The 258,400-nt window shown below is 49.4% G+C and overlaps 5 protein-coding genes, 1 long non-coding RNA gene, 2 other non-coding genes and 2 pseudogenes across 13 annotated transcripts; 6 read left to right on the top strand and 4 right to left on the bottom strand.

The window, feature by feature from the left end:
- The first annotated feature begins 9,757 nt into the window (after nt 1-9,757).
- On the top strand, nt 9,758-18,362 carry LOC114811255 (annotated as a pseudogene).
- LOC114811432 lies at nt 16,641-16,778 on the bottom strand. Its single transcript, XR_003759134.1, has one exon. It is a non-coding gene; the product is annotated as a small nucleolar RNA SNORA7 (small nucleolar RNA).
- An 18,473-nt stretch (nt 18,363-36,835) lies between the features above and the next one.
- LOC100090437 lies at nt 36,836-40,218 on the top strand (annotated as a pseudogene).
- Nucleotides 40,219-44,805: 4,587 nt separating this feature from the next.
- On the top strand, nt 44,806-94,163 carry CCDC180 (coiled-coil domain containing 180). Its single transcript, XM_029064201.2, has 38 exons — nt 44,806-44,878; nt 45,897-46,009; nt 46,320-46,510; nt 47,064-47,152; nt 48,208-48,317; nt 49,462-49,590; nt 49,745-49,855; nt 49,993-50,088; nt 51,915-52,078; nt 53,770-53,889; nt 54,853-54,932; nt 56,038-56,126; nt 57,389-57,511; nt 59,068-59,241; nt 60,671-60,786; nt 61,187-61,313; nt 64,928-64,967; nt 65,078-65,451; nt 66,492-66,715; nt 67,159-67,334; nt 68,799-68,979; nt 69,554-69,700; nt 69,952-70,096; nt 70,316-70,432; nt 72,427-72,525; nt 74,447-74,542; nt 75,926-76,122; nt 76,638-76,705; nt 76,819-76,930; nt 78,017-78,091; nt 78,257-78,323; nt 78,428-78,569; nt 79,322-79,482; nt 80,514-80,651; nt 83,800-83,911; nt 85,479-85,584; nt 86,384-86,519; nt 93,963-94,163. Exons 2-38 carry the CDS (start codon nt 45,932-45,934, stop codon nt 94,092-94,094), a joined length of 4,842 nt encoding a protein of 1,613 aa, XP_028920034.1. The 5' UTR covers nt 44,806-44,878; nt 45,897-45,931; the 3' UTR covers nt 94,095-94,163.
- Nucleotides 94,164-94,565: 402 nt separating this feature from the next.
- On the bottom strand, nt 94,566-94,703 carry LOC114811815. Its single transcript, XR_003759511.1, has one exon. It is a non-coding gene; the product is annotated as a small nucleolar RNA SNORA7 (small nucleolar RNA).
- A 6,990-nt stretch (nt 94,704-101,693) lies between these two features.
- On the top strand, nt 101,694-112,018 carry GBGT1 (globoside alpha-1,3-N-acetylgalactosaminyltransferase 1 (FORS blood group)). 2 transcript variants are annotated; one of them, XM_007664823.3, is made up of 7 exons: nt 101,694-102,039; nt 103,112-103,249; nt 105,010-105,072; nt 106,801-106,851; nt 106,944-106,979; nt 109,949-110,083; nt 110,914-112,018. In XM_007664823.3, the coding sequence occupies exons 2-7, from the start codon at nt 103,182-103,184 to the stop codon at nt 111,596-111,598; spliced, it is 1,038 nt and encodes a 345-aa protein (XP_007663013.1). In that variant the 5' UTR covers nt 101,694-102,039; nt 103,112-103,181; the 3' UTR covers nt 111,599-112,018. The 2 variants fall into 2 exon arrangements, with proteins under 2 accessions (XP_007663013.1, XP_028917981.1); XM_029062148.2 differs by lacking the exon at nt 106,944-106,979.
- A 9,635-nt stretch (nt 112,019-121,653) lies between these two features.
- RALGDS (ral guanine nucleotide dissociation stimulator) lies at nt 121,654-213,503 on the top strand. Of its 5 annotated transcripts, none has more exons than XM_029062943.2 (18): nt 121,654-121,747; nt 200,772-200,882; nt 201,810-202,003; nt 203,147-203,221; nt 203,908-204,101; nt 204,242-204,393; nt 205,179-205,394; nt 205,667-205,770; nt 205,976-206,060; nt 206,881-206,958; nt 207,288-207,374; nt 207,917-207,949; nt 208,250-208,371; nt 208,668-208,763; nt 209,177-209,378; nt 209,958-210,203; nt 211,467-211,581; nt 212,185-213,503. In XM_029062943.2, exons 1-18 carry the CDS (start codon nt 121,721-121,723, stop codon nt 212,358-212,360), a joined length of 2,313 nt encoding a protein of 770 aa, XP_028918776.1. In that variant the 5' UTR covers nt 121,654-121,720; the 3' UTR covers nt 212,361-213,503. The 5 variants fall into 5 exon arrangements, with proteins under 5 accessions (XP_028918776.1, XP_028918775.2, XP_007670971.1 ...); XM_029062942.2 differs by lacking the exon at nt 121,654-121,747 and adding an exon at nt 145,210-145,306; XM_007672781.4 differs by lacking the exon at nt 121,654-121,747 and adding an exon at nt 175,661-176,396 and having other exon boundaries at nt 210,135-210,203.
- A 1,112-nt stretch (nt 213,504-214,615) lies between these two features.
- CEL (carboxyl ester lipase) lies at nt 214,616-225,880 on the bottom strand. Its single transcript, XM_007672778.3, is given in 12 exon segments — nt 214,616-214,904; nt 215,506-215,703; nt 216,933-217,136; nt 217,318-217,504; nt 218,659-218,776; nt 219,143-219,250; nt 219,474-219,604; nt 220,216-220,413; nt 221,130-221,252; nt 221,632-221,677; nt 221,679-221,783; nt 225,726-225,880. Coding segments are annotated over 12 exon segments (1,674 nt in total). The 5' UTR covers nt 225,792-225,880; the 3' UTR covers nt 214,616-214,714.
- A 909-nt stretch (nt 225,881-226,789) lies between these two features.
- Nucleotides 226,790-243,737, bottom strand: GTF3C5 (general transcription factor IIIC subunit 5). The gene is made up of 11 exons (XM_007672777.2): nt 243,573-243,737; nt 241,033-241,255; nt 239,780-239,978; nt 235,349-235,544; nt 233,427-233,531; nt 231,813-231,927; nt 231,367-231,447; nt 230,688-230,779; nt 229,502-229,584; nt 227,810-227,952; nt 226,790-227,488 (listed from the first exon to the last, which is right to left on the bottom strand). The coding sequence occupies exons 1-11, from the start codon at nt 243,735-243,737 to the stop codon at nt 227,331-227,333; spliced, it is 1,560 nt and encodes a 519-aa protein (XP_007670967.2). The 3' UTR covers nt 226,790-227,330.
- Nucleotides 243,738-245,313: 1,576 nt separating this feature from the next.
- On the top strand, nt 245,314-254,251 carry LOC114811073. Its single transcript, XR_003758770.1, has 4 exons — nt 245,314-245,355; nt 246,399-246,487; nt 247,584-247,775; nt 254,050-254,251. It is a non-coding gene; the product is annotated as an uncharacterized LOC114811073 (long non-coding RNA).
- Nucleotides 254,252-258,400: the final 4,149 nt, after the last annotated feature.

Raw genomic sequence — 258,400 nt, 5'->3', positions numbered from 1 at the left:
CCCTCTGTGCTTCAGCTACCTCATCTTTCAGATAGGGATTAAGACTGTGAGACAGGGACTGTGTTCAAACTGATTACCTTGTTTTCACCTCAGTGCTTAGAGAAGTGCTTGATACATAGTAAGCCCTTAACAATGCCATTAAAAACAAACTATGTAGGAGGACATCTCATCTTGTACATAGACACTGGGCTTAAACTCTTTCCTGTGCTCCATATGAAGAACATCAAAACTTGTTTCTTTTGGAGGCAAATCAAGTTGTCTTAACAACCCTCGGAAGCAAAGCTGACTGAACTCATCTGGAGTGGCCTGGGGCAGAGTAGCTCTCTTCCCTTCCAGCTGCTCATGACAAATTCATTCGTTCCATTGTATTTATTGAGGCTTACTGTCCCACGGCACTTATGCATATATCTATAATTCTATTTATTTATATTGACGTCTGTTTACTTGTATTGATGTCTATCTCCCCCTCCCCCAGATTGTGAGCCCACTGTGGGCAGGGAATGTCTCTATTGCTGTATTGAATTTTCCAAGTGTTTAATACAATGCTCTGCACACAGTAAACGCTTTATATGATTGAATGAATGAATGAACTGTACTGAGCTCTTGGGAGAGTACAATATAACAAAATGTGGCCTAGGGGTTGTCCCAGCTGAGGGCACCTGACATCTTCCCGCAGAAACGATCTGGGCATGTCACTCCCCTTCTTAAACAACTCCAGTGGTTGCCTATCAACCTCCGCTCCAAACAAAAACTCCTCACTCTAGGCTTCGAGGCTCTCCGTCACCTTGCCCCTTCCTACCTCTCCTCCCTTCTCTCTTTCTACCGCCCACCCCGCACGCTCCGCTCCTCTGCCGCCCACCTCCTCACCGTCCCTCGGTCTCGCCTATCCCGCCGTCGACCCCCGGGTCACGTCCTCCCGCGGTCCCGGAACGCCCTCCCTCCTCACCTCCGCCAAACTGATTCTCTTTCCCTCTTCAAAACCCTACTTAAAACTCACCTCCTCCAAGAGGCATTCCCAGACTGAGCTCCTCTTCTCCCTCTACTCCCTCTGCCATCCCCCCTTTACCTATCTGCAGCTAAACCCTCATTTTCCCCTTTTCCCTCTGCTCCTCCACCTCTCCCTTCCCATCCCCACAGCACTGTACTCGTCCGCTCAACTGTATATATTTTCGTTACCCTATTTATTTTGTTAATGAATTGTACATCGCCTCGATTCTATTTATTTGCCATCGGTTTTTACGAGATGTTCTTCCCCTTGACGCTGTTTAGTGCCATTGTTCTTGTCTGTCCGTCTCCCCCGATTAGACTGTAAGCCCGTCAAACGGCAGGGACTGTCTCTATCTGTTGCCGACTTGTTCATCCCAAGCGCTTAGTACAGTGCTCTGCACATAGTAAGCGCTCAATAAATACTATTGAATGAACTCTGTTTATTGCCATCGTTCTCGTCTGTCCGTCTCCCCCGATTAGACCGTAAGCCCGTCAAACGGCAGGGACCGTCTCTATCTGTTGCCGACTTGTTCATCCCAAGTGCTTAGTACAGTGCTCTGCACATAGTAAGTGCTCAATAAATACTATTGAATGAATGAATAATGGGGAACCAATGAGGTGCCCGCTTAATCAATCAATCAGTGTTATTTACTGAGTCCTTATTGTGTGCCGAGCACTGAACTAAGTGCGTGGGAGAGTACAAAATGACAGAGTTGGTAGACACATTTCTGTAGACTTTAAACTCATTGTGGGCTCGGAATGTGTCTGTTTATTGTTAAGTTGTACTCTTCCAAGCACTTAGTAAAGTGCTCTGTGTACAGTAAGTACTCAATAAATAGAATTAACTGACTGCACACAGTGAGCTTACAGTCTGGGGGGAGACAGATATTAACATAAATATATATACCACCCCATTCCCCTGCTGAGGCTCCAGTGTTGGGTTTGTCTCCCTGGCAAAGAGGTTCACACCTCCAAAATGGGTCATTATGACCTGTTAGTTTTTTGGGGCCTACCTTCCACTCTCCATCTCCATAAGAGCTTGCTCTCTCCCTAAAGCCTTTAGACTACTCTAACCAGTCAATCAATCAATTATGGTCTTATTGAATGCTCTGTACTAAGCAGTTGGGAACATTCAATGCAACGGAGTTGGTAGAAACCTCCCTGCCCACAAGGAGCATATAGTCTAGAAGGGGAAACCAGCATTAGAACAAATTAGCCAGTAATTCAGTCTACATTGGTGTGTAAACAAAGGCTCTGGGGCGGAGGGTGGAATATCACATGCTTAAAGGGTACTGATCCAAGTAAACAGGTGATGCAGACAAAAGAGGGAGTTGGGGAAAAGGAGGGCCTTATTCAGGAAAGGCCTCTTGGAGGAAGCAGTATGGCCCAGTGGAAAGAGTACAGATCTTGGATTCAGAGCACCTGAGTTATAATCTTGTTTGTTGTGTATCCTTGGGGAAGTCATTTAACTGCTCTGTGCCTCTGTTTCCTCATAAGTAAAATGGGGATTAAATGGGGAGAAGCAGCATGGCCTAGTGGCAAAAGCATGGGTCTGGGAATCAGAAGGTCACGGGTTCTAATCCCACCTCTGACACATGTCTGCTGTGTGACCTTCACTTCACTTCTCTGAGCTGCAGTTACCTCATCTGTAAAATGGGGATTAAGACTGTGAGCCCTGTATGGGTCAGGGACTTTGTCCAACCTGACTAACCTGTATCTTACGAACTGTTGAGAACAGTGCTGGGCAAATAGTAAGTGCTTAACAAGTACCAAAATTTTTATACACTCTCCTATTTAGACAATGAGCCCCATATGGGGCAGGGACTGAGTCCAACTTAATTATCTTGTGTCTACCCCAGAGCTTAATACCCTGCTTGGCACGAAGTAAGTATTTAACAAGTATCATTAAAAAAAAAACCCAAAAAACCAACAACATGTGATTTTAATAAGGCTTTAATGATGGGTAGGGTGGTAGCCTATCACATATAAAGGGGAAGGGAGTTGTGAGCCAGAGGGAGGGTATTGGAAAGAGGTCAATAGCAAAAGAGATGGGGTGGAGTAGGTTGGCATTAGAGGAACAGTGTGTGTGGGCTGGGTTGTAGTAGAAAATCAGGCAAGTAAGGTAGCAGGGGATGAGCTGATTTGGTGCTTTAAAGCTGGTGGTAAGAAGTTTCTGTTTGATAAGGAAGTGAATAGGCACAGACTGGAGGTTCTGGAGGAGTGGGAAGACAAGGACTGAAAATTTTGTGGTTTTTAAAAATCAAAATCATTTGGACAGTAGAAGTAAAGCTTGGAGAGGGTGGAGATGGAAGACAGGGAGGTTAGCAAAAAGGCTGAAGGGCAGATGCAGCATATGGCAAGCACTTGGATCTGTGTGATAGCAGTTTGAATGGAGCAGATTCTAGAGATGTGAAGGTAGAACTGACTGCATTTGGTGATAAACTGAATATTAGGGTAGAATGAGAGAGATGAGTTGATGACAATACTAAAATTATGAGTTTGAGACAGGGAAAACAGTAGCACTGTCTACTATGATGGGAAAGATAGGTGGAGAAGAAGACTTCTACAACTTAATCAAGTTTGACACAACCATGTCCCGCATGGGTTCACAGTCTTAATCCCCATTTTACAGATGAGGTAATTGAGGCACAGAGAAGTTAAGTGAATTGTCCAAGGTCACACAGCAGGCAGGTAGTAGAGCTGGGACTAGGACCAGGTCCTCTGACTCCCAGGCACATGCTCTTTCCACTAGACTATGCTGCTTCCTAAATGAATTTAAATTTCCCAATCTTGCTTTTTCTTCCCTCAACTGAACTAATCAATTTTTCTGCTTAATAATCAGATGGGCTCAATCAGCTTTGTTTTACTTCCTTCAGTGCCCTGTAAGAGTTTTCAACTAAAATAAACTTCATGGGCATTAAAAGCAGTTTCAGTGAGAATAATAAACTAAACTTAGAATAATAAACTAACCTACTAACTAGAAGACACCATGAAATATATAGGCTCATGCCTGGAGCAAGTGTATTTTTTCAAGGGAGTTTTCTGTTGGGCAAGAGCCTGCAAGCCTATGATAACCGTAGAAGAGGTTTCCTCATATTTTGGTCAGAAACAAAGAGCTAAGTTATTTTTTGGCAGACAAAGCTAAATGACTGTAAAGCCAAGGATGATTAGATCCACCTTATTAGAGCCTGCCCCAGTAGTAGCGTGAAGCAACATGGCTTGGTGGAAAGAGCCGGGGCTTAGGAGTCAGAGGTCATGGGTTCTAATACTGACTCTGCCACTTGTCAGCTGTGTGATGTTAGGCAAGTCACTTAACTTCTCAGTGCCTCATTTACCTCATCTGTAAAATGAGGATTAAGACTGTGAACCTCACATGAGACAATCTGATTGCCTTGTATCTACCCCAGCGCTTAGAATAGTGCTCAGCACAGAGTAAGCACTTAACAAATACCAACATTAAACAAATACCAACATTATTATTAGTAGTAGTAGTAGTAGTAGTAGAAAGAATAATAGCAGGAGTAATATTTGAGCTCCCACTTGGTGTAGTGTACTGTATTAAATGCTTGGAAAATGCAGAATATGTTTTCACATTCCCTGCCCATGAGAAGTTTTTACTCTAAAGGGGGACATAAAAACAAAAAATATTTAGAACTAGAATGGTCAGCGTGGCTCAGTGGAAAGAGCATGGGCTTTGGAGTCAGAGGTCATGGGTTCAAATCCCGGCTCTGCCACTTGTCAGCTGTGTGACTGTGGGCAAGTCACTTCACTTCTCTGTGCCTCAGTTACCTCATCTGTAAAATGGGGATTAAGACTGTGAGCCCCACGTGGGACAACCTGATTCCCCTGTGTCTACCCCAGCGCTTAGAACAGTGCTCTGCACATAGTAAGCGCTTAACAAATACCAACATTATTATTAAATAACCGAACAAACATATTTACATGAGAGAAGCAGCATCTAGTGGATAGCGTACAGGCCTGGGAGTCAGAGGACCTGAATTCTAATCCCTGCTCTACCATTTGTCTGCTGTGTGACCTTGGGCAAGTCATTTCACTTCTTCTGAGCCTCGGTTACCTCATCTGTAAAATGGAGATTAAGACTGTGAGCCCTGTGTGGGACAGGGACTGTGTCCAACCTGCTTATCTCCTATCTACTCCAGTGCTTACTACAGTGCCTGGCACATAGTAAGTGCTTAGCAAATACTATTTAAAACAAAAATGCTACCACTCTCCTTGAGGGCACAATGTAGAACACACCCAAAGAGCATCCTGTTCCAATCCAAGCTTTTATATTCCCACACCCTCCCAGGAAGTCCCAGCACATGTCCGTGGTTCTAGGCACTGAGTACATGTTGCTTGCAAATCTGGTATTTTCTAAGTTTTTGCCCATTTTCCCAATCCCTCCCCAAGACAGTTCTTCTAGCTCCAATCCTGCGTGGCCTTCCACTGGTTGTTGGGTCGACAGTGTGTTTCCTCAGCTGATCAGTGGTTGTCTCCATCAACCTCCACTCTTCCTGAGTCCCCCACTACCATGTAGCCTAGGGTCTGGGGCTTGATCTCTGGGCAGAGGGACCCCAGAACATGAGGTGGCCAAATCCAGGTCCCTGCAACCCCATAGTACTTATGTCCATATCTGTAATTTATTCATATTAATGTTTGTCTCCCCCTCTAGACTGTCAGCTCACCGTGGACAGGGAATGTGTCTGTTTAATAATAATAATGTTGGTATTTGTTAAGCGCTTACTATGTGCAGAGCACTGTTCTAAGCGCTGGGGTAGACACAGGGGAATCAGGTTGTCCCACGTGGGGCTCACAGTCTTCATCCCCATTTTACAGATGAGGGAACTGAGGCACAGAGAAGTTAAGTGACTCGCCCACAGTCACACAGCTGACAAGTGGCAGAGCTGGGATTCGAACTCATGAGCCCTGACTCCAAAGCCCGTGCTCTTTCCACTGAGCCATGCTGCTTTATTGTTATATTGTCCCTTCCCAAGCACTTAGAACAGTGCTCTGCATACAGTAAGTGCTCAAATACGACTGACTGACTGACTGGTTCATGCATACACCTGGCCTTCCTCCTGCACATGGCCCAGACCCAGGGCAGCCCCTCCACCCTGCTGAGGCAGCTTGAGCTCTCCCCAGGAGTAGGGGGTCAGAGGGTTGTGGGCTCTATCGCACATGGAGATGGGGCAAAGGTTGGGAAGGGGGAGGGCAGGGACAAACGCTGACTCCATGATAGAAGCAACCTGGAGGCTCACCTCTGTGCCAGGGAGGCTGAGGAAGGCAAGGGTACCACATAAGTGCTAAGGAGGGTGAAAATAAATTTAAGATTTCTAGAGTTGCCTGATGGGATAACATGGTCCAGAGTACTGGTTAGTTGGGGAAAGTTGATTGGAGGAAGTGGGATAATAGTAATAATAATTGTGGTATTTGTTAAGCACTTACTATGTGCCAGGCACTATACTAAGCCCTGGCGTGGTTACAAGCAAATAGGATTGCACACGATCCCTGTCCCACTTGGGGCTCAAAGTCTCAATCCCCATTTTAGAGACGAGGTGGATTTTAGAAGGGCTTGGAATGTGAGTGAAGAAGCAGCATGTTCTAGTGGAAAGAGCATGAGGCTGGGAGTCAGAAGGACCCGAGTTCTAATTCTGCCTCACCACTTTCCTCCTATGTGGCAGTGGGCAAGTCACTTCACTTCTTAAACTGTGTCCCACCTGATTGGCTTGTGTCTTCCCCGGTGCTTAGTACTGTGCCTGGCACATTAAACAACTGTATTTATTGAATGCTTATTGGGTGCGGAGTACTGTACTGAGTGCTTGGGAGAATAATGTACTAAGCGCTTGGGAGAGTACAATATAACCGTACAAAAGACTTAGACACATTCCCAGCCCACAGTGAGCTTACAGTTTAGAGGGGAAGACAGACATGAATATAAATATGTAAATTATGGGTATATGCATATGTGCTGTGGGGCTGAGAGAGGTGAATAAAGTGGGCAAATGAGGGCGATGTGAAGGGAATGGGAGAAGAGGAATTGAGGACTTAATCAGGGAAGGCCTCTTGGAGGAGGCTTCTCCCCTGATTAGACTGTAAGTCCGTCAAAGGGCAGGGACTGTCTCTGTTACCGATTTGTACATTCCAAGCGCTTAGTACAGTGCTCTGCACATAGTAAGCGCTCAATAAATACTACTGAATGAATGAATAAGGCTTTGAAAGTGGGGAGAGTAACTGCCTGTCGGATCCGAAGAAGGAGGGCGTTTCAGGCCAGAGGCACGGCGAGATAGGTGAGATGGAGGTACGATGAGTAGGTTGACATTAGAAGAGTGAAGTGTGAGGACTGGGTTGTAGTAGGAAATCAGGGAGGTAAGGTAGGAGGAGGCAAAGTGATTGAGTGCTTTAAAGCTCATCAGCATTTTTTTAAGGTGTTTTGGCTTGATGGGGAAATACCAAAAGTTCTTGAAGAGTGGGGAAACGTGGACTGAATGAAAGGTTTTGTAGAAAAATGACACTATCTGTAATTTGTTTTAATGTCTGTCACCCCTACTAGATTGAAAACCAGCAGGGGTCATTTGTCTACCAACCCTATTGTACTGTATTCCCCCAAGCACTGAATAGAGTAAGGGCGCCGAGTGTCAGGCCATGTCTTGCCACCGCGACAGGGAGAGGAGGAGCTCTCCACTCTGGGGATACTTTATAGTGTCTCCTCCTCCTTTTCCTGTCCTCTTCCTTTGGTCTCAAGGGCCTTGGCCACTTCGGGCTTTCCTGAACCTCTGTCACCCTCTGGTGGCTTCAAGAAGGTCGAGTCTCCCCTCCTCACTTTTTATTTTTTTTCTGGTATTCGTTAAGCACTTACTATGTGCCAACCACTGAACTAAGCCCTGGGGTGGATACGAGCAAATCGAGTTGGACACAGTCCCTATCCCACGTGGGGCCCACAGTCTCAATCTCCATTTTACAAATAAGGATAACTGAGGAATGGAGAATTGAAGCGACTTGCCCACGTCACAGAGCAGACAATTGGCAGAGCCAGGATTAGACCCCATGACCTTCTGTCTCCCAGGCTCATACTCTGTCCACTAGGCCATGCTGTGCTAAGCCCTGGGGTAGATATAAGCCAGTCAGGTTGGACACTGTCCATGTCCCACATGGGGCTCACAATCTCAATCCCCAGCTACAGTATGTTGGAGCAGAGTGCGGAGGAGTAGGAGGGAGAATGGGGGGCCACTGATGCTAATTGTTGGGAGGGAAGCTTAGCTGGGAGTCCTCAGTTAGTGGACAGAGAGCCGCAAGGCCAGCGTTCTCTGAAAGTCAAAGCCTGGCTCTCAAACATCTTCAGCTGGTTCTAAAACAACAAATCCAGGAGGAAAGCAATATTTTTATATTTTCTTCTTTTTGCCCATTTCTACTTGCAGAACCCTTCCCTATCATTTTAAGCCCTCTTCCTTTCAGCCACTGTGAAAGTTAAACTGCTGTCCCTACTCTCGTTTTACAGAGAAACTGAGGGTCTAGAAGCCAAGAAACAATTTTTCCCTACGTGGCTGGTGATCTTGAGTTTGTTAGTACATGACACTTCAATCTATTTATTAAACACTTATTGTGTGCAGAGCACTGCACTAAGCCCTTCGGAAAACACAATACAACAATTAACAGTTGTTAATTGCCCACAAGCTCACAGTCTAGAGGCGGGGAGAAAGGCTTCAGTACAAATAAACAAAATTACAGATTTATACCTAAGTGCTGTGGGGCTGAGGCAGGGGAGAGAAAATGGAGCAGGTCAGAGCAACACAGAACGAAGTGGGAGGTGAGGAAAAGTGGGGCTTAGTCTGGGAAGTCCTCTTGGAGGAGAGGTGCCTTCAATAAGGTTTTGAAGTGGAGGAGAGTAATTGAGGAGGGAGGGCGTTCCAGGGCAGAGGCAGGGCATGGGCCAGGGGTCGGCAGTGAGGCGAGATTGAGGTTTAGAGAGAAGGTCAGGTCAGAGAAGGTTGTAGAAGGAGAGAAGCGAGGGTGAAGTAGGAGAGGCAAGGTGATGGAGTGTGCTTTAAAGCCAATGGTGATGAGTTTTTGTTTGATATAGCAGTGGTTAGGCAATCACTGGAGATTTTTGAGGGGGTGTGGGGTGACTTGTCCTGAACATTTTTGTAGAAAGATGATCTGGGCAGCGGAATGAAGTGTGGACTGGAGTGGGGCGAGGCCGGAGGTTGGGAGGTCAGAAAGGTGGCTGATGCAGTAATCCAGGCAGGATAGGATGGGTCATTGTATTATTCATTCATTCATTCATTCAATAGTATTTATTGAGCGCTTACTATGTGCAGAGCACTGTACTAAGCGCTTGGGATGAACAAGTCGGCAACAGATAGAGACGGTCCCTGCCGTTTGACGGGCTTACGGTCTAATCGGGGGAGACGGACAGACGAGAACAATGGCAATATTAATGTGGTAGCGGTTTGGTTGGAGAGGGAGGGGCGCATTTTAGCGATGCTGTAAAGGTGGAACCGACAGGATTTGGTGACGCATTGAATATGTGGGTTGAATGAGAGGAGTCAAGAATGACACTAAGGTTATGGGCTTGTGAGACAGGAAGGATGGTGGTGACATCTACAGTGATGGAAAAGTCAGGGAGAGGACGTGGTTTGGGTGGGACAATAGAGAGCTCTGTTTTGGACATGTTAAGTTTAAGGTGACAGGAGGACATCCAAGTAGAGATGTGTCGAAGGTAGGAGGAGATGTGAGCCTGGAGAGAGGGAGAGAGATCATTTGAGATGTAGATATGTGTAACGATGGGAATACACCTGATCAGTGAGTCATTTGGATCTTCCATTTTAGCTAGCCATTTGTTCTGTTTCACAATGGACGGTCTGGTTTTCAGCTGATCTGTCCCCTACCTGGTATGGATATGGTACCTGATGCCTTTATGTCCAGTTGAATTACTTGGCTTAGATGCAGCTCCTGAATTCACATAAACCTGGAAAGAAGATGCAATGGCTCTGAACCAAATCGTGAGGAGAGAGACACCCCAGAGAAGTGGTTAGATTTCAGGCAAAATTGGCTGAAAATGGGTGGAGTCCCACAAAATTGCATCTGTAGGTTATTATCACATTATGTCACGTGCCAACTCATACTCTTGGAAGGAACTGGAACCTCTGTAGAGAGAAGCAGAATTTTCCCAATCTCTACTGTGTTTAATTGTCAGCCTAAAGGCGATGAGACAAGTATGGGTTCTCTGATAATTAAGTCAATCAAGCAAGCAGTGGTATTCAACGAGTGCTTACCATGTGCAGAGCACTGTAATAAAGCGCTTGGGAGAGAAGAATTCAACAGGGTTGCTGGCACATTCCCTGTCCACAGTGATTTTACAGTCTAGAGGTGGAGACAGACATTAATAAAAATTAATAACATATATATATATTTACTTAAGTGCTGTGAGGCTGAGGATGGGGCATATATCAAATACACAGATCCAAATTTGTCCCCAGGAAACCTCAACATGTAAAGAGGAGTTTGTCCACCCCAGGGTCACCCTGACCTGACCTGGTATCTCCTAGTCCATCTGCGGAGGGCTCGAGAACTGAGATAGGAATGGGAATGGGGTGGTGATCAAGAGAGGAACAGGAGTGTCCCTGACAGATTGGGGCTTTGCTGCCTGTTATTCTATAGTTAGTAATTCTGGCCCTCTCCCTTCATAGACCCTGCTTGATCAACTGTAACATTTAAAATCCAGATCATCCAAAATGAAAGTGTAGAAGATTACCTCGTCTTGAATATTTCCAGTTTAGGTGGTAGAGTCCCAGTAATATCCTGAGGGTTTGGATTACTAATGGATCCTCTGGTTGGCTTGATTTTAGCAGGGTACACTTAGTGGGCTTTCAAAAATTTTTTTTTAATAAGAACTGTTCTTGTTTATTCCCATTTTCCCTTCTTTTTCTGGTTGATTTACCCCAAACCACAAGTTCTACATCCCCCATAAGTAAATTTGCACCCCGTGCATTCCTCCCTGGCTGGTGTTGGCCAGTAGACAGGTTGAAAGTGACTCCCAGATTATAGTGAAGTCTTTGGTTTTTATTGGTCATGAACTGGCCTATTTTTCAGTCAGCACACTTGAGTCCTATCTTCCTCATACATGACAGCTGGATGAGGGGAAGTTTCTTTTTCTTTTCTTTTTTTTAATGATAATTATTAAGTGCTAACTATGTGCCAGGCTCTGGAGTAACTCCTGGAGTAAATATAAACCAGTCAGGTTGGACACAGTCCATGTTCCATATGAGGCTCACAGTCTTCATCCTCGTTTTACAAATGAGCTAATAATAATAATGTTGGTATTTGTTAAGCGCTTACTATGTGCAGAGCACTGTTCTAAGCACTGGGGTAGACACAGGGGAATCAAGTTGTTCCACATGGGGCTCACAGTCTTAATCCCCATTTTACAGATGAGGTAACTGAGGCACAGAGAAGTTAAATGACTTGCCCACAGTCACATAGCTGACAAGTGGCAGAACTGGGATTCGAACCCATGACCTCTGACTCCCAAGCCCGTGCTCTTTCCACGGAGCCACGCTGCTTCTCTGAGCCATGGTGCTTCTCATTAGAATTAGGATTACAGTCTAGGGCCTTCTGACTCCTAGGCCAGTGGTCTATCCACTAGGCAACACTCCTTCTAACAAGTTTTAAGGCTTGTTCTCAAATTCTCACAAGTTCAAAGAGTTCTAAGTCTTGAATCGGGGCAGGTTCAGGAGTAAACTCGCTAGCTGAGAGAACTAGAAGTCTGGACAGTTGCTCTTGTTTGTGGACCGTGATGAGCGTTTAATAGCTGATTACTGTTTATGCTCTTCAGGAGAACGGATGTCCTGGTAATTACTCCCTGGCTTGCTGCTGTTGTCTGGGAAGGGACTTTTAACACTGACATCTTAAACGAGCAATTCAGGCAAAGGAACATCACGGTAGGACTGACGGTGTTTGCCATCAAAAAGTAAGTGAATGACAGAACATGAATGCAAATCATATAAGACCGGCATGGGGAGAGGGACATGAAACTCACCTCTGGTTTCTTTGTCAGTGGGTGTGGGAGAAAAAAGCAGTTTGCCCACTTCCTGTCCCTTTCCTGGGCTAAGCCCCGGGAGGTATGTGGAGGTTAAAAGAAAAAGAACAAACATAGAACAAACATTAATGCTGCTGGCTGCTGGAATAAAGATTTTTGGGATTTCTATATATAATAAACATAAACTGATCTCTTCCAATCAGATGACCACTAATGTGCTGCTGCAGCGATTGCCGCAAAAATACAAATTGTCAGCTCTATGGTATTTCCAGTGACAATGTGTGGATTGGAAAGCAGGACAGTGAAAAAACAGGATAGAAAGAACATCAATTTTTTTGAAATATGGTATTGGAGAAGGCTTTTGCGAATACCATGGACTACCCGAAAGACAAGGAAATGGATTTTAGAACAAATTAAACCAAAGTGGTCTTTGGAAAGTCAAATGACTCTACTTAGATTAGCATATTTTGGACACATAATCAGGAGGACTAATTCTCTGAAGAAGACACTAAGGCTAGGGAAAGCCCAGGGAAAATGTGGAAGAGGCAGACTAGCAGCTAGATGGATAGAGACCATAACAACAATAATGGAAGAACCATTAGAAAGGTTGAGGATTATGATAGAGGACAGGACGTTCTGGAGAAAGTATATCCATGGAGTCGCTATGAATCAGAAATGACTCGGCACTTAATAATAATAATAATAATATATGATGAAAAGGAGTTTGGGTGACAATAATCACCTGGAGCTTCTCAATAATGCTTAGAGGTTGGTTTCTACAGTGTGGAAAAGAAGAATTCTCCCTAGTTGCCAGGCCTGCTAGGAGGGAACTAGCAAGATTAAATAAAGATTCCATATAACTAGATTAGGGAGGCAGAAATGGGTTTCAGGGAAATGCTGCAAGACTTGGGAGAAGCTGAAGGCCAAAACAACCAGTGAAAGAGGCCAAGCTTCTTGGAGCCAGATTGGGGAGACTGAAACTTCTCCCTGGACTGCCCCCATATACACTGCCTGGGAGATAGGCGACTCTCCCTTTCTTGTTCTCCACATTTACTGGCCAAATATCAGATCTCCACTTTGGCTTCTCTACACTCTCTTCCCCTCTGCACCACCTGTGAAGGTTTGCTTAAGGCTTGAGATTTAATCTGTATCCTGATGATACCCAAAACACTTGTATTTCTCAGACTGAGAGCTTTTCTCCCTGTCGTTTGATTTTTCTCCCAGCCAGGATAGTTTCTGGGAGGGAGGGCATCTTGCAGATTCTTCTTTGTGGCATTTAGTCACTGAGCAATTTGAAAAGATTCTAAACTCTTTTTGGGCAGAGCAGAGTTGGGTATGTCTACCAACTCTGTTGTGTTATACTCTCCCAAGTGCTTAGTACAGTACTCTGAACACAGTAAGTATTCAGTAAATCCCTCGATCTCGTCATCTCCTACCGCTGCACTATCTCCTCCCTCACCAACTCTGAAATCCCTCTCTCTGACCATAACCTTCTCACCTGCCTCATCTCTCACACTCCCTCCCCCTGCAAATCTTCGCTACTGCCCCACAGAGACCTCCGCTCTCTCGATCCCATCCGTCTTTCCAATAGCATCTCTCCTCACCTTGCCGCCCTGTCCTCTCTTCCCACTCTCGACGATCGGGTCTCCGCTCTCAACTCCATCCTCTCTACTCATCTCGACTCTCTCGCCCCCCTTTCCCTCCGCCGTTCTCGCTCCACTAACCCACAGCCCCGGATCACCTCCTCCGTCCGCCTCCTACGCTCCTATGCTCGAGCTGCTGAGCGCTGCTGGCGAAAGTCCAAGCACCAAGCCGACCTCACACACTTCAAATTGATCCTTTCCTGCCTTAACTCTGCCCTCTCCTCCGCCAGGCAAAGCTTCTTCTCCTCCCTCATCGACACCCATGCCCCTCACCCCCGCCGATTGTTCCGGACCTTTAACTCTCTCCTTAGGCCCCCTGTTCCTCCCCCTCCCCCATCTCTCACCCCCAATGATCTGGCCACCTATTTCCTCACGAAAATCAACACGATCAGGTCTGAGCTCCCCAAAGTCACCCCTCCGCCTCTCCCCTCCCCCCCACCAACCCCCTCCCCTACTTTCCCATCCTTCCCTGCAGTATCCTCAGAGGAGAGCTCCTCCCTCCTCGCAAGTGCCACCCCCTCCACCTGCGCCTCGGACCCCATTCCCTCTCACCTTCTTAAAACCATCGCCCCTGCCCTCCTACCTTCCTTAACTTCTATTTTTAACCACTCAATCTCCAAGGGCTCCTTCCCCTCTGCCTTCAAACATGCCCACATCTCCCCCATCCTAAAAAAACCCGCTCTTGACCCCACTTCCCCCTCCAGTTATCGTCCTATCTCCCTACTACCCTTCCTTTCCAAAATCCTAGAACGAGTCGTCTACAATCGATGCTTAGAATTCCTTAACTCCCATTCTCTCCTAGACCCCCTCCAATCTGGCTTCCGTCCCCTCCACTCTACCGAGACTGCTCTCTCTGAGGTCACCCGTGACCTCCTTCTTGCCAAATCCAATGGCTCCTACTCCATTCTGATCCTCCTTGACCTCTCTGCTGCCTTTGACACTGTCGACCATCCCCTCCTCCTCCATACCTTATCTCACCTCGGCTTCACGGACTCTGTCCTCTCCCGGTTCTCCTCTTACCTCTCTGGCCGATCATTCTCGGTCTCCTTCACTGGCGCCTCCTCCCCCTCCCATCCTTTAACTGTTGGAGTTCCTCAAGGGTCAGTTCTCGGCCCTCTTCTGTTCTCCATTTACACTCACTCCCTCGGTGAACTCATTCGCTCTCACGGCTTCGACTACCATCTCTACGCAGATGACATGCAGATCTACATCTCCGCCCCTGTCCTCTCCCCCTCCCTTCAGGCTCGCATCTCCTCCCGCCTCCGGGACGTCTCCACCTGGATGTCGGCCCGCCACCTAAAACTCGACATGAGCGAGACTGAGCTCCTCATCTTCCCTCCCAAACCCGGTCCTCTCCCAGACTTCTCTATCACCGTGGATGGCACGACCATCCTTCCCGTCTCTCGGGCCCGTGATCTCGGTGTCATCCTTGACCGGTCTCTCTCGTTCACCCCACATGTCCTATCCGTTACCGAGACCTGCCGGTTTCACCTCTACGATATCGCCAAGATCCGCCCTTTCCTCTCCACCCAGACGGCTACCTTACCGCTACGGGCTCTCGTTATATCCCGGCTAGACTACTGTGTCGGCCTTCTCTCTGACCTCCCTTCCTCCTCTCTCGCCCCGCTCCGGTCTATTCTTCACTCCACTGCCCGGCTCATCTTCCCGCAGAAACGATCTGGGCCTGTCACTCCCCTTCTTAAACAACTCCAGTGGTTGCCTATCGACCTCCGCTCCAAACAAAAACTCCTCACTCTAGGCTTCGAGGCTCTCCATCACCTTGCCCCTTCCTACCTCTCCTCCCTTCTCTCTTTCTACCGCCCACCCCGCACGCTCCTCTCCTCCGCCACCCACCTCCTCACCGTCCCTCGGTCTCGCCCGTTCCGCCGTCGACCCCCGGGCCGCGTCCTCCCGCGGTCCCGGAACGCCCTCCCTCCTCACCTCCGCCAAACTGATTCTCTTTCCCTCTTCAAAACCCTACTTAAAACTCACCTCCTCCAAGAGGCCTTCCCAGACTGAGCTCCTCTTCTCCCTCTGCTCCCTCTGCCATCCCCCCTTTACCTCTCCGCAGCTAAACCCTCATTTTCCCCTTTTCCCTCTGCTCCTCCCCCTCTCCCTTCCCATCCCCACAGCACTGTACTCGTCTGCTCAACTGCATATATTTTCGTTACCCTATTTATTTTGTTAATGAATTGTACATCGCCTCGATTCTATTTAGTTGCCATTGTTTTTACGAGATGTTCTTCCCCTTGACTCTGTTTATTGCCATTGTTCTCGTCTGTCCGTCTCCCCCGATTAGACTGTAAGCCCGTCAAACGGCAGGGACCGTCTCTATCTGTTGCCGACTTGTTCATCCCAAGCGCTTAGTACAGTGCTCTGCACATAGTAAGCGCTCAATAAATACTATTGAATGAATGAATGAATAAATACCACTGATTATTTGATTGATCTATTCTGCTACTTCTAGTTACGTGGAATGGACAGTGTTGGAGCAAGGTCACAGGCTTGCTCAGAATTACCAGAACCAGAACGCTTTTCCCACCCACAGTCAATGGGCAATTCTGGGAGGGGGCCCGTTTCTCAGTCAACAGGATGACAAACCCCCCGAGTGTGGTGCTGAACTCTCCTGGAGGCAAAGCCAAGGGAAATGACTCAGTTGAACCTAGCTGTTTGGCTGTAAAGTCCTGCCTCACTGTTCTCCCTAAGACCCAGCAAGAAAGACCTACATATGTTAATGTGTTTCACTCTTTTCTTGTCTTATGCCATCGAGTCGTCTCCAACCCATATTGACTCCATGGATACATCTCTTCTAAAATGCCCCACCTCCATCTGCAATTGTTCCAGTAGTGTAGTCATAGCGTTTTCTTGGTAAAAATCTGGAAGTGGTTTACCACTGCCTCCTTCCACGCGGAAAACTTGAGTCGCCACCATCGACTTGCTCCCGTGCCACTGCTGCCCAGCATGGGTGAGTTTAGACTTGTAGCAGATTGCCTTCCACTTGTTAGTCACTGGCCAAGCTAGGAATGGAATGGGTAGGCCTCTGCTTGACTCTTCCTTCCATAGTCGAGACTGGTAGAGTACTAGAAGCTCTCCAGGTGTGATACTGAGAGGGTGTATTTAACTCTACCAGAAATAAAAGAGAAGCTAATGGGGCTAAATTTGATATTAGCTTGATTGGGGGGTATTTTAGTCTAAATCCAATTTCCCAGCTTTTCCCCAAGCAAACCATTCAGGCAGTAAATAATAATAATAGTTATGGTATTTAAGTGCTTACTGTGTTCCAGGCCCTATACTAACTCTTAGGGTAAATGCAAGCTAGTCAGGTTGCATACATTCTCTATCCTGCATGGGGCTTACAGTCTTAATCACAATTTTACAGATGGGGAAACGGAGGCACAGATAAGTTAAGTGATTTGCCCAAGATCACATAACAGACAAGTGCTGAAGCAGGGATTAGAACCCAGATCCTCTGTGTCCCCAGACCTTGCTCTGGTCACTAGGCCACAGTTCTTTCCACTATAGCAAGTAGCATGGTTTTTCTGTTTGCCCTAGTGTTCATGGTCTTCAGGGTCTATAAATTCAACCTTGCCAAACTTGACTTTAGTATTCTCTGTTGTGACCTTTCCCATTTGTGTCCCTAGTTAAATCCTGATTTTGATCTTGCCTGGTTTGGGAGTTTGGTTCAATCATGCTGACTGGGAATTACTCAGAACTCTGAATTGGCACCTGGATAGAGTTCCTAATTTCATATCTTCCTTTAGTAGTCTTAAGTTGGGATGACTGGCATTGGTCCTGCTTTGTGTACATACAGCAAAGTGGCTCTGATTTTGATCCAATAAGATCCAGTAACTTTGCAGGATTCTAATAGATGCATAGTGGATTAGTCAATTTTAGACAGTCCTGACAAAATGTAGATATGGTCTAGTGTCTTTAAAGGATATGATTTTTCAGTCATGAGTGACCCAGAAATTGATGCCTCTATTTAATTTTGAAATCTCACATGCAGGTATGTGATCTTCCTGAAATTGTTCCTGGAAACTGCAGAGAAGCATTTCATGGTGGGGCACAAGGTGAATAATTACGTCTACACGGACCGACCAGCTGACGTCCCCGCCGTCCCCCTCCGAGAAGGAGGGAAAACGGTGGTGCTGGAAGTCCAGAACTACGCCCGTTGGCAGGACGTCTCCATGCACCGCATGGAGATGATCAGCTACTTCGCCCAGCAACGCTTCCACCGGGAAGTAGAATATCTCGTGTGTGCTGACGTAGATATGAAGTTCAGCGACCACGTCGGGGTGGAGATTCTGAGCCCTCTGTTCGGCACTCTCCACCCGGGCTCCTACGGGGCCGAACGGAGATCCTTCACCTTCGAGCGGTGGCCGTTGTCTCAAGCCTACATTCCCCCGGACGAGGGGGACTTCTACTACATGGGGGCCTTTTTTGGAGGGACAGTGAGCGAGGTGTACAAGCTCACCAAGGAGTGTCACCAAGCCATGATGATGGACAAGAGCAGTCGCATTGAAGCAGTTTGGCACGATGAGAGTCACCTAAACAACTATCTGCTTTACCATAAACCAACCAAAGTTCTTTCCCCAGAATACATGTGGGATGAGCAACTTCTGGGAAGGCCGGCCATCCTTCAGAAATTGAGGTATGTGGCCGTGCCTAAGAACCATGCCGAAATTCGGAACAGATAAGAATCTTAGGGATTGTTTCTATCTGTTGCCCCATTGTACTTTCCAAGCATTTAGAACAGTGCTCTGCACACAGTAAGCGCTCAATAAATATGATTGAATGAATGAATCTTCCTTTGGAAAGAATTAGTGAAAGATTACAATAAAGGACATACAAGGTTCTCCACTGCTTTTCTTTTTATTGCCTTTAGGATCAACTGAAAGGGCAGAATTCGATTTTGATTTGCTTCAGAGAACATCCCCTTTTTGCCTGTTCAGAAGATATGTTGAATTAATGGGAAAAGTCACCTTTTTAAATCCACTGTTAACTAGTTAAATTATTCAAAAATTAATCAGTCACACTGTTTGCTTGCAGTGTTTGGGAAGCTTCCCCATGATGGAGCGGAGTTTCCACAGGCCACATTTGGCTAAAGCTGTGGAAGGGGTTACGGGGGAGGGGGCAGAACAAGGTTGGGGAGGGTTTGTTTGGGAATTAATAATATTAATAATGTTGGTATTTGTTAAGCACTTACTATGTGCAGAGCACTGCTCTAAGCGCTGGGGGAGATACAGGGTAATCAGGTTGTCCCACGTGAGGCTCATAGTTAATCCTCATTTTATAGATGAGGTAACTGAGGCCCAGAGAAGTGAAGTCACTTGCCCACGGTCACACAGCTGACAAGTGGCAGAGCCGGGAGTCGAATCCATGACCTCTGACTCCGAAGCCCAGGCTCTTTCCACTGAGCCACGCTGCTTCTCATTAGTTGATGAGGGGTGACTCTGGGACAGGATGACAGGGAGGGGGCAGGGAGGAGGAGTGGGGTTGATGTAAGGGGTGGGGAGGGGTTGGATGGGAGTGAGTTGATGGGGGTCTGCACAAGGGGAGGGGGACTAGGGATGGGGAGGATTATAGGGATAGGGAGAGGAGGAGGAATGGGGGCTTCGCAAAGGAAGCCGAGCAGTTGGACCGGGGAGGTGTGGCGGGAGGAGAGGACTGGGATGGACTGACAGGAGGAGGGGGGATTGAAGGGTTATGGTGGGGTTGGTGGGGTAAATGCCAGCAATCACGATTTAATCCGTTGATACCCAAAGGGGATGGTTGAATTGCCCTTGAGTCGTTGACAGTAAGAAGGCAAGGGACTAGGAGAGCCCTGAGGAGATCGTTGAATTGTCCTTGGGGCCTTGAGAGAGAAGAGTCCAGGGTTTAAGAGAACGCTGAGGAGATGGTTGAAATTGTCCTTGGAGCCTTGAGAGTGAAGAGGCCAGTGAATAGGAGTAAACAGCCTGGGCTGGGCAGTGTAGGTGTGAAGACAGGCTGAGTTTGAAATGTAATAATGTATGAACCTGGGTTTTTGTCACCCGAGGGTTAGACAGCCACACCCTGATTTGACTGCAGGGAAAACGGGAAGATGAAGAAGATGGCAGTTTCTCTGCCACAGCAGATTGGGAACGAAATGTCCTATAATCCTGGTGGGTGGGTAGACAGTAGGCAGTGGTTCCGATTGCTGATGACCTCGGTGGAGAGATCGAGGCATCCTCAGACCTCCCTGTCCCAGGCAGTGGTACTCGCACCACGCAGGACATTTTCATGCCATCTTGAATATTTAAAATAGAGATATTCTATCCTAAATAAGGACGGGAGAATAGAATCAAAACAGTGCTAGTGCTGTTAGTATTTTCCATTTTTGATAATCTGAACAAGAACCACATTAGAGGAAACCTTAGTGAAACTTTCCAGTGCTATATGGACACTCCTAGTGTTAAAGTTCATTTGATCAAGATCAGTGCTTGGCACATAGTAAGCGCTTAACAAATACCATGAAAAAGAAAATCTACGGTTTCCAGGATTTTGGAGGTGGAGGATATAGTCGGATGCAGGACTGGATTAACACCTTCCATGGGCCTAGATTTAATTAATTTTTGGGGGGTGCTTAGTTGACCTATCATGCTATTGTATATCAATAGCACTTATAGTATTTGTAAATGCTTTCTAGGGGTTAAGCATTGTGTTTAATGCTAGAGCAGATACAAGATAATCTGTTTGGACACAGTCCCTGTTTTATTTGAGGTTTACAGTCTAAGGAGGTGGGACAGCAGGCATTCACTACCCATTTTAGAGAAGCAGCGTGGCTCAGTGGAAAGAGCCCGGGCTGGGGAGACAGAGTTCATGGGTTCAAATCCCTATCTGGGGCTTGTCAGCTGTGTGACTGTGGGAAAGTCACTTAACTTCTCGGTGCCTCAGTTCCCTCATCTGTAAAATGGAGATGAAGACTGTGAGCCTCACGTGGGACAAGCTGATTACCCTGTATCTACCCCAGCGCTTAAAGCAGTGCTCTGCACATAGTAAGCACTTAACAAATACCAACATTATTATTATTTTACAGATGATGAAAATCAAGCGCTTGGGCGAGTGCGTTACAGAAGTCCTCTTCCTTGTGCCCTGGCCTTGAGGCTTCCCAAGACAAAATGGATCTGAGAAGGTTTATCATCTGCTATGTCCTTTCCTCCCCACTGACTGGTTTGTCGTTTAATTTGTTCTTGCTCCCAGCGGCCATCCAACCCAAAAGAAACAGGGACAGGGATTACTTGAACCTGCTGCTGGTGGGTTTGAGGAAGGAAGAACATTTCATTGCTTCACAGCTTGTTGTTCCATTATCCCTTCTGGCATGTGTTGTCCGTTAGTGATTTGGCTCTAGAAGGCCGAGGGCAGGAGGATCCAATGCATTCAATAGTAAACTGTGAGCCCCACGTGGGACAACCTGATCACCTTTTGCTTTGCACATAGTAAGCGCTTAACAAATACCACAATTTATTTATTTATTTATTTATTTATTTATTTATTTATTTAGTGCTTACTGTGTGAAGAGCACTGTACTAAGTGCTTGGGAGAGTACCTTGGGAGAGCAGGCCCCGGAATGGGTGGAAAGGCCAACCCCTTCCTGAGGGGCGAGGAGACAAACAGGGTGGGGAAGGGGTGCAGTGTTGTGCGCAGGGTGGGGCCGAGAACCGGTTTTTTGCCTTCCTGTTCGTTTCTGATGGAAGAGCCAACGGGCTTTCTCCCGGAGGCATCCGGCCTCTGCCCAGAGGTCTGGGAGACCATGGGAGAGGGATTTATCGTCCAGAAACCATGTCTGAGGAGAGTAATCCGGGTTTAAGTCCGAGTGCTGGTGGTAGTGGTTGGTGGTAAGAGTAGATCGGGGTAATAATAATTGAGGTTTTTGTAGCACTTTACTATGTGCTGACCCCTGTCCCAACGCTGAGGCAGATACACTGCGAGGCAGGGAGGCCACATAACAGGCAAGAGGCAGAGCAGGGAGTAAAACAGGTCTCCTGGCTCCCAATCTTGAGGTCTATCCTTGCTGTTTCTGAGTAGTAGGGGGTGGTGGGCGATGGTGGTAGGTGGAAGATGTCTGTACCACCCATCTACTTGGTTGTCTCGTCAGTTTGCTCTGCTTCCCACCGGCCTGCCGACAGCTTCCTACATTCAATCATATTTATTAAGTGCTTACTCTGTGCAGAGAGCTGTACTAAGCATTTGGGAGAGAACAATACAACAGTTAACAGGGACAGTAATAATAATGATGGCACTTGTTAAGCGCTTACTATGTGTCAGGCACTCTACTAAGAGCTGGGGTGGATAGAAGCAAATTGGGTTGGACCCAGTCCCTGTTCCATGTAGGGCTCACAGTCTCAATCCCCATTGTCCAGTTGACGTAACTGAGGCCCAGAGAAGTGAAGTGATTTGCCCAAGGTCACTCAGCAGACAAATGGCGGAGCCTGGATTAGAGCCCATGACCTTCTGACTCCCAGGCCCGGAGTCCATCCACTATGTCATGCTGAATCCCTGCCTACAGCGAGCTCACAGTCTCCCCCCACTCTGTCCTCTTCGCATCCCCCCGACACAGTGATCCCCACGACAAAGGGTTCAGGACAATTTACTGAAGAGCAGTTGCATGACTAGTCGAAAAGAAGGAATTTTCGGAGGAAAATGGCAAGGCTGAAGGAAGAATGGTTGGAATCCCTTGCTCTCTTCCTCGTCTGGAGGGAGAGATATGCGGGCCCCGAGGGTCCTGCGGCCCAGCTCTGCGGCCTCAGCTCTGCGGCCCGATTTGCTGTTTTTGCCCAGTTACGGTCTGGCTGACCCAAGGGTAGCTGATCATTTTCAGGATCCCGGCTTTGTACCTCGTAATCTTCCTGCCTCTCCACCCTGCATAAGAAGCCTATCTCTTCCCGACACACTGGGATGAACGGGGGTTGCACCGTATGGGATGTCAGGCCCCCGGAGATCGAACCCTCCTTCTGACCCTTGTTCGTCAGCGACCCCTCTCACTAGGCAGACGGCGCGCCTGCCCCAAATCCCAATGGGGGAGAAACAGCCATCTTCACCCCAACATCCATTTCCTCTCCTACTCACATCCGGAGATTTCCAGTTCACAGTCCCTTTCCTGGCAACTGCAGAGACAAACGTGGATTCCCCTTCTCCATCTCTGAAGGCTCTGGCGTCTCCAAGTATTCCCACTGCTATAGCAACCTCCCCACCCTCCCTCCCAGTGCCCAGGCTCCAGTGTGCTGTAGTTCCCCAAATAGAAGAGTTGGGGGATCTATGATGACCGCCTCCCTCCCACTCCCCCAATCTTCTTTTCACCCAAAATAATTCCTCAAGGTGATTATTTTTAAAATGGTATTTTTAAGTGTTACTATGTGTACTACGCATCCAGGGCATCCTCACTCAGTGACTTCTGTTGACCGACTATTTTACATAAGTGACTTAAGTGACTTATGTAGTTTCTCACTTAAGTGAGAAACTTAGCACATGGGCTTGGAAGTCAGAAGGACCTGGGTTAATTCTGGGCCCACCACTTATATGCTCTGTAACCTTGAGCCAGTCACTTAATTTCTCTGTGCCTCAACTGCTTCATCTGTAAAATGGGGTTTAAGACTGTGAGCCCTATGTGGGATAGAGACTGGGTCCAACCTGATTAGCTTGTATCTACCCCAGAGCTTGGCACAGTGCCTGGCACATGGTAAGCACTTGACAAATACCATAAAAAAAGTGATCCGTAAATGAGGGAAATCTTGTCCAATGAGTCAGAGAAAAAGCCTTAACCATATGATTTACATTCTCACTTGTATTCTTTCACCCTGCTCTCCCCCTGCTTGGTCCTGCCCATTTTTGGATCAATCTCTGGGCGGATCAGGTTTAGATCTAGGGAATATTCTGGGAGTGGCTACAGCAGCTCCTGGAACCTCGCAGGAACTTCACTATTTCCAGTTGTCCCAACCAGGATACAGCAAATGTCCTGAATTGTTTCACATTTTCTTAGTCTCTGGACATTTATAGATCTATGCACGCATGATGCAGGTCGCTGTAACCACTGACCTCCTTAGGTAACAGGACCATCCCGCTAGCTGGCCATTACCGAAGGGACCACACACACCAGAATCATGGCTTGCAGCAGATCCCCTTTATTAAAGCACCCCACTGTGTCTACTGTAAACTTGTCTCTAGACAATTGAGAGAAGGGAATGTTCCTACCAACTCTATTATAGTGTACTCTCTCAAGCGCTAGCACTTAGTAAGTTTTCAATAAATACTATTAATTGGTTGACTGCACCATTTTAGCATAATCTGGTAAACTAAACCAGGCCCTCTAGACTGTAAACTCATTATGGGCAGGGAATGTCTGTTATATTGTTATACTATACTCTCCCAAGCACTTAGTACAGTGCCCTGCATACAGTGATTGTTCAGTAAATATGATCAATTGATTGATACGTATCTTGAGTCTTTAGTAGCCAAAGAAATCCAAACTCCCCAATGAATCCTAGACTCCTTTCCTCCCCTTGACTTTCCCATCATCGTAAGATGACCTCACCATCCCTTCTGTCGCACAAGCTAGTAACCTTGGCGTTATCCTTGACTCCTCTCTCTTATTCAAACCAAATATTTAATCTGCTGATAAATTCTGTCATGTTCATCTTCATAACCACTAAAATTTACCCCTTTCTTTCCATCCAAACTACCTCCATGTTAATTCAAGAACTTATTCTATCCCACCTTGACTATGGTAGGAGCCTCCTGTCTCTCCTCACTCCAGTCCATACTTCACTCTGCTGTCCGGATCATTTTTCTACGTAATTGTTCAGGCCATGTTTCCCCCCTCCTCAGTAACCTCCAGTGCTTGCTCACCCAACTCCACATCAGTCAGAAACTCCTTGCCAATGGCTTTAATGCACTCAATCACCTTGCCCACTTCTATCTCACCTTGCTACTCTTGTACAACAACCTAACCCTCACATTTCACTTCTCTAATACTAACCTTTTCACTGTAGCTTTATCTCATCTATCTCGCCGCTGAACTCTTGCCCATGTCCTGCCTCTGTCCTGGAATTCCCTCCCGTCTCATATCCAACAGACACTTACTCTACCCACTTTCAAAGCTTTATTGAAAGCACGTCTCCTCCAAGAGACCTTCCCTGACTAAGCCTTCCTTTCCTCTTCTCCCACTCCCTTCTGCGTCTCCTTGACTTGCTCCCTTAATTCACCACCACCCCCAGTCCTACAGCACTTCTGTACCTATCTCTAATTTATTTATATTAATGTCTGTCACCCTCTAGACTGTAAACTCATTGTGGGCAGGAAATGTGTCTCCTATATTGTAATATTGTACTCTCCCAAGAGCTAAGTACTGCGCTCTGCATATGATTGACTGACTGACTGACTGATTTACTTAGTTCCCTCTCATCAAAGAGTCCTTCAGGATCAACAAGTTCCTCCTTTCTTTCCCTCTTTCTTTCATTTAGTCTGTGGGAATATGTAGGAACCTCTTCTCAAGGAAATTCTTCTTCTGATTATGTAAACAGTCCTGATTTTTTAGCCTTTTGTTGATAGAATGAGGGAACATGACTTGAAGTTGATGTTAATAGAAATGAACCTTCTCCTTGAGCTCCCTTTTTTTTTTTAAAAAAAAAAAGGTATTTGTTTAGCTCTTACTATGTACCAGGCACTGTACTAAGTGTTGGGGTAGAGAAGAAGCTTGGCATAATGGGAAGAGAATGGGCTTGGGAGTCAGAGGTCGTGGGTTCTAATCCTGCCTCCGCCACTTCTCACCTGTGTGACTTTGGGCATGTTACTTAAACTTCTCTGTGCCTCAGTTACCTCATCTGTAAAATGGGGATTAAGACTGTGAGCTCCACATGGGACAACCTGATTACCTTGTATCTACCTCAGTGCTTAAGACAGTGCCCAACACACAGTAAGCGCCTAACAAATACAATGATTATTATGCCAAATTGTACTTTCCAAGTGCTTAGTATAGTGTTCTGCACACAGTAAGCGCTCAATAAATACGATTGAATGAATGAATGAAACAAGATAATCGAGTTGGGCACAGTCTGTATCCAACAAGGTGTTTACGGTCTTAATCCCCCTTTTACAGTTCAGGGAACTGAGGCACAGAGCAGTTAAGCGACTTGCCCAAGGTCACACAGTCAGTCAGCCAGTCAGTCATATGTATTGAGTGTTTATTGTGTGCAGAGCACTGTACTAAGTGTTTGGGAGAATACAATACAACAATATGAACCTGTTGTTGTGCAGGGATTGTCTCTATCTATTGTCGAATTATACATTCCAAGTGCTTAGTACAGTGCTCTGCACACAGTAAGCGCTCATTAAGTACAATTGAATGAACAGTATAACAGACACATTCCTTGTCCACAGTGAGCTCACAGTTTAGGGGGGGAAATAGATATTAGTATAAATAAATAAATGACAGATATGTACATAAGTGCTGTGAGGCTGGGAGGGGGAATGAATACAGAGAACAAGTCAGGGCGATGAAGAAGGGAGTTAAAGAAATAGCAGACAGGTGGCAGAGCCAAGTTTAAAACTCAGATCCTCTGGGTTCCAGAGATGGCCGGATGTGCAGATTGTCCACCCTGGACTGATACAGACTCAGTGGCCTGGGAATCAGAAGGTAGTGTGTTCTCAGCTCTGCCACTCATCTGTTTTGTGACATTGGACAAGTTATCTCACTTCTCTGGGTCTCACTTTCTTCATCAGTAAATTGGGGATTAAGACTGTGAGCCCCATGTGGGACAGGGACTATGTCCAACCTGATTTGCTTGTATCCACCCCAGTGCTTAGTAAAATGCCTGGCACACAGTAAGCACTTAACAAATACCAGAATTATTATTATTATTGTTATCTTGCTGCTGTCATTCTGTAGTTGTCACTGCCTGTGCCCCGTGCCCCCCCCCCGGACCACTGGTAAAAGGCATTTTTATAGTAGAAGGAAGTACTACTTGCCCTACAATCCCTCAAAACACTTCTGGCATATAAACTACTTTACAGATGAGGTAACTGAGGATCTCATCTGATGTGACCCTGGGAAATGACGTGCCCAGGGTCACACAGCAGGCCAGTGGCAGAGCTAGGATTAGAACCCAGGTCCTCTGACTCTCTGGCCTCTGCTCTTTCTACGAGGTCACTTTCTATTTCCTTTCTGTTGCATTGTTGGTCATTAATGCTGACGGTCAGCAGGCAATAGACAAGTAGAAAATCAAATAAATAATTTTTACTGAGCACATACTCTGTACAGAGCACCATACTAAGTGTTTGGGAGATTTACTAGCCATGATCGTAATCCCCGGCCAGAAAGATTTTACAGTTTTACATTAGCTCTTTGACACCAACATATGCCTCACTGGCTGAGGCACTATCTTAGTTTTCTTTAGATTTTGAGTCAGCCTGGCTGATTTGGCAATCATTTGCATTTCTTCTTGGGTATGAGCCTCTAGAGGACAATGAGAGGTAAATAGCAATTTCTAAAAACTGTTTCTAGGTCTTTGGATGAAGCTGGAAATCTGTTCTTTTGCAAGAGTTAGAGAAGCAGTGTGTCTTAGTGGAAAGAGCATGGGCTTGGGAGTCAGAAGACTTGAGTTCTAATCCTGATTCCGTCATTGATCTGCTGTGTGACCTTGGGCAAATCACTTCTCTTCTGTGCCTCAATTACCTCATCTGTAAATTGGGAATTAAGACTGTGAGCCTCACATTGGATATGGACTGTGTCCAACCTAAGTGGTATCTACCTTCTCACTTACTACAATGCCTGGTATATAGTAAGAGCTTAATAAATGCTATTTTTTTAAAAAAGAATCACCCAGAAGAGTGATGGAGCTTTCTAATACTTGGGTCCAGATCTCTTGTTGTATCCTTAGCATGGGGGTATAGAGTACAATGTTGGTATTTGTTAAGCGCTTACTATGTGCAGAGCACTATTCTAAGCGCTGGGGTAGATACAGGGTCATCAGGTTGTCCCCCGTGAGGCTCACAATCTAAATGCCCATGTTACAGATGAGGTAACTGAGGCACAGAGAAGTGAAGTGACTTGCCCACAGTCACACAGCTGACAAGTGTGGTCTGTAGAGTAAAGCAAGCAGGCCTGGCCCGCTTTGCACCTGTACTCACTGCAATTTTATTTACTTGTACCAATGTCTGTCTCCCCAGCTCTAGACTGTAAGTTCGTTGTGAGCAGGGAAAGTCACTGTTTCTTGTTGTGCTATACTTTCTGAAGATCTTAGTACAAGGTTCTGCACCCAGTAAGTGCTCAGTAAATTTGACTGAGTGAATGAATGAATGGACTTACTCCACTGGCCATAGGGAACGGATTGGATAGCTCTTCTCTGGCTCTGATTCGGACGGCTTTGTCTGGTGTGAAAGCAGTCTCAGAATCTTTATGAACTTTTCGGGGCAGCCAAATCTGCTAGGCAATTTCCAAACTCCAAATTGACCGATGCTGACGCTGAGGCCTCAATCGTTGTCACTAGCTGGTTGATCTTCAGTCACCTTTCTTCTTGAAGACGGTGATGGTGGAGGCATCTCTTCAGCCTCTGAGAGACAAGCTCTGCCTCTAGCTATGAGAGGTTGAGCTCACGTGAGTATCTGAAGCAGGGGTTCCCCTCCATGCTTGTAGATCTCAGTGGCTATGCCATTAGGTCGAGGTGCTTTGCCACTTTTCCAATGTGGTTGCGACTTCTTAGGGATGCCCTCTTTGTCTACGATGCGGCGGGATTCATTTCCACTCTTCTGCAGTGGTAGCCTGTACAGGGCCATAGAATGTCCTGTTTTTGGTTTCCTGGAGGTCTGTAGAGCCTTGGATTTCTTCCAGTTTCACCTCCCTGCCTCTCACCTGTGATACATGTTCCTTAGCTTGGTTTGCATTTCCCAGTGCAGGTTTTGGTAAATCTCTCTCCTGTCTGATTTCCAGAGTCCCGCATGGTGCTCTTGGTGTAGATCAAGCGGGCCTTTTTTTAAAAAAATTTCTGAGTCATTACAGAGAAGCAGTGTAGCTTAGTGGATAGAGCACTGGCCCGGGAGTCAGAGGGACTTGGTTTCTAATCCCTGATCCACCACATGTCTTCTGTGTGATTTGGGCAAGTCACTTCACTTCTCTGGGCCTCAGTTACCTCATCTGTAAAATGGGGATAAGAGTATGAGCCCCATGTGGGGCAGGGACTGTGTCCAAACTGATTAACTCTTAACTACCCCAGTGCTTAGAAGAGTGATTGGCACATAATAAGTGCTTAACAAGCATTATCATTACTATTATTTGTATTGAGCCAGTCTCCCGTGACTTCACTTGGCCACGCCCAGCATTTTGGCGGAGAACTAGAATACAGTCAAGTGGAGAAATGTCCATTTGTATCCATTGTTCTGGGCATAGTAAGCACTCAGCAAATACCAATGATTGATTTATTGTTTCGGTTGAGCAGGTTGAGGATTGAATTTCCTATTCCAACAGGGTTATTGTATTGCTGTAGAGCTCTTTAAATATGCCTTTGTTCTACAGAGCTTAAAATGTAATAATCTGGGTCATTTGGAGACCTTTTAGTTGATGTGTTGGCATAGTTTCTGAGAGCTTGAAATTCCCGGTCAGTGTCTTGACTGTCATTCTCTCCCATACCTGGCTGCTTGATCTTGAGGTCCCTCTGTCCCCATGCAATGCAGTCAATGAGATGCCACTGTTTGGATAGTGGATGCACCCAGGATTTTTCTCTTTCATTATATAATGAGAAAACTATATTACCCAGCTCGTGGAAAGAGGCACAGATTCACAGGTATTCCTACGAATCATGATTCATAGGATTAAGTGCTTAGTGCCGTTCTTTGCACACAGCAAGCACTCGGTAAATTCGATTGAATGATTCCTGATGGAGCGCTTGGAAGAGTACAATGCAGAAGCTCAATGGGGTCAGGGAATGTGTCTACCAACTCTGATACACTGTACTCTCCTAGGTGCTTAGTTCAGTGCTCTCCACACAGTAAATGCTCAATAAATACCATTGACTGATCCCCTGCCCTCAAGGAGCCTCCAAATGTGCTACCCACTCATGGAGTCACTGCAGTCCGTAACTCTCGCCTTTTCTTTAATCGGCTAAAAAGAAAGCCTTTATTCATTCAATCATATTGATTGAGTGCTTACTGTGTGCAGAGCACTGTACTAAGCGCTTGGAATGTACAATTCGGCAACAGATAGAGACAATCCCTACCCAGCAACAGGCTCACGGTCTTTCCCATCTGTTGCTTTATCTTTATCAATTCCCCAGTTTCTAGGAGATGTCCTAATCTTTAAGTAAAATGTTTAACATACTTGTCAGGCTTGAAAGGGACACTTTATGGTGCCAGAGAGGAAATATCACCAGTAAAGCCAGACCAGTTTCCTGGATTAGCAGAATGAATTAGGGAAACGGCGTGGCTCAGTGAAAAGAGCTCGGGTTTGGGAGCCAGAGGTCACGGGTTCTAATCCCGGATCTGCCGCTTGTCAGCTGTGTGACTTTGGGCAAGTCACTTAACTTCTCTTTGTCTCAGTTACCTCATCTGGAAAATGAGGATTAAGACCGTGAGCCCCAAGTGGGACAACCTGATCACCTTGTATCCCCCAGGGCTTAGAACAGTGCTTTGCACATTGTAAGGGCTTAACAAATACCATTAAAAAAATATAATAAATAAAACCATTGGTCAACGATGGTATTTTTTTAAACACTTCCTGCCTGCAGAGCTCAGTGCTAATTGCTTGGGAGAATACAGTACAACAGAGTTGGTAGACACGCTCCCTGCCTACAGTAAGAGTCCCATACAGGTGTGGTTAAATTATTTTTTGAACTTACTGATTCTAAAACAGTTTAGATCATTGAATCTCTTTGGCTTTTTAGAATCACAACAATAAGCAATCACCTGCCTGTGATTCAAAGCAGGTGTTTATTCCCCAAGTGACTCTCTGCTCTTTTGTTTTTTAGTAAAAATATTAGATAATACAGAATCATAAATCTGAAGTGGATATTTCTAGTACCGTGTTTGTTGAAGATTTATTATCTCTATTTGCTCTGCTCTTCTTTATTTTTTTTCTTATGATCTGGACAACAGGGTGAATTAAGGACTGGAATGGGAAGAGATAGGAGGCTGCAGTAGCCAAGGCAGACTATAAATGAACTGACAGGATTTGGTGAAGGGCTGAATGAGAGTTTTCCCCTTTTCCCTCTGCTCCTCCACCTCTCCCTTCCCATCCCCACAGCACTGTACTCGTCCGCTCAACTGTATATATTTTCGTTACCCTATTTATTTTGTTAATGAATTGTACATCGCCTTGATTCTATTTAGTTGCCATTGTTTTTACGAGATGTTCTTCCCCTTGACTCTATTTATTGCCATTGTTCTTGTCCGTCCGTCTCCCCCGATTAGACTGTAAGCCCGTCAAACGGCAGGGACTGTCTCTATCTGTTGCCGACTTGTTCATCCCAAGCGCTTAGTACAGTGCTCTGCACATAGTAAGCGCTCAATAAATACTATTGAATGAATGAATGAAAGGTAATTTAGAGGCTGGACTGGAAGACAGACAATGAAATAATTACAGGTTGGGCAAAGAGAAGATGATAGGATAATATACATTAGTGCTGAGGGAATGGGGATGGAGTGAATATCAAGTACTCAAGGGGTAGAGATCCAAGTACACAACTGACATAGGAAATAAGCCCAGGGTTTCTATAAAATCTATTTGAGAAGGTTGCCCGGTAATTTTTGTTGTTTGTTCATTTATGAAATAAGGTATAGTCAATTCTTAGTTCTGAGTAGAAAAAAAATATATTGAGGTAATACTCAGAGGCAGTGTTGCCTAGTGGGAAATGCACGGGTCTGGGAGTCAGAGAACCCGGGTCTTCATCCCCGCTATGCCAGTTATCTGCTGTGTGATTTTGGGCAAGTCACTTCACTTCTATGTCCCTTAGTTACCTCCTCTGTAAAATGGGGATTAAGACTGTGAGCCCCATGTAGGACATGGACTGTGTCCAATTTGATTAGTTTCTATCTATCCCAACACTTCATACAATGCCTGACGCATAGTAAATGCTTAACAAATACCGTTAATAAAAATATTAACCATACAATTCTGTGATATCCTTAATTGGTTTAGGATCACTCCATTTTACGTGCTTTGTAACACCGTCGGCTGTTGACAAGAGGTAGAAAAAATGGAGAATTTCATGTGAATCTTTGTTAAAAGAATCCTAAGAACTTTAACACTAAGTAGCAGGTCAGAAGGGTGACAGCCAGAAAGGAATATCAGCATTTCCCATAAGGTGATGTGTTTGTACAAAAGAAAAGAATAATTATTACTGAAACAAGAATAAAACTAGGGTAATAAGTTTTCATAGTTGTATACATTAGTGTCTGAGGCTGGGCATGAAGGGTGGGGTGGTGAGTTTCCTAGGATACATTGGGTAGTTAAGATTTCTTCCTTGACTTTTCCATGTGAGGTTAATTTATGGCTGGGTCGTCTAAAAGCATTTACCACTGGACACCTCCCTCCCCCAGCCCCCATACCAGGCTGCTCAAGGGCCCAACAAATCCCCATCATTGGAAAATAGACTATTTGTCGCATATCAATTGCTCAGTATGGTACTTTGCACACAATACGTGCCCAATGGATGCCATTGGTTGATTGATTTCATAACAAAAATATTTACTAGATGTATTTGATGCTGGTTAATATCGCAATTTGGCTTATGCCCCAATATTTACCTTTAGTCAGGAATGAAGGCATGCAAGGTAAAACAATCTTTATTATTATTATTATCATGATTATTATATTCTTTTTATTATAATGATAATTCAGTGGATTCATTAGAGAAGGACACTGTTTCAGGGAGTTGAATGCAGTCCTGTAACAATTACATCAGCTACTGTCTCACCAGTCCTTATAACTGGTTGCTACACGGTAATAAGATTCCACACATGAAACAAGGCACCATTTTGGAAATTCCTTGAGTGATGATGGCTTCACCACTAATTAGACTGCATCTTTAATTTCATTCCTGACATCAAATTTGGGATCATAAATTAGAGTTCCCTTACTTGCCTTGGGAATATATAAATTCACAGAAAACAAGTAGAGAAGAATGTTGTCACCATTCATTTTATTATCAGTGGAACCTCCCTAGTGATAAAAGTTTGTGTGGCTATGGTAAGTTTTCTATGAATTCACAAGGCTAAAGCAAAGCATCAGATTTCAAATCTGCAGAGCACTGTCCGAAGCACTCGGGAGAGTACAATACAACCAAGTTAGTAGTTGGTCACTGCCCACAAGAAACTTGCAGAGAGAGGAAGGAGCGACCTTGGGATAACCCTCATTCAATCACATTTATTGAACGTTTACTGTGTGCAGAGCACTGTATTAAGCCCTCGGGAGATAATACAACAATAAACGGACATATTGCCTGCCCACAAAGAGCTCATAGTCTAGAGTTTACAACCCTGAGATTAACCCTATTAGTAAACTGCCAGCATCCCAAGGCTTACAATAATTGGGAAGCAGCGTGGCTTAGTGGAAAGAGCCTGGGCTTTGGACTCAGAGGTCATGGATTTGACTCCCAGCTCTGCCACTTGTCAGCTGTGTGACTGTGGGCAAGTCACTTAACATCTCTGTGCCTCATCTGTAAAATGGGGATTAAGACTGTGAACCTCACGTGGGACAACCTGATGACCCTGTATCTACTCCAGCGCTTAGAACAGTGCTGTGCACATAGTAAGCCCTTAACAAATACCAACATTATTATTATTATTATAATTGCACTCCCAGATGGCATGGGAAGCATCTTCTGCTTGGGAAAATGTAACAGTTACTCCACAAAATCATGAACTTTAGTGATACTTATACACTCATATGCCTCGCCATTTCTTCCTCTTGTCCGTAATATTCTGTAGTGTCTGTCTCCCCCTCTAGACTGAAAGCTCCTTGTGGGCAGAGAACGTGTCTACCAATTCTGTTGTACTCTCCCATGTGCTTATAAGAGTGCTCTGAATACAACAAGCACTCAATAACTACCACTAACGGATTGCCTGATAGCACTAACTCACTCTGCAAAGTCTGTGACTCCTATACACATAGACTACATGGCACTATATAAGTATTAAATAAATACTGTAATGCTAATTAACATTGTTACACCTCATGAAAGAGTAAGAATCTTTAATTTATTTACAGATTTAACAATAACACCGCCATTATTTGTGCAAGACATCTTAACCCAAATAGGGATTGAAAAGCCTCTCTCCAATGCTGGGATTTTTTCCCTCAGGGAGGCTTTTCCCCAATTCCCTTGAACTTCCCTAGAAGTAATTCCTCTGGATTCTGTACCATCCATAGGTTCTCCTGGTCCATTTCCTTCACTGACCACAGCTTCCTCAGGGAAGCCCGGTTTCCCCAGATCACTCCAAGGGTCTGGAAGGCAGTGGGGCTGCGACTTTCATAAGAGGCATTTTTAAAAATTAGGAACGTGCATGGGCATCGGGACCGAACTTGGTGCCGCATCCCCGATGATCGACATCTGTCGGTCATACGACACGATCTAATGCCGGCCTGGCCCGCCACATCGGGTGTGTCCCCCCCTCCCGGAGCTCCCCTCTGCCTCCTCTCTGTTTAGGGTGGATGGGGGTGGTCCGAGTGGAGGGGGAGTGGGTTGTGATGAGGACATGGAAGTAGCAGCGGCAGTGCCTGGCTGGGAGAGTCCTGGCTTGCTCCCTTCATGCGGAAGCCTCCCTCGCTGTGGCTCCACACCCTGAGAAGCCAGGGCGCCTGCAGCTTTGGTTTCTTGCCCTGCTCTTCAACTCTCTGCAAGAGAGAACCCGCATAACCAATAGCATAAGTCTCAAACTGGGGACTCCAAGAAAGTCCACTGGGCTCTGTTTAGGCTTAGAAGTCCCTGTGAGAGGAGGATCCTCTCAGGTTAGCCATAGTGGAGGAACAATAGTATGGCCTAGTGGAAAGAGCATGAGCCTTCAGAGGACCTGGGTTCTAATCCAGATCTGTCACTTGCCTACTCTGGGATTCTTTATTCCTGGGGTTCCCTGTAGGTTAAGCTTAAATTCTTATCCTCTTCTCTTTAACTCACAGTCAGCATTTGAGTGTCTATTTTTTAACCCAGTCTATAAATAAATAAAAGCAGGTATCAGACTTCGAAATCTCTAGGTTTTTCTGGGCAAAGCACAGTTTAAGATGCTATCCCTGTCTCAAGATAACTGGATCACCTCGCCGTCTAACAATTCCCTTTATTCCAGTTGCTTGGTGTGCTAGCTCTTGGCTCACAAGACTCATGCAAGATCCCACTTAGCAAATCAAATAATTAAAATTTAAAGAGGAACAAATCAAGGATATAAATGAGATATTAAGGCAGCGCGTAGGGCCACTTCTACATATGTAGATCATGGGCAAATCACTTCTCTTCTCTATGCCTCCATTTCCTCACTTGTAAAATTAGGATTCATTATCTTTTCTCTTCCTACTTAACCTGTGCACCCCATGTGGGACAGGCACTCTGCCTGAACAACATATCTGTATAATAACTGTGGTACTTGTTAAGCACTTATTATGTGCCGAGCACTGTACTAAGCGCTAGGATGGATACGAACAAATCGGGTTGGACAAAGTCCCTGGGAACCTGGGAGTTGGGAGACAGGGGCGGGTTCTCTGGCAATAAGGTGATGGCTTCTCCCTCTGTTCCTGCAATCCTAAATGGTATCATTGCACTTTGCTGGATTTTGGGCAGTGAAGTTTCATCAGCTCGATGTTCTCCAAGCCTGAAAGCATTTGGCAAAAAAGGATACAATGTAAATGAATATCATTATTTACTAAGTATTGCAGTATTGCACTCGGTTGGTGCTCGGTAAATTTAGAAGGTGATGATATCAAGTACTAATACCATGACTGATTTATGTCTTTTTGCTTGTTAATATTGGTCCCGAGTCTTTTCCTGCTTTAGGGGAGAATGTTCTATGTTCCACTTCCATGTAGCCCCTGCTTGGGATAAATTGTGGGGAGAGGAAGAAAAGATCTGCTCCCCTTGCAGGGTCTCCTCAGCAGGGCTCCAAGGCCCGATTGAGAGGGCAGGGAACAGACTTTGAGTGCCCAGGCAGTGACTGTCTTCTCCAAACTGGCCAATTTTCTGCAGAGAACAGAAAGTGGGGGTGGGGTGGGAAGGTTGGGGGAGAGGGGTTGCTTCCTCTCTGTGGATACCAGGGGAAGCTGCTGCATCCGCAGAGGCCTGATGAGAGAGTGGAGCCCATTATCACAGTGTCTGTCTGTCTCCCCTTCTAGGCTCTAAGATCAATGGGGTCAGGGAATGTGTCCGTTATATTAATAATTATGGTATTTCTAAAGTGCTTACTATGTGCCGGGCACTGTACTTATACTCTCCCCATTGCTTAGTGCAGTGCTCTGCACACACTGACTGACTGATCATTTCCCATTATTTAAACACACACTGTGCTTGATCTCAAGAAACTTGGATATGTAAAGAGCAGGTTGTCTACCCCAGGTTCAGCCTGACCCACCCTGGTTTCTCAGAGACCAGCCGTGGAGGACTCAAGATGAGGAACAAGGACCAGGGAGATGATCAGGAGAGGAGCAGCAACAACCCTGACAGACTGGGGTTTTTCTGCTGGTCATTCTAACGTTAGCAATTCTGCTCCGCTCCCATATTTTTTGTAATGGCATTTGGTAAGTACTGACTATGTGCCAGATAAGCACTAATTAATCAGATTGGACACAGTTTGGGTCCCACATGAGACTTACAGTTTTAATCCTCATTTCACAGATGAGGCAAATGAGGCACAGAAAAGTTAAATGACTGGCCCAAGGTCACACAGCAGGCATGCGGTGCAGCTGGGATTAGAACTCAGATCTTCTATCAGGCCTGTGCTCTTTCCATTAGGCCACATGGCTTGACCAAATCTAATATTAAAAACTCTAGAACTTCTAAAATGAAAGGATATAGAATTCCTGGAGATTTCTGGGTCAGGTAGTGAAGTATGTGATGTCCTGAGGGTTTGAATTGCTAATGGATTAGCTGATTGGTTTGATTTTAACAGGATCCACTTACCAGACTTTAAAAATGTTTTCGTATAAGAACTATTTCTTCCATATACCCAATTTCTCTTCTTTTTTAGGATGACTTACCCCAATCCACAAGTTCTACATCCCCCGTAAGTCAATGAAAATAAACACTGTACATTCTTCTCTGGATGGAGTTGGTCAATAGAGGGGTTAAAAGAGGCTCCCAAATTTCAGTGAAGGCTTTGGTTCTCAAAGGTCGTGAATTGGTCTATTTTGCATTTACATGCTTGGGCTCTCTTTTCCTCACACTTCTTTCCTGCCTTCTCCAAGGCGCTAAACTTGGTGAAGTTTGCATTTTTCTGTACTCCCACTCTTTAATAATAATAATAATAATAATAATAATTATGGTATATGCTAAGTGCTTACTATGTGCCTGGCACTGTACTTAGCACTAGGGTGGATACAAGCAAGTTCAGTTGGACACAGTCTCTGTCCCACATGGGGCTCACAGTCTCAATCCCCATTTTCCAGGTGAGGAAACCAAGGCCCAGAGAAGTGAAGTGACTTGCCCAAGGTTACAGAGCAGACAAGTGGCAGAGCCAGGATTAGAACCCAGGTCCTCCTGACTCCCAGGCCCCCACTGTATCCACTAAACCCCACTGGTCCTCTAGTCTACAACCTGTGGTCCAATCTGCTCCTCCTCCCCTTAGGACGTTTAACTGGGCTGGAGTGGGCCTGTCAGATGGATCAGTGCCGTAATCCCAGTTGTCATTTTCAGGGCTTGGTTATTCTCATGGGCAGCTGGGTGAGGTCCCTTCTGAGGGACAGAATTCTAAGGCTTGAGATGGGCAGATTCATGAGTAAACTCGCTAGCTGGGAGAACTGGAAGTCTGGACAGTTGTGCTTGTTTATGGACCATGATGGGCTCTTAGTAACTGATTATTGTTTTTGCTCTTCAGGAGAACTGATGTCCTGGTAATTACTCCCTGGCTTATTCCAATTGTCTGGGAAGGGACTTTTAACATTGACATTTTAAATGAGTAATTCAGGCAAAGGAACATCACTGGGGGACTGATGGTGTTTGCCATCAAAAAGTAAATGAATGAGAGAACGTGAACACAAATCAGGCAAAACAGTGACTTGTCCAAGGTCACACAGCAGACAAGTGGCAGAGCTGGGATTAGAACTCATGACCTTCTGACTCCCAGGCCCGTGCTCTATCCAATATGCCTACATTTACTGCACTAAGCACTTGGGAAAGTATAATACAACCACAGTTAACTTCTCTGAGCCTCAGTTACCTCATTTGTAAAATGAAGATTGAGACTGTGAAGCCCCACAGGGACTTGGGATAAAGATTGTGTCCAACTCGATTTGTCCATATCCATCTCAGCACTTCGTACAGCGCCTGGCACATAGTAAGCACTTAACAAATACCATTATTATTATAATAATTAATAAATACCAGTGTTAGAGAGCATGGTCAAAGTCTAAACAAAAGTTAATGGACAATTCTGGGAGGGAACTGGTTTCCCAACCGATAGGGTGACAAGTCTCCCCCAAAGTCTTCCCTCACCCCACCCCCAGTGTGGAACTGAGCCCTCTGGGGGCAAAGCCAAGAGAAGTGACTCAGTTGGACCTGGCTGTTTGGTTGTAAAGCCCTGCCTCTCTGTTCTCCCTGTGATCCAACCAGAAAGATCTACATATGCTTTCAGTCTATCAGGGGCAAAAGGGAAACTAGTGGAGCTTACCTTAATCACCTGCATCACTGAGGGATATTTTAGTCTAAATCCAGTCCCCAGCTTCTCCCCAATCAAACTTATCAGGCAGCAAATGATAATAATAATAATGTTTTTTTTTAACATGTTTACTATATGTTAAGCACTAGTTTAAGCGCTGGGGTAGATACAAGATATTCAGGTTGGACACAGTCCCTGTCCCAGTTGGGGTTCACAGTCTTAATCCTCATTTTACAGATGGGGAAACTGAGGCTCAGAGCAGTTAAGTGATTTGGCAAAGATCACACAACAGGCAAGTGGTGGAGCAGGGATTAGAACTCAGGTCCTCTGAGTCCTCGGACCATGCTCTTTTCACTAGGCAACACTGCTTTCCATAATAGCAAATAACCTAATTACGTGGTTAGCCAATTTAGCTAGGTGAGCATGGTTAATTAGTTTGACCCATTAGTCTTGTTCTTCAGGGCCTGTAAATGCGTCCTTGCCGTCCTTGACTTTAATCTTGTCTGGTTTGGGAGTTTGGTTCAGACATGACGGCTGGGACTTAACACTCTGGATTGGAGCATGGATGAAGTTCCTAATTTCATATCTTCCTTTGGTTGCCTTGAACATGGGTTGGCTGACGTTGGTCCTGCTTTGTGAGCATACAGCTATGTCGCTCTAATTTTGATCTAATAAGCCCTGTAGGATTCCAATAGGCACATATTAGGTTAGTCGATTTTAGACAGTCCTGATGTAAGTATGGTCCAGTGACTTTTCAGAAGGTATTTTTCCAATTATTTGTGACCCTGAAATCGATGCCTCTACCTCATCTTGAAATCTCATGTGCAGATATGTGGTCTTCCTGAAACTGTTCCTGGAAACTGCAGAGAAGCAGTTTATGATGGGACACAGAGTGAATTATTACAGCTACACAGACCAACCAGCTGACGTCCCCACTGTCCCCCTCCTAGAGGGAAGGAAGATGGTGGTCCTGGAAGTCCACAACGACACCCGTTGGCAGGACGTCTCCATGCGCCGCATGGAGATGATTAGCCACTTCGCCCTCCGGGAAGCTGGCTACCTCGTGCGTGTGGACGTAGAGATGAGATTCAGCGACCATGTTGGGGTGGAGATTCTGAGCTCTCTGTTTGGTATTCTCCACCCGGGCTTCTTAAAGGCCAAAGGGAGATCCTTCACCTGCGAGCAGTGGCCTTTGTCTCGAGCCTACATACCCCCAGATGAGGGGGACTTCTACTGTTTGGGGGCCTTTTTTGAGGAACAGTGAGCAAGGCTTACAAAGTTGCCAAGGAGTGTCACCAAACCATAATGATGGGCAAGTGCAGTAAAACTGAAGCAATGTGGCAAGATGGGAGTCACTTAAACAAGAAGAGAAGCAGTGTGGTCTAGTGGATAGAGCACAGTCCTGCAAGTCAGAAGGACCTGGGTTTTAATCCGGCTTCGCCCCTCGTCTGCTGTGTGACCTTGGGTAAGCCACCTAACTTTTCCATGCCTCAGTTACCTCATCTGTAAAATGGGGATTAAGACTGTGAGCCCTATGTGGGACAGGGACTGTGTCCAATCTGATTAATTTGTATCTACCCCAGTGCTTAGTACCGTGCAAGCATTTAAAAATGCCATTCAAAAAGATATTTGCTTTACCATAAACCAAGCAAAGTTCTTTTTCCAAAATACATGTGGGGTGAGCAATTTCTGGAAAGGACGGCCATCCTTCAGAAATTGAGATATGTTGCCTTGCCAAAGAACCCTGCTGAAATTTAGAATAAATGAGAACCTTCCTTTTGAAGGGGTTGATGAAAAATTGACGTTAGGATATATAAGGCTCTCCACTGCTTCACTGCTTTCCTTTTTATTGTCTTTGTGATCAGCTGAAAGGGAGGAATGTAACTTGCTTCAGGTAATTCCCATTTCCTGCTTATTCAGAAGACAGTTTGAACTAATGTGAAAAGTGAATCCCTTTTTTAATCAACTGCTAGCTAGTTGATTCGTTTTAGAAAGGTGTTAAACACACTGCTTGTTTGCAGATTGCGAGAGCAGACTGTTCCCCTTTCAAATTGGTCACACCAACATTTATCCCACGGAAGAGTTCATTTTCATGTTATTTGGAATATTTAAAATTGGGACCTTCCATGCTAATAAGGACAGGACAATAGAACCCAAGAGAGTCTCCTATCTGCTTTTCATTTTTTGTTACCTGGACCAAAAACAGATAATAAATGAGACCAAAGTGAAACTTCTCCAGGGTTATGCGACTATTCCCACTGATAGGAATGCTTCATCTAATCTGACATTTCCAGGCTTCTGGAGATGGAGGAGGCGGTTGGTTAGGACATGTTTTCTCCCCGAGAAGTTCCCAGTTAGAATAAAACAAAGAGAAAGTCAGAGAAACAATGGCTTAGTGGAAAGAACACAAGCCTTGGAGCCTATGGACCTTGGTTCTGATCTCAACTCTACCCCTTGTTTCTTGTGCGACCTTAGGAAAGTCATTTAACTTCTCTGTGCCTCGGTTACCTCATCTACAAAATAGGGATTAAGACTATGAGCTCTATGTGGGACCCAGGCTGTGTCCAAACCAATTATCTAGTATCTACCCTCTTGCTTAGTACAGTGCCTGGCACATAGTAAATGCTTAACAAATACCATTTTTTAAAAAGTCGGTTGATCATGATGGTTCCTTATACTACTGTAAATATTTCATCTACCGTTTTCTAAAAGTTACATTTTATTCAGATTTTATTTTGTTTTGGGGGGGGAGAGTCAAAGGTGAGAGGGGGTTGGATGCTTTGGCCTGGAAATATCTAATTTTTTTTTTGCCTCAAATCCACGTAAAGTCAAGACCTGGAAAAGTGAAACAAATGAATTATAATCCATCCTCATTGTAACATGCACAGTGAGAGATAGGGAAATAAATTTGGTGTTGATTGGATTTTCCTTTTCCTTACTAAACTATAAGACTATTCTTTGTTCTGGCTAGTCTCATTAGTTCAGCAGAGCCCTTTACCAACATCAATTCTCGATACCTTGACAAGTGTTACAATCAACAGTTCACTTTCCTCAAGAGTAAATACAAAGCCTCTGTTTATATTCCACTCCTTTAATCTTCCTCCTCCACCCTCCATTTATTTTCCCCTGGGGTTTCCATCTTCCATGAATTCTATTGATTTTTCCATATACTTCATCTCTTGTACTAGGAACTTGGGAAATGTGGAATAAGCAGGTGACATAGTCCCCACCTACCAAGACCTTATACTCTAATCGGGGGGTGGAAAATGCAGGAAAATGGGGAAACAGTGTGACCTAGTAGCTGGGTGACCTTCGGCAAGACACTTAACTTCTCTGTGCCTCAGTTACCTCATCTGTATATGGGGAATAAGACTGTGAGCCCTGGGTAGGGCAGGGACCGTGTCCAACTTATTATCTTGTATCTACTACAGCGCTTAATACAGTGTCTGGCACATAGTAAGTACTTAACAAATACAATTATTATTATTATTATTACGAAGGGCCGAAAGGCCCTTTCGTAGATGGTGGTGTGCAATAATGACACAGGTCTTTGTGGATACCTATTAGAATAATCTCAGCCTCAGTGTCCCAGCTCTCCTCAATCGATCAGTGGTATTTATTGAGTGCTTACTGTGTTCAGAGCACTATACTAAGCGCTTGGGAGAGTACAGTACAAAAGAATTAGCAGAAACGTTCCCTGTCCATAAAGAGTTTACAGTATAAAGGAGGGAGCAGACATTAATGTGAATAAATAAGTCATTTATAATATATAATTTAAAGGTATGTACATAATGCTGGCCTTGACTCATCTCTCTCATTCCATCTGCATACTCAATCCTGTTGGTTCTATCTTCGCAGCACCGCTAAAATCCACCCTTTCCTCTCCCGCTACCCTGCGGATCCTAGCACTCACAATAATAATCATGTTGGTATTTGTTAAGCGCTTACTATGTGCAGAGCACTGTTCTAAGCGCTGGGGTAGATACAGGGTAGTCAGGTTGTCCCACGTGAGGCTCACAGTCTTAATCCCCATTTTACAGATGAGGTAACTGAGGCCCAGAGAAGTGAAGTCATTTGCCCACAGTCCCACAGCTGACAAGTGGCAGATCTGGGATTCGAACCCATCGCCTCTGACTCTCAAGCCCGGGCTCTTTCCACTGAGCCATGCTGCTTCTCTATTCCTAATTCACTAATTCTGATCTAATTCACTTATCCTATCCCATCTTGACTACTGCATCAGCCTGCTCGCTGACCTCCAGGCCTCCTGTCTCTCCCCTCTCCAATCCATACCTCACTCTATTGCACGGGTCGTCTAACAACAAAAACATTCAGTTCATGTCTCCCCACTCCTCAAGAACCTCCAATAGCTACCCAGCCACCTTCGCATCAGTAAGAAACTCCTTACCATCGGCTTTAAAGCACTAAATCAGCTCGCCCCACCCTACCTCACCTCACTGATCTACTACGGTCCAGCCCACACACTCCGCTCCCCTAGTGCCAGCTTACTCACTGTGCCCCGATCTCATCTATCTCACCGCCAACCTCCTTCCCATGTCATCCCCCTAATTTGGAACTTCCTCCCGCTCCGCATATGCCAGACAACCACCCTCTCCACCTCCAAAGCCCTACCGAGACCACGTCTCCTCCAAGAGGCCTTCCACAATTAAGCCCTCTTATCCCCGGCTTCCTCTCCCTCCCGCGTCCTCTGCGCACTTCAATGCACGACCTCTGGACATTTGCTAGTCTCCCCACCCGCAACCCCATACCCCTTATGTACGTATCTTTAAATTACATATTAGAAATGATTACTTATTTACTGATTACTTACTGATTATAAATAATTATTTATTTAGTCATATTATTAGGAATGAATCATTTCCTGTCACGAGTCTGCTGTATGACCTTGGGCAAGTCACTTCACTGCCCTGTGCCTCAGTTACCTCATCTGTAACATGGGGATTGAGACTGTGAGCCCCACGTGGGACAGGGACTGTGTCCAACTCTATTTGCTTCTACTCACCCCAGCGTTCTGTACTGTGCCTGCCACATAGTAAGTGCTTAATAAATACCATTATTATTATTATTTATAATTACTTATTTATTCATGTTTATGTCTAGCTCCCCCTCTAGACTGAAACTTCCTTGTGGAAGTTGTCCGCCAATTCTGTTACGGCTCTTGTCCTCTCCCAAGTGCTTAGTACAGTGGTCTGAACCGTAGTAAGGGCTCCATAAATACGATTGACCGATCGATCGATTGAGTCCCTGGGATCTGAAACTGATTGGTTGTGAAGGGAAGAATATCCAAGGGTTGGGTCGTCTGGGGACCAAGGATTCTTCGATGTCTCTGTCCCTGGAGGAAGGTTGCAGCGTGGAGTAAGAAGCAGCAGCGTGGCTTAGTGGAAAGAGCACGGGTTTGGGAGTCGGAGGTTGTGGGTGCTAATCCCGGCTCCGTCACTTGTCGGCTGTGTGACCTTGGGTAAGTCACTTAACTTCTCTGTGCCTCAGTTACCTCATCTGTAAAATGGGAATTAATAATAATAACAATGTTGGTATTTGTTAAGCCCTTACTATGTGTCAAGCCCTGTTCTAAGCACTGGGGTAGATAGAAGGTAATCAGCTTGTCCCACGTAGGGCTCACAGTCTTCATCCCCATTTTACAGATGAGGGAACTGAGGCGCCGAGAAGTGAAGTGACTTGTCCAAGGTCACACAGCTGACAAGCGGCAGAGCCGGGATTAGAACCCAAGACCTCTGACTCCCAAGCCCGTGAGCCCCAAGTGGGACAATCTGATGACCTTCTATCTACACCAGCATTTAGAACAGGGCTTGGCACATATTAAGCACAGTGGCTCAGTGGAAAGACCCCGGGCTTGGGAGTCAGGGGTCATGGGTTCGAATTCTGACTCTGCCACCTGTCAGCTGTGTGACTGGGCAAGTCGCTTCACGTCTCTGGGCCTCAGTGACCTCATCTGTAAAAGGGGGATTAACTGTGAGCCTCACTTGGGACAACCTGATGACTGTATCTCCCCCAGCGCTTAGAACAGTGTTCTGCACATAGTAAGCGCTTAACAAATACCAATATTATTATTATTAAGCGATTAACAAATGCTATCATGATTATTAATTAGTATTATTCTCTTTGCAGCAGGCAGAGGGCGGCGGCGCACCGCCGGGCCCGGGGGTGGGAAGAGGAGGAGGAGGAGGAGGAGGAGGAGGAGGAGGAGGAGGAGGAGGAGGAGGAGGAGGAGGAGGAAGAGGGGGAGGAGGGGAGGAGGAGGAGGAGGAGGAGGGTTCCAAAGTCTCGCGAGAACAGAGAGCTCTGCATCCCGGGTTGCCATGGCAAAGACGCGCCGCCTGGTCCTCCGCCCGCCGGCTCGGGAGCCTGGGAGCCTGGGTCCTCCCTCCGACTGCCGCCCACCGTGAGCTTCTTAGGGCCCCCGGATGGCTCCGTTTGTCGTTACGTTGTCCGTTGTAGTGAGCGATGCGCCCAGGGAGCGCTCAATAAATACGATTGAGTGGATGGATGGGTGGATGGATGGATGGATGGATGGATGGATGGATGGATGGATGGATGGATGGATGGATGGATGGATGGATGGATGGATGGATGGATGGATGGATGGATGGGTGGATGGGTGGATGGATGGATGGATGGAGCATGGCTCAGTGGAAAGAGCCCGGGCTTGGGTGTCAGAGGTGGTGGGTCCCAATCCCGCCTCTGCCACTTGTCACCTGAGTGACTGTGGGCAAGTCACTTCACTTCTCTGAGCTTCAGTTACCTCATCTGTAAAACGGGGATTAACTGTGAGCCTCACGTGGGACAGCCCGATTACCCTGTACCTACCCCAGCGCTTAGAACAGTGCTCTGCACATAGTAAGCGCTTAACAAATACCAACATTATTATTATTATTATGGATGGTTGGATGGATGGATGGTTGGTTGGATGGATGGAGGTTCCCTGACCCTCTCCCCTCCCCCCGTCTCCTCTTCTTCTTCCTCCTGCCCCAGCTCCCCGAGCCCGGACCCCTCGGCACGGAGCCTGAGCGCTCCAAATCCAGGCCTAATCCCCTCCCCGACCACGGACATTCCCAGGCTCAGCCCCCAAATAATAGTAATAATAGTATTTCTTAAGCGCTTACTAGGTGTCAGGCACTGTGCTAAGTGCTGGGGTGCATACAAATCAATCGGGCTGGACACAGTCCCTGTCCTATTTGGGGTTCACAGCCTTAAATGGGGGTGGGAAGGGGGATTTTAGGGAGGGCTACATTTTAGGAGGCCTCTGCCCCATCCCCGGATTCAGGACAACCCAAACTCCCGATCTCTTCTCTGCCCTTTGTTTTGCCCCTCCAGAGCTCTGGTTTTCCCAATTTTTTTTTTCCACGTAGTGATTTCCATCTTCCTTTTATTTTCTTAAAATCACTTCATTGCTTTCAAAGGCTTGGCACGGCAGCAGAAATTAAGCCGACAGAACATGGCCGACCTGGCCAAGGTGGGAAAAGTGACCGTAGTCGACGGTGGGAAAGTCTACAGGCAGATTTTTGATGACGAGGTACCGAATCAATAATAGTTTGTACCGGAGAATGGACGTAAATGTGTATGCTTTGAAATACATTTCAGATCGATTGACCTATATTATTAAAATGTGAAAATGTCCATAAAGAGCCCGAAAAGCTAAGGCGGTTACGTTTGTTGTTTGCTCTTTTCAATTGTTTGTCTCTTTGTACGTGAAGGGTAAACTTATTTTGTATCTATGGGATTCCTAATAAAGAGCTTTTCCCAAATTGATAAAAACCATCAAAGGCTCAGGTTGCAAAAGACTTACTAGAAAATTCTAATTTTTTGCACTTGTTCTTATGCAGGTGCAGCTGGTTCATTCCCTGGCAGCAACCAGAAAAAAGGCAGCAGAGAATCCTTATCGCTTAACTAGTAGAAAGGTGCCCCTGATCAGGAATTTTGAAACACAACCTGGGAAGTTATTATCTGATCGCCAGCAGTCATGGGTGCAAGGGCTACCAAACGATGGTGTCACAGAAAACCCTGTTTTGTACAGGTAGGCTTGGAGCATAGTATGTCTTGAAATTTCTTTGTCATGCTTCAGTTTTTTGGGGGGTTTTTTTGGGAAGGGAGCACAGCAAGCCCTTTAAAATATTTTCTTTTCAAATGTATTTAATGCATGGAGTTGTAAAATGGACTTCATTGAATCCAGGCTTTACTTTCACTGAAACAATTCCATGAAACCCAGAACCTAAGTTGATTTATATGAGTAAGGTCTTTTCTAACAGAACTGTACCACACTTAAAGTTGGCATTTTCTTCTGATTTGGGCTTATCAGTAATATCCTGGCTATTCTAATAATGAACTATATCCCTTTGGTCCTCTTCAAGTGAGAAAATTAATGTTTTCCTCACTTTCCCAGTCTAACTTGGGAAATATAGCAGAACACACTTATTTAACAGTTAGTGAACAACTACATTGTGAATGCTGTTGATCTGACCCAGCACACCTCCAATCCTGGCTGATAGTCTTTGGTGTTAAAGAGATACTTGTGAATGGTAGTTATTATACAGTTAGGTTTTAAGTTATCTCCTCTTTGTCTGTTTCAGGGAAATCAAAAAATCTGCCATTAAAGAGGCTCAAGAGAGTGAAGACACAATTGCAGCTCGAGAAGTCAGAGGCCTGGCCGATAGTATTGGTAAATCGATTATTGTATTGGTAAATCTATCCTCTATTAGATCTTCAAAATCCTTCTGTTTCAGGGAGAGCCCTGGCATATTTTTTTCGAGAGTTTACAAATAGAAAATATTAAAATATGAACAGACCCATTTTGATCCTTCTAATTACTCAGTCTGATTGTGTATGCTAAACCACTGGACATTACATGTTAGATTAACCCTTACGGAGAAGAAATGTTTTAAAATAACATGAGTTAAAGAAGAATTTAAATCATATCCATAGTTGGGGAACTCAAATGAAGCCCTATTTAATTTAGGATTTTTACCTTTTCTCCCCCTTTGAAAATTTCCCTTTTCAAATTACCAGACAAGAGGCAGCATGGCCTAGTGGAAAGAGATTAGGGGAGACAGGAGACCTGGGTTCTAGTCCAGCTCTGCCACTTGCCTTTTGTGTGACCTTGGTCAAGTCAACTATCAGTTTCCTCATCTATAAAAAGTGGATAAGATTCCTTGCTTTTTCTTACCTCTCTGTGAGCCTTCTGACTGTGGGGCTGGGACAGTGTCCACTCTGATGATCTTGTATCTTTTCCCAAGTGTTTAGCATAGTGCTTTGATCCAAACACAGCACTTAATAAATACCACAATAGTAATAATAATTTAGTGTTGTAGATATTGATCAATATATGATTTGTGTGTGTTTTTTGTTTGCTAACTCTCTTAGGTAATGATGAACAACAATGTAATACAAAGCAGTTTGTGCCGCAAGTCAATCCATTAATGGCATTTATTTATTGAGTGGTTACTGTGTGCAGAGCTCTGTACTAAGCACTTGGGAGAATACAATATAATAGAGTTGGTAAACACCTTCCCTGCCCACAATGAGCTTACAGTCCAGAGGGAGCTTTAGAAAACAGCACAGAGAGGTTAAGTGACTTAGGCATATCCTAATCCACAGCTCTTTTCTGTTCACCGAGGCCCTAAAACAGGGCAAAGACCATCTTTCCCTTGGATTTAGTTCACGTTGATGTAGGCTCATGTATCCATTGAGCCTCCTCTTCCCCTCTTTTTCCTGCAGTTCCGGAGAAGAGCAACAGCAATCTCATCGACTGGCTGGAGAACCACAGAAGAAGCCGCCATGAAGCTGCAGTGACCGCCTTTGAGCAGGAAATGGCACAGATAGGGATGGTGAGACCATCACTCACTTTCACACTTTTTTTAATCAGATGGCTGAGTCTGTCAGGCAGTCAGTCAGTTGTGTTTATTGAGCACTTACTGTGTGCAGAGCAATGTACTAAGCGCTTGGAAGGGTACGGTATAACAATAACAGACACATTCTTTGTCCACAGTGAGTTTACAGCCTAGCGGGGAGACAGACATTAATATAAATAAATAAATTACAGACATGTACTCTCATCTATTTTCACACCTCAGCGGGCACTCCTCAGTTCTGTCAAGTCTGCCCTGTTAGGGATCCTCCCTCTCCCATCTCCCCACCTTGGTCCAGTTTCCCCTTTTCCGTATATCAGCTTCCTGGTAACGCTAAATTATTATTTGCCATAGCTCATCTTCTATTCCTTCAAATCATAGCCTCCTGCAATCTCACCTTGTTCAGCTCTCTGATTATCCAATTCTCCAGTACACCACATGGCCTACAGCACCTCTCAACTCATTTTTGTGTAAATAATCACACATATTTTTGCTGATTCAACATGTGACCAATTTAGAAATTGTTTGTCTCCCCTTTGTAAACTCCTAGAGGACAGGAACCATATCTGTTGTTTCAAGTACCTTAAATTCTAGTAGTTTTAGTTCTCTTAGTTCTCTCCTTCATGGAGTTCTAGTTCTCTAGACTGTAAGCTTGTTATGGGCAAGGAACAGTTATATTGTCTACCAACTCTATTATACTGCTATATCATGTCCTCCCAAGCACTTAGAATAGTGTGCTACACAGCTCAATAAATTCAGTTCATTCAATAGTATTTATTGAGCGCTTACTATGTGCAAAACACTGTACTAAGTGCTTGGAATGTACCACTTGGCAACAGATAAAGACACTCTTTGCCCAATAATGTGTTCATTATGAAGTGCTCTGCACACTCTGGATACTGAGTGGTTAATAATAAAGAGTATTATGGGCCCACTGGAGGAGTTTGAATCAGGTTTATCATCACCAGTGGTATTTAGTGAGCACTTGCTATGTGCAGAGCACTGTACTAAGCACTTGGGAGAGTACAATACAACAGATTTGGCAGACATATTCCCTGCCCACAACGAGTGTAGAGGGTCTAGATAGGTTGTGGCAGCTCACTGTCTTTCTTGCTGGTTTTAGGAAATGGAATCCACCATCCTGGAGCCCGGAAAGGTGCTTTTGACAAAGCTGTCCGAGTCAGATGAAACGATTCAGCTTCTTTTCCAAAAGATGGAAAATAGCGAGGAACTGGGCACCTTCACAATTGAGGTAAGAATCTGTGTCCTGTTCTGCCTTACCCCGACCCACTTATTTCCCTAGACTTTCTGGCCTCACCGTTTCTCTTGTGCTTCCTCCTTCTGTTTCCAACATCTGCTGCATTTCTGTCTTCCACTAAATTATTTGCAGCTGACTCTTTTTCCAGGGCTTATGGGAATTATGGAATAGCATAGCCCAGGAATCCTTGAAAAGAAGGCGGTGGATTAAAGAGATGGATGAAGCATTAAATAATGTTGAAGCCGCTCGAATGGAGAAGGTGAGCTGCAGCTTAAATGACTGAGACCCCATTTTTCATTATTTTTGTTAAAATTGAATATGGCCCTCTCCCTTCACTAGGTCATTTGTAGAGTCAAGTATTTGAAATTTTATGCTCCTGAATTTTGTAATTTTCAGATAAAAGTAGTGCTGAAGAAATATACAAAGATTCTAGAAGAAATTTCTTACCTTATGCCTCCTGATGTTTACCGGCTGATACATAAAGAAGCCATGGTTAGTAATTTCCTTAGCAACTGTTCCAACCTCATTAGATGACACTATGATTTACATGTAGTTTTTCTGACTCAATCTTGTTGAATTCGTCTCTTCTCTCTTCTTTGGCCCAGAAGATAAATTCTTCAAGGGCAGGGAATTGTTTAACCTGTTCTGTGGAGGGAATGTTCAGCCAAGGGGGGAAGGAATCTTTACCCTATCATTTAAAATAGTTTATAGTATTTATTTTCCAATATGAAGCAGCCTGGACTAGTGGAGAGAGTCCAGGCCTGGGAGTCAGAGGCCCTGGGTTCTAATCCCAGGTCTGTAACTTGTCTGCTGTTTGACTTTAGGCAAGTCACTTAACTTCTCTTTGATTCAAACACCTCATCTGTAAAATGGGGATTAAAACTGTGAGCCTTACATGGGACAGAAGACTGTATCCAACCTGGTTATCTTGTATCTACCCCACTTAGTATAGCATTTAACAAGAACCGTTAAAAAAAAGTGGGGGCTTATTTATAATGTCAGAGTAATTGTACTGCACTTGAATGTGTTTTTCATTTAAGAAGAAAACAGATTAAAGCATTGAGTGAATTAATTGCACTTCTGACTACATCAATTCTTATTTCTTTACAACTTTTCTTTGAACTGTCCTATTAAATCTTATAAGCTTGCATTATGAAATTTTACATCCAGCTGATAACCATTAAAAAAAGGTATTCCAGATCCGATAACAAATTAGTAAGTGATGACTAGATAAACTTGGCAAATAAGACAGAAATATTACTCTGCCTCTTCTCAGATAACATCTGGGATTGCCTATTCTAAACCAATGTAACAAAATGGAAATTGAGTAGGTGTTGATTTATGCTAACCAGGCACGTGCATGCAAACTTAATCAATGCCACCACAGTGCCTGTGAAACTGTTTTGAAGGGAACCTCCTCCTCCTTGCCTCCCTCTTCTTCAACAGTGTTGTCGCCTTTTCTGTCCTTAACTCTAACCTACCCAAAAGGACCTTACCTTGAATTCATTCATTCAATCATATTTATTGAGTGCCTACTTTGTGTAGAGCACTGTACTAAGCCCTTGGATTCCTGAAGACTCCTCAGAAGCCTGCAAGAGCCACTAAACTCCATGTTCCTGTATTCATCTATCAATCACAGTTATTGAGCGCTTACTATGTGCAGGTCACTGTATTAAGTGCTTGGGAGAATACAATGTAACAGAGTTGGTAGACACATTCTCTGTCCACAAAGAGCAGTCTAGAGGGGGATGACATAGTAATATAAATACATTAAATTATGGATCTGTACATTCTTGCTGTAGGACTGAGAGAGAGGTGACTAAAGGGTGTAAACCCTAGTTCAAAGGTGATGCAGAAGGGAGTGAAAGAAGAGGAAAATGGGGGCTTAGTTGGGGAAGGCCTCTTGGAAGAGATGCGTTTTTGGTGTGGCTGGTGGTCCGATAGCTGGAGCTAGTTCCCTGAAAGATCCGGACTTTGAGTTAAGTTTTACAGAAAAAGAGGACGGTCGGGGAAGAGGTGAAATGGGGAGATGGTATAGAGGAAATGTCTTAAAATCTTGACACTCAGGTAGATGATTCTTGGGCAATAATTTCCATCTACCTCCAGACACAAATCTAATCTCCCGGTGGCTCTCACTGATATTTTAATGGTGGACTTTCACCATGGACAAGAACCCAACCAACTGTGTTATTAACCACAGGACTTTAAGAGTTGCTCTCTTCTTCCCTATTGTCTTTGACGGACACTTCAGAGGCTTCGAACAGCAACCTAAAGTGCCCTGATGTACGTAACCTCCTTATGTGCTCTTTGAACTACAGGTTATCAATCAAGCCTTGCTGGCTAATCAGAGGGCCATCGCCAAACTGATTCTTCATCTGATGGAGGCTGATCTGAAGAAGGAATTAGCTCACCGTTTTAGGTGGCAGGACCAGGTGAAGGTGTGGAAGAAAATAAAGAAGGATGCAGTAATTGAGAGTTTCAGGTCCGAATCATCATCAGTGGTATTTATTGAGTGCTGACTGTGTGGAGAGAACCATGCAGCAGGAGAAACAGTGCCCCAGCAGATAGAGCACGGGCCTGGAAATCAGAAGGACCTGGGTTCTAAACCCAGGTCCGCCACTTGTCTACTGTCTGCTGTGTGACTTTGGGCAAGCCACTTCACTTCTCTGTGCCTCAGTTACATCATCTGGAAAATGGGGATTTAGACTGTGAGCCCCTTGTGGGACAGGGACTGTGTCCAACCTGATTAATTTATACCTCCCCCAGTGCTTAGGGCCTGGCACATAGTAATGTACCGTTAAGTACGTTAACCGTAATTCAGACACACCCTATCACCCCTGGATTATTGCATCAGCCTTCTTGCTGACCTCTCAGCCTCCTGTCTCTCTCCACTCTAGTCCATACTTCACTCTGCTGCCTAGATCATATTTCTACAAAAACGTTCAGAACATGTTTCCCTGCTCCTCCAAAAAAGCCAGTGATTGCCCATCCACCTCCACATCAAACAAAAATTCCTTACCATTGGCTTTAAAGCACTCAACCACCTTGTCCCCTCCCACCTCTCCTTGTTACTCTCCTACAACATAGCCTGCACACTTTGCTCCTCTAATGCTAACCTTCTCACTGTGACTTGAACATTTTGCTTCAGATTCCTCACCCACATCCTGCCTCTGGCCTGGAACGTCCTCCCTCCTCAAACTGGACAGACGATTACTCTCCCCAGTTTCAAAGCCTTATTAAAGGCAGATCTCCTCCAAGAGGCCTTCCTTGACTAACCCCCCCCCCCTTTCCTTTTCTCCCATGCCTTTCTGGGTCACCCTGACTTGCTCCCTTTGTTCATTCCCCCATCCCAGCCCCACACCACTTATTATCATAACTGTAATTTATTTATTTATATTCATGTTTGTCTCCCCCTCTCTAGACTGTAAACTCATTGTGGGCAGTGACTGTGTCAATCTATTTTTGTATTATACTCTTCCCAAACACTTAATACAGTGCTCTACACACAGTAAACACTCACTAAATACAATTGAACGGATGAATGAACAAATACCATTTTTAAAAAAAAGAGTCGGTAGACATGCTCCCTGCCTTCAATCTCCATAAACTAATCTGACCTCTCAGGGGACACTTTTTTAGACAATACAACTTTCCATTATAAAGCAAAGTTTGACTTGAAAAAGAATTAAATATTTATGCCTGTATCCTACAGTGAAAAAAAAATGCATTGTATTTTCTAATGGGGACTCAATCAAACTAAGCTCTTGGGAGAATAGAACATAACAGAGTTGGTAGACGTGTCCTCTGCCTGCAAGGACCACAGAGTCTAGTCTACTGCATCTTCAGTAGTCAAAAAGGGAGCGTTTTTTCAAGATGAAGCTGTGATTGTGCAATTGAGATGCGTGTGGTGTATTATGCATTTCAGTAGCCATGATCACTGTTCCATTTGAAAATTTTCGTACTTTTAAACCTATTACAGTTGCAGGAAAAAGTGGCTAATGAAGGAACCCCATGAGAATTTAGAAATTCATACCCAAATTAGAGACCATCAAGGTCACTTTTGATTGATTGGTCTTCATGTGTTTGGGGATTGTTTCAGGACTTCAAAATGGGTCTTGTTCCCCAAATCCCAGCTCTCTCCAATATTGCAACCCTTACTTTTATGTATTATAGTGCATTTATAGCAAGTGAGGAGATCCAGAACCCTCCAGCGTTGAAGGAAGACTTGGAGATCATGATCAAGGAGCAGACATTATTTAGTCAGAAAATAATTCAGCTTCTCCATTCTGTCAGGTATGATGAGAGAGGTTAACATTATTGGCTTTCCTGGGTGGGATGAGCCTTTTGATTTAGGCAGGGTAGTCTGTAGGTGAAGGAGTCATATCACAGATTCAGAGTGTTACTAATTTTGAGTCATATTCTCTAAGTATTTTAGTAATTTGTCTTTGTGATGTATTAAGTGCCTATTACATGCAAAACACTGGAGTAAGCTTAGTAGAAAGAGTGCAGGCCTGGAAGTCAGAGGACCTGGATTCTAATCCCAGTCCTGCCATTTGTGTACTGTGTGACCTTGGGCAAGTCACTTAACTTCTCTGTATTTCAGTTTCCCTCCTATTTAGACTGTAATCCCCATATGGGACTTGATTATCGTGTATCTACCCCAGTGCTTAGTACAGTACTTGACATGTAATAAGTGCTTAACAAATACCACAATTATTTTTATTATTGGTAATAATAAAACTAAAAGGAAAGATATACATTTTTAGAACTAGACATAGTCCCTGGCCCCCAGGAGGCTCATCATCTAACATTAAGAAAGAGGGAGAAGCAGTGTTGCCTAGTGGATAAAGCATAGGCCTGGGATCAGAAAGACCTGCTTTTCAATCCTGGCTCTTCCACTTGACTGCTGTGTGACTTGGGCAAGTCACTTAACTTCTCTGTGCCTCCATTCCTTCATCTGTAAAATGGGGACTAAAACTGTGAGCTCCATGTGGGACAGGAACTGTGTCCAACTTGATTGGAGTTTATCTACCCCAGCACTTAGTACAGTGAGCACTTAAAGGATACCATAATGATTATTATTATTCTTACTATCTTGGGATCAAGAATAGAAGCCTCCATTTCCCACTCTACCACTGAACCTTCTTTTTTCTTAAGCCATAGCAACGTTCTTTACTATTTGACTTCACTAAAAACAAGATTGGGTTATGATGGAACAGTTTATAGTTTTTCTATTATTTCTTTTCTCTTTAATAGTAACGTATTGCCCCCGACATATACCAAGTCACTGATGAATGAGTGGTATAATTCTCTTGTCACCTTGAACAAGCAATTAGGTAGGTGTGAAAGCAGCAGATGTTTGTGGTCATGTTTCGGTATTAGAGCACTGTTTTTGTTTCTGTAATTCTTTTCCGTCATTTATGACTGTATGTGAAGAACGCTTATTGGATTTCTGCTTCCCTGATACCTTTAAGCTACTCTCCGGCAGTGGTACCTAAAAAGTGGCATATTTGGTCAGAACGAAATCTATACCTCTTCAGAGGATGTAGATGTGGAGGAAAGCTTTTACTCTCTATTCATATTGAGCGGGAAGGATGGACTATTTGGATTGTACCTCAGAATAATGGTGAAGAATCTCATTTGACAAAGGTCCCTGAGCTTTTATTTTCTCTATTAAGGGAAGGGAAGACAAGATAGGGAAATTTAAGTTCATTTGGGGAACAGCCTGGCCTAATGGAAAGAGCATGACCCTGAGAATCAGAGGACCTGGGTTCTAATCCCTGCCATATGACCTTGGGCAAGCCACTTAACATCTCTGTGCATCAGTTTCCTCATCTATAAAAAGGGGTTTAAATTCTCCTCCCTTCAACTTTGTCGTGAACCCCATGTGGTACAGGGACTGTGTCCAACCTGATTATCTTGTATCTACTCGAGCACTTAGTACAGTGCTTGGCATAGTAAGCACTCATTAAATACTATTGTTATTATCATTTTTGTTATTATTAGGGGTTCTAGTAGTTGCTCTTCCTCTCAGGCATTTACCGACGTAATCTTTTCCTCAGGCCAAAGTTGTTCTTCCAACCAAAAGACTTCCGGTAGCTTGTAACTTAGGTTAAATTTAAGAAACAATTTTCAGGCAGAGTCTTGTGAGATTCTGCAATAAATTAGCAAGAGAGTTGAGGAATCCCCTTCTCTGTTCGTGTTACAGCAAAATAAACACTTATCCCTAGTCGAGCCCGCAAATACAGTTCTACTTGCTGGAGTTTAGGAGATCCTTTATGTTGATGTTGACAATATGAACTAACTCCAACAAGGTGCACTTTCCAAAAGAGTGAGAAATGTTACTATCTCTCTTTTTCTGAGTGATTACAGAATTCTGCCACCTCTCCTAGAGAGACCCTGCTGCTCTTTAACCTGACTTTTCATCTCTTCTGTTTTAAGATGCCTATAATGTGCAGTGTATGATGAAGATTCGTATCCAACATGAGAAAACCTGGGAGAAATGTCTAAGCCAGGTGCAAAAATACAAGGTCAGTATGCCCAGAGTGAGCTCCTGAACCATGAGGACTCTGGATCTCACTAGATTGTACAATCCTCTAGGGTAGGGATCATGCCTACTTACTCTATTGTGTTCTCTCAAGGACTCACTGCTGTGTGCAAGGACTCAATAAATACTACTGTTTGATAAAGAGGAGGTGACAGCCTCTTGTACCAAGTTGATAGTTTGGTGCAGTGATCCAAAGGGTAGAGAAGCAGGGTGACCTGGTGGAAAAAGCAGGCCCTGGGTTCTAATCCTGGTTTTGCCACTTGTTTGCTGGGCAAGTTACTCAACTTCTTTGTGCTTCAGTTTCCTCATCTGTAAAGTGGGGATTCATCCCTTTCATTTATTCGATCGTATTTATTGAGCATTTACTGTGTGCAGAGCACTGTACTGTCCTCCCTCCCTCACAATCACATGGACCTGATTATCTTATACCTACCCCAGTGCTTTGTACAGTGCTTGGCATGTAGTAAGCACTTTTCAAATATTATTATTACTATTATTATTATTACTGCTAGGAATAGTTAGTAATAGCTGTTAGTAATAGCCATGATCCTGAAGTAACCTCCTTTATTCCTCAGTTTTCCTATCTGCAAAATTGAGTAAGATAATAATAATAATAATAATAATAATAATAATAATAATAATGATATTTGTTAAGCACTTACTAAGTGCCAAGCCCAGATATTGAATCCCCATTGTACAGATAAGGGAACAAGCACCAGAGAACTTAAGTGACTTGCCCAAGGTCACACAGCAATTAAGAGACAGCACGGGATTAGAACCTTGGTCATCTGATCCTCAGGCCCATGCTCTTTCCCTTAAGCTACGGTGCTTCTCAGTAAGTACAGATGATACTTACTGCTCTGGGTGTTGTCAAAACTGTTTGGAAAATCCTTAGAATTGTACTAATGAAAAGTTTTTATTTGCCAACTCTATAGTTAACTAGGAAGATGATGGGAGGTATGATGTGAGAGAGAGTTTGAGATTTCTAAGAAATATTATTGGTTCTTGAGAACATCTTCAGGGGCTCCGGTCATTTTTCTCAGCTTCGGCTTGATTGATTGTTCACTTTGGGAGGTATTTTGGAAAAAGGGGGGTGATTACTTAAATTTTTTAAAGCTTTCAATCAAAAGGGTACAAGTTCAATTGAATTGGAATAAGGTATGTTGAATTTGAAAGTGCTTTTCCCTGTATTTCAGGGGCTCAAATTAGGATTTCTCACTTGGTCTTCCCATTCCTTCACTTTAGGAACAAATGCTGGATTGGAAAATCTGCACAGAAGAGGAAGCTGAAAAAGAAATAAACCCCAGATTTTTCCAAAAGATTGGAGAGTTCCAGCGTGAGGTGGAAAATGAACTGGAGTTTATGGATGCAAGTATCCCAAGGCTCTATTTTAACACAGCAGAATAGAAACTTCTTTCCCCACCATAGCAATCTTTCGGAGTGATTTTTCCAGGTCTTTTTTAGCAGTGGTTGCCATGTGACCTGCTAGTTTGGGACTGCTAGACAGAGAGGCAGAGTGGCCTACTGGATAGAGCAGAGGCTGGGGGCCAGAAGGACCAGGCTTTTAATCCCAGCTCTGCCACTTGTCTGCTGTGTGACTTGGGGCAAGTCATTTAACTTTTCTGTGCCTCAATTCCCTCATTTGTAAAATGGGGATTAAGACAGTGAGCCCCATGTGAGACAATGACTGTGTCCAACCTGATTAGCTTGTCACATAGTAGTGCTTACACAATGGATCTCTACTTAAGTGCTGAGGGACTAAGAGAGGGGTGCATAACTTTAGAAACTCCTTACCATTGACTTAAAAGCACTCAGTCATTTCATCCCATTCTATCTTGCCTCACTGACCTCCTACTGCAGCCTAGCCAGCACACTCCACTCCTCTAGCGCCAGTTTACTCACTCTGCCCCGATCTCGTCCATCTCGCCACCGACCCCTTTCCCATGTCCTCCCTCTCCTTAGCCCGGAACTCCCTCCCCACCATATACGTTAGATCACCGCTCTCTTCACCTTCAAAGCATTCCTAAGGTCACATCTCTCTCAAGCGCTTAGTACAGAGCTCTGTACCGCGTAAACACTCAATAAATATAGGTGAATGAGGGACGGATAGGTTTGCTGATTAGCCGTCTCAGCTTATAAAGAGAAGAATGGTATTCTTCTCTTGCTTTAGTTACAAAAACCAACATTCTTTTTGATTGTCTGACATGTATGGATGCTGACTGTAGGCAAGCAGTGGGACCTAGTAGCAAGAACCCAGACCTGGGAGTCAGAGAACCTGAGTTCTCATCATGACTGTCACTTGCCTGCTGCTCTGTTCCTCAGTTACCTCATCTGTAAAATGGGGATTCAGTACCTGTTTTTCTGCCCTCTTTAACCGTGAGCCCCACAGGGAACAGGGGACTATATCCAACTTGCTGGTGTTTTATCTATTCTAGCACTTAGTACAATCCATGCACATAGTAAGTACTTAAAAAGCAGTATTATTATTATTATGCAGATTATGACATGTTTCAGGAAGTTATCTTGGAAAGCCCAGCTTCCCCTAAGTGATTTTGCTCACTTAGGCATAGGTAGATTTCTGGATTGGCTATGCCACTTTACAGTGCCAAAATAGTTATCGGGATCTCATGGGAGAGTCAAGCCACGAGGACTGTTTATTATTAATGTCTATCTCGTCCTGCAGACCGAGAGCTCATTATGGATAGGGAACGTTTCTGCTAATTCTGTTGTATTGTACTCTCCCACATGCTTAGCACAGTGCTCTGAATATAGCAAAGGTTCAAGAAATACCAATGATTGATTGAACTCAATATTTTTGCTCAGGGTGTAGGAATTAGGGGAACCACTTGTTTATAATATCCCTTTCCTTCACAATCTGCCCCAACAAATCCTGGCAGTAGATTCTCCAAATTTTGTTGTTCTAGCAATCCTTTGAGGCTCAGGCTAAGCAGATGGAGTGGAAAAGCAAAGACTTCTACAAGTACCTCCAGGAAGCCGTTCAGCTTTGGGAAGTTCATCATTTCAATCTGTCTCAGCAAGAGCAAGAACTTCAGGTGAAAATAGATGAGTGTCGACAGAAGCATGAAAATGAGGACCAGGTATGTTGAAAGGTCTCAATATCCAGAGAGGGAAGGGCAAAAAATATTTCATCTTGAGAAGGTGTAAGCACACAGAATAGAGTCACCTATAATTGCTCGTGCACTTTGAATTCCCCCAGGGACGATTACTTTTTAGTTTACTAAATTGTCCTGCCACTACATCGATTCACAATTTGGCTTGGACTTCCTGCAGACTGAGGAACTAATTTTCCAGGATGCGTGAAGACATTTGAGAAGCCTGACTAGATATTGAAACCAGAAAATTGCAGCTCTCCTCCTCTTCCATAGTGTCATCAATCAAAAAGTTCCCAGACTTCTCTTTGCGAACAGTCTGAGTAAATGACATTTTAACTTTACACTGGGGGCTTTGGATTACAGACTACCCTGATGTGCCAATATTTGGAGTTTTACACGGTTTGGGAGGGGGCTTCACTATGCAGGAAGGAGAGAAAGGGCCCAACATCTAGAATACCTTTTGAGCCTCAGTCCATAATATTTATTGAGCATCATCTTTGTGCAGAGCACTGAACTGAGCACGTGGAAGAGTACGATAGCTGTAGGAGACTCGATCTCTGCTCTCAAGGAACTTAACACAAATCATAGAGAAAAGAAAGAACTGCGGAGATAATAGAGCATGTAAATTGATATGTGCTAAACTGCTGAGGTGGTAGTTTGGAGGATATGATCTGGGGAGAAGAAAAATTAATCAAGGAAAGCTTCCTGGAGGAGGTGGGCTTTCAGAGGGCTTTGAAGAAGGGGAAATCTGAGCTTTGGCAGATTTGAAAGGGGAGGGAGAGCCAAGCAGAGGAGCATCTCAGGAGAGAAAGAAAAACATTATTATAGACCCAAGGTCATGACCATGCTATCCTCCTGGATTTATCTGTTTTTTGTATAAACATAAAGCAAGGGCATTTTTCCCTAAGATTATCTTACCCAGAAAAAAATCATTTAAGAATGTGCAACTCTCTGTGGTGGCAAGGGCAAAAAGAAAATTCAAGCAAAAATATGAGAGCCTGTACATTTTCCAGAATGTCACTCCATCCTGAGTGTGGTTTGCTTAGTGAAGTCTTTGAAGAAACATCTGTGATGCACAGCCATAAAAGTCCACAGTTCTTCCCAGTGACCTCAGGCAAAACTCAGTCTCCTTGGAAAGGAAGACAGATCTTTTATCTTAGAACCACCAGGCAGTTTGCCAAAAAAGAGAGTTTTGTGTTCAAGAGCAGTGTTGGGGATTTCCCCCTGGTTTACAGTGAGGTGTTACAAAACCATCTTGTAATTTGTTACAAAATATTAACGTTGTTAGGATAGGAACACCTCCTCCCCACCCCCTAACTGTTTTCCTAATGATTCCCTAAAAAACTGTTAGAGGTGCTGATGAAATACATAATCTTTTGACCATGATCTGACTGAAATCTAATTATTTGTCTAGACGAAGGAAGCAAATCTGGATATGATTTTGGACAAACTGAGGCAACAGAGTACTGAAGAAGATTTGAAGGCACACTTGGAAATGGCCTATGCTTCCCTGAAAGATATTAAAACTGGGTATGCAACATAAATGATGGATATGGGAAAAAATAGGGGAAGAGAAGTTAAAATATGCAACCATATCAGGCCCAAATACTTTCCATTCTTTATAAGATGCATTTTTGCCATGGGGTATCAGAGGAACTGAAAGTGAACCCCTCAGCAGGGAGAATGAAATCAAATTCTCTTCCTGGTACACTTGATTAAATACAGTGAAATATTTTGGATAATCCTGAATTTGATCTAGTTTAAAACCTTTCTAGGAGTCTGAACCAAAGAAGTCAGCAAATTTTCAATATGGAGAAGTTACTGCCGCCATTACAAAAATCCAATTCCCCCGCTTTGGATGTGTTCCTCAGATTTCTCTGTCTTCCATTTTGTACATAAACCTTTTATATATTAATCTGGCATTTGACAGGTATGAGACCTTTCACCACGATCTCCTAGAGAAAGTGATGACCTACCCAGAGGCTATACTGAAAGAGCTAACTTCTTACAGCACATCTCTCAGCCAATATTTTGGTGTCAGAGAAATCTTCGTACAGGTAGGAAGCAAACAAGCTACACTGTAGGTACACTCGGACATGTACGATAAACACAGTTATTGAAGAAGGCATTACTGTAAATAACCCAGCATCTCTTTGTTCATTCATTCATTCATATTTATTTAGCGCTTACTGTGTGCAGAGCACTGTACTAAGTGCTTGGGAGAGTACAATATAACAAGAATCAGACACATACCCTGCCCACAGTGAGCTTACAATCTACAGTGGAGGCAGGCATTAATAGAAATAAATAAATTACCAATGCATACCTAAGTGCTGTGGGGCTGGAAGAGGAGATGAATCAAGGAAGCAAGTCAGGGCGATGCAGGGGGGAGTGGGAGAATAGGAAAGGAGGGTTTAGTCAGGGAAGGCCTCTTGGAGGAGATGTGCCTTCAATGATGCTTTGAAGAGGGGGGATAGTAATTGCCTGTCAAATTGGAGGAAGGAAGGCGATTCAGGCCAGAGGCAGGACGTGGGGAAAGGGTTGGTGGATCACATGTGAAATACATTCAAAATGATACAGGGAGGGTTTCCTTTTGCTGCCGTGAGTTGAAAACTGGATTGAAGTTGTTGAAGGTTTCCCTAGTGAAGAGATCTATCTTTTTATTACATCACGTAACCACCAGACAACCACCAGACAATTAGAGTACTCCAGAGCGCCAAGGGGCCAGATTATAAAACAAGATGCCGGCAGTCCAGACTGAGATTTGGGAAGAGTGCTTACAGAGCTTCTGACACCCCAATTATGAGATGGAAAAATAGCTTTGGTTTCTTAAGTTTACCTTAAGTTTAAGTTCGAGTTTACCTTAAATACATTGGAAATGATCTGTTTTACTTCTGTCAATCAGTTGTCATAGTGAATGCTCTCCTCACAGTAAGCAATATACTAACTTCTCGAAAGAGTCCAGCAGAAGCAAGAAATAAAGTCCCTGGCCTCAAAGAACTTAAAATATAATGGGGCGGCAACCAGGCATATAATAATAATAATAATAATAATTTTGGTATGTGTTAAGCACTTACTAAGTGCCAAGCACTGTACTAAGCACTGGGGTAAATTCAAGATGATCAGACCCCACATGGGATTCATAAGTCTAAGTAAGATGGAGAACAAGGATTGAATCCCCATTTAGCAGATGAGGGAACTGAGGCACAGAGAAGTTCAGTGACTTGCGCAAGGTCACCCAGTGGACAAGTGGTGGAGCTGGGATTAGGACTCAGGTTCTCTGTGGCTCAGTGGAAAGAGCCCGGGCTTGGGAGTCAGAGGTCATGGGTTCGAATCACGCTCTGCCACTTGTCAGCTGTGTGACTCTGGGCAAGTCACTTAACTTCTCTGTGCCTCAGTTCCCTCATCTGTAAAATGGGGATTAACTGTGAGCCTCACGTGGGACAACCTGATTACCCTGTATCTACCCCAGCGCTTAGAACAGTGCTCTGCACATAGTAAGCGCTTAACAAATACCAACATTATTATATAGGAGATAAAATAATAAGTGTCAGAATGAAAGAGATTAATAAGTAATAATAATAATGTTGGTATTTGTTAAGCACTTACTATGTGCCGAGCACTGTTCTAAGCGCTGGGGTACTCATAGGGGAATCAGGTTGTCCCACGTGGGGCTCACAGTCTTCATCCTCATTTTACAGATGAGGTAACTGAGGCACAGAGAAGTTAAGTGACTTGCCCACAGTCACACAGCTGACAGGTGGCAGAGCTGGGATTCGAACTCATGAGCTCTGACTCCAAAGCCCAGGCTCTTTCCACTGAGCCACGCTGCTTCTCTGTAATATATACATAAGAGTTGGTGATACATAAGCGCTAAGGGTTTTGGTTGATGCTATGTGAGATGGATGAATAAATCAAGGAAGACTTCTTGGAGGAGGTAGGATTTTTTTTTTGGGGGGGAAGGGCTTTGAAGATGGAGAGAGCTGATATCTGCCAGATTTGAAGGGAGAAGGAATCCAAGTAGGAAAGATGGTGTGAGCAAGGAGTCGCAGGCAGGATAGTACAGTGTGAGGTGTAGTTAGAATGCGAACGTGGCAGAAGTGAAGGGGGTGAACTGGGGAGTGACTAGTGAAGAGAGCTGACACGCAAGATGGGATCCCTAAACTCATAGATAGGTAAGGAGATTCTGCTTGAAACGGAGGGAATGATATAATACTAGTAATAACTGTAGCATTTGCTAAGCGCTTACTTTGTGCCATGCACTGTACTAAGCGCTGGGTTGGATATGAGCAAATCGGGTTGGACACAGTCCCTATCCCACTTAGGACTCACAGTCTCAATCCCCATTGTACAGATGAGGTTACTGAGGCCCAGAGAAGTGAAGTGACTTGCCCAAGATCATACAGCAAAAAAGTGGCAGAGCCAGGATTAGGACCTGTGACCTTCTGACTCCCAGGCTTGTGCTCTATTCATTTCTCCATACTGCTTCTAATGTAGGCATTGGAGGTTTTTTAGGAGCGGAAAGATCCGTTTTAGTAAAATGAAATGGATAGTGAATACTGGAGCAGGGAGTGGCCGGAGGCTGGGAGAACAGTGATGATCTGGTATTCTAATGAATGAGACTTGAACCGGTCGGATGGTTGTTTGGGTGGAGAGAAGGAGGCGAATCCGGGAAATGTTATATCAGGAGAAGCACCGAGATTCAGAGATTGTACATGATGATTGAAAAATAATGAGTAGTCGAAGATAATACCAAATACCAAAGTGTAGAGTTCTGGGACTGAAGAGGGTGGTGTGGCCAGTAGACATAGGTCAAGTTAGGAGGAAGGTTTAGGGGGTAAGAGGAGAAGTTCCCTTTTATTCCACGTTTGCGGTGTTTGTCATACATGGAAGTGGAAAGGATTGAACGGCTGGGGAGATATCAGGATTAGAGAGGCAGATCTGGGAATCATCTGTATAGAGATGTGAGCTGAAGCCAGGTGAATACCATGTGGATAAAACTGAGGTCTTAGAGCGCTTCTAGGAAGAGGCGGCTAAAGGGGTAGAGAGGTCAAGGAGAATCAGGGTGGAGAAGAGCCCATTGAACTTGACTGTAAGGAGATCACTGACAGTGCAGGCTCGGTGGCCTGAAGAGGGTGAAAACCTAACTGCAGTAGGTCAGGAAGAGAGTTGGTGGAGAGGAAGTGAAGGCAGTAGGTATATGTCACCTCTGTGGAGGAGCTGTACAAGAATCAATCAATCAATCACATTTATTGAGCGCTGACTGTGTGAAGAGCACTGAACTAAGCATTTGGCAAACAGGGAAATGGGGGCTCCAGAGCTTAGGATAAGAAAAATTTCAGCATGTTTGAAGGCAGAGGGGAAGGAGCCATCTGATTCAAAAATAGCAGTAAGAGAGGGGAAAAAAGTAGGAGTAGGTGTGTTAAAGGGTGAAAGGGAATAGGTCAGAGGCACAGTTAGAGGAGATAGACATCGGAGAGCAGGTTAGAGAGAACGCTTGAGAAGCAACTGGGGAAGAGGACAGTGACAAGGAGAAGGGTGAGGAGTCTTTGGAGGACTGTAGGGTGTTCATGTCTCATCATTTCTACTTTACCAACTTTGAAATTGGGATTATATGGGGAGATGCCCACTACTTGGGGTTACATTAATTGCTCTTTGTTCTCAATTTTAGACCTTGGATGGGGAAGCGAGATTCACATTTAAAGATCCAGGTAACAACTTTCCAAAGTGCACTTTTATTCTTTCTATCTCTAATTGTGTGCCTTTATGGATCTGAAAAACTAAAATTTCTTGTTGTCTTTCTTCCCGTATTGTTTTTTAGAACCAGTAATTGTGGCTTCCATAAAGAAGATGGAAGATGTGAAGGAAACCCCTAGGGAGAGCCACTCTTATCGTTCTTATGAACAAGCAGAAGCAGAAACAAGGGAGAAAAGCTTGGTGGAAGAAAGTGAGGAGACTGAAAATGGAAGGAAAAATCTCCCAGAGGAAAACAAAGAGTCAGAAATAGGGGGAAAGAGCCCAATAGAAAGAAACGATAAAACCCAGATGACAGTTCTAGCCCAAGAAAGAGAAGGCACAGAGAATATATGTGAGACCCAACCTCTGGACAGTCAGAAAATGGAGAGTCAGAAGGAGGGTGAAGAAATAGAGAGTCAAAGTGTAGAAGAAACAACAGCAGCCACCTCTCAGGATAAGGTGAGAGGAGTTTATTTTTAATAGAAAATATGCTTTAGAATAAATGGCAATTATGCAGTCTTCATTCAGATAGAATTCAAAGGACAGTGCTGTCAAAGTCAAGTACTTTTGAAGCACCTCTGATGGGTAGAACACTGTACTGGATGCTCTGAGTATTGGATTATAATTAGTGATTTTAACAGGTTTCCTATATTGTCATACTGTGACAATGAGAACACTTTTAAGTACAAAATAATAGTCAAGTTGCCCTTCAATCCAAAGATGAAACTGCTCATGGTGAGTGGGAGTGTCTTTGAGAGAGAATCTTTTGCAAGCTTTGCCCATGAAAATAGAATACTGCACCTTTTCTGGGTTTTTTTGGCATTCAAATGAGCATTGCTCAGGAAGGATTCAACCCTTACAATTTACAAATATAGTGTTTACCATTTTTCGACAACCATTTTAACTAGTTTGTACTTCATACTTTAAGGCAGGTTAAACAGCAGAAAGAGCACCAAAGCATTTGGGTAAATTCAATTTTTGTGACCACTCTTGTCAGGCATGTTGATTCTTGACAACTGACTTGGGCACAGCACCATAAAAACATTTTATTTCCTGTGTTCCTGGACATACTGATAGGGTAGCGGGGAGGCCACACCAATTTGGGATTATATTCATTTCTCAGGGATGGGTTCATTAATTTAAATAAACCTTTCTCTTCATGTCAATCAAAATTCAGGCTAAGAGGTTTTAGAAACCTACTGTAAAACTGATTGTAAGAGATTTCCTGAGGGTCTGGCAACAACCCCTTATTTATGCATTCTAAGCATTTTCTATGCATAATGACTGTCTCTAGACTTTGTAATTTAAGTATTGGCATTTTTATATCCAACATACCTTGCATGACACCCCTCAATCTGAGGTATAAAATTAACTCCCAAAAGTGCAGATAAATACCGCCGATTGCAAACATGTAATGACCTATCTTTATTAGTAGGTGTGTGCTTTAAAACCTTCTTTGTTGTTTAGATTGCCAATAAGGTTTTCCATTACTTGCCTAGGCTATTTCTGAAGAAAGTGGTGTGAAGGAGAACCCTGACTCTGTTATGGAAGTCTTCACAACTTCTAGTGGAAACACATACTCTGTCTTTCAACCCAATGGAGTACACGAAAGTCAGATGTCTTGGACTTTTTTAGGGAGTGTAATGACTGAGAAAATGCCTTCACCCAAGTATCTGAATCAAGTGGTTCTACCAGACGGTCTCTTCCTAGAGCTAAAGAAAAGGTTAGTGTAGGTGCTTTCAGCATGATTATATTTGTGTGGACTTTTCACTGGGGCAGAATTGAGATATGAAAATTTGGGTTACCTATTGAAAAATGTAAGTGTCCCCCTGTCTTTCTTCCAGCACATATATTTGCATAAACTAAGGCCTTCATGAGAGCTCATGGTAAAATGATTAATGTGGGATTTTGCAAAGAGGGAAAGAAAAACAAGTTAAGCAGGTTAACATTTTTTTTTTTGGTACTCTACCGCATCAAAGCCTTGCTGTAATGGAGCAAGCAATAAATAAATGTTTCTCCCGGGAATTCTGTTCTCTCCATCTGATTTAACTGAGTCTCATAAAGGTTTTTTTAAGTGGACTTCTCTGAAATTAATGCAATTTGTCACTCAGGGGATTACTGGGAATACACTCACCCTTGACCTCTTATTCACTCTTCCTATCCTAGTATTCGCATTGGTTTTTTTGAGCACCTTGAGAAGTGGTTTGACCAGGCCCTGTCAAATGCCAATGTTATTGTAGCTGCTAAGTCAGAGGAGATAAATTCAGAACTGGAGCTGCGTTTTCACATACAAGACCCACGGGCCCAACGCATAGAGAAGGAAATCTACAGTGTCAGAGCAGGTACACAGACAATTGTCCGACAGACAGTTACTCTCCCCGACCCTGCTTCAAAGCCTTATTGAAGGCACGTCTCCTCCGAGAGGTCTTCCCTGACTAAGTCCTCCTTTCCTCCTCTCCCATTCCCTTCTGCATCACCCTGACTTGCTCCCTTTATTCATACCCCCTCCCAGCCCCACAACACTTATGGACATATCTGTCATTTATTCATTAATATTAATGTCTGTCTCACCCACTGGACTGTAAACTCATGAAAAGCAGGGAATGTGTCTGTTTATTGTATTGTACTCTCCCAAGCGTTTAACACAGTGCTCTGTATGCAGTAAGTGTTCAATAAATGTAAATGAAGGAATGAATATACAGCTCAAACTTCTCACTTTTCTGTAATATTTTCCAAAGGTCTGAACTGCAATCTTGAAATGTAGCTCCATGATGTTGATTATACCAGTTTACAAGACACACTACGTTTTACTTGTTTGCAGAAAGAGACTGTGAAATGGTTTTGCATTTAGAAATACAGAGCTGGGAAGGGGAGAGTCACACCATTCAAGTCTTTTCCACTGCAGTAAAAATGGGGGCAAATATACCATTAAATTCATCTTTAGCACTACAAATATAAATCACTGGCCTCTATCAAATCAGCTTATTTAATTGGACTTTGGGTTGAGTACATTTTAAATGCTTGTTGTGGATGGGAAGGTGAGACTGCCTGAAGCTATTATTTATATTGTTTTTATCTGCAATAAGGAAAAATGTGCAGCACTCCTCTTGACATTTTAATAGCCTTTTATGTTTAAACACTTCAAGACTGTAAATGCACAGACTTGTAATAATGATGATGGTATGTGTTAAGGGCACATAACAAGCTTCTCACTACTGTGATAGATACAAACTAATCAGGTTGGGCACAGTCCCTATCCCACATGGGGCTCACAGCCTTAATCCCCATTTTACAGATGAGGAAGCTGAAGCACAGAGAAGTTAAGTGATTTGCCCAAAGTCACACAGCAGAAAGTGGTGGACCTGGGATTAGAACCCAGGCCCATGTTCTATCCACTAGACCTTGCTGCTTTCCTACATGTAGGAATTCGTATTTAAACCTTGAGCCTAGAAGTTAATTTGTTTAGAAGCCTGATATGAAATGATTGTCCATCCGGAGGTATTACAGATGAAATTTAAATTTCCCAGCTATGCGCCACCCCTGCTTTTAATTCCAATTCCTCGCGTTTCCTTCGGTGGATATGCAGTTCTTAGATTTCTTCAAACCTCCCGGTACTTTGTGAATAAAAGATTGAGCACTTCCTGTTAGAAGCCATTGTTCTACCAGCTGGTTAAAGCAGCTCACAGATGCAATCATTTGTCCCTTGTGCTCAGCCTAAATTGCACCCCTGGGAATTTGGAGAATGGTTATCAGTTGGTTAAGAGCTGGGGGAGATTGCTGGTTAAGACCCCTCCTCTCCCTTTCAGCTGAACTGTTGCTGCACCAGGACCGATTAGATCGTCACTGCGCCGGGGTGATCGAAGCCTTGGACAAGGAGAAGGTTGAGTTCATCAAAGTCCAAGACGAGCAAAACATCAGGAGCAAAAACTTCCGTAAAAAGATAACCAACATGGAGTTATTCTTCCTAAATGCCACCAAGTCTGATAAGTAAGGTGGCCCCAAGCCTCTGAGTTGTATTAGCTGGTGCTTGAGGTTGTGGGCAATCTGCAGATTTTGGCTTACTTGCTTGACTTTGAAATGAACCATGGAGCAGAGCATTTTCTGTTAGAAAGCCTTCTTTTTTTAATCTAGTCTACCCAGAAGAGAAAGATTCCAGCTATTTACATTTTATACATCTTTTATAAAAATTCTTACATATCTCTTCTGGATATTTTGATCAATGTCATAATTATAAAGAAAAGGATTTTGAAAAAACTTGGAGGGGGGTTTCTGGGTACGTTACGGTTTTACATTTTTTCTGACATTACCCACCTCGAAAAACTGAATTAATTCTTAGTTTGAATTCCATTTTTTTGGTTTTCGGTTTTGACATCTATGGGTTTGTAGCAGATGGCGTAACAGGAAAGGAATCTGAGCAGCATGCTCATTAAATACGCACGGCTTCTAAGCCGGGGTTTGACGACTAAGATCCTTTAAATGGCATAGCTGCTTTCCTATTGATTCCCCCCCCACCCCTTTTATTTTTCCCCTAACAAAATCTACTTTCTCCATTTGCTCCTAGGCTGGTCTTCCTCAGTAACTCTCTTCGTTCAGAACTGCTTCATCATGTGGAAGTTATGCAGATCTCCCTGAGGAGTTATAGACAGTACTTAGAGGAAGCCTTGGGGAAACTGCGAGACTCAAACATAGACTTTATTAAAGCTTGCAGGTACAAAACAGCTATTCTCAGTGGTTTTGTTTTTCAAGGGCCTTTGCTTATATAGCCTTCTTGCAGCTCAGCCTCTCCAGAGTCTACATCACCTACCTCTGCAATGTACAAAATCCTAAATTTTACCACACTGGCAGGTCATTTGCATTTTTCATGACTCCGTATAAATCTGTAGGCTTTTATCTAGGGGATTTGAAAAATGGGAAAGGTGTCCAGTCAATGTCTTTTATTTCATCAAATATTACTTTCAGATTGTTTTCTGAGGGAGGCAACTTTTCTTCAGAAGAAATCGAGCTCTTTTGTACAAGATTGGAGAAGGAATCTTCCCGAATTGAGTTCGTTGAAGGTTTAATCATGGTTGACATGGAGAAAATGGAATCTTATTACTTAGAGAAGGTGGGCAGATTTTTCAATTCAATTCCAACGCACAGTTTAAAACAGCAGGTATTCATCCCTTGCTGTCATTCATTTGGAAACACATTTAAGCTTTGAAAAATCTAGATTTTAAGATTTTTTAAAAAGTGACACTAGGGAACAAACCTATTGATTCTCGTACACATGAAGTCTGGAAAATTAGAATTAATTCTGCATCATCTATTTTTTATTATTTTACAGGCAACTGACGTCATTCATAAATTTGAAACCAGATTCCACAATCTGACAGTGGATTTGCTTTTCTTGGAGAAAATCCAAAGATTTTTGACAAACTTGCAAGTGAAAATCAAGACTGAGGTATAGTGAATTTGAGAGCTGCCATGCTGTTGTCTTTAGAGCCATTTCTTCCAATAAAGGGATTTAAACTAATTTAAAAGCAAGTGAGCACACTGACAGGATTGAGGGAACATGTGGTCCGTTTGTGCATTTCAAAGGGTGTGGGATTTCCTTTTGGAATAACAGAAGGATATCATGACTAGCCAATCAACCCTATTATGGCAACTGGGTTGACTTACAATCTTTGGCCTAACTTATCTCTTCTATCTGTCCACAGACCAAACTATTAATTTGCTAGAGTCATAGATGTAGAAAAATCTGGTTGCCATTTACCTGTCACCCTCTAGACAGCACTTAGTACAGCGCTCTACCCAAGCGCTCCTTTCCTCTTCTCTCACCCCATTCATTCATTCAGGCTTGTTTATTGAGCGCTTACTGTGTGCCGAGCACTGTACTAAGAGCTTGGAAAGTACAATTCAGCAACATAGAGAGACAATCCCTGCCCACAGTAGGCTCACATTCTATGTCACCCTGACTTGCTCCCTTTATTCATCACCCCTCCCAGCCCCGTAACACTTTATGTCCATATCTGTAATTTATTTATTTATATTAATGTCTGTCTCTCCCTCTAAACTGTAAGCTTGTTGTGGGCAGGAATGTATCTATTTATTGTTATATTGTACTCTCCCAAGAGCTTAGTAAGTGTTCCGCACACAGTAAATGCTCAATAAATGCCACTGATTAATTGGAGACCAAAAGGAATGTATTTTATCTACAGATGGTTTTTGAAGCACTTAATTGTTGGTGTTCAAAAAAATAAAATTCTGGGAACTTGATTCTCCCTTATTCAGTGAAGCCTACTAGATAGAGCACGGGCCTAAGAATCAGATAACTTATTCTAATCCTGGCTTCACCATTTGTCTGCTTTGTGACTTTGGGCAAGTCACTTAATTTCTCTGTGCCTCAGTTCCTCATCTGTAAAATGGGGATTAAGACTGAGACACCTTTTGATAAATGGACTGTGTCCAACCTGATTAATCCCAGCACTTAATTTAATTTCAGTTATATAATATGTGCTTAACAAATACCATTTTTTAAAAAATGTACCAGGTGCCTCAGTTATTGCCCCTGTGCTCTTCTCACCTGTAAAATAGAGATTAAGACTGTGAGCCCTATGTAGGAGAGGGACTGTGTCCAACCTGATTAACTTGTATCTTCCCCAGCACAGTGCCTGGCACATAGTAAGAGAAGCAGCGTGGCTCAGTGGGAAAGAGCCCGGGCTTGGGAGTCAGAGGTCATGGGTTTGAATCCCGACTCTGCCCCTTGTCAGCTCTGTGACTGTGGGCAAGTCACTTCACTTCTCTGTGCCTCAGTTCCCTCATCTGTAAAATGGGGATAAAGGCTGTGAGCCTCACGTGGGACAACCTCATTCCCCTGTATCTACCCCAGTGCTTAGAACAGTGCTCTGCATGTAGTAAGTGCTTAACAAATACCAACATTATTATTATTATTATTATTAACAAATAGCATTTAAAAAAGGTAAGTTCAGTGATAAGGAGTTGTGTGGATGAAAGATCTTGTAAACCAGGACATGGAGATGATTCTGTACAGTTTTCAACAGTTTCACCCTAGGCAATCTCAGGCAGCTAAAGTTCCCTAAAACGCTTGTCAAAATATTGAGGAATCAAATTCAATAATCATGTACAGCGTCATCATCAATAGTATTTATTAAGCACTTACTATGTTCCGACCACTGTACTCTACTCTCTAGGGTCAACACAACGGAGTTGGCAGACCCATTGCCTGCCACACGAGTTTACAATCTAGGTGGGGTGACAGACATTAATTTAAATAAATAATTTTTCCTCATCCCTCCCCTGTAGAAACAGCCGGTTTGATAGTCATCCTGATAAAATTATATCAATTTTCTATGGTTAATCCCTTATGTTGGTAATATTTTTCCTAGTGTGTGTTTTCATGTCAGAGCAAATATAATGGGAGCCCTTCTTTTGTAGGTGGCAAACTCCAATTTTCAAACTGAAATGTTAAATGCTGATCTAAAGCAGTTTCAAAACAAGATTGATATCTGTGGTCATCCAAGTGTGGATAAAAAAGTAAGTGCCTGGGGCTAAGCATTATGGGTATCAGGTTAATATTTGTAATTTTAAGAATAACATTTGGGTTTATCCAGTATCCCAAATCAAGTAAAAGTGTACTAGTGATTTTTTTTTAATTCTTCCTCCTCATTCAACCTTCCTGTGGAGACAAATAGAGATGAGAAAATCTTCCTTTTGCATTGGCCGAGGCAAACCGGAACCACTGGATTATAAAATAAAAACTTCGATGTCTCCATTTTGTAAGTGGAGTCAAATGAATTTTGTGGATTCCTAGGTTCCATCACAAAATAATATGACTCGAAGTCTTTCATTACCTCTGTTTAAGGTAGACCCTGGACTACAATATTATATGTGATGGCAGGTTCTGCTATAAGTATGAATACTTTAGGTTGCAAATACTGTCTTGTTGATATAACTTCCATGATGATGACAAAATGATCAAGTTCTTAGCAGGACTTCCAAAGTGGGAATTTGTTAGGCATATTCTACCCTGAAGAAGGAAAACAGAGGAATACTACCTACGCCTCCCACTATGCAGCACATCAATCCACAGATTGATTTGTTAAGGAAAGTTTTGGTGAAGAAGAAAGACAAACAAAGAAGAAAATGAAAATCTAGAAATTCTATTTTTAAAACAAGCCTTGCGTATAGTAAAAGCAATTAATGGATTCGAGAAGTAGCTTGTCTTTGCAGTTCTTAACCTCTATGATATTCTAAAGGTACTGTCAGTTATCTTTCTCTCCACTCCTTTCCTCATAAGATAGTAGTATTGGGGCCACTCAGTGACCTCACCCTACTCAGAATCCAGCCTTTGACAGTGGCAAAGAATACTCTAGAGGAAACAAATGATATTTGGCTTCCTTGGTATCAAACCCTAATATTTAAGGATGTATCTTAATTTTCTTTTTTCCCTTCCGTATCCTTCACTTTTTCACTTGCAACTCATGGGCTGTTTTTCTATTAATATATCCCAGTTTCTCTGGAACTTGCTAGAATTTTCATCCTGCACAACTTCTGTGTTAGGGCACGCTGCCTGCTACGTGAAATCCTTCCTTTTGCATTGGCCGAGGCAAACCGGAATCACTGGATTATAAAATTAAAATTTTGATGTCTCCATTTTGTAAGTGAAGTGAAATGAATTTTGTGGATTCCTAGGTTCCATCATGAAACAATATGACTTGAAGTTTTTCATTATTTCTGTTTGAGGTAGACCGTTGGCATTTGACATTTCTCAGTTAGACTGCTGTTTCAGCCTCCTCACAAGTCTTCCTGCCTCCAGCTGAACTTCTAGCTTCAATAGGAGCCCATCTGCCCATAAATTTTATTTACCCTCTTCACACCTTCCATGATTCTGTACGCTTCTATCCTGTCCTTGCTCAGTTGTCATCTCTCAAAATGGAAAAGTCTTAATTTTTTTAAATAATGAATAATAATAATGAAGGCATTTAAGTGCTCACTATGTGCAAAGCACTGCTCCAAGTGCTGGGGAGGATACAAGGTGATCAGGTTGTCCCATGTGGGGCTCACAGTCTTAATGCTGATTTTACAGATGGGGTAACTGAGGCACAGAGAAGTTAAGTGACTTGCCCAAAGTCACACAGCTGACAAGTGGTGGAGCCAGGATTTGAACCCATGACCTCTGACTCCCCAGCCTGTGCCCTTTCCACTGAGCCACGCTGCTTATCTAGACTTTTAGACTTTTCTCATACTGAAACTTCATCATCCCTTTACACCATCATCCCATCTGTGCTTTTTGATCCTTCTATATGGAAATTATTTCTCCTCTAAGTAAAGCATGCACTGGACACTAAGAAATCTCATTTTCTTTAGGCCCTGGGACCTTTGTCTTTATTCTTTTAATTGACCAGCTCTTCTATGTTCAGTGACCTTGTTCTCATCAATCTGTCTTTATCATTAGACTGTGACTGCGGAAGATGTGTACAGTTTTGCCAAATATTTGATGGAAAAATTCACCCAAAGGACCATGTATCTCAACAGTTATCTCACACAATTGGTAAGAGCTGACTCGGTTTCTTATAAAAATGAACTGATGTGGTTTTAGGGCACAGTGGCACTGATTGATCCTAAGTTCATTTACCCCTAGTTTGTGCAGAGTGCACTCTAGTAACCCCTGAGGGGAGTACGATAGAGATGGTAAACGATGACTCCCTAATCTATCCCTCCTAGCCCTGACCTCTCACTTCCCCCTGCAATATCACATTTTTCCTACCTCCAAGACACCTTTACATGTTTATCCTGCTGGCAGCTCAAGCTCAATTAGTCTAAAACTGAATTCCTCACATTCTCTCTCATTTACCTAACTTTATCTTCACTGTTGATAACTACACCACTGCCCTCCCCGTCTCTGAAGTTATTATTCTTGTTTCTTCCCTCTTTTTTAACTCTTATTCTTCCCCTTCCACCCTGGTTCAGTCATTTGACCTATCCCAATTAGACTACTATATCAGCCTCCTCACAAGACTTCCTGCTTCCAGTCTCTTGCCTCTTCAGTCCAAACTTGACTCTGCTTCCTAGGTCATTTTTCTGAAACATTCTACTCACCCCCTCACTCCTGGAAAACCTTCAGTGGTGAATTCATTCCTCTCTGCATTAACTCCTAACCATCGGTTTTGACGCAGCACACCAGCTCTCCTCCTTTTACTTATCCACTCTCTCCCCCCCGCACACAGCAACTCACACTCTTCATTACTTTCAGCCTTCTGACTGTGTCTTATTCTGTCTTCCATCTCAAACCTCTTGCTCACACCCTTCCTCCTACATTGAACTTCTGCCCTCTTCAAATCCACCAGACCATAGCTTGCTCTATCTTCAAATACCTTCTTTAATCCCCACCTCCTCCAGGATTGCAAGCTTGTTACGGGCAGGGAACGTGTCTGCTAATTCTGTTGTACTGCACTTTTCCAAGTGCTTAGTACAGTGCTCTGCACATAGTAAGCGCTCAACAAATACAATTGATTGATTGACTGAGGCCTTCCTGAATTCGTTTTCCTTCTTAGTCCATACCTTCCTTTCCCCCAATTACCCAATTACAGCACTTCTGCACCAACTCCATGTTTATGTATTCAATCTCCTGTACAGCATTTTGTGCAAGTGGATTTATACACCTTTCTATTTCAATACTTCTCCATATCCATTTTTCCTTTCCCTTCTCTGGAAATTAGTTTGTGTCTGTGTCCTCCTCCAGACTGTAAGCTCCTTGAGGACAGAGGTCAGTTTTCTTCCTCTGTTGCACTCTTTCAAAACCTGTGTGTGTGAGTGGTGCTGGCAACCGAGGGGGTAGGTGGGTTGGGTGGGAGAGAGAGAGAGGAGAAAGTGGAAGAAAAAGGGAAAGGAAGGAAAGAAATTCTGGATTAGTTGTGGTTGCCTTTTTTTCTAGGAACACAAATCAAGTGTGATGGAACCTTTAGTCCCACTCCAAGACAATGGTATAACTACAAGTTCAGTCCAACTGGAGAGCTACAAAGAGGAAAGCAAGGTAGAAAGCATCACTTCAGAGATTCTGGTCCAGCCAAGCCGAATGGGAAAGTCAATGATTGATGACGTGGCTGTGGAAGTGATCAAAAACATCCTTGAGTGAGTAACGCTTTCGGGGACCAAATTGCCTTCTGGGGAGCCACTTCCATTTTGCATGCTGAGATGACCTGAGAGTTGCATATCCACTCTCTTCGCTTCCTCACTAACCATGGGCATATATCGAGTTGCATCCTCTCTAGTATGAACGACTCCTGATTGAGATCTGCCATCAGAAGGCTTTAGGGTGGAGAGAGGGGGATCTCTGGATCAGCAAAAATGGGTATGACTTATTAAGGAGTAAGAAAACCAGTAGAAGCCATCCTTATCAGAGAACAAAAAGAAGAAATAAATCTGTCATCCAATCAGAAGGTTGGTACGCAAATTGCAAGTCCCATCCTTTCAGATTGGATTGATGTACATGCATTAGTCCAGAAGATCTGTCTGCTTGCCCAGAAATTGTCCCTTTTTAGTTCCCCATCTTTTCTCCAAATGTCACTCTTCATTTTGGAAGAATCGAAAGATCGGACTGTATTTGGAGCATCCCAAAATCTCGTGACACTTTATTTTGCTTTTAGAATCCCCGTGAGAAGATCTATAGATTACTCGCAAGAGCGAGATGATTGTTTGCAATTAGGAATAGCAGGTATGTAAACTTTGGGAACTCAGAACAAATGAACGGTGCAAGTTTTGAAATTCCTTCATGAGGATGCTAAAAAGGAAGTTCTCTGTGGGATGTTTTTTCTGTTGTTCCTAAAGGGAATAATATAGGATCAAATGGACAGAAATGTGCAAGCCAGCAACCTGAGGGAAACCTCAGTGTTTCCCAGAAGAAAGCTAGTGGCTTGACCAAAAAGCGCTCATCGGGGAGGTAAGATACAGAAATGTCTCCCCCTGGCCCTTTTTCCCCCCAGGTTTGGCTTCCTTGCAGTCTCTCTTGATAGTCTCTGCTCCTTCAGCCTCCTCCCCTTAGAAAAACAGTATGGTCTAGTGGAAAGAGCATGGGCCTGGGAGTAAGAGGATCTGGTTTTTTTCTAATTTTGTTTTTTTTTAATTACATTTTTTAAGTGCTTTCTATGCACCAGGCACTGTACTAAGCACTGGGGTAGATCCAAGCTAATCACCTTGGACACAGTCTGTGTCGCACATGGGGAAACAGTCTTCATTCATTCATTCATGCAGTCGTATTTATTGAGCGCTTACTGGGTGCAGAGCACTGTGCTAAGCGCTTGGAAAGTACAATTTGGCAACAGATAGAGACAATCCCTACCCAACAATGGGCTCACAGTCTAGAAGGGGGAGACCGACAACAAAACAAAACAAGTAGACAGGCATCAATCCCCATCTTACAAAGAATTTAGGTGATTTGCTCAAGGTCACACGGCAGACAAGTGGCGGAGCCGGGATTAGAACCCACGTCCTCCTAATAATAATAATAATAGTGGTATCTGTTAAGTGTTTACTATGTGCCAGGGCCTGTGCTAAGTTGATACAAGAAAACCAGGTTGGACACAGTTCCTGTCCTAATTGGGGCTTACAGTTTCAACCCCCATTTTACAGATGAAGTAACTGAGGCACAGAGAAGTGAATTGACTTGCCCAAGGTCCCACAGCAAAAAAAATAGTGGAACTAGGATTAGACACATGACCTTGTGACTCCCAGGCCCATGATCTATCCACTATGCCATGCTGCCTGCTTCCCAAGTGTCTAATGTGTGCAGAGCACTCTATCAGGCACTTGGGAGAGTACAATAAATGCAGTAGAAACGGGCCCTGCCCCGAAGGAGCTTATGTTCCAGCAGGGGAGACAGGCACTGAAACAAAAGATAAAAGAACAGAGAAAAGGGGATTATGACCATGAGTCAGTGTGTAAGTTGTAGGGCTGGAGAGAAATGAAGTAATTCTTTTTGGTGCTGTTAGAAGTTTCCATTTGCCGCAGAACAACTTTGTCTCTTCAGTGTATTCAAATACTCTCGACCCAACCGACAAGACAAGAAGTACCAGATATTTGGAGAGAAGCCAGAGACTTCTGAGTGAGTTTGCCTGCCATCCTTTCCGAGCCTATTACCCCTTCCTTATGGGTTTCCGACCTTGCCCTGAGGGGTGGTTATTTTGTTTCACATCCCCAAACCGTACTAGTTTGAACCGATCCACTCTGTGAAGAAGTCCAGGCGATCCTCTCTTCTGTTTGGCTTCAGGCACTTTAAAGGGATCATCCACCATCTCCTCTGGGAGAGTAATGAAATCTTGCTGACGGTAGCCGAGGTAAGAGACTTTACTATTGGGTCGTGTCAGAATAGGGAGACTCAAATTTCTCGGGAAGGTATCCGAGGAAACAGCCCTCTGACTTGTATCTTTCTCTTCCCAAGGATTTTTACCGTAAGGAGAAGCATCCCATCACAAGACCCGACTACCTGCAGGAGACGTTCGATCAGTGTGCAGAAATGTTAGGGAAAAAGCTCCTGGACTATCAGAGGCAGACGGATGACTACCACAATTCCTGCCTCCTGGGTATAGTCTCAAGGGTGCTCAGCTCAGAGATAAGAGGTTAAAAATAACCCATTAGGTCATTAGCTCTTCAAGGACAAGGATCTAGTCTTCTCCTGTCCATTTAGAAAAGTGCTCTGGATCCATTAGTTCTGCTAATACTGATTTTTACCAGGAAGCAGGTTTGACGTTTTCGGTCTTGAAATGGGTTAACAGAATGGCATCCAAACCTAGTTAGAAGTTCTGTGTTTCTCTAAACGATATAGCTTCACATCTGATCAGACCAGAAGTGTATTCCATTTGAAAACTTTCAGATTGAAGTCTAGAAACAAATAAAAGTATCCATAATCCATAAAGCACGTCAGTTTCGATTTTTCTTGAGAAACAAACATGAACTGTTGAAAAAAATATGTTTGCCCCAAAGAGAATAGAAATTGTCAGTCATATTTATTGAGCACTTACTGGTGTGCAGAGCACTGTACTAAGCACTTGGGAAAAGAGGATGTATCTGTTATATTGTTATATTCTCCCAAGCACATACTTCAGTGCTTTGAACACAGTAAATACCACTGATTTTTTTTGTATGCTCTGAAGAGCACTTAGCACCCAAGGCACTTAAATGTCGACACCACTGGAATTGGAAAAAAGTGTGCATTTTCAAAATAATGGGAATTCACCTCCCCAATTTAACCTATTTCAGGATGTTCCTTAGAGTACTTATAAAAGAGAAAAGGCAGCTCTGTGCCTCAAATCTCTCGGCCTCTCTTTATTCTCAGAGTTCCGGAGTCAGCTAAAGGAGTTTGAGGAGCACCTCCCTCGCGTGCTCCACCTGGTCATCGAAAGCTTTCTCCAGCAACATCTGCAGAACCTACTCTGCTCCATCGATGAGATCCGACAACAGTTCAAAAACAAATTGGAACAGTGGGAGCGTGCAAAGGTGAGATTTCTGTTTCTCTGCTCCCAGTCCAGTGGCTAAAATCGGAAAGGCTTCTGGGAGCCTTCAATTTGAGGCAAACAAAAAGAGGCTCATGTCACCTCTCCCATGGGAGAATGTTAATTGCTCTGCAGGTACTGAAAGGGTCGCTCACTACCTTGTTCAATAGGATGACATGGGAAATTGCGTGGCCTAATGGATAGTGCAAGGGCCGAGGTATCAGAAGGACCTGGGATCTAATCCCAGCTCTGCCACATCATAATTATAAAATAATAATGATGATAATAGTACCTGTTAAGCGTTTACTATGTGCCAAGCACTATTCTAGGCACTGGGGTAGACACAAGTGATTCACGTTGGACTCACACTTTTACCCCCCATTTTACAGATGAGGTACCTGAAGCCCAGTGAGGTCAAGTGACTCGCCCAAGGTCACACAGAAGACAGGTGGCGAAGCAGGGATTAGAACCCAGGTCCTTCTGACTCCCAGGCCTGTGTTCTGTCCACTGAACCATGCTGCCTCATGTCGGCTGTGTGATTTTGGACAAATCTCTAAACTTCTTTGTACCTCAGTTATGTCATCTTTAAAATGGGGATTGACATTGGAAGCTCCATGTGGAACCTGGGCTGTGTCCAAACTGATTAGCTTGTATCCATCCTAGTGCTTAGTACAGTGCCTGGCACATAGTAAATGCTTACCTAATACCATTAAAAAAAAATGTAGCCCAAGAAAATTGCAGGAAAGAAGATCAATCTATCAGTGATATTTATTGAGCGCTTACTGTGTGAAGAGCACTGTACAGAGAGCTTGGGAGAGTTAGATCTTAGAGTTGGTAGACATGTTCCTTTTCCATAATGGTCTGTAACGATCTGCGGGAGAGATAACTAGATCAGTCCCAGCCCCTGTCCCAGAAAGGGGTCACAGTCCAAATGGGGAAGATGTAATGTTCCATGAAGTCACCAAACCTGCTGACTGATTTTTTTTCCCTTCTCCTTGTCATTTGTTATCGTACTCACACGTTGGTTGATGGAAGGCTGAAAACCAAAATAAACTCCGTCCAGCTCTGGGGCACCCAGAGAGCTTTCAGCAGATGAAATCCCTGTGCCAAGAGGAAGCGAGACGGCAGGAGGAACACAAATATGGGATTTCTGCTAACACCAAGAAACTGCAGGTAATGGAGTTGGCAAGTTTGTCTCAGAATTTCCTCAATGAATCCCCAGTCAGAGCCCTGATATTTCATCCACCCATTCAAGTTAAAATAATATATTAGGTAACAGTTCCCTAGGTTGGTTGATATTTCTAAAATGCTGTAATTTCCTCTTCCAAAGACCATCTATTGTATTAATGTGTGGAGAATCTACTGTATTAATGGTCATCAGAAACTCCTGCTTCTGAGGAGATATGGGTACAAGGAGAGAGATGGAGGTGATGTGGAGAGACCCCAGTTCCCCGCAGTCAGATTTCTACCCTGGTCCACTGCTTTCCACCAGTGCTTAGTACAATGCTCTGCACACAGTAAGCGCTCGATAAATGCCACTGATTGATTGACAAGTTCTTCTGGGCAGTAGCTCCAGCTGCTCTCCATTCTGTCACCTCCCCTCGCCCGGTCCTCTCCCCGAGCGGCCCCACCCCTATCGTGTTGCAATGTCATGAAACACTAGAACGACTAAGGCCCTCTTAAGATTCCCCCAGCCATTAGGCAGGACTGTACTTAGCCATATTCGGTCATCCTACTTAAGACCTCCGGGGAATCCTAAAGAAGCCTCGGTTGATTATGATTTGCGGCACCTCACAGTCCTGTCAGTCAGAAAGCTTTGTTTCCTTTATTCTATCCTCGGTGTTCACCATCCTCTCTGTGGTGTCTTGGAAACCTTGTCTTCTCCATAAATAAATCATCCCAAATAAATCGTCAGTTCAATCTTTCGGATCTTCCAAGTCCTCTCTAAACTTTTCACCTCTCATTTGCATTGTGGGGCTCAAAACTATGCCCTAGACCTGATCAGTGCTGACTTGAGCAAAATATCCTCGTGTTCTGATTTTCAAATTTCTGTCTCCCATTTCACTGTGTTTTGGGGGTTTTCCTTTTTTTTTTAACCATTAAACCATCCAAATGTTCCCCACTCTGAAACCTCAAGTTCCAATATCCTAATGAGGCTTCTAGAATGTAGTTATTTGTCTGTAAACATAAACCGAAGCACAAACACATTAGGAGCCAGAATATATTGAAATAAAGACTTATGATAAATGGTTTCTGCATTCTAAGATCCCTTTGTATAGAGGAGATTTAATCGGAAAAAGTAAAATAGCATGGGATCTCACCTCTGTGTTACTTTCAGGCCAGACCCCATGAAGGAAACAGATTCTAGGTCATTCTAGTTGTTAACAGGACACATGCCTTATGTCTTGTGTTCTATCCATTGCTACCATCTGGAAAGAGAAGTGTCACCTTTTCATTTTGAACATGGGAGTGATAAGGGAAGAAGGATTTTAGGGAAAATGAGGGCTGGAAGGGAGTAGGCTTCAAATCTGTTTTGGTAGAACATGCTCCAAAAATTAGCACAGATAGATTCAGTGTAAGAAGTCAATTTAGTTGTGCATATGCCATGTCATTGGTCATGTTGAAGTGTTTGCCTCCCTGTGCAAGAAGCAGGGCCTAGTGGATAGAGTAAGGGCCTGGGAATCAGAAGGACCTGGGTTCTAATCCTGACTCTGCAACTTGTCTTCTGTGTAACCCTGGGCAAATAACTTCTCTGTGCTTCAGTTACCTCATCTGTGAAAGGGGGATTGAGACGATGAGCTCTATTTGGGACAGTAGACTTTAGTAGGCCATAAAGCCACATTTGGGATCTTTTTAGCTCTGACTGGAAACTCTTGGTCTTGTCAGAGTCCTTGGATGAGCAAGTCTGAGAATAGCTCAAAGAACTGTGGGGCCTGTCAGCCCCACTGGGTGGGTACTTATGTCTGGAGGCATTCCAGAACACTTCTAGACAGTGACTTTTCTGTGCAGGGAGTTGTAGAACAGGAAGTGGGTTGTTGAAGAACCTCATGATATGAAAAAATTGAGCTGTGACCACTGATTCAGTGAAAAGTGAGATAGAAGATTAAAAAATATCGGTACTGACCTCCTTTGGTACAAATTCTTGTACTGTTATTAGGTCACCACTAACAGAGTGCTTTATATGGCACTTATTGCTATTTTATTGTGTTGAATATTGTAAATTTATAGAAATGTAAAGTAATAATTTTATTAATAATAATCGTGGTATTTGGTAAGCACTTACTATGTGCCAGGCACAGTATTGAGTGCTGGAGTGGATACAAGCAAATCAGGTTGGACACAGTTCCTGTCCTACATGGGGCTCATAGTCTCAATCCCCATTTTGCAGATGAGGTAACTGAGGCACAGAGAAGTGAATTGGCTTGACCAAGGTCACACAGCAGACAAGGGGCAGACCCGGGTTTACAAATGGCAGAGCCTGCTGCTTGTACAGTGAGGCAAGGTCTAGGCAATCTAGCAACATTTCAGCGTGACCAATGCCACGTGCACATACCCCGCCAAACTGCCTTCTTACACCGAATCTACCTGTGCTAATTTTTGGAACATGGTCTACCAAAACATCTGTGTTATGGGAAGAACATTACCTAATTCTATTGAAAACATATTTTGTAGCAGAACTGGATGTATGTATTAGTGTCCCCTAGAAGAAGGCAATGGTAAACCACTTCCGTACCTTTACCAAGAAAACTCTTGGGATACACATACCAGAATGACTTGATGACAGAAGATGGGACATTTTGAAGAGGGTGTGTCCATGGAGTCGCTTTGGGTCACAGACGACTTGATGGCATTTGAAGAGGTCCCCTAGAACAGATACTTTCACACGCCCATGAATGCGTGCAAATAAGCATGTGTGCACAGTGTCATGCTATGAGAAGCAGCATGACCTAGTGGATAGAGCACCAGCCTGGGAAATAAGAAAGACCTGGGTTCTAATCCCAGCTCTGACACTCGCCTGCTGCCTGAGACCATGGGCAAGTCACTTCTCTGTGCCTCAGTTACCTCATCTGAAAAGTGAGGATTAAAACTGTGAACCCCCTGTGGAACATGAACTTTATCCAACCTGATTATCTTGTATCTACCCTAGCTCTTAGTTCAGTGTCTGGCACATAAGTGCTCAAAAAATAAGTGCATAAAAAAACTCAGTCTCTTTCGCACACACACACACACTGATTCACAGCTAACTCCCTACACACAGATTTGTAAAAACGCCTCTTAAAATATTACCATCCTGATCTGATCCCTTTCATGTTCTCCCCAGAAATGTGCCAATAAATGTGCCCGGAATTTTGTGATTTCCCTAGTCGCCCTCTCAAAGAAGCTGCTTCTGGAATTAGATGAAGTTGTCACTATCGATGAAGTCCAAGTAGCAAGTAAGTCTTCCCATCGATAACTCAGGTACCAGTCAACTAATCAATCTGGGGTATTTATTAAGCACCTACTCTGTATACAGCATTGTCCTAAGTAATTGAGGAATACAGTGATTGTGAAAAACACAGTCCCTCCTCTCACAGTTTTACAATCTATTAAGGGAGGAAGAAGTACAAGTTATGTTCAAATAGTGGGAGCCGGAGAAAGAATAACACTATAAATGTTGGTAGCAAGAGCATGGCAGGATCGATAAAAAAAAAATGCTAATGTAGATGAACATGTAAACACTAAGGATAGGTGTATAAACTTAAATCCTGGAAGACCAGTGTGGTGTTGGTTCCTCTTGACAGAAAGGAAGCACAGTTTTTGTGTGGGTGTGGGTGTGGGGAAACTTTTCACTCTTAAACATAGGCCCCACACTTCATTAATGAATTGAATTAGGATGAAATATTTATTCTCGCACCACCTTAGTTCTGGGTGGGTCAGGAAATAATATAAGCAGATTGGTCACATTCCCTGTCCCATACAGAATGTGTCCATTCTGCTTATATCTTCCTCAGCACATAATACAGAGCTTGTCTTAACAGTGCTACAGTTATTATTAATTAAGAAGGACCAAGTTTAAATATCTTTATCTAGGGGCAATCTGACTGAAACTTTATTAGCTGGATTAATTTTGGCCTTAAAAATTCATTTTGGCCATAATTACCCAGCTATTTTGGGGAGAAGACAATTCAACTGAGCGAGGACTAGTGGAAGGAGCATGGGCCTGGGAGTCAGATAGACTCTAATCTCAGCGCTATCACTTCTCTGTTTTGTGACCTTGGGCAAGACATTTCACTTCTCTGTGCCTCAGTTTCCTCATCTGTAAAATGGGTGTTTACCTGTCCTCCCCTCTTAGACTGCGAGTCCCATGTGGGACACGAGGTGTGTCCAGCTTGATTATCTTGCATTTACCCCAGGACTTAGTACAGTACATAGTAAATGCTTAACAGATACCAGTATTGTTATTATATAATTATTAATGATTCAGGCCCCCACTTATCATTACTAATTACTAATAATAATAAATGGGGGATGTTGAATTTTTGGATTCCTTGAGACCAAACTGAGAATCTAATGAACTGAAAGTCAAAGAACAGCAAACAAAGGTCATGTCCTAGGCCCCCTGTAATAGTAATTAATGAAAAAACTTTATTTTCAGCAGAGAGGACCTTAGAAAATGAGACCTTCATTGAAGCCAGATTCATTTTGAACTGTCTCCTCCTTCTCCCCTGGGGCCTTAAAATATCACATCCCTCCTTGAATTTCAGTTCAATTATAATTCTTTGATTGGTCTCATAATTGTTCTCTTGGATTCTTATACAGGACTCCCAGCCTGAAGATCATTTGCCTTAAATGTAACGGTAGAATTTGGCCTTGAAGAATTGGGATGAGAAAGGCCTTGTGACCTTAGAAACCGACCTTTCTGTGCCTCCTGAAAGCCGTAGGAACAACCCACTGTGTTCCATTGCTGCCTGGTCAGAGTGATAACATTATCTCATCCTGCTTTATTCTTTTCTAACACAGAAACAGAAGTACCCAAGCAAAAGACCTTGACCTTAATTCGTTGGAAGCGTGCTGGTCTTTCCCTAGAAGAAGAAGAACTGAAGCCTTTATGTGAGCGGGGGTTCAGGTAAGGTCTAAATCCTTTCTAGTCTAGTTTCTTTGGTCAGAATTGCTGCCCGGCCCTGAAGTTCGGAGATGGAAGTATATTCTGTTCTCTCAGGAAATGCCCCCTCCCGAATTAGTTCTGGTGTTTGTAATTTGTGGGATCTGTAAACTAGTAGTGAGCAGGGAACATGTCTACATGTCTGTTGTGTTGTACTCTTTCAAGTGCTTAATTCGGGGCCCTGCAATCAGTAAGCGCTCACATTCTTCTACACATTGGGTAGAAGAAACCTGTCCGATCAAGGTTGCGTATTATCAATCAGTCGTGGTGATTGAACGTTTACTGGGTGCAGAGCACTGTACTAAGCACCTGGGAAAATGCGATACAACAGACATGTTTCCTGCCCACAGGGAACTTATAGGCTAGAAGGAGCTTAAGTGGGCATTGCATTTTAGACAAAAGGCTCAAAGTGGCAGAAATCACAATGTGTGTTTGTTTTCAGTCATACTACTGATGATTTGCTAAGCGCTTACTATATGCCAAGCCCTTTACTAAGCGCTGGGGTGTGTACAAGGTAATCAGGTCCCACCTGGGACTCAAAGTCCAAATAGGAGGGAGAACAAGTATTGAATCCCCATTTTGCAGGCGAGGGAACTGAGGCACAGAGAAGTGAAGTGACTTGCCTGAGGTCATGCAGCAGACAAGTGACAGAACCAGGATTAGGCCCCACGTTCTCTGACCCTCAGGCCCGTGCTCTTTCGCCTTGGGCACACTGTTTCTCCAGGAGCTTGAGAATTAGTCCAATGTATGGGTTTTTTTTCAGAAAGTGGCCAGGAATCCCCAGCACAGTGCTGACTCGCCAGAACAAAATCCTCACAAGAAAATCAGCTACTGTGAAGACAACCAAAACTACCCTGGGCCACTTAGCTGCTGTTGAAGCAAGAGATGCTGCTTATATGGTAGGTCTGGGGAAGGAGAAGACAAGGAACCAATAGGGTATAAACCGCGTGCCTTGCAGTCTTTTCACAGTCTAAGGCAAAAGGGAAAACGTCTATGATTCGGTCCAACTTTTCAGAAGAGACGAAAACGTTCTTTTTCGTTGACAGCTTGGAAAGTGAGGCCACTGAGCTGTGTGTCAGACTGTGTGTCAGGCTGTGTGTATCCAAGCGCTTAGTACAGTGCTCTGCACATAGTAAGTGCTCAATAAATACTATTGAATGAATGAAACATGACTTTATATATATATATATATATATATATATTGATTTAGGGACCCACCATGTTGAATTATGTAAGATGTCATTATACGGATATTGGGCTTCTGTAAGTCAGCCAGTTAGTCAGTTGTATTTATTGAGTGCTTATTGTGTGAAAGGCACTGTACTAAATGCTTGGGAAAGTACAATGTAACAGACTCATTCCCTGCCCACAGTGAGCTTACAGTCTAGAGTGGGAGACTGACAGTCTAAAAAAATAAATTTCAGATATGTGCAAAAGTGCTGTGGGGCTAGGAACGGGGGGCGGGTTGTGAAGCAGCGTGGCTTAGTGGAAAGAGCACAGGCTTGGGAGTCAAAGGTCGTGGGACCTAATCCTGGCTCCGCCACTTGTCAGCTGTGTGACTGTGGGCAGGTCACTTAACTTCTCGGTGCTTCACTTACCTCATCTGTAAAATGGAGATTGATTGTGAGTCCCACGTGGGACAATCTGATAACCTTGTATCTACCCCAGCACTTAGAACAGTGCTTGGCACATAGTAAGTGCTTAACGAATCCATCATTATTAAAGGGAGCAAATCAGGGTGACAAAGAAAGGAGATGAAGAAAAGGAAAAGAGGGCCCAGTCAGGGAAGGCCTCTTGGAGGAAATGTGCCTTCCGTAAGGCTTTGAAGAGGGGGAGAGTAATTGTCAGATAAGAGGAGGGAGGTATAGTCTAGTCTCTACTAGAGTACTAAGCACATGGGAGAGTAAAATAAAACTGAGTTGGTAAACACACTCTCTGCCCACAAGGAGCCAGAAGTCTAGAGGGAGAGGATGACATTAAAATAAGTGATGGATCTGTACATAAGTGCTATGGGGCGGAGGGTGGGGTGACTATCAAGTGTTTAAAGGCTACAGATCCAAGTGTAAAAGGGAGGGGAAATGAGAGCTTAACTGGGGAAAACCTCTTAGAGGAGATGAGATTTTAGTAAGCCTTTGAAGGTGGGGAGAGTGTTGGTTTGCCGCATATGGAAGGGGAGGGAGTTCTAGGCCAGAGGGAGGACATGGGCAAGGGGGCAACGGTGAGGTAGATGAGATTGAGGAACAGTGAGTAGGTTGGTGTTAGAGGAGCGGATATTGTGACACTAAAGAGTAGAGGAAATATTGATTTGGTATTTAAGCACTTACTATGGGTCAAGTGCTGGGAAGGATAATAATAATAATAATGTTGGTATTTGTTAAGTGCTTACTGTGTGCAGAGCACTGTTCTAAGCGCTGGGGTAGATACAGGGTAATCAGGTTGTCCCACGTGAGGCTCACAGTTAATCCCCATTTACAGATGAGGTAACTTAGGCACAGAGAAGTGAAGTGACTTGCCCCCAGTCACACAGCTGACAAGTGGCAGAGCCGGGAGTCGAACCCATGACCTCTGACTCTGAAGCCCAGGCTCTTTCCGCTGAGCCACGCTGCTTCCCAAAAGATCAGACATAGTCCCATACTAGGCTCACAGTCTAAGAGGAAGTGAGAACACGTATTCATTCATTCAGTCATATTTCTTGAGTGCTTACTGTGAGCAGAGCATTGTAGTAAACATCTGTGAGAGTGTAGTATAAAATAGACATGTTCCCTGTCCACAATGTGCTTCAATCCCTATTTTACAGATGGGGAAACTGAGGCCGAAAGCAGTTAAGTGACCTGACTGAGGTCGCACCGCAGGCAAGATCTGAACCCAGGTCTTCTGACTCCCAGACCAGTGCCCTTTCCACTAGGCTTCCATTCCTACTTTCAAAGAGTTTACAGTTTAGTTCAGACCATAAAAATGAACATAGAGCCAAGACAGTTTAATATGTAAGGTACTCACCAGCATAGTCTAGTAGAAAGAGCAAAGGCCTGGGAGTCAGAAGGACCTGGGTTCTAATCCTGGCTCTGCCGCTCATCTGCTGTGTGACCTTGGGCCAATCACTTCACTTCTATGTGCCTCAGTTACCTCATCTGTAAAATGGGGATTAAGACTGTGAGCCCCACGTGGGACAACCTGATTACCTTGTATCTACTCTAGAGCTTCTTGTATCTACTATGTTCTAGAGCTTAGAACGGTGTGCGACACATAGTAAGTGCTTAACAAAAACCATCGTTATTATTATTATGGGGGACAGGGACCGTGTCCAACCCGATTGTCTCGTATCTACCCCAGCGCTTAGAACAGTGCCTGACATATTGTAAGCACTTAATAAATACCATTATTATTATAATAGTCTCCAAGCTCATCATGAGCAGGAACCATGTCTGCCAACTCTTGTATTATACTCTTCCGAGTACTTAGGACAGTGCTCTGAGCATAGTGAGTGCTCAGGAAATAGCACAGATGACAGATAAAGATAATGATGATGAATATTCATAGGGCTGACTTTGAAGGAGTGCAGAAGTTATGTGCATAACCCTCAGACTGTGTAGGCAACTGTATAATTTAGCAGGGAGGCCATATGCTCAAAATGGAACCCTGTATTCCTGCAGTTTAAGACCCCGGGGACAGTACTTGAGGTGGAGGAGGTGAGATCCCGTCACCTCCCCTCCCACTTATTTTGAGCACTCAGTCAGTCATCCAGCTTGAGGGTTGGGTTCTAGAAACAGCATTTGCCCTTATATTTTTCCTCCTCCTTCCTCCTCCTCCTCCTCCTCCTCCTCCTCCTCCTCCCCCTCCTCCTCTCCCCCTTCTCCCTCCTGCTCTTCCCAGCATATCTTCCTCCCCTTCCTCTCCCTCCTCTTCTTCCCCCTCTCCCTCCTTTTCCTCTCCCTCCTCTTCTTCCCCCTCTCCCTCTCCTCTCCCTCTCCTCCTCTCCCTTGTCTTCCCCCTCCTCTTCCTCTTCCTTCTCCTCCTTCCCTCCTCTCCCTCCCCCTCTCCTCTCCTCTCCCTCCTCCTCCTCTCCCTCCTCTCCTTCCTCCTGCTCCTCCTCTTCTTCCTCCTCCTCTTCTTCCCCACCCCTGACATTGTCTCAGTCCCAAGGCAGTAACCCCTGAAATCTGGTTCCTCCAGTTTGGGGAGTAAGTCTATGTGACAAGTTAAGAAAATGTCCAATTTTGTCAATATTCAGAACACGCCCTTTCTATCAAAATTCTTCTCATAACCGCAGAAGTTGAGCTCTCACAGTGAAACATTCATTATAGCTGGGGCCTACATATTTCCTTTGAGTCACCACCACTTTCTCAGCATCTGCAAATTCTTAACAATGGATTAGTTATAAGGACCTTAAGCATTTATTGGTGAGAGACCGGTGCCTCTCTTCACAATGGCAAATAAAGAGGATGAGGCTCTATAAGCCATCCGCTGAACAGGAATCAGTCTAGTCTCTGGACACAGGCTCCATCCTCCACCTCCCAGCTACCTTGCAACATTTACTGTCGGCCAGCATGGACAGAATGACTCCGTCCTGCCCCTCGGAACTATGAGAGAAATTGATCAATCAGTGGTACTTACTGAGCGTTTACTAGGTGCAGAACACAGTGCTAAGCTCATGGGAGAATACAATGAAGAGAAGCAGCATGGCTTAGTGGAAAGAGCCCGGGCTTGGGAGTCAGAGGTCATGGGTTCTAATCCCGGCTCCGCTGCTTGTCAGCTGTGTGACTATGGGCAAGTCATTTAACTTCTCTGTGCCCTCAGTTATCTCATCTGTAAAATGGAGATGAAGACTTGGTCCCCTACTTGGGAGAAGCTGATTACCTTGTATCTACCCCAGCACTTAGAACAGTGCTTGGCACATAGTAAGCGCTTAACAAATACCAACATTATTACAATGGAGAAACAACTCCAGAGCAGAAACTGCTAAAGTCAGGATTAAGCCTAAAAGTTCATACGAACAGGAAATCCAGAATATTGGCTACTAAATTACTTAAAGAGTCAGTGCAAAGCATTTGGGCGTCTGAACAGTGCTATCTAGGCGTATATTGCTCACTCTCAGAGGTGAAGAGAGGTGGCCAGAAAACTGCCTATTTCATCAGAACAGGACTGTGACTGGAAGAGTTTATTTTTCTGGAATAAAATCCACGAGATGATCATAATATATTGGAGTATCAGAATGTTATAGAAAAATGCAGAAAGATCAGCATCTATTGCAAATAGAACCTCCAGACCGGTGTCCCAGAATTTCATTTTGTGTAGAGGGGTGAATTTGGGGATGGGGAGACTTTGAGGGATAGGGGAGGAAGAAGTACCAGGGACGAGAGGTAATAGATGTGAGAAAAGGAGGAAGGGAAAACAAAAGCTACAAAAGGAGGAGCACTTCGCCTCCTCCTCTTCTTCTCCTGCCACCCCTCTGGCCCTTCCTGTGCATTAATACTGGGAGCCAGCAGGAACTGGAAGTAAGCGGGGGTTTTATTATTATTCTTATTATTCTTATATTTGTTACTGTACTCAACTCTGGGGTAGATACAAGATAATCAGGTTGGACACAGTCCCTGTCCCGCATAGGGCTCACAGTCTTAATCCCCATTTTTCAGTTGAGGTAACTAAGGCACAGAGGAAGTGAAATGACTTGCCCAAGGTCACCCAGCAGACAAGCGGGAGAGCCGGGATCAGAACCCAGGTCCTTCTGAATTCCAGGCCCGTGCTCTATCCACTAGGAGCGGTTCCCTCACCTTGGCCCTGGAACTTGGTGGAGAAGGGTCAGGTGCCCACCTGCCTCGCCCCATCCTATCTGCTTGAGCCGCCTAAGTATTCGCCAGGATGGCAGCAGCTGGCACCCCACAGGACCACCCAAATGCCATTGTCCTGGGGTCAGGATCTGTCAACCAAATCCTTCCGGCCACAGCCACGCCTGCCGCTATGACCTAAGCTATCCGATTCTGCTGCCGCAGATCCTGGTCCAACGGAGATGGTGGGAAGGTAGTAGGAAGCAGCATGGCCTAGTGGATAGAGCATGGGCCCAGGATTCACAGGGACCTGAGTTCTAATGCCGGCTCTGCCGCTTGTCTGCTGTGTGATCTTGGGCCAGTCACTTCACATCAGTTCCATCATCTGCAAAATGGGGATTGAGATTGTGAGTCCCACGTGGGACAAGGACTGTGTCCTACCCAGTGATCTTTTTTCTACCCCAGTGCTTGCCGTATAGCAAATGCTTAACAAATACCACAATTATTATCATTCCCTCTCTGGCTCTAATGAGCCTGTAAGCCCGTGATTAGACTGTAAGCCCGTCAATGGGCAGGGATTGTCTCTATCTGTTGCCGAATTGTACATTCCAAGCGCTTAGTACAGTGCTCTGCACATAGTAAGCGCTCAATAAATACTATTGAATGAATGAACTAGCCTCAGATGCCCAGTACCCGTGCGGTCCAAAGAGCTAGGAAGGTGAACCTAATGACCTAGCCTCCTCACTGACAAACCATGGCACCCATCATCCCCACGTTTCGGGTGTCTACTTCCCAAAATTGGGGATTCATTCATTCATTCAATAGTATTTATTGAGCGCTTACTATTTGCAGAGCACTGTACTAATCGCTTGGAATGAACAATTCGGCAACAGATAGAGACAATCCCTGCCCAGTGACGGGCTCACAGTCTAATCGGGGGAGACAGACGGACAGAAACGAGACAACATAATCACGATAAATAGAATCAAGGGGATGTACACCTCATTAACAAAATAAATAGGGTAATAAAAATATATACAAATGAGCACAGTGCTGAGAGGAGGGGCCGGGAGAGGGGGAGGAGCAGAGGGAAAGGGGGCTTAGCTGAGGGGAAGTGAAGGGGGGAAGGGAGGATCAACATCAAGCACTGAGTAAACAGCTCATGAAGAAATGTACCATTCATTCAATTGTATTTATTGAGTGCTTACTGTGTGCAGAGCATTGTACTAAGCACTTGGGAGAGTACAATACAACAATAAACAGACACATTCCCTGCCCACAACGAGGTGACCCTACTTCGGAGCAGTGACATTCAGGCCTTGGATTCACCATCAGCAGTCACTCCCAAATTTGCTCCAGGGATTCGGTGACCCTCTGATGACTCACAACTTCTCTTGAATTTGTGCTATTTCACCCAAATGATCTCGCACTATTCGTCCAGCTTCAGATGTCCAAATTCCCTTCACCGCTTCAGGTTCAGGGACATCGGAAGCCCTGGAGGGGGGCACCTTTTGGGGGAACAAATGGTTTTACTTAGGTAATCAGTCTTTCTTGCGTCTGCTGCATGATGACAGAATAAAGACAGTTATTCTTTATATAAGAAAGACCACCCCCTCCCCTTCCACCAGGTATACCGGCAGGGTGATGTTCTGTTCTATTTCAAGTGAAAGATGGTCCTCTGTGGGTTCTGTAGAAAGCTTGATATTTTTAACAGCATTTAGTAAATGCAAACGCCAATTATAGGTTGGGGTTTTTTTTCCATTGGCTCCCTTTCATTTGGAGAAGTTGGGAAGGAATACATGTTTGCTAATGTAGTTATGGGATCTGGCGTATCGTAAGAGCTTAATGAATAACCTAACTGGTTGGAAAGCGTTCTAATCGTGGCTCGGCCACTGGCCTGCTGTATGGCCAAGTTGGACAAGTTACTTAACTTCTCCGTGCCTCGGTTACCTCTTCTGCCAAATGGGGATTAAGACAGTGAGCCCTAATGAGACAGAGACTGTGTCCAACCTGATTGTCTTGTATGTACCCCAGTTCTTAATATAGTGCCTGGAAGATAATACGGGCATAAAAATACACATTATTATTAATATTATTATTACAGTCTTCTAAACCGTGAGCTCACTGCAGGCAGGGAACGTGTCTGTTTATTATTGTATTGTACTCTCCCAAGTGCTTAGTACAGTGGTCTGCACAAATAAACACTCAACAAATATGATTGAATGATTATTATTAATAATAATAATAAATAGGCCGCCCTTTAAATATGTTCCAAAGCTTACATCATATGCTATTCCCTCCCTTCAGATCCTCCCAGGCTTCATTGCTTGCTTAAGAGAAAGAGCTGCTTCCCTCCCCCTCCCATCCAGATCCCCTGGGATAACAGGCGGGAGTAGGTTTTCCATTTTAGAGGCACCACTGCCTGGGTTTTGTTGTTGTTGCGTTTGCTACTGGTTTCCTTTTTTGATGTGAGCTACCTTGCAAGACAAGTCTAGGTTTATCCAGTGTAGGTAGGAAGGACAGTGAAAGGAAAGTGGAGGCCTTTCTTATCTGAGTCTCTCCTTTTGGTATTGTTTACAGAAATACTTAGACACCTTGCAGGGGGAGCTGGACAGCATTACAGAAGAAAGCACCATTCAGATGAAGAAAGCTCAGAAATGGAAAGAATGGTGGGACCTCTCCGTGCAAACCATCAACCAACTGTATGCCTGATTCCTGCACCCTTTCCTTTCTCGGACACTAGCAACTTTCACCCCGCAAATAAAACTTTTCTAAGTAACATCTTGGCTTAATTGGTAGTTTGCATTTGACTTCTAGCAGTAATAGTAATGATATCACTTGAACACCCGATGAGTGTAATACGCTGTACTAAATGCTTGGGAAAGTACGACAGCACAAGAAATATTTTCCTCTCCTTTTAGAATGTGAACCCTATGGGGGACAGAATCTGATCTACTCTAGCCTATTTTTTGTTTCGTCTTATACCGTCAAGTCATCTCCGACCTATAGCGACGCCATAGACAAACCCCACGTCCATCTGCCATCGTTCTGGTAGTGGATCCATAGAGTTTTCTTGGTCAAAATTGGGAAGTGATTTACCACTGCCTCCTTCCGCACAGTAAACTTGAGTGTCCACCCTCGACTCTCTCCCGTGTCGCTGCTGCCCATCAGAGGTGAGTTTTGACTTGTAGCAGATTGCCTTCCACTCGTTAGCCACTGCCCAAGCTAGGAATGGAATGGGTAGGCCTCTGCTTGACTGTCTTTCCCATAATCGAGACCGGTAGAATACTGGGAACTCTCCAGGTGCGACCCTGAGAGGGGTACTCTAGCCTTTAGCAAATAGTAAATTCTCAATAAATATTATTATTAAACCATCAACGTGATTTTTCTACCAGTCCTGGCATACCACAACAAACCACTGAACACCAAACACGTAAGTTAAATCAACAAATCAGTTATTTAATGTTCAATCTTCACAATTCATTTGTGAAAAAAACAATCACTAACGCCTACCAGAATGGCTCAGTGGAAAGAGCCCGGACTTGGGAGTCAGAGGTCATGGGTTCTAATCCCAGCTCCGCCGCTTGTCAGCTGTTTGACTTTGGGCAAGTCACTTAACTTCTCTGGGCCTCAGTTACCTCATCTGTAAAATGGGGATGAAGACTGTGAGCCCCACGTGGGACAACCTGATCCCTTGTATCCCCCCCTAGTGCTTAGCACAGTGCTTTGCACATAGTAAGCACTTAATAAATGTCATTATTATTGTTGTTATTACCACTAACTGATCTCACCTACCCTAGCCGTAATGAGGATTTTCTTTTAATTTTTGGATGACTGAGGTAGTTAATGAGATGGTTCTTTTTTTGAAAATGTCAAAGATCGGAGTTCGAAGACCACAGAACTTCGGCCTTCGACCTCAGATGATTTGTTTATCTACCTAGGTTAGTCAGTATAATTTATCCCCTCTCTCCTGGCTGCCTGCTTTTTGCACAGAAGGCAGAAGAACATTCCTTCTCAGCACAAAGTGCACTAATGAAATTAGCTAGGGCAATTTGTCTTGGTTTCTCCTTCTCCCATTAGGTAAGGCTGCAGTTTGCTGGTCCAGGAGGCATACTAAGTTGTGGGTCTATTATATTGTCTCTTTTAAAAAAAAAAATGACTATTTGTGTATCCCTGGTGCCACTGCAGTTGTGAAGGAGAGGGGTTTAACCTAGGATTTGAATATTTTCTCCCAATCTGGAGGCTCCATCACTGCCTCAGAAGAATCGATCTGGGAGGCGGGGTTGAATCTGAGCTAACTGCAAACAGCAGCTGGTAGGGGTGAGATCATTTGCCTGGTGGGGGCATGGAGGGACTAGGAGGGGAGAGAAAGGGTATGATCAGTCTCTGGAGAATCAGATGGAAAGTAAAATAGTAGCCGAGGAGAGGAGAGAGCCTCTCCCAGCTGCCACCGGCCTTCCGGCTGTGTGGATTCGATGAGACGTTTTTCTGCCCCCCACCCCCAGCTCCTGCTTTGTTCCTTTGGCTGCAGGCCCTCATTTCCGTAGGGCTCCTTCTCACTCCTGGGGAGAGTTTTTCCAAATATCCTCCTGGAGGGGCAGCACCATCCAGGCCAGAGGCAGAGGCAATACAGTAGTCCCTTGCCTGGACAAAGTTTGACCCCTTTCTCCCTTCCCAAAACATGCACAACCCTAACTAGCCACTGCCAGGGCCATTTTCAGCCATCAACGGCTCTTGAGCGGGGGAAGGTGGAGGAAGATTAGTCAGAATAATCCCTGTCAGCCACCTGTGGGCTACCCCTGCCTCTCAGACTAAGTGGGCAAGTGTACATAGTGGATAAAACTTAGGTCTGGGAGTCAGAAGGACATGGGTTCTAATCCCGGCTCTGCCATTTTTCTGCTGGGTGCCCTTGGGCAAGTGACTTTACTTCTTGGGGCCTCAGTTGCTTCATCTGTAAAATGGGGATTGAGACTGTGAGGCCCACATGGGACAGGGACTGCATCCAACACGATTTGCTTGTATCTATCCCAGTGATAAGTAGAGTGCCTGGCATATAGTAAGCGCTTAACAAATGCCATAATAATTATTATTATCACTATTGCTTCCTTCTGCTGGGTACTTAACTTCTCTGTGCCTCAGTTACCTCATCTGTGAAATTGGTATGAAGACTGTGAGCCCCATGTGGGACGTGACCTGTTGCCAATCTGATTAGTTTGCATTTACCCCACTTTCATTCTAATTATGACTGGCTATTGTCAGTTGAATGAGGTTCTTTTCCTTCCTCCTCCGGCAGATACCCAGCTCTCTAACTGCTTAGAGTTAGATCAGATTGGCTGTTGGCCTTGATAGAGGTCACCCTGGGTGGATCATCCTCCCAGAGCATCTTCTGAGGCCTGCTCTGGGCTTCTTGTATGTTATTCCCCACCTGACTGCCAGGCTTCTGGTCCACTTTCCCTGCTCTCTTCTCTAGGACTCATGATCTCTCTGCTCTTCCACTGAGGAACAGGGTCTGAAGAGGAAGTTTAGCCATGTCTGTGTATTCTGTCCACTGAGCCTCTGGGTTACGCTGGGCCCTACAATAGACCCTCTTGGAAATGTCTAATCAATCGGTGGTGCCTCAGTTATTTCATCAGGAAAATGGGGATTAAGACTATGAGCCCCATGTGGGATTTAGAGTGTGTCCAACCTGATTAACTTGTATTTGCCCCAGTGTTTAGTGCAGTGTCTGTAAGTGCTTAACAAATACCATATGTATATATGCATAGATATGTATATATTTTGAGAACTTACTGTGTGCAGAGCACTATCCTAAGCACTTGGAAGAAAACAATATAACACAGTTGGTACAGATGTTCCCTGCCCATAACAAACTTGCAGTCTATTAATTAAGATCACAACCAAGGGGCAAGTGTCTCCTGCCTAGGCAAGGGTAGAGGGCAAGGAGGGCAGCATCTCCCCCTTTCAATAAACACCATTCCCCACCATTTTGTTCTGGGCATATTCTGATTGCCTCCTTTATGAGGTATTTCAGAGGATGATGCAATCCAGCTGGTTCTTCATTTAATTCTCCCTCAGGAGGTGGTGCCTGTTTGTTTTATGCCCTGGAGATGAGATCCATGTTTGCATGTCTTTGGTTTTCCATGTTTCCCCTTTTATTTCCGGTCAGCAGCAGCCTTGGAAGCAGACATAGCCGGGTGAGAACCAAGGGGTTTTATGACAGCGTGACAGTCCATAATAGGAATTTCTCCTACCCAGTGCCTGCTGCTGACACTCTTTGCTTGTTAAGGTGAGTTTAGGTAAGTGCCTGATTATTTGAATCCTCGAGGGGAAGAGGCGAGGCTTCTGAGATCATGGAGTATTCTCAAAATTGCTTTTGTTGCTAGATTATTTTCTTAAATAATAACCTTGTTGCAATTGGATGGGGAAGGGGTCACTGAGTGGTTGCCCATCAAACAGAAACTCCTCACCATTGACTTTAAAGCACTCAATAATAATAATGTTGGTATTTGTTAAGCGCTTACTACGTGCAGAGCACTGTTCTAAGCGCTGGGAGAGATACAGGGAAATCAGGTTGTCCCACAGTCACAGTCACAGTCCCCATTTTACAGATGAGGTATCTGAGGCATAGAGAAGTGAAGTGACTTGCCCACAGTCACACAGCTGACAAGTGGTGGAGCAGGGATTCGAACCCATGACCTCTGACTTTCCACTGAGCCACGCTGCTTCTCTAATCACCTCATCCCCTCCTTTTTCATCCTACAACTCAGTATGCTCACTTCACTCTAACGTCAAACTACTCACTGTGCCTCTAGCTCATTTATTCATGAGAAGCAGCATGGCTTAATGGAAAGGGCACTGGCTTGGGAGTCAGAGGTTGTGGATTTTACTTCCAGCTCTGCCATTTGTCAACTGGGTGACTTTGGGCAAGTCATTTATCTTCTCTGTGCCTCAATTACCTCACCTGTAAAATGGGGATTAAGACTGAGAGCTCCACGTGGTACAACCTGATTACCTTTATCTACTGTAGCGCTTAGAACAGTGCTTGGCACATAGTAAGCACTTACAAATACCATCATTATTATTATTATTTTTCTTGCTGCCAACCTCTCACCCATGTCCTGCCTCTGGCTTGAAACACGTTCTTCTTCATACCTGACAATTACTCCCTCCCTCTTCAAAGTCTTATTGAAGGCACATCTCCTCCAGAGGCCTTCCCTGTCTAAGCCCTCTTCTTTTCTTTTCTTCCACACCCTTCTGTATTGCCCTGACTTTCTCTCTTTATTCATCCCCACTGCTAGCCCCACAGCACTTAATGTGAGAAGCAGCATGGCACAGTGGAAAGAGCCCGGGCTTGGGAGTCAGAGGATGTGGGTTCTAATCCTTCTCCGCCATTTGTCTGTTGAGTGACCTTGGGAAAGCCACTTAACTTCTCTGTGCCTCAATTCCCTCATCTGTCAAATGGGGATGAAAACTGTGAGCCCCACGTGGGACAACCTGATTACCTTGTATCTACTCAACTGCTTAGATCAGTACTTGGCACATAGTAAGCGCTTAACAAATACCATCATCATCATATCTGTAATTTATTTATATTAATATCTTATTTCCGCCTCTAGATTGTAAGCACACTGTGGGCAGGGAATGTGTCTGTTGGTATATTGGACTTTCTCAAAAGCTTAATACAGTCTTTTGCACCCAGTAGAGCTCAATAAACACAACTGACTGATTGATCTTAAACTGTAAGTTTTCCAAGGGCAAGGAGCATACCTTCTTCTATTGTATGCTCCCAAATGCCTAGAACAGAACTGAAAAGCTTTCAATAAATACTGATGAAAATAATTATTAATATGGTATTTGTTAAGCCCTTGCTATGTGTCAAGCATTGTTCTAAGCACTGAGGTAGATACAACTTACTCAGCAGTCTTCTAAACTGTAAACCTGTTGTTGGGGAGGGATTATCTTTATCTGTTTCCAAATTGTACTTTCCAAGCACTTAGTACAGTGCTCTGCACACAGTAGGCGCTCAATAAATACGATTGAATGAATGAATGAACTTAATCTGGTTGATTATGTTTTATCTGACTTTATCTGACCATTTCTAATTGACTGAAAAACCATAGGGTTTTCAGTTCATTCTGATCTAGACCTGGGAAGGAGGGTGTGTTCAAGAATTCCAAAGAAGTTGAGCAGTTTGAAATCTAGTTAAATCAGATCCTATTTGGAAACCCCTTGTGGTCTCCTGGTCCCCCTAACAGGTCTGCTTGGAAAACAAAACAAAAGGAACCTTGCTCATGAGGCCTTCCCAGGAAAGGAGGTGGGATTGTTCATTCCTATTTGTTGCTAAATTGTAATTTCCAAGCGCTTAGTAAAGTGCACACAGTAATTATTGAGCAGACAGTAAGTGCTCAATAAATATGAATGAATGAAGTGAGAAACCTGCCTCTGTTGTACTACAATTATAAAATGGAGATATTTATACCTATCAGATGTGGTGATGTTGTAATCTCCCAGCCTTATTTATTTCCCCGGATTTACAGGAACTCTAGCACTGATTCCTCTAGGTACTCCATTATAGACAATTCCGCCTGACTTTTAACCCTGGTAGATTCAGAATAGCCTCCACTCTGAAAGGCCCTGGTGAATTCTGTGCCCACCCTTTGAGCACAAGATGAGTCGGTCAGGAGCATTGATTGGGCCCTCACTGCGGAAGGACTTTTTTCAAGAGAGGTAAGCCCCGTGGGAGCAGGGATCCCTAGGTGGTGGTGGTTATTATTATCTCAGGAACTTGGCCAAAATTTACAAAGCTCTAGAATTAATACAAGATAAACTGTTAATACTGGTTCCCTGTGCCACATGGGATTCCTCTGCTCCCCATCACCTTGCCCCCTACTACCTGTGTCCATAGCTCAGTGGATAGAGCACAAGCCTATACAGAGAAGATAACTGAGGCACAGAAAAATGAAGTGGCTTGCTAAATAGGGAGAACAGGCATTGAATCCCCATTTTACAGATGAGGTAACTGAGCACAGAGAAGTTGTGACCCAGGGTCCCACAGGAGAAGCAGTATGGCCCACTGGAAAGACCATGGGCCTGGGAGTCAGAAGGACCTGGGTTCTATTTCCAGCTCTGGCACCTATCTGCTGTATGACCTTAGGCAAGTCATTTCCCTTCCTCTGTGCTTCAGTTCCCTCATCTATAAGCTGTAAGCCCCATGTGGGACATAAATTGTGTCCAACCTGATTATCTTGTATTTACCCCAGAGCTTAGTACAGTGCCTGGCACAAAATAAGCACTTCAGAAATACCATTTTTTTAAAAAACTGGCAGAGCCAGAATTAGAACCCAGGCCCACTGACCACCAGTCCTCTGTGTTCTTTCCACCAGTCTATCCAAGAATCCAAGATCTCATTAATTCACTTGGGGTCTAGGAGGGAAACGTGCATAGTGGCTAGAGCAGCTTCTTGGGAAGGAGCGTGGTCGTGAGAAGCAGCATGGCTGAATGGGTAGAGCACGGACATGGGAGTCAGAAGGACCTGGGTTCGGATCGCCCCATCTTCTGTCATAAAGTCATTCTGGAATGTATATCCATAGAGTTTTCTTGGTAAAGATATGGAAGTGGTTTACCACTGCCTTCTTCTAGGGGACATACTTAGCCAGTCCTGCTACAAAATACGTTTTCAGTAGCATTAGGTAACATTCTTCCAAATCTGTTTTGGAAGACCATGATCCAAAAATTAGCACCGGTAGATTCAGTGTAAGAAGTCAATTTGGTGGTGCACAAGCACATTGAAATGGTGCTAAGTCACTTAGACTTTGTCTCACTATGCAAGCAGTGTGACCTAATGGATAGATTACAGGCCTGGGAGTCAGAAGGACCTGGGTTCTAATCCCAGCTTTTCCCCTTGTCTGTTGTGTGACCTTGGGCAAGTCACTTAACTTTCCTGTGCTTCAGTTACCGCATCCTTAAAATGAGGTTTAAGACCGTGATCCCCATGAAGGACGTGGACTGTGTCCGACCTAATTAACTCAGGTTAGTACAGGGCCCGGCACATAGTAAACACTTAACAAATACCACACAAACAAAAAAACCCCAAAGAAACCAAACCAAAAGAAACCTATGAGCCCCAAGTGGGACAGATACCGTGCCCAACCCTGTTTAGCTAGGTTCTACCACAGCTTGACACATAATAGGCGCTTGAAAAAATACCATAATAATAAGAGGGAGTGACTGGTAGACTAGAATATCCAGGTCATTCTGAGAGCCAGGACTGATAAACAGGCTGTGATTAGAGTCCTGCCTGCTCCATTAGCACTGGCGAATGTGCCGCTAAGCAGAGTTAGAGTCTGTTCTTCTTTCCCTTCTTGGGCCTAAGCCAAAAAGAAGTTGCTTTCGGACTGCACCTCCTTAGAAGAGAGACAACCAAATCGCTGTCTTCATTTCCAGGACCCTTCTCCCCCTCTGGGGATCCGTTTCGGCCAGCTGTGTTGCCGGAATGACTCAGCGGGCAGATCACCGGTTTCTCCGTGCCCGTGGAGCCAACGGGCTTTGGTGAATTGGAGCGAGCCGTCCCTGTCTCCCAGAAGAGAAAAATCACAGTATCCTGCTCAGGGACTTCCTCCTATCATCAGTTTGGAGTGGGTATCGCTGCGATTGAGAGGTAGGAAACAATAATCCAGGATCACGCTCTGAAGGGCAGAACAGGCCCTCCGGACTCCCTTGCTCTCATTATAAATAAAGCAACAGTCTCATTGAACAAGAACTTACTAAGCAGTGGTGAGACACTGAATCCGGCTGGGGGCGGGGAGTTTCCAGTATTTTGAAAAATGGGTCTGATTTCAGCCAGTGAGATTCTAACAAGTTCTTTTTTTTTTTTTCTGCCAGAAATAAATTCCGCCAGCGAGAGCCCTGATAATTCCCCACAGTCCTTGTCTGTAGAGAAGGCTTTCCCTGCTGCTTCTGGCTATTCTTATTGTCTGGCAAAGGTGTTCGGACCTGATTTCACCTGCTCCCACCAAATGCCTTGAGTCAGACTGTAATGTCTGTCTCCCCCTCTAGACTGTGGGCTCACTATGGACAAGGAATGTGCCTGTTTATTGTTGTGTGGTACTCTCCCAAGTGCTTAGTACAGTGCTTTGCACGGAGTAAGTGCTCAATAAATTCGATTAAATGAATGAATATCCTGAAAGAACTGGCTCAGTTACTGAAGAGCTTCCAGATGAAAAGAGGGTTTAACCATTATGGTGTCTAGAAGTTGGGATTTGGGTGGGACTCTCTCTCTCTCCCCTTAATTTGTCAGGGAGTCCCTGGGGGGAAAAAACATCATTCTGGCCCCTGGGCCTATAAAAATCCTAACAGCTGAAGGTTAGGTGATTTCCCCACCCCCTATCATGTGGTGAGGTTTGCTCCTCTACAGTCACCAGGGTCCTTCAGATCATACCGGTTTGGAAGGAAAATTCCGAAGCTGCTGCTTTTCTACTTTAGAAAAGAGGGATTTGAGCAAGTCTGCTGAGGCTGCCTCAGTTGCCAGAGCACTGAGCTTTCTCCTGCAGCCCAACTATCGAATTGCTTATCCCGCGGGTCACAGAGATCATCGTCCTACAGGAGGTGATGAATCACGTACTGGGAAGCATTCCGGATATAGAAGGGTGCGTCTCTGCAATCAGATAATAAGCCCAGACTCTCACTTAGGCTCCCATTGTCAAGGTGATATTTCGGTTTTCTGTTCTCAGACAGCTCTGAAGGGTGTCTGGGGTGGGTCCGAGACCCAGAGGGACCCGGTTCTGTGGCCCAAGTCCAGCAATGCATTGGAAGAACCTCGCTGCGGGAGCCATCACCCTCAGCTTGCTCACGGTGCCCTTCGTGTCCTGGTGAGTTCGGCCTGATGACCCAGGGGTTTCCTCCTCCAGGAGCAGAGAGCATCCAATCCCTCCGCCCACACCGTCCCAGCCTAACAGGAGACTGATGCCGGCTTCCTCTCCAAACACGTTGGCCTAATGGAAAGAGCACGGCCCTGGGAGTCAGAAGGACCTGGTTTCTAATCTCGGCTCCGCCATTAGTCCGTTGTGTGACCTTGGGCAAGTCACTTCACTTCTCTGTGTCTCCGTTACCTCATCTGCAAAATGGAGATTAAGATCATGAGCCCCTTGTGGGACAGGGACTGTGTCCAATCAATTATCTTGTATCTACCCCGGGGCTTAGTACAGTGCTTGGCATATAGTAAGCACTTAAAAAATACCATTATTATTGTTGTCATATGAGCGCTCCTTTGGCCCTGGGCTGCCAAGCTTGTACCCTCTTCTGGCCTAAAGATGATCAGAAAAGTTTCCAGTCTGATTAACTATTCCCTAAACTCCCTAAAAGGACCAGGCCTGAGTGGTGGAATGTTGAAGCTTCCAGTCCTCCAACTCCATCAGCTCTGCTCCTTTATACCATCACCGTCCTCATCTAGGGATTTTTGGGGGTTCCATAAGGGGTTGGGGTCTGGGAGCTTTCAAGAATTCTCCATCCTTGGGGAATTGGCATTTTAACAGAAAAAACCTATAACACAGAAGTTTGTGGAGCCCCAAGTGAGCAGAGGTGGAAGGGGGCAGGGTGGGAGGAAATGGAAAGTTAGAGGAAAGAGAAGGGGAAAGGGAGGATTCTAGACTGTAAGCTCTCTGTGGGCAGGGAATGACCCTATTGTAATAATAATAATAATAATAATGTTGGTATTTGTTAAGCGCTTACTACGTGCAGAGCACTGTTCTAAGCGCTGGGGTAGATACAGGGTAATCAGGTTGTCCCACGTGAGGCTCACAGTTAATCCTCATTTTACAGATGAGGTAACTGAGGCACAGAGAAGTTATGACTTGCCCACAGTCACGCAGCTGACAAGTGGCGGAGCCGGGATTAGAACCCATGACCTCTGACTCCCAAGCCCGGGCTCTTTCCACAGAGCCACGCTGCTTCTCTAGTCTCCCTAGCACTTACTACAGTGTTCTGCAATACGCTAAGTGCTCAATAAATGCCCTCGATTGATAATACCATGCTGAAATTGTGGCACTTTCAAGTGGATCACTCTATACTTCTCACCAAGGATTCATGGGCACAGTTGCAGCATGAATGCAAAATGACAAATCTGCTCGCTGCATTTGGCTTGTCATTTCATAAAGCCGTCAAAGATCGGCAGGAAGCTTGCTGCTGAATTAATATCATTACAAGAGTTCTCCAGTCTTCTAGGAATTTGAAACTATCCTTTAACATCTTCTCTCCAGGGAAGAGGGAGAGCATAGATCGCGACTCTTAGGAAATGAGCAAGAAGAGGAAATCACCACTGCAGTAGAAAGTAATTCTCTTCACCCATCATCATCATCAGTGGTATTTGTGGAGTGCTTATCTTTGCAGAGCACTGTACTAAGCGCTTGGGAGGGTATAGTACAACAGACTGATAGACATATTCCCTGCCCAGGCACTTGAACGATTTTGATTTTGCCAGTCCCTTGGAAGGTTTGGGGTGTTTTTGTCACTCGAGTTATGGATCCAGCAGGTCCAAACAAGTTCTTTCAGCATCCCATAGGTTGTGGTTTGCGTTCTAAAGGGCTCCTTACCTTCAGGAAAGAAATGCCACTAGTTTTCTATTTCTTTTTAGGCTTTTAATCTGGAACTGGCCCACCCACTATCTTCCACAGTACCTTCCTTGCCCAGAAATCTTGTAAGTATCAAATTGAGAAATAAGAGTTGTTAAGAGCATTTTGGGTGTAGGGTAACTGTAAACACGGGGCATTTAAAATTTTATGATTCGTGATTAAGTTTTGATTGTTGAAAATGATTTGATTGCACTATTGCTCTGCTTTTTTTCTTCCTCCCTGTTCTCTATTTTTCCCCACACTCCCACGTCAGCTTTTCTGGCACTCAGTACAGTGGTTTGCCCAGAGTTGGCACTCGTAAGTAATTGGGATCAGAGCAAGCTCTGAGCATTGTGGGCAGCTGGGAAAGGGGAAGAGCTACTCCTGGAGACACGGCCCTGCAGCCAAGTGGAAAGGAGCGGAACAAAAGAACTGGGAAGCAACATGGTCAACGGAAAAAGCATAGTCCTAGGAGGACCTGGTTTCTAATCCTGGCTCCACCACTTGCCTGCTGGGTGACCTTGGGCAAGTCATTGAGCTTCACGCTTCTCATCTGTGCAATGGGGTTTAAGACTGTGAGTCCCACGAGGGACATGGATTGTACACACCTTGCATCTACCCCAGCTCTTAGTACGGAGCCCGACACATAGTAAGCACTTAGCAAGTACCATTAAAAAAAAAAAAAGACCACGCCCCCGCCAAATGATACCATTTTCTGTAGAATCTGGTTCCAACTTATGTTCAACTTTGGGAAAGAGGACCCTTCTGGAAAAACCCACGTGCTCTCTTCCTTTGTTCAAAATCCACTTCCCAATAAATCAGCTCATGGGGATTGAGAGTCTCAAATGAGCTAGGTACTGGAGTGGAGTTTCTGCCTTCTGAAAACTCTGAACTCCAAAGTTGTGGCATGCTCGCTTATCTTGTGGGCAGGGAACGTGTCTCCCAGCTATATTGAATTGTTCTCTCCCAAGTGCTTAGTACGGTGCACTGCACAAAGTAAGCGCTCGATAAATACCACTGATCGATTTAGGCCACTAGCAGTGCAGGCAGGTCTGGGCGTGATCGAGGCCAAGCAGCAGTGTTTCCAAGGAGACTCCCTGGATGCTGGAGAAAGAGTTCTGGGCCTGCATGGAGAGAAATCCCCTGGCAATAGGAAACCCTTTTGCTCCCCAAAAGGACAGAGACCTCCATCCTTACGGGCTTGCCCGGCTTTCCCATCCAACTCATCCCACCAGGCTCCAGGCACTCTAATCAGCAACCCGATAGAGCGTTATGAGTTGCTTATTTATGGCAGCCTGGGAGCTGGGAACTCCTAGGGCAGGGAAGGCATCTTTGTCTTCCTCTGTAAATCTGCAGGTAGCAGAGTGCTCTCCACATAGTGGATGCTCAGTAAATGCTGTTGCTGCCTAACGGCACCCCCAAAATAGACACTCCCCTCGGTGCCCTTGAAGCACTAGACAACCGATTCCTTCTTGACTTAAACTTGACTGAAAGTTCCGCTGTGGGGACAGGGTAGGTAGTGAGTGGTTTCTCATGTTTTCAAGTGGATTCCAACACTAAGCCCTCGGCTACTGCTGACTTTTAGCAGCTAGCCATTCTCCTCTGGGGTCATCCCAGAGACGGGTATTACCTTTCCTGAGTGGGACTGGCATTGGACTGGAGAATCAGATGAATATGTTTTCTCAAGTCAGGAATATCTTGGGGCTCAGCAAGCCCCTTAAAGGGAGTTCGGGGGTCTGGAGAGACCCAGCTTCCGAGCCTCCCCCCTCCAGGACTATGGGTGTCTAAATCTTGTCTCTCTCCCTCCAATTCAGCTCACTGCAACTGCGCTATGCGGAAGAGAAGTCGTTCCAGCCGTTTCCCCGGTAAGCAGATCCCCACATTTCCTGCCTGGAAACCATTCTCTCCCCTCACCCCTTTGCTTTGCTCCTCACTGTTTATTTGCTCTACTTTGCAGGTTGTCTTATCCTCAGCCCAAATGGCTGGAGCAGCAGTAAGTGCCCGTCCTGATGGTTGGGAATGAAATGGTCTTTTTAGGGTGATTAACCACTGATAAATCATCCTGATTACCAGGAGTGCTTGATTAATTTTGCTTCACCAGCGGAGATTATGTAAGCAATTTACCAAGGGAGGAGGGTGCATCCCATTAAAAAGCCCAAAAGAGCAAAGATGGGGAATAAAAGATAGTTCACCAGCCAACTGACAAGAAGCTTTGAAGCAAGGAGCCCACCCTTTTCAGATCCCTTTTCCCTCTTCATTCAGGGGCAGAAGATGTTCTTCCTCTTTTCTAGCGGGAGTAGGGGGGGACCTGATTTGATTCAGGGTCCCAGACCCAGAATCGAAGGTGATGGATATCTTTCTTGAAGCTGGTAGAAGGAGAAAGTGTGCTAAGGCTCACAGGACAGAGCAATGTGCATTTCACAGGAATGGACACTTCTATAGACTGGGCGAGAAAGGATGGGAAAAGAAAGCCATTTTGCTCACCTTGATCAAGTCCAGTGCTCTGCACACAGTAAGCCCTCAATAAATACCATTGGTGATCTCCAGCAAAGAATCATTTTCTTCCAAACTCCACCTGGTAGCCACTCATCAATGTCCCCTGAACCCCTCCAGCTCACATTTCAGATTACACTGGAAATCCCTTCCCCTCTTTTTTATTGTATTTGTTAAGCATTTATTACATTCCAGGCACTGTAATAATCATAAGTGTGGTATTTAAGTGCTTACTATGTGCCAGGCACTATACTGAGCGCTGGGGTGGATACAAGCAAAGCGGTTTGGACAAAGTCCTTGTCCCACATGGGGCTCCCAGGCTTAATCCCCATTTTACAGATGAGGTAAATGAGGCACAGAGAAATGAAGCGACTTGCCCAAGCTCACACAGCAGACAAGTGGTGGAGCCAAAATTAGAACCCGTGACCTTCTGACTCCCAGTCCCGCGCTCTATCTACTACACCACGTTGTTTCTCACGTACTGTATTAAGCCCCGGGGTAGATACAAGACATTCAGGTTAGACACAGTTCATGTCCTACATGGGGCTCACAGTCTTAACCCCCATTTTACAGATGAGGTAAATGAGGCCCAGAGAAGGGAAGTGACTTGCCCAAGGTCACACAGCAGATAAGTGGCAGAGCCGGGATTAGGACCCAGATCCTCTCACTCCCAGCCAGGCCAGTGCTCCTTCTGCTAAGCCACGCTGCTTCCCGTGGCAAGAATGTTCTTGCCATGAGCATTCTCACTACGCCATCACGCTCAACTCTGGGAGGAAAGTTTGAATTCACTGTGCCGTGGGAACTGGGCACAAGGGGAATGTTAAACTGTGGCTCTTGCGCCCCTGGTAGCTCTTTGGAAGTCAAACTATGACTCCTGGAGAACAACCTTTCACAACTCTCTCCACCTGCCAACCGATAGGCCCCAACTATCGATCTATCAGTGAATAGTATTTATCAAGTGCCTCCTGTGCTACGTGCTTGGGGGAAAAAAAAATAATGCTACTGAAGTGCTTCCGATGTGCAAAGCACTGTTCCAAGTGCTGAGTAGATACAAGTTAAGCAGGTTAGACACAGTCCCTATCCCAGATGGGGCTCACAGTCACACATGCGAGAAGGTGACAGAATCAACAGACCTGATACCCTGATTCCTCATGGAATTTAGAATCTTGTGGAATAAATTAAAAGTAGGAGGAGGTAACAGAGTACAAAGAAATATGTGTAAAGCATAGAAGGAGTTGAGTGCTTAGTGGCACAGAAAGGATGAAGTGTCAGCTGGGAAGATAAAAAGTGGAAAGAATAGAGATTAATCATGGAAGCCTTCCAGGAGGAGAAGCCATGGTGAGCTGAGGTGGGTCAAATTTGAAAGAGGAAGAAGTTTAAGTCATGGGGAAGGACATGAGCAAAAGATCAGTGGTGGAAGACAAGAGAACGAGGCAGTGCGTAGTTTTTAAAAGAACAGAGGGTGCAAACAGATTTGTAGTGGGAGAAAAGAGTTAAGTGGGGCAGAAGAGAGAGAGATGTGATTTGCATGATTGAGCTGATTAAGTTCCCTAAAGATTATGGTCATTAGTTTCTGCTTGATGAGGAGAGAAATGGGAAACAGTTGGAAATCTTTGAGGAGTGGGGATACTACTATCTCTGTTGTACTTTCCCCAACACTTAGTACAGTGTTCTGCACAGAAGAAGGGCTCAGTACCCTTGATTGACTGACTGCAGAGGACAACTGTAGTTTTTGCCGTTGTGTGCTCGGGACACCCAGAGGGAGAGGTCCTCTTGGCTAAGGGGGGAAGAGCCGGGAAAAGGCAGGAAATGCACTGCTTCCATCACTGGTCCTCTGAGGTCTGAGAGTCTCAGTCCAATGAAAACTGTAAAATTTCAAGCGCTTAGTAAGTACTCTGCTCACAGCAGGTGTTCCCTAAATACTACTGCCTGATCTATTTTATGGAAAAGAAAGGAACTCCATTTAATAACGCAGTAATAACGATGGCATTTGTTAAGTGCTTACTATGTGCCAAGCACTGTTCTAAGCGCTGGGGAAGATACAAGGTGATCAGGTTGTCCCACGTGGGGCTCACAGTTTTCATCCCCATTTGACAGATGGGGGAACTGAGGCACAGAGAAGTTAAGTGGCTTGTCCAAGGTCACACAACAGGCAAGTGGCGGAGAAGGATTAGAACCCATGACTTTCTGACTCCCAAGCTTGTGCTCTTTCCACTGAACCATGCTGGTTGTCCACCCATGTACTTGTCTTTGGGCACCGGGCCAGGGTGGGAGGTGGATTTCAGGTCAGGCTTGGCATGGGGAGTTGGCAATCTCCAAAACAAGGGCAACTTTCCAACCCACATCTCATGCGAGTGATGATGGTAGGCCCTGTGAAGGTATCGAGTACTTATCCCCAAGTCTCCATCTTTAAAGGCATGATTAGAAGCCAAGGCAGACATCAGATTTTTCACTCATTCCTTTCTTCAGCCCTAAAGGGGTCCTGACACTCACCCCATGGTTGGCACCTATCGTCTCCGAAGGAACTTTCAACTCTGAGATCTTGAATCGCATCTACCGACCCCTGAACCTCACCATAGGGGTCACGGTGTTCGCCATTGGAAAGTAAGTTGCTGGTGACGGGGGAGGGGGCGACTATTTTCTCTAACCATCCATCTCTTCCCCTTTTCTCCCCATTTCTCACCTTGTCCTTCTTATTATAGCATTTGTTAAACACTTTCTGCAAGGTAAGTGTGGGGTGGAATCAAATCAAGCAGTTTCCGCCCCATCCAGGGCTCATAATCTAAGAGTGGGGGGTAGAGAGGTATTTTATCTCATTTGGCAGATGAGGAAATTGAGGCAGAGAGAGGTTAAGCGACTTGTCCTAAGTCACGCAAGTGGCCAGATGTAAAACTGGGATTAGAATCCAGGCCTTCCGCCTCTCGGTCCTATGCTCTTTCCATCAGGCCACACTGGCACCTTCTCCCATTTTCCATGGTATCTATTTAAAAAAAAATTAATAATAATGGTATTTGTTAAATGCTTACAGTGCACCAGGCACCGTAATAAGTGATGGGGTAGATAGAAGACCATCAGCGTGGACACACCATGTCCCACATGGGGCTCACAGTCTTAATCCCCATTTTGCAGATGGGGTAACTGAGGCACAGAGAAGCTAAGTGATTTGCCCGAGATCACACAGCAGACAAGTGGTGCAGAAGTGGGATTAGAACCCAGGTCTTCTGACTCCCAGGCCCGTGCTCTTCCCACAAGACCATTCTGCTTGCTGCCTTATTCCTGCCGGTTTTCTGTGTCCCCCCCACCCACCTCTACCTCTTCCTCCTCCTTCTCCTCCTCCTCCTCCTCCTTCTCCTTTTCCCTTATCCCCACCTCTTCCCCGTCCCTCCCAGCCCCATACTTATTGTAACGAATGTCCTTCTCCGGTCTCGGTACAGGTACACGAAATTCGTCCGTCGCTTTGTGCAGACGGCAGAGGAGTTCTTCATGCAAGGCTACCGGGTCAACTATTACGTCTTCACCAGTGATCCCCAGGCGATCCCCGAGGTGTCCCTAGGGCCGGGTCGCCGTCTGAGTACCGTCCCCGTCCGGGGATACTCCCACTGGGAGGAGATATCCATGCGGCGGATGGAGGCCATCAACCGGCACATTGCCGAGACCAGCCATCGGGACGTGGACTATCTCTTTTGCCTGGATGTCGATATGGTCTTCCGGAGCCCCTGGGGGGTGGAGACCTTGGGAGACCTAGTGGCCGCCATCCACCCTGGCTACTACGCTGTGCCCCGCCAGCAGTTTCCCTATGAAAGGAGGCCCTCTTCCTCCGCCTTTGTTGCCGATGAGGAGGGGGACTTTTACTACGGCGGGGCAGTGTTTGGAGGGCTGGTGAAGAAGGTGTACGAGTTCACCGGGGCCTGCCACATGGGAATCCTGGCAGACAAAGCCAACGGCATCATGGCCGCCTGGCAGGAGGAGAGTCACCTCAACCGGCACTTCATTACGCACAAACCGTCGAAGGTTCTGTCCCCGGAGTACCTCTGGGATGACAGGAAGCCTGTGCCCCCCGGCATGAAGCAGGTCCGGTTCTTGTCGCTGGAGAAGAACGCGAAAGAGCTGCGGAGCTGATGATAAAGAAGAGAAACGGACAGAGGGCAAGATGGATCGTTCTATGCTACTGTTTTATTCTCGCTTTGGTCTCATCGGGGGGCATTTCTAATCGGGACCTCCCTCCAAAACCTGCCAACGTGTAAAAAAGCCTGGAAAGACAGTCCTCGCCCAATAGGCAGACGCAAACCAGGAAGAGGCAGAGTCGCGGGATCGTTGGGTGCGGCCCGGTTGCCCAATGGGGATGGTGGTGGGCACCGCCGGACTTTGGTCTCACTCCCCGATGGCTGGGAGAGGATAGTTGCGGGGAGGACAAGGGGAGCTTCCTTCCCAAGTTCCCAACTGGCCAGTGGAAAGGCCAGGGTGAATGAGCTGGCTCCCTGCCTCAATCGATCAATGCTATTTACTAATATTAATAATAATGATGGTGTTTTCATTCAATTGTATTTATTGAGCACTTACTGTGTGCAGAACACTGTACTAAGTGCTGGGGAGAGTACAATACAACAGTAAGCAGACGCATTCCCTGCCCACAATGAGCTCACAGTCTAGAGAATTTAGTCAAGCACTTACTATATACCAGGCAGTGTACTAAGCACTGGGGTGGATACAAGCAAATTGGGTTGGACACAGTCCCCGTCCCATATGGGATTCACAGTCTCAATCCCCATTTTACAGATGAGGTAACTGAGGCACAGCGAAGTGAGTTGGGCATGACCTTCCGACTCCCAGGTCCACGCTCTATCCTCTACACAATGCTGCTTGAGCACTTACTATGTGCAGAGCACTGTACTAAGCACTTAGGAGAGTACGACAACAGAATTAGCAGACATCTTCCCTGCCTATAATGAGCTTAGTCTGGGGGGGGGGGGTCAGATATTAATATAAATAATTGATAAGTAATTTAAATATACGTACATAGGTGCTGTGGGTTTGGGAGTGGGGAGCGTATCAAATGCCCAAAGGTAACAGATCTAAGTGCAGAGATGACCCAGAGGGGAGAGTGAGCGGGAGGAAAGAGGACTTGATCGGGGAAGGCCGTTCAGGGGAAATGTGACTTTAATAATGCTTTGAAGGTGAGGAGAGTAGTGGTTTGGCAAATATAGAGTGCCGGGGGGAGGGAGGGGAGTTCCAGGCTAGGGGGAGGATGTGGGAAAGGTGTCGGCGGTGAGTTAGATGAGATTGGGGCACAGTGAGTAAGCAAGCGCTAGAGGAGAGGAGTGTGCGGCCTGGGCTGTAATAGAAGAGTTTCCGCCGTCAGGGCTCAGGACCCTCCCTGCCTCTCCCACGGGGAGATGCCAGGTGTGATGATCGGCGATGGTCAGACGATGATCTGGTCAAGTCAGGGATGGCAGTGTCCACTTTGTCTTGTGCTGGCAGCCAGCTGTTCTTCCCCCAATCCACACTTGCCCTCTGCTTCCTGCCTGTGACTCGGCTTGGGGGAGGGTCCCGGTCGTCACCTACGGGCCAGCAGGGAGCCAACGACACTGCGGTGATGTTCCCGTGCTGCCGGGAGTCCCGGGAGGAAGGTAGCCCCAGCAGGCCGAGATGCCGGTTTCCAGAGAGACGGGGCCGAACAAGTTCTTTGGGCAAAAGGGAGTGATGAGAAACTAGGATGAGCGTGGGAGGAGAAGGTACCTCCTCTTGGGCCGGATATCTCGAATGGAACTGAGACGAGATGGGAAGCGTGATGACCTGGGCCTGTTCTGGGCATGGTCAGGGGAGCAGAGATCAGAGTGACCTCAGAGAAGGGCAAGGACACGGAGAGAGGAAGGGAGAGGGCCAGCACCGGGCTTCCGGATCGCTTCCCTGACTCAAGTTGGGTCTCGGCCTCTTCCAGCTGATGTCCCCTGGACCTCTGCCTCCATAGGTGGCGAGGGCAAAGTGGAAGAGGCAGAGGGCCCGGGATATGAATGGGTGAAAGGATTCGGCAACTGGTCACTTGGCTCAGCTGAAGTTCTTGAAGAGGGGACGGTGGAGATAGGGACTTCGAGAGGGCTTTTGGTCCACCTCCGGTTTTAATAATACCTGTGATATTTGAGAAGCATTTACTATGTGCTAAGTGCTGGAGTCTATCCAAGCTAATCAAGCCGGATACGGACCCCATCCCACATGGGCCTCACAGCTCAAGTAGGAAGGAGAACAGATATTTGATCTCCATTATACAGATGAGGCACCTGAGGCTCAGAGAAGCTTTAAACATTACCTACTCTGACGTCAATGGGGAGAAGAGCAGCCTTTTCCTAAGACCCGGCAGAGGCGGCACAGGGCTGGGTTTTAGCAGCAGCTCCTTCCATGTCTCACTCAAATAATGGCTTTTATTGAGCACTTATTGGATAGAGAGCACTGTACCAAATGCTTGGGAGAGTATGATACAACACAGCTGGTTAGATTAGACTGTAAACCCGTCAATTAGACTGTGTGCCCGTCAAAGGGCAGGGACTGTCTCTATCTGTTGCCGATTTGTACATTCCAAGCGCTTAGTACAGTGCTCTGCACGTAGTAAGTGCTCAATAAATACTATTGAATGAAAAATACTATTGAATGAATAGACACATTCCCTGACCACAAGGAGCTTACGGTCTAGATGGGAAGACAGACATTAACAATCTGCAGGCTTGAAGCTCGTGGACCAGAGCGTTGAAGTGGGGGGCTGGCTCTCCTTGTACTGGGTTTTGGCTGCTGTCTGAACCCTCTTCCGGGTCATCCACCACCCTCACCTCCCCCCAGAACTGCTTGAGCCCAGAGCATCCGTGGGTCTCCTTAATCCCCGAACTGCCCTGCTTCTGGCCCCCAGCTGTCCCCGATGGCTCACAGTCCCAGAGAAGTGGACCAACAGGGGTGGTTTCCATGCCACCAGCTTCCCCAGGAGTCCTCAGAGTGTGAACAAAAGGTACAGCTTTACTCCCCTCTCTGTGGCTGCCAGAAAAGCAGCATGGCTTAGTGGAGACACCACAGACCTGGGAGCCAGAAGGACCTGGGTTCTAATCCCAGCTCTGCCACTTGTCTGCTGTGTAATCTTGGGCAAGTCACTTCCCTTCTCTGGGCCTCAGTTACCTCATCTGTAAACTGGGGGTTAAGACGGTGAGCTCTATGTGGAACAGGAACTGTGTCCAAACCAATCGCCTCGTATCTACCCCAGTGCACAGTACAGTACCTGACACATACTAAGCACTTAAATACCGCCGTTATTATTATTATTATTATTCCTTCTGGACCCAGTCCAAGGCCTACCACATCAATCAGTTGCATTTTTTGAGCTCTTACTGTGTCTAGAGCACTGTACTAAGGGCTTGGGAGAGTACAATATAACAGAGTTGGTAGACATGTTCTTAACCCAGCTGTTGGCTCAGGATAAGGAAGGTGAGTTGAGGGAGAGGGCAGAAGGCACATGAGTTTAAGCGCCAACTTATCCTTCCCTGCAGCCTTTGCCCCATGGCTGCTTCTCCCAGGAAAATGAGGAGCTCCCACAGGACCCAGCATGCCATCGCCAGTCCCTGAGGCTTGTGTCCGGGTAATCCCCAGCTGGCCCGGAGAAAGAGCAGGTGAAGGACCTGTAGCTCTGACAACCCCCCTTTATTTCCTGGGCCTTGCTGACCCCTCCAGTCCTCAGCAAGTTCCGCTCCCCCTTCCTCAGCAGGAGGATGTCGGTGCCCAATCACTCATTTGGCCTGGGGTGAGCGCAGAGAGTCACTAGGGCCCTAGCCTTGCTGAGTGCGAGCGCCCAAATCATAGGCAGGGGCCAGCCCCCGGGACAGGCCAGCCTGAGACAGCTCCGAACGGACCATCTCTGAGCCGGACAGAGGACCCTAGGGCAGCTCGGGCCCTCCCTGGGAGTAGCCTCTGCCAGCTGGCATCCCGGGTGGGCAGATGAGAGCGGGTGGGAGGTGGAGGCAGCAGACACTCTTTCTCTGGTGATTTTGGAGCAGTACTGCCTGGGGGCAGAGGGCTGAATGAGCTGACCTCTGAAGGAACCCTCCCATCCTGTATCAACGATTTCCGGTCGCAAGCGGGAGCAATCAATCAATCGTATTTATTGAGTTCTTACTTTGTTCAGGACATTGTACTAAGTGCTTGGGAGAGGTCAGTATAACAGGCACATTCCCCACCCACAACAAGCTTACAGTCTAGAGTCTAGCTCTATTTTGCAAATGAGACAAGCTTTTAACCAAAAGAGGAGATGTGTTTCTCCAGGTCTGACCTCCAGTGTTTCCATCATAGAACTGGAGAGCTGGAAGAGACTTCTCGGGTCATCAGGCCAGAAATTCCTGACCGGGAACATGGATGAATAATAATAATAACAATATTTATTAAGCACTGTCAAGCACTGTTCTAAGTGCTGGGGGAGAGACAAGATAATCAGGACAGATGCAGTCCCCATCTCACAATCCCCGTTTTACAGATGAGATAACTGAGGCACAGAGAAATTAAGTGACTTGCCCACAGCGGGCATGTGGCAGAGGGGGGATTATCCTGAATGAGACAGCTGCCTACTTAAAATAGAAAAAGCCAAGGGAGTGGCTACTTTCACCACTTCCCTTGGATGTTGGAATTTAATTAACCCTTCCCTTCTTTTTGGTTCAACTGACCTCAGGGTGTCATCTTCCCCAGTTCTGCCTTGGTCCCAGATGAACCAGGGCCTTATAAGGTGTCCTCTCTGGGAGGCAGCCGGACTTCGACTTATGGGACCTTTCCTCTGGGAGGAAATAGCGGTCACTTGCCCGCTCCCTTGGAGAAGAATGGGAAAACAGATTCTCCAGGTGAAAGGCTGGCTTTGGGATGTTCACAGAGAGTAAAGATTAATAATAATGTTGATATTTGTTAAGCGCTTACTATGGGCAGAGCACTGTTCTAGGCGCTAGAGTAGATACAGGGTAATCAGGTCGTCCCACGTGAGGCTCACAGTTAATCCCCATTTTACAGATGAGGGAACTGAGGCACAGAGAAGTGAAGTGACTTGCCCACAGTCACACAGCTGACAAGTGGCAGAGCTGGGATTCGAACTCATGACCTCTGACTCCCAAGCCCGGGCTCTTTCCACTGAGCCACGCTGCTTCTCAACTACAATTATTCATAGTAATAATCATTACGGTATTTGTTTAGCACTTACTATGTGTCAGGCACTGTACTAGCCCTGGGGGGGTTACAAGCAAATTGGGTTGAACACAGTCCCTGTCCCACATGGGGCTCACACTCTTTATCCCCATTTCACAGATCAGGTAACTGAGACCCAGAGAAGTGCGGTGACTTTTCCAAGATCACACAGCAGACAAGTGGCAGAGCTGGGATTCCACCCCAGTTCCTTCTGACTCCCAGGCCCATGCGCTACCCGTTGGACCATGCTGCTTCCCTGCTTCTAGTGCCTGACACCGTGACCCACACAGAAGTACTGTAATCGAGGTGGGTCCTGGGTGGTGACCCCCTACGCTGGGAGTTCCCCCCCGGCTGGCGGGTTGCGAGGGGAGGACCCTCCGCCAAGATCCTCCTCCTCCTTTCCACTCCTGGCCTCATTTGCACACTGCACCTGTCAGCCACCTCATAAATAGCCACTGGTGGCGTGGGGCTACTCTCGTTCAACTGAGGTTCTGCTGTTGCCGTGGCAACGGAGCTCTTCACACTCAAAGGCTCCGCAGCCCCATCACCACCGGGGTTTTCCAGTGTAAGCGGGGTGGTTCTCTCCTCCACAAAGTGCTCCTCCAAACTGGGGATCTCTTCCACTTCACTCAGCCGGGCTGAGAGTCAGAATGGTGGCTGGAATGGTTCCCGGGGCTCTAATCAGTGCTAGGCTCCACCGCCCAGCCGAGACTAATAAAGCGGAGGGAACCGCAGTTCCATCTCTCCAGGGATTCCATTCCTGGGATCATCCCGGGGTCCTGCTTCCCTATCAGGCCTCGGCTCACCGGCCTCTACCTCCTGCCGTCCTCCCCTCCGTGCACATTCATTTCGTTCCCGTCTCCCTGCTCTGTCTACTGGGGCTCTGGTGGCTCTTGAAGTCTCCAGGACAGATAGAAAATCAAGAGAAAGCGGAGAGGATGCGTGGCTGCTCTCGTGAGCTCTTCATCCCGACCCAGATTCCGACCCAGAATCAATCGATCGATCAATCAATCGTATTTATCGAGTACTCCCATGTTCAGAGCAATAGTACGTGCTTGGGGGAATACAGTATAACAAGAGTTGGGACACACGTTCCTTGCCCAAAACGAGCCGCCTCCAAAAGTGTATCAGGAACCTTTCCTGCTGGCCTCTGGCACTGAGGGTTCAACATCTTCGTCATCGACGACATTTACTGAGTCCTGACTGGGTCCCTCCCTCACTTCCTCACAAACGTCCGGTGAGGGGCTTGCCCCTTGCCCCTTCTCAGACCCTTGAGATAAAGAATCCCTGCCTCAACTATGCCCTGGGCCCAAATCATTCATTCAGTCGTATTTATTGAGCACTTACTATTACTGTAGTAAGTGCTGGGGAGAGGACAATATAACAATAAACAGTCACATCCCCTGGCCACAGTGAGCTTACAGTGTAGAGTCCCGCTGAGGTTTCCAACGGCCCAGCTGGCCAACGGGCCTCACCTGGCCTCTGTGGATGCTGAAATGGGCCAGGCAGAGGCCTGCTCCCTTGCCCTTCCTTTGTCTTCCCCAGGGACACTTCTTGGTCTGAGCCAGCTCCAACTGGTGCTTTCTCTCCCCTTTCCAGGCTCACTCAAGGTAACAGTGCAGCTGAGCTGCTGAGGCGAGGGTAGAATCTTCCCTGTGGGGAAGGTCATCTGCTCTTGACCTATTCCACAGAACCAAAGACCCACCACCATCCCCAACCTCACACCTTCAGCCAGTAGGGTGAGTAGGGCTGAAGTCAGAAAGGTTTTTAGCTCAGTGCCCCCCACCACCCCATCTTCATCCCCTTGCTTTTAAGCTGTGCCTTAGTGCCAAAGAGCCAGACTGTGGGTGGGTGGGAGGGATGTTATTTTGGAGGGAAGGATGTTGGGGGATGGGAAGGGAGTTGTAGGAAGGTGGTGTTTGAGAACCACAGCCCTTGAGATCGGTGCCCGGGCATCCCCCAGAGCCCACCAGGGTCACCCCGGAGCAGGAGGGGAAGAGATGGGGTCTCTGGGGTCTCTCGGCAAAAGGGCCAGCGTGATGACACGGGGCTCCTTCAGACCCAGTGTTCCAAAGGAGCTCTGCCTCTCTCAGAAACTCAGCTCCTCCTGGGGAGAAGGAAGCAGCCTTTCTCCTCTGCCACGAGGAAGCGGCAGTTTATTTTCGCCGTCTCCAGGCAACTCCAGCTTTCGGAGCGCTGTTCACTCAGGTGGTTGAGGACTCCACAGGGGGGTGGGAGTGAAGGGTGGGAGGAGGGAGCCCACAGCCCAGGGATGGGGAACAGTGAATGCTCTCCATGGGCGAGTCCCACTTTGGGTTGGAAACAATGTCTCTCACATGGGCCTTCCCTTTATCCCGCTCCTGGCTTTTCTCTGCCCTGGCTGCCGCTGTTTCCCATAATCGTAGTCCTCCTGTGGCCCCGTGCCTCAAGGTCGGCGTGGGCTGAGCCCTAGGAACCTTGAGGGTGGAGAGGATGGAGGGTGGGGGGAGGCCGTGCATGGAGGAGTGACCGTAGACCACAGAGACCAAGCAGGTGGGACAGACGGAAATCGGGACAGGGTCCCTGCATGAGTAACAGCAGCAATAACCTGCCAAATGGGCAATATGAGCCGTTCTGCACAACAGGAAAAGGACCACATGTGACACGTGTGAGCATTTACGACATGTATAACTGGTGCTGAAAGGGACAGTGAATGTACGCAGCAGGAAGAGTGTAAATGTGTGGGTGGGTGTGTGTGTGACGCATGTCGGAGGGATAAGGTGCCCTCTAAGGTCAGTATGAGTGTGTCGGGGTGGAATGGGGGGCAGCAAGGTCAGTGGATGTGTGCTGGGCCTCAGTTTCCTCCTTTGTAAATTGGAGATTAAATATTCTCCCTTCTGCTTAGATTGGGAGCCTCAAGTGGGGCAGGGACTGGGTTCAATCTGCTCAACTTGTTTCTACCCCAGTGCTTAGAACAGTGATCGACTCATAGTAGGGGCTTAAAAATTATTATTTATTACAACAGAGAATGTGTAGAAAAAGCAGGGCCAGCCCAGATGTAGAGGAGAATGTGTGTATGCATCCACAGGGCTTAAGGACCAGGATGGTGGGCCCGTGGGGACTGTTTGTATTTATTCCTGGCAAAAATTAAGGTTGCCTGTCCTGGTAACTCCTCGGGATGGCACAGAAGGGGACCAGAACTGAACCCAAGTAGAGGTAGGGGAGGGGAAGGTAGGGGTTTGTGTGTGTGTTGTGGTGTGTACAGTGATTATGGACATGTACAACGTGCAGTAAGTGGGTGGGTGGGTGTCTCAGAGATCAGGGTGCAGTAGTGACGCAAGGGGTGTCCTCTAGCTGCTCTGAGTGGGTGAGGGGGATGAGAGGGGTGAGCGCGGGGTTGGGCAGGGGAGGCCTCACACAGGTTTCCCAGAGATTTCATCCCTCCCAACTCCCAGTGCCCTGCCCTGGGATGCTGGGCACGGGGGTAGGGGGTGGGGATGGGACAAGGGAAAGGGGTGGGGGGATTGCCTCCCTGGAGCCCAATCGGGCAGAGCTCAGCCGAGCTGAAGGGAGCCTAGCTGGGCAGAGCTGAGGGGAACCAAGGGGAGTTAGGGGAGCAGAAAAAAGCAGAGCAGAGGGGAGAGGAGCATAAGGGAGCAGAGGGGAATGGATCAGAAAGAAGCAGAGCACTGCAAAGGGGAGCAGCACGGCCTAGTGGCAAGAGCATGGACTTGGGAGTCAGAGGTCGTGGGTTCTAATTCTGACTCCTCCACTTGTCTTCTGTGTGACCTTGGGTGAATCACTTCACTTCTCCGTGCCTCAGTCACCTCAACTGTAAAATGAAGATAAGCGTGTGAGCCCTACTAGGGACAGGGACTGTGTCCAACCTGATTTACCTTGGGTCTATCCAGCGCTTAGAACAGTGCTTGGCACATAGTAAATGCTTAAGCAATCCCAGAATTATTATTAGCAGAGAGGAGCAGGGGGGAGCGGAGAGGAGCAGAGAGAAGCAGATTGGGAGCGGCAGAGAGGAGCAGGGGGGCAAACGGGAACAGAGTGGAAAGGAGCAGAGGGGAGCAAAGGGGAGCAGAGGGGAGCCAAGGGGGGCAGAGAGGGATGGAGCAGAAGGGAGGAGAGCAGAAGGGAGCGGAGAGGAGCAGGAGGGAGCAGAGAGGAAAGGAGTGGAAAGGAGCAGAGGGGGGCCAAAGGAGAGCAGGAGAGAGCAGGGCAGAAGGGAGCAGAGCAGAGGGGGACAGAGCGGAGCAGAGGGAAGCAAAGGGGAGCAGAGCAGAGGGGGACAGAGGAGCAGAGGGGAGAGGAGAGGAGCAGGGGGAAGCAGAGAGGAACAGCGAGGAAAGGAGCAGAGGGGACCCAAGGGGAGCAGAGAGGAGCAGCGCAGAAGGGAGCAGAGCAGAGGGGGGCGGAGCAGGGGGGAGCAGAGATGAAAGGAGTGGAAAGGAGCAGAAGGGAGCAAAGGGGAGCAGAGGGGGGCAGAGCAGGGGGGAGCAGGGGAGAGCAGAGGGGAGAGGAGGGGATCGAGTGGGAGCGGAGATGAAGGGAGTGGAAAGCAGCAGAGGTGTGCAAAGGGGAGCGGAGGGGATCGTGGGGGGGGGGAAGCCAAGTGGAAAGGAGCAGAAGGGAGCAAAGGGGAGCAGAGAGGAGCAGAGTGGAAAGGAGCAGAGGGGACGAGGGGGGAGGAGAGGCGTGGGGAGGCTCCTCTGGGGCTGTGGGCGGGGGCTCGGGGGTTCCCCCTGCCAGGGGGGCGGAGCTCGGGGCTCGGGCGGCGGACAATGGGAGCGGCGGGGCTGCGGCCGGGGCTCCCGGGGCTCTGAGCCGGGGCTCCGGAGGGGCCGGGGGTCCGGAGGGGCCGGGGCTCCGGGGTCGACCTGCCCGGGCAGGAGCCCCGCCGCTGCGCCCTGAGCATCGCCTGGTTGGGCAGCCGGGCCGGGGGGCGGGGGGTGGATGGGCGGAGGACCCCCCCCCCCGAGGACCCCCGGAGCCCCCCAGGAGCCCCTCTCCCCTGGGTCCCGCCGAGGCAGGCGCTGAGCGTCCGGGGACGATGAGCCGAGGATGATGATGGTGGACCCCCACCCCCAGGTCAGTGCCGCCAGGGACAGCCCGCCCCACCACACTCCCAAGCCCCCAGGGGAGAGGGCGACAGAGACACCCCCGCACCCCCCCACCCCGCAGGCCAGGGGACCCCGGGGGACGGACAGACACAGAGACAGACAGACAGACGGACACAGACAGAGAGGGGGACAGAGGGAGGGAGACTGAGAGGGAGAGACACACAGAGACGGAGGGAGTCAGAGAGACAGAGAGAGGGAGACACAGAGAGACACAGAGAGGGAGACCCAGAGACAGGGAGACGCAGAGAGAGACAGAGAGAGGGAGACACAGAGAGACAGAGAGAAAGTCACACAGAGAGGGTGACAGAGAGAGACACACACAAACAGAGAAACAGAGAGAGATGCAGAGAGAGCGAGACAGAGAGAGAGAGAGCGACAGCGAGAGACACAGAGAGGGACACAGTGAGAGGGAGACAGAGAGAAAGTGTGTGTGTGTGTGTGTGTGTGTGTGTGTGTGTGTGTTTCTCCCTCCTTCCCCCCGACCCCCCAACTGGTACCAAACCCCAGAGGCCCAGGGAGGGTGGGTTACGGGGAAGCGGGTAGATCCCAAGCCTGGGAGTCAGAAGGATCGGGGTTCTAATCCCGCCTCTGACATTTGTCTGCCGGGTGACCTTGCGTAAATCAGTTCACCTCTCTGGGCCTCAGTTCCCTCATTTGTAAAATGAGGATTAAGACTGTGAGCTCCCTGTGGGACAGAGACTGTGCCCAACCTGATTAACTTGTATCGACCCCCATCGTGTAGAGCAGTGCTTGGCACATAGTAGGGGCTTAACAAGTACTATAATTATCAGGGCAGGGCGGGGCCTGGTCCTAGCCCCAAGGCCCCTGTTGGGGGCCGATCTGAGCCAGGAAGGCAGCTGGAATCCAGGACTAGGAAGAGCCAGGACCCTGGGTGCCTTGACCTGTCCCTGCCAAGACTGGGCCCATCCTAAGCTCTTGGTCATGGGGACTGGCTCTGCCCGGGCGAGGGGCGGAATCGTGGGGCTCCTCTGTCTTTTACTCAGGCCCCTGCCCAGGAGAGCGGGGGCAGCCAGGTCCCGGCCCAGCCCTCCTGTCACAGGGGTGAGAGCCTTTGGTCGACCCAGAGCTCCCATCGAGTAACTCTCAGTCAGAAAGTGGACAGAGGCCTACGAGTCAGATCCCGGCCCCGCCGCGTGTCTGCTGGGTGACCTCGGGCAAGTTGCTTCACTTTTCTAGGCCTCGGTTATCTCATCTATAAAATGGGGATTAAGACTTGAGCCCCATGTGAGACAGGGACTGTGTCCAACCTGATTAACTTGTATCTACCCCGGCACTTAGAAGAGTGCGGCGCACATAGTAAGTGCTTGACAAGTACCATAATGATTATGATTAAGATGGGGATTAAGAGCGCGAGCCCCGTGTGGGACATGGATTGTGTCTTGTATCTATCCCCTCGGTTAGTGCAGCGCCTGGCTCCTAGTAAGCACTTAACAAACCCCAATTTAAAAAAAGGAAACGGAGGAGCTGGGACAGCCCCTTCTCGGGGTTGCGGCTGGGCCCCCGAATCCACCCACCGCTGGCATCCAGTCGCCCCTAGAAGCTAATTCCCCAGTCACATAGTGTGACAGCATCAGATGGGAATGGAGATGCCCAGTGGGATTGCCGTGGGGAGGGTGATGGGGGAAAGAAGTAGCAGGAGACAGAGAGAGAGGAAATCCTGCAAGACTCAGAGTCGTGATGGCCTTGAAACCAGGGCAAGGCCCCTCTCCCCCACCACGGGAGCACCATCACTGAAGCAGAAATCCCAGGGGGAGACTCCAGTGCTGGTTTCTAATCATTCAAATCCATAGAATTTACTGGATGCTTACTATGTGCAGATCACTGTGCCGAGTGCTTGGGAGAGTGCGGTAGCGTTAGTAGACGTGATCCGTGCCGGTGAAGAATTTACAATCTAATGGGAAAGGCAGACGAATAAATGGCAGATTGGAGTTTATAAGGGTTGTTGGCTGCGTGGGCCTCCCTCCCCTCCAGAGCTCGAGTGGGACTTCGGGTCCAGGGCCGTCTGGAAGCGCACCAAGGAGCACTGAGGGCATAGGCCGAGCAGCCAGGGATTTTCATTATTCGTTATTCTATATTTTTATTCATTACGTTTTATTGGTCGTCGAGTTTGTTATTCCTTTCTCTGAAGCCTCCCCGGGGGAGAGGTGATGGTGTGGGTCTGGAGTACTGGGATTTGGGGCTAAAAGGGTCTCAAAATCCCAGAGTGAGGGACGGGGAAAGGATGCCATGTTCCTGCCTCGGGAGGGGGCACCCAATTCCCCTTCCTCAGGAGTTGGCTTCTGGGGCGAAAGTACCTGCAGAAGGAACAAAGGTGGATTTCTTTTTTTTTTTTTGTCTTGTATTTTCCTGCTGCCATAGGCACTGGGGTGTCATCCTGGTTATGGCCACCAGGGGGCGAGGGTTTTCATTCAATAGTATTTATTGAGCGCTTACTATGTGCAGAGCACTGTACTAAGCGCTTGGAATGGACAAATCGCTAGCAGATAGAGACAGTCCCTGCCTTTTGACGGGCGCACAGTCTAATCGACGGGCTTACAGTCTAACGGATTCCAGAAGAGCCTCCGAAGTCTCAGCATCTGAATAATAATAATAATTGTGGCATTTGTTAAGCGCTGGAGAAGCAGCGTGGCTCAGTGGAAAGAGCACGGGCTTTGGAGTCAGGGCTCATGAGTTCGAATCCCAGCTCTGCCACTTGTCGGCTGTGTGACTGTGGGCAAGTCACTTAACTTCTCTGGGCCTCAGTTCCCTCATCTGTAAAATGGGGATTAAGACTGTGAGCCCCACGTGGGACAACCTGATTCCCCTATGTCTACCCCAGCGCTTAGAACAGTGCTCGGCACATAGTAAGCGCTTAACAAATACCAACATTATTATTATTATTATTATGTGCCAGGCACTGTACTAAACGCCGGGGTGGATACAAGCAAATCGGATTGGACACATTCCCTGTCCCCCGTGGGGCTCCCAGTCTTGATCCAGATTTTACACGAGGTAACTGAGGCACAGAGAAGTGAAGTGACTTGCCCAGGGTCACACAGAAGACAAGTGGCAGAGCTGGGATTAGAACCTATGACCCGCTGACTTCTCTCCTGGCCCCGCGTGAGGCTCCCTTCGTCTCGCTGTGGAATTCCGGGACCAGAAGGGCCTCCAGAGTTCATCAAGTCCAGCGCCCTGCCTCCGGGCAGGGCTTCTTCCAAACCATCTCAGATGGGATTTCTCCCTGGTCTTCAATGTGGGCGATGGTAATGTGGGCGATGGTGCGATTTGATCCCAAGACTGTAAACTCATGGTAGGCAGGGAACATGTCGGCCAACTCACAAGTACTTAGTACTGTTCTCTGCACATACTAAGTGCTCGATAAATGCCACTGATGATGATCTCCGAGATAACATCATCAGCCCAAAGCCGTTCTTCTCAGTCAACACTTCTATCTGTCTAACCTAAATCCTTCCTGCTGCAATTTGGCTCTTCTTGGGCTTTGCTCGTGGCAGTGACGTCAAGTTTAGTCCAGTGCTCTGCGCACAGTAAGTGCTTAGTAAACACGTTTGAATGAAAAGCTGCTTCCGTTCTTTTTCTGTGCCAAACTTGCACCAGCTATAGTGAAGCCTCCTTCCTGACTGAGGATGAGGGGTGGGAGGTCCCTTCCCCACTCTGGACCTCAGTTTCCCCATCTATAAAATGGGGCGATGTAAAGTGGGGCGATGTAACCTTCACGCCCACCCATTTCCCCATTTGACTCACAGGATGTTGTGAAGGTGAACGAGCTCAAAGGTGTAAAGCGCTTTGAAATTCTCCTACGTTGGAGCCCAGACTCACGGCAGGAAGTAAACCAGCGTTCACGGCTGGCTGGGCTGGTGCTGCCGGATGCAGAATTTATTGAGCTGATTTTGCTTGGGGTGACCTCGGCGTATAATAACATCTCTGAATGATAAAGCGATGATTTACAAGTCTAAGGGCATAATTGCCAGAAATCGATCTATCAGTCGATGAGTCAATTAGTCGTATTTATTGAGCCCTTCCTGTTTTGCAGAGTGCTGGACTAATTGCTTGGGAGAGTATAATATAACAGAGTTGGTAGGCACGTTTCCTGCCCACGGTGAGTTGACAGTCTACAGACATGAATACAAATAAAGGATAAGCACATAAATAATAATAATAGTGATGGTATTTGTAAAGCGCTTACTATGTGCCTGGAACTATACCAGCGCTCGGGTGAATACAAGAAAATAGTGTTGGACACAGCCCCTGTCCCACGTGGGGCTCACGGTGTCTCAATCTCCGTTTTATAGAAGAGGGAACTGAGGCCCAGAGAAGTGACGTGACGTGCCCAAGATCACACAGCAGGCAAGTGGCGGAGCTGAGATTAGAACCCATGACTTTCTGACTCCCAGGCCCGAGCTCTATCCCCTGGACCACCCTGCTTCTCATAAATGCTGTGGGGCTGAGGGAGGTGTGAATAAAAGTGCAAATTAAAGCGGCAGGGTAACAAAGAAGGGAGTGGGAGAAGAGGAAATGAGAGCCTAATCAGGGAAAGCCCAGAAGAAGTGCCTTTAATAAGGCTTTGACGGTGGGGAGAGTGATCATCTGTCGGATATGAAGAGGGAGGACTTTCCAGGCCATAAACAGGACGTGGCTGAGATGGTGTTGGTGAGGTAGACAAGATCAAGGTAGAGTGAGTAGGTTGGCATAACAGGAATGAAGAGTGTGGGCTGGGTTGGAGTAGGAGACCAGCGAGGTAAGGTGGCGGAGCCCAAGGTGATTGAGTGCTTTAAAACCTACGGTAAGGAGTTTCTGTTTGGTGCGGAGGTGGGTCGGCAACCACTGGAGGGTTGTTGAGGAGTGGGAAAACACGGACTGAACGTTTTTGTAGAAAAACAATCCAGGCGGCGGAGTGAAGTATGGACTGGAGTGTGGGGAGATAGGACTAACTCTCTTCCCCTCTTCAAAGCCCTACGGAGAGCTCACCTCCTCCAGGAGGCCTTCCCAGACTGAGCCCTCCCTTTCCCTCTACCCCTCCTCCCCTCCCCCTTCCCCCAACTCCCTCCCTCTGCTCTTCCCCCTTCCCCTCCCCACAGCGCTGTTGCCCATTTGTATGTATTATTTATTACTCTATTTATTTTGTTAAGCAGCGTGGCTCAGTGGAAAGTGCCCGGGCTTGGGAGTCAGAGGTCATGGGTTCGCATCCCGACTCTGCCACGTGTCGGCTGTGTGACTGTGGGCGAGTCACTTAACTTCTCTGTGCCTCAGTTACTTCATCTGTCAAAGGGGGATTAACTGTGAGCCTCACGTGGGACAACCTGATTATCTTTTATCTACCCCAGCGCTTAGAACAGTGCTCTGCACATAGTAAGTGCTTAACATATACCAACATTATTATTATTATATCTATGATTCTATTTATCTTGATGATACTGATGCCAGACTACTCGTTTTGTTTTGTTTTGTTGTCTGTCTCCCCCGTTTAGACTGGGAGCCCACTGTTGGGCAGGGATCGTCTCTATCTGTTGCCTAATTGTAATAATGTTGGTATTTGTTAAGCGCTTACTATGTGCAGAGCACTGTTCTAAGCGCTGAGGGAGATACAGGGTCATCGGGTTGCCCCACATGAGGCTCACAATCTTAATCCCCATTTTACAGATAAGGTAACTGAGGCACAGAGAAGTTAAGTGACGTGCCCAAGGTCACACAGCTGACAAGCGGCGGAGCCGAGATTCGAACCCATGAGCTATGACTCCCAAGCCCAGGCTCTTTCCACTGAGCCACGCTGCTTCTCTATTGTACATTGTACATTTGTACAACGTACATTTCAAGCGCTTAGTACAGTGCTCTGCACATAGTAAGCGCTCAGTAAATATGATTGAATGAATGAATAAATCGGAGGTGGGGAGGTCAGTAAGGAGGCTGATTCGGTAATCAAGGAGGGATAGGAAAAGTGCTTGGATCAATGTGGTTTAGAGAAAGATCGAAGATGTGCATCGAATGAGTGAGATGAATCAAGGCTAATACCAAGGTTTCAGGCTTGTGAGACAGGAAGGATGGAGGTGGTGTTGTCTACAGTGACAAAAAAAGTCAGGGAGAGGACAGGGTTTGAGTGGGAAGATAAGGAATTTTATCTGGGGCATGTTACGTTTGAGGTGTAGGTGGGATATCCAAGTAGAGATGTCCTGAAGACAGGAGGAAACGTGAGACGGGAGAGAAGGAGAGAGGTCTGAGCTCTGTAGATTTGGAAATCATAATAATAATAATAATGTTGGTATTTGTTAAGCGCTTACTATGTGCAGAACACTTTTCTAAGCGCTGGGGTAGACACAAGGGAATCAGGTTGTCCCACGTGGGGCTCACAGTCTTCATCCCCATTTTACAGATGAGGTAACTGAGGCACAGAGAAGTTAAGTTGCCCACAGTCACACAGCTGACAAGTGGCCGAGCTGGGATTTGAACTCATGATCTCTAACTCCAAAGCCCATGCTCTTTCCACTGAGCCACGCATAGAAATGGCAACTGAAGCCTTGGGAGTGAATGAGTTCTCATTCTTTCATTCAGACATTCAATCGTATTTATTGAGTGCTTATTGTGTGTGCAGAGCACTGTACTAAGCACTTGGGAGAGTGCAACACAATAATAAACAGTCACATTCCTTGCCCACCACAAGCTTACAGTCTAGATGCGGGGGCGGTGTAGACGGAGAATAGAAGGGGACCCAGAACTGAACCCTGAGGGGCTCCCACAGTTAAGGGTGGGAGGCAGTCAATTAATCAGTCCCATTTATCGAGCACTTACTGTGTGCTGAGCACTGTACTAAATTCTGGGGAGTGTACAGTATAACAGAGTTGGTAGACATGTTTCTTGCTCAGAGGGAGCTTATAGTCTAGAGGCAGAGGAGTAGCCCATGAACGAGGCTGCGAATGAAAAGCCAAAGAGCTAGGAGGAGATCCAGGAGAAGACAGTATCTGGAGCCAAGGTTGGATAACGTTTCCAGGAGAAGGCGGTGGTCGACAACGTTGAAGGCAGCTGAGAGGTTGAGGAGGATTAGGATGGAGTAGAGGCTGTTGGATTTGACAAGAATGAGATCGTTTGTGACCTTTGAGAGGGCAATTTCTGTGGAGCAATGAGGGAGGAAGCCAGAATGGAGGGGGTCAAGGAGAAAATAGGAGGAGGGGAAGCGGAGGCAGTGGGTGTAGACAGATAACTTGAGGAATTTAGAGAGGAGCGGGAGGAGGGAAATGGGGTAATAACTGGAGGGGGCCGTGGGGTCAGGGGAAGGTATCAGAATAGGGGCGGCATGAGCACGTTTGAGAGTCATGGGGAAGAAGCCACTGGAGAATGAACAGTTGAAGATGGCGGTCAGGGAGGGAAGAAGAGAGCGGCAAGCCTCTTGGTAAGGTACGAAGGGATGGGGTTTGGAGGTGCAGGTGGAGAGGGTGGATTTTGAGAAGAGGTGGGAAATCTCTTGAGTTACTGCTGGGAAAGATGGGACACTTAAAGAAGGGGCAGGATGAGGGAGGGACTGGAGAGGATCAGGGAAATTTTTAGGGAGAACACACCTGATGTTTTCAGTTTTGTTGTCCCTGTCAGAGGCAGAATCCTGGGCTGGAGGAATCCTGGATCTGACCCAGCTCAGTAGTGCTTATGGGCCCAACCAAAGTGAGAGCTGGGCCTGAGCTCTAACGGAATCAAAAACTCACTTACTGTATCCAACTCCATCTCTGAGATCCTGCCATCTGCCTCAAGGAGAGAGTCCTTAGGGTCTTCCTGATGGGAAGCAGCTTGGCCTAGCGGATAGAGCACGGGTCTGGGAGTCAGAGGACCTAGTTTCTAATCCCAGCCCCTCCACTTGTCCGCAGTGTGACCTTGGGCAAGTCACTTCACTTCTCTGTGCCTCAGTTACCTCATCTTTAAAATGGGGATTTAAGACTGTGAGCCCTATATGGGACGTGGACTGTGTCCAAGCTGATTAGCTTGTATTTACTCCAGCATTCAGTACGGTGTCTGAAACACAGTAAGCGCTTAACAAGTACCATTAAACCCCCCCAAAAACCTTACTGAAGGCACATCTTCTCCAAGAGGCCCCCCTGCTCTTCCCCTTCTCCCACTCCCTTCTGTGTCACTCGTACTTGCTCTTTTCTTCATTCCCCCCTCCCGGCACCACAGCACTTCTGTACATAACTGTAATTTATTTATATTAACCTCTACCTGCCCCTCTATACTGTAAGCTCGTTGTAGGCGGGGAATGTGTCTGTTTATTGTTATACTGTATTCTCCCAAGCTCTCAGAACAGTGCTCCGCACGCAGTAAGTGCTTAATAGATGCTATTGAATGAATGAGTGAAAGAAGGCCAGGCTGCGGGCCCAAGCCCAAAAGGTGGTGTTATGGCAGCTGGCAGGCAGGATTATGCCCCTATCACCCCTGTCCAGGCTGAAGGGGCACTAGGGAATCCAAAATGGCACCTCTGAAGGGAGAGTGGAGTAGGAGGAAGAGTTACTGGTCCCCTTCAGGTACTAGGAAGAAGTCTCTCCCACACACAGCCCCCGTGCCGTTTGCCAAGGTGACAGCTGGAGCCTGACAGATATTCCCACCCCCTGTCAGCCAAGACCGCGACGTGGCCCGGGGAAATGAGCTCGGGTCTGGGAGTTAGAGGACCTGAGGTCTGATCCTGGCTCCAAAATAACACTTGCATGCTCTGTGACCTTGGGCAAGTCACTTCGCTTCTCTGTGCCTCAGTTACCTCGTCTGTAAAATGGGGCTTGAGACTGGTCCCAGCCCTGCCACTTGTCAGCTGTGTGACTTTTGGCAGGTCACTTCACTTCTCTGTGCCTCAGTTACCTCATCTGGAAAATGGAGATTAAGGACGTGAGCCCCATGAGGAGCAACCTGATGACCTTGTGTCTACCCTAGCGCTTAGAACAGTGCTTGGCACATAGTAAGTGCTTAACAAATACCATCATTATTATCATTATTATTATGTGGGGCAGGAACTGTGTCCAACCTGATTATCTCATGTGTATCCCACTGCTCAGTGCAGTGCCTGGCACATCGGAAGCGCTTAACAAGTACCACTTGTCTGCTGTGTGACCTTGGGCTAGTTCCTCCGCTTCTCTGGCCCTGTTACCTTATTTGTAAAATGGGGATTAAAACCTACTCGCTCCTACTTAGACTGTGAGCCCCATCTAGGACAGGGACTGTGGCCGACCTGAGTATCTTGTGCCTATCCCAGCTCTTAATACAACACTTGGCATATGGTAAGCACTTAACCAGTACCATTTAAAAACAAAAAGCCTCCCCACCCCCCAAGCTCCTCCCATCCCCTCTACCAGCCAGGATCCTGGCTCAGCCCCTGTCGGGCAGGGACTCATTGCAGGAGAGAGGGGCCTGCGGGTCACGTTCGCCACCCTGATGCCCAGTGGCTCTCACCGTGGTGAAGTCAAGCAGGGAGAGGGAGGCTGCTGGGGAGGAAATGGAGCCCTGAGCTTTCAGCAGGAGGACGGGGGTTGTGGGGGAAAGAGGGGATGGGGTGGGTAGCTCCTGGGGAGGTGGCTGTACTGTCAGTGGAGAGGGACAGGGCTGTCAGTGGCCAGGGGCCTGTGCGGTCAGCGGGTGAAACCGGGGGGCTCTGGGGCAAGTATAAGCTTTTCAACCTCCAACTGGGGAAGAGAGGGAGGGAGAGGCTGAGATTGGTGGGCATAGCCCCCCCGAGAAGTGCTTCCCTGAAATGTGCAAGTGCTGTTTGGCAGGGGGAGGGACTGTGGCTGTGGGTCCCGAGTCCTGCGTTCCAATCCCAGACACGCTGGGCCACTTCGGGGATTCCGGCTCTGCTGTTGCTGTTGTGTGGCCTTGGGCAAGTCGCTTCGCTTCTCTGTGCCTCACTTACCTCATCTGTAAAATGGGGATTTAAGACTGTGAGCCCCATGTGGGACAGGGACTGCGTCCAACTTGATCAGCTTGTACCCACGGCAGAGCTTAGGACCTAATAAGCGCTTAACAAATATCGCCATCATCATTATTATTATTAGAGCCCGGGCCGGGATGTCAAAAGGTCACGGCTTCTAATTCCCACTCGGCCACTTGACTGCTGTGCGACCTCGGGCAAGTCACTTCACTCCTCTGGACCTCAGTGACTTCATCTGTAAAGTGGGGAGTGAGCTCCATGCAAGTCATTCATTCAATCGTATTTCCTGAGCGCTTACAGAGCGCAGAGGGCAGGGTCTGTGTCCAATCCGATTTACTGTATCCACCCCGGCGCTCAGTACAGTGCCTGGCGCAGAGTAAGCACTTAACAAATACCGTAATTGTTATTATTATTATTTTTCTGTGGGAATGGAGGGGATTTCTCCCTGTTCCCCCGGTGGGAAAGGCCGAAGGGAGCGCTCGGCGGCGGGGCGAGGCCAGAAGGTGGCGCTGCTGCCCCCGGGCTTTGGCCGGTCTGGTCGGGTCAAAGGGAGCTGGAAAAAGCTGCTCTTCAGAATTTCAGTCCTTCTCCCTCTCCATGCTCCTTTCCCTCCTCTCCAGGACTCCCAGGCCTCTCCACCCCCTCCAACTCCTGGGCTCAGGGGAAAGGAGCCAGAAGAACCAAACTTGATCCCTAAACCAACACTCTTGGATTCCCAACCGTAGGACTGGGGCGGACTGGAGTCCGGCAGGTCATTGCTGGTCGGCTAAGGGCTCTCCCCCTGGCCAGACTCGCAGACCCCACAGCCGAAGGGCAGGGGGAGAGGGCCCACCCCTATCAGATTTCCTCCTACCTCTGGGTGAGGCCTCGTAACAATGATGATAATAATGATAATGTTGGTATTTGTTAAGCTCCGAAGTGACTTGCCCAAGGCCACACAGCTGACAAGCAGCAGAGCCAGGATTAGAACCCATGACCTCTGACTCCCAAGCCCAGGCTCTTTCCACTGAGCCACACTGCTTCTCATAAGATTGATTCTTGCAGAAACGCTCTGGGCATGTCACTCCCCTTCTTAAAAACCTCCAGTGGTTGCCTATCAACTTCCGCACGAAACAAAAACTTCTCACCGTAGGCTTCAAGGCTCTCCGTCACCTTGCCCCCTCCTACCTCTCCTCCCTTCTCTCTTTCTACTGCCCACCCCGTAGGCTCCGCCTCTCTGCCACCCACCTCCTCACCGTCCCCCGTTCTCGCCTATCCCGCCGTCGACCCCTGGGTCCTCCAGCGGTCCTGGAATGCCCTCCCTCCTCACCTCCTCCAAACTGACTCTTTTTCCCTCTTCATAGCCCTACTGAGAGCTCACTTCCTCCAGGAGGCCTTCCCAGAATGAGCTTCCCCTTTTCCCTCTGCTCCCTCTCTGCCCCCCATCCCCTCCCCTCAGCACTGTGCTCATCTGCTCATTTGTATATATTTTTATTAGCCTATTTATTTTGTTAATGAGATGTACATCCTCTTGATTCTATTTACTGTATTGTTTTTGTCTGTCTATCTCCCCTGATTAGACTGTAAGCCCATCACTGGGCAGGGATGGTCTCTATCTGTTGCCGAATTGTACATTCCAAGCGCTTAGTACAGTGCTCTGCACATAATAAGCGCTCAATAAATACTATTGAGTGAATGAATAAGATCAATGATGATGATGATGATGGTATTTGTTAAGCGCTTACTAAGTGCTGGGGTAGATACAAGATAATCAGGTTGTCCCACATGGGGTTCACAGTCCTAATCCCCATTTTACAGATGAGGTAACTGAGGCACAGAGAAGTTAAGTGACTTGCCCAAAGTCACACAGCTGATAAGTGGTGGAGCCAGGATTAGAACCCAGGGCCTCTGACTCCCAAGCCCATGCTCTTTCCACTAAGCCATGCTGCTTCTTAGGTAAGAGTAACTACGGTATTTGTTAAGCGCTAACTATGTGAAGGGCACTGTACTAAGCCCTGGGGTGGATACGAGATAATCACATTAGTCAGAGTCCCTGTCCTATATGGAACTCAGAGTCTTAATCCACATTTTATAGATGAAGTAACTGAGGCCCAGAGAAGTGAAGCGACTTGCCCCAGGTCGCACAGCGGACAAGTGGCAGAGCCGGGATTAGAACCTAGGTCTTTCTGACTACCAGTCCCGTGCTCTATCTACTAGTCACAGTGCTTCCCCACAGACTGTATTGGTACCAAAGCACGTATTTGCATATCTTTAAATTATCATCCCTAGCCTTTCTACTCCGAGAAGCTCCTGTCTGGTCCCGTGGAGAGAAAGGGTGAGAAGGCAAGTGAGGATTCCACGGGGAACGGACCCTCCAGCCAAGTTTATTAATAATAATAATAATAATAATAATAATACTGGTGTTTGTTAAGTTCAGGGTAGAGGACTGATTTTGGCTAGCATGGAGTTCAGCTGCCAGCCCAAAAGCTGAGGTTGAACAAGGAGCCAGGACCGGGCACTCAGGGCGCAAATGATGATGATTGTGTATATTTATCTATGAGTCTATTTATCTATTTTGATGGTATTGATGCCTGACTACTTGTTTTGCCGTCTGTCTCCCCCTTTTAGACTCTGATCCCGTTGTTGGGCAGGGATTGTCTCTATCTGTTGCCGAAGTGTACATTCCAAGTGCTTAGTACAGTGCTCTGCACACAGTAAGCGCTCAATAAATACGATCGAGGGAATGAATAAAAGTGACAATGTGCCAGAGAGTCCAGCCCTCCTCGCTCCTCACCACGGGGGTCAACATACCTTAAGCTCTGGAAGCCACCAAAGGAAGACTAACTGCCACCTCTGGGGCTCCCAGACTCTCAGTCTTGATAGCCCAGCAATGGGACTGGTCCCTGGATTTTCCTCTGCTCCCTGGACACATCCCTCCACAGGGCCATTTCCCACAGCGCTCCAGGCAGTTCAAGGGAGCCCCCTCCACCCAGATCTGGGGAGTGGCTGGAGGAGGAGGAGGGAGAGAGGAGGGGAGGGGTAAGGATGCCCAGCAGCAAGGTGTAGTGGATAGAGGCCTGGCCTGGGGGTCGGAAAGTCATGGGTTTTAATCTGGGCTCTGCCACTTGTTTGCTGCATGACCTTGGACAAGTCACTTCACTTCTCTGTGCCTTCAGTTACCTTATCTGTAAAATGGGGATTGAGACTGTGAGCCCCATGTGGGACAGGCACAGAGTCCAACCTGATTTGCTTGTATCCACCCCAGCGCTTAACGCGGTTCTTGGCACACGGGAAGCATTTAACAAATGCCATTATTATCATTATTATCCTGGTCCGCTGGCCCTGGGATGGAAGCCTCCTTCGCCCCCTGGCAGGCAATGGGCCCAGGCTTCAGGCTGTGGTCTACCAGCAGCCTCCTTGGCCCTGGCTCTGGATGTGTTGGACATCTATTTTCTTCGCCTTTAATCTGACCGGCCCTGAGCCCCAGCCCACCCTAATCTTATCTAGGGGAAGCAGCGTGGCTCAGTGGAAAGAGCCCGGGCTCGGGAGTCAGAGGTCGTGGGTTCAAATCCCGGCTCTGCCACTTGTCAGCTGTGTGACTGTGGGCAAGTCACTTCACTTCTCTGGGCCTCAGGTTCCTCATCTGTAAAATGGGGATGAAGACTGTGAGCCTCACGTGGGACAACCTGATGACCCTGTATCTCCCCCAGGGCTTAGAACAGTTCTCTGCACATAGTAAGCGCTTAACAAATACCAACATTATTATTATTATCCCACCCACCATTTCCCCCAACGTCTCCACTTCTTGGCTTCCACTCAAAGATGATGTCTCCGGAAAGGCCCAGTCATCATGGAGTTGGAGGGGTTCTCCACCGGAGCCCTGCTGCTTCCCGTTTGGTGTCTCCCTCCCCAACCTGCATGGCCTCTCGCAGGCCACTGACTCCAACCAAGGACTCCGGTGGGGGGTTGGACCTGCCCACCTCCCTCACCCCCAACCTTCTTCAAGTGGCCGAGCCAGGCTTTTAGAACTCAGGTCCTCTGACTCCCAGGCCCATGCTCTATCCCCCAGACCACCTAGTTTGCCCCTTCTCAGCCTCCTGGCAACGAGGACAAGGCCCAGGAGCCCGACAATTGAAGTGAAAGAGCTCTGGAACATAAAGACGTATAATTTAGAGGCATCGGTTCATGGGAATTAGCGCATTTGAAATACCTAAAGGGCTCAGCTCTCTTCTGGCTTCTGGGAAGGACAGGATAGTGTCAAATGAACCCTTGCTCTCTTTTCATTCATTCGTTCGATCATTTACTGAGCACTTACCTGTGTGCAGAGCATTGTACTAAGCGCTTGGGAGAGTACAAGATAACAATCAACGGGCACATTCCCTGCCCACAGTGAGTTTACCATCTAGAGGGGAAGGCAGACATTAGGACCTAGCGCTTGCCCGGGCCGGGTGTGCGGGGAAAGACTAGAACATTTTGAGTACTCTGCTGATGCCGGGGATGTCGGGGAGCCCGTGCTGAACCCTCTCCCTTCCTCACTCCCACCAACGTGCTCAGCCCTTGCTCCCCGAGGCTGCTGTGCCCCCAGGATGGCCCTAGTTTCCAGACACATGGAGGCGAGATTCGCTTCCTTCCTGCCTTCCCGCTAAAGTGCTGAGGGGAGAACCTTGACACCATGCAGAGAGGGAAGGGAGCAGGATTAAGGGAATTTCCCTCCCTGACAATGGGCCAAATCTATTCAGAAATAGATGTGGGGTTTTTTTGTCTGTCTTCCCTTTTAGATTATGTGCTTCTTGAGGGCAGGGAATATGTGTTTGGCATCTGTTGTTCTGGAATATGTGTTTGGCATCTGTTGTTCTCTCCCCAGTGTGGACTGCGGTGTTTTGCACTCAGTAGGTGCTCAATAAATACATTGATTGGTTGATAGAGTGTGGGTGAAGTTTGGGGCTCTTGCTTAGCAGGGGAAGAAAGAAGAGGGTGCAAAAATGGGGTCTGGTAGAGGGTACTACCTGGCCGCCTCCTATCCCTCTGAGACAGAGTGAAATGGAGCAAGGGGTGTCTAGCTGTTCTGCAGGCCTCAGGAAGTCTCTGCAGCTGTTCTTGGACTCATGGGGAAGATGTGGAGCAGAAACCCCATAGACTGGGCCCCCTCCATCCTGGGGGTTGACATCAAGACTGAAACTTGTGGATGCCTTGCCCAGGCAGAGGGTCCCAGCTGGGGGGGTGAGGCTGTCTGGCCTCCAGAGGGAAGGAAAAAAATCAATCAATCAACGCTGTTTATTGAGCATTTATTACGTGCAGAACACTGTTCTAACCAGCATAGGCCCCTCCTGCAGGCTTGGGCAATAACCCCAGTTCTCTGCATTTAAGCCCAGCTCCCTACATTCATCCCCAGCTCCCTGCATTCAACCAGTTCTGTATTCAACCTTACTCTCTGCATTCAGCTCAGCTTTCTGCATTCAACCCCAGCTCCCTGTATTCAACCCCAGCTTTCTGCATTCGTCCCCAGCTCCCTGCATTCAACCCCAGATCCCTGTATTCAACTCTACCTTCCTTAATTCAACACCAGCTTTCTGCATTCAACCCCAGGTCTCTGCATTCCTCACTCCTCAAATCTGACAGGCAATTACTCTCCCCGCCTTCAAAGCCTTATTGAAGGCACATCTCCTCCAAGAGGCCTTCCCAGACTAAGCCCCACTTTTCTTCATCTCCCACTTCCTTCTTCAACCCCCGACTTGCTCCCTTTGCTCTCCCCGCCCGATGCCCCAGCCCCACAGCACTTGTGTATTTATCTGTAATTTTATTTATTTGTACTGATGCCTGCCTCCCCCAATTCTAGACTTGAGCTCATTCTGGCAAGGAATGTCATCGTTTATTGTTGTAATGTACTTTCCCAAGCACCTAGTACAATGCTCTGCACACAGTAAGCGTTTAATAAATCCGATGGAATGAATTCATTCCCGGGCCCCTGCATTCAACCCAAGCTCCCTGCATTCAACCCCAGTCCCCTGTATTCATCCCCAGATGCCTGCATTCATCCACCAGCAGTTTGGGGCTTCTGGCCAGGACCATGCTAAACGATAAAGGGTGGAGCAGAAAGGGGAAGGAGAAAGATACCCAGGGGGATTCTGAGTCCCCTGGGCTCCCAGGGACCCCCTGCAGCGGCCTTGGAGGAGTCCAGCTCATCTAAACAGGTACAGATGGTGGTTTTGAAGCTGAAGAGTTTGTTGAGATGAGATGGCTAAAAAGGAGTAAGGAATAATAGCTTTTGGGTTTACACCCAACCCTTTCTCACATAGGACCTCAGGTCTCCTTCCTGACCTGAAAGGCTGGTGGGGAAGGAGGGATGTTCCCACGATCTTCATCCCCTTAAGCAGAGGGAACACAGGGGTTAAGGATGGGGGGCTCCCAGGAAAAGCAATAGGGCCATAGTACCTCACTCTTTCTATCAGCTTATGTGGTCACACACTGAAAAGCCCTTTTCTGGGTAAAGGGAAGGGGTAGATAGAGAGGAGGAGGAGAGAAGGACTTGCAGGCTGTGTCCCACAAAACAAGTCTGTATGGCTGTGGGTGGGGGCGAAGCTGAGCCTCCAGGTGTCTGCCCAGGGGAAAAGTTTATTTACAGTAATTTCTGTTGCACAGTATACTCCCAAGCACTTAGTACAGTATTCCACACACGGTAAGCCCTCAGTACGTACCACTGATTGAGTGAACGAATAAGATGTCAAATGTGGCAGGGGCAGGATGGGGGAGATGACCTCCTCTTACTAGAGCCTCTGGTACCCCAGGGCTCTGCCAGAGGAGAAAGACAGGGCTCGGTCCTGCCTCTCCCCATCCACCCCTCCAGATGGGCTCCTTCCTTTGCTTGGCAGGCACCCAAAACTCCTTCAGTCCCTCCTGCCTCACGGGGAGAGGAGGAAGCTGGGGCTGGGAAGGAGCCGCTGGTCAGGAACACCTGTTACATTTTCCTGAGTCAACCCCCGGCTAAAAGTGACACAGAGCAAGAGTAAACTTCCAACCTGTCTGTACACTCCCCGGGCGGGATGGAAAAAAGCCAACCCCGTGCTGGAAGGAGGAAGAGGGAGGTTCCCCCCTACTGCATCCCCCTAAAAAATGACAAACGCAGAAGGATGGAAGGTTTCCATGGAAACCCTGCCTGGTAACCATAGCAGCCAGAAAGACCTCCCCTCATCCCCCCATCAAAAAATTCCTGCTGTTGACAACTCCATATTCTCCGTATTGCCAGCTAGAGGGAGAGAGAGGCTAGCGAGGTCAGGGAGGGGGAAGGGAGGAAGGATTTCAAACATCTAGTGTGTCTGCGTGCTGAATAAATCAGCTGGATTCCCAGCACGTGGCCACGTGGGCTGATGAAAAAGCCCTTAATGGGGTCCATGAGTTGGAGCCTGCACCGCCTGCCTTCGTATCAACACACACGGCTCCCCGCCTCTTGGGGCTCTTCTCTGAACCCGGGAACCCTAGGAGGGAGGAGAAGGGAATCCTCTGTTCCCACCCTCCCTCTCTGAATCAGCAGTGGCTCGGAGAGATGGGCGGCTCTCCTGAGGTCAGTGTGGATGTCTGAGGTTGTTGCTGTAGCAACAGAAGCCATTTCCTGGATACCTGTCTGACAGAGCACCACGCCACAGGATTCTTCCGCTCAGAAGAATAAAGGTCAGGGGGTAGAGCTGGAATGTGGGAAGTGCCTACGTTATTACTCCCTGGGCCCACAGCCAGCTGGGGAAGAGTTAAAGATACACTAAAAAAAATGTTTCTGGAGTAAATATTTTCTTTTTAACTCTCTATTGCCCATTTGGGACCTCAAGAAATTTTTGTTTAGCATGAGATATTAATAATGGCATTTGCTGGAGCAAGAGGAAGAAAGTCAGTCAGTCAGTCCTGGCTCTCCCCACCCCGTTCAAATTGGGCTTCTTCCTTTACTTGGTGAGCACACAAAGGCCTGATGGTGGTTTCATTCAGACAAGTGGGGTGGAATAGGCTGGGGGGTGTCAGCCTTCTTGTCCTGACATGAAGATCTCATCTTGCCTTCTTTTTATACTGGAGCTTTCATTTCCCTACATCACAGCCTAAATTAATGTAGGAGGGAGGGGGCATGGACTGGTTTTTCTGGGATGCCAGATGGGGAAACCGGGGCACCTGACACATGGGGGAGGAGACTGAAAACTAAAAAGCCACCTCCTCCATGAAGCCTTTCCAAGTTGACTCCAAACGATTCCTCTCACCTCAGTAACACTCAGCACTTAGGCGCATCTTTATACCAACCGTTGGTAGGTTTCTGCCACGGATACCTTCAATCGGTACACTTGCTCGCGGAATTTGTCTCACTAGACCATCAGTCCTTGGGGGTACGGACAGGGTCTTGGGTTTCTTCTTCTAATAATAATTACAGTGATTATGGTACTGGTTATGTGGCAAACTGTGTTCTAAGCACAGAGGTAGGTACGAGTTCACCAGTTTAGACACGGTCTCCGTCCCACATGGGGCTCACAATCTGAATCCCCATTTCACAGATGAGGTTTTACTAAGGTCCGGAGAAGTGAAGTGATTTGCCCAAGGTCACACAACTAACATGTGGCGGAGATGGCATTAGAGCCCAGGTCCTTCTGACTCCCAGCCCCGTGCTCTATCCACTAAGCCACTGATCCCTTAAAATGCTCTGAACAGTGTTCTGTACCAGTAGGCATCCAGCACGGACTTTACACTGACTATCCTAAGAGCCAGGCCCAGATGGAGAAGCAGTCGGGGTCCTTTGGGCCGCTCACCCCCCCAAACCAAGGGCCCTGGGTCAACTTTCAGTTTAGCCCGATCTCTTCCTCCTTGTGCTAGGTGTTGCGGTCCAGCTCCTCCAGAAAGGGAGCCGCCCCCGCTGCCCCCCTAGAAGCGGGCAAAGAGGGGGCGGGGGCCGAACGTCCCCTCCCCGGATTGTTTCAGCAACGAACGGTTAACTCAGATGTGCCACACCCCACTCAACGGCCCTTCAGAGTGACTCAGAGCTTCATCACAGGGTCTCCCCCAGGATTCCCTCTCCTGAATCAGCCTCCCTGACTCAGAGGGCGGCTCCCGTTTCAGGACCAGCCTCCAAGCTCCCAGGGCCTCAGTGGAATCTCTGAGAAGCAGCGTGGCGGAGTGGATAGAACACTGGCCTGGGAGTCAAAGGTCACGGGGTCTAATATCATCTGTGCCGCTTGTCTGCTGTGTGACCTTGAGCAAGTCACTGTACTTCTCTGGGCCTCAGTGACTTCATCCGTAAAATGGGGATTGAGCCTGGGAGCCCCATGTGGGATAAAGACCGGATCCAACCCGACTTGCTTGCGTCTATCCCAAAGCCGGCACGTAGGAAATACCATAATTATTATGTAGATTTAATATATTTTATTATTGTTATTTCTCTGCCCTCTCGCCCCCTAACCTGCTCACTGGAAGGGGGTTCCAGGAGCTCAGGCACCAGGGCTCCACCGGCACATTAGAGCAGCTGGGTCACGCGACCCTAATGCCCCTCGGCTTCTCCCAGAAGGACTGTAAGGGAACTCAGGGGTCTGCTCTGCTTTGGCTGTGGAGGCACGGTGAAGCTCAAACAGGTAGAGGGACGTGATGAGACAGGTTAGAGGGGAGGGCCTTGTGGGGGCAGAAGGGTGGAGGTCTGGAAGGGCAAACAGAAGTCCAAATTGGCAATGCCAGCCACGAAGACGAGGAAGGAGCCTGGCAAGGACCCCTCCTCGGTCACCCAGTTTCAGCTTTTTCCCGAGTGAGTTCCTTTCTGGTGTTTCCCAGCCTGTGGGGGCCTCTCTGCCGCCTTCCTTTCCTCCCTCCCTTGGTCCAGTTTCAGAAGTGGCCCTGCTCGCCTCAGCTTCCTGCCCCTCTCTCCTCCCTCTACACCATGACCTATCAAAGGCTTTCAGGAAAGCATCGGGAAAGCAGAGCTTATATGGCAACCGTTGCCAGGCAACATGGCCTGCGGTTGTCCTCTAGGTGCCTTGCTTGATATCCTGATCTGGAGGGGCAGGAAGGGCATAAATTCCAGCTCCATGTGCAGGATAAAAAGCAGGGAGGAAGCTACTGTGGGAAGGTGGGAGAAAGCAGGGAGATGCTTAGCCAAGAAATCATTGATCCCACTTGTGATCTCCAGAACCCGGTAACCTGGCAGATCATTTTTTCGTGGTATTTGTTAAGTGCTTACTATATACCAGGCAGTGTACTAGGGTAGGTATAAATTAATCAGATTGGGCACAGTCCTTGTCCCACATGGTGCTCACCATCTGAATCCCCATTTTACAGGTGAGGGACTTGAGGCACAGAGAAGTGAAGTGACTTGCTCAAGGTCACACAGCAGACAAGTGGTGGAGCCGGGATTAGAACCCAGGTCCTTCTGCCTCCCTGGCCCGTCCTCTCTCCGCTAGGCCATACTACTGATCATCCAAGAGACCTAGGGCTAAAGAGGATGAGTTTGACCATCTCAGGAGATCCTCCAAGCAAACTGAGGAGACCCAAAATCTTGCAGGGGCAGAGAAAGGGACAGGGGAAAACGTTGACCTCAGTCTCCAAAGTGGTTGTGCCTTTCCTTTCTGAGGGAAGTCTTGGTGCGAAACCCTGGGAAAGACCGGCTGATCTCCCTCTCTGGCTCTCAAGACCAGACCCCATGGGAAACTCTCCGCAAAATGAGAGGGGGAAAGAAATCTACTGCTTAGATGCTTCTCTCCTCACTTTCCCTCCCCCCATACACTAATCCTCCACTCCCTCCCTCTATTTATTTATTCATCACTCACCTGACAAAAATAGTCCTGTCAATGGTATGAACTGTGCATAACTGGGAAGGATGCAGGGAAAAGAGAGAAAGAGGGAGAAGTAACCTGAGGGCTGCCCAAGGCTTGGGGGATGGATGGGGAAGGGGGAAAGATTGGAGGACCCCCGGACCACTGGAAGCAGTCTGGTCTCTGGAGACGGGACTGTTACAGGATACAGAGACAGGCCATGACCCTCCCCATGCATTTCCTCAGACGCTGCTCACACCTGCTGCCAGGCTGAGCTGGATTAATCCCTGGAGGGGGGCTGGGAGAGGAAACAGGCCCAGATAATCCCCCTCTCTCCCCTAGACCTTCCGGGTCTGTTAGAAGAGTCACTTACTCAGGGTTGTGGTATTCCCTGTGGGGACTGAGTCCTTTTTATGCCCCCACAAAGGACAAACCCACAGCTGCTGTCCTGGGACAGCTTCCAGTTGTTGTTTTTTAAATTATTATTTATGGTATTTGTTTGCCAGGCACCATACTAAGATCTGGGGCATATACGAGCTAATCAGGTCGGACACAGTCCTTACGGCACGAGGGGCTCCCAGCCGTAATCCTCGTTTTACAGATGAATTCACAGAGGGGCAGAGAAGCTCAGTGCCTTGCCCAGACAAGTGTTGAATCAGGATTAGAACCCAGGTCCTTCTGACTCCTAGGCCTGTGCTCCGACTCCCAGGCCCAGGGATATCCTTTCCTCTGTCGTGCGTCTTCCTGCCCGCTAGAGCTGCAGCCCGGACTCCCCCAGACCCCATCGTACTCTCCCAAGTGCTTAAGGACAGTGCTCTGCACACACAAATCGTTCAATAAATGCCATTTGTTGGTTGACTGACTCCTGTGCCCTGGAGTGATTGATTCTTGCCTAGCTCAGGACCGGTTCATGGGTAAGACTAGAGACTTTGGATCTCCAGTTCCCCCAACCAGATCTACTGCATATTTATAAATTGCTGAGAATCCTACTCCCCTTATTTAGGGGTTACCCTGCTTTCTCGCCTTCCTTCGGGGCGGAGGCAAGTGGTGGGAGAGGGGCAACTGTGGAGATGGACGGGGCGGACTGGTCTGGGGGGCCAAGGGGCACTGGACGGTGTCTTAGAGAGCAATGGCATTGAGAAGCAGCATTGCCTAGCGGGTAGAGCACAGGCCTTAGAGTCAGAAGGACCTGGGTTTTAATTCCAGCTCTGCCACTTGTCTGATTTTGGGCAAGTCACTTGACTTCTCCGTACCTCAGTTACCTCATGTGTAAAATCTGGATTAAGACTGTGAGCCCCATGTGAGACGGGGACTGTATCCAACCTGATTAGCTTGTATCTACACCAGCGCTTAGTACAGTGCCTACCACATAGGAAGCACTTAACAAATACCATTTAAAAAATGAGATGGAAGAGGAGAGGATTGGGAGGGGTAGAAATTTATTCACTTATATCAATGTCTGTCTCCCTCTCTAGACTCTAAACTCGTCGTAGGCAGGGAACGTGTCTGTTATATTGTTATATCGTTCTCTCCCAAGCGCTTAGTGCAATGCTTTGCACACATTAAGGACTTTATAAATGTGATTGGCAGACTAAGCTGGGCCAAATGAAAGGTTTATTTTTAATTTCCCAAATTCCCCAATTCAAGCCCATGGTGGGCAGGGATTGCACCTACCAATTCTGTTGTATCGTATGCTCCCGGGTGCTCAGTGCAGCGCTCACTGAGTGACTGAGAAGCAGCACGGCGTGGTGGATAGGGCACGGGCCTGGGAGTCAGAAGGTCACGGGTTCTAATCCCAGCTCTGCCACTTGTCTGCTGTGTGTGACCTTGGGGAAGTCACTTTACTTCTCTGTACTTCAGTGACCTCAACTGTAAAACGGGATTGAGACCGTGAGCCCCATATGGGGACGGGGACTGTGTCCAGCTAGATTTGCTTGTATCCACCCCAGCGCTCAGTACAGCGCTTGGCACCTAGTAAGTGCTTAACAAATGCCATCATTATTATTATTATTATTATTGGGGCAAGGCTGAGCAGGCCAAAGCAGGGCAGCCTCCACTTCCCCTTCTACCATTCTCGGTGCTGAGCCGTTGAATCCAGGAGGATGGCAGCGCAGCCCAGGGCAAGGAGGGGATGGGGGCCTGGGGAAGGGGGGGAGGGGCAGGGAAGATGGGCGGGCAGAGATGGCACCGAGTTGGCATTCAGCCAGGCGAGGCTGGCGGTGGGGTGGCCGGGGAGGGGACTGGGGAGGATGGGAGGGACCGGTCGGAGCTGAGACAATGGCAGAGCATCCTCCATGCCGGTGTGCTTGTCAGCGTGCACGCCCCAGCCCAGTCTTAGGGGTGGGGGGCTCGGGGGTCCCAGGCTCTTTGTGAGCCACCTGCACCCCCGACAGCCCGGACCCTTGGCCGGATGCCCCCTGCCCCGACGGGGAGAGGAGAGGGAGAGGAGGGGGAGAGAAAGGGGAGAGGAGGGGGAGAGGAAGGGGAGAGGAGGGGGAGAGGAAGGGGAGAGGAGGGGGAGAGGAAGGGGAGAGGAGGAGGAGAGGAGGGAGAGGAAGGGGAGAGGAGGAGGAGAGGAAGGGAGAGGAGGAGGAGAGGAAAGGGAGAGGAGGGGGAGAGGAAAGGGAGAAGAAGGGGAGAGGAGGAAGAGAGGAAGGGGAGAGGAGGGGGAGAGGAAGGGGAGAGGAAGGGGAGAGGAAGGGGAGAGGAGGGAGAGGAGGAGGAGAGGAAAAAAGAGAGGGGGGAGGGGAGGGGGAGAAGGTGGGGAGGAGGAGGAAAGGAGTCGCTGATGGAGGGAAAATCTTTGTTCAGCGTGCAGAAGGCGCTGGTCCAGCCCATGCAGACGTGCATGCTGGACCTCCCTCTCAGCGTGCAGGACGAGGTGAGTCCCGGGACGGGCTGGTGAGCCCCGACCCCCGAGACCCCCGCCTCACGGGGGGGGCCGGGCCGGGGGGCGGCCGATGGACGGACGGACGGACGGAGGGCAGCTCTCTCTCCTCCGGGGCTCCGGGGAGGGTCGTGAGCCTCCGCCTGCGTTTCGGGGGTGGCCGTTCCCGCCCCCCCCCGCCGGCCCCGCCCCGTCCCATCTTGGCTTGAGGTCGCCATCGCCCGCTTGGGGCACGGATCTCCTCCTCCTGCCCCGCCCCGAATTCCCGAGAGAGATTCGACTGCCCAGGCCCTGCCCCTGCCCCTGCCCCAGCCCCTCCTCCCCCCAGCCCCTGCCCCTGGCCTGTCCCCGTTCTGGTCCCCCCTCACGCCCCCAACCCCGCAGCCCCTGCCCCTGCCCTGTCCCTGCTTTGGTCTCCCCCCCCAGTCCCTTCCCCTGCCCTGTCCCTGCTCTGCCTCCCACCCCCCACAGCCCCTTCTCCTGCTCTGGTCCTCCCCACTCCCACCCTCCAGCCCCTGCCCCAGCCCCTTCTCTATCCCTGTTCTGGTCCCCCCCCCCCCCCCAGCCCCTGACCCTGCTCTGTTCTGGCCCCGGGCCCTGGCCCAGCTTCAACCCCAGCTTTCACCCCAGCCCCTGCCTGAGGCCAATGGGGATGCTCCTCTCATTTTGTTTTTCTTGCCTCTCCGGAGGTGCGGTGGGGCAGTGTGGGGTGGAAACCAAGGCAAACCGGTTTGGATGTGGAGCTTATAGTTGGCGGGAGGGAGGACCGCCACTCTGACTCTCCCTCTCCCTTGTCGATCCCACCAGTTTGCTGCTCACTTCTCCCCCAAGCTTCCTCCCTCCCTCCATCTTCCCTCCCTGCTTGGGCAGTAGGAGCCCCCCAGGGACAGGGAGAGCGTCCCTCAGCCTTAATTCTGCAGAACCTCTGGCTTGGGAGAGGACCCCCGGCTGGGTGAAGTTGGAATTTCTTTGTCCGGAGGGGTAGATGAGTATGTTTCTGCACGGCGCCGGGCGGACAGGTGATGCTTGATACATAAGTCTCGATCTTGCTGGAGCGCCGCTGGTTACGGCTGCGGTGTCGAGGGACAGAGGTGGGTGGAGGGGACGGGCCACCGTCCCTGGGGTCGGTGGAATGGGCAGGAAGGGCCTGAGGGGAAGGGGGCTACGGGCCAGCTCCTAGTAAGGCTCCCCCAGGTGAGCAGACCTGAGATAACTGAGGCTCAGAGAAGTTAATTGACTTGTTCAAGGTCACACAGTGAACGAGGGGCAGAACTGGGATTAGAACTCAGTTCCTTCTGACTCCTAGACCCGGGCTCTGTCCTCTAATCGGTGTTCTCGCTGCTCTCCCACTCTTACCCTCAGAGATAATAATAATCAGCGCGGCACTTGATAAGCACTTACTGGGTTCCAGGGCCTGAACTAAGTGCCGGGGTGGAAACAAGCAAATCGGTTTGGACACCGTCCCTGTACCACACGGGGCTCACAGTCTTAACCCCCCTTATGCAGTTGAGGAGACTGAGACACATAGAAGTTGTGACTTGCTCAAGATCACACAGCAGACAAGCGGTAGAGTCAGGATTAGAACCCAGGTCCTTCTGACTTCCAGGCTCTTGCTCTACCCACTAGGTAATGCAGCCCTCAGGCAGCTGTGTTAAGAGGGCAGGGAGCCCAGGATCTGCCTTAATCTGAGCCACCAATCGGGTCCAAACTTCTGAAAAGCCCAGAGTTTCACCATTGCGGAAGGAGCCCGGCCAATCCTGGCACGATGTTTGGGCACCTGACATTGGGGAATGAGGGTGGTGCCCCGGGCCACCACTCTACCTTCCTGGCACAGAGAGTGACCCAAGACCCAGGAGCTTCTGGGGCGGGAAGAGAGAGGGGCTGGGTTCTTGGGAAGCCAGTATACAGCTTTCCCAGCATAGTTACCTCCTCAGCAGGGCAACTGAGTCACAGGCTCAAACTCTGCCTCAAACTCTTGTTGCAAGAGTTCTATTGATCAATCAGTCAGTGGCATTTATTGAATACTCACCGTGAGCAGAGCATTGTACTCAGACTCTGGGAGAGGGCAATGGAGGTTGTAGTTATTATCCCTGCCTTCAGGGAGTTTATGATTTAGATGCTTCTCTTGGTCCTGCGCTCTCTTCTCTAATCTCAGTAGTATTTATTGGAGAAGCAGCGTGGCTCAGTGGAAAGAGCACGGGCTCTGGAGTCAGAGGTCACGAGTTCGAATCCCAGCTCGGCCACTCGTCAGCTGTGGGACTGTGGGCGAGTCACTTTACTTCTCTGTGCCTCCGTTCCCTCATCTGTAAAATGGGGATGAAGACTGTGAGCCCCACGTGGGACGACCTGATTCCCCTGTGTCTACCCCAGCGCTTAGAACAGTGCTCTGCACGTAGTAAGCGCTTAACAAATACCAACATTATTATTATTGAGCATTTTACTGCATGCAGAGCACTATGTTAAAATCTACCACAGTAGAATTAGTAGAAACGATCCCTGCCCACTAGGAGCCTACAGTCTAGAGGAGGAGACAGACATTAAAATAATTTGCAGGTAGTGGAAATGTGGTTCCTACGACAAGCCAGCCCTCACACTTTGCTCCTCTAATGCCAGTCTACTCACTGTACCTCTTGTCTATCTCACCACCAACCTCTGGCTCATGTCCTGCTTCTGGCCTGGAACACCCTCTCTCCTCATATCTGAAAGATAATCACTCTCCCCACCTTTGAAGCCGTATTAAAAGTACATCTCCTCCAATAGGCCTTCCCTGACTAAGTCCTTATTTCCTCTTCTCCCACTCCCTTCTGCATCACCCTTGAACTTGGATTTGCATCTTTTCTTCACCCCTCCCTCATCCCCACAGGATTTAGGTACATATCCATAACATATTCATTTATGTTACTGTTCTGTCTCCCCCTCTAGATTGTAAGCTTGCTGTGGGCAGGGAACGTATTTACCAACTCTGTTATAACCATAGTGCTTACCAGCTCTGCACACAGTAAGCCCTCAATAAATACAATTGATTGGAAATGGCAGGTTTTAAGGATATGTACCTAAGTCATGTGGGACTGGGGGGGTGGGTAAGTAGCAAAGTTCTTAAGGGGTGCTTCACAAAGTGCTTGTGAAGCAATGTGGCCTAGTGGATAAAGCACGGGCCTGGGAGTCAGAAGAACCTGGGTTCTAATCCTACGATCTCCACCTGTCTGCTGTGTGACCTTGGGTAAGTCACTTGACTTCTCTGTGCTTTAGTGACCTCATCTGTGAAATGGGGATTGAGACTGTGAGCCCCACATTGGACAGGGCCTGTGTCCAATCTGATTAGCTTGTATCTACCCCAGTGCTTAGAGCAGTGCTTGACACATAGTAAATGGTTAACAAATACTAATATTATTATTATTATTATACACCCAATGGCATAAGCACAAGGGCGGATGAATAGGGTGGGAAAATTAGAGTCAGGGAAAGCCACTTGGAGAAGATATGATTTTAGTAAGACTTGGAAGATGGGGAGAGCAGTGGTCTGCTAGTCACGAAGGGAGATGGAGTTCCAGTCCAGAAGGAGGATGTGAAGATAGATGAGATCGAGGCATAGTGTGTAGGTTGGCATTAGAGGAGCTAAATGTGCAGGTTGGATTATAGTAGGAGACTAGCGAGGTAAGGAAAGAGAGGGAGATCTGATTGAGTGCTGTAAAGCCATTGGTAAGGAGTTTTTGTTAGATGCAGAGATGGATGAGTAAACCCTTGGAGTCTTTGAGAAATGGGGAAATGTGGTCTGACAATTTTTTAGAAAAAATGATCCAGGCAGCAGAGTGAAGTGTGGACTGAAGAGGGGAGAAACAGAAGGCAGGGAGGTTGGCAAGGAGGCAGGTGCAGTAGTTAAGGCAGGATATGATAAATGCTTGGACCAACGTGGTAGCAAGTTGGATGGAGAGGAAGGGGTGGAATCTAGAGATGGGAAGGTTGAACCAACAAGATTTGGTAACAAACTGAATATGTGGGTTGAATGGGAGACATGAGTTGAGAATAATGCTGAGGTTAGGCTTGTGACACAGGGATGATTTTTACAGTGACGGGAAGAGAAGTGGAGGGCAGGGTTTGGCTGGGAGTGAGTTCTCTTTCAGACATGTTAAATTTGAGGTGGTTGGTGGGACATCCCAGTAGGGATGTCCTGAGGGCAGGAGGAAATATGAGACTGCAGAGGAGACAGTTCTGGATGAAGAGATAGATTTAGCAATCAACTATGGAAAAGTGATAGCTGAAGCCATGGGATCAAATGACTTGTCCAAGGAAGTGGGTGTAGAAGGAGAATAGAAGGGACCCAGAACTGAGCCTCGAGGGACCTCCACAGTTAGGGGGTGAGAGACAGAGGAAGAGCGGACAAAAAAAGTCCAAGAAGGAGTGGCCAGAGAGATAGGAGAACCACCAGAGGACAATGTCAGTCAAGCCAAAGTTAGTTAGTGTTTCCAGGAGAAGGGGGTGGTCAAGAGTGCTGAAGGCAATTGAGAGGTTTAGGGGGGTTAGGCTGGCAGAGAGACCATGACTTTGTCAAGGAGGTCACTGGGTTCTTTTGAAAGGTCAGTTAAAGTGGAGTGGAGACCCAGGCTTCCCAAGACTGGAAACTGTTTCAGCACCTAGGAGTACAGTGAACCCTCTCCAATCTGGGGGTCCGACCAAGACCAAAGCAAACAGCAAAGCTAGTGACGAGAGCAGAGGCCGGGGAGTCAGAGGATCTGCGTTCTTATCCCAGCTTTGCCATGTGCTGCATCCTAATGATCTTGTATCTACCCCAGTGCTTGGCATAGAGTAAGGGCTTACGAAATGCCACCATTATTACTGAGGAATCGAAGGAATCCCCCAGTTCTGCTACAGGAAAAGTCATGCACCTTCCTGTCAGTGCTCAGCAGAGATCGGCAGAGAGATCAGAGCCAGGCGATGGCATCCAGATGTGCTGGGGGTGGGGGGAGTGGGGGAGAGAGAGATTGTCCCGGCAGGTTTGGACTTCTGTTGCTCAGTGGAACTTTCCTTTCTTAACCCAGCCCGGGGTGGGCAAGCGAGAAGTTTGGCAGCCATGGGGTGCTGGTCGTGCACATTTGTGTGCGTGCCTGAGTTTGTGTGTGTGTGTGGGTGTGTGCGTACGTGCGGGAGAGGCTTTGGGGGTCAGGGTTTTGGGTGGAGGGGGCGACCCTTAGCTGGGACAAGACTGCAAATGTTACCCCAGAGAGCCGGCCCAGGAAGCAACCTTGCCTCGTTCCCAGAATAACATTTCTCAGGGCAGAGAGGGGTGTTCCCTGGGCTGCAGCCAGAGGCGTTCCTGCCCACGTGGGGCTGGGAAATCCCCCGCACAGGACTGCTGAGCACATCTCTGGGAACCGGTGCCTGGGCGAGCGAAGGCCCACTCACATTGCTCCGGGGACGCCTGGGACAGGGAACAGCAGCGATGGCCTGTGGATGTGGGGATGTGTCGGTGTGTCTGTGCTTCTTGTGAGTACTGGCTTTAACCAACCACAAACCCCTCATTCCACACCATTCCGGTGTGTGTCCATGGGGAAGGGCACTTGGCATCTCAAGGAATAGGAGCAGGAGGCAAGGAGGGAGAGAGAGGAGACCTGACTCTGTGCCAGGTTGAGTCTCCCTGGGGAACCACCGTCCCCAGTCTCTTCTTCCCAGTTCCTCTGTGAGGAAGAGCTCCTTGCCTGCCCACGCAGGTGTAACCCCCAGAGAAGCAGCTTGGTGTAGTGGATAGGACACGGGCCTGGGAGTCAGAGGTTTATGGGTTCTAATCCCGGCTCCTCCATTTGTCTGATGTGTGGCCTTGGGTAAGTCACTTCATTTTTCTCTGTCTCAGTTACCTCATCTATAAAATGAGAATTGAGATCGCAAGCCCCACTTTGCACAGGGACTGTGTTCAACCCAATTTGCTTGTATCCACTCCAGCACTTAAAACAGTGCCTGGCACAAAGTAAGCACTTAACAAATACCATAATTATTATAATTATTATTATCTCTCATCATAGCCTAGAGGGACTCATTCATTCATTCATTCAATCAGTCATATTTATTTAGCTCTTATTGTTTGCAAAGCACTAGGTGCTTGGGAGAGTGCAATATAACAAGAAACAGACACATTCCCTGGCCACAACGAGCTAACAGTGTAGAGGGGGATGAACCCCCAGACCCTTCCCCAGCCCCGACTCAGGCAGGCAACCAGGGAGGCAGTCGCTAGCAGGAAAAAGAAGAAGAGGTGGTTGAAAAGAAACAAAACTAAGAAAACTGGGATGCAGCAGAGAGACAGTTCAGGGGAAAGGAGATCAGGGCAGGGGCTCCCAGTGGGCAGGGAAATTGATATATTGTACTCTCCCAAGTACTTCGTGAAGTGCTTTGCACACAGGAAGCGCTGAATAAATACCACCGACTGACTTACTGACGGGCTGCCACAGAACATCCCAAAACTAGTGCCCCTTCCTCGACTGTACGGAAACCCAGAGGAGCCTGCGGCTTTCTGGGCTCCGGAGGGATGAATGGAAAGGAAGCCATCAAAGGGGCAAACTGAAGTGCATGGAGGGACCTGGCAGATAAAGTGGTCCTCAGACAACTTCCTGACTCTGGAAAGTCCAGATGGCACTGTTTCCCCCAAGGGTTCTGGGAAGGAACCCACAGTTTTGTGGTCCCCAAAGGGGAATTCCCCCTCCAGTTCGGAGAAGACTGAGGGGAAGGAGGCCGGATCGGGGAGAGCCAAGGGACAAAGGAGGGGTTTGTGCTTCCCAGGACCCCGGCAGAGGCATCTGGAGAAGCCCCGTGGCCACCCTCCCTCTGGGTTGCAACCCTGGGTACTCGGCATTCTCCACCTCTCCAAAAACATCCTCCCCACAACAAGCTGTTTGTCTGGACTCCCCCTCCTACCCCCCAACCTCCACCCGCTGAGGCAGTGCCCTCGGAAACTCTATGGATAGAGCCTCCAAGAGGGCTGCTTGTCAACCACTTTGGGGCTCTTCGTCTCTGGAGAGAATCCGGCAGGACCCTCTCTCCTCCTGTCTCCCCTCTGAGGTGAGCAGTCTCCTCCTGGATGATCCTGAGCCCTTCTGCGCACTGGCTTGCTTTGCCTCGGTTAAGCAGCATGATTTAGTGGATAGAGCACAGGCCTGGAAGTCAGAAGGACCTGGGTTCAAATCCTGGCTCCACAACATGTCTGCTGTGTGACCTTGGGCAAGTCAGTTCACTTTGTGTCTCAGTTACCTCATTTGAAAAATGGGGATAAGAGTGTGAGCCCCATGGGGGACAGGAACTCTGTCCAAGCTGATTAACTTGTATCTACCTCACTGCTTAGAACAGTGCTTGGCAAGTAGTAAGTGCTTAACAAATACCATAATTACTATTATTATTCTTACTCAGTTTTCCCTCCCACCTCCCCAGCCCAGGAACAGCCCCGACTCTTTCCCTGGTAGAATGGGATTCTTCCTCAGCCCTTCCCCTCATCATCAGTGATTCTTGGCCAGGTGATACAGGACCACCAGGATCAGGGCACAGGCTAGGAGGGGCCAGTTCCCTCTCTGAATGAACGCTTCTCTTGTCCCTGCCTCTCCATCCCAGATCTCTTCCACCCCCTTCACAAGGCCTTCTGACATGTTGGTCTTGAATTGCAGATATCTGTTTCAGCTGTGGAGCCGGACAGGCTGGACCGAGACATTTCAGGGCCTGTCTGGTTCGGGGTGGGTTGGATCCTGAAAATCTGGCCCGGGCAGAGCGCTACCAACCTCTCGGCACCTGAGTGTGAAGGGAAGTTCTGGCTATCTCCCTCCATCCTGCCCTAAGCCTTATCTCCTGGCCTGAGGCTTGTCCCCTTCCAAGTGCTTAGTGCAGATTGATTCTGCCCCTCCTCCCCCCTTTTTTGTCCTCACGGTATTTGTTAAGCACTTACTACGTGCTAAGTGCTGTAGAAAGCCCTGGGGTAGATACAAAGATGAACAAGTCGGGACACAGTCCCGTCCCACATGGGGCTAACCAGCTAAGAAGGAGAGAGAACAGGTATTTGAATTCCCATTTTACAGATGAGAAAACTGAGGCCCAGGGGCTTTAAGCGACTTGCACAAAGTCCCCCAGCAGGCAAGCAGAGGAGCTGGGATTAGAACCCAAGTCTTCTGACTTCCAGGCCCTCGCTCCTTTTTCCGGGCCAGGCTGCTTTTTCTTCCCAGTGCCTTCCACCCAGTCTTCGCACACCTCTTCGGGAGTCACCCTTGCCCAGGCATTAATAATTTTCTCTTCTCTTGTACCCTAAGGCTTCTGCCCAAAGCCCCTGCTGCCCAGACCCTTTTCCCAGCCCCGGTGACCAGAGGCCACCCCATTGGCTGACCTCAGTGGCCGGGAGCTTGTTAGCCAGAAGCAGTTTGGCAAACTCAGCACCGGAGTAGCTGAGGCAGACTGCTAAATTTCTTGGAAAATCCCCACCCCTAATTCCAGTAAGGTTGTTGCCTTCCAGACAAGTTTCCCTCCCCACGTGGTCCTCCATTGATACCCTATCACACCCCCCTCTCCTCCCTTTCTTGCACTCTCATACCTGTCCTGGCTCCCACAACCAAAGCCTCAGGGCCCAACTTACCGGGAAGCCCTGCAGATTGAATTGAGGCTAATTACTGTCATACTGCACAGTTATTCAGTCAACATGTCTGCCTTGAGTGCCCTTGGAGCATCTGGTTACCTGTTCTGTCTACTTGTAGTTGGTCATGTCAGAGAATAGGCAGGTAGTGCCCTGTCCTCAAGGAGCTCCAATCTGTCCACCTCGCTGCCGACACCCTCATCGCCCACATCCTGCCTGTGACCTGGAATGCCCTCCCTCCTCAAATCCAACAGACAATTACTATCTCCTCCAAGAGGTCTTCCCTGACTAAGCCCCCCTTTCCTCTTCTCCCACTCCCTTCTGCGTTGCCCTGACTTACTCCCTTTGTTCTTCCCCCCTCCCAGACCCACAACATTTTTGTACATATATCTAATTTATTTACTTATATTCACGTCTGTCTCTTTCTCCCCACCCCCAGACTCTAATCTCGTTGTGGGCAGGGAATGTGTCTGTTTATTGTTGTATTGTACTCTCCCAAGCTATTAGTACACTTGTCAGCTGGGTGACTGTGGGCAAGTCACTTCACTTCTCTGGGCCTCAGTGACCTCATCTGTAAAATGGGAATTAAGACTGGGAGCCTCACGTGGGACTACCTGATGACCCTGTATCTCCCCCAGCGCTTAGAACAGTGCTCTGCACATAGTAAGCACTTAACGAATACCAACTTTATTATTATTACAGTGCTCTACATACAGTAAACGTTCAATAAATACGAATGAATGAATGAATGAATGGAGGAAAGACAATCAATGTTTAGAAACAGTAATTCCAGGAATGGGTTGAGGGAGGGGCAGATCACAGATTGTTCTGTCATATGGGAGAAAAGGAGAGATGAGTCAGGGACGGCTTTCTGAACGACTTGGACTTTGTGCTGTAATTTAAGAAGGCGGGGAGGCTGCAACTTAATGATAGTTAAGGGCTTACTATATGCTAAGTAGTGTATTGAGCGCTGGGGTAGATTCCAGATATTCAGGTTGGACACAATCTCTGTCCCACATGGGGCTGTCAGGGAAAGTGGAAGGGAGAACAGGTATTTAATTCCTATTTTACAGATAAGGAACCTTGAGGCCCAGAGTAGTGAAGACTCTAAGCCCGTCATGGGGCAGGGACTGTCTCTATCTGTTACCGACTTGTTCGTTCCAAGCGCTTAGTACAGTGCTCTGCACATAGTAAGCGCTCAATAAATACTATTGAATGAATGAATGGACTTACCCAAGGTCACACAACAGAAAAGTGGTGGAACTGGGATTAGCACCTTTGGCTCCTGATTTCCAGGCCCATTCTTTTTCTACTAGCCCCCCTCTCCCCAGCTCTAGACTATAAACTCGTGGACAGGGAATATGACTGCCAATTCTGTTGAATTGTACTCTCCTATGTGTTCTGTACATAATTAGCCCTCAATAAATACCATTGATTGATTGATTAGTACAGTGCTCTGCACACAATAAGGGCTCAATAAACACAACTGGTTGCTTGATAGGCCAAGGTGCTTCTCTGCAATACCACACAAAACGGAAAGTTTGGCCTCAGACTAAGACTCAGACTCAGATTCAGAGCCACATGTAAGGACCCACTAGCATCCCCCGGATGCTTTCTCTCCCTTTGGGAGGAGTGTTGGAGCTTCCTGGAACTCAGGGGTGAAGGAAGGGGGATGAGGGAAGGCTGAGTTGACCTCCTAGCCCAGTTGGTCTGACCCAGCCTAGGCTGAAAAGTTGAGCCTCAGGAGGGTGGGCTCTAAATGTGTTCTAACCCTAAAATGCACCCAGCCTCCCTTCTGGGATCAGGAACAGAGTTTTATGTATGAGGGGAATCCTTATGTAGTCAGTTGTCCCCGTGGGCTGCTGTAGATGTGAAATGGATTATACCTGTGTGGCTGGATGCAACACCGTATAGCGGATAGACGGGCCTGAGAGTCAGAAGGACCTGCGTTCTAATTCCATCTCCGCCACTTAACTGCTATGTGACCTTGGGGCAAGTCACTTCACTTCTCTGTGCCTCAGTTCCCTCATCTGTAGAATGGGAATTAAGACTATGATCCCCATGTGGGACAGGGACTGTGTCTAACCTGATTAGCTTGTATCTATCCCAGTACTTAGAACAGTGCTTGACACAGAGTAAGCGCTTAACAAATACCATCGTTATTATTATTAAAACCCCAGTACCTGAGCTGGACCAGACTTTGGTCTCCAGAGCTGAGGACACCCGATAAGATAAGGAAGAGCTTGGACCATGCCAGTGCCTCTGAAGGAAATAGAGCCGGATGCTCTAGGCTTCTCAGCAAGCATCTTTGTCGGGCCCCAGGATCAGGACCTGACTAATTCTTCTGTGGGTTGAGGGCTTTTCGATGTCCTGGGGCCTCCTTCATGTGAAGCCTGATGCTATAATGTCATGTTTCTGTCCCCTACTCTCCTCCATGCCAAAAAGCAGCAGGGTATAGAAGCTCTGCCCTCTAGGTCCCAAAGACTATTCTCCTCAGGCTGGGCTAAGGAAGCCTCTCTCTTAGGCCAGAGCGGGATGCAAATGGGATACTCAAGACTCCCGTGGAGTTTTCCCTGGTGATGGAAGGAGGTGCCCAACTTCTGGGGGAGTCACATCTGTGACCCTACACCCTCTCCACGAAGAGGGGAGATGCTAATCTTCCAAGGACAGCTCTCTCCTCTTCTTCTCCCCGGAGCACAGAAGCTGTCCAACCACGATTGCCATAGATTCTGACAATAGCCTTCTTCGGGGGGGGGGGGGCCCGGGAACGCCAGCCGGGCACCTTTTTATGGTTCCTGTTGAGCTTACTGTGTGCCAGGCACTGTATTAAACTCTGGGGTAGATACAATCTAATCAGATTGGACGCATCCCTCTCCTACATGGGGCTCACAGTCCTAATCTCCATTTTACAAATGAGGTAACTAAGGCACAGAGAAGTGAAGTGACTTGCCCAAGATCACACAGCAGACAAGTGGAGGATCTAGGATTAGAACCCAGGTCCTCTGACTCCCAGGCCCAGGGTATATCCACTGGGCCATACTCCTTCTCTGTCTCGTAGGGAGGGTGGAAGCAGGGGCTGTGCCAGTGTGCATGTGAACTCTCAGCTTGTGCTAGACATGCTATTCCCTCCCTGCGACACTCCTGCCCTCTGTGCACGTAGCTTGACATGGTGACATGGCAGAAGCCATTTTCTGGAGGAACCCAGACTTGGGGCATTTCATTCAATAGTATTTATTGAGCGCTTGCTATGTGCAGAGCACTGTACTAAGCACTTGGAATATACAATTCGGCAGCAGATAGAGACAATCCCTGCCCAATAACAGGCATTTCTCCCTACCCAGGTCACTGTGACGTCTGGCACGGCATCTCAGCAGAAGCAACATCAGGGAGTGGCTCTGCACCAAAGATGAAAAACCGGTCAGGAGGGTCCAGTTCTGCACTGGAACCACACTGTCCAGTATAAAGGCGGACAACTGGCCTCGGGACCTTGAAATGTCAGGAAGAAGCCAGGCTACTTCTGGCTTATTACTATTATTATTATTATTATAGATAAAGCTCGAACCTGGGAACCTGAAGACCTGGCTTCTAATCCCGGCTCCACTACTTGTCTGCAGTGTGATCTTGGGCAAGTCTCACTGCCCATTTTTTTCAACTGCAAAATGGGGATTCGATGCCTGTTCTTCCTCCTACTTAGATGAGCCCCATGAAGGCCGGGGACTGTGTCAGACCTGATTAATTTGTATCTCCCCCAGCGCTTAGAACAGTGCTTGACACATAGTAAGCATTTAACAAATTTTAAAAAAAAGGATGATTGGGGTGGGAGGTGGAGCGGGCAAACACTTTTTCTCAGGGCCCTGGAAGGCCCAGGCATAGTGGCTAGTGGGATTTGCAACTTCTTTCCTCCCTGCCTCCCCATCCCATCCCTCACAAGACTCAGCAGGACAGGACGCTGATGGGGAAGGAAGGAGAAGTGAAACTGATTAGCGTTGGCCTTTTGTGTTTCCCGTACAGGATGTCCCAGCAAAGAAATAGCCGGCTCTGAGCGTTCTCAGTTTGAATCATCACCCCTAGTGATAGCCCGGTTTGTGTTGACAAACATCCTCGAGGTCCCCAACACTTCAAATTTACTCTCGGAACTAGGGGAGGGAAGCCCTGCCCCAATTCTCAGAACCTAAGATTCACACCAAAAACGGCAGCGAAGTGACTTTCTGACGGATCTCGATGGGCAGTAGATAGGAGAAGGCCTTTCCAATACCATTTCTGGTCTGTTCCTACTTTCTACAGAGTGGGCCAGATTTTAGGTGCCAAGATAGAGCGTCTCTGGGAAGAGCAACAGAAACAGGATACTTTGTGTGTGAGAGTTATTACTTTTGTATCTGTGGATCAGCCCTTATGCTTGTGTGTATGTTTGTGTGTGTGTGTGTGTGTGTGTAATATTATTGTGCAAATATAGATAGGGAAATATCCATATACTTGTGTGTGTGATTGTGTATCTATGGATGAAGAATTGTGTCCATACACTTGTGTGTCTATGTGGAAATGTCCATAACCATTTGTGCGTGTAATTGTGTATGTGCGGATGGGGGAGTGTCCATAGACTTGTGTATGTGTCTATATGGACATATAATAATAATAATGATGATGATGGCATTGTACTGTTCTAAGTCCCGGGGTAGATACGAGCTAATCAGGTTGGACTTAGTCCCTTTCCCACATGGAGCTCAAAGTCTTAATCCCCATTTTACAGAGGAGAGAACCGAGACACAGAGAAGTTAAGTGATTTGCCCAAGGTCGCACAGCAGACATTCTGTGGGTAGGGGCGGTGTTGATCTAGATAATTCTCGGGCTAGAAGCGATATCAGAAGTTATCCCATCCTTCCCTTTGTTTTTATTCACGGCTTCTTCTGACCTCCCCTGCCATCTCTCCCACCCCCAGCCTCCCTGGTTGGACTCTGCCACCTCTCTGGCTCTTGGACAACCGAGGAGGTCCCAGCAGCCAAGGAAAATGAAACAGAAAGCGTTACTAGAGAAACCTTCCTGCTTCAGAAGGCAGAGCTTTCCCGGTGGAATCCAGTGGAATCCAGGAGGATATGAACGGATTATCTCATGAATGGCCTCTCCTCAGGGCTCCAGGCTGGCCTTAGAGCCCTCGGCTGCTCGGGGAAAATTCCTTCTCTGCCCATGGGGTTCCCTGCCCCTCAAATGACTCAGGCTCTGCTCTCTCCTGGACAGGCAAGGTTGCCCGGCCTGTCTCTGGTATGAGAGCTGGCACGTGACCCCCGTGGCAGGAATAGCGATCCGAGGAGTGTGGCTCCGTGGTTAGAGCCCAGGAATGGGGACGGGGAGATCCTGGTTTCTGACGTCCTGCTCCCAGCATGGGCCCTGTGGTCCTAGTGGATGCTTAATTAATATTAATTGGAGACACTAATGATGATAGAACTCGGGTCTGGCTCTCAAGGGGCCATATGGGGGTGGCGATTGAGACACTGTTTTGTTTCCTTTCCATATGATCATGTGCCTCGGTTGGCTAATGCCAGAGGAGGGACAGGTGGAAACGGAACTGGTTGGGGTCTTGTAGGCCGTCATTTTCTCTCTGGGGCTTGGTGCCCCTCTCCCAGCAGGTCTCAGCCCTAATACATGGTATTTGTATGTGCTTACTATGTGCCAAGCACTGCACTAAGTGCTATGCCCGGCGGAACTTCTCCTGCCCCAGCCCAGAGGAAGAAGCCAGAAGGAGGTATGGGAACTAGTGACTCTAGCAGGTGAGGGAGGAGTGTTTACGTTGTTCGATCAGGGAAAGAAGGTGGGTGGAAATTGAGGCGGCGTGTTGTTGTGCCCCTCCCTTCCCCCTCCTACCTACCAGGATGTCACAAACAGCTGGTGTTGCCATGGCAACATGACAGGATAAACTTACTTCTTTCTGGAGGTCAGAGATCAGTAGAGATCTATTCTCCTTTCTCTCGAGGTAGTTTTTAGAAAACCAATTTTCCTTCTGGGTAGGGCGGGTCTGATTATTGATACGTTGTTTCCTTTCTTTGTGGCTTTCTCCCCTTGTCGGCATCACCCCATGGTGTGTTCAGCTGAGTAAACTGGGGTGAGCATATTTGCAGCTCCTCCTGAACTCTCTCAGGAAGCCCCCTTAAATGGTCTCTTTGACCCCGCGGACTTAAACTCTGCTCTCGTCTCTAATCTCTAAACTCCCTGTGGGCAGGGGACGTATTTACCAAACCTCTTGTATAGTAATAATAATAATAATGTTGGTATTTGTTAAGCGCTTACTATGTGCCGAGCACTGTTCTAAGCGCTGGGGTAGACACACGGGAATCAGGTTGTCCCACGTGGGGCTCACAGTCTTAATCCCCATTTTACAGACGAGGTAACTGAGGCACCGAGAAGTCAAGTGACTTGCCCAAAGTCACACAGCTGACGAGTGGCTGAGCTGGGATTCGAACCCATGACCTCTCCAAAGTGCTTAGTACAATGCTTCAATACACACAAAGCGCTCAATAAATATGATCGATTGGTCTTTGTCTTTTATGTTGTTTCTGTATTTTTGTTGTTTCATCTTTCCATTTGTGTCTATCACCAACCCCTTCCCTGCTTTATTCTTGGATTGAGTCCATGGAGGGCCAGGAACAGTGTCTGACACTTAACTGTAGTTTTTTCCAAGAACTGAGTACAGAAAATATTTAATAAATACTCCTCGATCTCCTCCGCAGTATACCCATTTCCTTCATCTTGGGAGCGGGGAGCAGGGGGGATTGTCCCATGGTTTTGTTCTGTTTTGCTGTCTGTCTCCCCCGTTTAGACTGTGAGCCCTTTATTGGGCAGGGATTGTCTCTGTTGCCGAATTGTACATTTCAAGTGCTTAGTACAGTGCTCTGCATATAGTAAGCGCTCAATAAATACGAATGAATGAATGAATGAATGAATGAATGGAGGACAATTCTCTCCCCTGGGTCTGCATATCGACTTGGTGTCAACATGACCTCGCCAAGATGCTGCCTTGGGAGGATGAGAAGGTTCATAGTCACAGCAGAAGTTAGCGGGATCTGCTACCTTTGGGGAGAACAGGTTAAGCCACAGCATCCCTCTACAGAGGGCCAAACTATGTAGCCTGAACCCATTCCCCTTCTTCCCCCTCCAACCTACAAAGAAAGTCCACTCTCACTTATCCAGGGGTTCCTTCTTACATTTGTGAATTATTCTTATCCTCTGCCACCTCCCCCCAACCCAGCCTCTCTTATTTCCTTCTGCTGTCAGTCCGTTAGATGTTTCACTGCTCCTGGGCACTGCCAGTCGAGGAAGGCTGGAAAGAGGAGGGAGATGCTCAGCTCAGCTCTTCCTACATCTCAACTGCCTGCCAGTCTCCTCTGCCCTCGTAATCCTTCCTCCCCAGTAACTCCCCGCAGCTCCTGTGAGCTCTGTCGACTCCTTCCTTTAAATGCCACTCGTGGAGCTTCCATTTCAGACAAAGGCCTCCTTTGGCTGCTTCGGTGCCAGGATGAAGAGCTCCCCTTTAATCTGTGCTACCATCAAATGGCTCTCTCAGATTTCTGCTGGCTTCCTGCCTTTGGGAAAGTTGCTGTTTCCTCTGCTCCTGATAAATCACAGGTGCCCGAGGCCCTATTTCTTGTTGTCTCCTCCCCGACATCTGATTTAACATCATCTTATTCCCCTCAACCCCACCCGAGCTTCCCCCTATCCCCAGTCCTACAGGTTGTAGCATCCAGTGATTTTTCTCTTTTTATGGTATTTGTTGAGCATTTACTCTGTGCCCAGCACTGTACTAAACACCGACATAGATACAAGCTAATCAGGTTGGACATAGTCCTATCCCACATGGGGATTGCAGTCCTGATCCCCATTTTACAGATGACATAACTAAGACCCAGAGAAGTGAAGCAACTTGCCCGCGGTCACACAGCAGAGTAGTGGCAGAGCGGAATTAGAACCCAGATCCTAGAGATGTAGTTTCAGAAGGACCTTGAAGACGGGGAGAGCTGTGACTGCTACATGTGGAAGGGGAGGGAGTTTGAGAGAGGAGGGAGGGCGAGGACAAGAGGTCAGTGGCGAGAGAGACAAGATGATCCCTGTGTTCCTATCCTTTCTTCCTGCTGCTGGACCTTTCCTAACTCCTAAAGGGGAACTAACCTTCCCAACCTTCTCCATCTCCATTCTGCAGGGCAGGGAAGTGGTGCTGGAGGTGAATTATATTGGCAAAATGGAGCCCATTGATTTTGGATTTCCAGCTCGCCCTCTATCCCCCTTCCTCCTCCGCACCATCTTCCTAATTTATGGGCCTATGAGGCTTTGGAAGGGCCAAATACTTTGCATTTGATGGTTCACGTAATCACCTGGGCAGGAGTCGCTGCAGCAGGAAAGTATTCTGGATAAGGGCCAGGAGGCCACTCGGGTTACAGCTCTGCCCCTGGTCTGTGTGAGAATGAGATCTGGGGGCCTGGGGTGTTGAGACAGGAGGGACCTATCCGGGAGAACACTTCCTTGGGGACTTTGGTCACAGCACTTCTCCACCCTCCCGCCTCCCTGGCCCTGGGTTGGGCTGTATTTCAGTGCCTGCTTGAGCTGGAGTTTCTCAGGGAGCAGGGCAGAAGAAGAAGGGCCCCACCCCTGAGCCCCCCAGGCTGACCGGAGCCATGGGACCCGCTGGAATTCCTCGCCCCGCCTGCTGCGTGGGTGGTAATTGAGAGCCTGGGTGACACCCGGGGAGTCGGACAGAGGCGCTGTGGGCAGCACCCGACCCAGGCATTCACCGTGGGAGCCCAGGCGGCTGGGGATCCCTCTCCGCCCCCTATCCCATGGGCCGAGAAGCCAGCCCGGCCTGGGCCGCGGCTCCGGAAGGCAAATTGAAGAAGGGCCGTGTGCCCCCCTGCCTGTTTGCCTGCATATCTGTGGTGTTGGCGAGGGGGCGGGCAGTGACCAACAGAGCGGACCGAAGGAGACAGGAGCTGGGACAGACGGGGCTCCTTGATGTGAGTTTCTTGGGGGAACCGCCTGCTTCGTTTCGGCTCGAGGGACAGCGGGGCTGGTTTGGGGGCAAGGCCCAAGGTGGGGAATTCGACTTTGCTCCTCCCAACCCACGACTCCCTTGCCCTCATCTCCATTTGAAATGAATGCATGAACTCAGTTTATTCATTCAATCGTATTTATTGAGAGCTTACTGTGTGCAGAACACTGTACTAAACGATTGGAAAGTACGGTTTACTTCTGGAAAGGAGAGGAAAGGCATCTTGATGCCTGATTGTGGTCTTAAAAGAGGAGAAGTCAAAAAGATAGCTCCACCAACTGCTTCCCGGGACACGGAGCTCGGGGCGGGCACCTGTTGCGTGCGTGTGTGTGTGTGTGTCTGAGCACATCTTGGCTGTTCCTCTCCCGCGAGGAGGCCAAGGGCAGGATTTATCAGCCCGATAAAGCACCGAACGAACGTGTCTCTCCTTGAGCCTTCAGGGAATGAATGTTCTCCCGCCTTGCCTCTTCTTTCCAAGACATAACAGCTCCGCCGATGGTTATCACCCAGCACCTTCTGACTCACAAGATCTGAGAGCTGAGTCCTGGAGGGGGGCAGAACGTTGTGTGGGGTGGCTGGGTGAGGAGTTCTCAGTGAGTGTAGGAAGACACTGAGCTCTTACGTGATGGTGTCCCGGCAAGAACAGGTCTCTCTGGGGCCCGTGCTCCTGGGATTGAATCCTGGGTCTAACCCAAGTGCACTGGGTAACTTTGGGTAGGACGAATCAATTTTTCAAGGACCTTAGATTGGAGTTTTTAAGATCAGGATTGAAAAAAAGGTGGCCCAGGGTCACTGGTAAACGATATGCCAGTGGCCCCATTCTGGATGAGTTATTTCAAAGTGTGTGCTTTTTTTTTCCCTCAGTGCTGAGCCACTGGATCGGAGGGGGTGGGCTACCTCTCTCTGGCATGTGTGCCAAGGGGTGGACTTGGCTCTGACGCTGCTCCAGCCCTGCCTTGCTGGGTGTCAGGCAGCCGGCCTGCCTCAACCAGCAGCTGTCGGCTCCCACAGTGAGCAGGCATGGCTCCGGGCGGAATGCTCCGCTCTGCTCCGGGACGAGGAAGCAGTGTGGCCTAGCGGAAAGAGCCCGGGCCTGGGAGGCTGAGGAGCTGCGTTCAAATTCTGGCTCCGCCGCTTACCTCCTATGTGACTTTGAGCAAGAGACTTCACTAGGCCTCAGTTTCCTCATCTGTAAAACGGGACTTAACAGCTGTTCCCCCTCCTATTTAGTCTGTGAGCCTTATGTGGGACAGTGACTGTATCCGTCTGACCTCGTTATCTTGAATCTACTTCAGCGTTTAGTACAGCACTTGGCATAAAGTAAATGCTTAACAAATACCACAATAGTAATAATTATTATTAGGAATGGGGGAGAGCTGGTCCGTGCCCCTCCTGCTTTAGCCGTTTTGGCTGGCAGAATTAAGCCTCTGGCCAGGCCTGAGCTCTGTGGTGCTGCTCTTTTAAATCACTTGATTCCACCCCTATTCAGTATGAATTGATTTTTTGCTTTAACCCTATTTTAGATGAGACGGGAGAAATTGTATCTCAGCTGTAAAGGTTGTTTAATCCCAGAGAAGGTTCCTGTGGTTTCGGGGAAGCAGTGTGGCCTAGTAGAAAGACCACAGGCCTTGGAGTCAGAGGTCCTGGGTTCTAATCCCAGCTCCGCCACGTGACTGCCGTGTGAACTTGGGCAAGTCACTTAACTACTCTGCGCCAATCCTCATCTGTAAAATGAGGATTAAATCCTACTCCTTCCTACCTAGACTGTGAGGCCCATGTGGGACAGGGACAACCTGATTAACTTGTAACTACCCCAGTGCTTGGCACATAGTAAGAGTCTTACAAGTACCATTATTTATTTTATTTATCTATCTGACTCTGATGGGTTATATGCAGTTGTAGATGGGGGCAGAAGGATGGCCCGAACGATCGTTTGACAGGGTCCCCATGTCTTCTCTGAGAAGTCGGTCCGCTGGCTCCTCCACGGAGTGAGGCCTTGCTTCTCTGCAGGCTCCAGCCCCTCTGGGTTTCTTGAGCCTTGGGGATGGCCAAGGGTGGAGGTTTGGGACTAGGGGAATTGTCCAGCGAACCGGGGGTGGGCTACGGCAGCATGCCAGAGTGGTCAGGAAAGTGATTTGGGAGCTTCAAGGCAGGTTGAGCTCACACACCCTTTCCACACCATCCTTTTCATTTTGAGGGGAAGCCTAGATCTGGTAACAGTATTTGACCCTGGTGCCTGTCAAATAAAGGAAGTTAATGGGGAAAGGTTACTACTGTTCCCCTTCTAGTCCCCCCCACCCATACCCACACCCTTCAGTAGCCACAGGCTTGGGTGGATGCCGTGGATGGAGCGGGGAATAAGGAGTCGCACGGGGTTGGTAGAAGCAGCATGGTTTAGTGGATAAAGCATGGGCCTAGAAGGCAGAAGGATGTGGGTTCTAATCTCCACTCCGCCACATGCCTGCTGTGACCTTGGGCAAGTCACTTAACTTCTCTGGGCCTCAGTTACCTCTTCTGTAAAGTGGGGATGAGAGTGGGAGCCCCATGTGGGACAGGGACGGGGTCCAACCTGATTTACTTGTATCTACCCCAGGGCTTAGAACAGTGCTTGGCACATAGTAAGCGCTTAACAAGTACCAGAATTACGAGTAGTAGGGGGAGTGTTGGACCTCTACGGGGCACCCACCTCGTGCCGAGCTCTGAACAGAACAAACCTCCGACACAGCCTCCGTTCTGAATGGTGCCGCCACACCCGGCTCACCACAACCAGTACGTATGCTGGTGTACAGACACTGAGCAAACTTACACGCTTGCCTTTTTCTGTGACTTTGCTATAAGGTTTTGCTTTCTCTAGACTCCGGTCCAGGAGATTTAAGGAGGACGTGCAATCTCCATCTTTAAAAATAGGACTGACGTCTAGGACAGATAGGTGAGCGGGGCCGGTCACGGCCCAAGCTTTTTTAGACTGCCCCCTCACCCCCTCCCACTACATCTCCATTTGGATTCCTCCTTCCCCATCCTCCCCACCACAGGGAGCAGCTTCGAGGCAGGGGGCTGGATCGGTTGGCCTCCAGAGACGTCCCCTCCTTTTCGAACGCTAGGGTTCCGTTTCTAGTTTCCCCGCGTCTGGAGCGTTGGAGGTGGGTGTCTCAGGAAAGGGCACTTGGTGGGGAGAGGTGCGGAGTAGACAGGCTCATTCCTGCAGGGGCATGGTCGGGCGGGGGCGGTGTCAACGCCAGCCCTCTCCCCTGGCTCAGTTTACACGCCCCCGCCGCTCCCCGGCGTTGCTGACTTGGCCTGTTGGAGACCCGGCAGCCTCGGATCCTGTTTCCTTGGCTGGCTTTGGCAGGACACTGAGGCTGAAAGGCGGGGCCGGGCTCTGCTCCTTCCCCCTTCCCATCCCGTCCCATTCCTCCCGGGTGTTCCCGCAGACACCAGCTCGGGCCAGCCGAGTCAGGGCTTGGCCACGCAGCTTTGGGCATGCAGCTTCGGGCACGCAGCTTTGGGCATGCGGCGGCCTCCCTCAGTGGTATGTGTGAGCCCTTGTTGGGTGGGGCCGCCATCAACGTCAGCACCAAAGCAAAGAATGAAGGGATGTGGCATGGCATCCCGGCCATGCCGCTAACCGTCCAGCCTTTACAGCAGGCCCTGTTGTATTTGTAAGAGCTAAACAAATACCACAGTTGTTATTATGGCAGAGGGTCGGGAGGATTTCTGAGAAGACCCCCAACCCCCCCAGAGATCCCGAAGCGAGGGTGGGAAGGAGAAGGCCCCGTGAGATCAGCACATCTTACCCAAATATCCACTGCTGCTCGGAGGTCCTTACAAATGGAGGTGTAGGAGGTGGTCTGGTCCGGACACAGGGGATGGATTAAATCTAATCGATGGTATTTATTGAGCCCCAACTATGTGCAGAGCACTGTACTAAGTGCTTGGGAGAGCATAATGCAACAGAGTCGGCCGACACGTTCCCCGCCCTCAGTGAGCTTACAGTGACTAAATGGCCTGTGAGGTCCTTCGGAGAGGGTCCCAAGGGGAGAACCCGTGGCCACAGCGGTTTCAGAACCAAAGCAGAGGTGTAGCTGGATGTTTGAGGTAGGGAGATAGGTGGGGCAGGAGAGCCACCTTTTAAAGCACTCAATCGCCTTGCCCACTCCTACCTCAACTCGCGACTCTCTTCCACCCAGCCGGCACACTTGGCTCTTCTAATGCCAACCTTCTCACTGTGATTCGATCTCGTCTATCTCGCCGCCGAACTCTCGCCCACATCCTGCCTCTGGCCTGGAATGCCCTCCCTCCTCATATTTGACAGATAATTACTCCCCCACCCTTCAAAGCCTTATTGAAGGCATGCCTCCTCCAAGAGGACTTCCTTGACTAAGCCCTCCTCTTCTCCCACTCCCTTCTGCGTCGCCCTGACTGGCTCCCTTTATTCATCCCCCCTCCCAGCCCCAAAGCACTTATGTTCATCTTTGTAATGAATTAGTTATTAATGTCTGTCTTCCCCCTCTAGACTGTAAGCTCACTGTGGCCAGGGAATGTGTCCGTTTATTGTTATATTGTACTCTCCCAAGTGCTTAATACAGTGCCCTGCATACTGTAAGCGCTCAATAAATATGACTGACTGACTAACTTCCAGGTCCTTGCGAGTCACCATGCAGCCAACTCATCTCTTCTTTGGAGAAGGGAGATGGGAACACAATATGGTCTTTTGTTTGTGTGTTGCCTTTGGAAGCCATAGATTAAGCAGTCCTCTCTTAGGCCCCCCAAACGGCTGTGGAATCTCCTTTTCCAGTGAGAGGACGGGAGCTTGGGGGAGAGCCACAGGATGGCCAGGGGACTCTAATTGTGACTGCAGGCTGGGGTTGTCCCTCGGAAACTATTCCCCACTTGAGACACCATTTGTTTGGCTCCCGGGCACTGGCTGTTGGCTGCCGGCCTGCTGTCCTAGAGCGACAGGTCCCTGAAGGCCAGGGGTGACAGCAGAATTGGTGGCACTTCTGGGGAGCCAGAGAGTGGGGAACTGTAAAGGAGCAGGAAGTGATGATCCATGCTGCCCTGCACTGCTAGAGCCCTAGAGTCCCCAGAAGCCCAGGGCTAAGAGAAGCAGCATGGTCTAGTGGTTAGAACACGAGCCTGGGAGTCAGAAGGTCACGGGGTCTAATCCTGGCTCTGCCACTTGTCTGTTGTGTGACCTTGGGGAAGTCACTTCACTCCTCTGGACCTCGGTCACCTCATCTATAAAATGGGGATGAAGACTGTGAGTCTGATTTGGGACAGGGACTATGTCCAACCTGATTCGCTTGTATTCCCCCCCGCCCCCCTCAGTGCTTAGTACAGTGACTGGCACAGAGTAAGCGCTTAACAAATACCACAATTATTATTATTATTTTTAAGGCAGGTGAGGACTCAGCCCTGAGCATCCTAGAAGTCCCTCTGAAGGGCTCAGAGAAAGGAGGCCTACCCTGACTAAGTCTTCATTTCCTTTTCTCCCACCCCCTTCTGTCACCCTGATCTGCTCCCTTCATTCACCTCCCCCTTCAGCCCCTCAGCATTTATGTACCTATCCATAATTTACTTCTTTATATTAATGTCTGTCTCCCCCTCTAGATTTTAAGCTCAGTGTGGGCAGGGAATGTGTTTGTTATATTGCTCTACTGTACTCTCTCAAGTGCTTAGTACAGTGCTCTGCGTATAGTAACTGCGCAATAAATACCACTGATTGATTGATTGATCCTGTGGGGTCAGTGAACCAACCTCTCCCAGATTCATTCAATAGTATTTATTGAGCGCTTACTATGTGCAGAGCACTGTACTAAGCGCTTGGATTGTACAATTCGGCAACAGATAGAGACAATCCCTGCCCATTGACGGGCTTACAGTCTAATCGGGGGAGACAGATGGACAAAAACAAGACAGCTTAATCACGATAAAGAGAATCAAGGGGATGTTCACCTCATTAACAAAATAAATAGGGTAATAAAAAATATACAAATGAGCACAGTGCTGAGGGGAGGGGAAGGGAGAGGGGGAAGAGCAGATGGAAAGGGGGGAAAGGGGACTTAGCTGAGGGGAGGTGAAGGGGGGGGCAGAGAGGCAGCAGAGGGAGCAGAGGGAAAAGGGGAAGCTCAGTCTGGGAAGGCCTCTTGGAGGAGGTGAGCTCTCAGTAGGGGTTTGAAGAGGGGAAGATAGTTTGGCGGAGGTGAAGGGGGAGGGCGTCCGGGACAGCGGGAGGACGTGGCCCAGGGGTCGACCGCGGGATAGGCGTGAATGGGGGATGGTGAGGGGGTGAGTGGCAGAGGAGCAGAGCGTGCGGGGTGGGCAGTAGAAAGAGAGAAGGGAGGAGAGGTAGGAAGGGGCAAGGGGATGGAGAGCCTTGAAGCCCAGAGTGAGAAGGTTTTGTTTCATGCAGAGGTGGATAGGCAACTACTGGAGGATTTTAAGGAGGGGAGAGACATGCCCTGAGCATTTCTGCAGGAGGATGATGCAGGCAGCGGAATGAAGAATAGACTGGAGTGGGGAGAGACAGGAGGAAGGGAGATCAGAGAGAAGGCTGACACAATAATCCAGCCGGGATATTATGAGAGCCTGTACCGGTAAGATAGATAGCCGTTTGGGTGGAGAGGAAAGGGCGGATCTTGGTGATATTGTCAAGGTGAGACCGGCAGTCATTGGTGACGGATTGTATGTGTGGGGTGAATGAGAGAGCCGAGTCAAGGATGACACCAAGGTTGTGGGCTTGAGAGACGGGAAGGATGGTCGTACTGTCCACAGTGACAGGAAAGTCAGGAAGAGGACAGGGCTTGGGAGGGAAGATAAGGAGATGAGGAAGCATAGACTAGTTTCTTTCAGACAAGATGGACAACACTGAATTAGCTATACCCTCTGCAGACCACCTGGCGAACTCTCCCTCCTCTACTCTTCTGTCCCCCTCCAGAAGTCAGAATCTATGATGCGAGCACTATGCTAGCTAATACTGGACTGTGTCTTCACAGGTGAATTACCCAGATAACTTTAAACTTTGGCCTGGATGATTTGGCTCTTTCGGTGGGAACGATTGTTCGACGGGAAATATTCAGATTCCAGACGGTGCATTTAAAAACATCAGCTTTCCACATAATTTGCGGCTGGGGGGGTCCGCCCTTTGTGAATTTTTCCCGTAGGTAACAGATGTAGCTCTCAGAGTGAGCAGGAAGGGGCAGGAGCTTCGCAAATGAAGGGATGACTTAGTGGCTTTGTAGACCGATAGGGTCAGCCACTTTGAAGTTGAGACCCATCCAAGTGAAGTCCCACTTCTACTAAAAATTTGGTTATTTCCTGATTCTAGAGCTTGGAGGTTTCGTTTCCAGGGCTCACAGAGTCATTGTTGTTCTAACTTTAAGGAGGGCAAGCCCGGGAGGTGAGGATCCATCTCCTTTCTTGAAACCACTTGAAGCTTTCTGCTTCCATGGCAGCCAGCTCGGGATTACGGGGACCAGACCTCGGGCCCTTTGCAAGTTTAAGGGTCAATCCCGGCGGCATCTCCACCATCCGAACCTTCCCCTTATCCAGGGCCTGCTAGCTGGCCTTGGGAATCAGATTCAAGTTGAGGGAGACACTATTTGCAGGTGATGCCTTTAGCTGTAAACCCTCTATTCTCTAAAGTCCTTGTGGGCAGGGTTCATGTACTACCAGTACCAATGCTACTGTACTCTCCCAAGCACTTAATACAGTGCTCTGCACAGAGTAAGCACTCAACAAATGCCATTGATTATTATTATTAATAATAATTGTTATTACGGCTTTTGTTAAGAGCTTATATGTGCCGGGCGCTGTACTAAGTGTTGGGGTGGATACAAGCAAATGGGGTTGGAGACAACCCCTATCCCACATGGGGCTCACAGTCTCAATCCCCATTTTACAGATGAGGTAACTGAGGGCCAGGTGACTTGCCCAGGTTTACACAGCAGACAAGTGGTGGAAGCAGGATCAGAACCCATGACGTTCTGACTCCCAGTCCACTCGGCCAGGCTACTTCACTGTTGGCATGTCAGGGAGCTCGGTCCCTCAGGAACCTTCCTGGCTAGATTAGATGGCTGCCTGCATCACTTCTCAGAGAAGAAAGCGGCCCAGGGTCTCTGAGCAGGGGAGAGGGAGGAGGCGACAGCTCTGTTGGTGAGTTTGGTGTCCTCCTGGTGCGTGGACAGAGCTGAAAGGAGTCTGGTTTCCTTTTGAGGACAATCTAAGGGCTGCCCAGGGCTATGCAGAATTAGGGGGTTGACCCTCCCTCCTGAGAGAAAGGTCTTAAAGGTCCCAGGACCTGCAATGTGGTAACCAAAGTCCCAGTGTTTCGCAGGAGGTTTCTCGCACTGGTTTCCACCCAGCTGCTGCCAAATCCACTTACTGATCAGGGGTTTGGCTCCACCACCTGCCAAACCCTCTTCATGGATCAGGTGAGGCCTCCAGGCTCCTAGACCGGTGGGGGAACTAAGAGCATAAAGAGAAGTTGAATAGAACAGAGGTATCCCTTGAATGAGGAGTTAAAGACAAGATCTAATAATAATAAGATCTCCAGGCCTTGAACTCCCTTGGCTAAGTGACCTTGGGGGAAGCCACTTATCTGGGCCTCAGTTTGCCCATTTAGAAAAAGGAGGTGACCCCTCTTGCCCCTCTCTTCGAGTCCCATTGAGATAGTTGAGTGAAGAGGTTCGGCGTTCGCAGGGAAATGGTACTAAGTAAACTGACTGCGTTTATTATTATCCTGAAGGGCCAATTCTTTGCCGTCCTCCTCAAGGTTGGTCTCCCCTGGGCTGGATGGGGAGAGGGATTGTTTGCTGGGGAAAGGTTCGGCTTCTGTTCTACAGGCTTAGCAAGGTTAACTCTTTCTCTGCTGAGGTCTCTGGCCCAGGTCACCACCCAGACGCCCTCACACCCTCCAGGCGAGGAAACGGAGGGAGGATGCCTCAGAAAGCACACCCGCCACTCTCTCCCTCCCTCTGCCAGTCCCCTTCACTTTATCTTGAAAAGCCTCATCTCTGAAACATTAGCTGCCCCTCTCCGGACCAAAGGATCAAATTGCAGCATCTGCTCTGGTAGCGAGTTTCTCTCTCTCCCTCCCCGTACCCAGCTGAAGTTCTTCGGCCAGTGGGGAGCACCCCAGATTCCTGTCACTTAAGGGACTCCGCTTCATCTCCTGGCCGCTTTCTCTGGTCTGGGCCCCGATTAACCTTCCGAGGACACCTGTGGCAGAGAGAGAATGGTCTCCAGCTTCACATTCCCACCGCCCACCAGGATTCACTTTGGGGTTAAGTTCAAGATCTTCAGCCAAGGGAGGAGTAGATTCCGGGGGGGGGGGGACATTGAATTAGGCTTGGGAAACAGCGTGGCTTAGCGGGAAGAGCCGGGGCTTGGGAGTCGGAGGTCGTCTGTTCTAATCTCAGCTCCGCCACTTATCTGCTGTATGACCTTGGGCAAGTCACTTCACTGTGCCTCAGTTACCTCATCTGTAAAAACGGGGATTACAAAAAAAAGTGTGAGCCCACGTGGGACAATCTGATTACCCTGTATCTACCCCAGCGCTTAGAACAGTGCTCTGCACATAGTAAGCGCTTAACAAATGCCATAATAATTATTATTCAACAGCCACTGCTGCTTTAGAAGAGGGGGCTGTGCCAAGAGTTAGGGCAGTAGGATTTTGTTCTCCAGTCTACCTTCGGCTGAATGATGGCCGCTCCTAACTCGTGTCTCCTCTTGCGGACCGGATGATGCAGTCAGCCTGGGCTCTTTTGCTAAGTGGAGGCTGTGGAGGGATTCTGTAGTTCGATTCCACCCCAGGGCCCGCTTGTTAGCAGAAAGCCTGCACCTGCAGCCTGGATGGAGATGCGACCAGAGCTGAAAAAGGGCCCGAGGGTTCCTCGAGCACTGTGAAAGCCTTACACTGGCTAGAAATCTCCCATCAAAGAGAAGATCCAGCACTAGTGGCCAATTCAGTCCCAAACTGAACCAGAACTGATCCGAACCTTGTTATGGGCAGGGAATGTTCATTCCTTCATTCATTCAATAGTATTTATTGAGCGCTTACTATGTGCAGAGCACTGTACTAAGCGCTTGGAATGTACAAATCGCTAACAGATAGAGACAGTCCCTGCCCTCTGACGGGCTTACGGTCTAATGGGTGGAGACGGACAGACAAGAACAATGGCAATAAATAGAATCGAGGGGATGAACATCTCATTAAAATAAATAGGGTAATGAAGATATATACAGTTGAGCGGACGAGGACAGTGCCGAGGGGAGGGGAAGGGAGAGGGGGAGGAGCAGAGGGAAATGGGGGGAAGAGAGGGTTTAGCTGCGGAGAGGTGAAGGGGGGTGGTAGAGGGAGTAGAGGGAGTAGAGGGAGAAGGGGAGCTCGGTCTGGGAAGGCCTCTCGGAGGAGGTGAGCTGTAAGTAGGGTTTTGAAGAGGGGAAGAGAATCAGTTTGGCGGAGGGGAGGAGGGAGGGCGTTCCGGGACCGCGGGAGGACGTGGCCCGGGGGTCGACGGTGGGACGGGCGAGACCGAGGGACGGTGAGGAGGTGGGCGGTGTAGGAGCGGAGCGTGCGGGGTGGGCGGTAGAAAGAGAGAAGGGAGGAGAGGTAGGAGGGGGCAAGGTGAGGGACAGCCTTGAAGCCTCGTATTGTCGGGTTGTACTCTCCCAAGTGCTTAGTATAGTGCTCTGCGCACAGTAAGTGCTCAATAAATAACATTGATTCATTCTGCTGGCCACACACACTTGCCTTCACCGGCTGCTGAAGACTGGAGTCCCAGCAGCTCTGAGGAATCTTTAAATGAATGAGAGCATTCCTGCATCGTGCTCCCTTGCCTGTTCTGAAGTGGGAAAGGTTCAGCAACTGCTCTCCTTCCCCTCCTCAAGCCAACTTGGAGAAGTTGGCATGGCCTTGTGGAAAGAGCACAGACTTGGGAGTCAAAGGACCTGAGTTCTAATTCTGTCTCTGCCACATGTCTGCTGGGGGACCTTGGGCAAGTCACTTAACTTCTCTGTGCCTCGATATACCCTCATCTTGAAAATGGAGATTAAAGCTGTGAGCCCCATATGGGATATACACTGTATCCAACCTGATGCCCCTGTCTCTCCCCCACCGCTTAGAACAGTGCTTGGCACATAGTACGTGCCCAACAAAACTCTCTTTTCCTCTCTCCCCCATCCTTTTTTTTATCTCCCTCGCCTCTTTTTCTTAAATGGTATTAAGCACTTTCTAGAGTAATAATAATAATAATAATATTTGTGGTATCTGTTAAGCACTTACTATGTGCCGGGCACTGTTCTAATCGCTGCGATAGGTACAAGGCGATCAGGTTGGACAGAATCCCTGTCCCCCACGGGACTCGCAGTTTTAATCTCCATGTTCCCGATGGGCAGGGACTGTCTCTATCTGTTGGCGAACTGTCCATTCCAAGCGCTTAGTACAGTGCTCTGCACAAAGTAAGCGCTCAATAAATACTAGTGAATGAATGAATGAGGGAACGGAGGCACAAAACCTGCCTCCGTCCCAATGTGTCTCGGTGGAAAGAGCACGGGCTGGGGATTCAGAGGTCATGAGTTCAAATCCCAGCTCCGCCGCTCGTCAGCTGAGTGACTTTGGGCAAGTCACTTCACTTAGCGTGGCTCAGCGGAAAGAGCCCGGGGTTGGGAGTCAGAGGTCATGGGTTCGAATTCCGGCTCTGCCACTTGTCAGCTCTGTGACTGTGGGCAAGCCACTTAACTTCTCTGTGCCTCAGTTCCCTCATCTGTAAAAAGGGGAAGAAGACTGTGAGCCTCACGTGGGACAACCTGATGCCCCTGTATCTCCCCCACCGCTTAGAACAGTGCTCCGCACACAGTAAGCGCTTAACAAATACCAACATGATTATTATTCTCTGGGCCTCAGTTCCCTCATCTGTAAAATGGGGATGAAGACTGTGAGCCCCATGGGGGACAACCTGATCACCCTGTATCCTCCCCAGCGGTTAGAGCGGCGCTGGGCACAGAGTAAGCGCTTCACAAATCCCATCGCCATTATTATGATGATCTTCCGTGCCACCTCCCAGTTCTTGCACGCTCCGACCGGCCACTAGCCACTTCCCTTCCAGCTCCTGTGGATCCAAACCGGGTTTTGGCTTCCCCTCGGCCCTGCCGCCTCCTCCTCCTCCTCCTTTTTCTCCTCCTCCTCCTTTTTCTCCTCCTCCTCCTCCTTTTTCTCCTCCTCCTCTTCTCCTCCTCCTCCTCCTTTTCTCCTCCTCCTCCTCCTCCTCCTCCTCCTTTTTCTCCTCCTCCTCCTCCTCTTTCTCCTCCTCCTCCTCCTCTTTCTCCTCCTCCTCCTCCTCCTCCTTTTTCTCCTCCTCCTCCTCCTCCTTTTTCTCCTCCTCCTTTTTCTCCTCCTCCTCCTCCTCCTTTTTCCCCTTCTCCTCCTCCCCCTCTTCCTCCTCCTCCGTCGTCAGTCCCTGCTCCGGGCCGCGCTGCAGCCTGAGCTCCGCTCCGTATTCCAGTGTGCGCTCCAGCCCGCGGTTCAGTGGGAGCTGCGCTCCGCGCTCCACCTTGAGCTCCGCAATCCGGTCCGCACTCCAGCCGGAGCTCCAGGTTGAGCTCCCTTCCGCGCTCCGCTCCGCGCTGCAGCCTGAGCTCCGCGCTCCGGTCCGTACTCCAATCCGTCCTCCAGCTTGAGCTGGGCGCTCTGCCGTGCAGCCCGAGCTCCAGTTGGAGCTGCGCGCTCCTTACTCCGCTCCGCACTCCGGTCCGTCCTCCAGTTTGAGCTCCATACTCCAGTCCGAGCTGCAAGCTCCGCCCCGCACTCCAGTCCGTCCTCCAGTTTGAGCTCCTTAGTCCAGTCCGAGCTGCGCGCTCCGCAATCCAGTCCGTCCTCCAGCCCGAGCTGGGCGCTCTGCCGTGCAGCCCGAGCTGCAGCTTGAGCTCCGCGCTCCTTAATCCGGTCCGTCCTCCAGTTTGTACTCCAGTTTGAGCTCCGTCCTCCAGGCCGAGCTGCGCGCTCCTTGATCCGGTCCGTCCCGCCGTCCGAGCTCCGTAATCCAGCCGGTGGTCCAGCCCCGAGCTCCGGCTTGAGCTCCACTTGGCGCCGCGGTCCCTCTCTTGCAGTCTGAGCTGCAGTCTGAGCTCCCCTCCTCGGCGAGGTCGGCGCTCCCCGGCCATGCCGAGCCTCCGGGGGCTCGGGGCCGCTCGTTGGCGGCGGGGCTGAAGCCTCCGCCCCTCCTCGGGTCCGCGGGGCGGCCCGGATGGTGCAGCTCATGCGGTCCGAGGAGTGTCCGGTGGCCGCGTCCCCGGGTCCGCGGGCGCAGCATGAGGCGGCGGGCGGCTCGGCGGAGACCATGTTCCCCGGGAGCCGGCGGAGCCGCAGCCTGTGGGACGCCGTGCGCCTGGAGGTGGCCGCCGCCGACAGCTGCCCCGTCGTGCTGCACAGCTTCACCCAGCTGGACCCCGACCTGCCCCGCCTCGAGGTGAGCCCCGCTGCAGCCCCCCGACACCCCCCGCCTTTGCCCATCCTCATCCCCAAGCCGCTGACACGGGGCCGAGCGCTGGGGAGCAGGCGAGGTCTTCGGGTCGGCCCGCCTGGGGCTCCCCCTCTTCATCCCCGTTTGATGATCGTGAGGATGGCATTGGGTTAAGCGCTTACTCTGGGCTAAGCGTTGGGGAGGAGACGGGGTCATCGGGTTGGCCCACCTGGGGCTCCCCCCCTTCATCCCCGTTTGATAATCATGAGGATGGCATTGGTTAAGCGCTTACTATGTGCTAAGCGTTGGGGAGGAGACGAGGTCATTGGGTTGGCCCACCTGCAGTTCACGGGCTTCATCCCCGTTTGATAATAAGGGTGGCATTGGGTTAAGCGCTTACTAGGTGCTAAGCGTTGGGGAGGAGACGGGGTCATCGGGTTGGCCCACCTGGGGCTCCCCCCCTTCATCCCCGTTTGATAATCATGAGGATGGCATTGGGTTAAGCGCTTACTATGTGCTAAGCGTTGTGTAGGAGATGAGGTCATCGGCTTGGCCCACCTGGGGCTCTCCCCCTTCATCCCCGATTGATAATAAGGGTGGCATTGGTTAATCGCTTACTATGTGCTAAGCGCTGGGGAGGAGACGAGGTCATCGGGTTGGCCCACCTGGGGCTCTCCCCCTTCATCCCCGATTGATAATGAGGATGGCATTGGTTAATCGCTTACTATGTGCTAAGCGCTGGGGAGGAGACGAGGTCATCGGGTTGGCCCACCTGGGGCTCACGGGCTTCATCCCCGTTTGATAATAATGAGGATGGCATTGGGTTAAGCGCTTACTATGTGCTAAGCATTGCGTAGGAGATGAGGTCATCGGCTTGGCCCACCTGGGGCTCTCCCCCTTCATCCCCGATTGATAATGAGGATGGCATTGGTTAATCGCTTACTATGTGCTAAGCGCTGGGGAGGAGACGAGGTCATCGGGTTGGCCCACCTGGGGCTCCCCCCCTTCATCCCCGTTTGATAATAATGAGGATGGCATTGGGTTAAGCGCTTACTATGTGCTAAGCATTGCGTAGGAGATGAGGTCATCGGCTTGGCCCACCTGGGGCTCCCCCCCTTCATCCCCGTTTGATAATAATGAGGATGGCATTGGGTTAAGCGCTTACTATGTGCTAAGCGTTGGGGAGGAGACGAGGTCATTGGGTTGGCCCACCTGGAGCTCACGGGCTTCATCCCCGTTTGATAATAAGGATGGCATTGGGTTAAGCGCTTACTATGTGCTAGGCGCTGAGGAGACGGGGGCATCGGGTTGACCCACGTGGGGCTCCCGGGCTTCATCCCCATTTGACAGTAATAAGGATGGCATTGGTTAAGCGCTCACTAGGTGCTAAGCGCTGGGGAGGAGACGGGGGCATCGGCTTGGCCCACCTGGAGCTCACGGGCTTTATCCCCGTTTGATAATAAGGATGGCATTGGGTTAAGCGCTTACTATGTGCTAAGCGCTGGGGAGGAGACGGGGGCATCGGGTTGGCCCACCTGGGGCTCACGGGCTTCATCCCCGTTTGATAATAATGATGATGGCATTGGTTAAGCGCTTACTATGTGCCAAGCGCTGTTCTCCAAGCGAGGGGGCGTCTCGACGCCCCGGGGACCCAGCTTTCGTGCCAGTCATAAGAACGATGGCATTGGTTAAGCACTTACTATGTTCTAAGCGCTCAGGAGGATACGAGATCATCGGGTTGTCGCACGTGGGGCTCACAGGCTTCATCCCCATTTTACAGTAATTAGGATGGCATTGGTTAAGCGCTTACTATGTGCTAAGAGCTGGGGAGGATACGGTGTTGGTGTTTGTTAAGCGCTTACTATGTGCCGAGCACTGTTCTAAGCGCTGGGATAGATACAGGGTAATCAGGCTGTCCCACGTGAGGCTCACAGTTAATCCCCATTTTACAGATGAGGTAACGGAGGCACAGAGAAATTAAGTGACTCGCCCACAGTCACACAGCTGACAAGTGGCCGAGCCGGGATTCGAACTCATGACCTCTGACTCCCAAGCCCAGGCTCTTTCCACTGAGCCATGCTGCCTTCCCATGTGGGGCTCACAGGCTTCATCCCCATTTTAGAATAATAATAATGATGATGGCATTTGTTAAGCGCTTACTATGTGCCAAGCGCTGTTCTCCAAGCAAGGGGGCATCTCAACGCCCCGGGGACCTGGCTTGCATAGCAATCATAATAACGACGGTATTTGTTAAGCAGCGTGGCTCAGTGGAAAGAGCACGGGCTTTGGAGTCAGAGGTCATGGGTTTGAATCCCGGCTCGGCCACTTGTCAGCTGTGTGACTCTGGGCAAGTCACTTAACTTCTCGGTGCCTCAGTTACCTCATCTGTAAAATGGGGATGAAGACTGTGAACCCCATGTGGGACAACTTGATTCCCGTGTCTCCCCCAGCGCTTAGAACAGTGCTCGGCACATAGTAAGCGCTTAACAAATACCAACATTATTATTGTTAAGCGCTTACTGTGTGCCAAGCGCTGTTCTCCAAGCGAGGGAGCATCTCGACGCCCCGGGGACCCGGCTTTCGTGCCAGTCATAATAACGATGACATTTGTTAAGCGCTTACTATGTGCCAAGTGCTGTTCTAAGCGCTGAGGAGGATACGAGGTCATCAGGTTGCCCCACGTGGGACTCACAGGTTTCATCCCTATTTTATAATAATAATAATAATAAGGATGGCATTGGTTAAGCGCTTACTATGTGCCAAGCGCTGTTCTCCAAGCGAGGGGGTACCTCGACGCCCCGGGGACGGCTTTCGTGCCAGTCATAAGAACGACAGCATTGGTTAAGCGCTTACTATGGGCCAAGCGCTGGGGCGGATACGAGGTCATCGGGTTGTCCCACATGGGGCTCACAGGCTTCATCCCCATTTTACAATAATAAGGATGGTATTTGTTAAGCGCTTACTATGTGCTAAGCACTGGGGAGGAGATGAGGTCATCGGGTTGTCCCACATGGGGCTCACAGGCTTCACCTCCATTTTATAATAATGATGGCATTTCTTAAGCGCTTACCACTGCTCTCTCAGAGGTCACCCATGACCACCTCCTTGCCAAATCCAATGGCTCCTACTCTATCCTAATCCTCCTTGCCCTCTCAGCTGCCTTTGACATTGTCGACCATCCCCTCCTCCTCCACACCTTATCTCACCTTGGCTTCACGGCCTCCGTCCTCTCCCTGTTCTCCTCTTATCTTTTTGGCCGTTCATTCTCGGTCTCCTTCGCGGGCACGTCCTCCCCCTCCCATCCTCTACTCGTCCTCCCCCTCCCATCCTCTAACTGTTGGGGTTCCTCAAGGGTCAGTTCTCGGCCCTCTTCTGTTCTCCATCTACACTCACTCCCTCGGTGAACTCATTCGTTCTCACGGCTTCAACTGTCATCTCTATGCAGATGACACGCAGATCTACGTCTCCTCCCCTGTCCTCTCCCCCTCCCTTCGGGCTCCTATCTCCTCCTGCCTCCGGGACATCTCCACTTGGATGTCTGCCCACCATCTAAATCTCAACATGTCCAAAACTGAGCACCTTATCTTCCCTCCCACGCCCTGTCCTCTTCCTGACTTCCCTGTCACTGAGGACGGAACGACCATCCTTCCCGTCTCTCAGGCCCGCAACCTCGGTGTCATCTTCGACTCGGCTCTCTGATTCATCCCACACATCCAATCCGTCACCGAGACCTGCCGGTCTCACCTTTATAATATCGCCAAGATCCGCCCTTTCCTCTCCATCCGAACGGCTATCTTACCGGTACGGGCTCTCGTAATATCCCGGCTGGATTACTGTGTCAGCCTTCTCTCTGATCTCCCTTCCTCCCGTCTCTCCCCGCTCCAGTCTATTCTTCCTTCCGTTGCCCGGCTCATCTTCCTGCAGAAACGTTCTGGACATGTCACTCCCCTTCTTCAAAACCTCCAGTGGTTGCCTATCGACCTCCGCACGAAACAAAAACTTCTCACTCTAGATTTCGAGGCTGTCCATCCCCTTGCCCCCTCCTACCTCTCCTCCCTTCTCTCTTTCCACCGCCACCCCGCACGCTCCGCTCCTCCGCCGCCCACCTCCTCACCGTCCCCCGTTCTCGCCCATCCCGCCGTCGACCCCCGGGCCACAGCCTCCTGCAGTCCTGGAACGCCCTCCCTCCTCACTTCTGCCAAACTAATTCTCTTCCCCTCTTCAAAGCCCTACTGAGAGCTCACCTCCTCCAGGAGGCCTTCCCAGACTGAGCTTCCCCTTTTCCCTCTGCTCCCTCTCTGTCCCCCCACTTCACCTCCCCTCAGCTAAGCCCCCTTTTCCCCCCTTTTCCCTCTGCTCCTCCCCCTCTCCCTTCCTCTCCCCTCAACACTGTGCTTGTCCGCTCATTTGTATATATTTTTATTACCTTATTTATTTTGTTAATGAGATGTACATCCCCTTGATTCTATTTATTGCTATTGTTTTAATGAGATTTACATCCTCTTGATTCTATTTACTGTTCTTGTTTTTGTCTGTCTCCCCCAATTAGACTATAAGCCCGTCATTGCGCAGGGACCGTCTCTATCTGTTGCTGATTTGTCCATTCCAAGTGCTTAGTACAGTGCTCTGCACACAGTAAGGGCTCAATAAATACTATTGAATGAATGAATATGCGCCAAGCGCTGTTCTCCAAGCGAGGGGGCATTTCGACACCCTGGGGACCTGGCTTTTGTGCCAATCGTAATAACGATGGTATTTGTTAAGCGCTTACTATGTGCCAAGCGCTGTTCTCCAAGCGAGGGGACACCGCGACGCCCCGGGCACCCGGCTTTCGTGCCAGTCATAAGAACGATGGCATTGGTTAAGCGCTTACTATGTGCTAAGCACTGGGGAGGATACGAGGTCATCGGGTTGTCCCACGTGGGGCTCACAGGCTTCATCCCCGTTTTATAATAATAATAAGGATGGCATTGGTTAAGCGCTTACTATGTGCCAAGCGCTGTTCTCCAAGCAAGGGGACATCTCGACGCCCCGGGGACCTGGCTTTCGTGCCCATCATCATAACGACGGTATTTGTTCAGCGCTTACTATGTGCCAAGCGCTGCTCTAAGCGCTGGGGAGGTTACGAGGTCATCACGTTGTCCCACGTAGGGCTCACAGGCTTCATCCCCATTTTAGAGTTGAGATCACTGAGGCCCAGTGAAGTGACTTGCCCAAAGTCATCCAGCCAACAGGCGGCGGAGCCGGGATTTGAATCCACTACCTCTGACTCCCCAGCCCGGGTGCTTTCCACTGAGCCACGCTGCTTCCCTGACGCCGGGTTTAGGAGTCAGAGGTCGTGGGTTCTAATCCCACCTCCGCCACTCATCTGTTGAGTCACCTTGGGCAAGCCGTTTCTTAATGTTGGTATTTGTTAAGCGCTTACTATGTGCAGAGCACTGTTCTAAGCGCTGGGGTAGATATAGGGGAATCAGGTTGTCCCATGTGAGGCTCACAGTTAATCCCCATTTTACAGATGAGGTAATTGAGGCACAGAGAAGTTAAGAGACTTGCCCACAGTCACACAGCTGACAAGTGGCAGAGCCGAGAGTCGAACCCATGACCCCCGACTCCGAAGCCCAGGCTCTTTCCACCGAGCCACGCTGCTTCCCCCAAGCTCTATGCCTCTAAGTTTCACTGCTCTATGCCTCAGTGACCTCATCTGTAAAATGGGGATTACGACTCTGAGCCCCACCTGAGACAACCCGATTGCCTTGGATCTACCCCAGCGCTTAGAACAGCGCTTGGCACGTAGGGAGCGCTGAACAAATCCAGTTATTATTATCGTTATTATTACCCCAGTGGTTAGAACAGTGCTCTGTGCACAATGAGCACTCAATAAATAGTAATGATGGTATTTAAGTGCTTACTATGTGCCAAGCACTGTTCTAATCGCTGGGATTGGATGAATGCTCGGCACATAGGGAAGCAGCGTGGTTTAGTGGCAAGAGCCCGGGCTTGGCGGTCAGAGGTCATGGGTTCCAATCCCGGCGCCGCCACTTGTCAGCTGTGTGACTTCGGGCAAGTCGCTTCAGTTTCCTCTTCTGTCAAATGAGGATGAAGGTTGGGAACCCCACGTGGACAACCTGATCACCTTGTATCTATCCCAGTGCTGAGAACAGTGCTTGGCACATAGTAAATGCTTAACAAGTACCATCATTGTTATAATTATTATTACAGTAAGCGCTTAAAGATGCCATAATTATGATGATGATGATTAAGGGAGAGGGGGCTTTGCCTTGATCCAAGGAGCCTCGGCCGGTCTGCAATTTTAGGAGTGGTCTCGGGCAGGATTTAGGACCCTAGAGATGGCCCTCTGTGGGTCATGACCGTTATTCAGTAATTGGCATTCATCGATCACCTCCCCCCCCGCCCCCCGCCCGGAGGGCTTGGCACAGATGTCGGATTGAGAGGAAGGGATTCAGGACCTCAGGTAGGTCCGCGATGCGCCCACGTAGGCCTGGACCAGGGCAAGACTGGATTTCCCAGCCCTCTCTAACCTTAGGCCCTCCCCCCCAGCCCCGCCCCCGGCGATGCAGACCCTCGCCCCCCCACACCTGGGGGGGTGCGGACGCTCAGATTTGTCCCACCCGGGGCCCCGGACACATCCGAGTTTCCAGTTGGAGCTGAAAAGACCCAAAATGATGGCCTTCTAGCCTTGGCCAGTTGTCCTCTCCCAAGCGCTCAGTACAGTACTCTGCACACAGTAGGTGCTCAATAAATACCTTCGATCATTAACTGTTCGAAGCTTGTCTTGTCCCCTCGGAAATCCCCATCTCCTTTTTGCGGTACTCGCAAAATAACAATCAATGGTATTGAGCACTCATTATGTGCAGAGCATTGTACTAAATGCTGGGGAGAATATAATGCTGCAGAATTGTTAGTACCTTATCTACCCCAGTGCTTTGAACAGTGCCTGGCACATAGCGAGAGCTTAACAAGTTAGCACCTTTGTTCGCTCTCTTTCCCTTCCTTCCTTCTCCATATGTATATGATGATGATGGTATTTGTTAAGCACATACTATGTGCCAAGCACTGTTCTAAGCACTGGGGGGCTACAAGGTAATCAGGTTGTCCCACGTGGAGCTCACGGTCATAATCCCCATTTTACAGATGAGGGCACTGAGGCCCAGAGAAGTTGTCTTTCTTGCCCAAAGCCACTCAGCTGACAAGTGGCGGAGGCTACAAGGTAATCAGGTTGTCCCACGTGGAGCTCACGGTCATAATCCCCATTTTACAGATGAGGGAACTGAGGCCCAGAGAAGTTGTCTTTCTTGCCCAAAGCCACTCAGCTGACAAGTGGCGGAGCTGGGATTAGAACCCATGACCTTTTACTCCCAAGCCTGTGCTCTTTCCACTGAGCCATTAAGGGCTCACAGTCTTAATCCCCATTTTACACTCAGAACAAAGCTACCACCCTCTGATGGAACTGTCCTGTGGCACCCATAACTTCCCCACCCTGCAGTTTGGAGAACCTTCCCGGCCCCGAAGGGAGTGGATTTACAGAGCCCGGGGCAGGGGGGTTGGAGGGTGGGATTGGGGTTGGGAGGAAGGGAAAGGGGGCCCCAGGGTAGCCCGGTCAGTTCAAGGCATGAGTTTTGAGGCTGCCTGGGCTGGTAAGGCCTCAAGTTTAAAGGCGGTAGGTTCAAAACAAAAAGAAACACTTTTCCCCCTCAGCGGGTGGTAAAGCATATGGAATGCATTCCCACAGGAAATCGCGCAGGCCAAAAATACCATTAGCTTCAAGAGGAGTTTGCATCAGTTCATGGTCAAGAGGTTCATGTGAGCTACTAGAGGGAAAGTTAAGGATGTAGAGGAGAAAAGTTAGGAAGGCTAGATAATAATAATAATAATAATAATAATGGTATTTGTTAAGCACTTATAATGTGCCAGGCACTGTTCTAAGCACTGGGGTAGATAAAAGGTAATCGGGTTGGACACACCGTCTCAATCTCCATTTTACAGATGAGGCAGTTGAGGCCCAGTGAAGTGACTTGCCCAAGGCCACACAGCAAAGTGGCAGAGCTGGGATTAAAAGCCCATGACCTTCCGACTCCCAGGCCCACGCTCTATCCACTAGGCCATGTGGCTGGGTAGTACATCGCGAAACATTTGGGGGGCTGTCAAGATGGGCAGTCCACCCCACTGCTCCTCCAACCATCCTGCTGCCAGAGAAGCAGCGTGGGCTTGTGGAAAGAGCTCGGGCCTCGGAGTCAGAGGACCTGGGTTCAAATGTCAACACCCCCACACTTGTCTGCTGCGTGACCTTGGGCAAGTCTTTTCTGTGCCTCAGTCCCCTCATTTGTAAAATGGAGGTTTAATACCCATTGTCCCTCCTACTTAGATTGTGAGGCCCACGTGGGATCCGATTAACTTCTCTCTACCCCCAGTCCTTAGGTTCTTGGCAAATAGTAAGTACGTAACAAAAACCACTGTGGGAGTCGGATGGGGAGGGCACATGGAGCTCGGGAGGGCGGTGAAGGCTCTGCCAGCTGAGAGAATTGTGATCTAGTCGGACCACCCCGTTTCCCTGCCCAGGGGCCCGGAGAGTATCACAACTGGGGTGAGTTTGTGGGGTCCCAGCGGGACTCCTGACCACCCCCCGGACTCCGTCCTGCAGATCTGCTGCCTGCTTTGGTGATGTCACCTTAGGGATGCAAATCGTTCATTGCTCTGTGCCCCTCCCATCCCTTCCTACTCTCTCCCCCCCATTCCTCCTCTTCCTCCTTTCCCCCCCTCCAACCACCACCTCCCTCCCCTTCCCCTATTTTTCCCCCGGCTGCAGAGGCCAGTTTATCTTGGCCCACCCCGGGGCCTGCAGGTGTGGTCTGGACCAGGACCAAGGTTCCAGTCTGGGGGGGGCGGCTCTGGGACTGTCCCAAGCTAACGGAATCCCGGGAAACTGAACTTGAGACTTAAGACCCTAAGCACTGAGGTGGACACAGCGTTCCTAACCCGGCCCAGCACTGGGTCTCCCACAGTGGCAACAGGATTCATTCAGTTGTATTTATTGAGCACTTACTGTGTGCAAAGCACTCGGAAGAGTACAATGTAACAATAGACACGTTCCCTGCCCATAACGAGCTACGCGTAGGAATGTTACAGCTGCCTCCTTGGCATCCATCTTTATAGTTCTGGAGGAACCGTCTAACATCCCTAACTTCTCCCTCTGATAACCCACCATTCATGTAAAGATTAAATCTTTCCAAGCCTTCTAAAACCTCTAACTTTTCCCTCTAATAGCTCCTGAGGCTTTGAGGGGGATTGGCCAGTGGCTTTGAGTGGGATATGGATGGATTTCTGAGGGAGGTACTCTTCACCTTGAAAGCTTCTATTCTGTCAGAAGACCCTCTGGTTGGTGATGGGGTAGGGATGGGGAGAGAGACCCAGAGGCGGTATTGTCCTGGGGCCTTGTAGTAGTAATGTCGACATTCTCTTTACCTTAATCTGTGAGTGGTGAATAATTGCCTGGGAGATCACTTTGCTCTTCTCCATCCTGTTGTTTCGCGGCCTGGGAGATCACTTTGCTCTTCTCCATCCTGTTGTTTCATGGTCAGGCGGAGGGCCAGGCTCTGCAGCGACTATTAGAAGAAACCAGAGAGAGCCTGGAGATGGTCTCAGACCACGCAGGGAGGGTAAGGATCGTGGGGGCTGCGGTGACAGCAAGGACGTTTGAATGTTTTATCAGCGAGAGGCTGGCGTCTGCCCCTGAGGCTCAGGACTGGCGTCGGGATAGGCAGTGGTCTCAACGCCTCCTCAGCTCTGAACAGCAGACCGGGCTCTGAAGCATCTTGAGGGGCGCGTCCTGGGGCTGCTTATTCATTCAATCATATTTATTGAGCGCTTACTATTTGTAGAGCGCTGTTCTAAGCTCTTGGGAGAGTATGATGCAACAAATAAAAAGACACAGTGGTCAGCATGTGGTCTTGCATCCTCCTTTTAGGCCTCCTGGAGGCTTTTCTGATTGTGCGCCCCACAGGACAGGCGCTGTGTCCCACCTTTTTAAATTGTTTCTACCCCAGCGTTTAGTACAGTGTGTCAACTCATCCTCTAGACTGCAAGCTCATCGTGGGCAGGAATTGCGTCAACCAACTCGGTTACGTCGTACTCTTCCAAGCATTTAGTGTTCTGCACGCGGTCGGTGCTCAAATACGATTGGTCACGAGGCACACAGTACGCACTTAATCAATATCGGAATTATTATGTTCTGGGACTCTCTGTGGTTGGACTGATGCAATAATCAATCAGTGGTATTTATTGGGTGCTTACTGGGTGCGGAGCACAGTATTAAGCGCTTGGGAGAGAACAATGCAGCGGGATTAGCAGACACGTAGGGCTTCCTCTTTGATTCCATCAGCCCCACTCTATCGAGCTCTCAGGTGTGACTCTGGCCTCCTCCCCGGCAAGCGGTAATCAGGCAGGATGATCTGTGCTCCTGACCTCGGCTTTCCCACCCAGAATGCAGGGAGAAGGCTTGTTTGCCGCCCCTTGGGGCTCTGCGGGCAGGAAGGAACGTGGTTCGCCGTCTTCGTGCGGTTGGAGGGTTGGAAGCTTAAGGCTGGGGGAATGCTCCAAGGTATCTGGAAGGGAGCAGCGGCCGGTGATGGAGCGAGCCCTGTCCCCTGCGTCGGGGTGGGGTTTGGGGTTCACAGCCGGGCCAGTGGGGTCATTCCTCCCACCACCCTGACCAACCGGGCCCCGAGCCAGGCCCTTAGGAGAGGAGCGGGAGGCCCGTTCTGTCTGGCCTCCTCCTGGCCCCGAACAGGCGCTCTCGAGGGTGGGTGTCCTGACACTGTTTACGGCCCCTCATCTGGTTTTCGTTAGATCTGGCAGGAAATCTGGGTTTCTAGATCCCGTTGCACAGCGAGAGCCGGGACCATGCTCTTGGCAAGCGAGCCTGGAGAGGAAGAGCGATCGGGGGGAGGGGGACAAGCTCGGGTCCCTCTCTCTGCACCGCTTCCCCCAGCGGGCCAGAGGAGCTCAGCTGGACGTCTCCCCATCTCGTCTTCCCCATCTCGGTCCCCCCGTGTACCGCTTCTCTCTCTGCCTCTTGGACCCGCGAGGCTGTGTTTTGGCCGGTCTAACTACACTAGGTGCTTGGGCTCTGGGCTTGAGCGGAGGCCTGTCTTCTGCCCTTAGGGGAGCTCAAATGGGGAGTGGAGACAGGCCTATGATCGACGTAAATATGTTCGGCTCGGTGCAGTAATTGGGCTGAGGGGGAGGGGCGGGCAGGTGTGTTGGGCTATTGGGTTAAGACAGGGTGGGGTCCATGAAGGAAGGCTTCCCGAAGGAGGCAGCGCTGTAAAGAAGGGGAGAGATGTGGTTTGTATGTGGGGTGGGGGGAGAGGGGAGTTTCCATGATCAGTGCAGCAGCGCCAGGAGTCCAGCTGCCTGGGGAGAAGCGAGGAGCGGGACCGGAAGCTGAAACACAATGTCCATTTAACAGCAGGCTCCAGGGGAGGAGGGGAAGGTTTGATTCCTCCTGCCAACATCCTCTCGTGTCTCAGGGTGGATTTCCTTGCTGCTGGAGCCTGCCAGAGCCTGGCCAGACACAAAGAGCCTCTGCCCAAGGCCATCCTTGTTGATGTGTGGGGCTCACGGTCTCTTTCTTTTTTTAATCTTTCGGCTAAGTGCTTACTGTTCTAAGCGCTGGGGTAGATCCGAGTTAATTATGTTGGACTCAACTCTTTGTCCAGCGTGGGGCGTGCGATCTAAGTAGGAGGGAAAAGAGGAGAACTGAGGCACAGAGAAGTGAAGTGTCCAAGGTCACACAGCAAGCATTCGGCAGAGCCGGATTAGAACCCAGGCCCCCTGACTCTCAGGTCCGTGCTCTTTCCACTAGGCCATGCTGCTTACTTGGGGAAGCCAGGCTAGTCAGGGCTGACCCCTGGAACTAAGCAAGGACTGAACGGGATAGACCATGACCCTACCCTTCTCTACGCTCTCGCTCTCTCGCCTGCCCTCTCAGAACACTGTGTGGAGGGGACCGAGGTGGTCAGATCCCTCTGTTCCAAGTCATTTGGGAGTTGGCTTCCGAGCTACTTGCCCCTTGAACTGCAGAATGCCCCATGATGGTCCGGGCCGGGTGGGGAGAGAGTCTCCCGAGATGATTTCATCCATCCACCTGCCTCCAAGTAGAACCGCTCCAAAGCCAAAACAGACTGAAGAGTGATCTTCTGAGATTTCTCAGCCCGTCTCCATCACCTGGCCTGGGGTCTCTTGGTACTTCCAAGCAGGACATTCTGGGGTTTCATTTGGGATTCCTCTTACTGCATGTTTGTTAGTTTCCCCTAAGCCTGGGCTCTCAAAGGAGCTGGTAGCTTCTACAGCACCGGTCTTTTGTTCTCGGGGTTCCCCCGACAGCCGGGATTACCGACCGCACACAGGTACTCCGTGCGTGCGCGTGTGTTTGGAATCGGCATGAGTGCATCATGTGTTGGTATTTCCTGGACAGGTCTTGATTCCTGGCAACTGTCCAAAAAGTAGGTGCAACCCCAACCAGAGCTCCAGGGTGTGCCGGGTGCAACGAGAGCTCGGTGGGTGTTCACTATATTTATCTCTTTCCCGGGAGCCAAGATGGATGCAGGCGAATCCAACCAGCAGGGCCACCTCCCAGCTCAGGTGTCCTCTTGTCTTGTCCCCTTCCGGTGAGAGGGAGGTTTGGGAGCAGGGTGTGTTGGCACAAGGGCCCTGTTCCCGGAGGAATGTGCCCAGGCCCCCGTGGGTGTGGGCATCTACGTGGTCAGTTCCGCCCTCGTCTGCCGGCCCCGGAACTCTGACGGGCTTTTGTTCAGTGGCCGCGGGACGGGCAGCTCTGGGAGGCCCGAGGGAGCGTAGGACCCTCTTTCTCTGTCCTTGTTCTGGACCTGTTTTGTGGCTGGGAGAAGGAATGTTCTGGGTGGCCCGGGATTGGAGCCCGGGCCAGCCTGTTCCTCCTCCAGCTGGCCCGGCCTGGGGAGTCTCCGACCTAGAGTCGCTGTAGGTGGGAGTTGGGGTGGGTGGACCTTTCTGGGGAGACTGGCTTTGGGTTTGGATAGCCCTGAGCTTCATCAATCATTCGGTCGTATTTATTGAGCACTTACTGTGTGTTTGGAGGCTGGGGTTGCGCCGTGAGGCTCTTACCTGGCATTCTTGGGGCGGGGGTCTTAGCGGGGCTCGGAGAGTTAATCAGGATCGTCTTCCTCTTCCCGAGCAATCTCTCGGGAGCAAGAGCGTGTGGGGATAACCGCTCTGATCCAGGCTGATGAAGAATAATTACACTGTAAGCTCACTGTGGGCAGGGAATGTGACTGTTTATTGTTATATGGTACTCTCCTAAGCACTTAGTTTAGTGCTCTGCACACAGCGCTCAGTAGATACCATTGAATAAAGGAGTGTCTTTCACGGGGTGGAGGGGCCACAGCTTCCCTGAGGGAGCCATTTCTGCTGTCTTAACACCTTGGAAGTAGAAAGTTCTTCCTTATGTCTGACTGAACCACAACTAAAGCCCATTTCCTCTTGAAATCTTTCTGTACTTCGATGGAGGGACAATGGATCTGATTGAGCCACAGATGGGGGGAAGAGGGGGTTTGTGTTTGTGGGGCGGATGGTGGGGTATGGCAGTGGGTGGATGGGGACAGGCTAGAGAAAGGCTTTATTTCGGGGCCGTGCCCTGGTACCTCCCTTAGGGAGCAGGCTCTGAGGGATTGTGTCCTGGCACCCCTAGGTGACTTTTACAATGAGGTCTTACCTAATCTGCACTGCCAGTCCGATGGCTGTCTGCTCCTTCCCACTCCTGGGCTAGAGTTAAAGTGGAAACTCTTCCCCTCACCCCACCACCCCATTCTCCGGGGCAGCTTATCCCTTGGGAGAGACATCCCCGGTCTGTATCCCGCATCTCCCACAGCTTGGTGGGGAGGGGAAAGGTGGTTGCTAGGGAACAGGATTTGGACACAGTATCAGCTGAGCCGGGCGCACAGGGGGCCTTTCATCGCCGGCTTGGCTTTCCGGGAGGCGAGATTCCAGAAGGCTCGGGCTCCGTGCTGGAATGTGGTCGCGCGCCGGCTTGGGGGCATCGTCGGAGGGTTCGAGCCCCATCGCCCCCCGCCATAAAGGGGCGCCGAGGGGACCCGGGGGCCGGAGCGTGGGGGTCAGGGGCCAGGGTGGGGCAGGGCAGTGGGGCTTGGTCCAAGCAGGGTCTCAATCTGCTGACCTAGGGAAGGCCTTCATCCCAAAGGGACCAAACCCCTAAGCCCTTTGGGTAGCTCTCACCAACCATTCCCAGGATCTCTGCTCCCTGAGCCTCCCCAGGGCACTGAGCTTGCCTGGGACTCAGAGTTCTCAGCCCCTTGGGTTGGAGCCCCTCCCTGGCTCATCCTGAAGTTGAGCAGAGGACCCGAGGCCGGAGCGGGGGCCAGAGTATGGCCTGAGTGAGTGTAGAAGTGTTCAGAAAATGGGGCAACTCAGAATGCTCCCCGCCCCGGGGCTCACCCTACCCTTCCTCCCTGAGCGACTGCCTTGGGGCTGCCAGGCCCTGGTCCCTGAGCCGTCCCTCCTCAGCCGCCCAGAGTCTATAACGCGGAGGGAGGAAGAGGCAGCGGGAGGGCCTGAGGACCAGCTGGGCGGAACTGGGGGTGAGGATCAAAGGGCACAACATCCTTCTTTCCAACCTCGCAGTTCTGTAGGGAAACTGGTGGTGGGGACAGGATGGTATGATGAAGAGGTTTGGGGGAAGGGTTGGGGGGGCGAGGGGTTGGAAGAAAGGAGAGGGGGCAGAGGGAGCCACGGTCGACATCAGAGTGGCCCAGTGGAAAGAGCACGGGCCTGGGAGTCTGAGGACCAGAGTTCTAATCCCGGCTCTGCCACTTGTCTGCTGTGTGACCTTGAGCAAGTCACTTCTCCGGGCCTCAGTTACCCCATCTGGAAAATGGGGATTAAGACTGTGAGGGCCATGTGAGACAGGGACTGTGTCCAATCTGATCATCTTGTATCTGCTGCAGTGCTTAGTACAATGCCTGGCACATAATAAGTGCTTAACATGCCGTTTAAAAAAAACAAACCATTCCCCGGTACAGAGGATCCTGGCTCTGTTTATACTTACAGCTGTGCATCTGGACAAAGCTTCCCCTGATGCAGAGCCCAGCCCCTCCCCCACACCCTAGTCCTAACCCCTGCCCCTCATCCGCCTCAGTACCCACTGGTCTGAGTAAATCAGTAGATAGAGCACGGGCCTGGGAATCAGAAGGTCCTGGGTCCTAATCCCAGATCTGCCACTTATCTGCCGCATGTGCGACCTTGGGTAAGGCACTTCACTTCTCTGTACCTCAGTTACCTCATCTGAAAAATGGGAATTAAGACTGTGAACCCCATATGGGACATGGACTGTGTCTCACCTGATTAGGCTGTACTTACTCCAGTGCTTAAAATAGTTTGACCCATAATAAGCATTTAACACATTCCATTAAAAAAAAATAAAGCAGCCCTCTGGCCTCAAGTGGCCCCGATGTAGACATAAACCACTTCCTCCTACTGATCAGTCCTGAACTCTCCATTTCCTCAAGCACCAATACCCCCAGCTCAGCATGAAATCTAAAGCAAGTTGGGGAGAGGAGATGTTGGCTGATCCTTTTCAAGGATCCTCCTCCCCTTTCAGGAACCTGATATTTTCCTTTCCCCTCCCATCTCCCTTCGCTCAATTCCGGGACAGCTGCCGCCTGCCCCTGAAATCCAAGGAAAAAGGTCTCCCATAGCTGCAAACCCCTCTCCTCCAAACTCTCCACCCATCCACAGTCATCAGCCACTTGTCATGGCAACCTTGAGCCCCTCCGACGCCGGCTCCTTGCTCCAAGGGCATCCATCTTGGATTGACATTTTCAGTGGATTGGGGTCAGAGACGGTTCTGGCGAAGTCCTGTGGGTCCCTCATCTTGGGGAGTGACTCCTGGGCTGACAGGAGTTTTCTCTCCTCCTCCTTTCAAATATTCAGCCCTTTTTCACCCCCATTCCCTTTCGGGCTTTCCTTTTTCTCCCTTCCTTCGTTTGGTGATGCCCGACCCCTGGGTCCTGCTCCTGACCAAATGCTATCTTTGTCTCCGGCCAGTGACCCTCCCAGCTTGGAGCAATATTTGAGTTTCCCTCAGACCTCCTTCACCCCTGGAGGCCTTCCCGTGACTCCTGAAGTGGGTGACGAAAGGCAGAGGAGGAAGTTGGCTCCTCTGGGCAAGACAGTTTAGGGTCAGGACCACTTCTCTCTCCCCTTCTGGCTCTCTGCATCCTTCTCTCTTTTGACATGGAGTCTCCTCGTTCCTGAGGGGCATTAGGCTCTCTCCTTCCAGGGGATAGGGCTCTCTGGGGTCAGTGGTGGGGAGAGGGTTTAGGGACCTTCTGCCAACTCTGGAGTCAAAAGTTTCCTCCGTGGGAGGAGCGAGGCCTGGAACGACACAGTGAGCCAGCGAGCCAGCAGCTCGTGCCCTGACTGAGTCAGAAGTGGAGTACTCCTGGGAAGTGACTATGTGGGATACCGGGGATTAGCATACCAGTGTGAGGTCACCATGCCAGGCCTGCCATAATGGCATTGTGAGGTCACCCGGCCAGGCCTGCCCCTACCCCATGGCATGAGGTAGCCCAGGTGACTGGGAAGGGAGGGAGAGTGTGCGTGTGTGTGTGTGTGTGTGTGTCTGTGAGAGAGGGAGAGAGAGGTGGGGGAGGAGGTTGGGGTGGGAATTTAGTGCACCACATGTCCTCAGGTAGCATCTGTTTCCGCAGGCCATTCTGGCTTCATGGCCGCTTGGAGACTGTGACTTGGGGATCACGGGTTGAGGGGCCTTGGGTCCTCAAATTGTGTAGTGCCGGGGAGCATCGCCAACCATTGTGGAGTGAGGAAAAGCCACCCTTCTCCCGAGGCTGGGGGCAGCAGGCTGGCTCAAAGCTAGAAAGAAAGCAAGCCACCAAGCTGAGAGAACGCTTGGCGTGGCTGGGCCCTACCTGAACTGGCTCCTCTCACACGAACTCGGAGGCTAGACTGGATCATCTCCCCTCCTGTCTCATCTGTCTCACCCGACTCTGATGTCTCGGGGTTTCCTTAGGCTAGTGACTTTTCTGAGCAACCTGCTTTTTAAGACAATTTCTTTGTGCCTCAGTTACCCCATCTATAAAATGGGGATTAAAACTGTGAGCCCCACTTGGGACATTGACTGCATCCAACACGATTAGCTTGTATCACTCCCAGCACTTAGTTCAGTGCCTGCCGCATAGTAAGCGCTTAACAAATACCATTTAAAAAAAAAAAAGGATCTGGAGGATAGGGCTGAAGGGATTCCCCACTTGCTCCAAGGGAGGCAATATGGGCAAGTGGATAATACTTCAGAACAGGAAGAGGGAAGTCGTGGCTTTAAGTCCTGACTCAGCTCATTGCTTCCTGTGGCTGCTCGTGTTGGTTCTGTCTCTGTCAAATGGAAATGGACATCTGTGACCTTAGGTCACTAGCACACTGAGAAGGAAGATCTGGTGACTAAAACTAATGAGATGCTGCCCGCCTAGAGCTATTTCATTCCATCCAGTCCACAAGCTGGGAGGACAAGGCCTCTCCGTCGGATGCTCTTGGTTATTTCTTGGCACAGATCTTCTGGTCACCTCTAGTCACGGGGCTCCTATTATCACCCCGCCTTCCAGATTTTTCCTCCAGTGTCCTACAGGTGTCATAGACAGAATCGAGGGTCAGTGTCCCGGGCCTTCTCTTCCATCCTGTTAGGCAGAGGAGGGTGGGAGAGAGGATCCCGATTACCCTTCCCACCCTGGAGCCAAGCCGCTCCCCGGGCCCAGGTTGGGGACCAAAAGAAGGCTCCAACATTGCCAGGGTAGGAGAGGGGGCAGGGGGAGAAAAAGGCCAGCCCCAGGAACAAAGCTGGCCATTTAACTCCCCGCCTTTTCGCCTCTCTTCCTCTGTTGTCTGGAACAAACGGCGACAATGACAACACGGCACTGGCTGTCGAAGGCCGCCTTTCAACGGAGACGCTTCCCGCATTTTCTCCGCTTCACGGGTTTACTGGGTCATTCGCTCCCTCGCGCCCTTCCTGCCCTTGGCCCCCGCTGCAGCCCACTCCCGGCCCGCCTCCCCCACTCCAGGCCTGAGCTCGGCTCCAATTGGCCACCCGGCTCGAAGGGGCCTGGGCTGGGGATGAGTCAATCTAGCATAGTGGTGGCATTGACATCCGGTTACCCGCGGGCACTGACCCTCCGTACCAGGCGGAGCGGGGAGGCTGTACCCCCTTCACCCTGGGGAGGGGCCCAGGTCAGCAGGTCCCAAAAGGGTCAGGCCTGTTTGCTCCCCTTCGGGTCTGAGGCGGAGACCCAGGCCCATACAGTGCTCTAAACCAAGTTACTGTCTTACCCTGGGGGGCGGCTGCAGGTGAGTGGGTGGGAGGGCGAGGCTGCGTCTGGACTTTGGGGTGGAGGCTGGGGTGGTGGGAGGGGGCTAGGGGATGGAGGATCCAGGCAGGGCTGGAATCTCATGACTAAAGCGAGCTGGAGCTCGGGCCAGCTGCTGTGCCCCAAGCCAAAGCAGATGGATTATGGAAGAGACAGCTATTTAGAGAACCGACAAGGGGAGCTTGAATGGGGCTTTGGAAAAGTGAACAGAGGAACTCTGCTAGAATGCCCCCGTATTGGGCGAGTCTGCCTGTCTGGTCCCTACCAGCTGCGGAGAATACTTTCTCAGGCTCCGTGGGACTCGAGAGCCTACTTGATTCCTGCCTACTCCCCCACTGGGAAAGGGATGCTGACTGGCAGTCCTTACCTGCCCCAGCCTCCGATCGAAGTTTTGTTTTTGTTTTTTTTTTTCTCTGTGCCAGGCACTGTTCTAATCAATGGGATAGGTACAAGTTAATCAGTTTGGACACAGTCCCCGTCCCACATGGGGCTCACAGTCTTCATCCTTGTTTTCCGGATAAAGTAACAGAAGCACCGAGAAGGGAAGCGATTTGCCCAAGGTCACACAGCAGTCAAGTGGCAGTTGGTGAGCCACGAGCCACCTCCATTCACTGTCCCCTATCGGGACCTGTTTGGTGAAGCAGTAGGGCCTAGTGGAAAGAACACGGGCCTAGGAGTCGGAAGGACCCGGCTTCCAATCCCGGCGCCGCCACTTGTCTGCTGTGTGACCTTGGGCGAATCGCTTCACATCTCGGTGCCTCTGTTACTTCGCCTGGAAGATGGGGATCAAGGCTGTGAACCCCATGTGGGACAGGGACTGTGTCCTACCTGATTAGCTTGTATCTACCCCAGCGCTTAGTACAGTGTCTAGAACATAGTAAGGGCTTTAAAAAATACCATAAAAAAAAGCGGGGGAGGCCCTGTAGGCAAGTGCTCTGAGTCCCGTCTTCTAGATGGGGAGAGAGGCCCAGAAAGAGACTTCTAGGGGCAGGAGGAATTAGCCCTCAGTAAATAAACTTGCCACCGTGGGCCATTAATGGGGTGGTGGGTAGTTGGAGACCTTCCAAGATTGCTTAGCCTGGGGGAGTGTAGTCCCTTTCTATCCTTTTTCTTGTTTAATCTCGCCCCTCAAATACGCTCACCCCGTGGCTTCAGGCTTCAGCCTGCGCAGCAGAGCTGAGTCCATTGTCTGGCGGCCTTGCCCCCAGAGATTGGTGCGAGGCCCGGGGTCTGGGAGAAGCGAGGCCCGTCAGAGGCTTGAGGCTCACAGGGGCAGCACGGGCACCATCCGGGCTCCCCGAGGCTCACGGGACGTGGCAGGTCAGCATTCTCCTGACGGAGTCCTATCCTCGTGCTGTACTACGTCCCACTTCCCCCTTGTTTGGACTTTCCTCTGTGTCAGCACTTAGGAAGTGAGTTATGCTTTCAGGCCAGCTCGCTGGCAAGCGGGTAGCCTTAACCGGGGCTGGTGGAGGGGCAGACTCCCGGGTTCCGGGCAGAGCTGGGAGCCTCCGTACCCTGCCTTCCTTCCCTGCGCTCTCCCCCAGTAACCCCGATAAGCAAGCACTGTGGCATTTCCAGTCTTACTCCAGAGGGAAACAAAAAGAGCAGGGAAGAATGTGGCAGGCAGCTCTGTCTCCTGTCTGGAAGTTAAGAGGTTTAGCACTAATCCACCCCCTTCCCCCCATCCCTTTCCGCCTTCCGCCCGCACCGGCTGTGGCTATTGACTCGCTGATGGGAAGTCACAAGGCTGTAATAGAGCTTGGGGCCTCGGGGTTCTTGCTGCAGAGCCGGCCGAGAAAGGCCAGTCGATCTGTTCCTTTCAGGCTCGCTCAGTGGGCTGATGCTGGGTCTGGGGTTCAGCCTCCTCACCTCCCCTCTTTTGGACTGGGCATGGGCAGTGCCTGAGTATCCCACCCCCATCCCCGCCCTTGGCCTCCTCCCTTTCTAGATCCCCAGGCAGCCTAGCTGGGCCTGTCCAAAGCTTGAAGGAGCTGAGAAGCAGCGGGACCTAGAGAACCGACCTCAGGCTAGTCACTTAACTTGGCTGGGCCTCCGTTTCCTCCTCTGTAAAATGGGGTTCTCCCTCCCCCTTTGATTAGCTGTTCTCTTCTTGCCCCATGGCTTAGTGGATAGAACACAGGCCTGGGAGTCTGAAGGATCTGGGTTCTAATCCCAGCTCTGCTACCTGTCTGCTGTGTGACCTTGGGCAAATCACTTCACTTCTTTGGGCCTCAGTTACCTCAATCTGTAAAATGGGAATTAAGAGTGTGAGTCCCATGTGGGACAGGGACCTGATTAATTTGTATCTATCCAAGCTTAGAACAGTGCTTGACTCATAGTAAGAGCTCAACAAATACCATGTTTTTTTTTGTTTTGTTTTTCTTCAGTGGCCCTTGGGACTGACTGGCTGACCCCAGGGGTGGGAGGAAAACTCAGACCTCCATGTAGTCACAGGCTTCTAGCTGATATGAGGGAGACCCCCATCCCCTAGGCGGATCAGTGGCCAACTCCTGGGGAATCCCCTCTCTGGATGGATCCCCTGGAAATCCTAATAATAATAATTGTGATATTTGTTAAGCGTTTACTATGCGCCAGGCTCTGTACTAAGCACCGGGTTTGCTACAAGCAAATCAAGGTTGGACACAGCCCCTGTCCCATGTGGGGCTCACAGTCTCAATCCCCATCCCTATCCCATGTGGGGCTCACAGTCTCAATCCCCATCCCTATCCCATGCGGGGCTCACAGTCTCATTCCCATTTTCTAGGTGAGGTAACTGAGTCCCAGAGAAGTGAAGTGATTCGCCCAAGGCACAGAGCAAAGTGGCAGAAATGGGATTAGAACCCATGACCTTCTGACTCCCAGGCCCATACTCTATTCACTACCCCAAGCTGTGCTGGGGAGAGTACAGTGCAACACAATTAACCCACACGTTCCCTACCCGTTCATTAATTCAGTCGTATTTATTGAGCATTTGCTGCGTGGAGAGCACTTTACTAAGCACTTGGGAGAGTACAATATAACAATAAACAGACACTTTCCCTGCCCACACGAGTTTATAGTCTAGAGGGAGAGACAGACATTAATATAAATAAATGAATACGGGGAACAGGGTGGGGGCTGCCGTGGGGCAGGGCTCTGCAGGGCTTGATGCTGTAATGGCCCCCTCTCCTAATGGAGCTGCCCAGCCCTCCTAGTTGGGAGGTCGTTGGCGAGATGGCCTGGGAGAAGGTCAGGTCGGGCAGAGCAGCTGGGGCACAGAGGGAAAAACAGTTAGGTTGGGGGCTTCCACTTCCAGGAGCTCGGTCACTCCAAGTGTCTGTCAGCTGCCACTAAGGCTGGTGGGGTCCTCCCCCCACACCCCAATAACCCTGGCAGGAGTCCCCGACCTCCCCAGCGGAAGCCTGCCTCGCTTCGGAGACTGTTCTCTTTCCCCTGACTCAGAGTCGCTGGATTTTCCCCCTAGGATGTGGGGAGAGAGGAGGGGACAGAAAGGGAGAAAAGAAACCAGTCAGCCTCTTCTTTCGATTCGTGGGGAATTTCCCCTTCCTGAGTGCTGAACCATGGCCAGAGATGGGGGTGGTGGTGCCGGGAGGAAGAGATGGTTATATACACACACGTACATGTTGAGGGGTGTGTGTGTGTTTGTGCGTGTGTATAGGTGTATACACACCTATGTCTAAGCGCTGGGGGACGCGTCTCCGGTCCCTCCCTCGGCTGAGGGGTCCAGGTCGGGTCCCAGGCGCCGGGGTGGCGTTCCGCGGACCCGGCCTCCACCTGTCGTGTGTCCCTGCTGCCGAGGCGGGTGGCGATTTTTAGAGGGTCTCTAAAAGAGACCCTCTGAAAGAGAGGGTTGCAAGATCAGACCCCAGTTTGCGCACGACCAGGGGATGAACCCAGATCCTAGAGAAAATAGGTCTGAACCCAAGTTCTGTGCTATTCTCCACACATCTAGTAGCCCCACAGCAATTATGAACACATCCTTATACTCTGCTGCCTCCACACATCTGTGATTTATTTTAGTGTCTGTCTCCCCCTCTAGACTGTAAGGTCTTTGTGGGCAGGGAATGTGTCTACCACCTCTGTTGTATTCTTCCAAGCACCTAGTACAGTGCTCTACATACAGAAAGCACTCAACCAATACCACTGGTCGATGAGGATTCCCCCAGGCTGAGGAGGCAACATCTCCTAGAAGCAAGGTCGTGGGGGTGAACCCAGGCACCTGGGTCCGCCACCTCATCTCCAGCTGGGATCTCCAGAAAGAGGGAATCGAGGGGCGTGGAAGACTTAAGCCAGATTCCCATCACTGCCAGGGTGTGGGACCCCACCCCGGGTATCCCAGGTGCTGTTCTGGAGCGATCCAGCCAGAGGAGACCTCTCGGGGGTCAAGCCCTTGCGCTTCCTGAGCTCACAAACACTTTTCCTCTATGCAACTTTCCATTAGCAGCTGGCTCTTGCAACCGTTCCCTCCTGACCCAGCCCAGACCCGGTTGTTTTCCCTGCAGGCCGGGGATGGTGACGGAAGGGAGGATGTTTAACTCTAGCTAGGCTGGGTTTTCCTTTCCTCCCCGCGGCCTCCGGCCCCGAGGCCCTGGCCATCAGGGTGTCCGTTCCCCGGGGAGGGAACTCCCCGGCCTTGCTCAAGGGAACACGAGAGCATGAATGAGCCGGGCCAGAGTTGGAATCAGGAAGGAAGCTAGTCGCGGATGTGGCTCCACTCGGGCGTCCCCCCCACCCCGGGCACGTGCAGCGCGTGAGAGCCCAGGATTGCCTGTTTTCCCCCTGCTCCTCCGGGTCCCTTTCAGAGAGCTGGTCTTCTGTGACTTGAGGGGTCCGGGGGAGCATCATGATGATGGGGCCTGCTGTTGAGATCGAGGATGACCGAGGGGAAGCCCGACCGAGAGTTTTCTCGAGTTGGACAGGAGCAGTCCAGAGCAAAGGGGAGGGCGGGGGGAGGAGGACGCATGCCTTTGAATCGGGTATTAAATATCCGGCTCTTGAGAAGCTTCCACTTCTGAGTCAGCAACTTGGGCTCTTGTTGTGATAAGACTGCAGGGCCGTTCGCCCTCCCCGGCTCCCTGGGGGAGGCCGAGCCCCAGCCGATTGTCCACAGGGCCGGCCGTGGAGCCGCGCCGCCTCTACCCCCTTGTGGGGGACGGCCAGAAGCTGGCTCGACCCGCTCCCCCAAACAAGTGAGGCCCTCAGATGCCTCGTTGCTTTCAACCAGAGTTCTGCCCCCTCTTCCCTTCCTCCCACCTCTCTGTCTCCAAACTTTCCTTTTGGGAAAGGCTCCTGGGCCCTCTGGGGTTGAATGGAGCAGACCGCATCCCTTTTCCCTGCGAGAGAGGATGAGTTGGTCACCCCTGGATGTGGCATTCATTCAGTCGTATTTATTGAGCGCTTACTGTTTGTAGAGCACTGTACTGAGCGCTTGGAAAGTACAGTTCGGCACAGATGGAGACAATCCCTGTCCGACAACGGGCTCACGGTCTAGAAGGGGGCGACAGACAACGAACGAAACAAGTAGACAGGCATCAATAGCATCAAAATAGAATTGTAGATATACACAATATATATCCCATGCCTCTGCTGCCCAGCACAGGTGAGTTTGGACTTGTAGCAGATTGCTTTCCACTCACTAGCCACTGCCCAAGCTAGGAATAGAGTGGATATGCCTCTGCTTGACTCTCCTTCCTGTAGCCGAAGCTGGAAACTCTCCAGCCGCCATCCCGAGAGGGAGTCCCATTGGTGATGTTTCTGGGGCTCCAGCAGCAGCCCCAGTGGTGGGTCCTGATGGGGAGGTGCCTGATGAAAGAGCACCTACCGGCCCATCCTCTTCGAGTGGTGCCCGCCATCTTCCTAGCCGGGGGCTGGGGCTGCCCCATGGCCCAAGCGGCCCCATCCCTGACCAGTGGGACTGGGGGGGTGTCCTTTACAGAGCTCCACGCAGGAGATCGGGGAAGAGCTGGAGGATGGGGCCATCTACAGCATCTCGCTCCGCAAGCTGCAGCTCCACCACACGGCCAACAAGGGACAGCGGTGGCTGGGGGTAAGCGGGGGTGGCCGGGCTGGGCTACCCGGTGGGAGGAGGGAGTCTGGCCGGGAGTTTATTTGTTTTATGGTATTTAAGTGCTTACCGCGCATCAAACACTGATCTAAGTGCTTATGTAGGTACAAGTTAACTAGGTTGGACACAATCCCTGGCCCACGTGGTGCTCACAGTCTAAGAGGGAGAACAGATATTTAATCCCCATTTTACAGTTGAGGAACTGGAGGCACGGAGAAGTTAAATGACTTGCCCAAGATCACGCAGCTTGGAACTGACAGAGCGAGGATTAGAACTCGGGTCCACTAGTCCCCTAGCCTTTCCCCCCAGCCCCGCCAGGTTTCCCCGCTGCTTCTGGATCTCTTAAATATCCCCTGGTCCCTGCCCAGCCCGTTCAACCTTCTGACCGTACCTCCACGGTGATACGGCTTGAGAGGGGAGGTGGAAGACTGGCTCGTGTGTCGGTCTGGAAACTGCCTGCCGGCTCCAAGCAGATCGAACGTGCCCTTCAGCTGGGGCGGGCAGAGGAGAGGTGGGTAGGGAGGCCGGGGACGTGGAGAGATTTCTCCAGGGCAAGAAGGAAGGTGAGATCTCTGTTGTTTCCCAGTCCAGCTGGGTTTTCTTGCTCCCTGCTAAGGAGAGGGGATGTGGCCACATCTGAGGGTTCTCTGACCTCATAGCAGCTGAGGAAGAGCCAGCCGGGTCTCCCCCCTTGCCCCGTTAAGGAGGGAGGCGTGTCAGCCCGGCCCAGCCCCGCTCTTCGCCTGAGGAACTCCAGCCCGGGCTTCGAGGAGCCGGAGGGGCCTGGAGATTCCTGACGCTTTGACAGCTGATCGGTGGGGGGTTGGGGCTCCCCGCTTCTTCCCGAGAAAGAGGCGGGAGAAGAGCCGGGGGGGAAGGCAGAGTGAGACCCCAACCTTCGCCTCTCAGTTCGAGAACGAGTCCGCGCTGAACCTGTACGAGACCTGCAAGGTGCGGACCATCAAGGCTGGGACGCTGGAGAAGCTGGTGGAGTATTTGGTGTCGGCCTTCAAGGGCAATGACTCGACCTACGTCACCGTCTTCCTGTGCACCTACCGTGCCTTTGCCACCACCAAGCAAGTCCTGGATCTGCTGCTCAACAGGTGACCCCCTCCCCACCCCCTCACATAGGCACACGTGCTTCCACTCCCTACCATCCCCCTCGCCTCTAAGCACCCCACTGCAACACCGACCCATAGGATCACTCCTGCTTCTCCACCCTTCTGGGGCCCCTCAGGCCACCGAGACCTCAACCCTCAACAGGCAACTGGCACTGGTGTAGGCAGAGATGCAGGGAGTGGCTGCTGGGACGAGAAGTTCTGTAACCCCCAGGAACAGCTACACAGTCCCAGCAACCGTGTGTATGTGTGTGTGTCTTTCTCTCCTTCCCTCCCTCTGGGAAATGGGCTTAGACCCAGTTGGGTGTCTGGCTATATGCAGATCTGACACTCCCAAGGACAATCTCAGGGCCCAGGATTGCGCATCCACAAGCGGGAAGGTGTTTGTGTGTTTAACGTGTGTGTGTGTGTGTGTGTGTATTTAAGTGCTTAGTATGTGCCAGGCACTGTTTTAAGTGCTGGAGTAGATGCAAAATAATCACATTGGACACAGTCGCTGTCCCACATAGGGCTCACAGTCTTAATCCCCATTTTACAGATGAGGGAATTGAGGCTCAGAGAAGTTAAGAGACTTTCCCAAGATCACACAACGGACAAGTGGTGGAGCTGGGATTAGTATCCAGGTCCTTCTGACTCCCAGGATGGTGCTCTCTCCACTAAGCCATACTGCTTCTTATAGGCACTGCAGGGCTCGGGGGGGGGGGGGGTGGATACTCTCTGTTGTGGGTGACCCAGAAAGGGCGCTTTCTTGTGGGTGTCCTCAGCGGGTGCCGTCCCTCATGGGTGCCCCTGGGTGGGTGCTTTCTTTCTCATGGGTGCCCTGGAGAGAGCTTCAGGAGAGGAGAGCTTGTTGGGTCATTTGAGGAAGAGGCTAAAGAGAGGATCTTCAGCCACAGGGGAGCATCCCATTCAGGTGTCCTCACTCAGAGAGGGAATCTCAACCTTGCACCTGGACTGAGGTTGTGTGAGCTCCCGTGCCGTGCCCACCCCAGGGGGTGAGACCACCCCCCGACCCCAGTCTCCGGCAGCCAGATCAGGCCTGCTCGTCGGAGATCGGGGGTCAGGTTGCAGGAAGACTGCACCGAGCCGTATTCCGAGACCCTTACCCGCTTGCCGCTGCCCTCCTAGGTACGGCCGCCTCCACGCCCAGGCCAACGGGGACCACGGCCGGCATGGCTCGGATGACCGGCTGGAGCTGAAGAAGTGAGTGGCCCCGAAGCGGGGAGTTGTCTTTGACCGTGGGGTTGGTAGCTCGTGGCCCCGTCCTCCTTGGTGGCCCTGGCTTGAGCTTCTGGGGGGGGATGGGGACCTCCAGACCTGGGTGGGGCCAGATAGGTCAATCTTATGCAGAGCACTTGGCAGAGTACGATGTAACAGTCACATTCCCTGCCTGTAATGAGTTTACCGTCTGTGACTCACCCTCCTCCCTCCGCCATCTGGCCAGACTGAGCCGGGGGGGGCAGCGAACTTGGGAACTTATTCTCCCTGGAATTCCCAGGGGATGCTATACGGGAGGAAGATGGATTTTTCACCCTCCTCCCAGAGGCAGTGAGCTAAATAGGCAGGGAATGGGCCTGTTTATTGTTATATTGTACTCTCTCAAGCACTTAGTACAGTGCTCCGCGCAGAGTAGGCACTCAGTAAATGCAACTGAATAAATACGACAGAATAAGTTCCAGATACATAGGATCCAGGATTCAGGAACGGAGGGCTGCGGAGCTCAATTTGACCGCACTGGGAGTCTGTCTGCAAGGACCAGTGGGCAGCTGGCTTTTCCCTGTCGGGGTGGAGAAAGAGTTTCTCCCCTAGCGGAGCCGTTGCCCGGCTCAGAATCGTCAGAGTAGCTAGGGCTGTCAAGGCCGACCCTGCAGCTTCCACTCCCTCCTCAGCACCGTCTCCTCCATCCTGGGCGCCTGGCTGGACCAGTACTCGGAGGATTTCCGCCAGCCGCCAGACTTCTCCTGCCTCAAGCAGCTGGTCACCTACGTCCGCCACAACATCGCCGGCTCCGACCTGGAGCGCCGGGCACGTCTCCTGCTGGCCCAGTTCCAGCGGCAGGAGCACAGCGCAGCTGAGCCGGAAGGTGAGGGGACCGGGGGGACGTGTCCTGCGGCGGCGGGGGCTGCGCCATCTCGGTGGAGGCTTGAGAAACGGGGCCTGGGGACGTGGCCCCTTCGGGACCCGCGGTCCTGACCCCTGGGCCCCCCTCCTTGCTACCCCCAGCGGCAGCGGTGGAGGCAGAGGCGGTGGAGCCTGTGGAGGCCGTGAGCTGTCCCTTCCAGGCGGCTGAGGAGAACGGTCTGGGAGAGGGAAAGCCAGACTTCCTGGCCTTCTCCCCGGAGACGGTGGCGGAGCAGTTCACTCTGATGGATGCGGTGAGTAGCGGGGCCTGGTTTCTCTCCCCTCCCGGAGCCCCCACAGCCTCAAGAGACCATCGACTTCCTGCCTGCCTGCATTCAGGCAGCAGGAAGGCAACAGTAACACCTTATGGGGGCCGGCTGTCCCAGGCCTTGGATGGACTCTTGGCCTTTCCCTCACCCCATCCCCGAGGAGCAGATAACGGGCGGGCGGGCCAGGAGGAGGGAGGACTGAATAACGGGTCTTCTGACAGTGGGGCGGAGATGAGGGAGTAAATCCTGGAGCTGGCTCCCGAGGGAGACAGTGGAGTCTCCAGCACCAACCAATCAATCGTATTTATTGAGTGCTTACTGTCCGCGGAGCGCTGTACTAAGTCCTTGGGAGAGTCCAACACAACAATATAACAGACACATTCCTTCCTCACAATCCTCTAGACTGTAAACTCGTGCGCTAGACCGTAAGCTCGTTGTGGCCAGGGAATGTGCCTGATTATTATTGTATTCTTCCAAGCGCTTAGTACAGTGCTCTGCACGCGGTAAGCACTCAGTAAATATGATGGAACGAATGAATGAGCTTACAGTCTAGAGGAGGAGACAGACGTTAATATAAATAAATTACGGAGATGTATATATGTGCTGTGGTGGGCGATCCCCGGAGATCCTCAGGATAGACTAAGCGTCCTGCACGAGCTAGACGTTTGCATGCCTGGGCACGGTGTGTGTGTGGAGGGGCCGAGCCAGATGATCTTTCTGGCCCTGTGATTGATATTTTTTTTTCCCCCCCTCCATCTCTCCATCTGCAGGAGTTATTTAAGAAGGTGGTGCCCTACCACTGCCTGGGCTGTATCTGGTCCCAGAGGGATAAGAAGGGCAAGGAGCACCTGGCACCTACCATCCGGGCCACCGTCTCCCAGTTCAACTGTGTCACCAACTGTGTGATCGCCACCTGCCTGGGGGACCGGTCCCTGAAGGCCCAGCAGAGGGCCAAGGTGGTGGAGCGCTGGATCGAGGTGGCCCGGGTATGACCAGAGCCCACCCTGAGCACCCTCCAGGACCCCAAGCTGAGCGAGGGGGGCGGGAGGGATCGACCGTCGGGGCCGCTTGGGGCTGTGGGCTACGGCCGCCCCTGCCCCCGCCTTCCTTCGCCATTGCCATGGGAACTGCTTTGGCTCCCCTCCCGCGGGAACTTAGGGGGTCAAGGGGCATTCCCGTCTCCATGGAGACCACCTTATCTGCCTCCGGGGGCCCCCTGAGCCAGCCATCATGCCGCCTCGTCCTTCCTCCTCCCCAGGAGTGCAGGATCCTCAAGAACTTCTCCTCCCTGCGAGCCATCCTCTCAGCCCTGCAGTGCAACGCCGTCCACCGGCTGAAGAAGACCTGGGACGAGGTGACCCGGTAGGTGGACACGCTATGCCATGGGAAGGTGGATCTCTCCCAGCCGCCCGGCGGCAAGGTCTCTTGGAATTGGGCGACGCCTCTCGCAGAAGCATTCTGGGGCATCTCCTGGAGGAAGAGATTGATCCGGGGGGGGTGGGGCAGCCTGGCTTTCCCTTCCTTCCAGAGCCTCTGAGCCCCTCTCCTTTCTCCCCGTCCCTCACAGGGAGAGCTTCCGCATCTTCCACGAGCTGTCGGAGATCTTTTCGGATGAGAACAACCACTCCCTCAGCCGGGAACTTCTCATCAAGGTGGGAGGCTGAGGGGGAGGCATCTTCGGCCCTCCACCGAGGTCCCACCCAGGAATCGAGGGTTGGAGGGGAAAGAAGCTATTATCTCTGGGTAGCCCCCAAACCCTGGTCCAGAGCTCTCTCCTCTTCCTCCTCTTTTTTTTAATGGTATTTAAGTGCTTACTTTGAGCACTGTACTAAGAGCGGTATGGTGGTAATACTAATGGTGATGATTTACTATGTGCCATTATTGTTCTAAGCGCTGGGGGAGATACAAGGTAATCAGGTTGTCCCATGAGGGGATCACAGTCTTAATCCCCATTTTACAGATGAGGTGACTGAGTCACAGAGAAGTTAAAGTGACTTACCCATGGTTACGGTAGACAAGTGGCAGAGCTGGCATTAGAACCCCGCGTCCTTTTGACGCTCAGGCCCGGGCTGTAATTATTAGACCACGCTGCTCCTCCCCTCTAGGTAGGCCAGGGCCCTCTGGCAGGACAGTCAGGGTTAGCTGCCTGGGTTCCTTCTCTTTGGGAGTGGGAACAGCCGAAGACCTGGCTTTTAGGTCTTGGCTAGGGAATGTCATTCATTCATTCAATCCAGGGCTCAATACGGTGCCTGGCACGTAGTAAAAGCTTAACAAATACCATAAATTATTATTCAATTGAATTTATTGAGTGCTTACTGTATGCAAAGCACTGTACTGAGAGCTTGGGAGAGTATCATATCACAATAGATACATTCCCAGTTGAGTAAAGGGAATGCCCCCAAGGGAGGGGTTTGCTCTGGCTTCTGCCCATAGGGCCCTCCTGATCCCTCTCCCGTGTTCCTCTGGTGCCAGGAGGGGACTTCAAAATTTGCCACCTTGGAAATCAACCCCAAGAGAGCTCAGAAGAGGCAGCAGCAGCAGCGGGAGATGGTGAGCTGCCAAGCGGTGCCCTCTTTGCTCTTGGAGCTCCTTGCTGGGGGAAGGGGGGGCAGAGCGCAGAAGGGGGTTGGGGCTGGGCCCGTGTCGGCAGGGACCCTGAGAAAGGTTGCTGAGTGTTGGGGCCCAACAGAGCTCTCCAGCTGACCCCAACAGGTGCTGCCCCTGGTTTGGGGGTCCTCGCCATCTGGCTCCCAGTGGGACCTCAGGAATCTGGTTGCTGGGGTCCGGGATGGATTCTGGATCCTGCATCGATGTGGCGGGAGGGAGGGGTGAGAGGCCTTGGGGACCCGTGCCCACTTCTCCCCTTCCCGATGGCACAGGGTGTAATGCAGGGCACCATCCCCTACCTGGGCACCTTCCTCACGGACCTGGTGATGCTGGACACAGCCATGAAGGACTACCTGGATGTGAGTGACCCTGCCAGAGACCAAGACCTGGGGGAGGGAGGACTGGGCTGGACTGCTTGTAGGAGCAGCCATCCGGATTTCGGTGGGTATCCGAGCCAAGTGTGGGTGAAAGATGGGGGCCTGACGGAGCAGAATCTGTCAGTGGTATTTATTGAGCGCTTACTGTGTGTAGAAGCACTGTACGTACCAAGCGCTTGGGAATGTACAATACAGCAGAGTTGGTAGATGTAATCCCTATCCACAATTTAGGGTGGGAGTCTAGAGAAAACTCCCAGAATCGGCCCAAGGGGAGAGCAGACTGGCTCCAGAGGTTGGGGCTCTGTCAGCTCAGCAGCCACAGTGCCCTCAGCAAGGTTTTAGTCTCCTTCCGGAGGGGAGGAATCTTTTTTAACCCCTTATTGCGGCCGCTGCCCAAATAACGTAGTCGTGTGCCGTGCCCTAGTGGCATATGCCCCATTACAGGGAAGGATTCTCTCAGGGGACAGTGGGCAAAGGGTGGGAAAGAGACCCAGTTCCAACTACATCCGTATTCTGCCTTCCAGGGTGGCCTGATCAACTTCGAAAAGAGGAGAAAGGTGAGGGGGTGTTGACTCTCCTGAGGGAAGAAAGGGGTTGAGTGGCCAGTCCTTCCTGAGGGCGGGAGCCCAGAGGAGTGGATCCTGTGTGGGACACGTCCCCACCCCTGCCCGTGTCTCTATCCCCATCCTCATCCCTATTCTGTTCACCCCCACCCTCCGCCCCGAGGTTCCTATCCCCGCAGCCCTCAACGAGGTGTCTAAGAGCAGAGACCCTCCGGGCTCGCGGAAAGGAGCCCAGTGAGGCGGACCTCCCCACGTACTCCCACCCCCCGCTTCATCTTCCTTGTTTCCTCACAGGAGTTTGAGGTGATCGCACAGATCAAATTACTCCAGTCAGCCTGCAACAACTACAGCTTCACACCGGCTGAGCTCTTCGGGGACTGGTTCCGGGGTGTGGAGAAGCTCAGCGAGGCTGAGAGGTGAGGTCCCCCAAGTGTTGAGGAAAGTGGGATCCCCCGGGAAGTGAGAGACGTGGCACTCCCCCGGGCCCTTGAAGCTGCTGCCCGGCCCCTCACCTCACCCCAGGGAGGGCATTGCACTGTGGCTTCCGTGTTCTGCCCTGTGCTCCTCTTGGTGGTGCCAGACGGGTTTGGGCCAGGACTCCGGGGCCTCAGAAGGGGTTGAAGCTTCCAGCATTGATCTGGTAATCCCTGAGTCAGTCCCCCTTCGCGAAGGCCCCGGGACGTTACTCACGCGTACCTCTCCCGTCCCCCAGCTACAGCCTGTCCTGTGAGCTGGAACCCCTGTCAGAATCGGCCAGCAACACCCTGAAGGCCAAGAAAAACACTGGAATCATCAAACGCTGGAGCGAGTGAGTGCCTGTGGCCTGCCCGGGGCGCAGCTGGCATGCGGTTGGAAGGAAGTGGGAGCTGGCATGACGCAAGCTTCCCCATCAGGGTGGGCTTGGGCTCTCCAGGGTCACTGGTGGGGCCGGGGGCTGGGCTCTGAGGACCTGTGCTAAGGCTGCCCTGCTCCAACCCTGAGGATGTGAGGCCTTTAGAGGAGGGGCTCGCCCAGACGGATTTAGGGCCAAACCAATATAGTCAATGGGAACATCCCCTCTCTATCCAAGGTCTCTTCCCTGGGGAGACAGGGATGAGGAATCTCCTTTCGGTCTCCTGCTCGTCCATCCGGGCCCCAGCGCTAAAGCGGACCGTGTTGGCCCGGGGGGGCCGGACTGGGCTGGGGGCCTCCACCCGCGGCTGACCTCTGTGTCCGCTCCAGCCGGCAGGCCCCCAGTGCCGAGCCCAGCGCCAGCGGCAGCTCCCACTCGAAGTCGTTCGACCAGCTCAAGTGCGGGCCCTACCTGTGCAGCGGGGACGCCGCCGACTCCCTCAGCGTCACTTCGGCCGGTTCGTCCAGCTCCGACGTGGAGGAGATCAACATCACCTTCGTCCCCGAGTCGCCTGACTGCCAGGAAAAGAAGGTCCGTGTCGGCCTCCCCGCGAGGCGGCGGGATCGGGGAGGGGGCCCGGGGGGCAGCCTCCCCTCTCACACTCAGTCCCAGGCTCACCTCACCTCAGGCTTGGGATCCTCCTTTCTTTCCCATACCTGGAGTGCTCAGTCTCTAGATGGGAGCCCCGAAAAGTGCTCTGCCTAAGAGGGGTGGTGCAGGAAGAGGTGCTTGGAGAGGTGGGGTTGGGTGCTGGGGGGAAGAACGGAATGAAATGACCACTTTGAGAGTATAAAGGTTGAGCTAGAATTGCCCAGACTGGCCCGGAGCTTAGCAAATCCAGGCAAATGAAGCAGGAAGGACAGGAGGGAAGTGGGAAATGGCTTAGCACTTGCCAAGACCTTCCCAGGTGTCAGTCCGACGTTCTTCGGGAGATGAAGGTTGGCATTGTCTCAGCCGGGGGCTGCACACCGCTCTCCGGTCTCCGTCCTGCCCCCACCTCCCGCCCCTACCCCAGGATAGACGCCGACCAAGGCAGCCGCTCGGGGGTTCCCTCCGTAACGTGTGTGTCTCCCTCCCCACGACCCCCTCCAACCCTCCCGCACCCTCCAGTTCTGGGAGTCGACGTCCCTGTCGTCCCTGGACACGTCGGGCATTGGCTCTGGCTCCAGCAGTGCCTCGTCCTCCTCCGTTTCCTCCACGCCGGTGGCCGCCTCCCGCACCCACAAGCGCTCTGTCTCGGGCGTCTCCAGCTACTCCTCCCTCTCCCTCCCCCTATACAACCAGCAGATTGACGACTGCTGCATCATCCGCGTCAGCCTGGCCGTGGACAATGGCAACATGTACAAGAGCATCCTGGTGAGCGGCCGGGGGTAGAGGGAGTACGGGGTGGGGCCTCCTGTGGGACGGAGCAGGGTGAAACACTCCTTCAGAGAATCTGGAGGCCAGCAGGCTCTTGAAGTAGCATGGCATGGTGAATAGAGCGTGAACCTGGAAGTCAGGAGGTCATGGGTTCTGATCCCAGCTCTGCCACTTAGCTGTGTGACCTTAGGCAAGTCACTTCACTTCTCTGGGCCTCACATACCTCATCTGTAAAATAAGGATTGAGACTGTGAGCCCCACGTGGGCTGGGGACTGCGTCCAACCCGATTTGCTTGTATCCACTCCAGCACTTAGTACAGTGCCTGGCACGTGGTAAGTGCTTAAGAAATGCCGTTATTATTATTATTGTTATGATTCGTGAGATCCAAGTGCATCTGGACCTGTATCCTTTGGGAACTTGGTATTCACCCCACCCTCAACCCCTCAGGACTTACGTACGTATCCGTAGAAGTAGTACGTAGCAGTACTGTGTCCTAGTGGAAAGAGCGTGGAGTCAGAGGTCCTGGGTTCTAATCCTGCCTCTGCAGCTTGTCTGCTGTATGACCTTGGGCAAGTCTCTGGGCCTCAATTTCCTCATCTGCAAAATGGGGATGCAATACCTGTTCCCCCTCCTACTTTGACCGTGAGCCCCATGAGGGACCTGATTATCTTGAATCTACCCCAGTGCTTAATACAGTGGTTGGCACATAAAAATACCATTATTATTATTAAATCCATACTTATATTAATGTGTGTCTTGCACAGTGCTCAATAAATACAGTTGAATGAACTCCATTCAATAGTATTTATTGAGCGCTTACTATGTGCAGAACACTTTACTAAGCGCTTGGAATGTACAAATCGGCAACAGATAGAGACGGTCCCTGCCCTTTGACGGGCTTACGGTCTAAATGGGGGAGACAGGCAGACAAGAACAATGGCAATAAATAGTAAGCTCCTTGTGGGCAGAGAACGGGTCTACCAATTCCCTTGTATCGTTCTCTCCCAAGCACCTAGTCCAGTGCTCTGCACACTATAAGCGCTCAACAAATACCACTGATGGTTTGAGAGGGACTGGGCTGCAGCAACAGGGATTTAGGTTTGCTTGGAGAAAGAACATCCCACCAAAGAATATGGGAAAGCTCCAGCTTTGAAGGACTGTAGTAGGGACATTGCAGTCCTGGAGGCAGGAGCATGGAATAAATGGTCATGGGGGACGTGGATGGAGGAAAGCGTGACTCTTAGGCGATGATCTTTCAGGTGACCAGCCAGGACAAGACCCCAGTGGTGATCCGGAAGGCCATGGCCAAACACAACCTGGACGGGGACCAGCCGGAGGACTACGAGCTGGTGCAGATCATCTCCGAGGAGAGAGGTATGTGTCTGAGGTGGCTCGGGCCTGGTGGGGAGAGCGACACCCGCTTCCCAATAGCCTCTGCTGCTCCTGTCCCCTGTCCGTCTCACCGAGGGGCCAGTGGAGCACATTCTGACCCCTTGGAGAGTCGTTCAACCGAATCCCTTCCCTAGTGAATATCTAGGCGGAGAAGGACTTTCCCAAATTTCCAGGAGTCCTAGGCCCCCAGAACCATGACCTGGACCACCATCGGTTATATTGCTTAGCAGTTAGTCTAGGGCTCTACACACGGTAGGCGCTTAATAAATACGATTGACTGGCTTAGAGTTCCAAGTCTCAGCCCCCTAGAATCTGCTTCCTGTAGGCCCACACCCTCTTCTCCTCCAGGAGATGCACTGAGGCCATCCTAGCTCCAATTGGTTTACCGCTAGCAGACCTGAGGTAGCATTCCCCCCTTTTCTGTTCTCCATGGCAGCTAGAGGACAAACAGCATCCCCACCTGCCCTCCGTCCCCCAACCCCCCCAGTTGGTCACCTGTGGTTTCGCCCCGACTGGCTCCCCGGCCGGCGGGTGAGACCGAGCTAAGATCCCTGTCACTCTCTCTCCCCCGCCGCCCGCCCCCAGAGTTGAAGATCCCCGACAACGCCAACGTCTTCTACGCCATGAACTCTGCTGCCAACTACGACTTTGTCCTGAAGAAGAGAGGCTTCAGCAAGGGGGTGAAGGTCAGACACGGAGCCAGCTCCACCCTGCCCAGGATGAAACAGAAGGGACTCAAGATCGCCAAGGGGATCTTCTGACCGGACCCGACGCTCCTTCCTCCAGCCGTCCACCCACCCCAGGGGCTGGGGGCGGCTCCGAGCCCTCCCGCCACCCCCAGCCCCGGCCGGCCATCGGGCCCAGCCTGAGAGGAGCCCCCGGGCCCTCGCATCAGCACTTAGTGAAACCCGGGCAGGAACGCCCCGGGGGTGGATCGGGGCCGGGGGGGCTCGCCCCGGCCGGACAGAGACTCTCTGTAGGACTTCAGGTTTCCTCGGGACTTGTTCTAAGCGGTTTGTTTTTATTCGCCGCCCGGTATGACGCCTCTGAGACCCAGGCTGACCGGTCCCACGAGCCGCCCCTGTGCCTTAGGTGCCTTTCTGCTTTCCAAGAAGCAGAGGACTGGACGATTGCCAAGGAACGTTGCCGACGGGCACCGTCTCCTGCCGATCCCCACCTTCCTGCCTGTGAGGACAGAAGATCCAGGCCGGGGGGAGGCACACGGGCACCGCACTTCGGACCAATCCCTCCCCGTTCGGGGCTGAGGGCCCCCTGCCCACGGGGCACTCGACTGGCACTACCCTCTTTGATTTTGTTTCCTTCCCACTCTCCTCCCTGTCCACCCTCCAGACGGTTCCTGTACCATGGCATCTCACCACCACCCTGTGCTCTCGTGTCCCCACACCACCCCTCCGCCTCACCTCACCACGGTCACTTTTTAGTGTAGTTTTCACTTTCCCCTCCCCATCCTGAGCCACCAGCCTGATGCCAGAGCTCCAGCCTTTCTGATCTGCACCAAAGATCCCATCCCCAGGGACTCCGTCGCGATGCACATCCCAGCGAGGAGACCACCCAGGGAAGGAGCCGGGCCACTAGCCCTCCGGCGGCACTTTGTAAATAGAGAAGCACGACTCACCTGGGCTGGGGCGGGGACGGGGTGGGGGCCACGCCGACCCGGGACTCTGCCACTCACTCGACAAAATGCCACTGACCCTGGGCTTTCTAGATGTCACATGACAAGGAGGGGATGGGGAGCCGGGGTGAGGGGAAGTTACTGGATTTTTTTTTTTTTTTGTAAAAAAAAGAAATGTTTACTGACTTTTTGGGGGCGATATTTATTGGATGTAAATAGAGAACGTGAGACCTGTACATTCTACTAAATCCTGTTACACCACCGAACGGCAGTGCTGTTTTGTCATCTTGTTGTCTACTGTCCCCTCCTGGTTATCCGTAAGTGGAGCTGAGCAGCAGCTTTGGCCCAGGGAGTGGGTTGGTGGGAAACTCATCTGCGTCTTGCTGACCTCAGGCTCCCTTCCACCTATCTCCTTGCTCCCATCACAGTAGCAGGGTAGGCTGCTGTTAGAGCACCCATCGGACGGGAGCGCCGTGACAATGGCCGGGTTGCCCATCCTCTGGCCCCGAACTGACACCTGGGCTACCCATTAACCACTAGGCCCTGCGAGTCTCCTGGGGTAGAGGACAGAGGTTGTTGGGAAATGGCGCTGCGTTGGCGTGGGTGACGCCATCACCTGGTCCTCGAACATCCCCTCCCGTGACCCGGCCAGGGTCGACCTTCTCTTCTGCCAGGCTAGGGGTGGACGTAGGAGAGCCGCCACCTGGCCCAGACCCCCAAGGTGAAGCTGATTGCAGACACAGAGCTGAGTTTCCTTCCTGTTAGTATGGCAGGGTCAGGTGGGCTCTGACTGACTTTCAGGTTTCTGTGGCGACTGGACAACTCCACTCCTATCTCCCTTACCCCTCATGGAAGAGCTGCCCAGCTAAACTCCCACAATCGGAATGCCCCGGCAGCTGAGGGAAGAGCCCAGCTCCCTCGGTTTCCCCATTTGGGCGGTGGGGTCCAAGACTGGGCAGGTGGGATGCTGTTTTCTCCCCAGGTTGGGGGTTTCTCCCTGGGGGGGGGGGGGGGGGGGTCATGTCAGTTGCCACGGAAAGAGTTGAAAGTAGGCCTGGGTCCTCTCCGCTCCTGCCTGGAACTTCCGCCTAGCAGGGCTGGGCCAGGGGGCGGTGAGGACTCATCTTTGTCCCAGTGTGAGGAAGAAAGTAGACCATGCTGCTTCTCCTCGCCCGCCTCCCCCAGAGTTAGGTTAGGCCCAGTCAAAGGAGGAATTGGGGATTGAATACTGGGCCACAGACCAGCCCGCTAGGCCCTAGCTCTCTAACTCCGGGAGTCAGGGAGAGAGGCGGGGAGCTTACCGCTCCTTCCCCAAGGGCCGGCCTGGGGTCGGTTCCCAAGGAGCTTGGAGATATCCAAGGTCAGGCAGGCAGACAGCCAAGAGGCAGTGTAATGGCTTTATTCAAAGCATGAGTGCGGGGCAGGAGAGTCAGCCCATTTCCACACAGGTTCCCGGCTTGGCGTAGGCGGGGAGGGCAGAGTTTATTCCTCATCGGTGACCACACTGGTCAGATTCAAGAAGGTCTGGCTCCAGAAGGTCATGAAGTTGCTCCTCAGGTGCTGCTTCAAGGAGTTAGTGTTGATGTTCTTGGTGATTTCCAGGTAGTTGCCATTCTCATCGGTGTATGCAGCCCATTTGGTGGGAACCGCCGAATGGCCCTCGTTGGGGTCCCTACCGAGGAAGGGCCGGCCCGGGTGAGGGAGGCAAAGGAGGGATCCGGGTTCCTATCCTGCCCTCTCCTTCCCACCCCAGGACCGTTCGTACCCTCTTCCTGTCTATTCTGAGACCCTTTGTACTCTGAGTGAAACCCTGACTGTGAATCCTTTCTCCTGCCCTGTAGAGTTGAGAGTTTTCTGCTGGGTTTAATCTAAATTTGGAGGCCTTCAACCTTTGGGATTTCTTCCTTTTATCCCTAGAGTCCATGCCAGTTGTAGTCGGGCTGCATTAGAATCCAGCAGCCTCTCTCATCAGGACAAATCCACAAATGTCGGGGGCTCCACACCCTTCCCGCCTTTATTTGTTTATTTTTTCCCCGCTTGCCGTCTCACCCCGGCCCGGAGGGTAGGGAGTAATAGGGATTAACACTTCCTTTCTCTTTCAGGGATGGAGAAATTGAGGTCTAGAGAGTTAAGTGACTTCTTGCCTTAGGTCACACAGGGAGCCTGTGGGGGTTTGTAGGCTTTTCTCCCCACTCTCCGGGAGCTCCATCCTCTAAAAGTTGGGACCGGGCCTGGGCACGCTGGGCTGGGGGAAGTCGCCGCTGCCACCTTACCCGCTCCTGGCGAAGTTGGTCCAGTAGGCAATCATGTTCTTGGAGACGGTCCTGTCCTGGAGCCGGTAGCCCAGGGGCGTGGCGAAGGGCTTTCCGAAGACGTACTGGATGTCGTCGGCGTGGTCGGCCCCCACCCATTTGGGGTAGACTGGCATGCGGGAGGGATGGGAGAACAGGTAGGTGTAGGTCTTGGCACTCCTGGGGAAGAAGAAGAAGAATTGTGGAATTAAGTGCTTACTATGTGCCAAGCACTGTACTAAGCGCTGGGTTGGATACAAGCAAATCAGGTTGGACCCAGTCCCTGTCCCACAGCGAGCTCAGTCTCAGTCATTTTACAGTTGAGGTAACTGAGGCACAGAGAAGTAAAGTGACTTGCCCGAGGTCACACGGCAGATGTGGCAGGGGCAGGATTAGAACTGTCCTTCTGATTCCCAGGACTGTGCTCTATCCACTACACCATGTATTTAAGCACTTAGAATGGACTAAACGCTGTTCTAAGCACTGGGATAGATACAAGTAAATCAGGCAGGGGACAGTCCCCATCCCACATAAGGCTCATAGTCTAAGTAGGAGGAAGAAAGGGTATTGAATCCCTGTTCTACAGCTGAGGAAACTGAGGCTCTGAGATATTAGGAGTGGCTTCGACCGAGGTCACACAGTGAACAAGCCAAAAGTGGGATTAGAATCCAGTTGAGATGGAGGTCAGCATGAGTCCACTGAGTCAATGGGGCAGAAGGAGGGGCCCAGACGAGTGGATGTGCCAGAGCGGGACATGGGAAGCAAGTAGGGCTAGCAGGGAGAGAGGTCCTGCCTGCCGAGCTACGAGGGATAGGCCAAAGGAGCCGGGACTGTTTAGATCGGACGGAGAAGAGAAGGTTGAGGGTCGGGGATTGCCATCTCCTGCTCGTGGATGGGTATCAGGAGGCGGTGATCACCTGTGCTTTCTCAATTTTATTTCCCCACTGGGGGCCGCATGAGAGAAAAGGGAGGAATCAGGTTTGACCGAAGGAACTGACGGTCCAAATGTTTAACGAATAAAATGGGGGTTGTTACAGCCTCCGTAGGGGAGGGTCTAGATGTGGTCTTGGCTGGCGGCAGGCGGTAGTTCACCACTGTCAGATGAAATGCTAACTGGCCTTTTTGCCCAACCCAGGGTCTAAGGTCTGGAGCCGGGGGGAGACCAGCAAGGCCTGAAGGGGACAGGGCAGCGGTCCCCGGGCAGCTCGAGGCCCCGACGAGGCCAGAAAACGTGAGCAGCGAGGAGGAGGGTAAAGGGACCGAGGGGGAGAGATCGCCACGCTGAAACCTAAGGTGGGACAGGGCCATCTCAGGCGTCCTCAGCTTCATGAAGAACCACCTCCAGCCCTCTGATGCTAGAGACCTCCAGGATCGAGGCCGCCCCATTCCGCCATCCCCCTTGCTCTCACTTGGCATTTTCGAGGTGGAACTTCAGCGCCATCTGGGTGGGCACCAGGAAGAGGATGTCTGTTTCAAAGTCAACCACAGTTTTCTTCATATCGTTCTGGGTGGTGTCACGGTTCCACGTCTGGGTGTATTCTTCAAAGGTGACATTGGCCCCCAAGACCCCCTTGGACTTGGTGAGGTCGGCGACCAGCTGGTAAAACTGCTCCCTGTAGATCCCGAGCCCACGCAGGATTCTCAATTCTGGCTATCCCGCCGCCACAGGGCTCTCCGGCCTCAGGCCAAGCCCCCATCCAATGGGGCTTCCCGGCCGGTGGCCGAGGGCTTGACATCGAGGCCGGGCCCCCCCACCCCGACCTCCGGCCTCCCTTCCCCTCCATCCCCACTCACGGAGTGATGTCCACGGAGGGCTTGTTGATAGCGGGCAGATCAAACATGGCGAAGAAATGCCCGTCCATGTTGTTGGTGCCCGCCATATAGTCGATGTCGGCGGTATTGGCGAAGAGGTAGGCGGGCTCCTCGGGAATAAAGTCTCCGTCGATGACAGGCAGGAAGCCGAGGTAAGAGAGCAGGGGTTCTGGAGGGAACGGGAGGGAGGGAGGAGGCAGGTGGCTTTGGAGGCCTGTTATCCCCTACCATCTGGACCGTTCGGGGGAGACGTCCAGCCCCCTCAACTCCTGGGCAGAACTGTAGTCGAGCCGGCACAGAGCCAGAGGTAGGGAGGAAGGCTTAGTCCAGTGCCGGAAGTCAACTGGCCTGAATTCGGCTCTGGGAAAAGAAAAATGTCTGGAGTGGCGGTTCTGTGGCGGAAAGGACTGCGTGGGTATGGAAGCAGAAGGCGGCAGAGAGGAACTGTGCCGCTCAGCCCCTACCGTCTGCTGTCTTTTGACTCCCCAGCTCCCCCAACCCCCCAACTCCCATTTTATTCTACCCCGAGGCCCTACCTGCTTGCCCAGCATTTTAGTGTTTGGCTGACCCCTCTTCAACCCCATTCACTCCAGAACCTTATTCTCCCCTTCGATGACGGTAGGGAGTGGAGTGACACTGTTCTGATTAGAATTTTTCTTTCTGCACTGGGTCAGCCTATCCTTTAAGGTCTCCAAGCACTCCCTTTTCCATCTCGATGACGTTTACTATTAGGAAGTTCTTCTCTGGACTTGGCCAACGTCTCTCTTGCTGCCAGAGTCTATTTCCTTTTGTCTGTCCTCTGGGAGGTGTAGAGAACCGATGGCCAGTCTCTCTGGACACCATGGAATGCTGGAAAGATAGGCTGGGAATCAGATGGGTGCCCGGGGAGTAACGGGGGTCTGGATCTGAACCTCGGGGGGGGGAAGGGCTGAAGCCATCTATAAAACGTAGCTTAGTGGAAAAATTACAGGTCTGGGAGTCAGAGGACATGGTTCTAATCCCAGCTCTGCCACATGTGTGACCTTGGGTAAGTCACTTCGCTTCTCTGGGTCTCAGTTACCTCATCTGAACAATGGGGATTAAGACCGTTGGCCCCATGTGGGACACGGACTTTGTCCAACCTGATTACCTCATATCTACCCCAGCACTTAGAACAGTGTTTGACACATAGTAAGCACTTAACAAATACTAAAATTATTATTATCAGAACATGACTGCCCCGGCCTTGTTTCTGCCACTGAGGCCCCTCCCTCCCCTCAAAACAGGTGCCCCCTTCCCCAGCCCCCAGCATCTCTCCCCTCCCTTCTTGCCGGGACCACTCACTCTCCAGTCCGACCAGGGGTAGATTAAAGGCCAGCGTCAGAGCCCGGGGGTCGGTGACTTTCAGGCATTTGGCCAGTTTGGCGGTGTCATCTGTGGGGCAGCCCACCTTCTCTGCGATCTGCCAAGGAGAGGGAGGCCCGGTGCCGCACCTCAGCCGTGCCGGGCAGGTTCCGAGGCGACCCGAGGGGTGGGGGAGGGAAAGGGAGTGGCGGCCCCGGAACCCGCCCCACCGGGTGATGTTCGGGGTGGGACTTGCCCGAGTGGAGGCGACAGGGTATTCCTCAACCCGAAATGAATGTCTGCGATAGGTAGTTGAGCGAGAACAGAGGTGGATCCAAAAAGCCCAAAGCTGGAGGGGAGAGCTAATCGTCCTAGCCTCTTTTCCTCCCATCTCCGTTGAACAGCCAGGCCCGGGGGATCACCAGGAGCTGGAATCCCCTCCCTTCCTTGCCCTCCTCCCTCCCTGCAGGCTTGGTACTCTTACCTTCTTGGCCCAGGAGAGTGGGTTCCTCTGGATGGCCCAGGGGCAAAGGCCCACCCCGCTCTGGCTGATGGCTCGCTTGATAAGACCCTTATTGTAAGGGCTGAGGGTCTGCAAGATGGACAGCTCAGTGTTCTCCCTCACCCTCTCTCTCCACCTCCTCCATTCCCTTTAACCCACGTCCTCCCTTCCTCACCCCATGCCCTCCTACCCTCCCTCCCAGGGTGGCTGTGATTCTGTCCCCCTCTAGGATTGGTCAGGTCACCAGCTCCCACATCCTCCCACCCCAGGACTGGGGTCGCCTGGAGAAAGGCAGGGAGGGGAGAGTCCGCACCTGCAGGCTGACGCTGGCTCCGCCAGCTGATTCCCCAAAGATGGTGATCTTGTTGGGGTCACCACCAAAGGCCGCGATGTTTCTCTTCACCCAGGCGATGGCCATGTGCTGATCCTTCAGCCCAAGGTTTCCTGTGCCGGGGGAGCAGGCCGTCAGGGACGGGGGAGTGGGATGTGGGACTCCCTCCAGCCACCAGAGGAGAGTTGACCACCCCGTCCAAGGCAGGGGCGGGTGGAAACCATGATAGAGCCTGGGGCTTGTCCCCTCTCCGACTCCTCTCCCGCACACAACCTCAGCCAGTGAGAGAAGCAGCTGCTTCTCTCTCCTTGGGGCAGTGGATGTGAGAGCAGTTAGCTCTTGGATTCCCTCTAGTTTCTTTGGGTTTCTCCTTGTGGGTGATAATAATGTTGGTATTTGTTAAGCGCTCACTATGTGCAGAGCACTGTTCTAAGCGATGGGATAGATACGGGTAATCAGGTTGTCCCACGTGAGGCTCACAGTTAATCCCCATTTTACAGATGAGGGAACTGAGGCACAGAGAACGGGTCTACTAACTATGTCGTATTCTATTCTCCCAAGCGCTTAGTACAGTGCTCTGCACACAGTGAGCAATCAATACCACTGATTGATTTCTCCCACGTCTGGGCTAGGAGATGGGCGATCTCCAGGCCTCAGAGTTGGGGGGTGAGGGGAGGGTGTCTCCCACCCCCGAGCCGCCTGCCTTCCGGGGCCGGGTCTCTACCTGGCAGGTTGGAGTCTCCAGTGCTGAGGAAGCCGAGGGGCCCCACCCGGTAGTTGAAGGTGACGACGATGACGTTGCCGCGGGTGGCGATCTCTTCGCCGTCGTACAGGTAGTTTTTGAGGAAGCTGGCCCCGTGTCCGGAGCCTATCAGGAAAGCGCCCCCGAAGATCCAGATCATCACAGGCAGGTCCCGGGAGACTGAGAGCGGGGCAAGAGAAACAGAAGGGCTGGGAGCCAGAGCTGCGTCCTGCCTTCCTTTCCTTTCCTTTCTTTTTCACCCTAGTCTCCAGCCCAGAACTCTGCAGTCAGGGAATGCTCAGAGCAGACCCACTGACTGGAAGACGGACGGATAGGATTAAAGCCTTAAAAATGATAACAATAATTAGTGTATCTGTTAAGCACTTATGTGCCAAGCACTGTTCTAAGCCCTGGGGTAGATAACAAGTTAATCAAGTTGGACACCGTCCCTGTCCCGCATGGGGCTCACACTCTCAGTCCCCATTTTTTACAGATGAGGTAATTGAGGCACAGAGAAATGAAGTGACTTGCCCAAGGTCACAAAGCAGACGTGTGGCGCAGTCGGCATTAGGACCCTCATCCTCTGACTCCCAGGCCCGTGCTCTATCCACTAAGCCATGCTGCTTCTCACTAAGCCACGCTGCTTCTCTTCTAGTCTAACTTTCGTATTACTTCCTACCCGCTCGCCTCGGCCTTCTGGGCCTCCAGGAAGTCAGAGACCTGCCTGGGATTAGGTCAGGGCGGGAGTCTCGCTCCTTTCCGGGTCTCTCTCGGGCACTCTGGTTCCGGTGGTCCGATCATCCTATTTACCCTGGTCAATCCAGGCCAGAGCCTCTCCCCATTCCTCTTCCCTTCTCTTCCCCCACCCTCCCAGTCTGCCCTCCACGGCTCCAAACCTTGCTTTTTCCCCTGAGGGATCCAGATGTTCAGGTACAGACAGTCCTCATCGCCGTAGGTTTCCTTCTGGGTGATGGTGGCCTGCAGGCAGCGCTTCTTGAAGTCCTTGGCCTTCAGAGTACCTGTGGATCAATCAAAGGTATTTGTTGAGCACTTCCTCTAGGCAAAGCACTGTACTAAGCACTGGGGAGACTACAATAGAGTAAGCTGAAGGGGAGAGGGGTGGTGAGAGGTGACCCCTGGCCCCCAGACCCCGTGGACTGAGGGACGGAAGCTCTCAAGGAGAAATCAGGTATCGATCGTATTTATTGAGTGTGCCTACTATGTTCAGAGCACTGTACTAAGCGCTTGGGAGAGTACAATATATCAGAACTGGTAGAGACATTCGCTGCCCACAGCGAGCTTACAGTCTAGTATCCTCTCTTTCCCCCTTCCTTTTCCTCTTCTTTTCCGTTCCTCCCCGACCCCACGGCTCATTCGGAACTCCCCAAGCTTCTGTACCTTTCCAGCCAGGATGCGGCTTGGGGGCCTCCAGGGTTTTGGGGGGGGGCGGCGAAGGGGATGCCTCGGAAGATATCCACATAGTCACCAAAGAGGCCCAGTTTCTTGTTGACGCCTTCGACAAAGCCTCCTTCCGTGTACACGACCCCAAGCTGCAAGGCAGAGGGCCCAGACCAGGCTTAGCAATAATCAAGCAATCAATCAATCGTATTTATTGAGTGCTTACTAAGTGCAGAGCACTGTACTAAGCTCTCGGGAGAGTACAATATAACCGAGCTGATAAACACAGTCTCCACCCACAACTGGAGCGGGTCTGCCCCATCACCTCTGCGAGGGTTCAGACACACCACCGGCTTCCTGACCAACAGAAGGTGGTGGTGGAAGTAATGTGGCCTAGTGGTTAGAGCTCAGGTATGGGAGTCAAAAGGACCTGGGTTCTAATTCTGGCTCTGCCACCTGTCTGCTGTGTGACCTCGTTCATTCATTCATTCAATTGTATTTATTAAGCTCTTACTGTGTGCAGAGCACTGTACTAAGTACTTGGGAAAGTGCAATAAAGCAGAGTGAAGCAGCGTGGCTCAGTGGAAAGAGCACGGGCTTTGGAGTCAGAGGTCATGGGTTCGAATCCCGGCTCGGCCACTTGTCAGCTGTGTGACTTTGGACAAGTCACTTAACTTCCCGGTGCCTCAGTTACCTCATCTGTAAAATGGGGATTAAGACTGTGAGCCCCACGTGGGATGACCTGATTCCCCTGTGTCTCCCCCAGCGCTTAGAACAGTGCTCGGCACATAGTAAGCGCTTAACAAATACCAACAGTATTATTATTATTAAAGTGACAATTCCATGCTCGCGACGAGCTCACAGTCTAGATGGGGGGAGACAGACATCAATATAAATAAACAGACATCAGTATAAGTAAATAAAATGACAGATAGATACATAAGTGCTGTGGGGAGGGGGGAAGAACAAAGGGAGCAAGTCAAGGTAACGCAGAAGGGAGTGGGAGATGAGGAGAAGCTGGACTTAGACTGGAAAGGCCCCTTGGAGGAAATGTAAGTAAGGCTTTGAAAAGGGGAAGAGTAATTGCCTGGCGGATTTGAGGAGGGAGGGCGTTGCAGGCCAGAGGTAGGGCTTGGGCCAGGGATCGGCGACGAGACAGGAGAGATGGAGGCACGGTGACAAGGTTGGCATTAGAGGAGCGAAGTGTGCAGGCTGGGTCGTAGAAGACGAGAAGCGAGTTGAAGGAGGAGGCAAGGTGATGGAGTGCTTAAAAGCCAAAGGTGAGGAGTTTTTGTTTGATATGGAAGTGGATAGGCAACCACTGGAGATTTTTGAGGAGGGGGGTGAGGTGACCAGAACCTTTCTTAGAGAGAGCAGTCTCGGTAGAGTGGAGGGGACGGAAGCCAGATTGGACTGGAGTAGGGTGAGACAGGAGGTTGGGAGGGCAGCAAGAAGGCTGATGCAGTAATCTAGGTGGGATAGGATGAGTGATTGTCTTAATGTGGTAGCAGTTTGGGTGGAGAGGAAAGGGCGGGTTTTAGCGATGTCGTGAAGGTGAGACTGACAGGATTTGGAGACGGATTGAATATGTGGCTTGAATGAGAGGGAGGAGTCAAGGATAACGGCAAGGTTTTGGGTTTGTGAGACGGAAAGGCGTTTTGAGCTTGTGAGACGGAAAGGATGGTGGTGACATCTACAATGATGGAAAAGTCCAGGAGAAGACAGGGTTCGGGTGGGAAGATAGGGAGCTCTGGTTTGGACCACGGGCAAGTCAGCTTCTCTGGGCCTCAGTGACCTCATCTGTAAAATAGGGTTAAGACCATGAGCCTCACATGGGAGGCAGGGACTTTGTCCAACCTGATTAGCCTGCATCTACCCCAGAGCTTATAACTGCGCTTGACACAAGAAGCACTTGACAAATACCATCATTATTATTATTGTTATTAGAGCCTGCTCAACTCCTACTAGGGGCATTTTTTTTCTTTTTTGGTATCTGTTAAGCATATTTACTGAGCATTTACTCTGTGCAGAGCACTGTACTAAGCCCTTGGGAGAGTACTATATAACCAAGACAGCCCCTCCCCATAATAAGCTTCCAGTCTTACTGTTTTAAGCACTGGGGTAGATACAAATGAATGAAGTTGGACACAGTCTCTGTCTGTGTCACACAGGGCTTGAGACAGAACTGCTTCCTCTTTCCGGCCTGTCCTCTGGGGTCTCCCTGAGGCAGCCCACACCCATCCTGCCCTCAGTTGTCCGGTTCAGGGTAGTCTGGGTAGAAAAGAGGTGACTTTTCCAAATTAAAATCCCAGTAAGCTCAGACTGGTGCAGGCTCAGTGGAAAGAGCCCGGGTTTAGGAGTCAGAGGTCGCGGGCTTTAATTCCGGCTCCGCCACTTGTCAGCTGTGTGACCTTGGGCAAGTCACATAACTTCTCAGTGCCTCGGTTACCTCATCTGTAAAATGGGGATGAAGCCTGTGAGTCTCACGTGGGACAAACTGATGACCTTGTATCTACCCCAGCGCTTAGAACAGTGCCCGGCACATAATAAGCGCTTAAATACCAAGCTGATTGTCTGCCAAGACGGCCATGCAGCAATCAATCAATTGTATTTATTGAGCGCTTAACTGTGTACTGAGAAGTCAATTGTATTTATTGAGTGCCTACTATATGTTAAACACTGTACTAAGTGCTTGGGAGAGTACAATATATCAGAGTTGGTAGACACCTTCTCTGCCCACAAGCTTACAGGCTAAAGGGAGAGACAGGCAGTGAGTGGAGATGGTGGTCCATTCCAGTATGGGGGGCCGCACAGCCCCCAAATCCCACCACCTGCTCAGGTGCTGTTCTACTCACCTCCTCCACCCTTAGCCCATCCCTCCAGCCCAGGATTACAGGGGTCCAATCACCCTGCAGCTCCCCCGCAGCCCCACCTGGATCCCTGCTAATGCAGAGGGTTCCTTAGTGGGAAACCTGGTCTTCCCCCTCTGCCAGTTTATGAACAAAAAGAACCACAAGCTCTTTGCCAAGTCTTTTGGGTCTCTTCTGATCTATTACTACTACTACTAATTGTGCCATTTTTGAAGTGTTTACAATGTGTCAAGCACTGTACTAAGCGTTGGGGTAGATACAACATAACGAGGTCCTATAGGGAGCTCTCAGTCTAGGAGGGAGAACAGGTATTGAATCTCCATTTTGCAGATGAGGTGACTGAGACTGAGAGAAGTGAAATGACTCGCCCAAGGTGTCACATCAGACAAGTGAGGGAGTGGAATTGGAACTCAGGTCCTCTGACTCCGCATAACCTAGTGGATAGAACACGGGCCTGGGAGTCAGAAGGTCATGGGTTCTAAGTCCGGCTCCACCACTTGCCTGCTGTGTGATCCTGGACGAGTCGCTTCACTTCTCTGTACCTCAGGTACTTCATCTGTAAAATGGGGATCGAGACTGTGAGCTCCATGTGGGACAGGGACTGAGTCCAACCTGATGAGCTTGTATCTAACCCAGTGCTTAGTAGTGTCTGGCCCATAATAAGTACTTACAAATACTGCAATTATTATTATTATTATTTCCACAAGGCCCTTACTGCTTCTCATAATAGCGGTATCTGTTTAGTGCTGATTATGTGCTACGCCCCGAACTAAGCGCTGGGCTAGATACAAGATAATCAGTTCTGACAGGTCGATCTCTGAGTCCTGAGGAGAGGGGTTGGCGGTGGGCAGGAGCAGATCCCACTAGCTGAGAGTGAGTTAAGGAGTTCCAACGAGTGTGTAAGTAGGTGAGGAGATGAGGAGATGAGGGAGGAACTAGCAGCAGAACTCAGAGCCTTGTGAACATCTGGCTGCTTCTGCTCTGTTGATTTTTATCCCTGTTTTCCCCTCCCGGACCTCTCTCCCCACCGCAGTTCTGTGTGACAGAGGGAAGGGTGCTGACGGCAGCTCCCTTAAGGTCCATGATTTTCCCACCATCCCATCTTTTCCCACGGCAGAGAATTGCACAGCCGAGGCAAGGTGCTATTTCCGGGCAAGAGCATTGATGGGCTCAGCAGTCGTCAGCTTCCCTCCCTCCCTCCCTTCCGCTCTACCCCTCGCTTACCTTAGCAGCGGTTGCCACCTCCAGGCAGCAGGCGAGGGCAAAGACCACCAGCTCCGTGCGCCCCATTGTGCGTGTTGACCCGGCGGCTCTCTGGCCTCTGTCCGATGGCTATATGTAGTGGGTGCGGCGCCGACTGATTCGACTCTGCCCACTGGGAAGACCAGCCTCTTCCCCCTCCTCCCCGTGAGAATGGGGCCCCTCGCCCAGGGTGGTTTCTGGTGGGAATCGGCCTACTGGTTTTATCCTGGAAAAGCCTCCCTCTGCTTACTCCCTTGGGCAGGAAGCCAAGGTTACTGAAAGAACAACCTAGTGCTATCTTGGGGCCTTCAGGCCCTTCCCATTCCCCCCGTCCCAAGCCAGATAGTGACCCTGCACCAGCATCCTGCCAACTTTGCACCTGTACAGGTTACTGACTACCTGAAAGCCAATCCTGGAGGGCTGAGGGGGTAAGAGGTCAGTGTTGGGAGAAGAGATGGCCTTGCAGTCACCGACCACCTCGGGGGTGTGAAAATTCTGCCCTCTGGTTTGTTCTGGTCCTTCTTCCCCCTTGCTCTGGGCTCTAAGGGGCTACCCTGGCTGCTAAGGGGCCTTCAGGCTAATGCTGAAGTTGAGGCAAGGTGGTGGGGGAATGGCCTCGAGAGTGAAGATGTCCCAACTCGAGCCATTGTGTACCCCAAGTCCCCCTTCCACGCCGTGTGAGCTCTCCCAGGTCTGTCTCAAAGGCTGGATGGGTGAAGACCGAATGTCGGGTGCTTTCTCACAGCAGTTTAACAGGCACTTTTTGCCTCAGAAAGCTCCTTACTGCAGTCTTTCCCCGGGTTGCTTCTGTAGCACTGACCCAGGAGAGACTTGTCAGAAGCAGTTAAAGTCCCTGACTACCCCATGTGGACCATTTGCCCACCTCCCCACCCTGCTACTCCTGGCGCATTTTGGCTGGCTAAGTTCTCATACTCCCATGCTCCCAGAACCAGACAACTGCAGTTGGCCTGAAGACGACGGCATTGCCAACTTGATCCCAGAGAAGATGCCCCACTCCTCTCCTCCGAACAAATCACTCCCAAGGATCTAAGGAAAGTCATTTAATAGGGAAAAAGGCTTCCAGCCCCACCCAAAGTTACAGAGAACTGTTCAGAGCTACACCAGACTGTTCCAAGGGGATGCCAGCACTGAAATACCGCAAGCCATGAGACTATTGGGGGAATCTGGTTCACAGTCTGAGGCATTTCCACCTCTGCAAATACCCTGACTCCACTCTGAACACCCTCATGGGCTGGGACCTGAGAGAGAAGAGGGACCATCCGTAGGGTTCGGGGCAGGGAAGAAGACGCGGCTGCCAAAGCATAGCTGACCTGGGAGTCAGATGGTAGCGCAATTTGAGCCCAAGAGAGAAGGGCCCACCAGCTGAGTTGGCTTCCATAGGAAAGGTGAGGTGCCCCTAATATTCGGGGGGCAGGGGACTCACCCCCCAGCTCCCAGGGGGAACGCGCCACTGCTGTCCATCCTGACTTGCACCAGAAAGGCCCGGGCTACTCGGGAATGGCCTGGGCCCAAGGCCCCCACCCTTCAACAGGGCCCACTCAAAGAACTTTCTCCGCTCCAAGCCCGTCACACGTAGTCCAAGATCTCGGTTTCCATTTCGTTTTCGCTCCCGTCGGACGGCTTGAAGTCCTCTTCCTCTTCGTCGTCTTCATCCTCCTCTTCCCCGGACTCGAACGTCAGCTGCTCTTTGCCATCTTTGGTTTCGGAGGTGCTGGAGAAGAGAGCTGGGGCCCAGAGAGACAAGAAGGGCAACGCGGGCATCCTGCTAAGTCCAGAGTCATCCCGGGATCTGCGTCACTAGGGGGAAAGCCTCGGGGGCAGGGGGTCCAGGCTAGCACGGGCTGCAGGTGAGAGCCGCCCACCTGAAAGCCAGCTCCCGGGGGAGCGACTAGGACCAGCTCTCCTCCACGGGGCCAGGCCAATGTCACACGCTCTCTTATGGGTGGGCTCCCTGGCTGGTGGTCTCTGGGAGAACTGGCCCCATCCAGCACCCAGCCCTGATACCCTCCCACGGGCCGAGCCTCCCGGGGCTCCCCGGTACCCACCTGGCCGCTTGGAGCGGATGATCTGCCTGATCATGAGCGACATGGTGTCCCTCAGCTCGTCGCTGGTCTTCTGGAGGCACCAGCCGTCGCGCTCCGTGCACTCGGCCTCCTGCCCGTCGTTCCGGTGGATGATCTTTTGCAGGCTGCGGGGAAGCCCGTGGCCAGAGTCAGGCCGGCCCCTGGACGCCCAACCGCCCGCCCCACCAACAAATGCCCAGGGCCTCACCCGCGAGACCAGGCGTTGTCTGGCTGAGGCCTGTTTATTTGACCCAGCGTGGTACGGCCCGCCAAGGAGAGCTCAACGCCCGCAAGGATGCTATTTTCCCCCTCCAGCTGGAATTCTGAATTCACGCAGAGTCTGCTCCATGACAGGGAATGACTCTCTCCCTACATCTTGTCCTGCCAAGTCATCTGGATGAGGTACGTCACTTAGAACCCAAGCCCAGGCTTCTGGGATTTCCCTCAGCTTGAAATGGTCTCCCTCACTTTTCATCCAACCTCTTTCTCTGCCTTCAGAGATCTGCCCCAAACCCCCCGTCCTTAAGGCTCTCCTGGATTAACTCCACACTTTGTTTCTCTGGAAACAGTAGACTGGGGGGTCCTGTTACTTTGTGACTTTTGATGTGCTCTCTGCTTCTGATCTCTATTCTGTTAGACTCCAAGGTCCCTGAAGGTTGAGGCTGTTGATTATTTCCCTTTAGAATTTCCTTTACAGTCCTGCCCATTGAGAAGGGGCTCAGTATTACAATACTGAAAAATGAAGGAAAGGAATATATAAGCAGCAGGGAATGTGGCATAGTAAATAGAGCATGGGCCTGGGACACATGAGGTCAAGGATTTTAATTCCGGCTCTGCCACTTGTCTGCTGTGTGACATTGGGTAAGTCACTTCACTTCTCTGTGTCTCAGTTACCTCATCTGTAAAATGGGGATTGAGACTGTGAGCCCTAGGTGGTACAGGGACCATGTCCAACCCAATTTGCTCATATCCACCCCAACTCTTAGTACAATGCCTGGCACAAAGTAAGCGCTTAATAAGTACCATAATTGTCATTAAGAGCGATGGTCTGGGTTTCACAGGAGTAAATTTCTGTTCTCCCTCCTACTTAGACTGAGAGTCCTTTGTGAGAGAGGGACTGTGTCCAAACTGATTAACTTGTATCTACCCCGGCACTTAGAAAAGTACTTGAGACATAGTAAGTACTTAACAACAGCAATAATAATAATAATGAAATGCATTCCCTGCAGGAGTAATAAACAGCATGGCCTCACTGAAAAAACCTGGGCCTTAGAGGACCTCGGTTCTACCCGGCTCTGCCACTTGCCTGCTGAGTGACCTTGGTCAGGTCACTTAACTTGCTTAGTACAGGGCTCTGCACACAGACAGCTCCCAGGTACCACTGACTGATTAATTTTTTTGTGCCTCCGTTTCCTCCCTCACTCAAACTGTGAGCCCCCTGTGGAACAGGGACTGTATCTGACATTTACCCGAGCACTTAATACAGCACTTGGCATTCGGTAAGTGCCTAACAAATACCACAACTCTTACTGTTGTGGGGATTGCTGCCTCTCCTCCCCTTAGAAATGGTCTTCCCTTCAAGACCTTGCAAGTACAGCAGTATTTCCTCCAGGTTGATCCCCAAAAGGCCCTCTACAAACCCCCAATTTTCCAGAAGACTAGGGAAGCCCTCACCCTTCCACATTCAGGTCGCAGAGCTGATAAAACATCTGGCGGTACGGTGGCAGGGCCCCTTCGCGGAAGATGTAGATGGAATCCTGAGGAAAGAAAGGAGAGATGGGGGGGGGGGGGGGGCGGTTAACCCAGGTGTTGGAGTCAGAAGGTCCTGGGTTCTAATCCTAGCTCCGTCACTTGTCTGCTGTGTGACCTTGGGCGAGTCCTGTCACTTCTCTGGGCCTCAGTTACCTCCTGTGTAAAATGGGGACAGAGACTGTGAACCCCATATGGGCCGGGGACTGCGTCCAACCTAATTCGCTTGTATCCACCCCAGCTCTTAATACAGTGCCTGGCATATAGTAAGTGCTTAACATATACCACAATTTTAACAGAGAATGTTTTTATGAAAGGGCTGCCAGAGTCCAGGACCGACACCGCAGGCCAGTGCCATGTTTGCCAGACTCCTAAGGTACCCTTCTGGCCCGTGGGAGAGGCCGGGGCCGTCCTCCGGAGACTAATAATTATAGTATTTGTTAAACACTGACTGTATTGAGACGCTGAGGTAGATACAAGGTCATCACATTCCCTGTTCCACAGTCTAAGGGGGAAGGAGAACAGGTGTTTAATCCCCACTTTAGAGATGAGGAAACAGAGGCATAAAATGTTATGTCTCATGAAGGGGCAGCAGCATGGCCTAGAAAATAGCGCACGGACGTGGGAATCAGAAGGACCTGGGTTCTAATCCCAGCTCCGCCGACCGTCTGCTGCATGAACTTGGGCGAATTACTTAACTTCTCTGTGCCCCAGTTCCCTCATCTGTAAAATAGGCATCGACTGTGAGCCCCATGTAGGATAGGGAGTGTGGCCAACTTCATTAGGTTGTATCTAACCCAGCATTTAGTATGATGCCTGGCACACAGTAAGCACTTGACAAGCACCATTAAAAAAAAGCAAACACACGAAGAAACTTGAGCAAGTTCTCACAGGAGAGCCAGGATTAGGACCCAGACCCTCCAGTCCACACTGCTCCTCAGCTGTATCTCCTGAACAGCCCCCAACCTCCACCCCGCATCTACCATCCCATCTGCCACCCCTCTTCACTATATTCCAACTAGGACTGGTTCTGGGGCCGCACGGGCCACCAACTAAATCGAGCAGGCCGGGTTCTCCCCGCGTTGCCCCAGATAGAGCAGGCGGCGCCCACCTTGAGCTTGTATTTGCTGGAGACAGATTTCTTCGCGGTCCCCGATGCCCCGAGTCCTTGCTTCAGGTCGTGCATGGTGATCAGTTGGCTGGCTGAAAGAAGACAGGAGGCTCTTAGGCTGCACCCGCCTGACCGCGCGGTCCAACCACTTGCGGCTTCCGTTTGTGGTCTCTGGTGAGAGGCGGCTGCTCCAGAGACCCTCGCTGGGACGAGCTCTCCTCCCTCTCGATGTCGGATTCCCGTCCTTCCCAGCCGGCGCCTTTCTCATCTGCCCTTGGATTGCGAGACCACTGAGGGACGGGGACCACGGCTAATTCCCCCCGGGTAGTCTCTCCCAGAGCTTAGTACAGTCCTCAGTACAGAGTAAGCACTTACTATTATTACTATTACTCATTCATCCAGTCAGTTGAATTTATTGAGCGCTTACGGTGTGCAAAGCACTGTACTAAGCACTTGCGAGATACACAATAGATACATTCCTGCCCACAACGAGCTCACAGTCTAGAGGGGGAGACAGATATTAATATAAATAAATCAGCAGTACTATAATAACTATTATTACTATTGCCTAGGAGCCCCAGTTTGGAGACAGTCCGTTTGGCAGGCGGAAGGTCGTTAAGCTTCTGGTTGTCTTGGCTCCACCACTCCTGCTGGACCGAGTCAAGCCGACCCCACTTACGTGTCTTTTTGACGGTGATGGGCAGGCTGTAGTTGTAGGTGCTGCGTTTCGCCTTCACGGGCATGTCGTTGGGGGCGTAGCCTGAAAGGGGAGAAGGAGGGAACAGCGATGCGAGATGGTTCCTAATAACTGTCCGGCCCTCGGGGCCAGGGTGGTTTCGAAATCCCAGACCCCGGGGAGGGCTGAGCTGGACGGAGGGGAGCCTCACCAGGAGATCGAATGAAGGCTACCCTGCTTCACTCGATAACATGGTGCTTCCATGATACTTCCCATTCTACGTATTTTAGGCCCCGTTCCCAGGTCTGGATTAGATGGACGTCCCCGCTAGAAGGAGAGGTGGCTTCAAACCCAGGAGTTCCCACCCAGCGAGTGGACAGGAAGGAGGAAGTAGAAAGAGAGAGACAAAAGAGCCAGTCTGCTTGGGATCTCGGTTGAGGCCGTTTTACCGTATTTCATTCCGCAGCGGATTCGGAAATCCAGGACCTGGTAAATCTTCGCTTCGGGGTTTTTTCTGGGGTCGTACCCGAACCGAACCCACAGGCTTCTCCAGGGACCCGTTATCTGTAGATAGGGAGAGCCAGGGATAGGAGGGGGATGACAGTCAATTCAGCCCATTACTGAATATCCAGCCCTTCTCTCCTCCTCTCCTCTCCAAGCTCCCTCTCTCCAGGTTGCCTTCTGCCGTTAATGATAATAATTATGGTATTTGTTAAGTGTTTACTCTGTGGCAGGCACTGTTCTAAGCGCCGGGGTGAATACGATCAAATCGGGCTGGACACGGTCCCTGTCTCACCTGGGGCTCAGTCTCAGTGCCCGTTTTACAGATGAGGTCACTGAGGCCCAGAGAAGTTCATTCATTCATTCAATAGCATTTGTTGAGCGCTTACAATGTGCAGAGCACTGTACTAAGCGCTTGGAATGTACAATTTGGCAACAGAGAGACAATCCCTGCCCATTGACGGGCTTACAGTGTAATCGGGGGAGACAGACGGACAAAAAACAAGACAACTTAATCACGATAATGACTTGCCCAAGGTCACACAGCAGACAAGTCGGGGAGCTGGGATTAGAACCCATGACCCGCTGACTTCCAGGCCTGTGTTTTAGCCACTCACTAGGCCTTGCTGCTTCTCTTCTATGGTTGGAAGCTAAACTGGAGCCTGACCAGAGGGGATGAGGGATCTGACAGAGTCCTGTGAAAGGATGGAGGCCTTATGGCTTTCTGGTAAACTGCTGGTCAGCCTGGAGGCTATTTGATTGATTCATTCAATTGTATGTATTCAGCGCTTACTGTGTGCAGAGCACTGTACTAAGTGCTTGGGAAAACACAACACGACAATATACAGTGACATTCCCTGCCTACAACGAGCTTACAATCTAGAGTGGGGGATACAGACGTCAATCCAAATGAATAAATGACAGATATGTACATAAGTGCTGTGGGGCTGGGAAGGGGAAAGAACAAAAGGAGCAAGTCAGGGTGATGCAGAAGGGAGTAGGAGAAGAGGAAAGGGGGTGCTTAGTCAGGGAAGGCCTCATGGAGGAGGTGTGCCTTCAATATGGCTTTGAACAGGGGGGAGAGTAATTGTCTGTTGGATTTGGGGATGGAGGGTGTTTCAGCCCAGAGGCAGGACAAGGGCCAGAGGTCGGTGGCGAGATCGACGAGATCGAGGCACAGTAAGAAGGTTAGCATTAGAGGAGCGAAATGTGCGGGCTAGGTTGTAGTAGGACAGTAGCGAGATGAGGTAGGAGGGGGCAAGGTGATGGAGTGCTTTAAAGCCAATGGTGAGGAGTTTTTGTTTGCAGAGAAGGTTGGGCCACCACTGGAGTTTTTTGAGGGTTGAGAGTTGGCTGAGTAGGCTAGGTTGAGGGCAATCCCGCCTGGAGGTAGGAGGATGAACTCAGCTCTTGGATACTAGGGTGCCAGAGAGATCCTAGCAGTGATCTAGAGACATCCGAGGGGAACCGAGAACCGAAATGTCTGGAGCGGATTCAAGGAGCTGTTTGGCAGCCCCCAGGGCTAAAGACGCCCTCCAGCCAGAGGATGGGAGGAGACTCACCATGTAATAGGCCAAGTATGGCAGCAGGACCTTGAGCTTGTCAGGGTGGACGCTGATATTCGCCTTCACCGCATTCCGAGACCAGATGGGCCGGACATCGAACAGCTGGAGAACAACACGGAGGGAGAAAAGTTAACGGCCAACGCCACCTCATCCCAGACCGGTTTTGGTTCCCTTCGAGCAGGCAGGGGCCTAGGCCAATCGGGGCTGTGGTCCGCTGCCAAGTGGTAAGTGGCGGGACCCGTAATAATTATAACTGTGATATGTGTTATCCAGAGAAGTGAACTGACTTACCCAAGGTCACAAAACAGACAAGTGGGGGAGCTGGGATTAGAACCCATGATCTTCTGACTCCCAGGCCTGTGCTCTCGCCACTAGGCCATGCTGCTTCTCGGGAGAAGCCAGGGGCTCCTGGACCACCAGACTCATCTGGAAGGAGGGAGCACTGTGACGCTCACCAAACACCAGTCTGAAACCACCTCCTGTTCCCCGTCTCCCCGTTGGACTGTGAGCCCCATGTGGGATAGCGACTCTGTCTGATCCGATGACCCCGTACCAACCCAGCGCTCAGCAGAGAGACTGGCACATATAGCAAACTCTGAACAAATACCGCAATGAATCAGTTATTATGGCTACCTCCACCCGGGTGAGTGTGGGTAACTTTTGTGACTCGGCCTCAACGGTATTCTTGGAACCAAAAGCTCGTTACGAGCAGGGAATGTGCCTGCTGATTCCGTAGCATTGTACTCTTCCAAGAGTTTAGGACTGTGCTCTGCACAAATGAAGTGCTCAATAAATACCACGGATTGATTAAAACAATGGGGGACGATCCAGCCCAATTCAGGGGCAGAGCTGAGGCCCGGGCGTGGGAGTCGCAACAAACGAACGGCCCAATTTCATTTTTCGCCCCTCAGGTCGATTACAGGTCGTATCTCCATCTGTGGAAACTTAATCTTGGGAGACGAAGCTGTCCAAGAAACCCGGGAGCTATTTCCATGCTCGGAAAGCCCGCTCCCTATTGACATAACTTTCAGAACAGCCGTCAGAGGCCGAAAAATTCACAGCCGCAAACCCGACAGTCAAGAAAAGATAAGCAAAAGTGACTGACCAGAGTTGGCGGCGGGGGGGCCCCAGGTCGACCTTGAAGACAGCTGAGCAAACAGGAACTGGCATAAGGGAGATGTGTTGACTCCCTCAGGCAGCCCTTCGGATAGTGAGTGCCACCAATCAATCGATCAGGGGTATTTCCTGAGCACTTACTATGTGCAAAGCACTGTTCTAAGTGCTGGGGTAAATTCAAGTTAATCGGGTTGGACACAGTCCCTGTCCCACATGGGGCTCACCGTCTGAATCTCTCATTTTACAGATAAGGTAACTGAGGCCCAGAGAAGTGAAGTGACTTGCCCGAGGTCACAGAGCAGACACGTGGCGGAGCCGGAATTAGAACCCACATCCTTCCGACTCCCAGGTCTGTGCCCTAAGCCACACTGCTTCTCATTGGTAGACACCATAAATTTGGTATTTGTTAAGCGCTTACTAGGTGCCGAGCACTGTTCTAAGCGCTGGGGGAGATACAGGGTAATCAGGTTGTCCCACGTGGGGCTCACACACTTTTAATCCCCATTTTACAGCTGAGGGAACTGAGGCACAGAGAAGTTAAGTGACTTGCCCACAGTCACACAGCTGACAAGTGGCAGAGCCGGGAGTCGAACTCATGACCTCTGACTCCGAAGCCCAGGCTCTTTCCGCTGAGCCACAGCTGCTTCTCATGTGGGACAGGGGTTGGGTCTGATCTGTTGACCTTGTATATCTACCCCAGCGTTTAGTACAGTGCCAGGCCCGAAGCAAGTGCTTCAAAAATACCATTATCATCGGAGTGGGGTTGACTGACCTCTTGGCTCCAGAGAGCCAGATGTCCATACCTTCCTCAGCTCCTCCTCCACTTTCCTGTCCATGGGGTTGGTGCACACTTTCTTCCACATCTGCACGGCGGCCTCCAGCGGCTTCGTGGGCACCTCGTCTTCCTCGAAATTCACAAAGATCGCATTGTGGGGCCGCCGGGCCCTGCTCAAGCCGATCAGGTTCTCTCCAGACACGGGCGGGTTGTTGTAGCCTTCCCTGAGGCCCAATACACCCAGGGGAGAAACAGACAAGATGCAGGAACAATCTCAAACCGTCAAGACACGCAGTCAGAAAAATAATTCTGGGCCAGACTCCGGAAGATATTAAGTTAGAAGCAGTATGGCGTAGGGCTAGACCACGGGCCTGGGAGTCAGAAGGTCATCGGTTCTGATCCCGGCTCCGCCACTTGTCTGTTGTGTGACCTTGGGCAGTCATTTCACTTTTCTGTGCCTCTGTTCCCTCATCTGTAAAATGGGGATTGAGACTGTATGTTGGACTGTGTCCAACCCGATTTGCTTGTATCCACCCCAGTGCTTAGTACAGCGCCTGGCACATAGTAAGCCCTCAACAAATACGACAGTCATCATTATTATTAGGTTGGATCTAGTGGGCCCGAAAGAAGTCGGGCAGAGGACTGTCGTCCGGGATAGTATACTGAGAATTCCAACAGGAAGGATACGAGGTTTGACTCCACAGGGCTGGAAGGGACCCCCGTGGTCACTAAATCCATTTCCCCCATGGCTGGACTACACCTACACCAGAATTTTTCTCTGGTGTTTTTTCCCGCTGCTTAGTCTAGTCTAAGTGATGGTCTTTTTTTAAAAAAAAGCTATCTCTTAAGTGTTTACTATGTGCCAGGCACTGTACTAAGTGCTGGAGTAGATAAAAGCTAATCAGGTTGGACACAGTGCAAGTCCCTTCTGGGGCTCACGGTCTTAATCCCCATTTTACAGATGAGGGAACTGAGGCCTAGAGAAGTTAAGTGACTTGCTCAAGGTCACAGAGCAAACAAGTGGTGGAGCAGGGATTGGAGCCCAGAACCTTTGGGCTCCCAGGCCCGTACTGTATCCATTAGGCCACGCCGCTTCTACGTGCCAAGCACTGGGGGGGTAGATACAAGATAAACAGATTGGATACAGTTCCTGTCCTGCTGGGGTCATGGTCTAACAACATCCCTAAGGGAGATATTCATTATCCCAGGGATATTCAAGCTCTATGTTCTCCTGGTGCTCTTCCTTCAATGTTTATTGATCCTCAAGCTTCTACTAAGACTTCTCCCACCAGTCTAATCTTCCAAACTTTGCACCTCTTCCTGACCTAGACGCCTCTGGAAGATAGTGGGCATTTATGCTTCCCCACTCATGTGAAAGTCTTTGGAGATAAGGAGACCGAGAGCCAGCCCAAAACAAAAGGCAGGCTTCCCTTCCATTTCTCGGAAGAAAAACAAGGGTACAGTCGTAAGAATTTCCCGCTCCTGTCAGCAACGGAGCAACACCGCCATGTGGCTTTGGGTCTTTAATTTGACCGATGACCTCTACCTCCATCCTTGGCTTTTGTTCGCTCTCTCATTCAATCGTATCCAGTGAGTGCTTACTGTGTGCAGAGCACTGTACTACGTGCTTGGGAGAGCACAATATAACAATAAACAGCCACATTCCCTGCCCACAACAGCTTACGGTCTAGAGGGGGAGACAGACATTAATATAAATTAAAAAATTAGAGATATTTACAGAAGTGGTGTGGGGCTGGGCGGAGAGATGAATAAAGGGAGCAAGTCACGGGGTTGCAGAAAGGAGTGGGAGAAGAGGAAAGGAAGGCTTAGTCAGGGAAAGCCTCTCTGAACGGCACGGCTGCAGTGAGAGACCTCGTGACCATGAGGGCTGAGCAAACTTTAGCTTCCCATCTAATCTTGCTTGGTTGGAAGGACTGTTTATTGTTGTATCGTACTCTCCCAAGAGCTTAGTATAGGGCTCTGCACACAGTAAGCGCTCAATAAATAAGATTGAACGAGTGAATGAATGAATGACAGACCCCGCAGTGAAAAGCTAAAGCGCAAAATGCTCTAGGCGCAATTAGCACGGAAAAGATTTAGCAGAGAAGAGATCGACATGAACACCGAGGGGTGGGGGCATCCAGGAGTTCGTGAGGGGCTGCGGCAGCCAATTTGATCCACAGAAGTCTTGGGTGGAAGGCCAGAGGACTTGAAACCCCGTTAGGTCAGCCTCTGCTAAGCCAATAACTTTTGGTTGCTCTTTAGCCCTGTTGCCTGCTTAATCCAAGTGAGTTTTTCACGGCTTATAATCAGTCATTCACTCAGTCATATTTATTAAGAGCTTACTGTGTGCAGAGCACTGTACTAAGAGCTTGGAAAGTACAATTAATAATAATAATAATAATGTTGGTATTTGTTAAGCGCTTACTATGTGCCGAGCACTGTTCTAAGCGCTGGGGTAGACATAGGGGAATTAGGTTGTCCCACGTGGGGCTCACACGTGGGGCTCAATTCAGCAACAAAGAGAGACAATCCCCGCCCACTCCGGGCTCACAGTTTAGAAGCGGGGAGACAGACTTCAAAACAAGTAAACAGGCATCAATAGCATCAGTATAAATAAATAGAATTAGGGATACACATCAGAACAAGTAAAACAGACATTAATATAAACAGAATTATAGATAAATCCACTGACTGATCTTAAACCTAGGTAGATAATGGGCAAAGGGTGGGTTCTCACCCGTTTTCAAGACCCTTGGATGAATGCCCTTTGTTGGGGAGGGATTGTCTCTGTAGCTGAATTGTAACTGCCAAGCGCTCAGTACAGTGCTCTGCACACAATAAGCACTCAATAAATATGACTGAATGAACGAAAAGATCTTCTTCCCGGCCTCTCGGTAATAACTGTAAAAATGGTAAAATACTGCCCTCTTGCTACGGGAAGTTACACAATGCCTCTCAAGAGGCTTTTACGGAGTGCTTACTGTGTGCAGAACACTGTACTAAGTGCTGAGGGAGTACGATACAATAGAGATGGGAGGCATGATCTCTGCCCACAAGAAGCTTATAGGCAACAGGGGGAGACAGACATGAAAGTAAAAGATGGAAATTTTCACAAGTACTGCGGGGCTGGGTGAATATCCAATGCTGGAGGGGTACAAATCCAGTGAAAAGGGGCAGAGAAGGAAGAATGAGGGCTTAGTCAGGGAAGGCCTCCTGGAGGAGGTGTGATTTATTTTTAAGAGGGCTTTGAAGGCGGGGACAGTGGTGGTCTGACAGATATGAAGGGGGAGAGAGTCCCAAGCCGGATGGAGGATGGGAGCAAGGGGTCAGCAGCTGAACAGACAGCACTGAAGTATAGTGTGTAAGCTGGAGTTAGAAGAGTAAAGTGGGTGGGCTGCGCTGTCATAGGAAATCAGGAAGCACATAGCCTAGTGGATAGAGCACAGGCCTGGAAGTCAGAAGGACCTGGGTTCTAATCCCGGCTCTGCCACTTGTCTGCTGTACGTGACCTTGCGCAAGTCACTTCACTTCTCTGGGTCTCAGCTGCCTCGTCTGTAAAACGGGGATTAAGTCCGTGAGCCCCGGGTGGGACTGGGACTCTGTCCAACCCAGTTCTTAGAACGGTGCCTGGCACATAGTAAGCGCTTAATACTATTATTATTAGCAAGGTAAGACAGGAAGGAGGGAGGGGGCTGCCTGAGTGCTTCAAAGCCAATGATAAGAAGTTGCTGTTTGATCTGGAGGTGGATGGGCAATGACTAGAGGTTTTTGAGGAGGAGGGGGTGATGTGGACTGAACTTTTTTAAGAAAAATAATCCAGGCAGCACAATAGAGTAGGGGCTGGAGAGGGGAGAGAGACAGGATGCAGGAAGGTCGGCGAGGAGGCTGATGCAGTAATCAAGGTAGAATATGATAAGCGTTTGGATGGAGAGGAAAGGCTATTTAATACTGACTTTGCTAAACGGTAAAAACCTTAAAACTTCACAAAGAACATCACCACTACCACGCAGCGGAAGACCTTCCGATCTCTGGGTATTTTAAAACTATTTTTTGTCTCAGTGCCATTCATCAGTAAGATCTGGAAAAAAAGAATATCCTACTGCTTTATTTCAGAGTATAGGTACTCAATCAATCAAATTTATCCATCGCTTACTGTGGGCAGAGCACTGTACTAAGCGCTTGGGGGAGTACGACACAACAATATAACAGACACATTCCCGGCCAACGGAGAGCTTCAAAAACAGTGTCTCAAACACCAGGAGGAAGAAGCCTAATTAGACACCTGCCCAGCCGGGTTCTCCACATCCTCCCGAAGAAGAGAGAACTACTTTGGTGCCTTTCCCCTCCCCTGGACCAGAGAAGACTCTCAAAAATTCCATCCTCAACACTATCAGTGGGGTCCGGGGTTTCTCTGGAGAACCTGCAGGCCTACCTCATCCCGAGAGAATGTACTGACCTGTGTTGGGTTTCTGGTCGATAGAAATAGTCCACTGGGGTGTCCAGGCGGGAGAAAATGGGTGGGGGTATATAGAGAGGTAATTCCTGATTGAAGTACTCTTCCTTTTCCGGTTTGTGCAGGAGAACCTTGTCGTACATGGAAGTATGCTGGCCATCAGCCCCAGTGTGCACTGCCAAGTACTGAAAGTCGGACATTCCTGGGAGGAGAATCAGACGAATACATTGATACATACCGGCATACGTTCGTACACGAATCTAACGGGTGTAGGAGAAACTCCATATTGGAGCTCCGATATTTTTAACCTCTTCAGTATACTCGCACCTAAGAATTTCCAAGAAGAATTTCCAAGAAGGCAGTGGTCATGAATCAAACGATCATAGTTGTTGAGCTTTGTGCGGAGTCAGTTAATTGTATTTACTGAACACTGGGTATGTTCAGAGCATGAAGAGACATCAGAACTTGGGGTTTCATTTTGAAAATACATGTGGATTTGGCCCAGATACAGTACAGGTCTGTTACCGCCAAATCATTGACCCTGTATCTACCCCAGCGCTTAGAACAGTGTTCGGCACATAGTAAGCGCTTAACAAATACCCATATTATTATTATTATTCAGATGAATGCCACGTTAGCTTCACTGAGATTACAGCTCTGAAGGGTTTGATGACCTGACCTAACCTAGTCCACATGTTATTCATTCATTCATTCAATAGTATTTATTGAGCACTTACTATATGCAGAGCACTGTACTAAGCGCTTGGAATGTACAATTTGGCATGTTAAGGGTGAGGAGCAGCAGTTTCCAAAACACCCTTAACATCCCTCTACGCCCCCTTCACCTCTCTGCAGCTAAAACCTCTTCTTCCCCCTTTCCCTCTGCTCTTCCCCCTCTCCCATCCCCTCCCCTCCGCACTGTACTCGTCCGCTCAACTGTATATATCTTCATGACCCTATTTATTTTGTTAATGAGATGTACATCACCCTGATTCTATTTATTTGCTATTGCTTTAATGAGATGTTCTTCCCCTTGATTCTATTTATTGCCATTGTTCTCGTCTGTCCGTCTCCCCCGATTAGACCGTAAGCCCGTCAAAGGACAGGGACTGTCTCTATCTGTTACCGATTTGTCCGTTCCAAGCGCTTAGTACAGTGCTCTGCACAGAGTAAGCGCTCAATAAATACTAGTGAATGAATGAATCCCATTAGAAAAGCTCCCCAGTACTCAAGACACGAGCGAATAGAAGCACCACCTTGAAATTTGTAAATCGTGGTGATGATGCCGAGGATCTCCATGTCAAACTTGACCTCCTGGACAGTTGCCCCTTCGCCTTCCAGTCTTCGCCTCCTTGACTTCTTCCTCTTGACCTTGAGTAGCAGGCTCGTGGTAGGGAAGCGGTTGGCACAGACAGGATGGCAGTACGGGTCCTTGGGACGGAAGTACAGCTCCAACCTCTTGGCCGAGTCCGCGTGGATCTGCGTCGAGGCCCCAAAAGGAGGAGAGGATCTGAATGTGGTCCAAACTGTGCTAGACAATCACGAGATGCTTGGAAAGGAATGGGATTGGCCTACAAGTCAAAACTCCTGGGCTTTAGCCCCAAACCGGACTCTCTTTGGGAAGGGTAAACTCCTCACTATCTTAGTACTGAGGCGCAAAAAGCGAATGGCGTTTGTCGCTGCCCTTTCTCAGGATGTCGGAATGACGGGTGAGTTGAAAAAGGATCATATTCAAGATGTAATAAACACATAGAGTATCTTTCCTAACAACATAACCTAAAACAGCTCCTCTCTAGACTGTAACCTCGTCGTGGGCAGGGGATGTGTCTGTTTACTGCTGCTTCGTACTTTTTACTGTTGCTTCGTACTCTCCCAAATGCTTAGTGCAGTGCTCTGCACGCAGTAAGCACTCAATAAATGTGACTGACTGAATGAGTGAAAATATCATACTGTCAACTACTCTAATGCTGGGGTGGCCTGAAGTTGGATAACACGAATAAAGGCTACACATGGACTTCACAATATCCTGCCCTCATTGCACTCTGAGCTCCATCATCGATCATCATGAAGGCCCACTTCACTTCTCTGGGCCTCAGTTACCTCATCTGTAAAACAGGCATTAAAAGTGTGAGCCCCAGGTGGGACAACCTGATCACCTTGTATCCCTCCAGTGCTTAGAAGAGTGCTTGGCACATAGGGAGCGCTTATCAAATACCATTATTATTATTATTATTACTAAAGACCCCCGACAGCAGGCAGGGGAGCCGCCAGCGTGGCTCAGTGGAAAGAGCCCAGGCTTGGGAGTCGGAGATCGTGGGTTCAAATCCCTGTTCCGCCGCTTGTGAGCTGGGTCACTTTGGGCAAATCACTTCACTCCTCTGGGCCTCAGTTCCCTCATCTGGAAAATGGGGATGAAGACAGGGAGCCCCACGTGTGACAACGTGATCAGCTTGTATCTTCCCCAAGGCTTAGAAAAGTGCTTAGCACATAGTAAGCGCTTCACAAATACCATCATTTTTATGGGTTCAAATCCCGGTTCAGTCGCTTGTCAGCTGGGTGACTTTGGGCAAGTCACTTCACTGCTCTGTGCCTCATTTCCCTCATCTGTAAAATGGGGATGAAGCCTAGCCCCACGTGGGACAACCTGATCACCCTGTAGCCCCCCCAGAGCTTGGAACAGTGCTTGGCACATAGTAAGTGCTTCACAAATACCATCATTATTATCATGGGTTCAAATCCTGGTTCCACCACTTGTCAGCTGGGTGACTTTGGGCAAGTCACAACTTCTCTGGGCCTCAGTTCCCTCCTCTGGATAATGGGGATGAAGACTGGGAGCCCCACAACCTGATGACCTTGTATCCTCCCGGGTGCTTGGAACAGTGCTGGGCACAGAGTAAGCGCATCCCGCCTCTGCCACTTGTCAGCTGTGTGACTGTGGGCAAGTCACTTCACTTCTCTGGGCCTCAGTTCCCTCATCTGGAAAATGGGGATGAAGACTGTGAGCCTCATGTGGGGCAACCTGATGACCCTGTATCTCCCCCAGCGCTTAGAACAGTGCTCTGCACATAGTAAGCACTTAACAAATACCAACATTATTATTATTATTATTATAATTCTCGGTGCCTCATTCCTCATCTGTAAAATGGGGATTAACTGTGAGCCTCACGTGGGACCACCTGATGACCCTGTATCTCCCCCAGCGCTTAGAACAGTGCTCTGCACATAGTAAGCGCTTAACAAATACCAACATTATTATTATTATTATTGTTCCCGGTGCCTCAGACCTCATCTGTCAAATGGGGATGAAGACTGTGAGCCTCACGTGGGACCACCTGATGACCCTGTCTCTCCCCCAGCGCTTAGAACAGTGCTCTGCTCCCAGTAAGCGCTTAACAAATACCAACATTATTATGATTATGCGCTCAACAAATACCAAAATGATTCTTCTCTGTGCCTCAGTGCCCTCATCTGCAAAATGGGGATTAACTGTGAGCCTCACGTGGGACCACCTGACTCCCCTGGATCTCCCCCAGCGCTTAGAACAGTGCTCTGCACATAGTAAGCGCTTAACAAATACCAACTTTATTATTAATAAAGTTTTAATAAATAAATAATAATATTATTATTATCACAAATACCACCGTTATTATTATTATTAGCCTCCGCCTCCTGCGGCCAACTGCCGAGGAGGGCGTGGCCAGGGAGGACGTTGCCGGGGAGACCGTTGCCAGGGTGACCGTCGCCCCGCCCTCCAGGGTGGTCCGTCGGTTTTTTCGGTCCGCCCCCGCGGCCTCACCCGGGAGACGCCTTCCTCTCCGCCCAGCGTCAGCAGCATCTTGGCCACGTCCCGCACCTCTCCCGGGTATTCCACGCACACCAGGCGCCGCTCCCGCCGCAGCTCCACCGACACGGCGCCGGCCTCCCCTTCCCCGCCGCCCGGCCCCGCCGCCATGGCCGCCATGGCCGCCGCCTTCTCCGCCACATCCGGTCCCGCGCCACAATCCGCCCCCCCCCCGGGCCCCGCGCCCGCACCCAAGGTTCCGGGGAACAAAGGTTCCGCCGCCCGGGCTCCCAGCGCCGGGCCCTGCCTGTGTGCGCTGCTCTGCACCTAGGAGGCGCTCAGCAAATAATAATGTTGCTAGGTGCAAATAATAATAATAATGTTGCTATTTGTTAAGCGCTTACTAGGTGCAAATAATAATAATAATGTTGGTATTTGTTAAGCGCTTATGTGTGCAAATAGTAATAATAATAATGTTGCTATTTGTTAAGCTCTTACTAGTGCAAATAATAATAATAATGTTGGTATTTGTTAAGCGCTTACTATGTGCAAATAATAATAATGTTGGTATTTGTTAAGCGCTTATATGTGCAAATAGTAATAATAATAATAATGTTGGTATTTGTTAAGCGCTTACTAGTGCAACTAATAATAATAGTAATGTTGGTATTTGTTAAGCGCTTATATGTGCAAATAGTAATAATAATAATAATGTTGGTATTTGTTAAGCGCTTACTATGTGCAAATAATAATAATAATGTTGGTATTTGTTAAACGCTTATATGTGCAAATAATAATAATAATAATGTTGGTCTTTGTTAAGCGCTTACTATGTTCAAATAATAATAATAATGATGTTGGTATTTGTTAAGCCCTTACTATGTGCAAATAATAATGATAATGTTGGTATTTGTTAAGCGCTTATATGTGCAAATAATAATAATAATGTTGGTATTTGTTAAGCACTTACTATTTGCACATAATAATAATGTTGGTATTTGTTAAGCTTATATGTTCAAATAATAATAATGTTGGTATTTGTTAAGCGCTTACTATGTGCAAATAATAATAATGTTGGTATTTGTTAAGTGCTTATATGTTCAAATAATAATAATAATAATGTTGGTGTTTGTTAAGCACTTACTATGTGCAAATAATAATAATAATAATGTTGGTATTTGTTAAGTGCTTATGTGCAAATAATAATAATGTTGGTATTTGTTAAGCGCTTATACGTGCAGGTAATAATGTTGGTATTTGTTAAATGCTTACTATGTACAAATAATAATAGTGTTAGTATTTGTTAAGTGCTTACTATGTGCAGAGCACTGTTCTAAGCACTGGGGGAGATATAGGGGAATCAGGTTGTCCCACGTGAGGCTCACAGTCTTCACCCCCATTTTACAGATGAGGTAACTGAGGCCCAGAGAAGTCAAGTGACTGGCCCAAAGTCACGTGGCTGAACTGGAATTTGAACCCATGACCTCTGACTCCCGAGCCCATGCCCTTTCCACTGAGCGATGCTGCTTCTAATAATAATGCTGGTCTTTGTCAAGCACTTACTATGTACTGGGGGAGATACCAGGTAGTCAGGTTGTCCCACGTGGGGCTCACAGACTTAATCCCCATTTTCCAGATGAAGGAACTGAGGCCCAGAGAAGTGAAGTGACTCGTCCAAGGGCACACAGCAGACAAGGGGCCGAGCCGAGACTAGAACCCATGACCTCTGACTCCCAAGCCCGGGATCTTTCCACTGAGCCACGCTGAAGGGGGGATAGGCATCAAAACAAGTCAACAGGTAGGTAGATAGGACCCTAAGGGGTGGCAAGCCGCCCAGCTTTGGCTGGCCACCTCCTCCACCTTGGGGGAAAACAGGCCCCTGAGGGCAAGACCTGGATGTCCTTCTTCTCAGCCCCTTGAAAGTTGATCCCCCAGTGACTCTTTTATTTTATTTACAGGTGCGCCGGGCTGTAAATTTAAACAAGGCCTTTTGCAGCTCAGGGTCCGTTAGCTCAACCCGTCAGCTCCTCCCCCAGCACCACCTTAATTTAAGGATCGATTCAACAGCGTCAACACCGGGGAAGTGGATCAGACACCTGTGATGGGATTTAAATAACGGACACTTTAGCCCTAAAGAGATGATAAAGGACTCTTTCCACACCGAGTGAATGACGGTCGTGTGACCTCCCAGGGTCACACGCTCCACCTGAAACCGGACTCCCTCTCCCTTCCTCATCACCTGTGCATTTGAATCTGTGACCTCTGGGCATTTGATATTTGCCCCACTCTCAACTCCACAACACTTACGCACAAGTCCTTAAATTATATATTATAAAGTATTTATATTAATGCCAGTCTCTCTAACGTTGGTATTTGTTAAGCGCTTACTATGTTCCGAGCACCGTTCTAAGCGCTGGGGGAGATACAGGGTCATCAGTTTGTCCCATGTGAGGCGCACAGTCTTCATCCCCATTTTACAGATGAGGTCACTGAGGCACCGAGAAGTTAAGTGACTTGCCCAAAGTCACACAGCTGAGAGCCGGGATTAGAACCCATGACCTCTGACTCCTAAGCCCGTGCTCTTTCCACTGAGCCACGCTGCTTCTCTAGGCTGTAAACTAGTCGTGGGCAGGGAACGTGTCTGCCAACTCCGTTGTCTTCTCCCAAGTGCTTAGTAAGCCAGGTGTGGGCAGAGATGGTCTCTTTTTACTGCTGAATTGAACTTTCCAGCCGCTTAGTACGGTGCTCCGCACACAGTAAGCGCTCAATAAATACAATTGAATGAAGGAATAAATGAATGTAATGTGACTGATCATAATTATACTGATGATAATCCTTCAGGGACACTAAAGGAGAAGCGGCGTTGCCCAGTGGAAGAAGGACCTGGTCACTAATCCCCGCTCTGCCTCTTGTTGGCTGTGTGAATTTGGGTAAGTCACTTCATTTCTCTGTGCCTCATTTACCCCACCCATAAAAGAGGGATTAAATCCTTTTCCTTCCTATTTAGATGTGAGCCCCATGTGGGACAGAGACTGTGTCCAACCTGATTATTTTTTTTCTTCCCCACTGCTCAGTACAGCGAAGCAGCGGGTCAGAGTGGATAAAGCACGGGCCTGGGAGTCGAAGGTCATCTAATCCCAGCTCCACCGCGTGACTTCTGTGTGACCTTGGGCAAGTCACTTCGCTGCTCTGTGCCTCAACTACCTCATCTGTAAAATGGGGATTGAGTGTGAGCCCCACATAATCATAATAATGGTGGTATTTGTTAAACGCTTACTATGTGCCAAGCACTGTTCTAAGCGCTGGGGTAGATACAAGGTGATCAGGGTGTCCCACTTGGGGCTCACAGTCATAATCCCCATTTTACAGATGAGGTCACTGAGGCCGAGTGAAGTGACTTTCCCAAAGTCACATAGCTGATAAGTGGAAGAGCCGGGATTAGAACTCACGACCTCTGACTCCCAAGTTTGTGCTCTTTCCACTTAGCCACGCTCATGGGACAGGGACTGTGGCCAACCTGATTTTCCTATGATCCCCTCTACCCCCCAGCGTTTAGTACGGTGCCTGGCACATAGTAAATGCTTAACAAACATTATTATTATTATTATTTCATTATTATTACAGTGCCTGACACATAGAAAGCACTTAGATGGTATAAAAGAGGAAGAGAATGCTAGGCTTGCTTGGCAATAGGAGGGGTTGGAGGGCATTGTTCTGCAGAGAAGCAGCGTGGCTCAGTGGAAGGAGCCCGGGCTTGGGAGGCAGGGGTCATGTGTTCAAATCCTGGCTCCACCTCTTGTCAGCTGTGTGACTTTGGCCAAGTCACTTCGCTTCTCTGTGCCTCAGTTACCTCATCTGTAAAATGGGGATTAAAACTGGGAGCCCCACGTGGGACAACCTGATCACTTTGTATCCCCCCAGCGTTTAGAACAGTGCTTTGCACATAGTAAGCGCTTAACAAATACCACCATTATTATTACAGCGGAGATTCTCTCTATCTTTCTCTCTCTGTGTGTCTCTCTACAGCAAGGGGAGCAGTGGACTCAGGCTTTGCACCTCATGCCGGGCCTCTCCTCCAGGGCAATCATTTTTTCCAGGGCTTGTGGAGGAAGATTTGACCCTTCAGCGAAAACCACCAGATCTTCCACTGGGAACGTGTGCCCCCGACCTTCCTTGAGCTCGTGGCCTTTCCCGCTGACCGAATAGAGATCGTGAGAGGTATCGTTCGATCGTAGCCCCGGCTCTGCGGGAAGACGAGCGGGTAAAATCTCCCTGAGAGCCGAGATCGAGGCGTGTTGGCTCCTCCCGGTTGTACTTTGTAACCTCATAGCGCCCAACTCAGGGCCATGAACCCAGCAGGGAGTTAGGGAATATTTTTTTGTTAGTGATGATAGCCAGGTGGTCACGCACTGGCATTTATGAGGGAGGAAGTTGTAAAAATCCCACTTTTCAGATGCCCTGAAAAGTAGTCGTCATTTTATCTCAAATCTGAATGGCACGTTTGGTTTTCTAACGTGCTTTGGAATTACTTGTCTCATTTTGTCCTCACAACATGCCTGTGGAATATAGAATGGCAGGTATTGTGAACCCACGTTAATAATAATAATAATAATAATAATGTTGGTATTTATTAAGCGCTTACTATGTGCAGAGCACTCTTCTAAGCGCTGGGGTAGACACAGGGGAATCAGGTTGTCCCACGTGGGGCTCACAGTCTTAATCCCCATTTTACAGATGAGGTAACTGAGGCGCAGAGAAGTTAAGTGACTTGCCCACAGTCACACAGCTGAGAAGTGGCAGAGCCGGGATTCAAACCCATGACCTCCAACTCCAAAGCCCGTGCTCTTTCCACTGAGCCACGCTGCTTCTCCTTACAAACGAGAGCTGCTTCTGTCTTATAAACGAGAGACATGAAGCACAGAGAGGTTAAATAATTATGGTATTTGTTTAGCACTTACTATGTGCCAAGCACTGTTCTGAGCACTGAGGTAGATATAGTAATGTAATAATAATTGTGGTATTCATTAAGTGCTTACTACGTACCAGGAACTGTACTAACCCCTAGGGTGGTTACAAGCTAATCAGGTTGGACAAAGTCCACGTTTCACTTCAAATCTTAATCCCCGTTTTACAGGGGACACGTTCACACCTCTGCCCCTTTTTAAAAGCGAATGGAGGTCGCAGTTGCTCATTTGTGACTTCAAGTGCAAGAGTTTCTGCTGGGCCCTGGAGAGTTTACTCTTAGAGGGCTAGTCTTCCTATCTGAAGATGACTACTTAGATAATGCTATTTTTATCTCTCCCTCCACCCCTGAAGTCTTCTTGGAATAGATTTTAAACTTTATTAGTGTCTGTCGCCCCCTCTAAAGTGTAAGTGCACTGTGGTCAGGGAACGTTCTGCGAATTCTGTTGTAATGTGCTCTCCCAAACACTCAGTACATAGTAAGCACTCAATTAATACGATTGATTGATTGATAAGCTCCTCCAGAACACTGTTTCTTTTCTTTTTCTAAAAAAAAAATGGTATTTATTAAGCGCTTGAAAGTGCCAACCACTGTACTAAGTGCGGGGATGGATTCAAGATAATTGGGTGGGACACAGTCCATGCCCCCCTGGGGCTCCCAGTCGCAATCTCCATGTTACAGATGAGGTAACTGTGGCCCAGAGAAGGGAAATGACCTGCCCGAGGTCACAGAGCAGACAAACCTCAGAGTCAGGATTAGAAGCCAGGACCTTCTGACTCCCAGGCCTGTGCTTTATAATAATAATAATAACGTTGGTATTTGTTAAGCACTTACTATGTGCCAAGCACTTTTCTAAGCACTGGGGTAGATAGAAGGTAATCAGGTTGTCCCACGTAGGGCTCACAGTCTTCATCCCCATTTTACAGATGAGGAAACGGAGGCACAGAAAAGTTAAGTGACTTGCCCAAGGTCACACAGCTGACAAGTGGGAGAGCCAGGATTAGAACCAATGACCTTCGACTCCCAAGCCCGGGCTCTTTCCACTGAGCCACACTGCTTCTCTATCCACCAGGTTAAGGCGCTTCTCCTGCTTCTCTTGTGCTCTCCCAAGAACCTTGTACGGGAGCTGTAAATAGCCACGACTCAATAAATACTAAATGAGCGAATGTGCCTGCTACTCTTTTTATGCCTATGGGTGTGGGATTCACCACTGAACCGCAGATGTGGGAAGCAGTGTGGCTCAGTGGAAAGAGCCTGGGCTTGGGAGTCAGATGTCATGGGTTTGAATCCCGGCTCTGCCACTTGTCAGCTGTGTGACTGTGGGCAAGTCACTTCACTTCTCTATGCCTCAGTGACCTCAGCTGTAAAATGGGGATTAAGATTGTGAGCCTCACCTGGGACAACCTGATTACCTTGTATCTCCCCCAGCGCTTCGAACAGTGCTCTGCACATAGTAAGTGCTTTAACAAATACCAACATTATTATTACTATTATAAAGCACAGGCCTGGGAGTCAGAAGGTCCTGGGTTCTAATCCTGACTCTGTAGCTTGTCTGCTCTGTGATCTCGGGCAGGTCATTTCCCTTCTCTGGGCCACAGTTACCTTGTCTGTAACATGGAGATTGAGACTGGGAGCCCCAGGGGGGACATGGACTGTCCCACCCAATTATCTTGGATCCATCCCCACACTTAGTACAGTGGTTGGCACTTTCAGGCGCTTAATAAATACCATTTTTTTTTAGAAAAGGAAAAGAAACAGTGTTCTGGAGGAGCTTATCAATCCATCAATCGTATTAATTATTATTGTTATGTGGCTCAGTCTGTCAATCAGCAGTATTTATTGGGGGCTTACGGCATGCAGAGCACTTTACTAAGCGCTTGGGAAAGTACCATGTGACAGAGTTGGTAGACGCGATTGCCGCCCACAAGGAGTTTACAGTCTACAGAAAGAGAGAGAGAGACATTAAAATGGAGCAGGGATAGGGGAAAAACCCAATTACGGAAGAGGAAAGGAGTGACTTCTCTAAGATGATTCCTGTGGAAAAGAGCCCCCGTTGCTAGTGGGCCCAAACCAAACCCCTAAATCCACCCTCAAATACAATCCTAGCTGCTCGATCCCACAATGACAGAGGTGTAAACACTCCCAGAACGTCTTCCCTGCCCCCTTTTCCAGTGAGCATATTCCTTGGTCACTTCCTGTACCCCGTTGCTGTGCGGTGACTTGGTGTAATCCTGGAAATGGTGGCATTTCTCTGTTATTAGAAGTGGCGAGGCCCGGTCTCACAGACCCCCTCTTGGTGGGTAGAAGGGCTGATGCTGGGGATGCAGATGTTTCTCAACCCTCCCTGCATGCCAGGGATTCTGCCTAAAGAGAGAGATGGCCAAACTAGGCCCCGCTGAGGCGGTTCCTCTTTGATCTCAGCTCCCGGCACCGCACGCTCGACCTTGGGGGCACCGGGTTGGGGTACCAGGCTGCATTTCCTCCCTGGCCCGGTCTTCCGCCAGGGCCCGGCCCTCTCGGCTCACGGGAACTGTGAAGCCCCAGACCTTCCACCGTGCTTCCCGACTCTCATCAACGGAGCGGAGAGGGGGTGCTGAGACCGGGGCTGGGTGCGACCCTTATCTCCCCTCCTGGGGAGCCTTGCCCCTTCGGTTAGGGGGTTTGTAATCTGACATTGTGATTTGTTCATTTTTGCCCTTGTTTTTCTCCCGGGGGAAGATTTGCTGAATCATTGAGGAGGGAGGCGGGGGGAGCAGAGGCATCTGCGTGGCAGCGATAAAGATTGCCCGCCGCCGGGCTCAGCCTCTCCAGAGACAGGCCTGTGGGGAGAGGCCCCCGTTTCCCCCCAAATGACCAAGATTTCTGCTCGATCGGAGTCGTCTCACCTCTCGGTGGAGGGGTTGGATGAGAAGCCGTCTCTGATGTCGGCGGGATTGTGTTTGTACGGGCTTTGGCCCCCGTGGCTGAGCCCAGCCCAAAGCCGCCCAGCAGGAGGTTAGAAGATTGGAGGAGCGACGGGCAGATTCTCTGGGGATTTTGATGCCTTTTGTTTTTAAATGAACGATGGGCAAATGTCCTAGAAAGCAACTTGCGTCTTGACCTTTCTTTCCAGAACTGAAAGGTGCTTTTGATGATAAGATGGTGGCCGAGTAGAGGGCCATAGTCACAGGAAGGTCTGGAAGTGAAACTCGAGGCTCAGAGGAATCTGTTGCTCAGAGGTGGCCTTCATACCACATATCAGCTCCCCAAAGGGAGTTTCTTTCTTCTCCGGGCTCTGGAGACAGTGCTCTGCACACAGTAAGGGTTTAGTAAATATAATTGAATGAACAGGGATCTGAAACAGATTTGCGTTAGGGTCATCTTGTCTGCTAAATCCTTTGCATCGTGCTCTCTCCAATGTTTAGTACAACGCTCTGTCCGTAGGAAACGCTCAATAAATACCACGGATCGCCTGATTGATCCCAATGAGCCCGAACTCAGAAACCCTGGGAGTGAAGGGTGAGGGGGCCACCCTCCCCTCCTCCTCTCCAGGAGAGCTGAGACTTTGGAACTGGACCCTCTGGTTGAGTGACACCTTCCTCCTCTTCCCTGGATGCAGGGACTCCAGCATCCTGTGAATGCTGCTGGGAGTCCCGTTGGAATCCCCACCCTCCCGGGGCACCCCAAGAATCGTCTCTCGGGCAAGCCACTCGCGGAGGGTCTGGACACCCATTCTCCCAGCCTGCTCTCTGCCTGCCAATGGGCCTGACTGATTTCCAATCCGGCCGGGGAAAGCTGGGGCAGGGTGGGTGACCGCAGCCAGGGGTGATTGACACCCTGAGTCACCATTCGCCTCCTCGGGCCATTTCAAGCGAGGCCCCCTTGTCGGGAACAGCTGCCCTCCGTGGTCTCTTCCCTTCCTGCTCCCCGACTGAGCCTAGAGATAAGTCCTCGTCTCCGCGGGGGAGAAAACCCGGGGCTGGGCTGCCACTAGAAATCATTTAAGAGCGCCTAATATAGAGGAGCCTGGTGGGTGAGATAGCCCCTTTATTTTTAAGTGATCCCGAAGGAAGTCAGAAGTCAAAATCAACATAAATACTTCTCGTTCCTAGGCCAGCTCTGAAGTTGGGAAGGTCAGCCACTGCAGCTGCTTAGGGGAGTGAGACGGCTTTGAGGGTTATATAGGCTTTGCTCTTTTCCCTCCGCTCCCAGGCTAGGAGAGGGTGTTTCTCTAGGAGGCTTTCTGGCCGGGGTCTTCTGCTCTCTGGGACCCCCACCCACCCCTTCTCATCGATGGAGGAGTCTAACGAGCTCCTTCCAACACCTGGTCATAAGGTCATATAGCTCAATGCCAGGGCCTCTGGCTTTCGTTGGAACCAAAAGAGCCAGGGGAACAGCTGATCCGATTTTTCTTTGGTTAGGGAGTTTGCCACTCAATCGAAAGAGTCCCGGCCACCCCCAGCCTCCTCCACGTCCGGGAGCTAAGTATTGTGCAAAGCCTCGTATCTCCTGTCCTATCTCTAACCTTTGGGTGGGTGGCGGGGTTCTGTTTCCCGTCCCCATCGGTGTTGTTCCTCTCACAGCAGTACCAGGGATGGGTATGGGGCCTTCTCTCTCTCTTTTTTAAACCGTTCCATAGTATAGCGGCTAGAGCAGGCGCCTGGGAGTCGGCAGGTCATGGGTTCTAATCCTGACTCTGCCCCTTGTCTTCTGTGTGAGCTTGGGCACGTTACTTCACTTCTCTGGGCCTCAGTTATCTCATCTGTGAAATGAGGATTGAGGCTGTGAGCCCCGTGTGGGACAGGGATTGGGTGCAACCCGATTTGCTCGTGTGTGCCCCACTACTTAGTATGGTGCTTGGCACATAGAAAGCCCTTTAACAAATATTGTACTAAGCACTGGGGTAGATACAAGTGAATAGGGTTGGACACAGTCCCTCTCCCACGTGGGGGGGGGGGTCACTCATTAATCTTCATTGAATCCTCATTTTACAGATGAGGGAAATCAGGCCCAGAGAAGTTCAGTGACTTGCCTAAGGTCACACAGCAGACAAGTGGTGGAGCTGGGATTAGAACCCAAGTCCTTCTGACTCCCAGACCCGTACTTTATCCACTAGGCCACCTGCTTCTTGCTGCTCTCGAGACTCGGGCGAGGTTTCCCAAGTGCAATCCATCCTCAGTAATTCAGAGATTGTCGATCCTCAGTCAGCCGGTTCTCTGGCCGTTCCTTTTCCTGCCTTTTGATCACCTCGCTGTTCTTCTCCAAGGGGAAAAAGCTGAGGAGTAGCTCCCCTAGAAAAGGTGGGGCTGGTCAAAGGGATGAAAAACCTGGCTAAAATGAGTATAATAATAATTGTGGTATTTATTAAGCACTTACTATGTGCCAGGCACTGTACTAAGCACTGGGGTAGACACAAGCTAATCAGGTTGGACACAGTCCTAGGCCATTTATATTTTGAATTCTCTGTGGCTTCTACTTAGGCATTCTCTCCCTATTCCCAGTGCCATGAAATATTGAGGGAAGGCCCTTGTGTTTCATATTTTCTCAAAGTGATTCTCCTCTACGGTGGACATATATATACAGCTCTCCTTCGGGCTTGAAGATTTTGATACTGTTGATGCCCTGGAAAGAGCAGGAATTTCAGTGAGACCTGCTCCTGGACCGGATGACCCAAGGAGGTGAAGCAGCATGGCCTAATGGAGAGACCATGGGCCTGTGAGTCAGAAGCACCTGGGTTCTAATTCCAGCTCTGTCGGTGGTCTGCTGTGTGACCTTGGGTAAGTCACTTCACTTAACTGTGCCTCAGTTACTCCGTTACCTCAGTATGGGGCCTTCCCTCTCTCTTTTTTAAACCCTTCCATAGTGTAGCGGTTAGAGCACGCTCCTGGGAGTCAGAAGGTCATGGATTCTAATCCTGGCTCTGCCAGTTGTCTGCTGTGTGAGCTTGGCTAAGTTACTTCGCTTAACTGTGCCTCAGTTACTTCATCTGTAAAATGGGGATTAAGACTGTGAGCCCCATGTGGGACAGGGACTCTGACCAACCCGATTTGCTTGAATCTACCCCAACACTTAGTACAGTCCCTGGCACATAGTAACCGCTTAACAGACACCACACGCACACACAAAAGGTGACCCAGAGAGGCCAGGCCACACATCCCTGCCTAGACGGTTGAGATGGAAAACTTCGGGAGTGTTCTTGTCTTTCTGTTCAGCTGTGAAAGCTCTGTTAGGGGTCTGAAATACACCCCCTTCCCCCCACCACACCAGGACTCAGAGGGTCTATTTCTGTAGCTTTTGTTCTCCAGTCAAGCAGAGGAAGCTCTGACAGTCTTCCTGCCAATCTGTCTGTTGTTCAGATGAAGTGGTTGGAAAGCGCGCTCTCTTTCTCTCTCTCTCTCTCTCTCTCTCTCTCTCTCTCTCTCTCTCTCTCCCCCACCCGCTGGCTTGCCCCAAAAGGCTCCTGATAAGGTGCGGAGAGTCCTATCTGGGCCCGGGAGCTGTTCTTCCTCCTGGGTTTGCCTGCCTTCTCCGAGCCGACCGTTGGCAGCCGGCTGAGCTTGATAAACTTATCAGCCCAAACCTGAATCCAGAGCCCGCTCCCCAACTCCCCGGCCTCAGATTTTCCCCGTCCTGCCGTCCCGCCTCAACCCAGCTAGCATTGCTGCTCTGTCCTCTTCCTCTCACTTCTTCCCCGATTGGCACTCCCAACTTCGGGCTTCACGTTCCACATTTTGAGGAGGCGGTCAGGCCTGGAAACTGGGAATGGCATTCATTTATCCAACTGCCTAGGGCAGCCTCAAACCCCCCCTGCCACTTGCCACCCTCCCTCTCCCCCGCCGCCCCCAATCTTCCAGCAGTTAGACAAGGGAGATCCTGGACTACCTGGTCAGGGAAGGCCCATTGGAAGAACAGGGGCAGGGCCATCAGATCCTGCTGATTCTTCCTACACGACGTCTACCGTTTCCTTTACTTCCTCTCCACTTGAACAGCTACCGCTCAGGCACAAGCTTAGCTCATATCATGACAAGACTTGTACCTCTATCTGTTGCCGATCGGTACATTCCAAAAGTGCTTAGAACAGTGCTCTGCACATGGTAAGCTCTCAATAAATACTATTGAATGAATGAATGAATGAATCTCCTTCCTCACTGTTCTCCCTCCCTCCATCCCTCCCTGCCTCCAACCTCAAAAACCCCCAGTTGCCTCAAAAACCTCCATGGGCTTCCGTGGCCCTTTGCATCAAGTTCATTCATTCAATCATATTTTTTGAACACTTACTATGTACAGAGCACTGTACTAAGTGCCAGGGAGAGTACAATATAAAATAAACAGGCACATTCCCTGCCCACAACGAGCTTACAGTCTAGAGGGGGAGAGATGGATATTAAGTCTTCCTGCCAATCTTGAATTTTGAAGTCACCGGTGGCTTCAAGATTCTCCACCAACACAGTCCACCTTACATATCTGCTCTTTACCCGCTAGTCCCCAACGTGTTGTCTTCGTTCCTCCCAAGCCAATTTTCTAACCGCACCTCTCTCTTGAATCTTCCGCCTCTGTTCCTTCACTCTCAACGTTCCCCCAGCTTAGAACACCCTCCCTCTCCAAATCCGACAGAATCCAAATCCTGTGTTCGAAGCCCTCCTGGAAAGCCCACCTCCTCCAAATGCCTACCGGATTAATTCCCAGCATCCCAAGTCATAAAAACCCTTCAGCCATCTCTAGTATGCACTCACACTGATTTAATTGCAAGTTCAATTATTGATTTTGATTATGTATCTGCCTCTCCTATTAGGGAATGCAAACCACTTGTGGGCAGAGAATGTGTCATTTCTTTCTTTTGTACTTCCCATTACGCTCAGTGGGAACTCGGTAACTGTAGCTACTACTATCGCTGGGCAAACCCGGAATTGTTGTTCACCAAATCCAACACCACCAGGACCAGTAGCCATTTGTTAACAATTGATGGGTGGAAGATTTAAAAACAAAAAGAAAGGAAGTGCTTTTCATGAAAGTGGGTTGTAAGCAATGGAATTGGCTACCACGGGAAGTTGTGCAGGCAAAAAATATCAAGAGGTTCAGGACAAATTCATGAATGGGCCGTCCGTAATGGAATCCAAGGAGGAAAGTTAAGGAGGAGAAGGGGTAAAGTTAAAGACATTAGGTGGTACATCCCTGACGATTAAAGTGGATATCCAAGAGGACAGCCTTCCTACAGTTCCTCCAAATATCCTGTTCCCACTCTTGGGGACAGAATAGAGGGCTGGTCTGAAGTGTTCTGACCTGTAATGTTACTGCCGATGTCTTTGGCTCGTTCTCACATTCTAGTTGCCCCAGAAGCCACTGCCCTTGAGCAATCGGATCCTGTCTTCCTGGACAAGCAGGAGGAGGGAAGGGAAATAGAGCATATGCCATTTTAAACCTACCTTCCTCTGGCTCCCATTGCTCATACTCCCAGGAAAGCTCTGATAGTGTGTGTGACTTCCCAGAATGCCCTGGGACAGGTCACTTTTCCTCTCACAGTCTCAGTTTCCCCTTTCCTTCAAATAGGGCCTTTTCCGTGGTTCAGTTTCATTTTCTCTCCATTTTTTTCTCCTTTGTTCTTCCGTGATTTGGTTTCCTTGTTCCTCAGGACTTTAACAGTTTCGATTCCAAGTGGGAAATCCCAGAAAATGTTAGTAAATGTTACTAAGCAAACCCCACCAACTTGTCCTTCAGTCAAATCCTCCCTTGGAATTCTGCCCTCTGGGTCTGGGGTGGTTTTCACACAGGACCCCCAACTCCACGTTCCCCCACCTCCAAACATACCACACACAAACTCACACTCACACACTCACACCCTCTCCCTCTGGCAGCCGGAGGACTTGCTTTGCATGGCCCTAATTTGCAAAACAAAACTGAACCGATATTGGATTTTTTTTTGCTTTGACAGCAGAGGAATTAAAAAAAAAAATTGAAGGAAGGGACGAGAACAGCAAGGTGGTCGGGGGAGAAACCCAGACAATGAGTTCTTTCTTTGCCTTCTGAGGTTGGTTGAGATTGTGTTTTAGGTTATCTGGTTCCTCCTTTGACCATTCAAAGCCAGAGCCGAGGGAGGAAATGGAGAGAGGCTGAAAGAGAGGGAGTGATCGGCTTTAAAGCAGAGGGAGATGGAAAGAATTTGCATGTTTGGGAAGAGGAAGCAGGTGAGCCTGTGCCAGAAGATTCTCACCTTGCCATGAAGACAAGGAGAGCAGTATATGGACAGCGTTTAGGAGCAGATAAGATCCAACCCCATCAAAGCAATCCCACTCGGGGAGAAGGCCCGGGGGTATTGCCAGTCTGGTCAATCAATCGTATTTATTGAGCACTTACTGTGTGCAGAGCACTGTACTAAGTGCTTGGAAAGTACAATGCAGCAATAAAGAGAGACAATCCCTGCCCATACTGGGTTTACAGTCTAGAAGTGGGGAGACAGACATCAAAACAAGTAAACAGGCATCAGTATAAATAAATAGAATTACAGATCTATACACACCAAACAAGTAAACAGGCATCAATATAAACAAATTGAATTATCGGTTCCTTGGCTTTTCTATGGCTCTGGGAAGGGAATACCTTCTTGCTGCTCCCTGGCACAGGGCTGCTCTTCAATTTCTAGCTGTGTTCTGACTCGCCGATTCTGGGACTCTGTCTCCTCCAAGTCAGGACTAGGCTAGGCCCACAGAACCCCGTGTAAATAAGTGTGGGGTCTTGACTTCTGGGGTCTTGACTTCCCCCTCATAAGGGTGGTGGATCTTTCAGTCCACCCTTGTAAATTAGCACCAGCCACATGCCTGGGCCAACAAAATGGCAGGCAAGAAAGAATTTCAATAATCACTGGCCCCCAGTCCCCGCCACTTGTTCTGTCTTTCTTCAGGTTCCT

Source organism: Ornithorhynchus anatinus, chromosome 4, assembly GCF_004115215.2.
Source record: "Ornithorhynchus anatinus isolate Pmale09 chromosome 4, mOrnAna1.pri.v4, whole genome shotgun sequence".
NCBI lineage: Eukaryota > Metazoa > Chordata > Mammalia > Monotremata > Ornithorhynchidae > Ornithorhynchus > Ornithorhynchus anatinus.
Note: the sequence above shows the minus strand (reverse complement) of the source record. Positions and strands in the feature narration are given on the sequence as shown.

Coding starts and splice junctions, on each gene's coding strand:
- CCDC180 (XM_029064201.2), top strand. CDS start 45,932: ATGGCCGACCTGGCCAAGGTGGGAAAAGTGACCGTAGTCGACGGTGGG. Junction 66,716..67,158: donor TTCCTAGAGCTAAAGAAAAG/GTTAGTGTAGGT, acceptor TTCCTATCCTAG/TATTCGCATTGGTTTTTTTG. Junction 76,706..76,818: donor TTTGCAATTAGGAATAGCAG/GTATGTAAACTT, acceptor TTGTTCCTAAAG/GGAATAATATAGGATCAAAT.
- GBGT1 (XM_007664823.3), top strand. CDS start 103,182: ATGCATTGGAAGAACCTCGCTGCGGGAGCCATCACCCTCAGCTTGCTC. Junction 103,250..105,009: donor ACGGTGCCCTTCGTGTCCTG/GTGAGTTCGGCC, acceptor ATTTCTTTTTAG/GCTTTTAATCTGGAACTGGC. Junction 110,084..110,913: donor ACGGTGTTCGCCATTGGAAA/GTAAGTTGCTGG, acceptor GTCTCGGTACAG/GTACACGAAATTCGTCCGTC.
- RALGDS (XM_007672779.4), top strand. CDS start 176,175: ATGGTGCAGCTCATGCGGTCCGAGGAGTGTCCGGTGGCCGCGTCCCCG. Junction 200,883..201,809: donor AGGGACAGCGGTGGCTGGGG/GTAAGCGGGGGT, acceptor TTCGCCTCTCAG/TTCGAGAACGAGTCCGCGCT. Junction 206,061..206,880: donor GCCGGGAACTTCTCATCAAG/GTGGGAGGCTGA, acceptor CTCTGGTGCCAG/GAGGGGACTTCAAAATTTGC.
- GTF3C5 (XM_007672777.2), bottom strand. CDS start 243,737: ATGGCGGCCATGGCGGCGGGGCCGGGCGGCGGGGAAGGGGAGGCCGGC. Junction 239,979..241,032: donor CACGATTTACAAATTTCAAG/GTGGTGCTTCTA, acceptor TTCTCCTCCCAG/GAATGTCCGACTTTCAGTAC. Junction 227,489..227,809: donor CATCCGCTCCAAGCGGCCAG/GTGGGTACCGGG, acceptor TCTGGGCCCCAG/CTCTCTTCTCCAGCACCTCC.